The sequence below is a fragment of the Salmo salar genome, chromosome 07 (genome assembly GCF_965601325.2).
Source record: "Salmo salar chromosome 07, fSalSal1, whole genome shotgun sequence".
Lineage (NCBI taxonomy): Eukaryota > Metazoa > Chordata > Actinopteri > Salmoniformes > Salmonidae > Salmo > Salmo salar.
In genome coordinates, this window is record NC_138297.1 from 27,132,911 (window position 1) to 27,421,268 (window position 288,358).

At 43.0% G+C, this 288,358-nt stretch overlaps 11 protein-coding genes, 3 long non-coding RNA genes, 2 other non-coding genes and 1 pseudogene across 33 annotated transcripts; 11 read left to right on the forward strand and 6 right to left on the reverse strand.

The window, feature by feature from the left end:
* The first annotated feature begins 361 nt into the window (after window positions 1–361).
* On the forward strand, window positions 362–14,420 carry f13a (Coagulation factor XIII A chain). The gene is made up of 15 exons (NM_001173645.1): window positions 362–439; window positions 2,935–3,119; window positions 6,726–6,914; window positions 7,491–7,739; window positions 7,904–8,022; window positions 8,285–8,392; window positions 9,679–9,853; window positions 10,135–10,273; window positions 10,415–10,518; window positions 10,784–10,872; window positions 11,637–11,793; window positions 12,412–12,687; window positions 12,881–13,041; window positions 13,580–13,716; window positions 13,803–14,420. Exons 2-15 carry the CDS (start codon window positions 2,966–2,968, stop codon window positions 13,942–13,944), a joined length of 2,199 nt encoding a protein of 732 aa, NP_001167116.1. The 5' UTR covers window positions 362–439; window positions 2,935–2,965; the 3' UTR covers window positions 13,945–14,420.
* Window positions 14,421–19,180: 4,760 nt separating this feature from the next.
* On the reverse strand, window positions 19,181–24,207 carry LOC106608876 (uncharacterized). 3 transcript variants are annotated; one of them, XR_001329600.3, is made up of 4 exons: window positions 23,852–24,207; window positions 23,102–23,461; window positions 22,893–22,993; window positions 19,181–22,751 (listed from the first exon to the last, which is right to left on the reverse strand). It is a non-coding gene; the product is annotated as an uncharacterized LOC106608876 (long non-coding RNA). The 3 variants fall into 3 exon arrangements; XR_001329601.3 differs by having other exon boundaries at window positions 19,181–22,248; window positions 22,356–22,751; window positions 22,893–23,461; XR_001329599.3 differs by having other exon boundaries at window positions 22,893–23,461.
* A 22,854-nt stretch (window positions 24,208–47,061) lies between these two features.
* cxcl19 (chemokine (C-X-C motif) ligand 19) lies at window positions 47,062–49,689 on the forward strand (the record flags this gene model as incomplete). Its single annotated transcript, XM_014207081.3, has 2 exons — window positions 47,062–47,189; window positions 49,358–49,689. Coding segments are annotated over 2 exons (237 nt in total), but the record flags the coding sequence as incomplete, so codon positions are not given.
* A 25,926-nt stretch (window positions 49,690–75,615) lies between these two features.
* On the forward strand, window positions 75,616–75,832 carry LOC123743898 (small nucleolar RNA U3). The gene has a single exon (XR_006770749.2). It is a non-coding gene; the product is annotated as a small nucleolar RNA U3 (small nucleolar RNA).
* Window positions 75,637–109,511, forward strand: LOC106608879 (protein inturned). The gene is made up of 17 exons (XM_045721771.2): window positions 75,637–76,709; window positions 82,133–82,716; window positions 83,446–83,531; window positions 88,354–88,572; window positions 96,323–96,441; window positions 96,688–96,777; window positions 96,980–97,057; window positions 97,423–97,606; window positions 98,041–98,094; window positions 98,632–98,694; window positions 100,809–101,057; window positions 101,700–101,914; window positions 102,055–102,364; window positions 102,579–102,673; window positions 102,925–103,114; window positions 107,243–107,382; window positions 108,159–109,511. The coding sequence occupies exons 1-17, from the start codon at window positions 76,618–76,620 to the stop codon at window positions 108,268–108,270; spliced, it is 2,880 nt and encodes a 959-aa protein (XP_045577727.1). The 5' UTR covers window positions 75,637–76,617; the 3' UTR covers window positions 108,271–109,511.
* Window position 109,512: 1 nt separating this feature from the next.
* LOC106608882 (INO80 complex subunit B) lies at window positions 109,513–115,829 on the reverse strand. Of its 2 annotated transcripts, none has more exons than XM_014207080.3 (5): window positions 115,569–115,829; window positions 114,881–115,073; window positions 112,988–113,121; window positions 110,934–111,097; window positions 109,513–110,476 (listed from the first exon to the last, which is right to left on the reverse strand). In XM_014207080.3, exons 1-5 carry the CDS (start codon window positions 115,609–115,611, stop codon window positions 110,009–110,011), a joined length of 1,002 nt encoding a protein of 333 aa, XP_014062555.3. In that variant the 5' UTR covers window positions 115,612–115,829; the 3' UTR covers window positions 109,513–110,008. The 2 variants fall into 2 exon arrangements, with proteins under 2 accessions (XP_014062555.3, XP_014062554.3); XM_014207079.3 differs by having other exon boundaries at window positions 112,976–113,121.
* On the forward strand, window positions 115,602–130,520 carry aadat (aminoadipate aminotransferase). 4 transcript variants are annotated; one of them, XM_014207077.3, is made up of 14 exons: window positions 115,602–115,722; window positions 117,026–117,097; window positions 117,259–117,427; window positions 120,421–120,553; window positions 120,808–120,882; window positions 121,132–121,341; window positions 123,243–123,308; window positions 123,433–123,515; window positions 124,666–124,762; window positions 126,025–126,086; window positions 126,279–126,343; window positions 126,583–126,689; window positions 128,226–128,327; window positions 128,416–130,520. In XM_014207077.3, the coding sequence occupies exons 2-14, from the start codon at window positions 117,031–117,033 to the stop codon at window positions 128,455–128,457; spliced, it is 1,278 nt and encodes a 425-aa protein (XP_014062552.1). In that variant the 5' UTR covers window positions 115,602–115,722; window positions 117,026–117,030; the 3' UTR covers window positions 128,458–130,520. The 4 variants fall into 4 exon arrangements, with proteins under 4 accessions (XP_014062552.1, XP_014062549.1, XP_014062551.1 ...); XM_014207074.3 differs by having other exon boundaries at window positions 115,604–115,722; window positions 116,960–117,097; XM_014207076.3 differs by having other exon boundaries at window positions 115,701–115,989.
* On the reverse strand, window positions 128,815–202,022 carry clcn3 (Cl-/H+ antiporter 3). 8 transcript variants are annotated; one of them, XM_014206959.3, is made up of 16 exons: window positions 201,885–202,016; window positions 192,695–192,887; window positions 154,269–154,429; window positions 153,575–153,674; window positions 153,172–153,359; window positions 152,697–152,819; window positions 151,821–152,027; window positions 151,464–151,544; window positions 150,827–151,375; window positions 150,373–150,559; window positions 148,954–149,171; window positions 148,630–148,810; window positions 147,583–147,799; window positions 145,454–145,529; window positions 144,468–144,524; window positions 142,654–142,791 (listed from the first exon to the last, which is right to left on the reverse strand). In XM_014206959.3, the coding sequence occupies exons 2-15, from the start codon at window positions 192,858–192,860 to the stop codon at window positions 144,510–144,512; spliced, it is 2,469 nt and encodes an 822-aa protein (XP_014062434.1). In that variant the 5' UTR covers window positions 192,861–192,887; window positions 201,885–202,016; the 3' UTR covers window positions 142,654–142,791; window positions 144,468–144,509.
* mfap3l (microfibril associated protein 3 like) lies at window positions 131,748–139,237 on the forward strand. Its single transcript, XM_014207078.3, has 4 exons — window positions 131,748–131,970; window positions 132,766–133,180; window positions 136,959–137,254; window positions 137,428–139,237. The coding sequence occupies exons 2-4, from the start codon at window positions 132,907–132,909 to the stop codon at window positions 138,073–138,075; spliced, it is 1,218 nt and encodes a 405-aa protein (XP_014062553.1). The 5' UTR covers window positions 131,748–131,970; window positions 132,766–132,906; the 3' UTR covers window positions 138,076–139,237.
* Window positions 167,792–178,600, forward strand: LOC145880012 (uncharacterized). Its single transcript, XR_014392899.1, has 2 exons — window positions 167,792–168,014; window positions 178,331–178,600. It is a non-coding gene; the product is annotated as an uncharacterized LOC145880012 (long non-coding RNA).
* On the reverse strand, window positions 180,803–187,645 carry LOC145880011 (uncharacterized). Of its 4 annotated transcripts, none has more exons than XR_014392896.1 (4): window positions 183,112–187,645; window positions 181,654–182,716; window positions 181,404–181,472; window positions 180,803–181,202 (listed from the first exon to the last, which is right to left on the reverse strand). It is a non-coding gene; the product is annotated as an uncharacterized LOC145880011 (long non-coding RNA). The 4 variants fall into 4 exon arrangements; XR_014392897.1 differs by having other exon boundaries at window positions 181,654–182,372; window positions 182,553–187,645; XR_014392898.1 differs by having other exon boundaries at window positions 181,654–181,726; window positions 181,996–187,643.
* A 9,541-nt stretch (window positions 202,023–211,563) lies between the features above and the next one.
* pfd2 (Prefoldin subunit 2) lies at window positions 211,564–220,654 on the forward strand. Its single transcript, NM_001141000.2, is given in 4 exon segments — window positions 211,564–211,658; window positions 216,202–216,290; window positions 219,251–219,374; window positions 219,899–220,654. Coding segments are annotated over 4 exon segments (483 nt in total). The 5' UTR covers window positions 211,564–211,577; the 3' UTR covers window positions 220,088–220,654.
* Window positions 220,655–222,894: 2,240 nt separating this feature from the next.
* On the reverse strand, window positions 222,895–222,976 carry trnas-gcu (transfer RNA serine (anticodon GCU)). Its single transcript has one exon. It is a non-coding gene; the product is annotated as a tRNA-Ser (tRNA).
* A 275-nt stretch (window positions 222,977–223,251) lies between these two features.
* Window positions 223,252–226,262, forward strand: LOC106608887 (beta-1,4-glucuronyltransferase 1-like; annotated as a pseudogene).
* Window positions 226,263–240,344: 14,082 nt separating this feature from the next.
* Window positions 240,345–247,413, forward strand: LOC106608888 (homeobox protein SIX6). Of its 2 annotated transcripts, none has more exons than XM_014207084.3 (3): window positions 240,345–241,355; window positions 243,646–243,809; window positions 244,076–247,413. In XM_014207084.3, the coding sequence occupies exons 1-3, from the start codon at window positions 240,948–240,950 to the stop codon at window positions 244,287–244,289; spliced, it is 786 nt and encodes a 261-aa protein (XP_014062559.3). In that variant the 5' UTR covers window positions 240,345–240,947; the 3' UTR covers window positions 244,290–247,413. The 2 variants fall into 2 exon arrangements, with proteins under 2 accessions (XP_014062559.3, XP_014062557.3); XM_014207082.3 differs by having other exon boundaries at window positions 240,346–241,370.
* A 304-nt stretch (window positions 247,414–247,717) lies between these two features.
* LOC106608890 (actin-related protein 2) lies at window positions 247,718–257,506 on the forward strand. The gene is made up of 9 exons (XM_014207086.3): window positions 247,718–247,940; window positions 253,807–253,917; window positions 254,184–254,342; window positions 254,589–254,718; window positions 254,915–255,051; window positions 255,324–255,473; window positions 255,766–255,911; window positions 256,375–256,507; window positions 256,728–257,506. Exons 1-9 carry the CDS (start codon window positions 247,893–247,895, stop codon window positions 256,896–256,898), a joined length of 1,185 nt encoding a protein of 394 aa, XP_014062561.1. The 5' UTR covers window positions 247,718–247,892; the 3' UTR covers window positions 256,899–257,506.
* A 1,437-nt stretch (window positions 257,507–258,943) lies between these two features.
* rin1b (Ras and Rab interactor 1b) lies at window positions 258,944–271,365 on the reverse strand. Its single transcript, XM_045721773.2, has 12 exons — window positions 271,234–271,365; window positions 270,563–270,677; window positions 270,182–270,254; window positions 269,892–269,983; window positions 269,400–269,611; window positions 268,783–269,103; window positions 268,258–268,595; window positions 267,800–268,023; window positions 265,973–266,284; window positions 265,654–265,785; window positions 264,914–265,089; window positions 258,944–259,586 (listed from the first exon to the last, which is right to left on the reverse strand). Exons 1-12 carry the CDS (start codon window positions 271,363–271,365, stop codon window positions 259,263–259,265), a joined length of 2,451 nt encoding a protein of 816 aa, XP_045577729.1. The 3' UTR covers window positions 258,944–259,262.
* Window positions 271,366–288,358: the final 16,993 nt, after the last annotated feature.

The following is a 288,358-nucleotide window of genomic DNA, read 5'->3' on the forward strand; positions in this document are numbered from 1 at the left end:
CACCTCACTTCAAGTCCTTAAGAAACTTTGCACAAGCATTTCGCTACACTCGCTATAACATCTGCTAACCATGTGTATGTGACCAATACAATTTGATTTGATTTGACACACGCACACACTCACAAGCCCATCCCAGCAACAACTCACCCTGGGGCTGGCTCTCTTGCAAATTCACACACACACACACACACACACACACACACACACACACACACACACACACACACACACACACACACACACACACACACACACACACACACACACACACATGGCCTATCTCTGCCATGGAGAGGGCCCTTCCCTTTGCTGTATATAAATGGATTCAGAGGGACCCCAGCAGCAGCCTGTCTTTGTGTGTGAGAGAGACAGACACTCAGCCCCTGAGGATCAACTCTATCAGACAACTGCAGCTTTCCCCTCTTCAACTTCTACAGAGGTGAGTTTACTCTTCAGTGGTCACTCGTCAAGCAATGTTTTCTGTCTCCAATCTTATTTGTTTGATACTGCATGTATTTGACAATGCTTTGATGAAAAGCAATGCGATGCCTCATAGAATGCATAATTTGCAGTACTCTAAATTCAGTTGCAGTACTGTTTGTGTCTTCTGTGTCTTTTCTTTTCCTTTACATCCGCATTTGGTTGCAAAATGCTGTTAAACTATTGAAAAGTTTTACTTTTCAGGAGTCACATTTGTTCCTTGCACAATGCTTCCGTGTCTAAGTACACACTACATAAAACTGTGTATATGAGGGACATATTCGTAGGGCAGGAGCATTGTGCAAAGTGCAAAAAATATTAAAAACCTAATTATAATCTGGCAGCATGGCAGATGAACAATGTGCGTCATAAAGAGAACACAATTTATATATTGCTCCGTTTATGAAACGCTATTTAAATAGTCACCTCTTTGTAACACACATTGTTCAAGAAAAAAATCGAATTAAAGGAAAACTCCACCCAAAAACTATCTTTTGGCATTTGTTTCATTAGTCCATTGTTAACATAAGCAAAATGTTTTTGGGACTGTCAGCAATCAAGTTTTCAAGATAAAAAACTTTCAAAATACAGAAATCCTCCCTGTATGATGCATTTTGCATCATATGATGCAAATTGCATCAAACAGGGAGGATTTCTGTATATTATAATAAGGTTTGAGGTATTTTTTGCACTTTGCACAATCATTTATTTTGCCCTATGAACATGTCACCCTATACATACAGTATGAATATGGCATCATCCATTGACTAATAGCTGAAAATAGTAATAACTTGCAGCATTTCCACCTACAAAAAGGCACGGCACTGTCCCAGAAAACATTGCTAAAAACCTGTGGTGATGTTGTTTCTCCCCAATCAGCATTGACCAGCAAATGTTCAGATGAAGGGGGTGACGGCACGATGTGAGCGTGCGTGTGTGTGTGCCTGGTGCGTGTGTGCCACGGGTGGATAAGGTGAAACAGTGCTTTCACTGTGCAGGTCCATGACTCACCTTTCCAACACTGGCGAGATCGTCCCACACCCCAAACCTGTCTCCTCGACCAGCACCGCACAGCACACGCCCATTACATAACTAAATTCTTCAATAGTTGTTTGCGCCACAAAGCTGCATGACGTATATTGTGCCATACTTACATTTTATATGAAAACAACCATGGTGTATTTCATGACTAAAACAGCATTACCATACTTACATAATCATTTCCATTAAACAACCACCCCCCTCCCTCCTAACCTCAAATAAAATAGGCTTTAAAGGAAGAGACCCCCAGAGGATGGGTTGGTTGAGGTAATTCCTTTTTCAGTGCTGCTTTATTGACTTACAGTATGTCTCGAGATTTTTATTTACATTTAACCCACTATTAGTAATGTTGCACCACTGCTTGTAGTATATGATGGGGTCTAATAGCTTGTCATTTTATGGACTGCCAAGTTTGGACTTAGATATAGTTTGTTAATGTATATTATTACCTAACTAATTGTAAATGCGCAAGGTCATTTGTTAGTTTTACCACAGATACTGGCATCATTTTACTGGTACACTACTCGTTGTGAAAATGATAAAAATGACAAAATTACAACAACAACAAAAATACACAATGATTCTAAGCAAAGGAATCTGATGACATTGTTGTGTCCCCCACACACTGACACTAAAGTTTCCCTTGTCATTTACGACCGTTTTCAATCTTTCATTTTAAGATTAACTGCACAGTCTGGTGACACACTAACCACAAGGGACGGAGAATAACACAACACGCCAAAACAAACAACCAAACACCCCAAAATGTCCGACCTTGCCAACTGCTTTTCTGGAATTACACCATCAGTAGGCTCCTCTTTATACAGCAAGGAAACAAACAATGAAAGGAAAAATTAACACAGGCTCTACTCAGTGAAACCACAGAGCATTTCAAACCTAAGTTTACTGATCTAGTCACTACAATAATGCACACTAATACACACATAGAAGTGGTTCCCAAAGTCCAACCAGCACTGACTTCGCTGATAAGTACTTTGTTGAGGGAAAATGTACTTGATACGATTGTGATGTGTGTTGTCTCACCTAGCTAACTTAAGATAAATGCACTAATTGTAAGTCGCTCTGAATAAGAGCATCAGCTAAATGACGAAAATGTCAAATGTCATATATATAATTTTTTTGACATGTGGTTTGTGTTAAAGTTTACGTGCACCTCATCCAGGTCAGTACTCAAGTTCGCTATTGCTGCCCTATCTCAATGTGAAACAGATGGTTTGTGGGAACAGTTAATCTCTTAGCATCTGCAGTACAACTGGGAGTGTCCTCCCCAAGGGCTAGCTGAATATGAATGGAGTTGTCATGTGATATGATACCATACCTAGGAATTGTCTGCTTGTCTGTTTGACTTTCTGTCTCTGTCTCTCTCTGTTCGTCCGTTTGTCTGTGTCCCAGGCACGTGAGGTGACGTTTCAGCGCTGGTACCATGTCTGACTCAGAGCCCGCCGCCAAGCCACAACCCCAGGTGTCTCACCGCGGACGCAGTGCCGCCCCCATCGCCAGCTCCAATGCAGATGGGGAGGAGGTGCCTGAGTTTGAGCCCTTTGGCCTGATGCCCCGAGGACCCCCTCCACTCAGGGGTGAGGAGGAGAAGGAGCCTGTGTGTGTCTGTGGGTGCGTGTACGTGTGTGTGTTTGAGTGTGTGTGTGGTGTGCGACAGAGAGAGACAGAAGTGTGTTTGTACGTCAGAGTGTTGGTTTGTGAGTCAGTATGTGCCTTGGTCACAAACGAGAAGAGACCCTACATTGACACGTTTCCTGTAGATTTAGGATGCTGACTGACAAATTAATGGCATTCCGTTCAGACTTATCTCAACACACGTCTTCAGACACATCCTGAGTCTATCAGCCTCGTCACTGTTCTCCGTTCCTCAGCATTATCTCCCTAGAACACAAGGCAGGGTTCTAAATAAGAATGGAATGACTGAAATATAGAACCTCTAACAGACTGGAAGCGACTTCAGCTGTCCCCTCATGATAAGTAATTCTGAGACCTCAGGATAAGACCCAGATGCAGACAGTTCAAAGTAACAAAAGTTTATTACAAAAACAGGGGGCAGGCAAACGACAGGTCAAGGGCAGGCAGAGGTCAGTAATCCAGAGCAGAGCCCGAAAGGCACAGAACGGCAGGCAGGCTTAGGGTCAGGGCAGACAGAATGGTCAAAACCAGGAAAACTAGAAAACAGGGACTAGAGCGAAAAACAGGAGTACGGGAAAAACGCTGGTAGGCTTGACGAGACAAGACAAACTGGAAACAGACAAACAGAGAACACAGGTATAAATACACAGGGGATAATGGGGCAGATGGGCGACACCTGGAGGGGGGTGGAGACAAGCACAAAACAGGTGAAACAGATCAGGGTGTGACAGTCATAGCCATCTAAATAATATCTTGTAGTGAGTTTCCCAAAAAGAACAACCAACAACAACCACGTTGTTGATCTTCGACTACAGTTCATCATTTTTACTATACGTCACCACAGTCTGCATACAAAGCTGTCTGTCTAACCTAGGATAAGAAGGCTCCCAAAGTTGAACACTCAAAGTAATCGGCCTTCAGAATGTCTCTATCACTCTTCATACATTTGAACTTGCAGGATCCCATACGTTACGTTATGTTGAAGATAGAATCGTTAGTTGCCATATCCATTTTTGGACTTATAAATGAATGATATATACAGTCGTGGCCAAAAGTTTGAGAATGACACAAATATTAATTTTCACAAAGTCTGCTGCCTCTGTGTCTTTAGATATTTTTGTCAGATATTACTATGGAATACTGAAGTATAATTACAAGCATTTCATAAGTGTCAAAGGCTTTTATTGACAATTACATGAAGTTGATGCAGAGTCAATATTTGCAGTGTTGACCCTTCTTTTTCAAGTCCTCTGCAATCTGCCCTGGTATGCTGTCAATTAACTTCTGGGCCACATCCTGACAGATGACAGCCCATTCTTGCATAATCAATGCTTGGAGTTTGTCAGAATTTGTGGGTTTTTGTTTGTCCACCCGCCTCTTGAGGATTGACCACAAGTTCTCAATGGGATTAAGGTCTGGGGAGTTTCCTGGCCATGGACCCAAAATATCAATGTTTTGTTCCCCGAGCCACTTAGTTATCACTTTTCCCTTATGGCAAGGTTCTCCATCATGCTGAAAAAGGCATTGTTCGTCACCAAACTGTTCCTGGGTGGTTGGGAGAAGTTACTCTCGGAGGATGTGTTGGTACCATTCTTTATTCATGGCTGTGTTCTTAGGCAAAAATGTGTGTGAGCCCACTCCCTTGGCTGAGAAGCAACCCCACACATGAATGGTCTCAGGATGCTTTATTGTTGGCATGACACAGGACTGATGGTAGCGCTCACCTTGTCTTTTCCGGACAAGCTTTTTTCTGGATGCCCCAAACAATCAGAAAGGGGATTCATCAGAGAAAATGACTTTACCCCAGTCCTCAGCAGTCCAATCCCTGTACCTTTTGCAGAATATCAGTCTGTCCCTGATGTTTTTCCTGGAGAGAAGTGGCAGCTTCTTTGCTGCCCTTCTTGACACCAGGCCATCCTCCAAAGTCTTCGCCTCACTGTGAGTGCAGATGCACTCACACCTGCCTGCTGCCATTCCTGAGCAAGCTCTGTACTGGTGGTGCCCCGATCCCGCAGCTGAATCAACTTTAGGAGACGGTCCTGGCGCTTGCTGGACTTTCTTGGGCGCCCTGATGCCTTCTTCACAACAATTGAACCGCTCTCCTTGAAGTTCTTGATGATCCGATAAATGGTTGATTTAGGTGCAATCTTACTGGCAGCAATATCCTTGCCTGTGAAGCCCTTTTTGTCCAAAGCAATGATGACGGCACGTGTTTCCTTGCAGGTAACCATGGTTGACAGAGGAAGAACAATGATTCCAAGCACCACCCTCCTTTTGAAGCTTCCAGTCTGTTATTCAAACTCAATCAGCATGACAGAGTGATCTCCAGCCTTGTCCTCTTCAACACTCACACCTGTGTTAACAAGAGAATCACTGACATGATGTCAGCTGGTCCTTTTGTGGCAGGGCTGAAATGCAGTGGAAATGTTTTTGGGGATTCAGTTCATTTGCATTGCAAAAAGGGACTTTGCAGTTCATTGCAATTCATCTGATCACTCTTCATAACATTCTGGAGTATATGCAAATTGCCATCATACAAACTGAGGCAGCAGACTTTGTGAAAATTAATATTTGTGTCATTCTCAAAACTTTTGGCCACGACTGCACACACTGATTCTTGAAGAAGGCAACTTATAAATGCCTCATGATTAGTTCAACTGTCGTACCTCATCAGAACCCAAAACATAAGCTTGTTTTACTCTAATGTTTGTAAACAACGTACATGTAAACAATGTAAATGCCTCAAAATCTGGTTAAAACTATAATTTAGATGTCATGGATGTTCAGTCCTTCAAATCAAATTGTATTATTCACATGTGCCGAATACAACAGGTGTAGACCTTACAGTGAAATGCTTACTTACGAGCCCCTAACCAACAATGCAGTTTCAAAAAAAATACAAATACAGATAACAATTAGAGATACAAGTAACAAGTAATTAAAGAGCAGCAGTGAAATGACAATATACAGGGACTATATACAGGGGGGTACTGATGCAGAGTCAATGTGTGGGGGCACCGGTTAGTTGAGGTAATATGTACATGTAGGTAGAGTTATTAATGTGACTATGCATAGATGACAACAAAGAGTAGCAGTGGTGTAAAGAGGGCGTGAGAAGGGGTGGGGAGGGGGGGGGGGATCAATGCAAATAGTCTGGGTAGCCATTTGACTAGATGTTCAGGAGTCTTATGACTTGGGGGTAGAAGCTGTTTAGAAGCCTCTTGGACCTAGACATGGCGCTCCAGTACCGCTTGCCGTGCGGTAGCAGAGAGAACAGTCTATGACTGGGGTGGCTGGAGCCTTTAACCATTTTTAGGGCCTTCCTCTGCATCCATAGCTCTGTCTATGAATTTGAGAGACGTTATATTTCTCCAGGCCCATCCCTCAGCTTTTTACTGAAACAGAGGTTTATTGGAATAACTGCTCAAGGTCACATGGAAAAATATCAGGGCCCAAGTTACGATGACAAGTCTGCATCTCTCTCCCCTTTTATATTCCTCTCTCTCCTCATCTCTCTCTTCCTCGTTCTCTTCCTACTCTCCTATCAGAGTTCTTGGACATCTGGGACGTGAACATGCTGCGGAAGCCAGACGAGGTCAATAAGCGGCAACACACCACCCACCTGTACGCCAACGACCACCTCATCGTTCGCAGGGGACAGGAGTTCCAGCTGAAGGTGACCTTTGACCGTCCCTACAAGCCCTCCGACGACCAGTTCGCTGTGGAGTTCGTCATCGGTGAGATAAAGAAACCCCCACCTAAAAAAGTTTCCTAAGATAAAAAATGTCTAACTCTGTATCATTGGTTACTGGTTAAGAAGTAGTTTACTGTACGTACATCTAGTAACTTGCATCCAGATGCAGGGTACCAAAAGTAAAGTCATGAAAAAAATATAGTTTTATTATGTTTCAAGTGGCGGTTACATTAAGTGCGGGGACATTCATTGTATCTTTTTTTCATTGAATGTTCCCGCACTTCATTTATAACCGCCACTTGAATCATAATAAAACTAAGGAGGAATGTGTGCAGGTATTTATCTTTCTTTCCTGTATCAGTGGTTAGGTCTACCACAGGTCTACCATAGCTCTAGTCCAGGGTGTTAGTACGAAGGCTTGGTGTAGGGTGAAGTTGCCCCTAGACGCTGATCTTTGGTCTGTTTTACATTTTCTCCACTAATGGTAAAGGTTAGGATTGGGGGATGGGAAGTTGATCCTAGATCTGTACCTAGAAGAAACTGCACCCCGGAGCCAAAGACCAGAGCAAGGTCTAACCCTGCCCTGACATGTCATTCCACTGTTCCTCCTATCCACCAGGGGGCAGTCCCCAGTTCAGTAAGGGCACCTACATCCCTGTGTCTGTGGCCAGTGACCGCCAGAGCCCGTGGGCCGGCCGGGTGTTGGACAGCGCAGACAACGTGGTCACGGTGGGGATCACCCCAGCGCCAGACTGCATTGTGGGAAAGTGGCGCACGTACGTGGCGGTGGTGACGCCATATGGAATCCGCAGGACCAGGCAGGACGAGAGTCGAGACGTCTATATCCTGTTCAACCCCTGGGTGGCAGGTCCGTGACACTCACTGATGACAGCAATCACACTAGCCTGTTCCCACAACAGTTGTTTGTACTGACTGATTGATTGATCGATTTAGCTCTATTAATCTCGTTAGTCTATTCATCTACATTCTGATAATAGATTCCATTGTATTGTTCTGGCTTCCTTCCACCAGCTGATTCTGTGTTCCTGGATGATAGCAATGAGAGGGAGGAGTGTGTTCTCAATGAGGTGGGGGTCATCTACCACGGGGCGTTTGACGACGTGTCCGAGCGGCCCTGGAACTTTGGCCAGGTACAGAGAGACCCAGTGCACCACTACTAACTACGCAATGATTGGTTTTGGTGTGGTGATACGCTATCTGTACCATGCAGAATTCATTTGTAACTACTGCACATGTAAGTCATTATACATCAAATAGCAGGACGGTTGTTTCTTAGTCCATACACATTACCTGTCTGTCATCTTTTTGTTTTGGCTTTAAGAAACTGTCTGATTCTCTATGTGACCATCAAAGAAGTTCAGTGAACACTAAACTGAACTTTGCTTGTTGCAGTTTGACTATGGGGTGCTGGATGCCTGTCTGTTCATCATGGATAAAGCTGCCATGCCCATCACCAACAGGGGCGACCCCATCAAAGTAGCCCGGAAGGCCTCAGCCATGGTGAGGGTTACGGGGGTTACCACCGGTCCATACAGAGAACCCATTAAGATCACAACGTTCTTACAGTACAACCGTTTCATACAGTAGATTTATAGGGGGGAAAACTCCATGGAGGCTTGAGAAAAGACTCCTTGCCAGAAGACACATTTCAAAGCAAATCAAATCACATTGTATTAGTCACATGCGTCGGATAAAACAAGTGCAGACCTTACAGTGAAATGCTTACTTACGAGCCCCTAACCAACAATGCAGATAAAAAAAATATGGATAACAATAAGAAAAAGTCACAAGTAATTAAAGAACAGCAGTAAAATATCAATAGCGAGAATATATATGAGGGGTACTGGTATAGAGTCAATGTGCGGGGGCACCGGTTAGTCGAGGTAATATGTACATGTAGGTAGAGTTATTAAAGTGACTATGCATAGATGATAACAACAGAGAGTAGCAGTGGTGTAAAAGAGGAGGAGAGGGGGTGGGGGGCATTGCAAATAGTCTGGGTAGCCATTTGATTAGATGTTCAGGAGTCTTATGGCTTGGGGGTAGAAGCTGTTTAGAAACCTCTTGGACCTAGACTTGGCACTCTGGTACCACTTGACGTGCGGTAGCAGAGAGAACAGTCTATGACTAGGGTGGCTGGAGTCTTTGACAATTTTTAGGGCCTTTCTCTGACACCGCCTGGTATAGAGGTCCTGGATGGCAGGAAGCTTGGCCCCAGTGATGTACTGGGCCGTTCGCACTACCCTCTGTAGTGCCTAGCGGTCGGAGGCCGAGCAGTTGCAATACCAGGCAGTGATGCAACCAGTCAATATGCTCTCGATGGTGCAGCTGTAGAACCTTTTGAGGATCTGAGGACCCATGCCAAATCTTTTCAGTCTCCTGAGGGGGAATAGGTTTTGTCATGGCCTCTTCTTCATTTCTACTTGAAGAGAGATTTGTACTTACAACTCACAGGCTTGTAACAGGCTATTTGCATCCAAAATGGCACTCTATTTCACATATAATGCATTACTTTTGACCAAGGTATTCCCTATATAATGCATTACTTTTGACCAGGGTATTCCCTATATAATGCACTACTTTTGACCAAGGTATTTCCTATATAATGCGCTACTTTTGACCAAGGTATTCCCTATATAATGCACTACTTTTGGCCCGGCTATTCCCTATATAATGCACTACTTTTGACCAGGGCCCATAAGGCTCTGTTCAAAAGAAGTGCACTGTAAAGGAAATAGGGTGCCATTTCGGATGCAGAGAACCGTATGTTTGCCTCTCTCTCCCAGCTGAACTCTCGTGACGACGACGGCGTGCTGGTGGGAAGCTGGAGTGGTGACTACACCTACGGAGTGGCACCCACCTCCTGGACTGGAAGTACTGAGATCCTCCTCAACTACTCCAGCAGCAAGATGCCCGTCTGCTATGCCCAGTGCTGGGTCTACGCTGCTGTCTTTAACACCTGTGAGATCTGCATAAGGCTACAATATTCCCCAAACTTTCAGAAAATTCAATTTTTTCTGAAATCTGTAATGATTCCAGAAATGTTGAACTAGGATTTCCCAAAAATCATTTAGGCAAAGTTTTGGGATTTTTACAATGCTAATGAGTGAAATATTTGAGAGGATTTCATAATTAATTACTCAAATTAATTTCCTACTATTTGATGTGCAGAATTCCCCCAAAAAGTCTGAATTTTTTGGGTTGTTGCTGATGATACAGTTTCTTTCCTTCCCCCTCGGCAGTCTTGCGCTGTCTGGGCATCCCCGCCAGGGTTGTCACCAACTTCTTCTCTTCCCACGACAATGACGGCAACCTGAAAACTGACATCATCCTGGATGAGAACGGCAGAATTGACAAGCAACGCACCAAGGACTCTATCTGGTAGAATTGTTCCAGTGACAGACAAATCCTTTTCTGATTTGATTTGATTTCAACATTTAAAAATACAATTCATGAGTGGAGAGACTGCCTTTAGAATGATTTATGGTAATGTCAAATAATGGAATGGATGTGTTGCCGTAGGAACTACCATTGCTGGAACGAGTGCTACATGAGCAGACCAGACCTTCCTCAAGGGTTTGGAGGCTGGCAGGCTGTGGATGCTACGCCCCAAGAGACCAGTGATGGTGAGGTGTTCATACACACAAGCATGTATGCATGCACACACACACACACATATACTGTAGAAACAGGCACAAGCACTCACACACGCGCACACATACGCAGCTACACGCACACAAACACATATGCAGAAACACACACACACAATTTAACTGACCATGTTATAATTTTTACATAACCATGTTATGAAATGTACATGCTGTGTAGTTACTATATTATATAATTATTTGGGATATTACTAATTCCTAATGTGTCTTTCATTGTATCCAGGGATGTACAGGTGTGGCCCTGCATCCGTCCAGGCCATCAAACATGGCCAGATCTGCTTCCCGTTCGACGCACCTTTCGTGTTTGCTGAGGTAAATACTACAACAATGAGCCATCTGTAACGGGCGTCGTAAGGATTAGACCAAGGTGCAGCGGGAACGTGTATACTCATCTTTATTAAATCAAAAGAAGGAAAAACAAACAAATCACGTGTACAAAACAACGAACGCCACTAAACAGTCCTGTCAGGTGCACAGGCACAAAACAGGAAACAACTACCCACAAATCCCATTACAAAAACACCCCTATACACCCCTATAACACCCCCATTAACTAAACATAGAAATAGAAAGACTAGAACTAACATAGAAATACACTTACATAGAACATAGACCAAAAAACCCTGGAACACATAAAACAAACACCCCTCTTACATAAGCACACAGCCCAAAAAAAACTGAAACACTCTAAATAAACACCCCCTCTTACATAAGCACATAGACCAACAAACCCCGAGACACTCTAAACAAACACCCCCTGCCACGTCCTGACCAAACTACAATAACAAAATACCCCTTTACTGATCAGGACGTGACACCATCCTAGTGGCGCAAAACACCAACTGCACAGGACAGTATACAAAATGTTACAACCCCTATTGGTCACTTTCCAAGACAGTCCATTTTTGTTTGCATCAGTTTGAATCAGTGAGCTCAATTGTAATAGTGAACATACGGTACCAGTACATGTGTTTTGGTATTACTAGTATATATATGACTTATATATGACTAAACATATCAATAGATGACTAATTACTGGAATTTTACATGATGAATGTGTCCCATTTGTTCTATAGGTGAACAGTGATGTGGTGTTCTACTCGCGGAACCCCAGAGATGGAACCCTGGAGCCGGTCAAAGTCAACAGCAGCCATGTTGGCCGGATGGTGGTGACCAAAGCTCCAGGCCAGGACACTAGGCGTGACATCACTGACCAGTACAAGTTCCCCGAAGGTAAGGGAGGAGAGAGGAGGGAGCGTCACAGAGCAAAAGCGTAAAGGGACACTTTCCCGGACACAGATTAAAAATTACCTATGCAGGAATCACTCCATCATTTCCTGCTGGCAAAAATTCAAATAGTAAGCCTAATTTCAGTTTACGTGACAAAACAAGCAAGTATCATGGAGAGAATCATTGTACCATCTAAACCGCTGTATATTCAGCTGTTTGAAGCTGGTATACAAAACTGAAAGTAAATGAGACAAAAATGAAACTTAAGCATGGTTAGCATATAAATAGTGCACATAGAACAAATCTAACATTTCTTGGACTTGCTTTCAATGAGAATGACAGATCTATAACTCAAATTTATATATGAATTTAAACAGCATTAAAACTGCATTGTTGATTTAAGGGCTTGTAAGTAAGCATTTCACTGTAAGGTCTACTACATCTGTTGTATTCGGCGCACGTGACAAATAACATTTGATTTGATTTAAATGTTAAAAGAAGGGTTTTGTCTCTGTGTGAACGAGGTACGACCACTCGAAAAACCCAGATTCTAAATGTGGACTACTTCTGAAACAAACCGTATAATCTTTCCCTTTCATCTGTGGTCTCCCACATCCACAGGTAGCCCAGAGGAGCGCACGGTTCTGGAGAAGGCAGAGGAGTATGGTTGTCAGCGTGAGAAGGCCATCCTTCCAGAGGCTGACGTGGAGCTGGACATGCCCCTGATCGAGGTGAGGGTGGGGGATGACTTCGAGCTGAAGCTGGAGTTCAACAACAAGAGTGGCCAGGCTCGCACCGGGGACGTGTATGTCAGTGGCAACGTGGTGTATTACACAGGAGTCACCAGCTCTGAGTTCCTCTTCAAGACCCCTAAAGTGACATTGGATCCCATGAAAGGTGGGCAGCTGGGGGAGGAGGGGTGGTGTGTGTGGGTTGGTGGGTTCTTGTAAGATCAATATTCTAGTTACTAGTGGCAAGCCAGTTGCTCTCCAATATTTCTGAAGCAAGACGCGACAAAATACATGAAAATTCAAGTAAAACTCAAGGAGACAAAGCATATCCTAAGAAAGTCCTCTCTGTGTGTCCACAGCTGAGAAGAAAGTGATCCAGGTGCGTTCCCAGGACTACATGAGAAAGCTGGTGGAACAGGCCAACCTCCACTTCATAGCCACTGGGAAGGTCAAGGAGACGGGTCAGATTGTCACCGCCATGAGGGTCATCACTCTTCACAACCCCAAACTCTCTGTCCAGGTCAGAGGTCATGTCTTTAGGAGTGGTAATATGCTCACAGCCTGAAACAAATCAATTTGTACTCTGTAGAGCAGGGGTGTTAAACATACGCCCCCACCCCCCCACAAGGGGTCCAATCCGGCACATTTTTTTATGTTTTCTTTTGGGGGGGGGGGGGGGGGGGGGGCGATCTCAATATACTTTAAAATGACAAAAACCAAATCGAAACTGTAGAACTTATAATGGACCTGCATTCAGATATTATCTTGACTGTGTTCAGCGTCGCTAATAATCAGCTAAATGAAAGCTAGACAGTCAGGGAGCACTGAAAAATTCATAGAGGACTATTTTGGGCTAATTTTGACGGCGAGGAAATATAACCAATTTTCAGTGCAGCCCTCCGGACCTCGTTGAAGACCGAATAAAGACTGAATTCTGTGAAAAGAGTTTGACATCCCTGGTATAGAATACAAAGTATTTTCCAAATATGCTCAGTTTATCGATCCTTGCTGGGTCTTCACGGACAGGATCGGGACCAACTCTCATCCCCTCTCTGTAGGTGTCTGGTCTGGCTAAGGTAAGTGAGGAGATGTTTGTGACTGTGGAGTTCACCAACCCGTTCAAGTTCAACCTGGAGGATGTGTACGTTCGCGTGGAGGGGCCAGGAGTCATGCCACCCAAGTATAAACATTACAGGTGAGCAGAGTGATACCTGTATGTGTGTGTGTGTGTTTTGTGTGCGTGTGTGTGCATACTCATGTGTGTATATGTGTGTATTCCAGTCTGATCCTGGCTGGCTCGTCCCTGACGTGGACAGAGAGTTTTACCCCACGAAGGGAGGGACCCACCAAGCTGATGGCCAGTCTGGACTGTGCTGCACTCAGGCAGGTGTACGGTCAGGCCCAGCTGACCGTCAAGCCCTGAGCAACACAAGGGAGATGGCACAGCTATACAACACAGCTACAGCACAGCTAGACAGCCTATTTACAGCTCATTTACAGCCCAGCAAGCAACAATTAAGAGATTAGTTTTTTCTTCTTCTTCGTCTTCTTCTTCTTGGATGGATCATGTAATTTCACAAAAGAGGCAATATTTTTTAACTAGGCAACATTTAGTGTAGTTCAATGTAATTGTTTTCATTTCTATACAAGGAAAACACAACTACATCATAGCTAATACAGCCCAGCTACCAACAGATTAGAGATTGGGCTTGAATATTAGGCCGAATACATGGTTCAATCTATCTTCACAAGAGATGCAACATTTTCTAACCACAAGATGCAACATTTATTGAAATTGATGAAAAGTTAAATATCCCGTTTTCTTTTCTTTTCTGTTTTGACTTCTATGCGAGAGAAATACTTATATAACCCAAATTAAAAAGATGAACATGAATATGATTTGCGTGTTATCAATTATTGTGTTTTTATGGCAATATACTTTGGTTTTGAAATGTCCAGATAAGATCTTTTTTTAAATCAAATATTGAATGTATCCTATAGGCCTACATGCATGCTGTGAAAATTATAATTCTTCGAGCATCCAGTTCTAAGTTTGAAGTTGTGCACCTTGCCCTATGCGCGACAGGGATGACTGAGTAAGTGACTTGAGCACTTCTGTGCCTAGGGGTTTCTTTCATAGGCTGTGCTTACACAGCCATCCTAAGGTTTTTTCTTCATGTACAATTTTTTTTCTTCGTACTGTTCTGACAATTTTATATGTCACCCATATCAGATTAGTGTATACATACTGATGTATTCTCTGAAATAGCACGCAGTTGCAATGCTCATTTCCTTTCACTGTTCCTATCAAAATTTGGTGTGGTAGTCTTGGTGATGTGATGTGCAGGTCATGTGCAAAAAATACAAGTACAATGTACAAGTACGTATATGGTATGAATCAGAACTCAAAAGACCAGATTCCATGTGTGTTCTTTCTGTTTACACATTGGGAAAAGATCAGATATGTATCAGATATACCAAATAAGTGTCAAAAGATCAGAACTGGACTGCCTGTGTAAACATGAAATGTTTCAAGCTATTATTTTAACAAAACTATTTAAGAACAGTATCCTCTTTTACACACTGAGACCGACTCTGTTCAACAGTAGGCCAATGCGTGTCCAGCAAAGGCCAGCATGATATTACCTGATATCATACTACAATCTCTATTTTGCCAGACTTATATCTATAAAACCATAATTTGAAAATTAGCCAGAAATACAAGACAATTTATTTTATATGTAGGACATAAAGCATGATGAAACTAAGAGGCTCAAAGTGAAGGTGTAGTTACTTACTAACACAAGTAGCACAGCCTCATACAAGGTCAGGGCTTTGTGATGGCCACTCCAATACTTTGACTATGTTGTCCTTAAGCCATTTTGCCACAATTTTGGAAGTATGCTTAGAGTCATTGTCCATTTGGAAGACCCCTTTGCGACCAACTTCCTGACTGATGTCTTGAGATGTTACTTCAATATATCCACATCATTTTACTTCCTCATGATGCCATCTATTTTGTGAAGTACACCAGTCCCTCCTGCAGCAAAGCACCCCTACAACATGATGCTTCCACCCCCGTGCTTCACGGTTGGGATGGTGTTCTTCGGCTTGCAAGCCACCCCTTTTTCCTCCAAACATAACGATGGTCATTATGGCCAAACTGTTCATGGTCCCATGGTGTTTATACTTGCATACTATTGTTTGTACAGATGAACGTGGTACCTTCAGGGATTTGGAAATTGCTCCCAAGGATGGACCAGACTTGTGGAGGTCTACATTTTGTTTTCTGAGGTCTTGGCTGACTTCTTTGGATATTCACATGATGTCAAGCAAAGAGGCACTGAGTTTGGAGGTAGGCCTTGAAATACATCCACAGGTACACCTCTAATTGACTCAAATGATGTCAATTGGCCTATCCGAAGCTTCTAAAGCCATGACATCATTTTCTGGAATTTTCCAAGCTGTTTAAAGGCACAGTCAACTTAGTGTATGTAAACTTCTGACCCACTGGAATTATGATCCAGTGAATTATAAGTGAAATAATCTGTCTCTAAACATTTGTTGGAAAAATTATTTGTGTCATGCACAAAGTAGATGTCCTACCGACTTGCCAAAACTATAGTTTGTTAACAAGAAATTTGTGTAGTGGTTGAAAAGAGAGTTTTAATGACTCCAATCCTAAGTGTATGTAAACTTCCGACTTCAACTGTACTACACATTTTATTATGTTACAGCCTTATTCTAAAATGTTTATTTTTTAAATCTTCAATCGAAACACAATACCCCATAATGACAAAGAAAAAACAGGTTTTCAGAAATGTTTGCAAATGTATCAAAGATAAAAAACTGAAATATCACATTTACATAAGTATTCAGACCCTTTACTCAGTACTTTGTTGAAGCACCTTTGTCAGTGATTACAGCCTTGAGTGTTCTTAGGTATGACGCTGCAAGCTTGGCACACCTGTATTTGGAGAGTTTCTCCCACTCTTCTCTGCAGATCCTCTCAAGCTCTGTCAGGTTTGATGGGGAGCGTCGCTGCACAGCTATTTTCAGGACTCTCCAGAAACGTTAGATCGGGTTCAAGTATGGGCTCTGGCTGGGCCACTCAAGGACAGACTTGTCCCAAAGCCACTCCTGCATTGTCTTGGCTGTGTGCTTAGGGTTCTTGTCCTGTTGGAAGGTGAACCTTCGCCCCAGTCTGAGGTCCTGAGCGCCCTGGAGCCCTGGAGCAGGTTTTCATCAAAGATCTCTCAGTACTTTGTTCCGTTCAGCTTTCCCTCAATCCTGACCAGTCTCCCAGTCCCTGCCGCTGAAAAACATCCCCACAGCATGATGCTGCCACCACCATGCTTCATCGTAGGGATGGTGCCAGGTTTCCTCCAGACGTGACGCTTGGCATTCAGGCATTCAGAGAATCTTGTTTCTCATGGTCTGAGAGTCCTTTTGGTGCCTTTTGGCAAACTCCAAGCAGGCTGTCATGTGCCTTTTACTGAGGAGTGGCTTCCGTCTGGCCACTACCATAAAGGCCTGGATTACAGCAGAGATGGTTGTCCTTCTGGAGTGTTTTCCCAATCTCCACAGAGGAACTCTGGAGCTCTGTCAGAGTGACCATCAGGTTCTTGGTCATCTCCCTGACCAAGGACCTTCTCCCCCGATTGCCCAGTTTGGCCGGGCGGCCAGCTCTAGGAAGAGTCTTGGTGGTTCCAAACTTCTTCCATTTAAGAATGACGGAGGCCACTGTGTTCTTGGGGACCTTCAATGCTGCAGAAATGTTTGGGTACCTTTCCCCAGATCTGTGCCTCGACATAATCCTGTCTCTGAGCTCTACGGACAATTCCTTCGACCTCATGGCTTGGTTTTTGCTCTGACATGCACTATCAACTGTTGGACCTTATATAGACAGGCGTGTACCTTTACAAATCATGTCCAATAAATTGAATTTACCACAGGTGGACTCCAATCAAGTTGTAGAAACATCTCATGGAAACAGGATGCACCTGAGCTCAATGTCGAGTCTCATAGCAAAGGGTCTGAATACTTATGTAAATAAGGTATTTCTGTTTTGTCATTATGTGGTATGGTGTGTAGCTTGATGAGGAAAATCATAATTTAATCCATTTTAGAATAAGGCTGTAATGTAACAAAATGTGGGAAAAGTCAAAAGGTCTGAATACTTTCCGAATGCAATGTACATGAAAACAATGATATCAAATTAAAGAAAAGCAATAGTACACTACTTCTACTTATAAAACAATTGTCTACAAATTAAAGCAACAAAGTAATTTATCATAGCGCATAGGTTTATGATCAGAGGCGAAGTGAGAGTGAAGATGCTTTACAGGCACCTTCGGTGTTCATGATGATATAAACCACAAAGTGTAGGGGTTGATATGAAGTCATGTGATTGGGGAGAAGTGTGTGTGTGTGTGTGTGTGTGTGTGTGTGTGTGTGTGTGTGTGTGTGTGTGTGTGTGTGTGTGTGTGTGTGTGTGTGTGTGTGTGTGTGTGTGTGTGCCCTGTGTGCGTTCAGAAAAGTTCTGCTCCTTTTTTTAAGTCAGAAAATCACAACCTGAAGTTGCTGCAGACAAGACACAAATGTAACAACAGATTAGAGAGTGGGATACTTCGTCACAATGCTTGAAACATAATGAGCTCCTCGTCTGTGATTTGGACAGGATGGCTTCCGTGTGGTAAGGTGAGTGTGTGTTGTTCTGTTTCTAAGTGAACACATTGAGATGATCGAAAAACTCCACTTTGAAGCCTATGTTGTTTTGTCGATTTTATTTACTTAGAAATAGTTTGACGCAATTTTGTGAAAGAAAACATAGTTGTGAATTATATTAATGAGCGCAATAAGAACCCCAGGAGAAAGGTTCATAAGGAAAACCTCCGCCATATACGTCCAACATTCAGCAAGAAAGTTAAAGATGGATTTCTCAAAAATCTATGCACATCCAACATAAATAATGATATTCTATTTCTGTGATTTACACAATTCCCAAACAATGGTCACCCAAACCCAGTTGGAAAAGGAGCTATAGAATTTTTTGGGGAGAAAATAAATAAATGCAGACATTTCTGTGCAGACAAACTACTCCAAAATATATGTTGTACTTTATCATAACATTTGTGTCAAATGTGTTGTATATCAGTTGTACAACTTGAGCGTGCAGAGGGCCAGTATGTGTCATTGTTAATTGTAAAGACAAAATGATCTGCATTCCGCAATCAATACTGGAGCTATTTATATTTGAGTAATTTATCTGAAACTCTTAATCGGCATGGGATACAGTTAGCGCATTGACCTTAAAAGGTTAAATCCACTCAAAAACAAATTTTGTTATTTTTTACATTAAGTCCAATGTTGTTACAGTCCAAAATGTTTTGCATGTCAGCAGTCAAGTTTTCACAATATTGGACTTTCAAGATGCAAAGTGTCACTGGCCACATTATCAGGCCGGTGACACTTTGCTTCTACTTAAACTAGATCTGACTTCTATTGCAATGATGCCGATTTATGAGATCAAATGTAGCCAATCCATTTAGTTATTATAGAAAACAGACGTACTGTATCAGTTAAACCAACCATACACTGTGTTTACTGCAATAAATACCAGAAAATGATTTGAAAAAACTTAATACAACTAAAATATGTAGCAGGTATTGCAGTTTATTCAATATGAATTTAATCTTTACACTTTATCTTACAAAACTTCCATATATCCTTTAAATTGTAGATAGTGAAACGACAGGAGGTTGGTGACACCTTAACTGGGGAGAACGGACTCGTGGTAATGGCTAGAGCAGAGTCAGTGGAATGGTATCTTAATGCCATTCCAACCATTATTATGAGCCGTCCTCCCCTCAGCAGCCTCCATTGAGTGAAATAATTCCTTTGCTTGAAGGCATCTTAACCACAGATGAGGGTGAGTATCTTCATAATTCATTTATTTTTACACCTTTTTCTCCCTAATTTCGTGATATCCAATTGGTAGTTACAGTCTTGTCCCATCGCTGCAACGAACCCGGCTCTGTAGTGACTGGGGAGGCGGGTGAGTATCTTCTGAGTATCTACTGATTCTGATGGAGAGCTTTATACTAAATCATATAACTAAGGAATATATTTCCATGTGTTTGATCCCATTCCATTCACTCCATTCCAGACATTATCTTGAGCCGTCCTCCCCTCAGCAGCCTCCATTGAGTGAAACAATTCCTTTGCTTGAATGCATCTTAACCACAGATGAGGGTGAGTATGTACTGATTTTGTTGCAGAGCTTTATTCATATAACTAAGGGATATTTGTATTCTGTCCATTAATGATGCTATTTCTCTGTCAGATGTCATCATAAAAGACATAAAACTTGTTCTGATCGGAGGTTATGGAAAGAATTCAGTTGGAAACATCATCCTAGGACTAAATAAGTTTACACGGTGGACATCATTTTAAAAGACATATGTGAGGATAGATTGTAATTGGCACATCACATTGCTTCGCACACCAGGCTCTTTTAGACATTTAAATAGTGACAATCATATAAAAGAGGAAACTGTACATTGTGTGCAAAGCTTATTTAACACTGGACCTCACGTCATCCTTCTATACTGAACAAAAATATAAACACAACATGCAACAATTTCAACAATTTTACTGAGTCACAGTTCATATAAGGAAATTAGTCAATTTAAATTAAAAAATGATGCCATAATCAATGGATTTACATGATTGTGCAGGGGCGCAATCATGGGTGGGCCTGGGAGGCCCACCCTTTTCCCCACAAAAGGTCTTTATTACAGACAGAAATACTCCTGTTTCATCAGCTGTCCGGGTGGCTCGTCTCAGATGATCCCACAGGTGAAGAAGCTGGATGTGGAGGTCCTGGGTTGGCGTGGTTACACATGGTCTGCGGTTGTAAGGCCGGTTGGAAGCACTGCCAAATTCTCTAAAACAACACTGGAGGCAGCTTATAGTAGAGAAATGAACATTTAATTATCTGGCAACAGCTCTGGTGGACATTCCTGCAGTCAGCATGCCAATTGCACGCTCCCTCAAAACTTCTGTGGCATTGTGTTGTGTTACAAAACTGCACATTTCAGAGTGGTCTATTATTGTCCCCAGCACAAGGTGCACCTGTGTAATGATCATGCTGTTTAATCAGCTTCTTGATATGCCACATCTGTCAGGTGGATGGATTATCTTGGCAAAGGAGCAATGCTCACTAACAAGGATGTAAACAAATTTGTGCACAAAATTGGAGAATGTTTTTTGTGTGCTATGGAACATCACATGGGATCTTGTATTTCAGCTCATGAAGCAACACTTGTTGCAATTATATTTTTGTTCAGTATAGTTATTAAAGTAGGTTGCAGGAAGTCTAATCTTTGGAAAATAACAGGAAGAAGACAGGCATTGGATACACTCTGTACTGAAGCAGTTTGGGACCACACCATGCTGTTGTTCACAAGAGGGGAAAATATCAAACATACCATTGAGGACTACATCACTAGCAACAAGCTCGATGACCTAATAAAACAATGTCAAAACAGGTATCATGTTTTCCATACAAATAGAAAACATGATACAGAAGCTCCTGAAAAGCAACATAGACAAAACAGCTTAACAGATAAAAACCTTTATTATTCAGGAGAATCCCATTGAATCATGCTATTAATTTCAGCGCAGTTGCATCCTTACGCATATCCTTAGACTAAACGGAACCGAAAACACCCCAGCCTGTCTTGATCACAGATCCTGAACATTTCAGCTGTTAGTCATTGATTTAGGCCACAATTGCTTACAGATTTGATACACATTTAAATAAAACATTTAAAAAACATGAAGACATATATTTAATCAGGATTTGACAAACAAAAGCCTGACTAGGATCCTGACTTTCCCCCACTTCATATTTGTTACCAATTACCACATTGTTACTTACCTTACAGATCACAAAGCCAGCTCATTTACACCCTATTCATATGCAAATACATTTCATTCATACACTGGCTTGTCTGGCTGGCATGTTTTCATTTTAAACAGGCCTTCCCTTATCTACACTGAAATAATATTAGTCCTCTATTATGATAAAAAGAAACTCATTAGTACACCCTTGTGGTTGACTATATATCTATTGTACATCTTAAGATACAACAATTAATGTGGAACTAACAAATACCATTAAGGGATACATTACAATTTACAATAACAAACACCTTATGAAACAGCTGTGAAAAACAATCTAGCAATACTTTAGATTTAAATACATAAATGTTGATATTTCATTGGTAAATGGTCCCTGGAAAAGATAGAGATGAGTTGTGAGAGAAACTCCAGGGTGGTGTCATGACCACTGGAGTCCTACACCTTAACGGTACATACCTGGAAGTGGTGGTTACTTAGCGTGACCCAGTGGTTAGCCTTGAGATTGACTATTTGGAGAAACCACTGGGCCAGTGTTGGTACTGCTGACAGCATGGTGATGCCACCCACCACGAGAAGGTAATTGGAAATAGTTACCATCTGAGATTTTATATTCACCTTAACGGATGGTGAGCCCAGCTAGGAGCGAAAGAGCACCAAGCTTTCCCAGGTCTCACCTTCCTTTCGTCCTTCTTCCAAGCCAAGTAATTTGCCCGGATGTCGAAGCACTTGGTCCCCTTGCTTCTCCTCCGGTGGCTCTCCTTTTTCTCATATGCCTTGTCCATGTTCAGTCTCACCTTGACTGATAATAGAAATAAATGCAATTCTATTTCATATTATTACAAATACATCTCTTATATAGCTCTTGGAAGGCCAGAAAATAAATGAACAGCGGACAATCATTTTGACCTGGTCAAAAACCTCCACATCCTTCTCAGTCCGTGCCTGAAGGTGGTCCTTGAAGGCGTTCTGATCTGGTTCGACAACTTCCACCACATCAGGTGGAGTATCAGTGATCTCAAAAGTACGTTATACAAAAAGCAATAGAAAAACACTAAGTCAATCACACATTTTTTTATACTACAGTATAGGCAATACTTTCATATACAAATGCATTGTTTACCTCAGTAAACAGCTGCGGATCCCGTCCGTACAGTAGACAAAAAGGTGAGTACTCTGGAGGCTTAGATGCTAATGTTGGGTGCAAAGATAATTACCTTCAGGTTGTTCTGCCACCATTCCTGGAACCCGTCAAGGCCTTGCCCATGGCAGTCTTGAGGGTGTGGTTGGTCCGTTCATCCAAACCTGGAGGAGGGGGTAGGAAAGGGATATCTATTGACAATGGAATATATTGAAATGTCTGATTATGTACCATGGAAAAACAAATTGTAAAAAAAAAACTACAACAAACCATTGGTGACAAAATATAACCTATAACATCCGTACCTTGTTCCAGAGTACACGACCTCGGTCACTCAAGATGACCTCAGGAGAACCATGGGTGTTGAAGACATCATCGCCTTGGAGGTGGCCTCGCCAGTCTGGTCCTTGATGGGTATCATACAAAAGAAAATACATTTTGGGTTCCAAGCAGCCTTTTTAAATGGGTTACAGAAGGGAATTTAGAGTTAAGTACATTCTCTTCCTTTACAGACCTTGATGGCTATTGCCTCCACCCACTTGGTAAAATAATCGGTCGCCATCAGGCTAGACTGGTACTCACTGAAGCAGAAGGTGACAAATTGAAACATTGTGTTCTCTCTGATATGACATTCATTGAAATCATAATAATTTTAGATATAATAGAATGTGATCGATAAACAGACTTATTTCACATGCCCAGCTGTCCACATCCTTGACAATCCCATGCAAAAAGTGTGTGTTGATTTTGGCAATCATGCGCTTCACTCCGAAATGGCCAACATGCATCTCGGTCTGCATGGGTTCCTTCTCCTCAGTGAAAATCACCCTCCTGTGTGGCTGGCCATCCTTCCCCCGTAGGTACATGCGATTGCCTAACACGTTTGAAGACAAGAGTTGTTGAAATACTCAAGTCTAAGTAATTTTGCACAACTGACTTTCTGTTTCTCTCTCCCCCATCTCTCTGTCTTTCACTCTTTTCCCACCTCTCTCTTTCATTCTCACCCTTTTTTTTCTCCCTACTCTCTCTGTCGGTGTGTCTGTCTAGCAAAGACACCTAGTTAAGGGCAGTTGGATTGACCATAATTGATTAGACCTATCCATTTGATTGATCAGAGTTAACTTATAACTAGATACCTCAATATGACAGTCATAACTAAATGTATAACTAGCAACTTCTGGATGATCAACTACCTAGATTGAAAATGGCTGTTCATAGCTAAATCCTTCCAGTTATGTAATAGAAGCGAACTGCTTAACGTTACCCTGAATAGTGAATTTCTGCCCCCTACGAATGTTGCGCCTCTTGTCGAGATCAGTGGTGCCATTGTACTTCGCCTGGTTGGAAAGATTAAATTAATCCTCCTCGAGAGATGCCATTGAAGTGCAAGCTAACGTTACATACAAACTGAAAGCTACAAAAACAATTAGCTAGCTAACGTTAGCTAAACAAAACTGTCTGGCTAACGTTAGCTAGGCTGATGTAAGTAAACAAGTAACGTTAGCTAGCAATTTAAATCCAAAACATCTTAATTAATTTCTTCCTATTTAACAATATTTTGTTATATAAAAACAAATATATGGTAAAGACAAATAAACACTCGCCAGCTTCTTCTAACGTTTGTTAGACTACATACGAGGACTTCTTCTTTGATATTATGGCGGTCTGCAAACAAATGTCACAAGCGCATGCCGCCACCCACTGCCCTGGCTGTATATCAGGCCAAATAATTAACAAAATACAAATAAACAAACAAAAACAAAACCCAACGTACTCCTTTATTCATTTTGAACTGCCAACGCCCATCCTACAGGCTCTGGGGCCTGAGAAAGAAAATTATTTTCCAATGTTTCGGCAGTCCTGGAAACGCACAAACCTTTCTTGCAGGGGGACACTATTTGGCATGATTTGTCACTTGTTTTCCATAAATGACTACTGTAGTGGAAGGATGAGAAGGTGATAATACTCCTGACGCCAGGAGAGGTGTGTGAATTAAATTGTCATGTTTGGATTGTTCAAGAGTTCGTAAAGAGCAATGGATTTTGAAATATTTTATTGCACTGTTCAGAGGGAGCGACAAGAGTGCACTCCTATCATTTAAATATAATTGATTAGAATCTGGTTGTGTTTTCCTTTCTTTGACTTTTTCCTGCGCCATACTGTATGTGTACCCAATTCGGCTAAATGTAATGCTATTAATAAGCTTGAAATGTTTTCCTATTATTTTGCATAGGTTAACCATTGTGATGAATGATATTTACTATCTTCTGCTTTTCATGAATAAACAGGCATTGGTAAAAACATCAAAATGTTTCGAAGCTCCACATAGGCCCTTTGATTTTTCATTTGTTTTCCATGAATGACGACTGTAGTGGAAGAATGAGAGAAACTGACTGTCTGGCGTGCAAAGCCCAGCATGATGACTCGATCACGATTTATTACATTGTCTGGAAGGCAGACCAGCTGTGGGCTATCACAAGGTTCAAACATACCGTATCTGTGGCGATCTCTAAGAAGAGATGTTCTCATGGAAGTCCTCGGGTCACTGACACCAGGGAAGCTGTGAAAAACGAAAGCTTGGTCGCAAATGGGTCTTCCAAATGGACAATGACCCCAAGCATACTTCCAAATTTGTGGCAAAATAGCCTAAGGACAACGAAGTCAAGGTATTGGACGGTATTGACTGTCACAAAGCCATGACCTCAATCCTATAGACAGTTTGTGGGTAGAACTGAAAAAGCGTGTGTGAGCAAGGAGGCCTACAAACCTGACTCAGTTACACCAGCTCTGTCAGGAGGGATGGGACAAAATTCACCCAACTTTTAGTGGGAATCTTGTGGAAGGCTACCCGACACGTTTGACCCAAGTTAAACAATTTAAAGGCAATGCTACCAAATATTAATTGAGTCTATGTAAACTTCTGACCCACTGGGAATGTGATGAAAGAAATAAAAGCTGAAATAAATCATTCTCTCTACAATTATTCTGACATGTCACATTCTTAAAATAAAGTGGTAATCCTAACTGACCTAAGACAGGGAATTTTTACTAGGATTAAATGTCAGTAATTGTGAAAAACTGAGTTTAAATGTATTTGGCTAAGGTGTATGTAAACTTCCGACTTCAACTGTATATTTTATTGTACTGTAAGTGCTATGGATTTATTGTTACACGGAGTGTTATTTTGTTCGTCAGACAGCTGATAGTTCAAAGAGGGAGCAGCAAAAGGATGCGGTCCTATCATTTACATTGAGTTGATTAGATTTGAATCTAGCTGTGTTTTCCTGTCTTTTGTAATAACTAGCAAAGTGCAAAGAAATGTTAATTTAGGTTGGGCTTGAGTTTCTGCTTGAATTTGGTTTAAAGGACAGTGACTTTGTTTGTACTTTGATAACTTTCTACCAAGCTCATGTGTGTTACAGACACACATATTTTCACTTAGAGACTATTCTGAACTGAAGACACGGGTTACCACGTTGTTTTAACCTATTGGTGATAGTCATATTCTCTGTTATTCCGTAATGTGTAATGTATTTCATGTACACTGTAATTGTTTGAGTGTCAATTCTTTCATCCTACTAGTTCAATAGAGTAACTGCATTCCTTGTTTTACAGAGTAATTATTTGATTGACTAAAAGCTTATAATTTAAAAGGTCTATTGGTAGTTGTTATTTGCACTATACACATACTGTAGCATATTCTTGGGTACCACCTTGACATCTCTAATCTGCTTGCCTCAATTAATTAATGCTAGAACATTGGTTGCCAGAATTAGCTACTTTTATCCAGTCTCGTAATATTGCATAACGGTGCAAGTTAGAAATGTTCATTATAGTCATACTGAGTCGGTGATCCTCCAGAGAAGCACAGGGTCTGTTGCATTTATTTTTATAGAAAACCATGGCAATATAGGCCTATGCTCAGGAAAAAAGGTGCTATCTAGACCCTAAAAGGATTCTTCCGCTGTCCCCATAGGAGAACCCTTTTTGTTTCCAGGTAGACCCCTTTGGTGCATAGGTAGAACCCTTGTGTTCCATTCCACAGATGGTTCTACATGGAAACCCTTTGGAACCTCGTTTTCTAAGAGTGTACTCAACAAGTTCAACCTGTTCAGTTTACACCATTTCATTCTCTACTCCAACATCTGCCTGGTATTCAAAATAAAACGCAATATAGCACCACCACCTTTGAATGTTTTCGTCACCCTCTGCTCAGACTTAAATAGCAGTGTCCCAAGAAGCTCCTCCAGGGGTGATTGTAGTGTCCTCAAACGGTCCACCACCTTCTACCAAACTGCCTTCTCATACAAAGCAATAAAGACATGGAATGGCCTTCCCTGAACATGGATCAAGTCAAATCAGACGTGCGCACACCAAATTTGATCTAATTGGCAAAAGTGCCATTTTTAATGCAACAGAAAACACACTAAAAAACACATTACATTTCAATAGGAGCAATACTTTATCTTTGATTAGATTATGTGTTTGTGTCTTTTACAAGTCAAATGTACACTAGCCTACTCCCATATCGACACAGTAAATAATATTGCCTACGTGCTTTCGACAATACGTTATCAACAACAAAAAATATTTTCAAATAAATCAAATTTGACTTATAAACACAGTAGGCCTAAATACTTCCTAACAATATCACAACTTAAATATAGCCTACTTACTCCTCAATTGGATCAAGGACATCTTGGTAATTATTTTCATCGTCTCTAAGGAAACTATCTGGGGCAGACACACGAATCGCTTCTGCCGGCTGTAAAAAAAATCGAACAAATGAATGTCTGTGTCGCTGCCGAGCTCTCAAATACCGTGCCAGTCTCTCACTGCTATCCGGATTCCTTGGGACGTCCTTACCCTGAACTAACACTAAACCTAACCATTTTACATTTATACTTGATAGAGGTAGGAACATCCCAAGGATCCCGAATAGCACAGACCCTCTGGGAAAGTCTATGAACTGCTCTATTCGACAGAAGGGACATCCTGAAGGAGCCCGAATAGCACCGATGAACTCCTCTATTCGACTGGAAGCCATGGACGCAACAATTATTGGTTGTCTGATTTAGGCAACTGGGAACTGGTAACAACACAGTCTGTGATTGGCTAACAACATTTAGATCTGTATACGGCGAGAAAAGATAACATACCATGAGGTGTTGAGGGAAAGACAGACTAGCTATAGATTGGACATCATGTTTTCTAGGCCATTAGCGATAACAGGAAATACACAAGCGTAGGCTACACAAGAGTTAAAGCTGGGTACGTCAGAATGTCTGCTTGCATGGGAAAAATTGTACGTTTCTAACATTTATGGTTGAGATTTAATTAATATAAACATAAACTATGCACATTATGACTTTCATTAACACGCGACGCAGACGTTAGTAACAGGCGGACTACACCGTGCGCTAGCGTTGCAAAATAAATGTAGAAATCTGTTATTCAATTATTGCACCAACGAGCATCTGCATTGCCAAGGGCTAAAATAGAAATCAGTTCCATTTCTGACAGCAGATCGCGCTACAAGTCCTGCCTCTCCCATCTCCTTATTGGTTTATAGAAGCAGGTACCCAAGTGCCGTCTCCTTATTGGTTATACTCACGTGGGTGACTGAAAAACGACCGCGATCAGTCGGGGTAATGCACCTAATTTATGAAAGTTGCCAATCCAATATAAATACAAGAGAAGAAAAAGCCTGGAAGGAAGAGAGATGACTAGAAACGATTCGGTTGACCATTTTATGTGTGGGTTAATTGGCAGAGTAGAGGACCGTGTGCATTTCAGGTAAAATAACAACTCAATGTTTATATCCCAGGACAAATTAGCTAGCAACAGCAAGCTAGCTAAATAGGACAAATTAGCTAGCAAGTGCAAGCTGGCTAGCTAAATTACCATACATGTTTAATGCTTTTCCAACTGTCACCAAATTAATGTAATTGGTTCAGAGTTTGTTTTGTTATTTTAACCTGCGTGTCGTGTCGAGTTTGGTGTGGGTGGACAAAATACATTTATGCACGTGCCCAGCCGGTCTGGGTTCAGTGTAAAGGCAGCCACACGGTGGTACGGTTATCGAGGCTTTATAAAGTCTCTTATCACCCCGCATAGAGGGAGGTGAACAACAAAGCCAAGTCCTACCAGAAACAAGCCCTGCTGGACAACATTTTGTGCGGAAGAACCTCGCGCCCAAGTTCAATTCTACCAGTTCGTGAGAGAAATAGACACTTTTTTGGTGAAGAGCCATCACACCCTGACCAGAACTTGTTTGTGTGTTGTGTGTAATGAAGTAGGCTGAGGCTGCGCGACCGAATAGAACGCCTCTTCCCCAGAGCCAAAAAATGAATAATTTTCTCCGCGTGTATTAGCTGTGAGACTTGCGAGCTGAAGCAGGATCAGAGACGGTGTCGCCCGTTAGAATGTCGTGGTGTTTTCATCCAAGTTTTAAATGTTTTTTTATTTATTTTTTATTTCAAGTAGCATAGCAGCCTTAATGAGAAATATCACAATATTGATAACCACCGGGATACAGTCAATTCAGTAATGAGAACATGCACAACAAGTCCGGACAGTGTCCTTCATATTCCAACCCCACCAAGAATAGGACACCATGCACTTTAACCAGTAGGCTGCTAGGCTACAGTACCTCAGTTATACGGTTGGCGTTATCAGTGCAGCTTACCGGCAAAATGACTAAGCAGTGAGGCTACTTGAGAGGGTTTACTCTAGAGATGCGTTCAGAGGGGTGAAGCATTTTACAAATAATAAGTACAGTGTTCAGAAAGATGTACTAGCTGCACACAACAAGCTCAGGGAAAAGTCAACAAGCTGTTCAGAAAACAACTGTGGTTGAAGCTTGACACCAGTGTTATAGTTGAAGATAAACAGTGTTGGGTTTTGAATATTACCCTTTACACTGAATAATATTGTAAGCATATACTTTATTTGATCGTTTTGTCACTTTCATTTTATATTTTGTTGTATTATGTATTTTCCTACCATATTCTGCTATGTGACATTGAATTCTTAGTGATCAATAACTCATTATATAGTTATCCATTTACGTATGCAAAAGATGTTATCAATTATTACAGGAAACTTGGGTTAGTTTTGTCACTTTATTTTATATTTTGTCATTTTTCTACCATAGGCTATTCTGCTGTGTGACACTGAATTACTTGTTATTTATCAGTAATGTATACATCTATCCATTCAGGTATTCATTTTTTTTTATATATAAATGATTACAGCAAACTGGTGAAATGAAAATAAGTTAACCTAGTCTGAATTTAGCCTTTGTCAGTCTTTCTACATTATTCTAATTTAATTCAGTGTTACTTCCATCATCTCAATGTTCTACCTGGCTTGGTGTTCTGTTTGGTGTTCCTTCAGTCTGCCCGATTGCCTTGTATCGCTCCCTGGTCCTTGGCTCCATAACAAATACGGAATAAATACAGTACACATGTTCAATTCCCAAATAGGCCAATAGATGTCATACGATTACTGGAATAAGGACCAGATTTCACCAGGACTATCTGAGAGGAACAAGTGTGTATCTCTGCACACACACAGATTTACATTTTAATCATTTAGGGACCGATTGAAATTAACTGGAGGGGAGGGGCTGGTCCTCAACTCAAGCTGTCCTAAAAACATTATGCACCCCCCCCCCCCCCCCCCCCAACAGGACCCTCCCTTTGCAGTGTCAAATAAATTGAACCTGTTTACCCCCTCATAGAATGAACTCAAAATAATGTTTACGACCAAAAATAACAACTGTAGCGACCCTGTGTTTGTAAACGTGGATATCGACTTTGCCATTTCAGCATGCTTTGGTGGCACAATTGAAGCCACTCAGGGCTACGGGCATGAAGGTTGGGGATTCACATAACACCACAGGACAAGCTCACTCTGTCTGCCTATTTCATTACACTACGATCAGAGCCGGCTGCAGACAATGATCAGCTAGGGGGAAATCAGATTTTCAACATTTTGACGCCATATTTATAATTACACTTAAAAAAATATAAAAGCAACAATTTCAAAGATTTTACTGCGTTCAAGTAAAAAAGGCATATCAGTCAATTTTAAATAAATACATTTGGCCGCAAATCCTTGGATTTCACATGACTGGGAATACAGATATGCATCTGTTGTTCACAGATACCTTTTAAAAAGAAAAAAATAGTAGGGTCATGGACCACAAAACCAGTTAGCATCTGGTCTGAACACCATTCGACTAATGCAGCGAAACACATCTTCGCATAGAGTTGATCAGGCTGTTGATTGTGGCCTGTGGAATGTTGTCCCACTGCTCTTCAATGGCTGTGCGAAATTTCTGGATATTGGCGGGAACTGGAATACATTTCGAATCCCACCGTACCTTCTCCGCTATGCAATCTGGTTTCAGAGCTGGTCATGGGTGCACCTCAGCCACGCTCAAGGTCCTAAACGACATCATAACCGCCATCGATAAGAGACATTACTGTGCAGCCGTATTCATCGACTTGGCCAAGGCTTTCGACTCTGTCAATCACCACATTCTTATTGGCAGACTCGACAGTCTTGGTTTCTCAAATAATTGCCTCGCCTGGTTTACCAACTACTTCTCTGATAGAGTTCAGTGTGTCAAATCGGAGGGCCTGTTGTCCGGACCTCTGGCAGTCTCTATGGGGGTGCCACAGGGTTCAATTCTCAGGCCGACACTCTTCTCTGTATACATCAATGATGTCGCTCTTGCTGCTGGTGATTCTCTGATCCACCTCTACGCAGACGACACCATTCTGTATACTTCTGGCCCCTCTTTGGACACTGTTAACTAACCTCCAGACGAGCTTCAATGCCATACAACTCTCCTTCCGTGTCCTCCAACTGCTCTTAAATACAAGTAAAACTAAATGCATGCTCTTCAACCGATTGCTGCCCGCACCTGCCCGCTCGTCCAGCATCACTACTCTGGACGGCTCTGACTTAGAATACGTGGACAACTACAAATACCTAGGTGTCTGGTTAGACTGTAAACTCTCCTTCCAGACCCACATTAAGCATCTCCAATCCAAAATTAAATCTAGAATCGGCTTCCTATATCGCAACAAATCATCCTTCACTCATGCTGCCAAACATACCCTCGTAAAACTGACCATCCTACCGATCCTCGACTTCGGCAATGTCATCTATAAAATAGCCTCCAACACTCTACTCAACAAATTGGATGCAGTCTATCACAGTGCCATCCGTTTTGTCACCAAAGCCCCATACACTACCCACCACTGCGACCTGTACGCTCTCGTTGGTTGGCCCTCACTTCATATTCGTCGCCAAACCCACTGGCTACAGGCTATCTACAAGTCTCTGCTAGGTAAAGCCCGCCTTATCTCAGCTCACTGGTCACCATAGCAGCACCCACCCGTAGCACGCACTCCAGCAGGCATATCTCACTGGTAACCCCCAAAGCCAGTTCCTCATTTGGCCTCCTTTCCTTCCAGTTCTCTGCTGCCAATGACTGGAACGAACTGCAAAAATCACTGAAGCTGGAGACTCATATCTCCCTCACTAGCTTCAAGCACCAGCTGTCAGAGCAGCTCACAGATCACTGCACCTAGGGCTGGGCGATATGGACCAAAAGTCATATCCCGATATATTTAGGCTGAATATCGATATAAGATATATATCCCAATATTTTTTCCGCAAAGTGAGAGCAAATGTTCAGTCAAAGTCAAAGCCAGATATGACATGTCTCAAGTAGTTTTATTGAAACCGGCTATTTCAGTGAACAGTTGAAAAATCAAATGAATAAATAATAAACAGGGCTCTTCACCTGGTTCAGATTAAATGCTCAGCTGTTCAAATAACAATAACATGTAAACATAAACACTGTATAACAACAGGAGTACCTTTTTTGAAATCAACGCTCCATAAGGTGCCTGACGTCAGTGTACATTTGTGGCAGTGCTTCTCGTGCAAAGTAGTTGCGACTGGGAAGCTCATATCTCGGGTCCATAGTTTTCAGTAGCTTTTTGAATCCGACTTGTTCCACAGTTGCAACAGGGACCATATCTTTAGCAATGTGATAGGACACCGCTTTAGTTATAGTACACCACTTGCCAATTTTCTTTTCATAAGGCACACTGCGGGAAAATGAAGTTTGCAGTGAGCTTTGTTTCGGGGCTGGAGCTTTTTCGGGTTGTCGACGGCTTGCGTCTGGGGCTTCTGCAGCGCGCAGTTTCACACACTCTTCGTATTGCAGTTTGTGCCACTGTTTTAGGTGGTGAAAAAGATTTGTAGTGCTTCCACCCCTGGCTGTAACTTTTTTATGGCACTGCCTACATATAACGTGATTTTGTTGCTCATCTGATACTTTGAATCCGAACCATCTCCAAATTACTGAGCCAATGCTTTTTCTTTTACTAACCAATTCCTCCTCAAAACGCTCCGCAGCACTTTGAGATATCAGCTGATGTACGAAGGTCTATATAAATAAATGTTATTTGATATGCAGCTAGCCTACAGTTGATGAGACTGAAAAATAGTCTCGTTTTCATGCCATACAGCATGTCAGATTTCTAATGTTTAGGTGTAGTTTAGGCTGCTGCAACACATATATCATGAGTTTTTGATTGTGTCTGTCCGGAGTGATTGTGTTATCATCTATGATAAATAAATACCAGAGGAAAGTGGAAAGCCTACTTGAGCACACACGAAAGAATGCGCTGCGTCAGACTCTCTTTAATCTTTTAATGGATGATGTGCTGGAATCATTCGGAATTGTTTTCGACATCCCAGAAAAGACAGTCGATAGTTCGATAAATTCAGCAAGTAAAGCATCGTAACGTGCAATTACCTCTACAAGCTCCTTATAGTTGCCCTTGTCGGTGGAACTTTACATCTCGTCGTATCCCTCTAAAAGCAAATTATTGCAAGCCCAAAAACACAGGCAAGACGAGCAATACAGGCGGCTTGATGAAAGGCTTCCTTAAGGCTAGGGGGCAGTATCCTGAATTTCCTGTTACTCAGGCCCAGAAGCTAGGATATGCATACAATTGGATAGAAAACACTCTGACGTTTCTAAAACTGTTAAAATAATGTCTGAGTATAACAGAACTGATATGGCAGGCGGAAACCCGAGGAAAATCCTTCTTTTTTTTTGAGGTCACAGGCCTTTTCAATGCTAGCCTATGGGATATACAAATACATTGGACCCAGGTTGCAGTTCCTATGGCTTCCACTAGATGTCAACAGTCTTTAGAAAGGGTTTCAGGCTTGTTTCTTGAAAAACGAACAAGTAGTTGTAGTTTATCCAAGGTGTTCTCATCAGGACAGGTTGACTTTTGGCGTGCATGAACGAGGGCGCGCTCTTCGTTAGTTTACTTTTCTATTGAACACCGTTCTTTCCATCTGAAATATTATCATTTATTTACATATTAGGGGACCTGAGGACTAATTAAAAACAGTGTTTGACTTGTTTGGATGAAGTTCACCGGTAGCTTTTTGGATTCCTTTGTATGCATGTTAAACGTGTGGATTACTGAAATCAATGGCGCCAACTAGACTGACTTTTTTGGATATAAAGGAGTTTATCGAACAAAACGAACATTCATTGTGTAGCTGGGACCCTTGGGATTGCAAACAAAGGAAGATCTTCAAAGGTAAGTGATTTATTTTATCACTATTTGTGATTTTTGTGAAGCCGGTGCTGGTTGAAAAAGTATTTTGATGTGGGGCGCTGTCCTCAGATAATCGCATGGTATGCTTTCGCCGTAAAGCGTTTTTGAAATCTGACAATGTGGTTGGATTAACAAGAAGTAAAGTTTTTAAATGATGTAAGACACTTGTATTTTCATGAATGTTTAATATTTCGATTTTCTTATTTTGAATTTGTCGCTCTGCAATTTCACAGGATGTTGTCGCAGGTGGACCGCTAGCGGTCCGTGATCCCGAAGAGGTTTTAACAATCTATATATTTGATCAGGTGGTATTGAACGCCCTCACCTTTTCGTTCTTCTTCATGAAACTGATCTCAGGCAGAGGTCGATCCTCGCTTTTAATTCACACCTTTTCCGTGTACCCCAGAGAATGAAAGGGGTTTTTCGACAAAAAGTCCACGAACCCAACATTTTCAGCAGCGTTGGCTATTCTACCATTCTGGCGCAGAAAACTGCACACTTGCGCTGGTACAGTAGCCAGCTAGCCATTTAAGTTAGCAAGGCAAATTTAAATAAATTGCCTTTACTGGACACAAAAATAAAGTTCTAAAACTAAGAAAACTATTTATAATATACCTCCTCAGTCTCCTGTAATTTGAAAAAACTAATTTGAATTGAATAATATCCCAAAAATGCTGAACTATCACTTTTCACTCTTAATCTCTATCCAATAATGGCACCAAGCTTCTCAACAGAACCCCCATTACGCTCTCTGGCACAATCCCAATACAAATCAATAGGTTAATTCTCTGATCCTAATTCTATGATTGGATGGACAACATGTCAGTTCTTCCTGCAAAAGCTTTGATTGGTTGGAGGACATCCTCCGGAAGTGGTCATAATTACCATGATGTCTATGGAAGGGGTGAGACCTACGAGCCTCCTAGGTATTGTATTGAAGTCAATGTAGCCAGAGTAGGACGGAAGCTTGCTGTCCACCAAGGTGCTACCCCAGACAGTGCTGTTCAAGTTACTGTAGACCTTCATTGCAACTTATCATATTTTTTATTTAATCAATTATTTGGTGACATATCAATATATTTAATATTGTTTTATCTTAAAAGGATAACTTTTTAAATGTTTCACTATTTTTACTTTTATGAAATTTCACTGAGGAGGATGGTCCTCCCCTTCCTCCTCTGAGGAGCATCCACTGGTAGAAGCTATTCCGGGTCCTGTTAGTTCCAGACTTTAGACAGACTGTATTATTGTGTATATACATAGGATGACCACAGGGTGTGATGTGATCCTCTACACATGAACTTGTTTGACTATGAGGAGCATAGAAGCCATTAATGCCATCTCGCTCTATACATTACAGTACATAAACAAAACTATACAATAATGTAGATGGAGATAGAAACAAATGTAGGCCAACACAGTTAGGCAAACGTTGTGGGTCTTTGCAGATAGAAATGTCACAAATAGAGCAAAGGTGATTCCTTATTCCACATGTCAGAGAGGCATGCTTGTTCTAAATAACATTTCTATATAGAATGTTTCTATATTTGGGTCTTACCGTTGGCAAAGAATATATAGTAGGTGCCCACTAGAGCCAGCAGGAAACACAGCTTCATGATAAAGAGGTGGTAAAGAGGCCTTGTAACCTTGATGGGACTTCCTGGGGTTAAATAAAAGTTAAAGAAATACAATGAAATAAAATGTTAACCTGTCTAGTGGTGATGGGCAGGCGGGTGATGATGTGATGGTTTCTAAAGGCATGTACTGTAGCTCCCTCAACAATAACAGATGGAGGTTTCTTCAGGAAAGTCCCTGCCGCAAGTGTGTGTGTGTGTGTGTGTGTGTTCACACCATGTTTACCAAAATGTAGTCATGAGTAGAGGTCGACCAATTAATCAGAATGGCCGATTTTAATTAGGGCCGATTTTCAAGTTTTCATAACAATCGGTATTTTCGACCACCGATTTGCCAAATGTTGTATTTATTTTTTTGATAAAAAAAAAAAAGTGTTTTAATTTTAATTTGTAATTTTTTTTACATTTTATTTTACACCTTTATTTAACTAGGCAAGTCAGATTAAGGACACATTCTTATTTTCAATGACGGCCTAGGAACGGGGGTTAACTGCCTTGTTCAGGGGGGATTCGAGGATTCGTTTTTGCAACCTTCCGGTTACTAGTCCAACGCTCTAACCACCTGCCTCACATTGCACTCCACGAGGAGCCTGCATGGCAGGCTGACTACCTGTTACGCGAGGGCAGCAAGAAGCCAAGGTAAGTTGCTAGCTAGCATTAAACTTATCTTATAAAAAACGATCAATCTTAACATAATCACTTGTTAACTACACATGGTTGATGATATTACTAGTTTATCTAACGTGTCCTGCGTTGCATATAATCGATGCGGTGCCTGTTAATTTCTCATTGAATCACAGCCTACTTCGACAAACGGGTGTTGATTTAACAAGCGCATTTGCGAAAAAAAAACACTGTCGTTGCACCAATGTACCCAACCATAAACATCAATGCTTTTCTTTAAAACCAATACACAAGTAGTTTCCAGGTTCGACCATATTAATGACCTAAGGCTCGTATTTCTGTGTGTTTATTATATTATAATTAAGTCTATGATTTGATAGAGCAGTCTGACTGAGCGGTGGTAGGCAATAGCAGGCTCGTAAGCATTCATTCAAACAGCACTTTTGTGCGTTTTGCCAGCAGCTCTTCGCTGTGCTTCAAGCATTGCGCTGTTTATGACTTCAAGCCGGGTGGGTATAATTTGTGGAACGTTCCAACAGGAATCTATTCCAAAAACTTCGTAAATAACAAGATTGCCAAAAAAACTACGCATACAAAGTTGTATAGCAGCAGAATAAGATACCGGGTAGGGAGTGGTCTAATTCATTGCATTTTTCACTCATCACGTTTATTCCGAAAAATGTCTGTCCTCACTCTGGTTGCCTATGGACAAACATTAAGAATAAGTTACGTGGTGAGTTGATGCCTATTCAGCAGCTAGTTAGCTAGGTTTGTATGCGTTGCTACTTTGTATGCGTTGTTGGTTGGCAACCTTTTACTTGACGTTTTTTGGAACAGATTCCTGTTGGAACGTTCCACAAATTATACCCACCCCTTCAAGCCTATCAACTCCCAAGATTAGGCTGGTGTAACCGATGTGAAATGGCTAGCTAGTTAGCGGGGTGCGCGCTAATAGCGTTTCAAACGTCACTCGCTCTGAGACTTGGAGTAGTTGTTCCCCTTGCTCTGCATGGGTAACGCTGCTTCGAGGGTGGCTGTTGTCGATGTGTTCCTGGTTCGAGCCCAGGTAGGAGCGAGGAGAGGGACGGAAGCTATACTGTTACACTGGCAATACTAAAGTGCCTATAAGAACATCCAATAGTCAAAGGTATATGAAATACAAAATCGTATAGAGAGAAATAGTCCTATAATTCCTATAATAACTACAACCTAAAACTTCTTATCTAGGAATATTGAAGACTCATGTTAAAAGGAACCACCAGCTTTCATATGTTCCCATGTTCTGAGCAAGGCACTTAAACGTTAGCTTTCTTACATGGCACATATTGCACTTTTACTTTCTTCTCCAACACTTTGTTTTGCATTTATTTAAACCAAATTGAACATGTTTCATTATTTATTTGAGGCTAAATTGATTTTATTGATGTATTATATTAAGTTAAAATAAGTGTTCATTCAGTATTGTTGTAATTGTCATTATTATAAAAAAAAATAAAAAAAATTGGCCGATGCATTGGCCTTTTTTTGGTCCTCCTTGTTAATCGGTATCGGCGTTGAAAAATCATAATCGGTCATAATCGGTCGACCTCTAGTCATGAGCTGGTCTGTCTCGTGTGCCTGCAAGGCAGAGAGGTCAGGAAAAGAGCAGGGGCCATCTAGGGTTGGAGACACTTAGCAGTGTAAGCCTATAAAAGGTGCAGAAAAACACAGGACACCTAACAACTTTGGGAGTCATACACAAGGTAAATACTGTGTGTCTGATGACATAAACTGACGTGCAGATATGTATTCTACTAAGGCATTAAACTCAGAAAATAAATATATGAACAAAAGTTGAACCTATACTTCTTAAAACTGTTAAGTCATTTGTCACACAGGGCTGGTTTCCCAGACACAGATTCAGTCTAAACATAGTTCGGGGCTAAAAAATCATGCTCAAATGAATGGAGAATCTCAATTTAAAAATACTTTTAGTCCAGGACTAGGCTTGATGTATCTGTGTCTGAGAAACTAGCTCCAAATGTTGTTCTCTGCATGTGCTTCCCACAAAACTAAAGCAAATAATCTGGGCTCATTCTATTTCTATGTTCTCACAATGAGTCTTTTTCTTTAAAAAGTATTGGCACCATACCAAGACCTCTGTGTTTTGGTAAATTGGGGTTTTGGCCAGGATACAAAAGAAGATGCAATGACTTGTCCTCATTGTCTTTAGTAATAACCTTAAACAGTAAGTCACATGCGGCAGCTTCTGCAGGCACTGTGTGAGACATTGTCATCACAGGTCAAGGCGTCAAACACACTGCCTGCATCCCCAATCCAACCCTGTTCTCTATATAGAGCGCTATGTTTGACAAGGGCCCATAGGTCTCTGGTCAAAAGTAGTGCGCTATATAGGGAATTGTGGGAAATATGGGACGACATTAGTTTGCCAATATCTGTGCCATTGTCTTTGCTATAGAGCTTTTTTCCTGGAAACCAAAGGCTTGACTGAAAGTGGAACATTATACAGAGACAGTCAACAGATATGCATGTTGTTTTTATTTGCTTGCTTGGACAAGTTATAAAATTAAAGCATCAATAGACAGACACTGTCTTTAAGTCCTGTTATAAAGGACTATTTTCAGTTACCTATATGCAGCTCTCTTCTTAAGGACTCCTCCTTCTGACCCTACCTGTGTTTCACAGGTGCAGATATAATGAACATATAAGTAGTAAAACATATTATATGTAATAAACATACTAAAACAATGAATAGACTTAACATGATATGTTAGGGTGTGATATGAGACAGCAATGAAGTCATGCATGGATAGAGAAATGTACCCTTCCGCTCAAGATAATTATTTCCCAGTGCAAAATCCCAATAGGATTCATAGTATTCTAGTGGATGCATCAGAATTGGGCACTGGGCAGGCAGTCTAGTTGACAAGTTATTGAATCATGTCCATCATTTGGTTGACAAGTGTAACGGGGCAGGAGTGACGCTTCCAACCTCTTTAGAACGTTTGCTTTCCTGCATTCTGCAAAATAGAAGACAAACAAGTCAAACTAGCTGAGGACATTGCTTTTGTTTTACCTCTACGGGATCGGTATCTCCCCCCCCCCCATTAGCTAACATAGACTAATGTGATTAGCATGAGGTTGTAAGTAACAAAAAAGATTCCCACGACAGACATATCTGATATGGGGAGAAAACTTAAATTATTGTTAATCTAACTGCACTGTCCAATTTACAGTAGCTATTACAGTGAAAGAATACCATGCTATTGTTTGAGGGGAGTGCACAATTATGAACTTGATCAGTCTAAAACTTTGCACATATACTGCTGCCATCTAGTGGCCAAAATCTAAATTGCACCTGGGCTGGAATAATACCTGATGGCCTTTCTCTTGCATTTCAAAGATGATGGTACAAAAGAAACATGTTTTTCTTTGTATTATCTTTAACCAGATCTAATGTGTTACTTTCTCCTACATTAATTTCACATTTCTACAAACTTCAAAGTGTTTCCTTTCAAATGGTATCAAAAAAATGCATATCCTTGCTTCAGGTCCTGCGCTACAGGCAGTTAGATTTGGGTATGTCATTATAGGCGAAAATTGAAAAAAAAGGGTCCAATCCTTAAGAGGTTTTAAGAGCATCTGTAGACCGTAGACTATCTCTCCTAAATGTTGATCATGAACCATGATCTGTCTAGCCTGGTCCCAGAACTGTTGTGCTGTCTTGCATAACAGCACAAAGAAATCTGGGACCAGGCTATGATTTTGCTAACACAAGGCAATGGCAGCAATGCACTGCCATGGACTGTATTATTCAGTTATGGATTGTTATTACCTTTTGGTTGATCTCTCCACCAGAATCTTCACCAAACGTTTCTTTGGGTCCAGGCAGAGTTGACCTCCACTTTTGAGTGTGACACTGAAAATAATTAAAGGCATACAGTGAGGGGAAAAAAGTATTTGATCCCCTGCTGATTTTGTACGTTTGCCCACTGACAAAGAAATGATCAGTCTTTAATTTTAATAGTAGGTTTATTTGAACAGTGAGAGACAGAATAACAACAAAAAAATCCAGAAAATGCATTTCAAAAATGTTATAAAATGATTTGCATTTTAATGAGGGAAATAAGTATTTGACCCCCACTCAATCAGAAAGATTTCTGGCTCCCAGGTGTCTTTTTATATAGGTAACGAGCTGAGATTATGAGCACACTCTTAAAGGGAGTGCTCCTAATCTCAGTTTGTTACCTGTATAAAAGACACCTGTCCACAGAAGCAATCAATCAATCAGATTCCAAACTCTCCACCATGGCCAAGACCAAAGAGCTCTCCAAGGATGTCAGGGACAAGATTGTAGATCTACACAAAGCTGGAATGGGCTACAAGACCATCGCCAAGCAGCTTGGTGAGAAGGTGACAACAGTTGGTGCGATTATTCGCAAATGGAAGAAACACAAAAGAACTGTCAATCTCCCTCGGCCTGGGGCTCCATGCAAGAACTTACCCCATGGAGTTGCAATGATCGTGAGAACGGTGAGGAATCAGCCCAGAACTACACGGGAGGATCTTGTCAATGATCTCAAGGCAGCTGGGACCATAGTCACCAAGAAAACAATTGGTAACACACTACACTGTGAAGGACTGAAATCCTGCAGTGTCCGCAAGGTCCCCCTGCTCAAGAAAGCACATATACATGCCCATCTGAAGTTTGCCAATGAACATCTGAATGATTCAGAGGACAACTGGGTGAAAGTGTTGTGGTCAGATGAGACCAAAATGGAGCTCTTTGACATCAACTCAACTCGCCGTGTTTGGAGGAGGAGGAATGCTGCCTATGACCCCAAGAACACCATCCCCATCGTCAGGGACATGGAGGTGGAAACATTATGCTTTTGGGGGTGTTTTTCTGCTAAAGGGACAGGACAACTTCACTGCATCAAAGGGATGATGGACGGGGCCATGTACTGTCAAATCTTGGGTGAGAACCTCCTTCCCTCAGCCAGGGCATTGAAAATGGGTCGTGGATGGGCATTCCAGCATGACAATGACCCAAAACACACAGCCAAGGCAACAAAGGAGTGGCTCAAGAAGAAGCACATTAAGGTCCTGGAGTGGCCTAGCCAGTCTCCAGACCTTAATCCCATAGAAAATCTGTGGAGGGAGCTGAAGGTTCGAGTTGCCAAACGTCAGCCTCAACCTTAATGACTTGGAGAAGATCTGCAAAGAGGAGTGGAACAAAATCCCTGCTGAGATGTGTGCAAACCTGGTGGCCAACTACAAGAAACGTCTGACCTCTGATTGCCAACAAGGGTTTTGCCACCAAGTATTAAGTCATGTTTTGCAGAGGGGTCAAATACTTATTTCCCTCATTAAAATGCAAATCATTTTATAACATTTTTGACATGTGTTTTTCTGGATTTTTTTGTTGTTGTTCTGTCTCTCACTGTTCAAATAAACCTACCATTAAAATTATAGACGGATAATTTCTTTGTCACTGGGAAAACGTACAAAATCAGCAGGGGATCAAATACTTTTTTCCCTCACTGTAGTTCATAGATGATCCATAGACTACTTTCAAGGTCAGGAATTACAAACTATCCCTTTAATTCACTTCAAAATGTGCACCAGTACCCTTTGAGCAAATTCTTAAACTTGATTTAAATCATAAGTTACTTTTCATGTTTTTAACACTTAGTCTGAAGATCACTGTCAAAACAATTAACCTAATGATAAACTATCAAGGTGTCGATTTATCATTTGAGGGACAACATTTTTACATATTCCGAGGAGAAGATCATTGTCAAAATTGATTAATAATCATACCGGTTACTGATTATAAATGCTCAGTTATGTTGCTTTATCAGTTGAGGGAGGGATACACTCACATGACTTCAGTCTTTGAACAGTGTGGGCGAGGAGAGAGGTGCCACACACTCTTCAAATCCCTGAGCGGAATAAGACCAGCCTGCACTTTGGGGCAAAGGCAGCGTAGAACCAGTGGTTGCTTTATCCCTATAGAGAGGTAGGGTGGAAAGCACAATGGCTTTGTCTTAAATCTCTTGGTTCAATTCCAGTGTTTTTCTTGCATGTGTATACATCTATGGTTACGGGTTAGAGCTAGAGTTAGGGTAAGGGTTGCTGCTGTAAACACAGTATAACAATGTGTAGTAGTTACATTAGTCATTAATTTGTATAAACATGGATAATAACCCAGTAATAAGAACACTGTCATGTAAAGAGTCGCCCACACAACTGGAATGTTGATTAGTTTCTAAAACTTCAAATTAAAGTACCCAGCTTATAAATGCAGTAAGGTAATAAAATACATCCTTAAGTATACAATATTAAGTAATGAATGATTATTTACCTTCAGTTGATGAGAAGATGGACAGAAAGGTGAGCAGAATGATGGTTATGCTTGCGGTGTTCATGGTAATACACGTTTACATGCAACCCCGTGGACGACAGCTTTACTGTAGGTCTCTAATGGTCTCTAAGGATGATTCTGTTGTGGGATGAGTGTGTTGTGGTCTTTTTGTTTTATCAAGTGGTTTAGCAAATAGAAGAAGAGCTGCCCATCTGTCTGCTTGAGCTTGGAATTCAATGCAGGCTGTTTCATGTCAACCCAAAACCACTTTCTCTCGCTGTCTCTCACTCTCACTGTCTCTTGCACTCACTCTGGATTTATTTGAAGACAAATATGCCTTCTAAGCAGACTTGCAAAGAAAAAGCTATATCTCAGACTAGCCAATAAAAATAAAAGATTAATGCTCCAGATACTCAACCAGTCTAAAGGCGGCCAGTTTTATCGCTTCTTTAATCAGAACAACAGTTTTCAGCTGTACTAACATAATTGCAAAAGGGTTTTCTAATGATCAATTAGCCTTTTAAAATGATAAACTTGGATTAGCTAACACAACGTGCCATTGGAACACAGGAGTGATGGTTGCTGATAATGGGCCTCTGTACGCCTATGTAGATATTCCATTAAAAAAAATCTGCTTTTTCCAGCTACAATAGTCATTTACAACATTAAATGTCTACACTGTATTTTTGATCAACTTGATGTTATTTTAATGGACAAAAAAATAGCTTTTCTTTCAAAAACAAGGACATTTCTAAGTGACCCCAAACTTTTGAACAGTAGTGTACATGGTAATTATGACCACTCCGGAGTACGTCCTCCAACCAATCAAAGCTTTAGCAGGAAGAACTGACATGTTGTCCATCCAATCATAGAATTAGCATCAGAGAACGAACCTGTTGTATTGGGATTGTGCCACTGAGCGTTATGGGGGTTCTATGTGTTGAGAAACTTGGTGACATTGCTTTAAGAGTGAAAAGTGATCGTGACACATTTTTGGGATATTATTCAATTCAAATGAGTTTTTTTCAAATTACCAGAGACTGAGGAGGTATATTATAAATTGTTTTCTTAGTTTTAGAACTTTATTTTTGTGTCCAGTAAAAGCAAGGCAAATGTAAATAAATGGCCAATTTAAATGACTAGCTAGCTACTGTACCAGCGCGAGTATTGAGAATTTTGAAAAAAATATGTGCCCATTTTTAACTGCCTCCTACACCAACTCAGAAGCTAGGATATGCATATTATTAACAGATTTGGATAGAAAACATTCTGAATTTTCTAAAACTGTTTGAATGGTGTCTGTAAGTATAACAAAACTCATATGGCAGGCAAAAACCAGAGAAAAATACAAGCAGGAAATGAGAATTTTGTGGCTGTACTATTTTTGAGTCATTGCTAATAGATCACACAGTGACAAAGGATTCATTTCGCACTTCCTACGGCTTCCACTTGATGTCAACGATCTTTATAAAGTTGTTTGAAGCGTCTATGGTGAACAGAGAACGAATGAGAAGGAAGAGAAGTTGACGTCCCTGGGATGTCGTCACTTCATTATTGCGCGCACCTGCGCGTTCATGTGAGGCGAGACATTTTTCAAAACGTTTTTCAAGACACAGGAGAGGTCGGGTTGAAATATTACTGATGTTTCACGTTAAAAATGGCCCAAAAGATTGATGCTAAACAACGTTTGACATGTTTGAACGAACGTAAATAGATTTTTTTTTTTTACTTTTCGTCGTGACTTTTCCCCCCCGCCCTACATTTTGAGGAGCCTACTGAACGCACTAACAACATGGAACAACTTGGAGTTATTTGGACATAAATTATGAACTTTGTCAAAAGAAACCACATTTGTTGTGGACCTGGGATTCCTGGAAGTGCCTTCTGATGAAGATAATCAAAGGTAAGGGATTATTTACAATAGTATTATTGATATTAGATGGTTACAAGATGGTGCTAACCTGTATATCCTAGCCTATTGTTCTTAGCATAGCACCCCGTTTATTGCAAAGTGTGATTTCCCAGTAAAGTTATTTTGAAATCTGGCAATGCGGTAGCATTTACGAGATGTTAATCTATAATTATTTGAATGACAATATTATAATTTACCAATGTTTTCGAATAGTAATTTTGTAAATTGTAACGCTAATTCACCGGAAGCATTTGAGGAAAAACAAATCTGAATTTCACCGCCACTGTAAAATGCTGTTTTTGGATATAAATATGAACTTGATGGAACAAAAAATGCATGTATTGTATAACATAATGTCCTAGGAGTGTCATCTGATGAAGATTGTCAAAGGTTAGTGCATAATTTTAGCTGGTTTTCTGCTTTTGGTGACGCCTGTCTTTGAATTGACAAAACATTACACACAGCTATTTTCAATGTACTCTCCTAACATAACCTAACTTTATGCTTTCGCCGTTAAGCCTCTTTGAAATCGGACAATGTGGTTGGATTTAGGAGATGTTTATCTTTCAAATGGTGAAAAATAGTTGATTGTTTGAGAAATTGAAATTATTAGATTCTTGCAGTTTTGAATTTCCCGCCATGGTATCTTGTCAATAAATCCCGTTAGCGGGATCAGAGCGGGAAGGGGTCCTCTAGAGGCTAATCACTGTCATACCTTTATAGGGTCCAGAGTTTTCCTAGTTAGGTTAACATAAGGAAAAACTCCAGGCCCCAGGAGGTAAAAATTGCCCCACTGCTCTAGGACCTATGGTGCCACCAGTCTGATTGCAGTTGTCAGTTATCGTCAGGTATGTGGATGATCAGGGCTTTATTCAGGGATGTTTCTTGAGATACTTTGATGTGACAAGTGGGCGAGATGCGCGGTCTTTGTTTGACTTTATGAATTTTGAGATGTCTTGAGTTTAAGTTAGACAAACTCGTGGTCCAAACCTACGATGGCGCAGCTGTAATGGAATGTATCTGCTATTTGTATTTACAGCTAAGTCCCCTCCTGTTCCCTGATTAAGAGATGATGACTACTCCACTCTGCTACCTTTGTCAACTTTCTCCTGACATGAACTGAAGCCATGTCTCATGTGCCCGCTCTTCCACTGGTACATTGAATGCTTCCCCTCCAAGCACTGTGAGTACCCCTGTACATTTTCTCTCATTCCTGTATGTTGAGTCAATCACATACACAATCACATTGTTACACATCAATGATTTAACTCCTTGCTTGGACTAATTCATTCTTAGCTCTTTTGTCTAACTGCGTAGTGTGTTGTGTTATTGTTTTTTTGTCTTCCCAGTCAAATCCTGTCCTGCACTGGTCAAGCCTCTGAACACCTCAACTCATGCCACATACCCTCATTCAATCACTGCTGTGATCCCTTTCCAACACGGTGTAAGTAGCCCTCTCATTCCCATTCCCCATAATATGGTACTCTATATGTCTTTATTAAATGCTTTAGGTTAAAATAATTCGTCTTTGACGATTTTTGAAACACACTTTGTTGTCTCCGTGCGTTACTCGCCTATAACGGTGGGTCTCCCATGCTCCTCAATATTTCAAGTCACCAGCCTCCGCTGGTTCTACCCCCAAGCCATAAGACTGCTGAACAAGACTGCTAAATAGCTAATCAAATGGATGTTGTTTGTGTTGGGGTGTCAGTATGAGTGGGTGGGTAGAGTCCAGTGTGTGTATAGTCAGTGAGAGGGAGTTAGTGCAAAAATGGGTCAATACAGGTAGTCCGGGCTAGCCATTTGATTTGCTATTTAGCAGTCTTGTTCAGCAGTCTTATGGCTTGGGGGTAGAACCATTACCTCGTACCCCTGCACATCAACTCATTATTCCCTATGCGTTTATTCCTCGTTTCGCTATTTCTATTTTGTTTTATCTTTAACTCTGCGTTGTTGGAAAATACCTGTAAGTAACCATTTCACTGTTAGTCTGCAGCTGTGAAAAAGTACATGTGAAAAAGTACGTAACATTTGACAGTTTACAACTGAATATCATCCGTAAACACTGGACATTAATGTTGACTTTTATTGGGCCAGCTCCTTAGACGCCTCCAACAATGTGTGTGTGTGTTTATGTGAATGAGGAACTGTAGCGAGCAAACACTTTTGTGTTGCAATACTGGACTCTGTCTCTATCCAATACACAAACAAAATAATGAAAACATCTTTTAACAAAACCTCTTTGGATTGTAGGAACTAATATATTGATTAATTGTTCTTGGTATGCACCCAATCGGGAGGGATTACAACAGACAATGCCTGTGCAATCAGCTGGAGTCCAGACAGAGCGTCGAGATCCTTCCCAGAGGGCCACGCTGCAAGACCACAGAGGTCATGTGAGTGACACTATGGTCGAGTTCCTGCCCGACTACATTGCGGACACATGTCAGATCTTATAAAGCCTGGATAGCAGTGCTTCATTTGTAAATCGGGAGGTGCCAGAACAAAAAGGGAGCACGAGAGGGGGGTAACCTGGGGAGCACGCAGGTACCGGATGAGGAAAAATAAAATTACCTTTATAATCAAACATTGCATGCATATCATCACATTTGCATAGAGCAGTAGAGTAGAGGCATTACAGAAATTGCACACATGGGAAAAAGGTAGCCTAGGGTCCAGGAAAATATTAGCTTTTTTATAAATGCATTTCATGCAATTCTACATCCTTTTACATGACTGAAGACTTTGGCGTAATCTTTAATGCTGCGTTCAAAACAACTGGGACCTCAGAATTCGGAAATCTCCTACTTCTGACCAGTGCATTCAAGACAATTGGGAACTCGGGGGGGGGGGGGGGGGGGGAGGAGTAAATTATAGTCCTAAAAAAGCTTTCCAGTTTCACTGACTCACCCAACGATGCACAGCCCACTCGCTGGTGATGGCTGAGGCGCTCGTGCCAAAAGCCTCTTTTCCCCTCATTTTACTTTGGAAAACAATATTTGGAACTTGATCAAATATTTTGGTAGCCTACAGCAGACCGATTCTAGAATGTTCTCTTTTCAACAAGAGCCAATTGCTTTTCAACCTGTGTTTTCCCGCGATTGTATTTGAAATATTGTGAAAGGGCTGTTTTTTGTCTGCCTGATGTTTGTTCATTGACATATTTGCAGCGCATTCCCAACTGTAAGCTATGCCTTGTTTTTGGGATACACTCTACAGCTACATTCAAAAGTCTCTCAGCCGATCACACAATGTTATGCAAATGAGTTGCTGTATGTGAGGATGCGGGAGGCATGCTGAGGAAGAGTTTTTGGGGAAGGCGTTGCGTGCGGCTGGTCATTGCTGGGGTGCACTGTCTGTTCGTCCATATAAACTATCAACTTGACTATTCCATGGGAAATTGGTGTCCTACACTGTTTACGCTAGTCAACAAACAATGTGAGAGTTTCGGTGGCCTTACAGGTTTGTTACACTATTCTGAATTATTTAATATATTTCTGAACACACAGCAGTAGTCTAACTCATTTTTTCCCCCCACATTTTTTTAAATGTACCCGGGGTGCTGCAGCTCCTCTAGAACTCTTCGCGCGGCTATGATTCTATAAGGAAATAATGACATGCAACGCTGGAGAGATGTCTGTCAGAGCTGAGAAAGGGAGTGAGATTCTAGAAAGTGAATCTAGTTCTGTGAGAGATACAGCGGATTAACGAGGCAACTCTTGTAGCTCCCTACCCCTCCCTCTTGGCCCTAACCCCTTGATGTTTCCAGATCTGTTGGGTCTGGGTAGGTATAAGTAGTGCAGTGGCGGAGCTTCCACCATTTTGCTTAGACCTGACAGATCTGCTGAATCAAAGGGTTAGGGCCACGGGTGAGGGTTAGGTGTTGATTTGAGACTGGCTGCTAGCCCCTGCCCTCTAGGCAATTGTGGAGATCTGAGAGGACTGGATGGGTGTAAACACTATGGTGGTATATCCATCTTGACCTCTGATTGGCCAGGTGAAATGTTGCCATATTGCTTTCAACCGGTCCAAAACCCTCAGGTCTACCAAAGTCCATAGGGAGTAGGGGCTTCATTTGTTAGCAATTCCTCTAGACCATTTCCCATGAAGTTACGAGTACATGTATCAAACTCAATGACCCCAATCTCCTGTCTATTTTTAGAGTGAAAACAGTATGAACATCCAAAATATCTTGAAGTGTCTATAAAACCACAGTGACTGTCTTGAGCTGTCTGTACAACCACAGTGACTGTGTCTTGAGCTGTCTGTACAACCACAGTGACTGTGTCTTGAGCTGTCTGTACAACCACAGTGACTGTGTCTTGAGCTGTCTTTACAACCACAGTGACTGTGTCTTGAGCTGTCTGTACAACCACAGTGACTGTGTCTTGAGCTGTCTGTACAACCACAGTGACTGTGTCTTGAGCTGTCTGTACAACCACAGTGACTGTGTCTTGAGCTGTCTGTACAACCACAGTGACTGTGTCTTGAGCTGTCTGTACAACCACAGTGACTGTGTCTTGAGCTGTCTGTACAACCACAGTGACTGTGTCTTGTTTTCCAGTGCTGGTCTGGTGAGTGGAGAGAAGATCTGCCTGAACCCTCACTCTGGCTGGGTGAAGAAACTCGCTCGCTTCGCCGTCAAGAGGCAGTCAGAAAGGATTAATCTATAGATTAAGCAGAGTTATTCTTTATCATCTGTAGTTCTGTTCTGCAATCATCCCTCCAAGCAAAAGTTGTGTGAGTCAACCTTATTTCAAATTACTACACTGAACAAAAATATAAACGCAACATGCAACAATTTCAACAATTTTACTGAGTTACAGTTCATATAAGGACATAAATGAATTAGGCCCTAATTTATGGATTTCACATGACTGGGCAGGGACGCAGCCATGGGTGGGCCTGGGAGGGCATAGGCTCACCCACTGCCAGCAGCATACCACCCTGCATCCCACTGCTGGCTTGCTTCTGAAGCTGAGCAGGGTTGGTCCTGGTCAGTCCCTGGATGGGAGACCAGATGCTGCTGGAAGTGGTGTTGGAGGGCCAGTAGGAGGCACTCTTTCCTCTGGTCTAAAAAAATATCCCAATGCCCCAGGACACTGCCCTGTGTAGGGTGCCGTCTTTCGTATGGGACGTTAAACATGTGTCCTGACTCTCTGAGGTCACTAAAGACCCCATGGCACTTATCGTAAGAGTAGAGGTGTTAACCCCGGTGTCCTGGATAAATTCCCAAGCTGTCCCTCATACCATCATGGCCACCTAATCATCCCCAGCTTACAATTGGCTCATTCATCTCCCTCCTCTCCCCTGTAACTATTCCCCAGGTTGTTGCTGTATATGAGAATGTGTTCTCAGTCAACACACCTGATAAAATAACTGTGTAAAAATAAAATAAAAAAAACTTTGGAGCCAAGCCCAGCCAATCAGAATGAGCTGGATGTGGAAGTCCTGGGCTGGCGTGGTTACACATGACCTGTGGTTGTAAGGCCAGTTGGATGTACTGCCCAATTCTCTAAAACAACATTGGAGGTGGCTTATGTTATAAAAATTAACATTACATTCTCAGCTCTGGTGGACATTCCTGCAGTCACCATGCCAATTGCACACTCCCTCAAAGCTTGACACATCTGGGCATTGTGTTGTGTGACAAAACTGCATATTTTAGTGTCCTTTTTTGTCCCAGCACAAGGTGCACCTGTGTAATGATCATACTGTTTAATCAGTTTCTTGATATACCACACCTGTCAGGTGAATGGATTATCTTGGAAAAGGAGAAATGCTCACTAACAGGTATGTAAACAAATTTGTGGACAACATTTGAGCGAAATAAGCTTTTTGTGCATATGGAGCATTTCTGAGATCTTTTATTTCAGCTCACAAAACATGGGACCAACACTTTACATGTTGCATTCATATTTTTGTTCAGTATAATTAGGATATACTTTTAATCCGCAAGCCAGAGTTGTGCTTCTTGTTCATGCTCAAATAACCTGATACTCCTTGTCTGAAGGAGTCCATGGACAGACAATCTACCCCTTTTGGCTCTGCTCTCACACAGTTTCACTCACTCTATGCTCTGTCGGTTCACTCCCAGCGACCTAGAGCCAGAATGGCTGGACGACGTCCAGAAAACAAATTTGTGCACGTGATTTGAGAGAGCGTTTTTGTTCATATGGAACATTTCTGGGATCTTTTATTTAAGCTCATGGGGGGGGTGGGGGGTGCTGAGGAGTAGTTCTGTCTGTAATAAAGCCCTTTTATGGGGAAAAACGAATTATTATTGGCTGGACCTTGCTCCCCAGTGGGTGTGCCAGTCTCCCAAGTGGGTGAGCTATGCCCTCCCAGGCCCACCCATGGCTGCGTCCCAGGCCCACCCATGGCTGCGTCCCAGGCCCACCCATGGCTGCGCCCCAGCCCAGTACCATGTGAAAAGATTAGGGCCTAATGAATTTATTTAAATTGACTGATTTCCTTATATGAACTGGAACTCGGTAGAGTCGTAAAAATTGTTTGATGTTGCGTTTATATTTTTGTTAATTATTGGTCGTAATATGGCTTTTTCACTGGCTTATGTGTTTATTATCTTTGCCACTGTATACTTTCCCAGGGCCACTCACATTAACATTTCTGTTTATACATATTTCTGTCTCAATTTCAATATTTATGTGTTTTGACAAAAAAAGGCAAACAAAGAATTTGAACGTTACAGCCTGTTCCATGCTTCCCAGTCATTTTGGGGTTCAGAAGGTTTATTTACAGCTGTTCGCGCACACATTTGTTTTCTTGAGGTAAGTCGATGTTCGGTAGGCAAAGTCTACGCCCTTCGTCTGTGATTGGTCAATAGTACTACTGCTGGTAAGAGTTGGAACTATGGACAGGATTATTCAATGATGTATCTGTCAGTCAACGAGAGAATACTCGTTTTCATGCTTATTATTTCACTTGAGAAATTTGACTAAGATCGGCAAAAACGTCAACATTTATTACAGATTTCATGATTTATTTAATTAGGACCAGAGGTGGCACCACAGGTCCAGAGAGATGTGGCGGAAAGAAAATTCCTGGACCTGTAGTTTTTCCTGATCTAGTAACCAGGTAAAACTCCGGACCTTATAAGGTATGACATGATTCATTTGTTGTAAAAAGATTTAAAATTGGCTATGATGGGACCAGAGTTTTTCTAATCAGGTGGTCATATGATTTTTTTTTAACTCCTGGAAAAAACTCCTTGCCTTGGGGCGCATGAAAACTCTGTCTAACTGCAGCAACCTTGTACTAGTTCATATGAATTATATTTAAAAGAAGGACTAGGGATCCTATAAACAGACACAGAGAAGCAACATGATTCATCAATAAAACTCACAGGGCTGAGCTTGCTTTATGCTTGTTTGCATCGTGTAGTCCACTCTTGCCCTATGCAACTGTTGGCCTTATTAAAAATGTACTCACAGTCTATGTCAGCAATTTGGTTTATTCATTCCAGTTAATAATTTGGGGTTGAACAAGTTTATATAGCCTAGTCAGCCCAAGTTTAAATATAAACCACGTCATTTACCCTGGTCAGGGCGCATAGTAGGCTGGACTATGCAGCTGCTGTTGTTGGTACCCTACAGTTGATCAGACTGAAAAATAGTCTAGTTTCCATGCAATACAGCAGTGGTTCCAAACTGGGGTCGGCATAATTTGTTCGTGTTTTTTTAAGGAACTCAGTCCGGCTTTCAATTTACTCTTGGAAGTTGTAGTAGTAGAATGCACAAGGTGCAATTTCTAAATTGGGTAGTGCATCATCAGTTTTCCTCTTGTCACTACCTTAGAGTAGTGCTCAGCGATTAACCAAAATGCTGGTTATTTTTCTGTTTTAAACAACTAATTGACCGACGTCGGTTAAATGATTTGAATTCCATTTAGGATATAAACTCAGTAAAAAAAAGAAACGTCCCCTTTTCAGGACCCTGTCTTTCAAAGATACTTTCTAAGAATCCAAATAACTTCACAGATCTTCATTGTAAAGCGTTTAAACACTGTTTCCCATGCTTGTTCAATGAACCATAAACAATTAATGAACCATAAACAATTAATGAACATGCACCTGTGGAACGGTCGTTAAGACACTAACAGCTTACAGACGGTAGGCAATTAAGGTCACAGTTATGAAAACTTAGGACACTAAAGAGGCCTTTCTAATGACTCTGAAAAACATCAAAAGAAAGATGCCCAGGGTCCCTGCTCATCTGCATGAACGTGCCTTAGGCATGCTGCAAGGAGGCATGAGGACTGCAGATGTGGCCAGGGCAATAAATTGCAATGTCTGTACTGTGAGACGCCTAAGACGGTGCTACAGGAAGGACAGCTGATCATCCTCACAGTGGCCGACCACGTGTAACAACACCTGCACAGGATCGGTACATCCGAACATCACACCTGCGGGACAGGTACAGGATGGCAACAACAACTGCCCGAGTTACATCAGGAACGCACAATCCCTCCATCAGTGCTCAGACTGTCCGCAATAGGCTAAGAGAGGCTGGACTGAGGGCTTGTAGGCCTGTTGTAAGGCAGGTACTCACCAGACATCACCGGCAACAACGTCGCCTATGGGCACAAACCCACGGTCGCTGGACCATGCAGGACTGGCAAAAAGTTCTCTTCACTGACGAGTCGCGGTTTTGTCTCACCAGGGGTGATGGTTGGATTTGCGTTTATCGTTGAAGGAATGAGCGTTACACCGAGGCCTGTAGTCTGGAGCGGGATCGATTTGGAGATGGAGGGTCCGTCATGGTCTGGGGCGGTGTGTCACAGCATCATCGGACTGAGCTCGTTGTCATTGCAGGCAATCTCAACACTGTGCGTTACAAGGAAGACATCCTCCTCCCTCATGTGGTACCCTTCCTGCAGGCTCATCCTGACATGACGCTCCAGCATGACAATGCCACCAGCCATACTGCTCGTTCTGTGCGTGATTTCCTGCAAGACAGGAATGTCAGTGTTCTGCCAAGGCCAGCGAAAAGCCTGGATCTCAATCCCATTGATCACGTCTGGGACTTGTTGGATCGGAGGGTGAGGGCTAGGGCCATTCCCCCCAGAAATGTCTGGGAACTTGCAGGTGCTTTGGTGGACGAGTGGGGTAATCTCACAGCAAGAACTGGCAAAGCTGATGCTGTCCATGAGGAGGAAATGCACTGCAGTACTTAATGCAGCTGTTGGCCACACCAGACACTGACTGTTACATTTGATTTTGACCCCCCCTTTGTTCAGGGACACATTATTACATTTCTTTTAGTCACATGTCTGTGGAACTTGTTCAGTTTATGTCTTAGTTGTTGAGTCTTATGTTCATACAAATATTTACACATGTTAAGTTTTCTGAAAATAAACACAGTTGAGAGTGAGAGGATGTTTATTTATTTCTATGAACTCAATGCGCACATAGCACAGTTTCTCTAAAGATAAATCAGATCCAGCCTGAACTGTGCGATGTAGTAGGGAGTTGTAGTAGGGAGTTGTACAGTTGAAGTCTGAAGTTTACATACACCTTAGCCAAATACATTAAAACTCAGTTATTCACAATTGCTGACATTTAATCCTAGTAAAAATTCCATGTCTTAGGTCAGTTAGGATCACCACTTTATTTTAAGAATGTGAAATGTCAGAATAATAGTAGAGAGAATGATTTATTTCAGCTTTTATTTCTTCCATCACATTCCCAGTGGGTCAGAAGTTTACATAGACTCAGTTAGTATTTGGTAGCATTGCCTTTAAATTGTTTAACTTGTGTCAAATGTTTCAGGTAGCCTTCCACAAGCTTCCCACAATAAGTTGGGTGAATTTTGGCCATTCCTCCTGACAGAGCTGGTATAACTGAGTCAGGTTTGTAGGCCTCCTTGCTCGCACACACTTTTTCAGTTCTGCCCACAAATTTTCTATAGTGTTGAGGTCAGGGCTTTGTGATGGCCACTCCAATACCTTGACTTTGTTGCCATTTTGCCACAACTTTGGAAGTATGCTTGGGGTCCTTGTCCATTGGAAGACCCATTTGCGACCAAGCATTAACTTCCTGACTGATGTCTTGATGTTGCTTCAATATATCCACATAATTTTCCATCCTCATGATGCCTTATATTTTGTGAAGTGCACCAGTCCCTCCTGCAGCAAAGCACCCCCACAACTTGATGCTGCCACCCCCGTGCTTCACGGTTGGGATGGTGTTCTTCGGCTTGCAAGCGTCCCCCTTTGTCCTCCAAACATAACAATGGTCATTATGGCCAAATGGTTCTATTTTTGTTTCATCAGACCAGAGGACATTTCTCCAAAAAGTACGATCTTAGTCCCTGTGTGCAGTTGCAATCCGTAGTCTGGCTTTTTTATGGCGGTTTTGGAGCAGTGGCTTCTTCCTTGCTGAGCGGCCTTTCAGGTTATGTCAATATAGGACTCGGTTTACTGTGAATTTAGATACTTTTGTACCTGTTTCCTCCAGCATCTTCACAAAGTCCTTTGCTGTTCTGGGATTAATTTGCACTTTTCGCACCAAAGTACGTTCATCTCTAGGAGACGGAACGCGTCTCCTTCCTGAGCGGTACGACGGCTGCGTGATCCCATGGTGTTTATGCTTGCGTACTATTGTTTGTACAGATGAACGTGGTACCTTCAGGCATTTGGAAATTGCTCCCAAGGATGAACCAGACTTGTGGAGGTCTCCATTTCTTTTCTGAGGTCTTGGCTGATATCTTCTGATTTTCCCATGATGTCAAGCAAAGAGGCACTGAGTTTGAAGGTGTGTTCCCCAATGCCAGAAGAGGGGCCTGAGTGGAAAAAGTTTGGGAACCCCTGCTATGCAGCATGTCAGATTGCTAATGTTTAGATGTATATGCTGCTACATTTATGTAAGAGTTTTTGCTTTTGTCTCTCAGGAGTGATGTGTTATCATGTGTGCTAAATACACCAGAGGAAAGAGAAGGTCATGCCTTGAGCTTTGTGCCCGTCCTGCATGACTTGCGATTTCCTTGAATCTGATTGGTCAAGAGGCGCAAAGCTGCAACACTCAGATGTGACATCCGTATCAAACACGTCTGGACTTCATGACTTGATCTTACAAGTCTCCATGTGCTGGCTACATACATGTTTGTGTGAACACATGCACACACAGTCACTGTTCTATTACCAATGGCAGTTAGTACCTGTGTGTCAGATATTACCTATCTTATGTTGAAGTTTGAACAGGTCAGACAAAACCTACCCAATTATGGTCTCCCCATCAAACGACCAAGGAGCGACTGGCAAAAGCATCTACAGCCCTCTCCATCTTTAGAAACAGACAAAGTTGAGGCAGAGTTCATCAGTGACACATGGAATGAAAAGGGTGTTGCAAATTGTTATGTGAATTTGTTCATAATTTGTTCATAAACTTCAATTAATCTACTCAGTCTGCAACCCAGAGTTTGTAAGATTCTGGTTGAATGAAACAGACGAGAGTCCCAGCTTACAATAGTCAAAATGTTTATTCACGAGTGTACTCTGAAGTCCATTATACAAAGACATCCATTTTATAGTTCACTCCTTACGCACATACATCCACACAAACAGTAGATATCCTACGCACATACATACAAACAAACAAACATACCCACACATTTATCTCCCTCCCAGTCCAATCTAGTTGGACTTATGTTTAATACTTTAATTATTCCTTATATATGCGACATAAACTATAATCCCTAATGGTTACGTTTCAGGGTAGAATTATATAATCATTATCTTTAAACATATATAAATTATTTTATCACAAATACTGGACATTTCTGTTGTAATATATTATTAGTAATCACCTTCAGTCCCAAATTGTGGATGTGTTGATAGCCAGGTCTCTCTCCATTCAGAGACATCAGTATCCAGCCTGTCTGTCAGTCATGACTCCATCACATCGTCTTACAAGCCTCTATGTGCTGGCTCCATAGATGAATCTGGGAACACATACGGTCACTGCTTTATTACCAATGGCAGTTAGGATAGGTGATATCTGACAAACATATACTATGTTGAAGTTTGAACAGGTCAGACTTAACTTACCTAATTCTGGTCTCCGCATCGATGACCGTTGGTGAGTAGGCAAAAGGTGAGTCTGGAGGTAAGGTCTTTGCCAGCGCCCCATTGATGGGCATGGCAGCGTAGATCAGCTCCTGGCCCTTCAAAGATACTGGTCGGTCAAACACACACACACACAGAGCACTGATTACATTATCAATGGTTATTATGATTAGTGTGGTGGAACCAACCAGATCGCTGCTTTCACCTTTCTATTTCACTTCAGATTAGGGATGTGGCGTTCATGAAATGTTGTTAGCCGGATATTGTCTTGCAAAAGACTGCCGGTCTCGCGGTAATTGACCATTTAATGAACATAAACAAGTTTAGCATCTTCAGGCATACAAGCTGCATACAAGCCACTGATGAGCGTGTTTGGAACATCTACACAATCATAGTTTTTATTCAGGTTTTTTTTGGGGGGGGGTGGGTGTATGGGTGTTTTGAATTAATCATCACCTTAGAAAACGCAGTCTATTTCGTTGTTAGGCTTTGAAACAACATCCACCAGAAGCATGTTTTACACTCCGTTTCAACCTGCTGTTAAACTTCTTTCTTCAAAATGATCATCACAGTTAGGTGAATTTTAAAAGCAACCTACTGTTTTGATAAGTGTTTGATGTGATTTTCGATGGCAATTGCATTGATGTCAGAGTGGTTAGAGGGACAATAGAGCCCTGAGTACCAAGCCATTAGCAACCTGATGGTCGTTAGCAAGTTGGGTACTACCAAAGCATGTCCAGAGTGCATAAGAGGAGATTACAGTGACTCAACGGTCACATGGAATTTTACTGAGGCCATGACTCATGACTGCCGGTGTGGAGGTAATACGGTCACTGCAATAGCCCTACTTCAGATATCATGATATGTGGTTCCACCAGGCTAGGTTATGAAAGTAAATTGGGACACAACTCAAAACTGTTTTGACCTTTGACCAGGTCAAATGTCACCAACCTGATTCAAGTGCCCTCCCTGTTCCATTTATAGGAATGCTCACAGCAAAGGCATGTCTGCATGATGCTGTGGGTCCCCTTCCTTGCTGGTATTCTCTATGTTGCATGTTCAGTTGCAAACTGAAATGTTCTGTTCTCTTCTTTGGACACTGTGCTAACAAACCTCCAAACGAGCTTCAACGCCATACGACACTCCTTCCGTGGCCTCAACTGCTTTTAAATGCTAGTAAAACTAAGTGCATGCTCTTCAACCGATTGCTGCCCGCACCCTCCCTCCCGACTAGCATCACTACTCTGGACGGTTCTGACTTAGAATATGTGGACAACTACAAATACCTAGGTGTCTGGTTAGACTAAACTCGCCTTCCAGACTCACATTAAGCATCGCCAATCCAAAATTAAATCTAGAATCGGCTTCCTATTTCGCAACAAAGCCTCCTTCACTCATGCTATCAAACATACCCTTGTAAAACTGACTATCCTACCGATCCTTGACTTTGGCGATGCCATTTACAAAATAGCCTCCATCTCTCTACTCGGCAAACTGGACGTAGTCTATCACAGTGCCATCCGTTTTGTCACCAAAGTCCCATATACTACCCACCACTGCGACCTGTATCCTCTCGTTGGCTGGCCCTCACTACATATTTGTCGCCAAACCCACTGGCTCCAGGTTATCTATAAGTCTTTGCTAGGTAAAGCCCCGCCTTATCTCAGCTCACTGGTCACCATAGCAACACCCACCCATAGCACGCGCTCCAGCATGTATATTGCACTGGTCATCCCCAAAGCCAACACTTCCTTTGGCTGCCTTTCCTTCCAGTTCTCTGCTTCCAATGACTGGAAGCAGAGAATTGCAAAAATCACTGAAGCTGGAGTCTTATCTCCCTCTAACTTTAAGCATCAGCTGTCAGAGCAGCTTTCCGATCACTGCACCTGTACACAACCAATCTGTAAATAGCACACCCAACTACCTCATCCCCATATTATTACTTACCCTCTTGCTCTTTTGCACCCCAATATCTCTACTTGCACATAATCTTCTGCACATCTATCACTCCAGTGTTATTGCTAAATTGTAATTATTTTGCCTCTATGTCCTATTTATTGCCTTACCTCCCTACTTTTCTACATTTGCACACACTGTACATAGATTTTTCTATTGTGTTATTGACTGTACGTTTGTTTGTAACTATGTGTTGTTGTTTTTGTCGCACTGCTTTGCTTTATCTTGGCCAGGTCTCAGTTGTAAATTAGAACTTGTTCTCAACTGGCCTACCTGGTTAAATAAAGGTGAAATGTATATATTTTTTTTAAATGTTGGAACGTTGCTGCAGGGACTTGCTTCCATTCAGCCACAAGAACATTAGTGAGCTGGGGCACTGATGTTGGTTGATTAGAACTGGCTCGCACTCGGCATTCCAATTCATCCCAAAGGTGTTCCATGGAGTTGAGGTCAGGGCTCTGTGCAGGCCAGTCAAGTTCTTCCAAACCGATCTCAACAAGTCATTTCTGTATGGACCTCGCCTTGTGCACAGGGGCATTGTCATGCTGAAACATGAAAGGGCCTTCCCCAAACTGTTGTCACAAAGTTGGAAGCACAGAATCGTATCTAGTATGTCATAATATGCTGTAGCGTTAAGATTTCCCTTCACTGGAACTAAGGGGCTTAGCCCGAACCATGAAAAACAGCCCCAGACCATTATTCCTCCTCCACCAAACTTTACATTTAGCACTGTGTATTGGGGCAGGTTCTCATGGCATCCGCCAAACCCAGATTTGTCAGTCGGACTGCCAGATGGTGAAGCATGATTCATCACTCCAGAAATGCGTTTCCACTGCTCCAGAGCCCAATAGCGGCGAGCTTTACACCACTTGGCATTGCGCATGGTGATCTTAGGCTTGTGTGCGGCTGCTCGGCCATGGAAACCCATTTCATGAAGCGCCCAACGAACAGTTCTTCTGCTGATGTTGCTTCCAGAAGCAGTTTGGAACTTTAGTAGTGAGTGATGCAACTGAGAACAGACAACTTTTACGCATTTCAGCACTCGGCGGTCCCATTCTGTGAGCTTGTGTGGCCTACCAGTTTGTGGCTGAGCCATTGCTCCAAGACATTTCCACTTCACAATAACAGCACTTATAGTTGACTGGGTCTAGCAGGGTAGAAATTTGATGAACTGACTTGTTGGAAATTTGGCATCATATGACGGTGCCACTTTGAAAGTCACTGAGCTCTTCAGTAAGGCCATTCTACTGACAATGTTTGTCTATGGAGATTGCATGGCTGTGTGCTTGATTTTATACACCTGTCAGCAGCGAGTGTGGCTGAAATAGCCAAATCCACTCATTTTAAGGAGTGTCCACATACTCTTGTATATGTCATAACAGCTGACATAACCTGTTATAATATGGTCATAACACTCTCATGACATATTTAGACCTGTTGTGACATATTTTTAATTAACCATATTAAATTATCATTGTAATTGTGCGCACATTCATGTTAGACATGCGCCTAACCCAATGTTCTGTTGCTGATGACTGGGATGAATGCAGGAGCAAATTTCAGGAGCAGGACAAGACACCCTATTTTTAACTGATGACTGATATAAGGGCATGTACTGTACGTGATAGGCCTGTCTGGCTAATATGATTATGATGGTCATAATGCTTAAAGTGTATTTACAATAAGTTACTTAAAATATGATGGAAAAAAAACATGACTGTAAAGAATTCATTACAACAACAAAGGATTTAAGAAACAAACTTTCAATCAAAGGAAACTTCTCAATCCCATTGATCACGTTTGGGACCTGTTGGATCAGAGGGTGAGGGCTAGGGCCATTCCCCCCAGAAATGTCTGGGAACTTGCAGGTGCTTTGGTGGACGAGGGGGTAATCTCACAGCAAGAACTGGCAAATCTGATGCTGTCCATGAGGAGGAAATGCACTGCAGTACTTAATGCAGCTGTTGGCCACACCAGATACTGACTGTTACATTTGATTTTGACCCCCCCTTTGTTCAGGGACACATTATTACATTTCTGTTAGTCACATGTCTGTGGAACTTGTTCAGTTTATGTCTTAGTTGAGTCTTATGTTCATACAAATATTTACACATGTTAAGTTTTCTGAAAATAAACACAGTTGAGATTGAGAGGATGTTTATTTATTTCTATGAACTCAATGCGCACATAGCACAGTTTCTCTAAAGATAAATCAGATCCAGCCTGAACTGTGCGATGTAGTAGGGAGTTGTAGTAGGGAGTTGTACAGTTGAAGTCTGAAGTTTACATACACCTTAGCCAAATACATTAAAACTCAGTTATTCACAATTGCTGACATTTAATCCTAGTAAAAATTCCATGTCTTAGGTCAGTTAGGATCACCACTTTATTTTAAGAATGTGAAATGTCAGAATAATAGTAGAGAGAATGATTTATTTCAGCTTTTATTTCTTCCATCACATTCCCAGTGGGTCAGAAGTTTACATAGACTCAGTTAGTATTTGGTAGCATTGCCTTTAAATTGTTTAACTTGTGTCAAATGTTTCAGGTAGCCTTCCACAAGCTTCCCACAATAAGTTGGGTGAATTTTGGCCATTCCTCCTGACAGAGCTGGTATAACTGAGTCAGGTTTGTAGGCCTCCTTGCTCGCACACACTTTTTCAGTTCTGCCCACAAATTTTCTATAGTGTTGAGGTCAGGGCTTTGTGATGGCCACTCCAATACCTTGACTTTGTTGCCATTTTGCCACAACTTTGGAAGTATGCTTGGGGTCCTTGTCCATTGGAAGACCCATTTGCGACCAAGCATTAACTTCCTGACTGATGTCTTGATGTTGCTTCAATATATCCACATAATTTTCCATCCTCATGATGCCTTATATTTTGTGAAGTGCACCAGTCCCTCCTGCAGCAAAGCACCCCCACAACTTGATGCTGCCACCCCCGTGCTTCACGGTTGGGATGGTGTTCTTTGGCTTGCAAGCCTCCCCCTTTGTCCTCCAAACATAACAATGGTCATTATGGCCAAATGGTTCTATTTTTGTTTCATCAGACCAGAGGACATTTCTCCAAAAAGTACGATCTTAGTCCCTGTGTGCAGTTGCAATCCGTAGTCTGGCTTTTTTATGGCGGTTTTGGAGCAGTGGCTTCTTCCTTGCTGAGCGGCCTTTCAGGTTATGTCAATATAGGACTCGGTTTACTGTGAATTTAGATACTTTTGTACCTGTTTCCTCCAGCATCTTCACAAAGTCCTTTGCTGTTCTGGGATTAATTTGCACTTTTCGCACCAAAGTACGTTCATCTCTAGGAGACGGAACGCGTCTCCTTCCTGAGCGGTACGACGGCTGCGTGATCCCATGGTGTTTATGCTTGCGTACTATTGTTTGTACAGATGAACGTGGTACCTTCAGGCATTTGGAAATTGCTCCCAAGGATGAACCAGACTTGTGGAGGTCTCCATTTCTTTTCTGAGGTCTTGGCTGATATCTTCTGATTTTCCCATGATGTCAAGCAAAGAGGCACTGAGTTTGAAGGTGTGTTCCCCAATGCCAGAAGAGGGGCCTGAGTGGAAAAAGTTTGGGAACCCCTGCTATGCAGCATGTCAGATTGCTAATGTTTAGATGTATATGCTGCTACATTTATGTAAGAGTTTTTGCTTTTGTCTCTCAGGAGTGATGTGTTATCATGTGTGCTAAATACACCAGAGGAAAGAGAAGGTCATGCCTTGAGCTTTGTGCCCGTCCTGCATGACTTGCGATTTCCTTGAATCTGATTGGTCAAGAGGCGCAAAGCTGCAACACTCAGATGTGACATCCGTATCAAACACGTCTGGACTTCATGACTTGATCTTACAAGTCTCCATGTGCTGGCTACATACATGTTTGTGTGAACACATGCACACACAGTCACTGTTCTATTACCAATGGCAGTTAGTACCTGTGTGTCAGATATTACCTATCTTATGTTGAAGTTTGAACAGGTCAGACAAAACCTACCCAATTATGGTCTCCCCATCAAACGACCAAGGAGCGACTGGCAAAAGCATCTACAGCCCTCTCCATCTTTAGAAACAGACAAAGTTGAGGCAGAGTTCATCAGTGACACATGGAATGAAAAGGGTGTTGCAAATTGTTATGTGAATTTGTTCATAATTTGTTCATAAACTTCAATTAATCTACTCAGTCTGCAACCCAGAGTTTGTAAGATTCTGGTTGAATGAAACAGACGAGAGTCCCAGCTTACAATAGTCAAAATGTTTATTCACGAGTGTACTCTGAAGTCCATTATACAAAGACATCCATTTTATAGTTCACTCCTTACGCACATACATCCACACAAACAGTAGATATCCTACGCACATACATACAAACAAACAAACATACCCACACATTTATCTCCCTCCCAGTCCAATCTAGTTGGACTTATGTTTAATACTTTAATTATTCCTTATATATGCGACATAAACTATAATCCCTAATGGTTACGTTTCAGGGTAGAATTATATAATCATTATCTTTAAACATATATATAAATTATTTTATCACAAATACTGGACATTTCTGTTGTAATATATTATTAGTAATCACCTTCAGTCCCAAATTGTGGATGTGTTGATAGCCAGGTCTCTCTCCATTCAGAGACATCAGTATCCAGCCTGTCTGTCAGTCATGACTCCATCACATCGTCTTACAAGCCTCTATGTGCTGGCTCCATAGATGAATCTGGGAACACATACGGTCACTGCTTTATTACCAATGGCAGTTAGGATAGGTGATATCTGACAAACATATACTATGTTGAAGTTTGAACAGGTCAGACTTAACTTACCTAATTCTGGTCTCCGCATCGATGACCGTTGGTGAGTAGGCAAAAGGTGAGTCTGGAGGTAAGGTCTTTGCCAGCGCCCCATTGATGGGCATGGCAGCGTAGATCAGCTCCTGGCCCTTCAAAGATACTGGTCGGTCAAACACACACACACAGAGCACTGATTACATTATCAATGGTTATTATGATTAGTGTGGTGGAACCAACCAGATCGCTGCTTTCACCTTTCTATTTCACTTCAGATTAGGGATGTGGCGTTCATGAAATGTTGTTAGCCGGATATTGTCTTGCAAAAGACTGCCGGTCTCGCGGTAATTGACCATTTAATGAACATAAACAAGTTTAGCATCTTCAGGCATACAAGCTGCATACAAGCCACTGATGAGCGTGTTTGGAACATCTACACAATCATAGTTTTTATTCAGGTTTTTTTTGGGGGGGGGGTGGGTGTATGGGTGTTTTGAATTAATCATCACCTTAGAAAACGCAGTCTATTTCGTTGTTAGGCTTTGAAACAACATCCACCAGAAGCATGTTTTACACTCCGTTTCAACCTGCTGTTAAACTTCTTTCTTCAAAATGATCATCACAGTTAGGTGAATTTTAAAAGCAACCTACTGTTTTGATAAGTGTTTGATGTGATTTTCGATGGCATTTGCATTGATGTCAGAGTGGTTAGAGGGACAATAGAGCCCTGAGTACCAGGCCATTAGCAACCTGATGGTCGTTAGCAAGTTGGGTACTACCAAAGCATGTCCAGAGTGCATAAGAGGAGATTACAGTGACTCAACGGTCACATGGAATTTTACTGAGGCCATGACTCATGACTGCCGGTGTGGAGGTAATACGGTCACTGCAATAGCCCTACTTCAGATATCATTATATGTGGTTCCACCAGGCTAGGTTATGAAAGTAAATTGGGACACAACTCAAAACTGTTTTGACCTTTGACCAGGTCAAATGTCACCAACCTGATTCAAGTGCCCTCCCTGTTCCATTTATAGGAATGCTCACAGCAAAGGCATGTCTGCATGATGCTGTGGGTCCCCTTCCTTGCTGGTATTCTCTATGTTGCATGTTCAGTTGCAAACTGAAATGTTCTGTTCTCTTCTTTGGACACTGTGCTAACAAACCTCCAAACGAGCTTCAACGCCATACGACACTCCTTCCGTGGCCTCAACTGCTTTTAAATGCTAGTAAAACTAAGTGCATGCTCTTCAACCGATTGCTGCCCGCACCCTCCCTCCCGACTAGCATCACTACTCTGGACGGTTCTGACTTAGAATATGTGGACAACTACAAATACCTAGGTGTCTGGTTAGACTAAACTCGCCTTCCAGACTCACATTAAGCATCGCCAATCCAAAATTAAATCTAGAATCGGCTTCCTATTTCGCAACAAAGCCTCCTTCACTCATGCTATCAAACATACCCTTGTAAAACTGACTATCCTACCGATCCTTGACTTTGGCGATGCCATTTACAAAATAGCCTCCATCTCTCTACTCGGCAAACTGGACGTAGTCTATCACAGTGCCATCCGTTTTGTCACCAAAGTCCCATATACTACCCACCACTGCGACCTGTATCCTCTCGTTGGCTGGCCCTCACTACATATTTGTCGCCAAACCCACTGGCTCCAGGTTATCTATAAGTCTTTGCTAGGTAAAGCCCCGCCTTATCTCAGCTCACTGGTCACCATAGCAACACCCACCCATAGCACGCGCTCCAGCATGTATATTGCACTGGTCATCCCCAAAGCCAACACTTCCTTTGGCTGCCTTTCCTTCCAGTTCTCTGCTTCCAATGACTGGAAGCAGAGAATTGCAAAAATCACTGAAGCTGGAGTCTTATCTCCCTCTAACTTTAAGCATCAGCTGTCAGAGCAGCTTTCCGATCACTGCACCTGTACACAACCAATCTGTAAATAGCACACCCAACTACCTCATCCCCATATTATTACTTACCCTCTTGCTCTTTTGCACCCCAGTATCTCTACTTGCACATAATCTTCTGCACATCTATCACTCCAGTGTTATTGCTAAATTGTAATTATTTTGCCTCTATGTCCTATTTATTGCCTTACCTCCCTACTTTTCTACATTTGCACACACTGTACATAGATTTTTCTATTGTGTTATTGACTGTACGTTTGTTTGTAACTATGTGTTGTTGTTTTTGTCGCACTGCTTTGCTTTATCTTGGCCAGGTCTCAGTTGTAAATTAGAACTTGTTCTCAACTGGCCTACCTGGTTAAATAAAGGTGAAATGTATATATTTTTTTTAAATGTTGGAACGTTGCTGCAGGGACTTGCTTCCATTCAGCCACAAGAACATTAGTGAGCTGGGGCACTGATGTTGGTTGATTAGAACTGGCTCGCACTCGGCATTCCAATTCATCCCAAAGGTGTTCCATGGAGTTGAGGTCAGGGCTCTGTGCAGGCCAGTCAAGTTCTTCCAAACCGATCTCAACAAGTCATTTCTGTATGGACCTCGCCTTGTGCACAGGGGCATTGTCATGCTGAAACATGAAAGGGCCTTCCCCAAACTGTTGTCACAAAGTTGGAAGCACAGAATCGTATCTAGTATGTCATAATATGCTGTAGCGTTAAGATTTCCCTTCACTGGAACTAAGGGGCCTAGCCCGAACCATGAAAAACAGCCCCAGACCATTATTCCTCCTCCACCAAACTTTACATTTAGCACTGTGTATTGGGGCAGGTTCTCATGGCATCCGCCAAACCCAGATTTGTCAGTCGGACTGCCAGATGGTGAAGCATGATTCATCACTCCAGAAATGCGTTTCCACTGCTCCAGAGCCCAATAGCGGCAATGGAAATTTGGCATCATATGACGGTGCCACTTTGAAAGTCACTGAGCTCTTCAGTAAGGCCATTCTACTGACAATGTTTGTCTATGGAGCTTGCATGGCTGTGTGCTTGATTTTATACACCTGTCAGCAGCGAGTGTGGCTGAAATAGCCAAATCCACTCATTTTAAGGAGTGTCCACATACTCTTGTATATGTCATAACAGCTGACATAACCTGTTATAATATGGTCATAACACTCTCATGACATATTTAGACCTGTTGTGACATATTTTTAATTAACCATATTAAATGATCATTGTAATTGTGCGCACATTCATGTTAGACATGCGCCTAACCCAATGTTCTGTTGCTGATGACTGGGATGAATGCAGGAGCAAATTTCAGGAGCAGGACAAGACACCCTATTTTTAACTGATGACTGATATAAGGGCATGTACTGTACGTGATAGGCCTGTCTGGCTAATATGATTATGATGGTCATAATGCTTAAAGTGTATTTACAATAAGTTACTTAAAATATGATGGAAAAAAAACATGACTGTAAAGAATTCATTACAACAACAAAGGATTTAAGAAACAAACTTTCAATCAAAGGAAACTTCTTGGAAGGGAAAAAACTCATTTGAATTAATGTGGGTTTTGACAATCTTATGTGGGTGTCATAACCAGCCGTAAAATTGCACAATATATTTCAACAGGTGTAAATGTGTCATGACAGTGTTACGACCATGCTATGACAAGTTATGACATGGTTATGACATGTCAAGTAAAGTGTTATCGATAAGTCCAACAGGGTAACTACAGATAGGCAACCCCATGCTTCAGCCTATTTATTTATACATATACTATGCTGCATCAGTTGGGCTAAAGGTAATAATGATTATTGCTAATAGTGTACCTGATAATATGGACCATGCATAGGCTATATGCATGGTCCAATATGTAAAAAAATTATTTAAACATAATATTACCAATACTTTATTGGACTAATTTCTGGAGGTGGAAATTATATTTTCATCCCTAATGTGTCCCAAGTTGCCTATAAGTCTAAACGTGCCCTCCGAGTCGAGTTGGACACTGGTTTCTTTTCTTTCCTAAAAAGGAATTTTCAAAAACACAAGAGAACAAGCTTTCAGCTTGTTGAAGAGTTATGAAATACATTTTTTTTAATGCGTTGTGAAAAACTCATCTCAAACAATTGGAAGGAGAAGTAACAGCACAGATGTTCAAGACTAGGAGAGAGAAAAACAACATGTGCATGTTACTTAGGCGAGAAGAAAACTGCATAACCAGAAGTTGTCAATATTAGTAACTCGCTCTAAAGGAGAGGAGAGTCGCATGTCTTGGCACCGCTCTGAGATGGTCAAGACTATCAGAGAGGGAGAGAGCGAGACTGAGAGAAGACTACAAAATGTGTAGTGTCTGGTCTGAACACAAGACAGAGAGAGAGACAGTAGACAGCATGTGCATGAATGGGTAAGTTTAAGTTACACATGATGGTTTATGAAACTAGCCACCATCATGGTCTGTTATTTTACTTACTCTTGAGGTAAGAGGGGCTTAAGGTGTAGCTAACGTTAGGATGCACATAACATGATGCTGGCACCACAATATAAAACAAATACAGAGGATCAACAACGTTCCATTCACCCCACATTACTGGGCTTTATGAGAAAGTGAAAAGAAGGAAGCCTGCGTTTTTAAAATCCAACCCATCCAAATCATCCATTCTGTTTGCAACAGGCCGTTATACTGCAACACAACACGACAATTCAATTAACTTTAACCATGCACATCATCACTGTCTGGCACACTACGATCCACCCCATTTCCCTTGCTCCCTGTCCCGCTAAACATCACATATCTGGAAACCCGCAATAACCTACAAGAGACTCGCAATAACCCACAAAATGATTGAAAAAGTCTACAATGCCCCACTCCTGTCGCTCACAAGGACCTCTTCAACCCACTAAAGATATGCCTTCCCTCAAGAAAGCCAATTTGGGAAGACCCACCCAGTCACAATTTCAACACAAATCTCACCTGGACAAAAAAATGGGAGTCATTGGAAAGAAATCTTTAATTTCTTCTAAAAAAAAATATTTTTCAAAGACTGTTACGGATACAGGTATCCTGTGTGTATTTTCTTTCCTTCTGTCCTATTCACAGGTGTCGCCAATCAGTCGCCAATCAGAAGACACCTGCTCCTTTTCCCTTACCCAATCACATCCCCTTTCCCTTGGTTTAAAAACCCAGTCAGTTGTTTTCTCTGGAGCTCAATCGCTCTGTAGCTCAATCTCGCTGAATTGCTCGCTCTCTTTGGATTGAGCTCTCTTTTGGTTTTTGCTCCTACATGTCACATTTGTCTGGTATTTTGTGAGTATGTTTTGTTATGGTGTTTGATGGTGGGAAAAGGGGGTACCAAGCCAAGTCGCCCATGGGCATACATTACCCGTAGGAATACTTTGTCTAAGAAAACTAGTTCGAACTGGGCGGACAACCCGCTGTATTGAAGCAGGCAAGTCTAGCTTAGGGGTGTTTTTGGATATTTATTGTTTCTTTCCTTGGGTCCAGCTCAGCCCCTTTTCCCACACCCCATTACCGTGTGTTTAAAATAAACCTATAGTGTTTGATGGTAGATTTAAGTTGTCTGTGGATTTCTGAGTTCTCACTGTTCCTTTTCACTATTATGATTTGCATTAAATATGTTACGGGTCTCGTTTCCATCCCCCCTAGACTGCAGGGCAAAAGGGGTTCGTAACAAAGACACTGACCTCAAAACAGGTGCTACCATCTGTGGACCAAAGGCTGTAAAATCTGCCTTGGAAAGAGTTCAGGAGAAGCTAAAAAACAAATAATGCTGATAACAAATTAAATCAAGCATAAAAAGAAAACAGGAGATAACATGCTTATCACAAATTTAATCATCTCAGGCAAGAAATGAAGCCAGCAACATCCACTCCTCGCCACACAGTACAGTATGTGTTTGGACAATGAAGCTACCATTTTAATTTGGGCTTTATACTCTAGCATTTTGGATTTGAGATCAAGTGATGAATATGAGGTGACAGAGAATATAATCTTTTATGAGGTTATTTTCATTTATATTTGTTTTAACATTAAGCATAAAAGCACTGTCTCCATTTGACGAAATCATAAGACTTTAGGCTAGTATTTGAACAAATTCACTTATAGTGTAAAGTTGTCAAGCTTCAAATTTGGTCCCATATCCCTTGCAACTACATCAAGCTTACTCCTAGCAGTTGGAAACCATTTAGTTTAGGAGGACTTACATGTTTCAAGGAGATTTCCTCAGTCAGAGAGAGGAAGCGTCAGGTCTCGGCAGTGAGAATGGGGTTGGTGAGATCTCTAAGATAGTCTCTTTCTCTCTCTGATGGTAAAGACTGCGCGAAGACCAATGAAAATGTGACTGTACTGAATGGCTATAGGCTTCTGTAAAGATAATCAACTACTATATACGCCGAAATATTATTATAGTAAATCTGAGGATGGAAGACATGGGTCTTAGGGACAAAACAAGGCAACTTGTGAACTGCACAGCTGTAATGTTAGAGACAAATCAAACGGCTAGTGTCTGCTCTACACACATGAGAGAGGAAGACGGTGGACAGCATGTGCATGGCTGGCTTAGTTAAATTACACTGGCTAAATTAAGTTATGAACCTTGGCACAGGTTCTCCTCTTTCTCGGGATTATTGTGTCAGTTTACAGCACTGAACTAATCAGGAAGAGTAGGGAGAGAAAGTTTGGGTGAAAACTTTAACCTGGCTGGCTAAAATCTGGACCATAATGTTAACCTTCTCAATGCTGTTTAAGGTACAAATCAATCAGCTAATGAACATAGTAATAGCATAGCTACGTAGCTAGATAATGAACATACCTGGCTATATTATCAGTGGTGTGCATTTATAGATGCCAAGGAAAGCCAGGCTTCCCAAATATTTGACCAATATAAATGCTACATTATTTTATCTTTCCTCTCGTGATTTTATGATCTTCCCTTCAAATCGAAAGTTGCTGAATCTAACCCGAGAAAGCAGCCGAGGGAAACGGCACCCCTCTGTCTCAGTATGTGATATTTAGCAACATTGATTGGACTAAATCGTTGTTTGGTATCTTGTTTTCAGTGTGTATTAAACAAAGCATGTATAGCCTTGTTGATTTGATGTTTAAGTTAAAATGGTGCTGGAATAGCAGCGGCAGTGCTCCTTGTCTTGGTGCTGATTTGCTGTAACTCTATGGTTCTAAATCAGTACTAGTAGTTTAGTAAACTGTCAAACATGAACTTGCTTGACTATGCTGCAGATTATTCAACTGTTTGTTACACGCAATATTTGCTTTGAACTTCACTGGACAGATGTTGCTCTCCGGTTTTGTGATGAAACAAAAGTATGTGGAGTTGAATTTATTCTTTCACTGACTCTTTTTTTTCGTCATGGCCTTATTGTATATCACGGTGGCGTATGAAAGAATGGGTTATAGAGCAAACAATGCAACGATCACAAGCGATTTAATTCTATCTGCCGAGTTGTTAGAGGAGAAAGCAGCTGAGCATTATTTTTTCCACCTTCCCCTCCCTCCTTAATCCTCCCTCCCTCCTCCTCTGCAGATGACTTTGTCAACCACTTTGAAAAAAAGGTGAGGAGGATTATTTAAGATACTATTTGAAGAGGGAGGGTTTCAGATGTTTTCGGGAAGATGGGAATGGACTCTGCTGTCCTAGCTTCAGGGGGAAGCTGGTTCCACCATTGGGGTGCCAAGACAGAAGAGCTTGGACTGGGATGAACGGGAGCTGCCCTCCTGTAGGGGTGGGAGGGCCAAGAGACCTGAGGTGGCAGAACGGAGTGCTTGGTTGGGGTGTAGGGTTTGATCATAGCTTGAAGGTAGGGAGGGACAGTTCCTCTTGCTGTTCTGTAGGTAAGCACCATGGTCTTGTAGGCGATGCGAGCTTCGACTGGAAGCCAGTGGAGTGGGCGGAAAAGCAGGGTGACATGAGAGAACTCGCAAAACTTTTGACTGGTACTGTATAAATAGAGCATTTTCTGGTTACTACTGCTCTACTAACCAGTAATATTATTACTACTTGTTCACTTCAATGTCCTTAGATTAACTCTAGACTAAATGGTTTGTACATGATGATCATGTCCTAATGTTTTGGAATGTTCAAAGCAGAGATAAGTGCAGAGTGGGAGCAGCAGCTGCTGAGCCGGAGCAGCAGCTGCATAAAGTGACACATGCCACAGAGCATAAGATTGTTTATTGCACGGAAAAGGGTTTCCTGGGGGTCGGGGCAAACACAGGTCGTAGCCACTCTGTACAAGTAAATGTTTAATTTATCAGTCTTTTCAGGCTATTCGGGTTTGATTAATGCTGAAGAAAAGTAAGAATAGTGACGGGAAGGAGTCCATTCATGCAAGACTACTTTTTTTAATTTAACTTGGCAAGTCAGTTAAGAACAAATTCTTATTTACAATGACGGCCTACCCCGGCCAAACCCTAACCCGGACGGCACTCTGCCAATTGTGCACTGCCCTATAGGACTCCCAATCACGGCCGGATGTGATACAGCATGGAATCGAATCAGGGTCTGTAGTGACGCCTCTAGCACTGAGATGCAGTGCCTTAGACTGCTGCGCCACTAGGGAGCCCCTACACTAAACAATGATTAGTTAATGTGCAATCTAGTGCCTTCAAAATGTATTCATAACCCTTGACGTATTTCACATTTTGTTGTGTTACAGCCTGAATTGAAATTTGATGAAGTAGATGTATGCAAAGCTGATGCAGACACCCTAGATGACACAAAGCTGTAATGGCTGCCAAAATGTGCTTCTACCAAGTATTGACTCAGGGGTGTGAATACTTATGTAAATTAGATATTTCTGTATTTTGTTTTCACTTTGTCATTATTGGGGGGGGGGGGGGGGGAATGATTTCATCCATTCTGAATTCAGGCTGTAACAAAATGTGGAGTAAGTCAAGGGGTATCAATACTTTCTGGTATGTTGTATAAAATCCCCAAAATAATGTGAATCCATCAACTTTTTTTTCAAAGATTTCATCACGTCTCTGTCCCTCTTATATATTAGCATTGACCTTGAGGTGTGTGATTGACAAGGTTTACAACACGTAAACCAAATAAGATTTACTGGGATAAAACATAAACATGAAACTGCTTTCATCCATCACTCTATGTATTGATTTATTTATTTAAAAAAAAATTAACACCAATATCATCTTTACACATAAACCCCAATGAGTAGACCGGTCCAACCACCTGTTTGCAGGAGTAGGATCTGCATGATAACCACTGATACAGGGTCAGATATCTCCCACCTCTTGATGGTTAGGGATATGATAATCTGATCCTATAGCCGTGGTCCTGGGAAACTTAACTTCTATACCTCAAGCATGTAAGATTGCAGTAGCGCACAACCTCTAAATCCCAGAGGTTTGTTTGAGTTATTTCTCTGTGCATCCCAATTGGTATTCTATTCCCTATAAAGTTGTTTTGATCAAATGTAGTGCACTCCATAGGGAATAGGGTGCCATTTGGAACGTACCCTGTATCTGTTTGAGATACTATGTCTGTCCAGCTGGTAAATACAAATGGACAATCTGCTTCCACCTTGTGGACGATTTGGGTGACATTCTCGTTAAGTGCAGTGGCAACAACTGCCCTTCCTAATCAAATTGTATTAGTCACATGCGCCGAATACAACGGGTGTAGACCTTACAGTGAAATGCTTACTTACGAGCCCCTAACCGACAGTGTAGTTTAAAAATATATGGATAAGAATAAGAGATACAAGTAATTTAAAGAGGAGCAGTAAAAAAATAACAATATATACAGGGGGTGCCGGTACAGAGTCAAAATCAAATAGTTTGCCAGTAGATTTGACAATTTCATAAATTACTACTGGCAAAGTATTCGATTTAAATGCATTATTTGACACAGAACATGACAATCGAACAGTGGAAAGAAATGTATCTTCTTTGAAAGGGGCTGATGAAATGACATAAGGCAGAAGAGGGCGGTATCGTGGAAGCTTCTGGCCGCGGGCGAGTCACACAAACAATTCCATAACTATAGCTGTAGGCAAGAGGTATGGGGGGGGCCTAGGCAACAGTACCACCATGTGGCTGTCGCCTGCCATTGAACTTCTGACTGACATGACATGATACCGATGATTTACTAACATCATTAAATCTCAACCGTAAATGCTGTTCATTGAACGTGTGAGAATGCTGTTCATTGACTACAGCTCAGCGTTCAACACCATAGTGCCCACAATGCTCATCACCGAACACGCCTCCACTCACATCGACGGGGCTGTAGTGGAGCGGGTCGAGAGATTCAAGTTCCTTGGTGTCCACATCACCAACAGACTATCATGGTCCAAGCGCACCAAGACAGTCGTGAAGAGGGCACGACAACGCCTTTTCCCCCTCAGGAGACTGAAAAGATTTGGCATGGGTCCCTAGATCCTCAAAAAGTTCTACAGCTGCACCATCGAGAGCATCCTGACCGGTTGCATCACTGCCTGGTATGGCAACTGCTCGAGATCCGACCGTAAGGCGCTATATGCTAGGCGGTGTCAGAGGAAGGCCCAAAAAATTGTCTCAGACTCCAGTCACCCAAGTCATAGACCGTTTTCTCTGCTACTGCACTCAAGCGGTACTGGAGCGCCAAGTCGAGGTTCAAAAGGCTCCTTAACAGCTTCTACCCCCAAGCCATAAAATGGCTGAACAATTAATCAAATGGGCTGTTTTATTGTTACTTTTTATTTTTTACTTTAGTTGATTTAGTAAATATTTTCTTAACTCTATTTCTTGAACTGCATTGTTGGTTAAGGTCTAAGTCAGCATTTCACTTTAAGCTGTTATATTCGGCGTATGTGACAAATATGATTTGATTCCGATGCAGCCTCCTTGCGCTATAGTATAGCCTACGGCTTGTGTATTTCCTGTTATCTCTACAATTATGTCCAATCTAGAGGTAATTGTTGTACCATCCCATGAGGTGTTGAGGGAATGTTATGTTATGATGCCACATTTATTATTTTACAGAAACCGTAATGCATACTTTTACATTATATTATGTTAGCTAAACATAAAAAAAAAAAAAAGTTTCCTTGAAATATATATTTTTTAAATTACAAAAAAATGTCTGCAGCTTTGAAGGTCCCCAAGAACACAGTGGCCTAAGTAGTTAGGAGCTACCAAGACTTCCTAGAGCTGGCTGCCTGGCCAAATTGAGCAATCTGGGGAGAAGGGCCTTGGTCATGGAAGTGATGATCCCATCTCCTGAATCCATGTGCTTGACAAGGGGGAGGGCTCAGTAACTTTATGATCACACTTTAGCAGTGTAGAAGCAACAGTCATTGTTCATACTTTGGTCATACTACTTTGATGTAGTTTCATTCAAATATCAAATTTCATGAAAAATATGTTTTTCACTGTTTAGGAAGTTATACAATCTTATGCAAAATGAATGATACATTTTTAAAACATTCAACATAGAGGACATTTGACTTGCTAGATGGTTAACTTTGTGACGTTTTGTGGCAGTCGGACAATTTTGACAGACTACTCTGAAAATCTCCTGTTTCTAGCCGGACACATTTAATATACATACACTTGTTTGAGCGCTTGCTTGTTGTTAACAAACTTCAAAATAATTTATTCCCATCACTTTTTTAAAAAGTACTCTTGATAAGGATATTATTTTTAATGTTTAGAATGTCAGTATACAGCCACTATGACTAATCCCGAACACAAAACCATTCAACTCTGATGCTAGATTTTCATCCGAGCCACAGTTGGCTTCACGCCCACAAGGAGCTACCACGCTGACTATTCTCACTGTCAACATTACTCAGCCAATGAAATGTATGATGCGTTGACTGTGACACCAGATAGCATTGTGGGTATTTAATATCTGACTTGTCAAATTCATTTTGTGAGTAATTATGTTTTGTCGGAACAAAAATAACAAAAACCTTTTGTCAGCGTTTTCTTCTGTCTGTACAACTCAGATTTGGTGTTGTCACCATGACTGAAAATAGTATGCTCGTGGTACAAGAGCTGGAGAAAAGCGTAATGAAATGTGCTACATTCAGGGATTATAATTTATAGTTCTTGGTTTGAGAAATGTCTTTCTAAAGTGTTTGGTCTTGCTATTCACGGTGATGAGATTGAGTACTCCTTTCTGAGCGCGAAGCGGGCCGTGATCGAAGAGTTTACTCTTCTGATGTCTGCTTTTGATGACCCTTCCTTGTTTCCCCTGGGGATTTGGAGGAACGGAGTATAATCAGAGTGGTAATAGTTTTATGTACTTGTGAACGTTAATAATAATGTGAAGTAGGTAACGTAGATCTCAATTTTTATAATTTGTTTAATAATTGTGACCGCACCCCACCTTTGACATACTTCACAAGCGACAATTAAAATAAGCAACAGAAGTATACATTTGTCTGTACATAAAATCTACATTGTTCAGAAAGACTGCAATACGTGTTTTTCGTGATTGTTACAATTGTACCATACAAATACATATTAACAAAATAGATATGAAGTGCTACAACAAAGGCTTGTATAGCCTAGTAGTGAATTCATAGCTACATCTATTGAGCAAAAGAGGCGGCGTTTTACGCCACCTGCCAAGTACACCCGCTCGACAAGAAGCGGCTCAACTCGTGCATGTGCTACTGAGCTTGCTGAACAGACTGGAGTCTGGAGAAGTACTCAGGACCGCTTTCTTCTCGTCTTCAAAAGCATCGGGAAGGAACTGCGTGCCCTTGTGTCAGTGATTGACGTGAGGAAGTTTATTCTGTTTTTTTTTTAGGATCGACAGAAGCATTAGACCAGGCTATTCATTCTGACTAGTGCACGGATTCTACCTTCAATACCGGACCACGACTGAGGATTTAAATATTTTAAAATGTATTTAAATATGTAGAAGAAGACTGCTGGCAGACAACCGGTCCTAAACGGCACTATTCATTTTAAACCATTGCGCGTTTGTCTGGAATGGAAAAGTGTCGTTTGAAAGCCTTGCTAATCTATGCTGAACTCATCCCGTCCGTGAAAATATGAAATATAAATAATGTTTAACATTGCTACAGATGGGGAAACGTCCAGACCATTCTCTAAGAATTTAGAAGACTTTGATTCCATACGCAGTGTGCTTCTATACAGGTCAGTATATTGATACATGCTATTGCAACGATGAGGGGAGTTTACATGAAAATGTTTTGTAGACGTTTTGGTAAACTATTTAGACTTTCTTTGTGTTTCTTGTCGCATTCATTGCACTTTTGTTTGACTATTGTTGCTTTGTTTAAAGCACTGTGAATGCCATAGGGGATTTAAAGGCCTCGTGCAGTTCGTGGGGAGGGGGCGGGGAAAACAGAAGTGCTCAATCCATGCCCATCTATTCAGAGGGAGATAGTGTACATTTTAACAAGCTATTTAGATTTTGCAACCTTTATGATTTTATTAGATACTCTGCAAATATGAGATACATTTGTATCAATTTTAGCAGAGTCTATCCAACAAATGTTATGCCGTTTGCTTAGTTTAGGCTTAGTCAGTAAGAGGTAGTGTATTTTTTTGTTACTATCAAAGTTATTGCATTGAAACATGCATTCAGTCAACCTCTTTTTATTGCACGTGCATTTGTGGCTAGATGGGTGATTCTGTGCCCCTCGTCTTTTTTCTATCCTGCAAACGGAAAGCGTCCACGTTGTCAGGGCAACGTGAAGACCAGCCAACCACAACGAGACAATTTTTGTCACGTGGCATAGTTGAAGCTCCATTATGCAGATAACATGGCGAAAGACTGCAAATGCTCATTCAACTAGCTCGAACTTATTTACTTACAGTTTAGAGTACCTTGTATCGCGTTGTCGAACACATTTAATAAATTGAATAATGGCTACAAAAAATTCTGGCGGAACGCTCGAGATGCATGCAGATGCGCGACGACAGGGAGAATGTGCATGGCAAAACGAGCGATAGTGAATCAACATACAGTAAGTCCGAGTAAGATAAACATGTATATTTTTGCTTTAGAAGAGACATAAATAAAATAATATTGGGCTGTGCAAAATACCATGTTAGCTAGTCATCTTCCATCAGCTGCCAGTTCCACCTCAACTTCATAACTTGACAACCGAGGCAGATCTCTGGAAGCGACTGGAGAATATATTAAAACGTGTTTGATTATATTAAAACGTGTTTGGATGTTATTAAACAGAAGGCATGATTTTGGGTTTGCTGTATCCCTTCTGTTTAATAACATCCAAACACGTTTTAATATAATCAAACACGTTTTAATATATTCTCATGAAGCTATAAAGGCTCATTCATGCATGCATTCTTATGCGTAACCTTTATTTAACTAGGCAAGTCAGTTAAGAACAATTTCTTATTTACAATGACGGCCTACCGGGGAATAGTGGGTTAATTGCCTTGTTCAGGGGCAGAAAGATATATATATATTTTTTACCTTGTCAGCTGTGGGATTTGATCCAGCAACATTTTGGTTACTGGCCCAACGCTCTAACCACTAGGCTACCTGCCGCCCCAAACCTTAATTATACTGAGCAAAAATATAAATGCAACATGCAACAATTTCAAAGATTTTACTGAGTTACAGTTCATATAAGGAAGTTAGTCAATTGAAATAAACTCATTAGGCCCATGGATTTCACATGACTGGGAATACAGATATGCATATGTTGGTCACAGATACATTAAAGAAGGTAGGGGCGTGGATCAGAAAACCAGTCAGTATCTGGTTTTTGTCTCATGCAGCACAACACATCTCATTCGAAAAGAGTTGATCAGGCTATTGATTGTGGCCTGTGGAATGTTGTCCCCTTCAATGGCTGTGCAAAGTTGCTGGATATTGGTGGGAACTGGAACACGCTGTTCTACACGTCGATCCAGAGCATTCCAAACATGCTCAATGGGTGACATGTCTGGTGAGTATGCAGGCCATGGAAGAATGGGGACATTTTCAGCTTCCAGGAATTGTGTACAGATCCTTGTGACATGGGGCTATGCATTATTATGCTGAAACATGAGGTGATGGCAGAGGATGAATGGCACGACAATGGGCCTCAGGATCCCCTCACGGTATCTCTGTGCATTCAAATTGCCATCAATAAAATGCAATTGTGTTTGTTGTCCGTAGCTTATGCCTGCCCGTACCATAACCCCACGGCCACCATGGGGCACTCTATTCACAACGTTGACATCAGCAAACCTGCACATTAAAGAGTGGCCTTTTATTGTCCCCAGCACAAGGTGCACCTCTGTAAGGATTCTTGATATGCCAGGCCTGTCAGGTGGATGGAGTATCTTGGCAATGTACATGTTGCGTTTATATTTTTGTTCAGTATATGTCCCGTGTGGCTCAGTTGGTAGAGCATGGTGTTTGCAACGCCAGGGTTGTGGGTTCGATTCCCACGGGGGACCAGTATGGAATAAAAATAAATTATGAAATGTTTGCATTCACTACTGTAAGTCGCTCCGGATAAGAGCGTCTGCTAAATGACTAAAATCTAAATGTATATATCGCAAGAATCGCGCAATATATATATATTTTTTAAATCGTTATTTAATGTTTTGGGGGGCACATATCGTGCAGCCCTGCATCAGAGCTCTATCTAGACTGTCTGCAGCACTGACATGGACATATAACAATCTCCCCTATTTTATCTGGCCATTCTCACCTTTCAAAGAAGGTCCAATGTAGAAAGTCATGGTCTTGGGTTGTGTCCCAAATGGCACTATTCCCTCCGGGCCCTGGTCAAGATTACTGCACTATATTTAAGCAATAAGGCCAGAGGGAGAGGGTGTGCTATATGGCCAATATACCACGGCTAAGGGCTGTAAACCAATATCACGGCTAACGCATGACGCAACTCAGAGGGCCTGGATAAAGCCCTTAGCCATGGTATATTGACCATATACCACAAACCCCCGAGGTGCCTTATTGCTATTATAAACTGATTACCAATGTAATTACAGCAGTAAAAATACATGTTTTGTCATACCCATGGTATATGGTCTGATATACCATGGCTGTCAGCCAATCAGCATTCAGGGCTCGAACCACCCAGTTTATAAATGGGGATAAGGGTTCCATTTGGGATGCAGAGGGCATTGAAAGAGAAAAGATGGATTAAGCAAAACTCTTTTCTTTCAAAGTTTGGGAAATTTCTGTTTCCAATTTGGAAACTTAACCTTCATAAATAATGATATGCTATTCACCATCTTTAGTCAATTTATGGATGTGGTTTCCAAGAGCCTACCACAGAGGCGACACAGCTTAATTTAGAGGGAGACTGACCGACTGAAAAAATGCCTGGTTTAATTTTTTCTGCTTTTCTTTTTTCTCAGAGTTGGGGGCATTTTCTCTCTTGGGGTGGTGGTGTGGGTTTCCCTCTTTCTTCTCTGCTTGACTAAAAAACAAACAATATCCAGTCTTTCTCCAGTCTTGTTGTTTTCTTTCTTCCCCCAAATGCCACATGATAAATTGGAACAGAAATGTATTGAGAATGAGTAAGAGAGAAGCTTAGGGATAATAAAACGGCATGCAAATGGGGCGGTTTTCCAGTATTATCAAATTATAACAACGTTGTATGTTATAAACCTTTACACCTGTACATGATGGTTGTCCTCTTAAAAAAAATGTGCTTTTCAGTCACCACTCTCTCCTTGACTGTAGTTAAACACTGATCCAGAACAGAATGCAGAAGATGGACTATCGTACTTTTTGGCTGTTTAACAGAGGTTCAGTAGTTGTACAGTAGTATAATTGTGTTACTAACCCGTTTGAATAGCATCTGTCATGCGATACTCATTTTTAGACGGGGATTGAAGTGGGGAAATGAGAAAGACTAATCTGTCATATTATGATGGCGGCTAATATGCTCCAAATTACACTGAACAAAAATATAAACGTGACGTGCAACAATTTCTAATATTTTACAGAGTTACAGTTCATATAAGGAAATCAGTCAATTGCTATAAATTCATTAGGCCCTAATCTATGGATTTCACATGACTGGGAATACAGATATGCATCTGTTGGTCACAGATACCTTTACAAAAAGGTAGGGGCGTGGATCAGAAAACCAGTCAGTATCTGGTGTGACCACCATTTGCTTCATGCAGCGTGACACATCTCCTTCGCATATAGTTGATCAGGCTGTTGATTGTGGCCTGTGGAATGTTGTCCCACTCCACTACAATGGCTATGTTGCTTGATATTGGCGTGAACTGGAACACGCTATCGTACAAGGTCGATCCAGAGTATTCCAAACACGCTGCATGAGGCATATCTGGTGAGTATGTAGGCCATGGGAGAACTGGGACATTTTCAGCTATCAGGAATTGTGTGAAGATCCTTGCGACATGGGGCCTTGCATTATCATACTGAATCACGAGGTGATTGCGGCGGATGAATGGCACGACAATGGGCCTCAGGATCTTGTCACGCTATCTCTGTGCATTCAAATTGCCGTCGATGAAATGCAATTGTGTTCGTTGTCGGTATCTTATGCCTCCCCATACCATAACCCCACCGCCACCATGGGGCACTCTGTTCACAACGTTGACATCAGCAAACTGCTCGCCCACATGACACCATACACACCGTCTGCCATCTGCCCGGTACAGTTGAAACCCGGGATTCATCCGTAAAGAGCACACTTCTCCAGCGTGCCAAGGGCCGTCTAAGGTGAGTATTTGACCACCTGAAGTCGGTTATGACGCTGTACTGCAGTTGGATCAAGACCCTGGTGAGGACAACGAGCACGCAGATGCGCTTCCCTGAGACGCTTTCTGATAGTTTGTGCAGAAATTCTTCGCTTGTGCAAACCCACAGTTTCACCAGCTGTCCTCATGACTGGTCTTAGATGATCCCGCAGGTGAAGAAGCCAGATGTGGTGTTCCAGGGCTGGCATGGTTACACATGGTCTATGGTTGTGAGGCCGGTTGGACGTACTGCCCAATTCTCTAAAACAACGTTGGAGGCGGCTTATGGTAGAGACATTAACATTAAATTATCTGGCAACAGCCCTGGTGGTCATTCCTGCAGTCAGCATGCTAATTGCATGCTCCCTCAACTTGAGACATCTGTGGCATTGTGTTGTGTGACAAAACTGCACATTTTAGTGGCCTTTTATTGTCCCCAGCACAAGGTGCACCTGTGTAATGATCATGCTGTTTAATCAGCTTTTTGATATGCCACGCCTGTCAGGCGGATGGATTATCTTGGCAAAGGAGAAATGCTCACTAACAGGTATGTAAACATATTTGTGGACAACATTTGAGCGAAATAAGCTTTTTGTGCGTATGGAGCATTTCTGAGATCTTTTATTTCAGCTCACAAAACATGGGACCAACACTTTACATGTTGCATTCATATTTTTGTTCAGTATAATTAGGATATACTTTTAATCCGCAAGCCAGAGTTGTGCTTCTTGTTCATGCTCAAATAACCTGATACTCCTTGTCTGAAGGAGTCCATGGACAGACAATCCACCCCTTTTGGCTCTGCTCTCACACAGTTTCACTCACTCTATGCTCTGTCGGTTCACTCCCAGCGACCTAGAGCCAGAATGGCTGGACGACGTCCAGAAGAACGGCGAGCTCTTCTACCTGGAACTGAGCGAGGGCGAGGAAGCGGCGGCATTGGCTCAGGCAGCCGCCAATCACGTCCTCTCCACCAATCACGTCCGCTTCAGCGAGAAGGAAGCGGAAATCATCAGCGACAAGTCCAGGAAGCTTCCTGATGGTGCTCCAACCAAAGGAGAGCCCACGCTAAAAAGACTGTCCAGGATCCTTAGGAGGAAGCGGCGACCATCCCAGAGCAGAGGGCCCGACGGAGGAGGCGAAGACTCGTCATCTCGACCAGTATCCATCTTGAAAAACCAGGCGGGGCAGAGGGTGGGGGTGATGGTCCAGCAGCTGAAGGACGTGTTTCTCTACCTGAACCCCAAACGCCTGGGGAGCTGCTCCCCTCCTCCCCCGGAGAGAGGGGGTCTACTGGAGGCCCTTCTGGGGGTGGTGCATCGCCCGTCCTGGGGCAGGGGCCAGGGAGACCCCGCAGGGAGGAGGGAGGAGAGGATCACTGTCCACGGCCTGGTGCCCAACAGCCCGGCCGTCAAGTGTGCACAGATACTGATCGGTGAGTATACAAAACCATCACTCTGGATACGTCCAAAATGGCGCCCTTTTCTCTATATGTAATGCACTACTTTTGCCATTTCAGACGCAGCCACTGTGATCAGTCGTATAGAAATTGTATAGAATGCAATACATTTATTTTATTGACACCATTTATATTAAATAAAGTTAGACCTATAACGTTGTGTTTTACAGTAAATAGTTTTGATGTTTGTAGAGGCTGAGCTGGGCACGGTTGTTCTGGGCAGCCCAAGGAATGCAAAAAAACGAAACTGCTGAACACTAAAGAGTATCCACATGAGTTAGTGTTTAAAGCCATGACTTTCATGTAGCCTACCAGTCCATGCTAAAGAAATTATACTAGTTAAATAACTGAAAAAAACAAAGGTGAAATCTGTGTTAGGGTTGATTGGAACGGGCACGAGTCTGCACAGCGGCAGGTGAAACTCGTTGTTTTACAAAAAGAAACAACAGGACAGCTGGCTGTTCCTAGATCTGTGGATTGTATCTCTTGACTGGATACCGGTCTGTTTTGTATACGTTCCACTCTTTGCCAGTTGCCACTCCTTGTCATGCCAAACACTGTGCTCCTCAACAAAACTATACTATTTCTGAACAGGTTACACAATGTGGAGCAAAGTACTTTTACAGAAATGTCACTATTACCCTTTAGTCTAAGTTGTCTACATGTAACATGACGCTGTGAGTGACACTTTCTTCTTCGTCCCAGGTGACAACCTGGTAGCAGTAGACGATGTCGATGTTACCACAGAGAACATTGAGAGGGTTCTGTCCTGCATCCCTGGTCCTACCCAGGTGAGTGTGTGTGTGTTATTGGACGATAAACCAAAAATAATATGGGTGACTGTTAATGGGACAATTTACCTTTCACTAAACCCGCCCCCCTTGGTTACTGTTGCAACCTCAGACAATATATTCCCAGGAAGACCAATTCCTCCTCCTAACCACTGGCAAAATCCCCTCACAATGATCTCAAACTGTATTTTTAATGCACAGTGAAATTAATCACAGACTACCCCTTGCTAAACAGGAAACTCTTGGGCCTGTTGTGGTGGACTGTCATTACAATTGCTTCACAGGAACCTGGTAAAATGATGTTTGTAGTGTTGCTACCGAATGATTCTGAGTTTACTGTCAGCATGCAGTCAAAGCTAATAACCACTTTTGATGCTAACTAGTGCTCTCAATTCGTATCCTGATGGAATATATTAATAACATGGCTAGCTACATTTGGTGGTCAATGAGACTGAGCTCTAGCTAACCAGCTGAGCTAGCAAACAATGTAACAAAAGTATAATTTCAGATTTGAAAAATACTCCCATCAACATGCATTTCAGGAATCACAGTAGCAAATACCACTGGCACACTGATCAATTATTTAACCATTTAAACAATACATTTTTTTAAAGAAAACGGTGAGGTTTTCCCACTGCCGTCATTGGCTTTCATGTGTTTCAAACGTGTGCTCGACCGAGGTGTCTGAACTAGACCACAGTTGCTATCCATTGCAGCGCTGTGATTGGTTGGCAAAAATTCTGTGGCAAGTTTTCGTGACGGGTCAATTTATAGCTACAACATTCAAACTAGTTAAATAGTTTAAAGGGTAATACATTTTTTTAAAAAAGTGGTTTACATTTGAGTAATTTAGTCCAGATTGATTTACAGTAGTGAGTGCATACATATTTGTACTGGTTCCCCATGGGAATCGAACCCATAACCCTTGCGTTGCAAGTGCCATGCTCTACCGAACGAGCAACATGGGACTATCAACGTCATAAATGTATTTTTCTATATATCGTTATCCTATTAATTTAGTCCATTTATCGATATGGATTTTTGTCCCTATCGCCCAGCTCTAGTATGTGTGTGTGTGTTGTCCAAGACCACCCACACAACTCCTTACTGCCATATTAAAAGAACAGTAGTTAGAGAACTATGCTCTACTATGTGGTGTGTTTCTGAAGTTAAGTGTATTAAAAATTGAAACGCTGCAAATATGAAAGTATGCGAAAGACCTTCAACAGATCTTCTTGTTGTTGTTGTATTATGAGCCCTAGTCACATTATTAACGAGGCATGCTGGGGCGTTTCGGACGCAACCTCTGAAACAGAAACAGCAGCCAAAGAAAGAGGAGTCCTCCACATGAACTCAATTACAGACAAACTCACTTTTTTCTCCCCCCCCCCGAACCAACACGTCCGTTCTGCTTAGAAGTGTTACAATCTGGGGTCTACACACTCATGGCAGACACACACACACACGCACACGAACACACACGCAAAGGCAGACCGAGACTGTGAGTCAAGAGCTCTCCACTGTCCCACATGTTCAAAGAGAGGTCCTGGAGGTCACTGGAATGTGTTATTAGAAGCCACATGGATGTTGTTGCTCTGGACAGATTCATAAGGCTGGAATGCCCTGAGGTGGCCCGATTTCAGTTGAGATAAAAGTGTGCAACTCGAACCTTCAGGTGAATCATTCATTGACGTCAATGTGAGACGTGTAGCATGCATAAAATGTCAAGATAAGTGTGTGGATCTCAAGTCAGAATACCGGCTGCTTATCTTGCTTTGGACGATGAATCAATTAACAAAACCAAGCTAACCCCCCCCCCCCATAAAAAAACCCCCAGCTAATCTCAATATGTGTCCGTGTTCAGGCTTGCTCTTCTAACTAAGCCTTGGGAAGATGATGTTTCTTCGTATTTAATTTGCTCCCTGCATCCAGAAAGTGGTATTTAAGTTTCTGTAAATCCATTGTAGAATGTATGGTGAAGTAGAATGCCGCTTTGCCTAATATAGAAGTATTTTTCCATTGCCATCTGGCTTCACTCGGCTGTCAAAACGTATATAGTAGGAAACAATCACCACCTATCTACATAAGGAAAACTGTCCAAGTCGGAGAAATGACGCCTTGATCGCCATTCAGAAAACCGCTCAAGCTTTTTCCAAATTCGTCTCCTCACACGGTCAAAACAGGGCCTCAAGAAGGAGGAATTTGTAAATTACAGAGTGTCGGCGGGAGTGATGGCGTTTGCCGACGAGGAGAGAGCGCGAGAGAGGCCAGACTGCGGCGGGAGTCGTTTGAGAAAACACAGGAAAACGACCATTATGCTGCAGCCACTGAAAGCACAGCTGATTAGAATACGTGGAAAGCCAGATAGTAAATTACACTGTAGAGAGGAAGAGGAGAGAGAGATGTGAAAAAACAGCAAGGTCTCTCGTCGGACAGAGCTCTACTGACATAGTCAGAGGAAACTTCGGTGGTGTGTGTGTGTGCGCACGTGAGCGTCTGGCTGGCTGTATGTATGTGGTCATGTGTGTGAATGGCCCTCCCAGGTAAAGCGTGGTAGACAGTAGCAATTATATGGGCGGAGCAGCAGTTTGTATTGAGGTTGGACCGCCATGCCCTCTGCCTGACCTCATAGTATAGTATCATTAGTAGTACTTTGCTCTCTCTCTCTTTCCCCGCCCCTCTCTCTCGCTCTCTCTCTTTCCCAACTCTCTCTATTTTCTCTCTTCTCTTTCTCTCTCTTTCTCACTATTTTCCTCTTTCTCTGTCTCCCTTTCTCTCTCGCTCTCCCTTTTTTCCGTTCTCTGTCTCCCCTCTCTCTCTCATATATATATATGTGTATGTATGTGTATATGTGTCAATTGTCTCTCTCTGTCTATCTGTATCTCTCTCTTTACCCTCTCTCTCTTTGTCTCTCTCTCTCTTTTCTCTCTCTTTTCTCTCTCTCTCTTTTCTCTCTCTTTACTCTCTCTTTTCTCTCTCTCTCTTTTCTCTCTCTTTCTCACTCTATTTCTATCCCTATGTCTATCCCTATGTCCCTTTGTCTCTCTCTGTCTATCTGGCCCACTGACATCAGCAGGCAGGAATCTACTGAGAGCACCCTCCAACCTAACCACATCTCCATTATTTATCATGAGAGAATGTAGTACCGCAGCCCTTCAGCCTGTCTGGCAGGTTCTATTGTACTATTCTATTCATTGTAAAATGAATTTGTTCTATGACATTTTACATTTTTGTGTGTGTGTGCGCGCGTGTGTGTGCAGAATAGTGTCAGAAGGACTCACTCATCACCGTTAGGCCCTTCTAATAACAGGCTACTGTTCCCTGCAGAGCCAAGATGGCGTCCGGGCCAGGCCTGGCGCCTGCCCTGGCGCTGCTCAACGGTTTGTGGGTTTCTGATGACAGTGTCTGGAGATGTGCTGGCCCTCACCCTAGAGTGATGGATGAATTCAAAACACAGGGAGGGGAAAATACAGTGAATAAATGCGTAGTCCTTGTAAAGGACTTGCTCACAAACCCTTCAACGATTTGAAAGCATTGGACTGGTGTAAGCATGAACTTTCTACCTCATTTTTAACTCCATTAGGAGTGTGAACACTTCTCGGAGAGGTAGAGAGTCAGACCATTTCCAGTGTCACAGTCCTGCGCATGCACCACACACACACACACACACACACACACACACACACACACACACCTGGTTCTGATTCGTCTCAATTAACGTCAACCAGAAGTCCTTAGCAGGCCTCTTTAGTGCTGACAGGTTACTGCCCAGAGCCAGCAGTGTGTGTGTGTGTGTATGTGTGTGTGTGTGTACACAGTTCTTTTTCACGTTTGTATTACAGTTTGTTTAAGTCTGCGTGTGTAGGCTATAGTATTCTACAAGTGTGCACATGTATGCATTTGGGCTATAATTGCCTTTTGAAATACAAGAGTGCACAGACATAAGCCATCTGTAAATCTGTGGTAGGTAGCATGCATCTCTCCACCATACTGTTACGTGTTTCCATGTGCGTGCCTGTCTTTAGTGCACTTGCTTATCTTTGTGTGAATGGTGGTGTCGTGCAAAAAGCTCTGAGGATGACAGAGGGCTGTGCTGCGCTCTTCTGCCACTGTTCTGGGCCTTGCGGCAGGATCTGTTTCTGATTCTCACACACACCTACACATCCCTGCTGCTTCTCTTTCAGTGATCAGGAATATAATCTATTTCTCTCTCTCTCTCTTCATCTTTCTCTCTCTGACAATCACCATTCTTCTATTTACTCTACTTCCTCTTTTCCTGAAGGAATCGCATCTACTTCCTCTCTTCCTGAAGGAATCGCATCTACTTCCTCTCTTCCTGAAGGAATCGCATCTACTTCCTCTCTTCCTGAAGGAATCGCATCTACTTCCTCTCTTCCTGAAGGAATCGCATCTACTTCCTCTCTTCCTGAAGGAATCGCATCTACTTCCTCTCTTCCTTAATGACTCTCATCCCTGATGGCACTGTCTACATGAACCCTTCTTGCTTTTAGCACCAGGCCAAATAAATTACGCAGCAGCCCTAATGGACTGGATTAAATGTTGTTTATGGCCATATTATGTTCACAGTGTAGTTCCCCTGCCGATTCTGTCCGACTGTGATTCTCCAGAGTCGTACAAACTCACTGCTGGCTTTTGTTTTGTAGCCAAACTCAGAACCTACCGCCTTTTTACAGTGTTTGAAAAGGGAAAACGCAGAATGGCTGTTTTTAGAATGTGATGAAAAGATACAGATGATGATGATGATGAATTTAGGTCTTAGTTTCTCTCTCCTGCTTTCTCTTTCCCCTTCCGTCCCTCCCAGGTGAAGCTGACCCTGGAGACAGCCAGTCCAGGAGGACCAGGGGAGGGAGGTGTGGACGTGTCCTCTGCTCCCAGGCTCAGGACCTCTCCTTCAGTCAGCCAGCTGGTGCGTCTGCTGTGGGGCGAGGACACGGTGGAGCTCCAGATGTCTATAGGACACATCCCTCACATTGTCATGTACCTGTCACTCAAACTGGACTCAGACTCCCCCCTGGAAGAGGTTAGTTCAGTTGGACTTGGTCCGAAATGCACCCTATACCCTATGTAGTGCACTACTAAAGACCAGAGGCCATAGATAAAAGTGTAGGACTGGGGGTAGGGTCATCTGAGCCAAGGTCTGGTTAAAAGCAACCTTTTTTTACATTCACAGCGCAAGTCTACGGTAAAGGCGCAATCTGTTCGTTTTGTTTTCCCATCGTTCATTTGAGATAGTATAGGGCCCTATCAGTTCTGTGTTGTGGACGGAATCACGGAATTCAGACATTAAAACGGAATTCGACAATATAAAAAAAATGTATTGTTAAAGGCACAGGAATTCCCCAGTGTGTGTGTGTTGCGCACGCACACACGTCTACACTTTGTGTAGCCATTAGCATCATCAGATAAGCGTCTTCAATTAAATGTTAACTACAAAGTAGCCTACGCCTACCTGGCAGAATGATATGACTATTTGCATCAACCCAGTGGCCATTTGTTTTGCAAACTCTGAAATCACCTAAGTGCTACAGAAACATCACTAACTGAACAACGATCTCTGGCTGGTGTGCACTTGAATTAAGGGTAACTACACCCAAAATCGAAGTTTCTTCGATTTAAAAAAATATATATATATATTCTTTTTTTCTTCTTTCCCAGACCTCAAAGGGGTCTCCTGATGTGTTAAAGCATTGTTGTGGACTTAGAACAACCAACCTATTTTGTTGGTATACAGTCTGTGTTTTCTGACTAGGGATGGGTGTGAGTACTAGAGTACTCAAACAGACGTCAAAGCTCGATCTTTAATTAACCAGAGATCACCTTTTTTTTCTTTTTTATACTGTCAAACCTTTTGGTGGAATGTGCTTTGTGGCTGCACGAATAGGCAAATACAATTTTTGCCTTGGAAGACAACATTATTTTGCTTTGACTCTAGTGTTCCATTTGTAAAAAAGAAATCAAGCCAAGCATCACACAGTTCTTCTCCCTAAATTCCCTTTCCTCCTCCCGTGTCTCATTCACTCAATTGCGTTCCGACCGTTCCCTCCACACACTTGTGCCGAGTGCGCACACAAGTTCCTGTTAGGCCTACAGAAATGCCTATAAAAACGTATTTAACTGATGGGAAATACACTAGCTACATTCACTGCCAAATGATGACAGTTTTATTACAAATTCAAAATGGACTGGTTGATTGAAGTAGGAAAATATGTGTTCCAACAACGAGCTGCAGTTTTGAAATAATTGCGCCCCGTCTATTTTCTGCTTAGGCTACTTAGCGAACTTTTGTGCCATTTTAGAATAGGTTATCCTAGGCTATAACCCCACAAAGCATAGTCCGGTTCCATTGAAAATATGCAAGTTTGGTAAAGACAAGAGTATTTATCAGAATCGTTAAGCACCAAACAGATGCCGTGGCCGTAATTCATCACCATGCCGTGTTAATTCATTTAGAAAATTCCAAACAACCGGCAGAATAACCTAAATCGAATGTCTGTATAGGGAAAAGAATACATTATTTTCGTTTGTAACTCCGATTTCTATTCTTTAAAATGGCCAAATTGAGCCCCGTTTCAAATGATCACTCTTTGAGGATAACTGTGCCAGACGCGAGATGCGCATCACTTCACACTGGCAACTTTTTTTTTTCATTTGGAAAAATATTCTGCTCTATTTTATTCCGTTATATTACAACATGTTTTTTTTGTTTTTACTATACAATAGGTGTGTCTTGACTGTGATAAGGGCTCAGGAAGTAAGAGTGTCTTGTCTGCTAAATGAACTAAACAAGGCTATGCCATTGCACAGCCATAGGCTTCCACAAGCAAAGGCCACTGCTGAGGTTACTGCCTTTTTGAAGATTGTGTTCCACGGTAAAATATAACCAGTTGATATTATGGTTTCAATAAATTCATCTTAAATGGCACTTGCTTTTTTATTGACTGAAAATACTATATATGGGGCTATTTAGCAGTTAGGATTTGATATCTGTAATATTTATGATAAATTAAGCATTGTTGCGCACGGTTGGCTTAAACACACATGCACACATATTGTTTTCCAGTGTGGGCCTTGTGTTAAATTGGTTATTATTTTTTCATTGAGTACTCGAGTACAAAAATATAGATCATGTGAGTGCTCGAACAGTCAAAAAATGGCCACCCCTATTTCTGACAAAAGCAGAAGCTTTAGAGAACAGAACTACCTCTCTGGTAGGCTTCCAGATCGAACAGCATCCCCCACACACACACACACACACACACACACACACACACACTGGAGAAGCAGAAGTAGGAATAGAAGAACAAAGTCAGTTCCTCTCTGTGTGTGTGTGTGTGTACAGTGCATTTGGAAAGTATTCAGGCCGCATGACTTTTTCCACATTTTGTTACGTTACAGCCTTATTCTAAAATTGATTCAATTGTTTTTCTACACACACAACCCCATATTGACAAAGCAAAAACAGGTTTTTAGAATTGTTTGCAAATGTATAAAAAATAAACAACTGATATTACATTTATATAAGTATTCCGACCCTTTACCCTTTGCAAGTACTTTGTTGAAGTACCTTTGGCAGCGATTACAGCATCGAGTCTTCTTGGGTATGACGCTACAAGCTTGGCACACCTGTATTTGGGGAGTTTCTCCCATTCTTCTCTGCAGATACTCTCAAGTTCTGTCATGTTGGATGGGAAGCGTCGCTACACAGCTATTTTCAGGTCTCTCCAGCAATGTTAGACCGTGTTCAAGTCCGGGCTCTGGCTGGGCCACTCAAGGACATTCAGAGAATTGTCCCGAAACCCCTCCTGCGTTGTCTTGGCTGTGTGCTTAGGGTCGTTGTCCTGTTGGAAGGGGAACTTTTCGCCCCAGTCTGAAGTCCTGAGCTCTCTGGAGCAGGTTTTCATCAAGGATCTCTCTGTACTTTTCTCCGTTCATCTATCCCTCGATCCTGACTAGTCTCCCAATCCCAACCGTAGGGATGGTGCCAGGTTTCCTCTAGACGTGACGCTTGGCATTCAGGCCAAAGAGTTCAATCTTGGTTTCATCAGACCAGAGAATCTTGTTTATCATGGTCTGAGAGTCCTTTAGGTGCCTTTTGGCGAACTCCAAGCCAGCTGTCATGTGCCTTTTACTGGGGAGTGGCTTCCTTCTGGCCACTCTACCATAAAGACCTGATTGGTGGAGTGCTGCAGAGATGGTTGTCCTTCTGGAAGGTTCTCCCATCTGGAGCTCTGTCAAAGTGACTATCGGGTTCTTAGTCACCTCCCTGGTCAAGGCCCTTCTCCCTCGATCAGTTTGACCAGGCAGCCAGCTCCATGAAGAGTCTTGATGGTTCCAAACTTCTCCCATTTAAGTATGATGGAGGCCACTGTGTTCTTGGGGATCTTCAAACCTGCAGAAATGTTTTGGTACCCTTCCCCAGATGTGTGCCTCGACACAATCCTGTCTCGGAGCTCTACGGACAATTCCTTCGAACCTCATGGCTTGTTTTTTTTCTCTGACATGCACTGTCAGCTGTGTGACATTATATAGACAGGTGTGTACCTTCCAAATCATGTCGAATCAATTGAATTTACCACAGGTGGACTCCAATCAAGTTGTAGGAATGATTAAGGGAAACAGAATGCACCTGAGCTCAATTTCGAGTCTCATAGCAAAGGGTCTTTCTTTTTATATTTTTTATACATTTGCTAAAATTTCTAAAAACTTGTTTTCGCTTTGTCATTATGGGGTATTGTGTGTAGATTGATGAGGGGAAAAAAACGATTTAATCCATTTTAGAATAAGGCTGTAACAAAACGTGGAGAAAGTCAGGCTTCTAGATGCTATCCTTTGACGATACATAAATCAAATCAAAGTTTATTGGTAGCGTACAAAGATTTGCAGGTGTTATAGCAGGTGCAGCAAAATGCTTATGTTACTAGCTCCAACAGGTTAACCAGCCTAGGTTATCCTTGCAGCATAAGTTAACCATTATAGTAATCGGATAAATAATACCAAGAAAAGCAGCATAATTTCCCTGACACTGCTCATGTTTATTGTTGGACTTAAAAATCTCTTTCAATGGAGGTTCTATACTGATCATGCTGTTTAGACCAGGGGAGGGCTTCATCTGTGTCTGGGAAACTGGCACTTGTGGAGCAGAGCACCGAGGTCAGAGGATTTGTAGTGAAGTGCTGATCCAGGGCTCCTGTTTTCTTGCTCTGTGGGGGAGGTAGACTAGTAGCCAAATGTTCCCACACGTGCAGTTCCCCTCGCAATTCTGCGCAGAAGAAATATCAGCCCACGCAGAGAAGCACTAGACTGTACTTCACTCAACTTTCTAGAGTTTTCCCCTTTAGTTAACACTATCAACATTTCGTTCTACTGTGGGAATTGTGATCGAATCAATGCGATATTAGCCACTTTCAATGTAACGTACCATAACAAAACTAACTATGCAAGACATAGTATGCAAAACTAAGAGCGCATTGGAGTAGGATTCTATTGCATTAACAGGCATGACTCAGGCCGTACTCTACATAACCAATCAGAGCTGCGGTAGGCCTATATGCAAATAGCCATAGCCATATATGGATCTGTGCCATTCACTTTGAACTGGATTGTTTAGGCTACAGTATGAGCTGTCCCGAGTAGATGTGCTTGTTTTGAGATCAAAGCAAGATATGCATAACGTGCACATTTGTTCATATTCTTTGCTAGTTAGTGAGTTATTAGCCCAGTTATAGCTCATTTCTAGTCAACAGTGGGGGAGAGGTTGCTTCCAACAAGAGCACAAAATGTGTGCATTTCTAGCCATCTTTGAAAAGCGAGTCAGGTAAAGAGCTTTTTTTGTTTGTCTTAAAGCGGCAGTGTTGAATAAGCTAAGTAGCTAATAGGCAGAGGGAAGCACAATTTGTCTTATTCTCTGTAATAATGATATGGGGATAATAATGCTTTTTATTTTGTAAAGTGATTTCTTGCATCAAACACAACATTTTCAGTCACCTCCTTGCCTGAAAGACAGGGGGATAAACAGGTTCATGTCAAGCCCTGCATGTTTTTTTTCAAAAGTCTCATGGAATGTAGGCCTACATTGAACACCACCCATTGGCTGCTACTGTTGGCTGTATGATAGAACAGCTATTTCCATGTTAAAATGTTATGGGATGCATTTTCGCCATTGTTTTTGATGGTAGGCCACTCTGGTAGGCCTACATTACGGTCAAATAGCCACAGTAGCCTACTTGGTCACTGTTAAAACTGTAACTCAAAGCGGGTACAGCCTCAGTGTTTACAGTAAACGGGCCACGGAAGTTGCACAGAATTTTCACACCGTTCAAGTTTGCGCTCAGCAGACCTGAAATTTGCTCAGTGCTGGAAAAAATTGGAGGGAACATTACTAGTAGCTACACCCTCATTTCAGACAAGCTCTCTCTCCTCTCTCTGCCCTGTGATTTAGGCCTGTTCTCTGTTCTCTGTGGTGGCTCCTAAATACAGAGTTGGCGTAGTCTTTTTCCGCTCTGTCTCGCGGCGTATCCGAAATGACACCCTATTTTTTGGGGGGGGTTTGACCTTTCTTTTAGCAGGGAGTCCCATTGAGACCAAGGTCTTTTTTTGCAAGTCAGCCCTGAGTCTTACAATGACAGTGAAACTACACTAATACCGTGACTAGAGTGTACCGTCATACCTCCGTCAACGTGGTTTACATGGTACTACACTGGGAGCATTACGAGATGTGTGAATGTCATGGCATAGAGTCCATACCCTGTCTAAAATCTATTTCTTTTTCAAAACGGGATGCTATATCTGATATTCTTACAACCTCTGCAACAAATATTCTGTGATTTAAAATTATTTGAAGTAACTTAGATTTGTCTTTTTCAAGCCTAAAATGTGATACCGAACCTTTAAATGTGTGCAGGCAGGGGGATTTTTGCTATTTTCCTACTTAGTTTTAGGATTATTTGTGAATTTATATTTTGATATTATGTATTCAGAACCCTTCATTTTTTCCCCCACATTTTGTTACGTTACAACCTCATACTAAAATGAATTAAATACATGTTTTTTTCTTATTAATCTAAACACAATACCCAATAATGACAAAGCAAAAACAGTTTTTTTGAAAATAACTGTGCAGCGACGCTCCCCATCCAACCTGACAGAGTTTGAGAGGGTCTGCAGAGAAGAATGGCAGAAACTCCCCAAATACAAATCAAATCCAATTTTATTTGTCACATGCGCCGAATACAACAGGTGTAGACCTTACAGTGAAATGCTTAATTACAAGCCTTTAACCAACAATGCAGTTTTATGAAAAATACCTAAAAAGAAAATAAATAAAAGTAACAAATAATTAAAGAGCAGAGGTAACATAACAATAGCGAGGCTATATACGGGGGTACCGGTACAGAGTCAATGTGCGGGGGCACCGGTTAGTCGAGGTAATATGTACATGTAGGTAGAGTTATTAAAGGGACTATGCACAGATAAGAGAGTAGCAGCAGCGTAAAAGAGGGCCATGCAAATAGTCTGGGTAGCCATTTGATTAGATGTTCAGGAGTCTTATGACTTGGGGGTAGAAGCTGTTTAGAATCCTCTTGGACCTAGACTTGGCGCTCTGGTACCACTTGCGGTAGCAGAGAGAACAGTCTATGACTAGGGTGGCTGGAGTCTTTGAACATTTTTAGGGCCTTCCTCTGACACCGCCTGGTATAGAGGTCCTGGATGGCAGGAAGCTTGGCCCCAGTGATGTACTAGGCCGTTCGCACAACCCTCTGTAGTGCCTTACGGTTGGAGGCCGTGCAGTTGCCATACCAGGCACTGATGCAACCCATCAGGATGCTCTCGATGGTGCAGCTGTAGAACCTTTTGAGGATCTGAGGACCCATGCCAAATCTTTTCAGTCTCCTGAGAGGGAATAGGCTTTGTCGTGCCCTCTTCATGACTGTCTTGGTGTGCTTGGACCATGATAGTTTGCTGGTGATGTGGACGCCAAGGAACTTGAAGCTCTCAACCTGCTCCATTACAGCCCCATCGATGAGAATGGTTGCGTGTCTCATAGATCACCGTGAATTGTGACCGCATTGGTATACTTTGGCTGGTACACAACAAATTACACAGGAAATGCACTGCGTGACAGGCCCCGTTATCTCTTCTAAAGCCAGTGTGTAGTCCGGTCGCAATAAAGACAATTTACCTTGCAAAACATGATGTTTGTTCCTGTTCCAGGCGTACGGTTCACCACCAACACGGCATACATCAACATACTTTAACAGGATTTTAATCTGCGATTTCACAGCCATCCTCACTCACTGTTGCACCTACGAAAATAATCTAGTGAGCACCTCCAACCAAGCAAGGGATTTCACTGGTTTGACATGTAGTGAGGCGTCACTGATTTACACTGGGTGCCCACCCCTTTTTTTGGCTGCTTTTGTGCCATGGACTTCCCCCAGGCTTTCTGTTTAGGGAAACCTGGTTCTCCACGAGGCTAGTGTGCTGGTGACCCAGAGGTGAATGTCTGTCATTGTAAGAATTATCAGAGCTTTTGTCCTTGTTTCCATGGCTATGAGGCCCTATTCCTTATTCATGGCTATGAGGCCCTATCCCCCCCCCCCCCCGAAGTGGACCGCTCCACACCCTTCATAGCAGACAGCATGGTGTGGAGAATACTAATGACAAAGACTATACCTAGATCCTGCCCTGTGTTTTTTCTCTAACGGACTGTGTGTGTGTGTGTGTGTGTGTGTGTGTGTGTGTGTGTGTGTGTGTGCCTCCTGGTCCCTCAGCAGGAGATCCTGTACCAGTACCCAGTGTCTGCGGCGTCCAGCCAGCTGAAGGGAGTCAGAGGGATCTTTCTCACTCTGTCTGACATGCTGGAGAATGTCACTGGAGGACAGATAGTCAGGTAATGTAGAAAATTCCCCACCCACCCACTCCTGACTGATCTCTACCTGTCACCAGTCAGACCCACTTCAAGCGGCTCTGAGATCTACCAAAGTCCTAAAAAAAAATATATATCCATTAATTCATGCCGTGATTGTATTTTACCTCTGTCTTTTCCCCTGCACCTGTTCCTCCTCCCACTCCCTCCTTTTTTTCTCTGCCTTCTACCTCCTCCCTTCTTCCCCCCCCTCCCTCCCCCTCTCCTCAGCTCCTCTCTTCTGCTCAGTAAACAGCTGGTCCATGTGGGCTACTGGAAGGAGAGCAACAACCTGCTGGTGATCGCCCTGCCTGCTGAGAGGTACCGACAAAGCAAAGTCATCCAATGCATGCTTCCATATTCAATACGCTGTCTCAGCTAATCCCGTATGTCAGCTAAATGCTGTGTCCCTTCCAGAATATTTGATCAATAAAATGGTCGGTAAGTAGCTGAGGTTCAGAGTTTTTTTTTCTGGCCTTCTCCTCGTGGATGTGACTGTTTTTCCCCTCGTATTCTTCCCCAGGGTTCCTCTGTTGTATCTGCAGACGGTAGTGGGAGGTGCAGTGAGGACTCTCAAGGTGATGCACGGCTCTCTGGACAGGTCTGTTGTGCTGTCAGCAGGGATGCATCCTGAATTTGACCAAAAGTACTGCACTGTATAGGGAATAGGGTTCCATTTTGGACACCGGTTTGATTTCCTGGTTCAAGCGGTCCCAGTCTTTCTGGCTTCTCATTTGAAGCAAGGTCATTCATACTGTTACATCAAACCTGAACAGGTTGTTGGCTTCTTTTAACCAACCACTTCTTTCTCCCTCCTTCTGTCCCCCTCCCTCCCCTTGCTTCCTCCCTCTCTCTCCTCCACCCCTTCATCTCATCTCTCCCTCCACCACACCATCCCTCTCTCCATCCATCCCTTTCTCCTCCCCCTCCCTCTTATCTCCATCGCTCCTTTCCGCTCCCCCACAGTGCATTCTGCCAGGCGGACCACGCCCCCAGGCTGGACCATTTCTTCTGCCTGTTCTTCCAGCAGCTCATCCAGCCTTCCAGGTTGAGTGACAGCTCCGGGGCCACGCCCCCTGACCTATCGGGGTCTCTCTTCCTGGACGGACTGCCAGCGGTCCGTTGGCTCCCTCTGCCCCCTGAGATAAAGGTCTGGATGGGCCACCACTTTGGGCCACGGTTGTGATGAAACACTTTTAAGATGTCTTCTTCATTGATGTCTTCACCATTTGCTGTTTGCGCCTCGCTTGTTACGTCTTCTGAAATGTTTTTAGGTCACAGGATGTTTTAGGCTGTCAAGTCAGTGATACGTTTAGCGATTTGCTCTTGCTATAATATGTTTAATGGGATTTTATTCCCCCCCACCTTGTTGGATTTATGTATTGTCTTTGCTGCCCTCTGCTGTCTGGCGGTAAAAATGACATGTGCTCCTGCCGACTTGTCAGGCAATTTTCCATGTCTAGGTCCAGAGCATGTCTGACTGCAGCCTTTGTGAATGCAGAAATACGTCAGCCTCTGATCTAGATTTAGAATGCTGCGTCTGAATTCTACTTCTACGCTCTCTGATTATCTGCCTGTCCACAGATGGAGGTGGACACCGTTCTCTCAGACTTTGAATCATCAGATTTCGGAGAAATGGTAAGTCAAATCGCTACGTAGGGCTTTAGTCAAAGCAGTGCACTGTGTAGGGAATAGGGTGCCATTTTGGACGCAGACAAGGTGTCATGCTCATCCCCATTCCCATTCAAACGGAGCCACCAGCTGTCTCCTCCCCTGTGTAGGGTCTAGTAGTGAGTGTTTCTGGACTGGCCTGTGTATATTTCATGTAATGGAGGATTAGATCTTCTTTATAGCTGCATCTTCTAGCTGATTAAATGAAGCAGGGCTGGGAGGGAGGGAGGGGTGGTGGAGAGAGGGGGAGGGGATAGACCGGCAGGAAGTACATCCACTTCTCAATCAGTCATGTCTGACCTTCTAAAACTGTTAATTAAGTTTTTCTCTCTTCTCGCTCTCTCTCAACATCTCTCTCTTTCCTCTCTCTCTCTCTCCCTCTCCTCTCTCTCTCTCCTCTCCCTCTCCCTCTCCCTCTCCCTCTCCCTCTCCCTCTCTCTCCCTCTCCCTCTCCCTCTCCCTCTCCTCTCTCTCTCTCTCTCTCTCTCTCTCTCCATCTGGCAGTCAGAGGACTTCTATGGCACGAGGCGTCTCTACGTGACACTGGGTTCCTGTCTGTTCTACAAGGTTGAGTGTCGTCTCACACGCACACACACTCACCTGACAACTATCTGCTGGGGCGCTCTCCTTTCCACACACACACACACACACACACACACACACACACACACACACACACACACACACACACACACACACACACACCTGGGCCCACAGTGAAACTTGAAACTTCACAGAAGGGACAGACAGACACCCTTGGATGGATAGGAAGAAAGAGCCAGTTACATGATTATTTACAGTGTATTCTGAAAGTTTTCAGACCCCTTGACTTTTTCCACATTTTGTTATGTTACAGCCTTATTCTAAAATGGATGAAAACATTTTTTTTCATCTATCTACACACAATACCCCATAATGACAAAGAAAAAACAGGTTTTTATAAATGTTTGCACATTTGTTAAAATAAAAAACAGATACCTTATTTACATAAATATTCAGACCCTTTGCTGTGAGACTCGGAATTGAGCTCAGGTGCATCCTGTTTCCATTGATCATCCTTGAGATGTTTCTACAACTTCATTGGAGTCCACCTGTGGTAAATTCAATTGATTGGACATGATTTGGAAAGACACACACCTGTCTATATAAGGTCCCACAGTTGACAGTGCATGTCAGAGCAAAACCAGGCCATGAGGTCGAAAGAATTGTCCGTAGAGCTCCGACACAGGATTGTGTCAAGGCACAGATCTGGGGAAGGGTACCAAAAAATGTCTGCAGGATTGAAGGTCCCCAAGAGCACAGTGGCCTCCATCATTCTTAAATGGAAGAAGTTTGGAACCACCAAGACTCTTCCTAGAGCTGGCCGCCCGGCCAAACTGAGCCAATCGGGGGAGAAGGGCCTTGGTCAGGCAGGTGACCAAGAACCCGATGGCCACTCTGACAGAACTCCAGAGTTCCTCTGTGGAGATGGGAGAACCTTCCAGAAGGACAACCATCTCTGCAGCACTCCACCAATCAGGTCTTTATGGTGGAGTGGCCAGGCGGAAGCCACTCCTTAGTAAAAGGAACATGAAAGCCCGCTTGGCACAACCTAAAGACTATCAAACCATGAGAAACAAGATTCTCTGGTCTGATGAGACCAAGGTTGAACTCTTTGGCCTGAATGCCAAGCATCACGTCTGGAGGAAACCTGGCACCATCCCTACGATGAAGCATGGTGGTGGCAGCGTCATGCTGTGGGGGTGTTTTTCAGAGGTAGGGACTGGGAGACTAGTCAGAATCGAGGGAAAGATGAATGGAGCAAAGTACAGAGAGATCCTTGAAGAAAACCCGCTCCAGAGTGCTCAGGACCTCAGACTGGGGCGAAGGTTCACCTCCCAACAGGACAACGACCCTAACTGCACACAGCCAAGACAACGCAGCAGTGGCTTCGGGACAAGTCTCTGAATGTCCTTGAGTGGCTCAGCCAGAGCCCAGACTTGAACCCGATCGAACATCTCTGGAGAGACCTGAAAATAGCTGTGCAGCGACGCTCCCCATCCAACCTGACAGAACTTGTGGGGATCTGCAGAGAAGAATGGGAGAAACTCCCCAAATACAGGTGTGCCAAGATTGTTGCGTCATACCCAAGAAGACTTGAGGCTGTAATAGCTGCCAGGTTCTTCTTCAGAGTACTGAGTAAAGGGTCTGAATACTTATGTAAATGTGATATTTCAGTTTTTAATTTAGTATAAATTGGGTAAAAAAAAACAGTTTTTTGCTCTGTTATGGGTTATTGTGTGTATATTGATGAGGGGGAAAAAAGATTTAATCCATCTTAGAATAGGGCTATAACGTGACAAAATGTGGGGAAAAATCATGGGGTCTGAATAACTTTCCGAATGCACTGTAGATGGGATATCATCACCCAGGATAACATGCTGTACCACCTCATTCCCTGGATGACACATCATCAGCCTATCAATTGATGCTGAATTATTCATGATTTGTAGGAGGTTGTTCTCTAGGTTCAAGTCTCCATTCTCATGACCTTTGTATAGAGAGAGTCTGGCACGCCAATACGATGGGGCGACTTGTAGTTAGTAAAAATTCTAAATTCAGTTGTGTTATCTGTGTGTGTGTGTGTACTCTGTGTCTCTGTCTCTCGACGTGTATGTCTCTCTGCCTGTGTCCAACCCCAGGGCTATCTGATAGCGAACCACCTCCCCAAGGAGGACCTGCTTGACGTCTCTCTCTACTGCCAGCACTACTGTCTCCTCCCCCTGGCCTCAGAGCAGCGCGTGGGCCAGCTGGTTATCTGGAGAGAGGTGTTCCCTCACCACCGCTCACAGATCCACCAGACCAAGAAGTACAAGACCATTAACAAGCACTGTACCACGCCTGGCTACTGCCAGCCCAAGGGACGCTACTTCCTACTCATAGTGGGACTGGTAAGACCACAGATGCATACAGTACCAGTCAAACATTTGGACACACCTACTCATTCCAGGGTTTTTCTTTATTTTGAATATTTTTCGACATTGTAGAATAATAGTGACATCAAAAACGATGAAATAACACATATGGAATCATGTAGTAACCACAAAAAGTGTTAATCAAAATCAAAATATATTTTATATTTGTTATTCTTCCAAGTAGCCACCCTTTGCCTTGATGACAGCTTTGCACGTTCTACAATGTAGAAAATAGTACAAATAAAGAAAAACCCTTGAATGAGTAGGTGTGTCCAAACTTTTGACTGGTACTGGACATATAAAATGACATATAGAATCCTGCATTCTCAGTGAAGACCCAATGTTCCATTAGTTACTCTAATGAGTGTCACCTTTTTGTTTTTGTGTCATTTCTTGCTCTTTTTCTCTGCCTTTCTTTCTCGCCTCTTTCTCTTTCCCCTCTAGCTGTCTCTCAGACAGACATCCAACGTTTGACTCTAGTTTTGTGTTCCAGGATACCAACTACACACAGACATCTGTTATCCCATACTCTCTCTCTCTCTCTCGCTCTCTCTCTCGCTCTCGCTCTCGCTCTCGCTCTCGCTCTCTTTCTCTTTCTACCGCTCCCTCTTCCCCCAGAGGCACTTCATGCAGTGTGTTCTCCTGGAGGCTGGTGGCTGTGCGGCCCCTGTCACGGGGGCCCCAGGGCCCGACTGTGTGTACGTGGACCAGGTCAAGGCTACCCTCCTACAGCTGGAGGAGCTGGACGTAGGGATGGAGGAACGCCTGGCCGCCCCGCCTGCCCCCTGCCTCTCCTGTGCTGACTGGTTCCTCCCCTCCTTCGCCCATGACAGGTTGTTTTTAGTTTGACAATTTAAAAAACAATTGTGCGTTAATTTTTTTTTTTTTTAAAGTGCAGAAATAAAATAATTGTGTATAAATAAGTGCATAGATCAAATTGAGGATGACAAAAAGTTTCCATTGTGGTTCTCAGGTTAGACACCCTGGCTGCCTCGTCTCCTGTCCTCAGCAAGCTGGCCGGGGGCGTGAAGCCGCCCTCCTCGGCCCAGGGAGTAGGAAAGGTGGTGGGCTGGAGCCTGTTTGGAGGAGGCGCTCGGAGACCTAGCCCCCAGAGGAGTCAGTCAGACAGCGGGAGCGAGGGACAGTCGGACGGGGGTGTAGGAAGGCCGACTGGACTCAGTCCGCACTCCGCCCCGGACTCGGCCCGGAAGCTGGTCGGCCAGAGAGACTCGCTGGGTTCTGGAGGATCTGATGGGAGTCGAGGCAGTGGGAGCATTTTCAAGGTAGGGTCTTAACCTTCCTTCCCCCGTTGCGTCGCTCATCCTTATATCTATAAAAAGTTATGTTCCACGGCACACTTTATTCAATTACAGACAGACAGACAGACAGACACACACAAAGTGCACCACACACACACACACACTGCTAGGAGAGCACGATATTTAGTGATACACTGGGTTTTGTCAAATACCAATGTTGTTTCCCCCCTCCCCTTAGATTTCCAGGATGAAGCATCCTAACCCGTTCTACCTGGGCACCCTGGAGAAGAGTCTGACTGAGAGAGAGACAGAGGAGAAGTACAACACTATGAAGTGAGTGAAACAGGCCAGCAGTGTTAGAAGTTAGTTTATCCTTCCCCGTTGTAATAACGCCCTAAATCTCCTCTCTGCTGTGGTCCTATTCTTTCATTCCATCCTATTCTATTCCATATCACACTATTCCATCTCATTCTATTCCACCCCATTCTCTTCTATTCTGTTCCGTGCCATCCCATTCCATTCTATACCATTGCATTCTATTCCATTCCATCCATTCCAATCTCTCTCTGTTCTGTGTTGGCCAGGTTGACGTCTGGGGCGGAGAACACTCTGTTCCACTATGTGCTGATGGAGAAGGTGCAGGGGATCTTCATCGCTCCTACACACAGGGAACTGGCCCAGTTCAGCGGCTCCATCCACCCTCAGCTCATTCGCAACTTCCACCACTGCTGCCTCTCCATACGGGCTGCCTTCCAGCGGAGTCTGCCGCCCAGGGTAAGATACAGAACACACACACAGACAGACCGACACTCACTCACTCACTCTCACACACACACCGTGGCGATTTTAGCATGTACATCTTGGTGGGGCAAACTAACCCAGTTTTTCTTTTAGTTGCATGCCAGCAAAGCCACTACACAACACTAAACGATACATTAATTGCACTATAACGGTGACGAACGGTGCCCACAAACTGTTAAGGCCTACATAATGCTGTCCCAACAGCTGAGCTTTCCTTTCAGCACCATGGCTCTCAGTGGAGCCTCGTCTGGCAGCGAAACTGTTCATTCAGCCTCGTTTACTGCCTTTTTAAAAACCCTAGCTGATATGGCTGACTTGCTTAAATACATCTGGTTTCTACTGACTCCTTGTGGATTTGTGTAACTGGATAAGAACCGCATTCTCCTTCAATAATAACCAATGTCGACATGAGTTTAGACTTTTGAACCATACACAAGCATTATTACATTTAATGTTCATTTAAATTCATCGTGTTTATTCTTATGTTATTAACACTTAGCAGTAAGTATAAGCACGTGCAAGCAAACGAGCAGCGACGAGGTAGGCCTGTTCATTCAGCACTTTCAAAATGGACAGCGACAGAAGTTCAGATAGATGTTAGTTCAGGTAAGGCCTCAACATCTTGCTGAATTTAACTTTACTCTTCTTTAAGTCACCACACACACAGAGAGGGAGCGAGAGAGAGAGAGACGGTTAGCTTACCATTTGAAGTATTTTATTAGGCCTATGTGGTCTAAAAGGGAAGGAAAATACAATCATGAGGATCCACTTTATAGACTATATACAGACGCACAGACAGTGCAATGCGCAAACAAAACAACCCTCGCAATATCAACTGGAATTACATCGGTCTATTACTGAACTTTTTGTTGAAAACCAATATTTGAACGAGAAGAGACTGTCACTGGCAAACATGGTTACAGACCCAACAACATGATATAGTGTCCCCTCCCGTGTGACGAAAAGCACATGAGCTACTTACAATACACAAAGTTATGCAAAACAATGAAATCATTCCAACATTGCCTACAATGACGAATAAAATACAAATAAGACAGACCTATATAAGCAATATAACAATTGAGATGTACAAACTATGGCATAAGGTAGCGATGAGCGGATAAGAGGCAATCCGTAATTTCAATTACGACATTAACCTCTAAAAGTTTAAGTCGTTGGGATAGGTACTAAGGTAATATATGGAATTGTTTTAAGATGGTTATAAACTCAGCAAAAAAAGAAACATCCCTTTTTCAGGACCCTGTCTTTCAAAAATCCAAATAACAATTAATGAACATGCACATGTGGAACGGTCGTTAAGACACTAACAGCTCACAGACGGTAGGCAATTAAGGTCACAGTTATGAAAACTTAGGACACTAAAGAGGCCTTTCTACTGACTCTGAAAAACACCAAAAGAAAGATGCCCCAGGGTTCCTGCTCATCTGCGTGAATGTGCCTTAGGCATGCTGCAAGGATGCATGAGGACTGCAGATGTGGCCAGGGCAATAAATTGCAATGTCTGTACTGTGAGACGCCTAAGACAGCGCTACAGGGAGACAGGACGGACAACTGATCGTCCTCACAGTGGCAGACCACGTGTAACAACACCTGCACAGGATTGCATCTGAACATCACACCTGCGGGACAGGTACCGGATGGCAACAACAACTGCCCGAGTTATACCAGGAACGCACAATCCCTCCATCAGTGCTCAGACTGTCCTCAACAGGCTGAGAGAGGCTGGACTGAGGGCTTGTAGGCCTGTTTTAAGGCAGGTCATCACCAGACATCATCACCGGCAACAACGTCACCTATGGGCACAAACCCACCGTCGCTGGACCAGACAGAACTGGCAAAAGTGCTCTTCACTGTCGAGTCGTGGTTTTGTTTCACCAGGGGTGATGGTTGGATTCGCGTTTATCGTCGAAGGAATGAGCGTTACACCGAGGCCTGTACTCTGGAGAGGGATCGATTTGGAGGTGAAGGGTCCGTCATGGTCTGGGGCGGTGTGTCACAGCATCATCAGACTGAGCTTGTTGTCATTGCAGGCAATCTCAACGCTGTGCGTTACAGGGAACACATCCTCCTTCCTCATGTGGTACCCTACCTGCAGGCTCATCCTGACATGACCCTCCAGCATGTCAATGCCACCAGCCATACTGCTCGTTCTGTGCGTGATTTCCTGCAAGACAGGAATGTCAGTGTTCTGTCATGGCCAGCAAAGAGCCCAGATCTCAATCCCATTGAGCACGTCTGGGACCTGTTGGATCAGAGGGTGAGGGCTAGGGCCATTCCCCCCCAGAAATGTCCGGGAACTTGCAAGTGCATTGGTGGAAGAGTGGGGTAACATCTCACAGCAAGAACTGGCAAATATGGTGCAGTCCATGAGGAGGAGATGCACTGCAGTACTTAATGCAGCTGGTGGCCACACCAGATACTGACTGTTACATTTGATTTTGACCCCCCCTTTGTTCAGGGACACATTATTCCATTTCTGTAGTCACATGTCTGTGGAACTTGTTCAGTTTATGTCTCAGTTGTTGAATCTTATGTTCATATAAATATTTACACATGTTAAGTTTGCTGAAAATCAACACAGTTGACAGTGAGAGGACGTTTCTTTTTTTGCTGAGTTTATAATGTATAATTTAGCTATTGGATTTTGAATTTTAGGACCCCCCAAAAATCTTTTTATATTACTTGATAAAATATTTAATTTGGCATTTACTACTATAGCCCATAGAAATGCCTTGAATAACATTCATAAATGTAAAAAATTATTTGCATAAGGAATAAGGTTTTGATGTGTCTGTCCTACATCTAGGAGATATAAGAAAACTCACCAAATATATAGATTTTTACACATACGTATTTAACCCCGTGTTGTTTGGAGCACAAAACTACCTGTGGGGGTCGTAGAGCAAAACAGAGAACAACATCGTGTTTGTGAGAGTCTCCTTTACATAGTGGGGTCATATTAGTTTGTAATAATAGTTGCGGTAGGACGACAGGTGGATAGAGACGCAGCCCACACAAAAAAAATGACATCTCTAGCTTACTGACAGATTTTGATAGGGATTGAAGAATTATGTTACTTAGATTGACACATGGGTGCGTCAATAGACTCTTCAGGATTAATGAGCGAGCTAAGATGGACATAGTCGATATAACTATTTGTTCAGTACCTGTGAAATGTACAGCTACAGAATTCAGAATACGGGCCGTTCTTACAGTATTCTCCCTGTACACCAAGTCAGAACCGTAGGATAAATAAAGGGGGCATATAAGCAGACAATGAAAGCTCTTACAATATTCGATAATGACAATTCTCTAAAACAGGCTAAAGGCTACATGTACACCACTAAGTCAGAACAGTAGGCTAAGTTATGAGGGGGAGAGACCAAATTCTATAAATCTATAAATTCTCTTCATATTACAAGGATTTGCCTGTAGATTGTCAACGTGATTCATGCTGATGTCTGCTTGTCTAACTTTCTAGCAAAGGTTTTGAAAGTGTGGTGTTGACATGATCAGTCCAATCAAAGCTATGGTAGATATAACGCGATTTGACGTCATTTTATCTGTGGCCAATGACCTTGAGCCTTCTTGGATGGGCACTTCTAATATAAATCTATGGCAGCACCCAAGGGTGCTTGAACTGCCTAGCTCTCCCGTAGATTCTGCAGTGACATAATGTCCCCATGAGTGACAGAACACTGAGCAAATCACGGCGAAATTAGATAAGATTACCAACACCCGCACTCTGTATTTTTGCTGGCTGCCCCTCCAGCACAGAAAGCACCGAGCTAGGCTGAAACACCTGCATTTTGGAGCTGCCTTACTCAAGAAAGAGACCATGTTTGTATGCGGCTTTATTAATTGTATTTCCAATCATGAAACATGGGACCAACACTTTGTATTTTTATTCAGTATATAAACATATATTTTTTCTTAACAGGTGGGGCTCAAAGCCCACCTGCCCTGAATGACGGGTCGCTACTGCAAACACACCATATCCCTGTAAGAATGTCTGTGTTGTAATAAAAAAGATGGAGTGTGTTTATGTTTCATCTCTTAGACCTCTCTCTGTGTGAGTAGGGCAGGCCGGGTGCAGACAGACCCCAGGGGACCCATGGGCTGGGCCCAGTGAAGGAACACGGGGTTCTGTTCCAGTGTAAACCTGAGAACTGGACCGACCAGAGGAAGCCGGCTCCCACCATGACCTACTGGGTTATAGGGTACGTGACAGAACTAAATGGTACCCTGTTCCTTTTGTAGTGCACTATTTAGAGCTCCTGGATAAAAGTAGTGCACTTATATGGGGATTGGGGTACATCGGAGGACAATGTTTCAGTGTGAATCTCAAATGGCACACTATTCCCTATATAGTGCACTATTTAGTGCTCTGGTCAATGTGCTATGGGGAGTAGTAGGGTGCCATTTGAGACATAACCAAGGCAACAATGTCTGCTTGCCTTACGTAGTGTGAGCGCCACTGTACATGATAGATATCATCATTCTTAGGAGACTCAATCTTGCCTCTGTTGCTATATAGGATCAGTGTTATGAATTCTATATTCTGTGGGGGGGGGGTGAATGTATGGTAGGGATGGTGGCTGTCCTTGTAGTAATGACTGATGGCACTTTGGGACGTCTCGACTGTTGCTTTTGGACGTGCTTCTGGGTTTCAGAGGTGTGTGTGCCCTCAGTGAGAGAGAGGTCTGTCTGGTTGGTAAAGTAAACCAGTTAACTTTGAGTGAGAGGCTGGGAATAGCAGACCAACATGTAACAGCTGGGCTCTGGCTTATAGTGAAATTCAGATAGATATATATATATATATATATATATATATATATATACTGGGCATAGAGATGTCCATTTATCAAGGTGGTGCTGCGGTATTGTCTGCTCTCTGGACATCTAGTGCTTTTTGTTTGATTTAGTTTTTTTTTTACACGTCCTGCCTATACTCCAGCTTGAACCACACTGCCATTTCCCTCTGTTTGTGTTCCAGCCGGATGCTTCTAGAACCCGTCCCTCAGGAATTCTACGTGTGTTTCCATGACTCTGTGGCAGAGGTTCCCGTGGAGATGGCCTTCCGCCTGTCTTTCGGCCTGGCCTTGTGACGAGCCGCCTGCCAACAGTCTCTTATGAACTCTGGTAACACTACTACCTATCGGCAGACAGACAACAGCAGCGCACAACCCTGTTCATTAGGCACCAAACAGAAGAAAACAGTCAGGGAGAGAGTACATAAACACCAATAAGAAACACTTGTTCACGTTTCTATCACAAAATATTTTGCTACGGTTTTCCCTAATGAACACAACCCTGGTCTTAAAGGTTTCACAGTTGACCTCAACGCCTGCTTCCTGTCAGTCTGAGATATTCTGGGATCTAAGAGTCCCTCTTGTGCCTTGATCACCTGACAGGCAGGTAAAAGGAAACCTCGCAGACCAAGGTTGTTCTCTGTTAGCCTTGGATCAGCTCCAGTGGAACAGGACTGCATTCAGATAGAAATGTTACGTGGAACAAACATGAGGAATAAGGAATCACGTCAGCTCTGTTCATGACATTTCTATCTGTAACATCCCACTACGCTTGCCTACTAAACAGGTTTTGGGGCGGCAGCTAACCTAGTGGTTAGAGCGTTGGGCCAGTAACCCGAAAGGTTGCTGGATTGAATCCCCGAGCTGACAAGGTAAAAAATCTGTCATTCTGCCCCTGAACAAGGCAATTAACCCACTGTTCTCCTGGTAGGCTGTCATTGGAAATAAGAATTTGTTCTTAACGGACTTGCCACCATGTTGTGTCCAAAATGGCTCCCAGCTCCCTATGTAATGAATAGATTCTGACTCTGGGTGTGTGGAAGGACAAGCCACTAAAAACTGAGTAATAATACCTCAGAAAACATGCTGGATTTTATTTTTTTAACAGGTAGATGTGAGTTTGCAGGGAAAGCATTGTTCTGCTGTTCTGGTCATAGCAATATCTCATTCTAGTTCTGTGGGTCTGACATTCCTGTTAACTAAAGTGTGCCAGACCAAATAATATGGGAAAAGTCTAAACAGCATTCTTGGGACATACCAACTCTTACGTCATGCCATTGCAGTTGAAATGTAAAACGCTAAGGGTTAAGGTTCGGAACGTCCCAAGGATCCCAAACAGCACTGACCAAATAATATGACTGTTCTTGCCTGCTATCTTCTCCACATTACCTAAGGCTGTGTTGCCATGCCAGAGTTCTATTCATGTTGCTGTTTTGGAGGAAGATAAATGTGTTATGGTATTTTATTTAAGATGTACAGTATTTTGTATGGAAATGTAATAATTTGTGATAATTAAAATAAACATTTGTTTCCTCTGGGTCATTTTCTCAATTTATTAAACATGTTATTGCTGTTATGTGTTACGGCTTCTGCTTGCCAAAATTAATACATTTATACAAATGAAAGTCCTTCATGATCATCAGGCAAACAGCGCTCTTATTTCAGTCCTGCTGTTACAAAAATAAGCTTGCCTTTTTAAATTCTTATTCAATGTACATTATGTGGACTTCCACAAACTAAGGATCTAGAAATGAAAGAAATACATGCTGTCTGATAGGGCCTAGTGTTGCTGTAGCCTCCATTATGTCATCTTAGTATCATGACTAAATTGACTGACTGATGCATTGGTTTGAACTCTTGATAGTATACATCATTCTGAAATGACCACTTATATAACATCACACAAAAGAGAAGAAAAAAAACTGAAAAATGCCTTTTCATAATCTGTCAAAATACAAAAAAACTAACACATTGTCCATGGATTTAGCACCAAAGTGAACTGCCAACAAGCCAAAACATTTGAAAACGGTCAAATTCAAGCGGCACTCTCCACAACAAGGACCAGATTCTTCTTGTAGCAGTCCAGACTACAGAGAGGGATCCCAGTCTTGGAGCACGAGTACCTCTTCAGATTACTGCACCCGTTTATCCCGCAGCCTACCGGTGCCAGGGGAGGGGGGCACAGGGAAGCCGGGGTCGGGGCAAGCACCCCTGTTGGGAACGAAATCCCCATTCCCTGGGCTGAGTCACAGTAGCGGACCATGGGACACTGGGCCTGCTTGGACTTACGCTCCCTCATACCCTTGATCTTGGCCTTGGAGGTCTTGGTGAGCCTATCGATGGTCTGGTTCTTGTCCTCCTCTGCCTTCCTGGCCGCCTGCAGGCGCCTCTTGCGGGCACACTCCTCTCTCTTCTGCATCATCTCGGTGGTCATCTCCTTCTCCTTGTAGCCCATGGGCAGCTCCAGGAGGGGCTGGTTTTGCTGCTTGTGCAGGAGGGCTTTCTGTAAGGCAGAAGCACACACACACAAGCATTCAGGTTCAGTAGGATGTAGACCTAAAGCTTTACATAAATATTTCAGGATTTTCTGTAATCTTCCAAGTTTTTAATGGAAAACACCACACGAAAACTTTGGGTATTTGTTTTATTAGTCCATTGTTGATATAGTCCCTAAATGTTTTGCATGTCAGCAATCAAGTTAAGATACATAACTTTCAAAATACAGAAATATCTCAAACTTAATTTCTGCCATGCAAAACATTTAGGGACTATATCAACAATGGACTAATGAAACAAATACCAAAAGAACGTTTTTGGCTGGAATTTTCCTTTATCTAATAGCCGTTTCTCAGATCATATTGTGACCTGGCAAAATTCAAGTCAAACCACGTGGTCAAGTGAAAGTCATCCCTACCTTGATATGACAGACTAGTCTGAGGCCTGCTCTCTTGTTACATTACCTGTCTGGCTGTGAGCAGGGACTCATCGATCTCCTTCTTCAGCTCTCCGTTGTCGTCCAGCTCTCCTTTCTCCAGGGCGTCCAGCCACTTCTCCTCCTCGTCCACCGGCTTACCCAGGGAGTCTGAGTCCGGCAGAGGAAACGGGTCCAGGTTACTGTCCTCATCTGGAGGCAGGGAACAGAAAGAAAACAAGTGCATGGTTATGATATTAAAAAGATATTAAATAGCATGCCATTTTATTCAAACACTTCATGTTTGGCAAAGACAGAAACAGGCTCACTGAAATTACATTAAACATTTGCCTTGTGCAGTGAACTTATTTATTCGGAGTCTTCAGAAAGTATTCATACCCCTTGACTTATTCCACATTTTGTTGCGATACCGCCTAAATTCAAAATTGATTTGTTTCCCACCCATCTACACACAATATCCCATAATGACAAAGTGAAAACATGTTTTTTAGAAATGTATGCAAATATATTGAAAAATATATACAGATCAAAGGAAATTGGATGCACCTGAGCTCAATTTGGAGTGTCATAGCAAAGGGGTGTGAATACATACACTACTGTTCAAAAGTTTGGGGTCACTTATAAATGTCCTTGTTTTTGAAAGGAAAGCACATTTTTTGTCCATTAAAATAGCATCAAATTGATCAGAAATACAGTATAGACATTGTTAATGTTGTAAATGACAGATTATTTTATGGAAAGTCTACAGAGGCCCATTATCAGCAACTATCACTCCTGTGTTCCAATGGCACGTTGTGTTAGCTAATCCAAGTTCATCAGTTTAAAAGGCTAATTGATCATTAGAAAACCCTTTTGCAATTATGTTAGCACAGCGGAAGACTGTTGTTCTGATTAGAGAAACAATAAAACTGGCCTTCTTTAGACTAGTTGAGTATCTGGAGCATCAGCATTTTGTGGGTTCAATTACAGGCTCAAAAATGGCCAGAAACAAAGAACTTTCTTCTGAAACTCGTCAGTCTATTCTTGTTCTGAAAAATGAAGGCTATTCCATGCGAGAAATTGCCAAGAAATTGAAGATCTTGTACAGTACTGTGTACTTCTCCATTCACAGAACAGCGCAAACTGGCTCTAACCAGAGTAGAAAGAGGAGTGGGAAGCCCCGGTGCACAACTGAGCAAGAGGACAAGTACATTAGAGTGTCTAGTTTGAGAAACAGACGCCTCACAAGTCCTCAACTGGTAGCTTCATTAAATAGTACGCGCAAAACACCAGTCTCAACGTCAACAGTGAAGAGGCGACTCCGGGATGCTGGTCTTCTAGGCAGAGTTCCTCTGTCCAGTATCTGTTCTTTTGCCCATCTTAATCTTTTCTTTTTATTGGCCAGTCTGAGATATGGCTTTTTCTTTGCAACTCTGCCTGGAAGGCCAGCATCCCGGACCTACGACTGGGGGCGAAGGTTCACCTTCCAACAGGACAACGACCCTAAGCACACAGCCAAGACAACGCAGGAGTGGCTTCAGGACAAGTCTCTGAACGTCCTTGAGTGGCCCAGCCAGAGCCCGGACTTGAACCCGATTGAACATCTCTGGAGAGATCTGAAAATAGCTGTGCAGCAAAGCTCCCCATCCAACCTGACAGAGCATGAGAGGATCTGCAGAGAAGAATGGGAGAAACTCCTCAAATATAGGTGTGCCAAGCTTGTAGCGTTATACCCAAGAAGACTCGAGGCTGTAATCACTGCCAAAGGTGCTTCAAAGTTCTGAGTTAAGGGTCTGAATACTTACGGAAATGTCATATTTCAGTTTTTTATTTTTGATGAATTTGCAAACATTTCTAAAAACCTGTTTTTGCTTTGTCATTATGGGGTATTATGTGTAGATTGAGGGGGTAAAAAACGATTTAATCAATTTTAGAATAAGGCTGTAATATAAAATGTGGAGAAAGTTAAGGGGTCCGACTACTTTCCGAATGCACTGTATATGGAGTGTATATATAGTAAATAAGTCACATTAAGCACATAATTACTTTTATATTGAACATGAGTGGATATGATGAATGTAAGAGACAGACCTTTGCACTCACCAAGCCAGGCCCGGTACTGCTCAAGTGGAACACCCTCAGAAGGTTTATCATCATCAGAGTCGTCATCGTCGTCCTCGATCATTAGAGGACACTGGGAGCGGGCTACACCAGGGACCACAGTGAACGTTGGCACACTGGTTCATGAGAAAAGAAGGAGAGAGAGAACAACAAACCATACGTTTAAAGGAACCCCCCAGATGAAGTTGCTGCCACTATTTTGACATAATTTCCTGTTCTACAGAAGAAATGCACGTTCAGGTTTCACCTCCGAAGAATGACGATACTGTACTGTACATAGTCACGAATTGGGAATTTCCATGTGGAGTTAATAAACATCAACAATTAGGACACTGACAGCTGTCAGTGTAGCTAGCTAGATAAGGTTAGCTAGCTATCTTGCTAACCTAATCTAGCTAGCTAATGTTGTTGCTGTTTAAGTTTTGTTTTAACTCCACCGTATTCAAAAGATTAGCAAGCTGGATCTACAGCTTATTCAGGAGCTGGATTTAGGGAAAACCTCACCACAGATGGAAACCAAAGGCCTATTTGTATTTATTATGGATCCCCATTAGATGCTGCCAATCTCTATTATCTCCAAAGTTTTGGCATCTTCCCTTTATTGCAGCCGCGAAACTACCATAGAAATGGAGGATATTGCCCTGTGTAGGGTGCCATCTTTCGGGTTGGTACGTTAAACGGGTGTCCTAACTCTCTGTGGTCACTAAAGATCCCGTGGCACTTATCGTAAGAGTAGAGGTGTTAACCCCGGTATCCTGGCTAAATTCCCAATCTGGCCCTCATACCATCATGGCCACCTAATCATCCCCAGCTTCCAATTGGCTCATTCATCCCCCTCCTCTCCCCTGTAACTATTCCCCAGGTTGTTGCTGTAAATGAGAATGTGTTCTCAGTCAACTTACCTGATAAAATAGAAGGGTCGAATTTCAATAAAATGTTAGAAAGAGTAAGACGAAACTCCGGTAATATGGATAACTATTGAAAGATTGCTGATATGCAATTATTATTTTTTATTTATTTACATTGTAATGGACACAGTGCAACTTTTGGTAGGCTGCTGGCAGGCTTTGGATGCGGTACAGCACGCCAAGTCAGCCTGTGCTCATGGTTCTCACAGGGAAGTGAAATGATAGGCTACAATGACTTTGCTCATGCATGCCGCAAATGACAAGTAACTATAAGTCCCTTGAATTTCTTTCGCGGGTGCCTTTTCATGATCTGGATAGACACTTGTGGTTTCTAGTTAACGTTACACCAATCAAAGCAGTGGAGCGTGTAGCGAAGCAACACTTTAGTGGTCAAAGCCATTCATCTTGGGGCATCGGGGGGAGCGGGTTTGCAAAATGGCATCATATCACGCAATTATACCATTTCTAAAATCGTCAGGTATCTTTTTTTAAATCCAGACTAACAAAAAACAAAAAAAGTGAAAATTTACAAATTATCCAATGGATTATGATACTTTTCTGCTAAAATGTCAAAAGTGCTGGTGAAAAAAACATAAATTTACACCCCCTATGGTTGTTTGCTCTATGGCAAAAGAGACAAGGCTGTTTAGTGTCATCTCAGTCATGAAGAGGAAGAACATTGCAGCTGTTTCTGATTAATAAACAATGCCATGCTAATGGGTGGTATCATTCAAATAAAACCCAGCCCTGAAATAAAACGTAGGCTGAAAATAATTTGTATGTCATATCAAAGGAAAAGACAACGCATTCACGCGGATTTGCACGAAGTGGGCAATTCGGATGTGTCACTTCAAGTCCAAATATTATACTTTAACTAAAACGATGACTTATTGACTTAAATCGCTGTGCAACATTTTTTTTTTTAAATCTGTCAAGCGAGACTATTAAAATGGCAGCGAGGTCTCACCTTTTTGTCCCAAGTGTTTGGCCTCCCAGTTTGATCTTGAGTCTGAGCTGTGTGGGGGGCTTGACCACAATCCCAGAGTCTGACTCCAGGGCCTCGGAGTAGGAGCTGTGCCCATTGTCTCGGTGATGCTTCTTCTTGTGCTTTTTGTGTTTCCTCTTATGCAGGCTGTGTAAGCCCACATGGTCTCCATCACCTGTAGTAACAGACAACAAATAGAGATGTAGACAAGATATATAAACAAAGTCTATTTGGTAGTGTATAGTGTTGTTATCGGCTCAGTTGGTAGAGTATGGCTCCGGCCTAGGCAAGTCAGTTAAGAACAAATTCTTATTTACAATGACGGCCTACAGGAGAACAGTGGGTTAACTGCCTTGTTCAAGGGCAGAAGGCCAGATTTTTACCTTGTCAACTCAGGGATTCGATCCAGCAACCTTTCGGTTACTGGCAAGACGTTCTAACTAGGTTACCTGCCGCCCCAATCTGCATGCATGGCTGACTGTCTGCTAAATGGCATATTATTATTATTATGTTGCCATGTATGTCTCAAAAGAATGGCTAACGTTAGTGGCTTCTGGACACTTCATAATATGTTATATGTCTGGTAGTCAATCTGATGGTGTAAATTGTTCAATTCAAAACCATGCTTGAGAGATGGGAGGATAACATCAACAGTAAACAAACAACTCACCTAAAATAAACCTTGGGTGGATCATGTCTTTCCTTTTCCCCATTGAAACGACTGTATATATCAATCAAAACCAGAAAACGGGTTCTGCCAGTCTACATCCTAGCAAGTTGGCCTTGCTCCATCTACGGAAGAGTCGCCAGCAGCTGTTCGCTAGGTAAACAAAATGTTTGTTACTGTGTAGCTATCTAGCTACTCAATGCCATCACGGGACGACCCACCTACTCGAGAGTTGTCACGCGCTTTGATAGCGTGATAAGTAGCAAATAGTCTACTTTGATTAAGCATTTGCAAGCCCAACATGTGTTGTCGCTTGACAAAATACAACTGACTAAAGTTAGCTAGCTAACGTTAGCTGGAATAATTAACTAAAGTTAGCTGGCTGCCTTTTCGATAAATTAACGCTATTTGCTCACGAATCAAGGTAAGGATGAAGCTGCTTTCCTTCAACGCATTTCCCCGTTGTTTGTATAAACATGACAGTAATGCAGAGTCATTGAAGAATACACAAGACAATGAAATCAAAACTAATAGCTAGCTAGGAAGTTACGCTAGCAGCAACGTAGACTTTTCCTTGCGGCTTCGAATACGATTGTGAATGTGGATTCGGATACGCTGCTGCCATGAAAGTACTGTCTAGACTTGGCTTCTCGACTGTTCCACTAATTCATAAATTGTTTCAAATCATTTGTTACGATTTTATTATTGGGGACATGGGAGCAATTATACATGTTTAGAATGTATGTAGTTAGTTGATTTACACAATTACTGTACAGTATTCTCAAAATTATATAATATTTTGACACCTGGGTAATGTAGTCCACACACCGGCCACTTGTGTGGACTATTGCTAGTGGGAAAAATACATTATCCAGCAGCGGCCACTGTACGATTAAGCACAAGATACGCAAGATCAGTCATGAAACAAACGTGGTTGTAATATTAATCGGTTGTTGATCTTCTGAAGTTTATTCCTGTGTTAAGATTTTTGTGCAGTGTATTTCAGTCTAACTCCGTGCATATGTTTCTACTTGTTCCTATATTTGTTCCGCCTTTAGTGCACGATAATCCACTTCAGTGTTGCTATACGGCAGAAGCAAAACAACATAGTAGCTAGCCCCAAGGTTTGGCAGAGGGCGCCATTATTCTAATAGCGTCCTCTGGTGGACTTTGGGGCTGCACAGTAAGTGCCAACGATATCACACTCAAACTTACCATTGTGTAATGAATGCATCCCATCATTATACCATGATAAAACAAGTAAATTGACATTATTTCCATGTTTTGTAACTTGACCCAACAATCAACATTGCATTAGTATTTAGTAGGCAAGTGAATCCACAACTATCCATGTGTCATCATGCACTGTCACATTGTGTATCTATATTCCCCAGGAGGTGCGATTGACACACCACAGGCAAGCTTGCTCTGTCAGTGCTGATTGTTAGGTGATTTTACAGGAGCCATGAACTACGCTCGGTTTTTGACAGCTGTCAGTGCAGCTCGGAAGCCCTCACCTATCCGAATGTTAAGTAAGTCCTCATGGTTGTAGAGCTCTATTCCGTATTGCTATATTCTGTGTTTTGCCATGTAGAATTTCTCTTTAGTATTTTTGTTCTTTGTCAGTTTTCAGATATTTTTATTTCATTGGTACCTTTGTAACCTATCTGTCTTGCCCCCCTCCATCCCAAAGCTGAGATCCAGCAAAGGTCACCCCCATCCATGATCTCCTTGGCCGCAGGGGCTCCCAACCCCAACACGTTCCCCTTCCAGTCCTGCTCCATCCAGGTGAAGAACGGGGATATGCTCACCTTCGACGAGACCATGATGAAGAGGGCTCTGCAGTACTCTTCCTCCAGCGGGTGAGTCAGTGACTGAGAAGACATTGGGTCTGTCCAAAATGGCACCCTATTTTGTATATACAGTGCATTCTGGAAAGTATTCAGACTCCTTGACTTTCTCCACATTTTGTTACATTACAGCCTTATTCTAAAATGGATTAAATAGTTTTCCCCCCTCATCAATCTACAAACAATACCCCATAATGACAAAGCAAAAAACAGTTTTGACATTTTTGAAAATGTACTAAAAATAAAAACGGAAATATCACATTTACTTAAGTATTCAGACCCTTTACTCAGTACTTTGTTGAAGCACCTTTGGCAGTGATTACAGCCTCGAGTCTTCTTGGGTATGACACTACAAGCTTGACACACCTGTATTTGGGGAGTTTCTCCCATTCTTCTCTGCAGATCCTCTCTGTCAGGTTAAATGAGAAGTGTTGCTGCACAGCTATTTTCAGGTTTCTCCAGAGATGTTTGATCGGGTTCAATTCCGGGCTCTGGCTGGGCCACTCAAGGACGTTCAGAGACTTGTCCCGAAGCCACTCCTTCCTTGTCTTAGCTGTGTGCTTAGAGTCTTTGTTCTATTGGAAGGTGAACCTTCGCCCCAGGCTGAGGTCCTGAGCGCTCTGGAGCAGGTTTTCATCAAGGATTTCTCTGTACTTTGCACCGTTCATCTTTCCCTCGATCTTTACTATTATCCCAGTCCCTGCCGCTGAAAAACATCCCCACAGCATGATGCTGCCACCACCATTCTTCACCGTAGGGATGGTGCCAGGTTTCCTTCAGACGTGACGCTTGACATTCAGGCCAAAGAGTTCAATCTTGGTTTCATCAGACCAGAGAATCTTGTTTCAAATGGTCTGAGAGTCTTTAGGTGCCTTATGGCAAACTCCAAGCCGGCTGTCATATGCCTTTTACTGAGGAGTGGCTTCCGTCTGGCCACTCTACCATAAACGTGTGATTGGTAGAGTGCTGCAGAGATGGTTGTCCTTCTGGAAGGTTCTCCCATCTCCACAGAGGAACTCTGGAGCTCTGTCAAAGTGACCATTGGGTTCTTGGTCACCTTCCTGACTAAGGCCCTTCTCCCCCGATTGCTCAGTTTGGTCGGGCGGCCAGCTCTAGGAAGAGTCTTGGTGGTTCCAAACTTCTTCGATTTAAGAATGATGGAGGCCCAGATCTCTGCCTCGACAATTCTGTTTTGGAGCTCTATGGATATTCCTTTGACCCCATGGCTTGGTTTTTGCTCTGACTGTGGGACCTTATATAGACTGGTGTGTGCCTTTCCAAATCATGTCCAATCAATTGAATGTACCACAGGTGGACTCCAATCAAGTTGTCGAAACAGCTCAATGATGATCAATGGGAACAGGATGCATCTGAGCTCAATTTCGAGTCTCAGACGAAAGGGTCTGAATACTTATGTAAATAAGGTATTTATTTTTTCTTATTTTTATAAATTTGCAAAAATGTCTAAAACCCTGTTTTATTAATTAATGAAAAAACATTTTTAATTTTTTTAATTAATTTTAAAATAATGCTGTAACATAACAAAATCTGGAAAAAGTCAAGGGTCTGAATACTTTCCGAATGCACTGTACATGCACTGAGTGTACAAAACCTTAGGAACACCTTCCTAATATTGAGTTGATCCCCCTTTTGCCCTCAGAACAGCCTTAATTTGTCGGGGCATGGACTCTACAAGGTGTTGAAAGTGTTCCACAGCAATGCTGGCCCATATTGACTCCAATGCTTCCCACAGTTGTCAAGTTGGCTGGGTGTCCTTTGGATGGTGGACCATTCTTGATACACACGGGAAACTGTTGCGCGTGAAAAACACAGCAGCGTTGCAGTTCTTGACACACTCAAACCAGTGCGCCTGGCAGCTACTATCATACACTGTTCAAAGGCACTTATCTATTTTATCTTGCCTATTCATCCTCTGAATGGCATACATACACAACCCATGGCTCAAGGCTTACAAATCCTTCTTTAACCTGTCTCCTCCCCTTCATCTGCACTGATTTGAAGTCGATTTAACAAGTGACTTCAGTAAGGGATCATAGACAGACCAGGTGAAAGCTGTCATGTAAAGAAGTTTTGTACACTCAGTGTAGTGCACTACTTTTATAGGGAATCGGTGCTATCTTGGACACACCCGTTGTGTATTGTTAAGTAGCGTCTCTTAGCCCACAGAAATCATTCAGAAGTCTGCGGAAGCTTCTTCAGAGCGCGATAGGAAAGAGTCAACAAGGCCATAGCCTTTGAAAGGGCTCCGCGACACCAACAGAGTAATGTACATGACTAGCTCTACGCACGGTCAGGAGTTTAGAATGTAGAGTCCTGCGGACATGAATGGTTTGAAACGAGTTTTATTGCGACGTGTTTGAACTGGTCAACGCTGTCCCTTGAAACGGTTAGGACAGCATGACACCTATGCTAGTTAATGGCGGTGGCAGAAGGTTATCTCTTAACAGCTTCTTATCTACCTTTACAACAGTCTAAATAGTAAATAGTGATTCATATTGGTCTGTAGAGCTCTCAACCTGTGTGCGTGCGTGTGCTCTCACCCGCTGCTTTGCTTTCCACAGCGTTGGTTTAATCACTTCTGATAAGAGCTAACAGGACGATAAAGCCAAGGCTGCTTCCTAAAAAGCACCCTATTACGCACACTAGGATGAACGTTTTACTGGATGTCAAAACAGAACATTTTATTACGACATACCCTGGCTGCTATTCGAGTTTTATTATTAATGATTGGGTCTATTTCTTGCTTTAAAAAATGAAATTTTTCAAGGAAATAAGATAAGGTTAGATAAAGTAGGGTGAGGTTAAGATAAGGTGATGTTTTGTAACTGCAGGTTATTCATGATGAGGGAATCTGAATTTCCACTTAAGTCAATATGTTCACTTAGTCTCACATGGACGTCAATTTGTAAGTTCAACTTAAGTTAGGATTCGACCCCTATGAATGGAACGTTTTTTAAATGTAGGCCTCTGTCTACCGTATATAGAATCCCGGAGCTGTTGACTTGGATGAAGAACCTTCAGAAGAACCTTCACAACCCTCCTACAGCCAACTACAGCGCTGAGAAGGGCCAGATGGACATGTGTGTTACTACAGGCAGCCAAGAGGGTCTCTGCAAGGTACCACATTTCCTGTTTAGTCATATAGCAGACGCTTATCAAGAACGACTTACTGTTAGCGTATTGATCTTAAAATAGCTCGCTCCGACAACCGCACATCACAGTCACAGAAGGTAACAGGTTCCTTAATAAAGCAGAGAAGAGAAGTGCAAGGAAGGTAAGTTAGGTCTGACTACCACTAATGATCCGGTGATCCCATGAGCCTGTCCTATTCTTGCCCTCCCCTCTATTACTTTTCTCTGTGTTTTTGGCAGGTGTTTGAAATGCTTGTAAATCCTGGAGATAACGTTCTTCTGGACGCCCCCACGTACTCTGGAACGCTCGCTGCAGTAAGAACCTCTACTCACAACCACAGATACACACAGATACACACATATAATCACTTTCTCTCTCTTGTCGCGCATTCACTCACTCACTCACTCACTCAGATAATCTTTATTAGCACGAATGGCAAGGCCACTATTGATAAATCAAAATCTGACGGATAATGATAAACAACAACAATATAATGTTAATAGTAACAGTTAGAAAAACTCACTCTCACACTCTCACTCACACACTGTGTTCGCCGTCCCAAGCTCCAGCCATTGGGATGTAACCTGATCAATGTGCCCAGTGATCAGCACGGTATGATCCCGGGTGGGCTGAAGGAGGTCCTGTCCCGCTGGGACCCGGCAGATGTCCACAAGCCACACAGCACCGTACCCAGGGTCCTCTACACAATCCCCAATGGAGGAAACCCCACCGGGGCCTCCATGACCACCCAGAGGAAGAGGGAGGTCTACGAGGTACGGTAAAGTCTGCAGACCCATAGGCCCTATTCAAATAGTTCAGAAATGCATCCTTCCTTCCTACTTTCCTTGAAGTAGTCCCAGATCTGAATTGGTGAAAGTAGCAGGGTGGTAACCTTGCTTTCACCTCTCCAAATGCTTTTAGATCAGTGCTTACCTCAAGGAAACCTCAAGGAAGTATTCAAACAGATCCCCATTAGCTACTGCACATGCAGCAGCTACTCTTCCTGGGGTCGGCATAAAACGTACAAATACATGACAATGTACAGAACAGATATAGACAAGAACAACATAAGATATTATATTACATTCAAAATGATATTACATTCAAAATAAAAATAGGAGTTATATATTGGAAAGACACCAAGAGACGACAACAACAATACTATTTACACACTATTCATATATACAGTACATCTTCATATTCTTATGTACAGTTCAATTAGATCTTTAAAAAGCTGAGAGACATTCTGATACAATCATTTTTTTAAAGCTTTTTTTTTGTTGCCAGAGTAACCTCTGGTGGCAGAGCATTCCATGATGACATGGTTCTACACATAACTGAGCGACTCATTAAATCTGTTTTTGTATTGGTTACCGTGAAGAAACACATAGTGGTATGGCTGGTGGGGTATGTATGTCTGTTTGAAGTGTATGCAAATAGATTAGACAAGTGTTTAGCCATTTTCAACAGACAAATGTTTCTTAAAAAGACAGGAAGAGAAGTAGTCCATTTCTCCTCAACCCTCTACCATGAAAGACTATGATGCATGTTGTTGATGTTAGTTCTGTGTGTGCAGTTAAGGGCAAGGCGTGCTGCTTTGTTTTGGTCCAGTTGCAGCTTAGCCAGGTCTGTCTTTTCTGCACCTGAATACATTATCGGACAGGCATCAAGATGGGACAAGATCAGAGCCTGAACAACTAGTATAGTTGATCGTTGTGTCAAAAACGCAGAACATGTTTATATAACAGACATACCTCTCCCCATCTTCACAACAACTTTGTCAATTTGACTTGACCATGATAACTGACCATCCAATGTTCCTCCTAGGAGTTCAGCTTCTTCAACTTGTTCAATGGTCACACCCTTCATGCACAACTCCAGTTGAGGTTAAGGTCTAAAAGAATGCTTTGAACCAAATACAATGCTTTTGGTTTTAGATGTATTTAAGAACAGTTTATTACCCATTCTGACACTGACTGTAACTCCTTGCTGAGAGACTGAGTGAGCTCACTGGCTGTAGGTGCTGATGTGTTTAATGTGCAATCATCAGCATATATAGTCATTTTAGCTTCTTGTAAGACAAGTGGCAAATCATTTGTAAAAATAGAGAAGAGTAACGGCCCAAGGCAACTGCCCTGAGGGATACCGCACTGTACATATCTGATGTTAGAGATGCTTCTATTGAAAAATATTCTCTTGAGTTCGATTGGATAGGAAGGGAAAGGGAAGGAAAGGGAGGCAACCAATTTGAATAGAATACAGACTGCAGAGTACAAAGCCATAGTGTATATTACAGCCACAATGACACATAGTGTCTATAGCCTGGTCCCAGATTTGTTTGTGCTGTCCTGTGTGCTGTCTCTGAGTTAGCAAGACAGCACAAACGGATCTGGGACCAGACCAACGGACATTCGGGAAGGAAATTGGGAGGGACCCAATCTGAATCCATTGTTCTAGTTCTTATTAATGATTTCCTTAACAGGCTTATTCAAATAGGGCCAGAGTTTGACACGGTCCTGGTCAGGTTACTGACTCATGCATATGGGAGCGAAGGGAAAGGGAGGGTTTCTTTCTGGAATGATTGTGCTAGTTCAATTCAGGCCTCTGTAGAATAATGATTTCCCTGAAGGTCTACTTCACAGAATGAGTCAAGATTTTGTTGTCGTTTTGACAGCTTGCCAGGCAGTATGACCTCCTTATTATTGAGGACGACCCCTATTACTTCCTACAGTTTGACAAGGTAAAAATTGTTTAATTGTTTAATGTATTATGACTTTGTATGTTTTATTGGGACACTGCACTGGCATCACCCCTACTGTATATAATAGAACAGGCTGCTCATGTGTCTTTCTCCCTCTCTGCAGCCTTGGGCTCCCACATTTCTCTCCATGGACGTTGACGGGAGAATCATCAGGACAGACTCCTTCTCAAAGATCCTGTCATCAGGGTGAGGCAGACTGTCAGATCGCCAAGGCAACTATGTGGGTTTAGAGGTCATAGGTCAGGGAGGAAGAAGGAAGTACAGTCACTGTATTAATTTACCTTTTATTTATGCAGGTTTGTCTAATTGAGAACCATCTCTTTGCCAAGAGAGACCTGTCCAGTAGCCTAGGGTGGTCTAGCAGTCTAAGCCGCTGTCTCTGGAGCACATGTACGATGTACCACTGCCAGCATGGGTTCGAATCCGGCCCACTACTCTTTCAGCAATCTCTGACCTACCTTTCACCTCTATCTCTCTATCCAATAAACATACAAAGACTTAAAAATATATAGTTAAAAAAAGACCTGTTCAGTTTGTTATTACACTATTACTAGCTACTTTAGTACAACTTTGTAGTCTGTCTCTCTATGTGGTTGTCAGAACTTGTTTACCGAGAGACTGTCAGAAGCTGTGTACTCAGTGGGTTATTGAGTCCTTGTTTTTCCAGTTCATGTGGACAATTGAATTACCTTGTGCTATTCCCAGTAGGTATTACACACACACACACACACACACAATATTGTACGGCTAACCTTGTGGGGACACACAATTCAGTCCCTTTCAAAATCCTATTTTCCCAAACCTCTAACCCGTACTCTTACCCTAACCTTAACCCTAACCTTAACCCAAAAACCTAACCTTAACCCTAAAACTAACCCTAGCTCCTAACCCTTAATGTAATTCTAACCTTAACTCTAAACCCCCTAGAAATAGCATTTGACCTTGTGGGGAGTAACAAAATGTCCCCAGTTGGTCAAATGTTTGTTTGTTTACTATTCTTGTAGGGACTTCTGGTCCCCACAATAATAGTTAACCACGTCCCACACACACACACACACACACACACAGGATGCAGCACTGCTGTGCCTAGAAAGACAAGAGGACACACTGCTCGTTGTTGTTGTTATGATGTTCCTTCACCAGTGAAATGGCCCATGTCTGCCTTTCCGGGGGGGGGGGTGTGTGTGTGTGTGTGTGTGTGTGTGTGTGTGTGGGTGTGTGTGGGTGTGTGTGTGTGTGTGTGTGTGTGTGTGTGTGTGTGTGTGTGTGTGTGTGTGTGTGTGTGTGTGTGTGTGTGTGTCTCTGCAGGTATGACCCTCTGTGTCTGTCTTTGCAGGCTGAGGATAGGCTTCGTGACTGGGCCCAAGCCACTGGTGGACAGAGTGGTACTCCACATTCAGGCTTCTACAATGCATACCAGCACCTTCACACAGGTGAATGAACCTCTACTTCTAACCCCATCACCCCCTCTAAAATTGCATCACCTTCCCCTTTAAAAGTAGACCTAGTAGTAAACTACCCCACCATTCGCTTTGAAACACATGTAGTAGCATGTAGTAATAAATAAGTAAAATAGCATGCATGTCTTAGTAAACTGCCATACCATCCCCATTAAAATGAATGGTACATGGTAATAAATATGTTCAGGCATATTTACTTTCCTGTAATGTTTGGTTGTATTTTCTACTTTGCCTCTAGTCTCTAGCCATTGTTTAAATCCCATAAGAGGCTTCTTTCCTGTGACTGTAATCACAGCAAAACATGAAACTGCGTTTTCATTAGTGCACGAAGTAGCAACACGTTCTCCAACAGAAAACGTGGGGAAAAAAGGTAAAACAAGGTAGTGAACATTTCAGGTAGTCCCTTCACGTTTTGGCCTGCCTTCTTCCCATTTGGTTGCTTGTGAATACGACCTTGATTATTGTTGTTTTTTTTCTTTAAGTTATTTTGTCAGAAGAGACAGTTGGCAGCAGTTTTAATGTGAGTAGTTACCATAGCAACAACAAGAGAAATGCAATCATCGAGAGAGATATTGCTATATTGTGTTCTATTTCATTCTGTGAATGTACTGGACCATTCTCAGTATAGATTAGTGGCATAATTGTCTGTGTTCCCCCATAGAGATGAGAGTCGACAGAAAGCGTTAGTTGTTTAATCCGTGTCAGAGGTTAAAGAAAAAAATCCACTCAAAAACAATATTTTGGTATTTATTTCATTGGTCCATGGTTGATGCAGTCCCAACAATTTTTGTTGCATGTCAGCGGGCAAGTTTTCAAGATAATTGGACTTTCAAGAAGCAAAGTGTCACCGGCCACATCGTCACGTTTCTGGATTTTTCCTTTAATGCAACACTAATTCACTTTTCATGAGGTGGCAGAGCGAGACAGTCACGCTCACGCGCTGCCTGCTCTTTGTAGACGAATATCATGTTATCGTAACATCTGTGGGTTATTTTCACGCATACAGAAGGAAGTTAGGATTAGGTATATGAGGATGTGTGAGTCAAAAGACGAGCACACTGTCTAGCTCTATACTCACATCTTTCTGTCTCTCTGATCGTTACATCTGTTTGGTGATATAGAAGCATGGAATGTTCTAGACAATATGGAATTCAGAAAGAGTTAACTCCCATGTGCAACAGATGCAGTGTTGACTACTCCACCCTCTCTCCTTCTCTCCATCTCTCCCTCTCCAGCTCATGGTGTCCCAGCTGCTGCATGGCTGGGGTCAAGAAGGCTTCCTCAACCACATAGATGGGTAGGTCAAAGGTCGTACCACTGGCAGCTGTATAAACAACAAGCATATATGGTGTCAATATAGCTGGAGATATGAGTTGTTTGTGTTATATGTTGTTGTGCAATTATTGCTTTTTTTGGGGGGGGGGTTATTGATTACAATATGAGCAGTTCAGCACTCTACAGTATGATGGACACACCTTTTCTCTTTCAGAGTGATTGAGTTTTACAGAACACAGAGAGATGCCATGCTCTCCTCTGCAGACAAGTGGCTCAAAGGTTTGCGTTTCACTCACTCACATGGTTGTGTCCATTTGAAGCCTAACATTAAAAAAAACACTCATGAAGCCAGCACCTCACACAGTGCTGGTGCCTTGTTAAAATCACAAAGCATCAGAGGAAGTAGTGCTTTGCCAAAGGGATAATAAGAAAGAAAATCCCTGCACCAAACAATACCCAGACCTAACCTTTCTGTTTCCCTCTTCTCTCTCTCTCTCTCTCTCTCTGTGTGTGTGTAGATGTGGCAGAGTGGCACTCCCCAGCTGCAGGCATGTTCCTGTGGATCAAGGTGAAGGGCGTCGCAGACACCCAGAAGCTGATCATGGAGAAGGCTATGGAGAAGGAGGTAGGTACACAAACACACACAGTCGAAACTCTACCCTACAGGCCCACCTGATCTCGGGCTCCACCACAGCTCACACACACACTGACTAAACTAATACAACCTGTTTGACTGAATGAGATTATGTTTGGTGTTTTTAAAACAGTCCACTTACATGGAAGTCCTGTATCTTTGGGAGGTCCCTGTCGTTTATAATATCTATATTTTAGATACTTCAAGAAGAAGTTTACTTTATTTGAACCAAATATCTATTTTCGATGTCAATGGTATGTTATAGAAGGGGCCCAGACACTTTTTTTGTGATCTCACTTGTTTTAGAGAAACTTACCACACCAGCAATATACTTCCTTATGTTTTTTCTGCAGTTGTAGGGGCACAGGAAAAACATGAACAAAGGCTCAAAAACACTAAAAAATACCTCCTTTTAGAAACCCGCGATGCTCTCAGTATAGTGATGCAGGTCTTTAGATGTCGTACACGTGAAATTGTGTCATTCCGAACGTTATTCGCGGCGTTATATTCCATTGGAGACGTTTCCTCTATCCAGCAGTGCTGCTTCTCCATGTAGAGCACACGGAAAAGGATCGTGGGCGACGTCGAAGTATCACTCGAGTCGCACAACGTGGAATACAACATCGCGGAGGAAGTTCGGACTGACACAGTTTCGTGTGTACAACAGCGAAAGTTCTGCATCACCATACTGAGAGCGTTGATGTGTTTTTGGAGCTTTTGCTCACGTTTTTTCTGTGCCCCCACAACTGCAGAACAAGCATAAGGAAGTATATTACTGGTGGGGTAAGTTTCTCGAAAGCAAGTAGATATCCCCCAAAAATGTGTTTGACACTTCTATACCATGCCATTTACATTGAAAATAGAGATTTGGTTCAAATTAAGTGAACTTCTCCTTTAACAACAAGCGACAGGTAACCCTACTGTGTGTTTTTGTTGTCTGGAGTTAATGTCCTACTCATGCATGCAGGATGAGCAGCAAGAGATTTTCACTAAGGGCCGGGCTAGTGCTTGTCAGGAATAGGATGTTGGATAGTATGTGAAGCTGCCATTATCCAAGAAGGCAAATGGATTTAAAATCCCGCGGTTTCCCCCCGCCCACATAAGAACACTCCAAATCCACGCTGATTGGTCTGCTTCTATGTGGAAAGAACAGGAAACCCAATCGGGGCTTTTTAAAATCTAACATGGGATATTTTCCCCACACTGCACTAAACAATTGAAGCCAATTGCAGTAGATTATAAAAGGCTGGTTATGTACAGAGTGGGTCTGGGAAATGGTAAAAGTAATAGCTAATTTAATATCAGCACACAGAATCTACTGTACAAGCATCAGTTTTATGATACATAATTCAGAGCTTCAAGATAAGTGTGTGTGTGTGTGAGAGAGCGAGCAAATGAACTATGACAGAAGCTCATAGGGTCTACAGCCACCAACTGCAGCAGTACAGTTTTGGCCCCTTTTGTATTAGTGTCCATATTTGGTAGTAGGTGCTGGTTGGTTAAACATTTTCTGTTGTCCTACTGTAGGTGCTGCTGGTCCCTGGAGGTGTATTCATGATCAACAGCTCAGACCCGTGTTCTTATGTCAGAGCGGCCTTCTCCCTCTCCACACCGCAACAGATCGACGAGGTAAAGAAACACACACACATGCAAATGCAGCCACACATACACACACACTTGAAGGCAATAAATGTACCTTCTCTTTCTTTCTCCACAGGCTTTCAAGAGGCTCTCTGCACTCATCAAGGAATCTTTGTGAGGAGTACATCAGATAACAAACGGACGACGAACTATTTTCATTGGCAGAGATTATTTTTGGTACAAATTCACTAGCTTCCAGTTGTATTAGTCGCATGTACGGTATACACCGTCCGCCGAAATGCTTACTTGCAGGTTCCTTCTCGACAATGCAACAACAATAAGAAATAATAAAATATAAGAATACGAACATTAATGGCTCGGTAGAATAAAATAAACGTTTTAGCATAAGTGTAATACAGGAAGGCACAATTTAGAGTCTAGTATTTACCAATCATAATAAGACTTTGGTATCAGCAGTTGTGGTTTGTGTGTGTGTGTGTGTGTGTGTGTGTGTGCTCCGATACCGTCTGCTGCAGGCCTTCCTCCGGCACCGCTTTGAGTAGATCTCCTGGATGGGTGGGAACACAGTGCCAGTGATGTACTGGGCCATCTTTACCACCTGCTGGAGGGCCTTGCGGTTGTGGACAGAGCAATTCCCGTACCAGGCCGTGATGCAACCAGTCAGGACGCTCTCAATGGTGCAGCGATAGTATTTGGAGAGGACCCAGGTCTCATGCAGAATTTCTTCAGCCGCCATAGGAAGTAGGGACGCTGTTGCTTTCTCTTGACAAGAGTGGTGGTGTTGTTGGTCCATGTCAAGTCCTCAGTGATGTGGACGCTGAGGAACTTAAAAACAGCTGACTCTCTACTGCAGGCCCCGTTGATGTGGATCGGGGCATGTTCCCTCTGCTTCCTGAAGTCAGCAATCAATGCCACAAACTTGAATCACCTGCGATCACAAAGTTACAAATTTACGTCAGACAAGATACGCATGTTGCCTTGGAGATGACTGTGAATGTAATCACCGTTTTGCAGTCATTGGTCTACCTTGGTAGCTAACACTGTGTAAGACACTATTTACAACTGTACATCTAAATCAGCATTACTTGAGCCAAGCATTTCTGAACACCAAAACGTTCAAAGTGTTTAACTGAAATGTTAGACCGTATGTACGCTGAACAAAAATATAAATGCAACATGCAACAAATTCAAAGGTTTTACTGAGTTACAATTCATATGAGGAAATCAGTCAATTTAAATAAATTCATTAGGCCCTAATCTATGGATTTCACATGACTGGGAATTGTCCCACTCCTCTTCAATGGCTGTGCAAAGTTTCTGGAGACTGGCGGGTACTGAAACACGCTGTTGTACATATCGATCCAGAGCATCCCAAATATGCTCAATGGGTGGGTGACATGTCTGGTTAGTATGCAGACCACGGAAGACCTGGGACATTTTCAGCTTCTAGGAATTGTGTACAGATCCTTGCGACATGGGGCCGTGCATTATCATGAAACATGAGGTGATGGCGGCGGATGAATGGCACGACAATGGACCTCAGGATCTTTTTACGGGATATCTGTGCATTCAAATTGCCATCGATAAAATGCAATTGTGTTCATTGTTCGTAGCTTATGCCTGCGCATACCCTAACCCTACTGCCACCATGGGGCACTGTTCACAACGTTGACATCAGCAAACCACTCACCCACACAACGCCATACACGTGGTCTGCTGTTGTGAGGCCGGTTGGACGCACTGCCAAATTCTCTAAAAAGACGGAGGCGGCATATGGTAGAGAAATTAACATTCAATTCTCCAGCAACAGCTCTGGTTGACATTTCCGCAGTCAGCATGCCAATTGCACGCTCCCTCAAAACTGCACATTTTAAGGTGCCCCTGTATAATGATCATGCTGTTTAATCAGCTTTTTGATATGCAACACCTGTCAGGTAGATGGATTATCTTGGTAAAGGAGAAATGCTCACTAACGGGGATGTAAACACATTTGTGCACACAATTTGACAAAAATAAGCTTTTTGTGCGAATGGAACATTTCTGGGATCTTTTATTTCAGCTCATGAAACATGGTACCAACACTTTACATGTTGTGTTTATATTTTTGTTCGGTATACATTTGTAAAGATTAGAGAAAATGTAACCGTTGATCGATCCATGTACTGTTATATTGTCATGATTTTGGTGAGGGAAAGTAAATGAAAATCTTTTCTTACTGTGTGTGTGTGTGTGCGTGTTACCATTTTCAACCACCAGGGCGTTACAACGGTTAGGACTGTTGTTGGGCTACCTTTTTAAAAGTGTGACTTCACGTGACTTAGAACGTTTCACTGCTCCAGTATGTAGCGGCTTTACGAGCTGTAGAGGCCAGACACACAAGGCCACTGTGTGTACGGTGCTTAGGAGGAGTGTTTGTGTACAGTTTTAAACCCCCCCATGTCTCACTCCTGCTCTGAACTGAACTTCCAGTTCCATGAAACTCTTGTGTTCTGGATATCTATTGGGTCAATGACACACTTTCCTCAATATCAACACTTGCCAATGTGAGATAGCTAGTATTATTGATGAATGGATCAATGGATTGAGTCTTTTAATAGCCTGTGTCCATTTCAGAGTTTGATTTGTGCTTTTGAAGCAGTGACAAGATCAGTCAATAATTCACTCCGGGAGGCAGAATTGACAAACTTGGGTTAAGCAAAACAGTTAGTTTTTTTTCTTCACCTGAACTTTATACACTCTTTTGACCACAACAGTTTGACTGTCTGTTTGTTTGTGTGGGGAAGGAGGGGAGAGAGTGTGGAGAGCGAGTGTCTGCAATGCATACAGTAGTTACTAATTGTCTTGATTTAATGTTTGTAAACAAGTTCATTTCTGATTATAACTCATCTTATCCGTCATGTTTATATACAAAGTGAAGTCAAAGGATTCAATAGAACCACAAAATTAAGTGCCCTGGCATTTGGGGCTCTTCATGAGTCTTAAGTGCTGTAGTTCTGTCTGTCCGATCGAACAATGCAGTGGTTGATGATGGCAAACTGCCTGGATCTGAGAGAGAGTGAGACACTGGCCTCTGTTAAGTGCTTGAAGAACTGTAGTCTAAGACTCAATAGAAAGGGCAGACAAAGCAGAAAGTCCTAAAAGTAGTCTATACAGTCCAGTGCATGAATGGACTTCATTCATGTAAAAATAGTAAAGGTTTCAGTTGCTCTGTGTTTTAATTTTTGGAACAATACGTGATGTTTTCATTAATTGCAAATATTTTTTGGGGGGTGGGGGGGGATGAAATATAGCCTACTTTTCTATCTACATTTAATTCCACTGATGACACGGTCAGGATTACCATTCAGATAGGATACTGTACTATTATAGTTAATCCAATCATGTTTCTTTGCGCATGTGGATCCATTTTAATACGATCACATAAAGTTGGTGCGTGGCCAATGACTGCCCTAGTTTTTCTTGCTGCCTGCTGGTAATTTGACTCGAGTAGGGATTCTAGGGAAGCCGAATGCTGCAGCGACCCGAATGTTGTGTCACGGGGGCCAGCTGAGCAAGACAGAACCGAAGAGAGATGAGGACGTCGAAGGAATAGCGGAATGCAGCAAAGGCCGAACGACAGACGGTGATCTCTCCTTCTTTACGATTAAACGCATGGAAGCTAATTGAAACTGTAAGTATGCTATCGGATGTTATTGGAAAACGTTATTCGCCAAGATAAGGTTTATTGCGAGTGAACTAGCTAGCGAGCTATGATTGCTTACGTTAGTGGACTAATCTTTTGTTTGTTTTTCTGTTAGCCAACCTTACATTGAGCTGACTATATTATGTGAGCTACTTCACCGCTTAAATAGTACCGTCTATAAATTATATCAAATAAGCTAGCTAGTTACAACCCGTTAGTTTTGTAGCAAACCCCCGCGATTTTGCCTCCAGTTACGTTAGCTTCTAGTGTGCAAAAATATCCCAACTAGCTAGTCTAGTTAGCTAACTAGGTTAGCTAATATTTTGCATGCAAATTGTCAACTAACCAGCACTTCTATTGATGTATACTAAATAATATTATCAAACTTGTAACTGATTTTAGACAACAATACTACTAACGTAGCTAGGCCTAATAAAAATAGACCGAATGTATCATAGGCATGTCATGTGAAGTCATGCCTGTTAAGTTACATTGCAGCTCTAGCTATGTTGTAACAAAATACACTGTTCCAGCAGTAGTCTAGTCTGCTGCAACAACAATGGCAATGTTACATTGTTAGCTTAGCAGTCAACCCCTGTTTTTGTGTGTTTTTTGTTGTTGTCATAGACTATTTGGTCGAGGGTGGGTTAATTATAAACCAGAAATGTCAAACACATTCTGATTGAGGGCCCTGGTCTTAGTAGATTCTCTCTCTGCTCAACCAAAATGATGTTCAAACGGACTGTTCACAATGTTCATGGCTGCTTTGTCTTTTCTTTTCAGTGGAATGGTTCAAGATTCGGAGCAGAAAACCAAATTGCCTTTCATTACCACTATCAGGAGATTGCCACGATATTGAGCATAAAGATGCGAGTGGCATGACAAACTCTTATCTGGTGAAGGCGACCGTCAGGAAGAAAAAAAATGCGTCGGGCAAGCAGCTACGCTTTTAGCTTCTTTCTACTGGCTGTTATTAGCCTCCACGCCCCCGCGGCCTTATCGGCGGTTTCAGATGGAAACAGCACGGAAAACGGTACGGTGGCAGATGGTGGATTTGTCCCCCTCGTGTTCTCGAAAGTAAACCAGATTATCGCCCGTGAGGGCAACTGCGCGCTGATTGATTGCAACGTCACCGGAGACCCTGACCCGAATGTACAGTGGTTCAACTCGCATGGAGACCTGCTGGACACTGAGACAAGTAAGTCAAGTTAGTAGAATTGTAAAGAAAGCCCTGATGTTGCTCTGGCCTCACAATCGGCAGCTGTTCTACAGACATTTTTCTCAACCAACTTGAACGGTCAGGCTAAAGGCTATTTTAAGTCCAACTGTGGACAACAGAGAGAGAGGGGGACAGGGAGAGAGAGACACAGTGAGAGACAGGAAGGTAACATTTACTAGTGGCGAAATAACAATCATTCATCGACGTCATGATTATGGTATGGCAACAAATCAAACAAGCTGGCCAGTTGGCTCTTTTTCCAAAACATTGGAGTTCAAAAGTCACGGCCGCTGCTTAACTGTAGACACTTGATACATTACATGGTAGTGGCTTTTAATAGGATGCTGTTGTCGTGGTTCTCTCATTCAGTTGTAGTCTATCTACTGTAGCCTATATGGATGCAGATTGGTGGTCACGGCCACTACTTAGGCTGTCTGTAGATACTTGATACTTTGTTGGAAACAATATTGTGACGCAACGTGCAACCCATGAATAGGAGTCGCTTCTTCCCTGTTGAACATGACTTTCCTTTGCTTTTACGGCCTTTGCCGCTGTTTGTTAGCTTTTGATTCCACACACGTGTCGAAGTGAGCCAGGGAACACTTTACACGGGGGTATAAATTTAGAAGTCCTTCTCATTGAAATGTATGTCCGGTGTCTGAATACATTTCCTGTACCCATTCAGGTTTTCTAGAGACACAACAGACCGGCTGGAGGATTAATGGATTAAGGTGTGTGTGTGTGTGTGTGTGTGTACTGCACTATTCATTCTCTGTCTCAAGCCCAACACTATTCAGGCTCTAGAATCGGTTTCTGTCTCTCTCTCTGTGTGTGTGTCAGCAACCCACTCAGGATGAGCTTTCAGAATATGGTGAGACATGCAATCATCCAGCCACAGTCTAATAACATGCCTACGTAGTTGTTGTAATGGTAGATGACACTTCATGCGACGATAGGTGAATAGTGGCCAATGTAGACCCATGGTGAAATATAGCCTGGATGACGTTTATTTTGCCTCGATATAACAGCGCTTCTTAATACATTGGATATACCAAGATTTAGTTTAGTGAGCCGTTCACACATCAATGTAGTAGTGGACAAAGAACCAATTTCAATAGTCAACAGACAGTTGTAACATGATTTAATGTTTGGCTGGCTACTTGCGTGTGGTTCCACATTTACGTGACGACTTGTTTGTCTCTCTGTTGTTAACCAACAAGCACCACGTGCTATTGTTCCAGACGGATTCCATTGTCCCTCAGTTCACCCTCTATTTAAATATTGAACAAATGGGTTGTGTCCCGAGTGGCACCCGATTTCCCTATTTAGTGCTGTACTTTTGATCAGGACCCACTACTTTCGACCAGAGCCCCTTTGGGCCCTGATCAAATGTAGTGAACTGCCATTTGGGACTCAGCCATGGAATAAACAAGTGAGTGGCACCTCTCTGCCCGCCTATTCTTTCAGCTCTAACTCGTCAAGGAAATAATATCAGTAATTAGAGGAAGGTCAGGTCATAAACACTGGTCCACTGCAGGGGGTTCCAGGATAATAAAAAAAAAAAATTTAAAGTGCAAAATAGCTGGTTCTTGGATTGCAGCCTCGAGGACAGTCCTGCAGGAAGAAATAATATTGATTCAATAGGAATCATATTATGACTCAAAATGAAAACCACAATGGATTAATGAATTGCAGTTTTGTTACAGTTAATTAATTGCCCAAGTATTTTATAGGCCTAGATTGTTTGAAATATTGAACGAGTTGAGCTCTGTGCCAAAAACAACAATGCATGCAGTTAGTCCATTAGTAGCCTCAGTGGCGGTTGTAGCTTGTATGGCTTGTCATTATGCACAATTTATCAAACTCTCAGAATCGGAACCAAATTAAACATACAATCGCCATGGCTAATTCTAGGCATAAGACACCCCAAAAGACTAAATATATCACAAAAGATACAAAATTTCAGCATAATATAGATGTCTTTTAAGTTAGCCTACAGCATTGGAAATTCCCCTTACTGAGCTCAGGACCTAGTCAATACAATCACAGGAAACCTTTGATGTCACCCCAATGAAAGTTAACCAAATCAATGATGTGCTAGTTAGGTTGTAGTCGTTTTGCTGCAGGCTACACACATTATCATGATGAAACTGTGAAATTATATCCAATGTTATGTAAGCTAGTTGGACAGAACTGAATATTGTCGCCCTAGGTGTAATAGCATAGCAAGCAACAGGCTAACAAACAAGTGTTATACTAGCCTATTTCATTACATGCATAATATTATACTCATAAAAGGTATGCAGCTATGTCATCTCTATCTTTTGCGTGTTTCTCCTGTTCTTTCCTCTTCTTCCTAAACTGGGCACCTAATGGCTTAGACCTTTTCTTATCCATTTGTGTTGATTTGGCACTCGAGCATCACTACATTACCCATCCCCCAACACTGTCAACCAAGAGTCAAGACTGAACCAATTCACCTTGGTGGTGTGCAGACTGGTTTTATATTATTCTTAATGATTTCGCACAAACCTGGAAAAAAATGAAACCGTCTGAATCTATATATTCACAGTATTATGAATGAATTGTGGTTTATTTGGTAGCGTGACTGATTTTAGTAATTGCTTTAGTACTGTACAAAGTTAGAGGTGTGCTATTTGATTACCCCAGTGAGATTCACCCCCCCCCCCCCCCCCCCCCCCCCTACTTCTGAGTGGGAGACCATCCCAGGCCTGCCTAGCTCACAAACTAGAATCAGGGCGCCCACTCCGACAAGGTGACATGATATCATTGATGTGACGTGCAAATGAGCGATAGAAAACCGATCGCGCAAGTGTCACCATTACAAAAAAACATTGTGCGGGCACCCCATGTCGCCCATACCTAAATCCGCCAACGTCTAGCCTGATTTCAGAGATAAGGTGAGGGAGCTATAAAGTGGTTTCTGGCCCCAGAACTAGGCCTACAGTAGAAGAATAGAAATAGAATGATCAGAACTAGGCCTACAGTAGAAGAATAGAAATAGAATGATCAGAACTAGGCCTACAGTAGAAGAATAGAATGATCAGAACTAGGCCTACAGTAGAAGAATAGAAATAGAATGATCAGAACTAGGCCTACAGTAGAAGAATAGAATGATCAGAACTAGGCCTACAGTAGAAGAATAGAAATAGAATGATCAGAACTAGGCCTACAGTAGAAGAATAGAATGATCAGAACTAGGCCTACAGTAGAAGAATAGAAATAGAATGATCAGAACTAGGCCTACAGTAGAAGAATAGAATGATCAGAACGGGGGGGGGGGGGAAATAGGTAGACATAAATGGGAATTACCAATCCAGTCTCTATCTGCATTGTAAAATGCAAGGCCTTCGCAGAAAGGCTGGCCTGGGCTTCTAGCTATAAAAAGCTCTTACCCGTGACTGTCATGACAAACTGTAGCAGATACCTTCCCCTTAGCCTGGCTACTGCTGTCTCTGCAACCTGGAAATGCATGTGAAGGAACCACAAACAGTTCTTAAAAGGGAAATGGGCCCCTGTTTCTATGGTGCGACACTTGTTTCTGTAGCAATGTACCATATTTTCTGGTTATCCTTTACCATTGTTCATGACCTGTAGATTATTACGATGACTCGGTTTCAGGAGTTATCCATTTACTAGCTAACTGGACTACTGGCCCTGAGTATGAAATATGAGGCTGGCATGATATGGAAAAACACGCAGTTGGTTTCAGCGACGCGCTCTCTCTCGTTCTCAGGTGGCAAGTGGCTGCTGACAGACGATGGCATCCTCAACATCACCGACATCAGGTTCGCCGACCGGGGAAAGTACACGTGCATGGCGTCCAACGTGCACGGCAGCGCCAACTGCACGGTGACCATGCGGGTGGTCCTGCACAACGGGGACCTGGGGGCCTACTACGTGGTCGTGTGCCTCGTCACCTTCACCATCATCATGATCCTCAACATCACGCGCCTCTGCATGATGAGCAGCCACCTGAAGAAGACCGAAAAGGCCATTAACGACTTCTTCCGCACAGAAGGCGCCGAGAAGGTTTGTGTCGTGTCTTACTCTACTTGTGAGAGCCTTGCGTAGATGTAGTACCTTTTGGGGTGTGTGTTTATAACTGGGGTATGTGATGTTTTTAATAAATCTTGTATGGTGAAACATTTTCCGTCCTTCATTTAAATGTCCAATAAAGTTTTATATTCTCTTCTACTCTAAAGCTCCAGAAGGCGTTTGAGATCGCCAAGCGCATCCCCATCATCACGTCAGCCAAGACCCTGGAGCTGGCCAAGGTGACCCAGTTCAAAACCATGGAGTTTGCCCGTTACATCGAGGAGCTGGCCCGCAGCATCCCGCTGCCCCCCCTTATCATGAACTGCCGCACTTTCATGGAGGATATCCTGGAGGTGGTGGGGGTTGAGGAGATGAGGCACACGTTCCTCCGACAGGCCCCAGAGGGGCACCAACTGGATGGGGCATCGGGATGCCGGGCGGCCCTGGTGCAGGGGGCCCTGGTCGGGGTGGGGCCCGGTGACGTCTTCACCGTCCTCCGGGAGAGAGAGAGGGAGCGTTCCGGATCCCCCGCAGCGGATTCCGACGACGCGTCGTTGCACGAGCAGCCTCAGCACATCGCCATCCAGGTGTCCATCCACCCCCCGCTGCCCATGGAGGCCCCGGCTCTGGCTGAGGCCACGCCCACTCCCTTGTCTCCTCCGCCGTTGGCTCCCCTTCACCTGGAGGGGCAGCAGCAAGAGGAGCAGGGTTCCGAGCAGGAGCCAGTGGAGGAGGTGGGGTTGGAAGCAGAGGTGGAGCCAGAGGTTACTACTAAGCTACAGCCTGGTCAGGTGATCTATGAAAGCCATGTGTAAACAGGAGAGAGAAAAACAACAAACGCTCCCGAGGAGGGATGAATCATCCTGTCCTATGCATTTCCCAAACCCACCCTCAAAAACATAGAATATGTCAAGAAAAAGGTCATTTTTATTTCACTTTTCAACGGAACTAGCTTAAAACTCGAACCTAGCTACGTATGTAGGTCTGTCTCTGGATTATATTATAATAACCTAGTCTGGATTACAATAAATTTACTTGATAAGACATTGCGTATCATCCCTCATGCTTATGGATCTACATGTTGAATGTATTGTGGGAGAGGAGAGGATAATCAATATTTGATATGTAAGTATAAAGCAATCTATAGGGCCATTTTATTTGTTTCGTATTAGTGAGCAGAGGGGGAAAAAAAGAGCTGTTTGTTATTCGATTCAAGCATTCTCGAAAATCGATTTTCAGGAAAGCGACTTGACGATTATGCTTTAATTTTGTTGCAGTATTCTGTTTCATGATCAATTCATAAATTGGCTCCAAGCTGACGTCATGCAATCACTGTTACTAAGCAGACCACAAAGGCTTTTTTTTTCAACTTCAAAATATTGCACACTACCACTGTTACAACCAACCTGGACCTGCAATTTCAGTGTCATGCTAAATTCAAATGCATTAAACTCATATTAATGACTGAATAATTGGATCATGACTAACATTTCAGTGGATGATTGAAGACTAGTTGTTTCAGGCCTTCTGGTCTGCGATCCTTTTAATTAATAATCACATGACCACTCTAGCCTTTCTAGTAAGTGGTTCATTGAAAAATTGCATTAGCCATTTTAGTTATAATTATTGTTATTATCACCCACCGTGGTGTTTGGATCATGCACAACTTCCTAGATGCTAGGCATTTGACCATTTTGCCTTTATGGTCCCCATTATGTTTCCTAGTATGCAATATTTCCCCCCCCCCCCTCCCATTTCTTTTTAATGGGTCTCAAACCCCAACCCGCTTCCGTACATGCTTTAATAACAGGGGCTACACGTGAAATGAGAGCGATGTATTTGGATTAGTCTTTAACCGGACAAAATGCTTTCCTTCTGCTTAATAGTCGGGGGAGGGAGGGGGGTTCGATGTTGCTCTGCTTTAAAATGATGCTCTTGATGGCTTTTTTTGTAGTGAAAATAAAATCTGCTGTGTTACCATGGTTTCCTCCAGTTTGTTTTAATCGTGCATTAACAAAGCTATGTGCCATCCTACTGTAGGTCTCTCTCTCTCCCTCTCTGAAAGGACCGTGACACCTCATCACCTGACGCGTTCCTCCAATCAGCCTCACTCCCAATGTACATGAGAACAAAAGGCAGCCATCTTGTTTTTGTAACCATAGTTACAGCAGTCATTATAGATGGGTAGCGCGCAAGTGAACATTTGTTTAAGCTCACTCTTGTCTTCGCAGGAAGGAGCGTTCAGTGGAAGCAAAGCATTAACCTAAGCATGCGTACTGTGACGCATACAGGCGGCGATTGTGTGAACACACACACACTAGAATCCAGCACACAGCTCTCCCATAGAAATAGCCTAGTGGATTTTAAAAGGAGCCTAACAGGTACAAAGGCATGCAGAGCTGCATGTGAATGGGAAGCCAGGCCTAGGCCAGCGACTGACAGATCCCTGTACTGTATCAGGAGACTTAGGTGTGAGAGAGAAGGAAAAACTGACTGTGTGAGCACTGAAAGCAGACCGAGTGCAAACTGACTGGCATTAGAAGCGGTCTTTGTACCGCTCCCAACTCTTAACAGGAAAAGAGGCTTACAAAGACTGGTTTGTTTTGGAAATCTGGGTGGCACAGCATTTCTTTCCCCTCTGTTCTTTGACCCAGTGTTCCTCCTCTCATTCCTCTACACCAGTGTTCCCCCTCCCGCTTCTCTACACTGCCACGCCTTTTCTTTACACCAGTGCTCCTTCTCCGTGGCTACAGAGCAGCTTATGATCCGAGAGGATTCTATCAGGGTTATTGTGCTTTGCATAGGTGGAGTTTAATGTACTGTACCACCAAATTCATCTTCACATGAGTTGTGCTGTATAGTAGAATACCATAAAAATATTTGGATTGACATTAACGGTGTGTTCATCCTTATACCTCAATACTATTAGAATCCTGTTAATGTCTAAAATATAACTAAGAACCCACTCCGACACATTTTTGCAATTTTCTAATTTTAATTTAAAACAATTAACCTTTTACATATTGTTTTAAATGTACAATCAAACCATCAATGTAATCATACAATTAATGTACAACTAACTACCATAAATAAAAGGAAAAACATTGATCAGTATGAAGTTATGAAAAGAACATGGGTTAACAAGGACGATGCGCTCGTCAACCAACGGCAGGGTTGAATCCATCAGGGCCGGGTCTCCCAAACTCGGTCCGGAGGCCCACCCTGGGTGCACATTTTGTTTTTGCCCTCGCTCGACACAGGTGATTCAAAATAATCAAATTGGTTATATGAAACAGCTGTGTAGTGCTAGAGCAAAAAATTAAACATGGACCGAGTTTGGTAAAGCCTGCATTAGGGCACGCGATGGAAAACGTTTTAAAAACATTTGGCAACGGAAAATATCCGTTTCTTATTGGACAAGTCCCTCCCGGTTTGTCTGTTTTATTATGTTTGGTGCCTAATGAATATGACCTAAGACTGTCAATGTAACAGAGAGAAACGTAGTCAGCACCTGCCTACACACGCTTTAATGTATGCCTCAAATGGCACCCTTTTCCCTATATAGTGTACTATATAGAGAAAAGGGTACCATTTGGGACACAACCATAGCCTTCACTCAGCAGCTAAGGTGCTACTCTATGCATCTTGTCATAAACGAAGCCAGAGAGAGAGGACTCTTTTGACTGGCGCAAACATCGAGGTCACTGCTTCCTGTGAACCACACATTAAAGGGTGAATCAGATATATGATCCTATAGAATTTTTTTTCATGAGTCTAGGTTTACACATGGAGTGTTCAAAACTATTTCCCTTTGTGTACTGTGCGCTTCTACATATCCCCAAGTCAAATATACAAGAGACTTTATTGAAGTTTAAAGAAGTTACTGGCACACCTCCAAAAAAACGTGGGATGGTCGATTGAGTGTTGTATGAAATGTACCTATTTCAGTCCTTTCAATTCATGTTTTAAATCTACAAATGCAAAGAAGATTTCATGTTGAATTGTTGTACTTGACTAGGCAGAGGAGGAGATATGCAAGAAATGATTTAAGCTCCAGTGGAAAATACAAGACACATTTCTCACACACCATGAGGCAGCTTAATTAAGCAAAGTAAAATATCTAAGACATGGTTACTGTGCAGTATTACCATCAACATCCTCATAATCATCCATTTATTTTGTTCACTTGAAAAAAAAAGTGGTTTTCCAGTGTTGACTTTGTTTCATTACAAGCCGTAAAAAGTTACTTGATTATGTATATATCAATACTCTAAAAGTAGTTGCATTAGTAATAGTTTGAAAAGAAAAAAGGATCTTTTTTACTCCAGTAACAGAACACCTTGAGTTAGTGTTCCTATTTTTTTGTTGTTGATATACACACTGCCCACCTTCACTGTCGGAGAAACGGACTTTCCTCATCTGATACTTATGCGCGCACACACACACCTCAATGGCATATTGCCTACCTGGCTCAGATCAAAGGTACGCACATGCGTGCGCACACACAGAGATATTCATCCTTTACTTCAACAGGGGGTATGTAACCGATGACTATCGGACTCTTCAGTACAGAATGTTTTCACACACATCAGAAAGAGACATTTTGTTCTTGAACTACAACACTCAGACATTAACTAACTACTCCAGTACGTCCTGCTTGTACCCTTGATCTTCCCTCCTCTCTCTCACACACACACACACACACACACAGACACACACACACACAGTCTAATATCAGGCGGATGCCTTTAGGGGGGTGGGAGAGTGTCGTTTCGGGCTACTATGACAACCTGATTGGAAAGTGGAGGTGAAACGTACACATGCATTCTCTCGCTCAGAGTTCACAGGTAAAACAATGCTTTCGAGGACGGACAGGGTGTGGGAGGGAGGGACACAGTAGGGGGGGTGGAGCCTGGCAGGGCTGACAGCCAATCAACAGTCGAGGTGTCTGAAGGTCCCTCCTCGCGTCCTAGCGGATCATTCTGACCTCTGACCTCGGCAGCCAGGCTCACAGCCATGTCCGCCAGCGTGAGCCAATAGAAACAGGACAAGGATGAAGGAGCACGAAGAGTGTGTGTTTGAAGGAGGTGCAATTCGGCTAGTGGCATGCTTGTGTGGCATCTGTGTCTGAGTGAGTCTGACGTATGTAAATGGAGGTGTTAAAATTGCATTCCTTGTGTATATATGCCCCAGCCTGTAGTAGCTGCTACCTAGGGGCCAAAACATCCCTCACAGCAGCCATTTTTAAAGTCCTTTTAGAGTCTGTTCGTCTCTTCCTTCCTGTGGCCTCTAGAGGGCTCTATTGGGTTTAGTATTGAGGTGGCTTAGGGGTGGGGGGGGTGGGCTGTGTGTCATAGGGTGAAGCCGCGGCCGTCCAGTAGGTTTACCACCTCCTCCTCGCTTTCCTCCTCGTCAGCTTGACGACCCGGGAAGGAGGTGACTAGTTGAACATTATGTTGTCGGGGTCTTGGTTGGCCATCTGGGCCATATGACGAAGGATATCTTTTTTTGTGATAATACCAAGGAGACGCCTGCAGGGGGAGAGAGAGAGTGAGAGAGTGTGTGTGTGAGAGACAGACCGAGTGAGAGAGATAGGGGGGGAGTGAGACAAAGATTGAGGGATAGAGAGAGAAAAAAAAAGAGAGTTAGTCAGTGATGAGCTGGCAGGGAGGACAGTCTGGTTGGCGTGGGAGAGAATTGGATGGTGTTTTTGTTGGCTAGTGCGGTCGGTTGGACAGTCGGTGGTGGTGGTTTTGGCCAGGGATACAAAGGTGGAATCAATCGAGAGAGAATGATAATATTATTTCTTTGGTCAGATAATGTTATCTAACCAAAATACTGGGCTCTGTTAACTGACAAAATTATGGCAATTCGTTTTGGGCCTAGTTATTAATGATAAGATTAATATTATTTTGGGACCTGACACTTAAGTTGATTTATATTAAAAATAAAAATGACTATATAATACTGATGAATTATACAGTCTAGAGAAGCAATGCTCCATTTCTTACAAACTGTATCTGCACATTAGCCCAAGGTGATACAGGGAATGCAGTAATACAGTAACCACTCAGCCAACCGTGACGGTCAGTGTCACCGCAGCCATGCCAACAAAAACACGAGTCCCACAAGTGCCAAGGAAGGATACGAAGGTGGAGAGGAGGAGGTGAGTAACCAGGGGAGAATGGTGAGTGAGTGATTCTCGTTAGAAGCCTGGAGGAGGAAATGAACTGAACACCTACAGGAAGAGCAAGGTGAGGTGAACACACTAGGAAGAGCAAGACTGAACACCTTGCCTTACCAACCAACCAAACCTTCACAGTCCTCAGAGAGAAAACATTCTGGAACACCCAGTCAAGCGTCTTCAGGCTCATTGCTACCGGCTCCCTTAAAAAAGGCTACTCCTTTCTGAGAGCCAGGTCACAATTGGTTGAAATGTAATGTAAAACACAGAGGGTCAATTACCGTTTGCAACCATTGTGCAACAGGATAATAATTAGAACATCCTGATTCCTAGAGTTGCCTTTTTTGTTGTTGTTATAACTACAAACACTTGTGCTCTTGAACTGAGATTTAGTGAGAAACACATCTGCAGACAATGGAGAGCGAGAGAGACAGACGTTGAGCTGAGAGAGTGGTGAGAGGAGGTGAGGCTGTCTTTCAAAGCGTCTCAGAGTAGGAGTGCTGATCTAGGATCAGTTTAGCCTTTAAGATCCTAACGAATATGATTATAAGGACGGGGGGGGGGGGGGCTGATCCTAGATCAGCACTCCTACTCTATGACTCTTCATGAATACGGTCCCTGATCTACAGAACAGGCCTGTTGAAGGCGGGGCATGTAGGAAATTGAGTGGAGGGGAGCAGATCTGAAGTGAGGGAGGTTGAGGTGGGAGGCAGCGGGTGAGGCACGGTGGTTGAGTTCAGGTGAGAGGGGGTTGAATGAGGGGTGGGTGGGTACTGTTCAGGATCAGGGTGTGTGTTGGATGTGTGTTGCTTGTCTTAGCTGGCTACCTACACTATAGGTATTAGCTATCACCACACGGCTACTACCACCATCACACCACCATCACTTCACCACCATAGAGTTCACTCTCTCAGGAGGAGGGTTCTACTAGGCCTACGGCAGGACGGGAGGGACACTAGATGCTAAATCTCCCCCTCCCAGAAAAACCAACGGTCCGCTCCCACGTAGCGGCCGGTTACTCGCCAATCGGTTAAGGGGACGCCGGCGGCGCTACGAGCTGTCGGGTCAGATGTCGTCGATCTGTTGGTCCGCCAGACAGACGGACGGACGGTGACCCAGTTGGGGGGGGGGCGAGAGGGAGGGGTAAAAAGAAAGACAAAAAAAAAAAGAAAACAAAAACAGGAAGAAGCAGTAATTAATTGAAGTCACACTGTACTACGTCCAAAATGGCACCCTACTCCCTTCATAGTGCACTACTTTTGAACTAGAAGTACATTATACAGGATATAGGGTGCCATTTGGGATGCTTTTAAAGTGAAATTATGTAATAATGTTTGCGTGTGAAGGTTTTTGATGGGCCGAGTGATACAGGCATGGCTACATGGCTGTACGCAAGTTATAGGGACGGGGGATGAGATCAATATACAATCAGTATATTCATGCTTCTATCTATATTCTAGAATAACTTCTTATAGCAGATGAAGCAGCCCCTACTACTGATGAAGGGACTAATAGCTAGTGGGATGTCGTTGATGGAAATGCCGGTGGAGCAATAGTACGTGGCGAGGATTCTACCTAATCAAGCTTCAAATGACAGTTCCCATCAAAGTCCAACATTAAAGGACCCATAACAACACCACTCATTTAGAGTAGATATTTAAAAAAAACATACATCTTACTAACTGTTGTCAATGACTAGTAGTGAATGAATAGGGAGACCAGAGAGTGACAGAGTGACACTTGTGTTTGTGAATGATATGGTATCCAGTGAGGAGAAAGTGGATGCACACCCCCAAACCCCTCCCCCTTTAATTTTTGTATTTTTTTTTAAAGAGTGCATTCGTGAGTGAGTTGAAAATATGACACAGTAAGACGAGTGGGTTGCTATTAGAAACGGGAACTGTCAGTTACACTTTCATGCGTCGCGCCTAGGTAGGTGGGGCCTAAGAGGCAGAAATGGGGAAGGGGGAAGAGGTCAGTGGAATGGGAGGGGACAGGGGGCTAGTCACCAGGGGCTCCGTGTGTTCCTTGAGCTCCTCCAGATGCGCTAATATATTCTTCTTAGTGATGATGCCCAATACAATCCTGTACAAACACACACCTGTTACTCAGGAGACTGCCCGTCGCGCAAACACAGAGAAAGACAGAGAGAGAGACAGCAGCACAAAGCATACAAAACATAAAAATAATAACTTACAGAAACATAAATAAACATAAACTTAAAATATAACATAACGCAGTGTCAAATCATAACATAAAGTACCAAACAAATCCTAAGTCAGAGTGATTGAATTTACATTGATACAGTGTGTCTCAGCTCATCTCTCATTATTTCTATCACATACTGGATGTTATTGCTGGTGATTGAGCCCGATTTTTATTTTGTATCATTGCTTTAAAAAGAAGGGTCAATAAACGTCAACAAGTATACTCCTACTGATGTTGATTTTATATCAGTATGTGTCAATTGGATGCCAACTAGTGTTATTCGTGCATGTGACTCATCTTTGTGTCGGTTCATCTGTAATGGATTCTAACCTTGTGAGTAGTACGGAATCCAGTCTTGTAGATAAATAACCTAGGATATAGTACGTCTGATGTTTCTACGTTTAGCCTAAATGTATAGCTACTGAACGATACATTCATTCAGACCAAAGGTGGCATCAAACAATAGAAAATGATATAATTATAACAAAAAGAAAATGTATAAAAACAAAGGACTGCTGTCATCTGTAATCTCAGTCACTCTCCCTCTCCTGACTGTGTCTAAACATCCATCTTTAAACATATATTTAGACTATGACTGCCGGGTAATGGCGCACAGAACGAGGGTTTCTATACTTCTCTGGAAACAGCTCTGGTGGACATTCCCTGCAGTCAGCGTGCCAATTGCACGCTCCCTCAAAACTTGAGACATCTGTGGCATTGTGTCAGGGTGCACCTGTGTAATGATCATGCTGCTTAATCAGCTTCTTGATATGCCACACCTGTCAGGTGAATGGATTATCTTGGCAAAGGCGAAGTGCACACTAACAGGGATATAAATAAATCTGTGCACAACATTTGAGAGAAATAAGCTTTTTGTGCGACAAAAATGTCAGGGATTTTTATTTCAGTTCATGAAACATGGGACCAACACCTTACATGTTGCGTTTATATTTTTGTTCATACATCATTGTATGCACACTGTCCTGTAATTCCTATTTTAACCACCAGGTGTCCCTTCAGAGTCATATTTAACGAGTGAGCTTGTACAGTACAATTGAAGACCACCAACTTCAAAACATGACACGAGTCCCTCCAAAGGAAACAGAATAAAAACAATTTTCTGTCTCAAGCTTGCATGATGTGAATTTTTCAAATCTGTGATTTACACTCACTATTTTTCAATGAACACACTGCATTCCTCAGAGCTTCTTAGTCATGCTACTGAATAAACCTAGATAGGTCTCCTCTCTGTATGATACCTGTTCTATAGTAATGGTAGTAGTATATTGGTGATTGTGTTTCCTGTCTGGTATTTGTTAAGTGGTATTTCAGTAGTTATATTGCTAAGCGTAGCGCAGCTAGCATTTAGCTGAGAGGCCATGCAGGTTACAGCCTACAGGTTATAACAGGTTATAACACCACGGTTCCCAGTGTCCATGCGTCGCCCTACAGTGAGGCGATGCGTGGCTAGTACGTCCCATTATCCAGACTTGCATATCACTTCAAATGCATGATGTTCAATGCCAGTAGTGTGTTGTTTGGTTTGTGTTGAGGTGTTAGTTCAGGTTGACACCACGGAGGCTGAGGTAAGGAGGATTTAGGAAGACTCTTTCCCCCAGTGTTCCCTCCTCGTCTTTCACCCCCACCCCTCCAAACCCCCCCCCCCATTTTGAAGCTGTGATTCCCTCATCCCTTTTCCATTCCCCCCCTTTTTCTTCTCCCCCCCTCCCCTGCCCTATTTCCAATGCCACCCTAGCGATTACCTCTCCCCCACCACCACCCCACCCTCTCGTTTCACTCTTTATGCATCACCAGACATTGTCGGAGGCCCAGCTTGGACAAACTCCCAACCCTCCGATCCCAACCCAGCCATCACCCCTTCCCATGCCACCCTACCCCTCTCCCTTCCCTTCCCCTCATCTCATCTCACCCGTTGTGTGTCACCAGACACTGGCGGAGGCCCAGCTTGCGGAAGATGTCCACCACGATCTCCATGGGCGTGTGGTCGGTCACGGTGAAGGGGCTCATGTCCAGGATGGAGCGCAGCTTGAGGGGCCGCGGGCTGTCGGCGGGCAGTGTAGGGGCATGCTGCGTGAAGTAGACCCGCGAGGTCAGCAGGATACCCTCCTGCTTCCGCCGTGCGTTCTCTGTTGATGGTTGGGAGGGAGAGAGAGAGTGGGTGGGTGGAGAAAGAGAAATTAGATTTGGTTAAGCCGGGGGGGGGGGGTACCAGGTAGAGCCCTGCACGGGCATGAAACCCGAGCCATACCCAAGCGATGTTCTGGTCCTACCCTACCCAGGACCAATTGTTTGTGCCAAATGTAAGGCCCGGCCCTGCCTGAAATCAGAAATAACTTTTTCTGTTAGTATATCCATTAGCTGCTCCTCTCAGTCTGCCACTCACTTCCTGCCCGCTGCTCGCACTGCATGTGCTCTGGGAGTATCCATAGCAACGGCTCTGCTTGGGCTGCTCTGCTCAATGACGAGGCATGAGAGAGCAGTTAGCTGCTACTTTGAGTCACTCTAAACTCGAGGAACATTATTATTTTTTGTGAAGTAATGTCTCCTGTCTTACATTTGACGAGGTTGAAGTACTTCTGACACTATGTTACGATCTTAGTCAGATGACTTCACTGCGCAGTAGAGCACGAGCAAACGGCTCAGGTTCACAATGCTACGAGCCCTGCCCGTACCCTAGTTATTGATGAGAAAACAAAAAGAGGCCCTTCCCGAGCATAACCCCATGCATAATGTAGGGGCCCGTCGGGCTTGGGTCGGGTAGCAGAGCTCTAGTGCCAGATAGGGAGGATTTACACTTTTGGCACAATTCCATTGGTTTCATTGGCAAACTATTAGGCAAACTCTAATAAATTAAGTGCAGCTAAAGTATTTGAAAGGAAACAAAATACTAGTTGAACTTAGGGTCTGGTTGAATCAGACCCCCCCCCCCCCTCCCCACCCTGCCATCTCTCCTCACCTATAGCGATGGTGATGTCCCTGCGCAGAGCGAAGCCAACCAGTCTCTGGGACTCCTTGGAGACGATGACAGGGAAGCCGTTGTAGCTGGTCTCGTTGATGATCCCCTGTAGTTCCTCCACTGTCAGGTCGTCCTGCGTCAGCACCGCTAACGGCGGATCACTACGCCGCGGCCGCATCACCTGAAGTCACACAGGAATGGAAGAACATCAAGAATGTATCTACTTGTGAATCCTTTTTGTGATGTTTGTTTGTTTTGATTACTGTGTGTGTGTGTGTGTGTGTGTGTGTGTGTGTGTGTGTGTGTGTGTGTGGATATAATCACCTCCCGCGCCAGCGTGGTGTGTGTGAACTCCTCCTTGGCGTCGAGGAAGGGGTACCCGTTCAGGCGGATGTGTGATTCGTAGATGCCCTCGCGCCCGAAGGCGTCGCCCACCCACTTGCTGGTCATGACGGCGGCCATGAGCGGCACGATGTACTCCAGGCCGCCCGTCAGCTCAAACACGATGACCACGAGAGACACGGTCATCCGCGTTACACCACCTGGAACGCAACACAATGATTCACGTATTGTTCACCGTTCATTTTACCAGGTAAGTTGACTGAGAAGTGAGAGCACCATCTTTTACAGAAACAACCTGGAGACAAGGGAAGAGTTGCATGGGAGAGGACCAAAGCCTTACAGCAAGATAGATTACATTTTACACAACACATTTTAAAAATCAACCAACACAGTCCATATAGCAATGTATCACAAGAGGGAACTGTGTTTTTATGGTCCTAACAGCCAGTGAGGTCCTTCAGTGTAATCAAGGACCTCAGCCATCTAAATCATGGTCATGTTAACCCTGCTACCATCTCGCAGACGGAGAAAGCACAGGTGCATCAAAGCCGGGACCGAGAAACTGATAAACAGCTTCTATCTCCAGGCCATCAGACTGCTGAACAGCCATCTCTAGCCGGCCACCGCCGGTACTCTGCCAGGCACCTTAGAGACTGGTGCCCCCATGTATATTAAGGCATTGAAAACAGGTAAGAGTAAATCAATTCTTTGTCTGGATAGGCCAGAAAATGTGACATGTCAATCCCTATGCAAATGTGGGTGTGAAACCTGACACTTCAAGTCAGCTCCGCTGAGAAATTGGTAGCGGAGAGCAGACAGATGGGGCTTTCTGGCATTATAAGGCACGGGACCCTAAGGCGTTCACAGAGCGCTTTGTACACCAAAATGTCAGTCGGAACCGGTCCAAAACCGCTTAAAGTTCCCCATATGGGGGACTTAACATAATAGTGTTGTGGACTTAGAACATACAATTGTATATACATTTGAGAGTGAAAACCTGAATAAAAAATAAATAAATCACAAACCTTAAAAAATAAAACCAAGAAATCAAGATAACAAAATTTGGGCGATTAAAATTTTTTTTTTTTTTAAAAGGGATTTCATGGGGCCCTATAAACTACCACAAAGAAATGAAATGCTATTCGAACGGTTATTACGGAGACCACAGTCATTTGGCTGGCCAAATACCGTCATCCAAAATTCCATGATCATCACAGCCCTAGATACTGCTCATTCTTTACGTGTTTTTTACTTTTTGGATTATGTGTGTATTTTTGTGTTGCTAGATATTACTGCACTGTTGGAGCTAGAACTGCACTGTTGGAGCAAGGATTTCGCTGCACCTGCAATAAAATCTGCAGATCTTTGTATGCGACCAATAAACATCGATTTTTAACTCACCCAGACATGCAGCGGCCCCCACCATGGCGTAGAGTCCCGGGGTGATGCAGTCGGTGCCTACCTCGCACCACTCCCTGAACACTAACCAGTCGTGGTGGTAGTACGCCAGCTGCTCCACGGCGATGCCAACGATACGCCCGGCGATCGCCCCGATGGCCATACTGGGGATGAACAGGCCAGCAGGAACCTGGGGATAGGAACCACAGCTTAAAAGACCCACTCCAGCTGTATCCGAACATTTCCTGTTGAAAAATATCCTGAACTGAAATCCCAATTCCAATTTTGGCTCAATGCTTTTCAACCCCAAACCTGATCAGCATTACTTGGGAGTGTAGACTACAATCGAAGATTTGTATTAGGCCACGATCTGATCATTTCCCCAATGCAACCACATTAACTAGACAGTACTCCACCTGCCCCCCCCCCCCCCCCCCCCCCACCCCCCGCTCCTCACCTTAAGTCCAAAGGTGAAGATGGTCATGATGATCTTGAAGATGAGCGCCAGGCACAGCTGCCAAATGGCTGCGTACACCCCGGGTCCCGCCGGCTTGTTGGGAGACGCGTCCACAAACGCCTTGCTCCCGTTCATCTGACTCCTGTACTGGCACAGCTGGGACGACTCCAAGGGTCCGCAGTCGGTAAACAACTCTTTAATCAGCTCGCTGGTGTTCTGCCGCGTGTACGGGTTGGGGAACGCCACGACCGCGGTAATGGCCGCCACGAAGATCACCTCCAGGATGGGGTACTTCCCGAAGCGGGTGGATTTCCTCCTTCGGCACCAGGCGATGTTGGCCTTGATGAAGAAGGCCCCCCAGAGGCCTCCAAACACCCCCAGCAGGATGAAGGGGATAAGCTCAAACAGGTACCAGGGGGTGTGGTACTCTACATAGAACAGGACCAGACGGCTGTTGCCAAACGGGTTGATGGAGCGGAGGACGAAGGCTGCCACCAATGCAGCGAAGAAGGAGCGCCACAGGGTCTTCAGAGGGAAGTAGTAGCTCACCTGGGGGGGGTAGACAGGTGAATAAGGGAGCAAGGAAATTATAGCGTGATTCAATGTCTCATACAGACACATACAGTAGAAAACGTACCTCCTCCAAACTGAACAGTACTCCTCCTATGGGAGCGCCGAAAGCGACAGACACCCCAGCCGCTGACGCTGCAGATAGGACCTGCGGAGAGAAAACAAAAACGAAAGAAACACATGCCCGAGTCAGCTGAAACACCGACAGGAATTTACCCAAAACAAAGTCTTAAATCCTACTATGTGGTGACACAGAAAAGGGCTGAAGACAAAACTCCACACGGTCATGTAATACAACGGATACAAACACAAACCACATCATCTCGGTCCTTAGGCTCGTTCTTGATGTACTTGGACAATAAAGTTGTATGGTATTGTATTTGATCCCGCCTAACAGAACCGTAGATCACATAATCGCACGCACCTCTCGCTTTTTGGCCTCGTTCTTGCTGTACTTGGGGAAGAGGTATGAGAAAATGTTTCCACAACAGCAGGCCACGTGGACCAAGGGTCCCTCCTTCCCCAGGCTCAGCCCAGACGCTACAGCCAGCACCAGGGTCACCGTCTTGATCAGCAGGGTCCACTTCCCCAGGTAACCCCGGATGATGAACCCACTCAGAATGGTCTTTATCTGGGGAGACAGAGAGGTTGGGGGAGGAGAGGGGAAATAAAGGCAATTATACTGGATGCATTATTTATTTATAGTCCGGGAGACAGAGAGGTGGGAGGAGACAAGAAATTAGATATGCGTTTCCCATTAATATCTCCCTTCTCCTGAAGTGTGCACTCGTTCACTACTTCCCACAAACCTAAAAGCATTGGATTGGTGGAGGCATGGGCAAGTGGAAGTTTCCACCATATTTCTTCTACCAGTCATTTCCTTACAAATCAGTGAAGGGAAGTGAACAAGTGCACACTTTGGAAGGAAGGAGAGATACTTGCGACATGGCCAATGTAAATGTCCTTTGTTCTCTGGGAGAGAGAAGGGATGTGTTAAGCAGAGTCTATTGAAAATATTAAGGAAGCATTAAGCTCACCAGTGTGCTGGAGTTTCCTTTTTTATTAAATGTCTAAGTAAGGGAAATATCTGTAAGTTGAAGAAACTATCCCTTTAAATTCAACAAAATAAATAAAAGGTAAATGTCCAAACGTATCCCAAACTGCTTCAGACTAAGAATTTAGAAGACAAACAAAACATTTCCAACTGCTCCCCGTGGCTAATCGTCATCTGTATCTCTCGCTCTTCCTGAATCACAATATATACTGTATATATAGTGTGTGTGTGTGTGTACGACTTCACCTCAGGTATACCGGAGCCACAGGCGTAGGGGGCGAACACCTTGACCAGTAACACAGCCAGGAAGGCGAAGGACAAAGCCCAGTAGATGTACATGAAGTAGTTCATGATGTAGGAACCAGGGCCCTGGGAGACAGGAGGAGGAGACAGGAGGAGGAAGAGCATATTATTAACTGTCAATACACTGACACAGGGTATAAGGACATTTGTTCTGAGATTAGATTCATAAATGTGTCTGCATCAGGAGGACACATATAGAACGACCAAATTAACTCCTGGTGCCATCTATAACAACATGGACTCAGTCTAAACAGTGGTGAAGACACTTTATACCCCTCTCACCTCTGCCGGACTTGTCCCTCTGTACACTGGAAACCGCTAGCTTATAACACCGATAAATTGCTATATTACAGCACATAAGGTGCTTATAACAGCTATATGAAACCTGGAAAACCTATGTCAATGAAATCCTTCTCACCTCTTCCTGGCCCAGGATGAGCCCCGCCCAGCTCTTCCACTGAGGACACTTGTCCCGCTCAGCGAACGTGGTCTCGTTGGAACCCCAGCAGCACTGCTCGTGGTTGAACCACATGGCGTTCAGACACACCCCCTCCTTGATGTCGTTCAGCCAATCAGCAGCGATGTCGATTAGACCAGCCAGAGCACCTGATTGAACAAAGAGGAAGGGGAGGAAGAGAGGATGAAGAAGAGGACAGGGAAGAGAAGAAATAAACGATAGTTTAAGCCTGTGCCACGCTGACAATTAATCAAAAGCGAGACGAAAAACATACATGTTGTCGATGATGAGCCTACATTTACTGTAATTACCTGTAACTGGCTATTAGTACAGGTGAGCTCAGGTGACTGTGTGTGTGTGTTACCTGAGGCCAGCCCTGTCAGCGTCACCACCAGCCACCCAGACCAGGCATCATACAGGCTTTTGGTAAACTCCCAAGCTGATTCCTTCTTCTTAGCATTGATCTGCATTGAGCACACACACACACACACACACAGAGAGAGAGAGAGAGCAGGGTTAGAAACACACACACAAACACACATAGTTCTCCCCCTTTTTAGAGTAACTATTATAAAAATATTGATAATTTATTACCACTCATTATGAGTGGCCTAACAACCCATAAACTTGTGCTGCTACTGCAGTGTGTCATATTGACAGCAATTATTACTGTTCCCGTTTGGCAGGTGTAAAAAAAATTCAAAATGTAAAAACATCCAGACAAAATTCAAATGAGTGAGGATATGAAACTTCTAGGAACCACTCAGATATAGCAAAAGACGAAATGGTTTCCTTGTGGTGTTTATAAGCCATGCACACAGAGCCACCACAGAGGAAGTAGGGGACACTTCTGTCTAGGCTAGGGCACCATTTAAGGGGCCCAGCACAGAGCCCTGGGGGACACCCTTGTGGTTGTTTTACCTACCTTAGTTGAATACACTGTTATGCTAAATGACTAAAATGTTATCCATCTATAAAATGCATGTATTCAGAGCCACAGGGTCTGCAGCCTTTTTTCTTAAAGCAGCCTAGTTTCTAAATGTAAATGTTGTCCTCACCTTGCGGTGGCGTTCCCGGTCCTTGCATTTCTCCCGGACCCAGTCGATGGTGTGGAAGTCATCATAGGTGCCGACGCCCGGGATGGGCTCCTCCAGGAAGTCCAGCAGGTGGGTGGTGCTACTCATCACCCCGCCCCCGTTAGACATGACGTAGTTCGATCCTACAGGAGAGAGAGCGAGCGCAAGTCGGTGAGAAAGTTCTTGTGAAAGACTAGCAAACGGTGGAGTACTAGCACGCTGACAGATTGCTAGGAGTCTGGATGGGACAAACGCTGCTACGAATAAGCCATCTGAGTCAGACCGTGATGTAACAAAAATCTTCCCGGTCAGTCTGCACTGAGAAACCCAGGTGAAAAGAGGGAGCAGTAACAGCGGCAGAGAAAACCTCCCAATCTTTGACTAATACAGTCACATCAGAAAAAGGGAGATGATTTCCCCCCCTGCCCTCTGAAAAAGACCAACAGCAGTCAAAACACTGCTACTGTACATAGAAACCTACCAGCGGAGGACTGAACAGTGTGTTGTGGTCTTTTCTCCTTTCTTCTCACATGACACTCATCCCTTAAATCAAATTATGCCAAACCCCAGTTCCCATCTTCATTTTTTTTTTTTTTTTTACTGTGTGCTTCAGCCTGGAAGCACTAAATATCTGCTCCATTATCTGAACCATTAGGAACACAGTAGAAAGCACGGCACACGCTGCTGGCTTATGAAAACTAATGAGAATGAACATTGGGGGGAAACCCCGTCCATCCATCTGTTGGCTGCTGCATCTCAATCCGAGCCAGACATGGTGGAGAGAGACTAACTTGCTGTACACAAGTTATAACGTTATAATCACGTTATAATCAGATATCCTACTCACTCTGGAGACAAATGGAGGTGCGGTCGCAGACTTGATGGCAGATCGAACACAAGAGGGTAGAAGCTGAGGCTTATCCAGGTCTCTTGATTTCCTTTCAACTAATCACTCACTGGTCATGGAGGTTAGACTCAAAACAGTAGTTCATTCAGGTTCGAAAGATGTCCTTCCAAAAAGGGCCGTTCTGGTTTAAACTGTGAAGGAGAATGTTTACTTCCAAGTCTGTGAGGTTTTCTTCCTCGAAACTCGTTTCACAATCTCTGATAACGGTTCCCTATAAAAATAGGCACAAGGACATGAGGGTCTTCCTATGGTCACATGGTCCTGTGTACACTACAGGTTGTGTCGTGGTAAGAAGGTGACAGGGGAAACAGAGGCACAGTAGTAGTGTGACTGTGAAGTGAACGCTGGCCAAGGATCACAACACTGACTACAGTGCACCAGTCTGCCATTTTTGTGTCTTGGATGTAGGTCCTACGCGGATAGACGTCAGACACTGTGCATAAAGTAGACTACGCCTCACCTAGAGTATAACACAGTCAGTTGATCTTTGCAAAAGCACAGAACACGTTGCAATATTGCATTCGAATACAAAAACTGGCAAGCTATGTTTCAACTGCCAAAGATGACTGATCGCAAAAAACGGTTGTATGTATAAAAAAAGAAAAAAAGTTGAAAATCACATTTCATGATTACATTAATTCATTCAGATCTTAACGATAATCGAGAACGATCATTGCCCAATGATCATTGCTAATGCCGGATGTCCGAAATTCAGTCAGGACAAGCTGTGCTGGTTAGAGGCAAGCATCTAAAAGGGACAGTTAAATAGCTTCTACTAGCTGGCTGACTCACGCACACGTCACAGACAGACAGAAGCAGAGATAGAGAAGAGCCCTTAGGCCACCTCTGCTCCATCTCCATTCATCCGCTACAGCACTAACTCAAATGGGCAGCCAACCGCCATTTTGAAAAAGGTCATCTCTGCTGTGGATGTGATGTGAGGGAAATAAACAATAACACCGTTAAAATACATAGCCAGCGATGTAGCACTGAAAAACAGCACACAGTCGTCACGAAGACGGGCCTTTAAAAAGTTGTTTCACAGTATTCTCAGAATGATAGGAATTACACAGACACAGGTCTACATTCATGTAATCTTTCCACACAACTCTGCCAAAAAGAGTGAAATCTCATGTAATGAAACTCTGACAACTGTACAAGGGTGTGGGAATTCATCCAAGAAAGAACAAAGTCACTATTGTGTCCAAAAACAAAGTAAAAAAGAATGCTTTTGTCTCCTCAAGTATGTGGTAAATAATTGGGGGGCATGCATGAAATTAGAGCCATTCTTTGTTGAGCAAATTCTTCTATTCTGCTCACTGATACATAGTACAGTGTATTGTGCATTTTTCCAGGGCGATATTTTGCCTGAGAAAGAGAAATGCAAACATTTCTCTCAACCCTATGGCAAAATGTGTAGAATTACAGGAAATTAGCTGGAAAACTGGAAATTTCTCTCTACCCCTGACAAAATGAGTAGAATTGCATGAAATTAGTTATCAAATTTAATAGTCTTCTCTCCGCTTTAAAAACGGCAATATTTTCTCAACACCCCATGGCAACATTTTTGAAATTGCAGGAAATTAAATATAAACCGTCAATGTTTTCTCTCCACTGTCAAGAGGTATGCCGCTAAAATGTTTTGATCGCAAGGTGGGGGGGGGGGGGGGGGACGGGGGGGGGGGACACCATAAAACCTACGGACGGCTCTGACTTCAAGTGTGGGTATGGATGTGACCAGAGAGCCACAGCAGCCAATCATGATGAGTTCAGATTTTTTTGAGGCCCCCACCCCCATCAAAGTTGCCCATCCTTGGCTTATAGTGTAGCAGAATGTCCATTGTCCAATGGAAAGTACTAGTACATAGTTTTGTCAGCTAACTTTTTTTTTTTAACTAGGCAAGTCAGTTAAGAACAAATTCTTATTTACAATGACGGCCTAGGAACAGTGGGTTAACTTCCTTGTTCAGGGGCAGAACGACAGATTGTTACCTTGTCAGCTTGGGGATTCGATCTAGCAACCTTTCGGTTACTGGCCCAACGCTCTAACCACTAGGCTACATGCCGCCCCACGGCAGGTAAATACATAACCATATTTAACTGAAGAGAAAAAAAATAAAAAAAATCAGCAGAAGGTAGATGCTAAGCTAGTTCAGTTATGATGATGATCCATGGTTTGGTGACCATCATAACCGTTCTCTGTTTGGCATGCCGTCAGGGACACACCGCTTGTGTGTATTCGCTGAACTTGCCAGCAATGTGTGATATCGTGCTGGGGTTTGTTGGTGAGGATGGCATCTACCCACAAGGACTGTTTAACACAACCATGTTATGACCATGTCATCCAGGGGCTAACAGTGTGTGGCTTGGCACAGTTGGCAGAATGACATCAAGTGAGTGCAATAAAGCTGTTTTTAATGAAGCCTAGGGTTAGCCTATAACAATACCTAGGAGAGCCAGTTGGTGCTAACTGCTGCGCCAACTAAGGATATCATTATAAATTCTAGGAGACAAGGTGCTAACTGCTAAGCTAACATTAAATATCAGTCCCAGGTTTCTGGTTTTACCTGGTGTGATCTGTGGGAACGTGATCAAAGCTCAAAAACTGGGGAATGATTAGTCACATGTGATGTGGCTCTAGGGGGAAGGGAGGACACAGGGATGAGCAAACAAGTAAGTGAACTAATAGGCTAGCAGGTAACATACAGTTGAAGTCGGAAGTTTACATACACTTAGGTTGGAGTCATTAAAACTCGTTTTTCAACCACTCCACAAATTTCTTGTTAACAAACTAGTTTTGGCAAGTCGGGTTAGGACATCTACTTTGTGCATGACACAAGTAATTTTTCCAACAATTGTTTACAGACAGATTATTTCACTGTATCACAATTCCAGTGGCTTAGAAGTTTACATACACTAAGTTGACTGTGCCTTTAAACAGCTTGAAAATTACAGAAAATGATGTCATGGCTTTAGAAGCTTCTGATAGACTAATTGACATCATTTGAGTCAATTGGAGGGGTACCTGTAGATATATTTCAAGGCCTACCTTCAAACTCAGTGACTCTTTGCTTGACATCATGGGAAAATCAAAAGAAATCAGCCAAGACCTCAGAAAAAAATCTGATCTGGTTCATCCTTGGGAGCAATTTCCAAACGCCTGAAGGTACCATGTTCATCTGTACAAACAATAGTACGCAAGTATAAACACCATGGGACCATATAGCCATCATACCACTCAGGAAGGAGACACGTTCTGTCTCCTAGAGATGAACGTACTTTGGTGCGAAAATTGCAAATCAATCCCAGAACAACAGCAAAGGACCTTGTGAAGATGCTGGAGGAAACAGGTACAAAAGTATCTATATCCACAGTAAAACGAGTCCTATATCAGCATAACCTGAAAGGCCACTCAGCAAGGAAGAAGCCACTGCTCCAAAACCGCCATAAAAAAGCCAGACTACGGTTTGCAACTGCACATGGGGACAAAGATCGTGGTTTTTGGAGAAATGTCCTCTGGTCTGATGAAAATGGTGATGAAAAAAAATAGAACTGTTTGGCCATAATGACCATCGTTATGTTTGGAGGAAAATGGGGGAGGCTTGCAAGCCGAAGAATACCATCCCAACCGTGAGGCACGGGGGTGGCAGCATCATATTGTGGGGGTGCTTTGCTGCAGGAGGGACTGGTGCACTTCACAAAATAGATGGCTTCATGAGGGAGGAAAACGAGGTGGATATATTGAAGCAACGTCTCAAGACATCAGTCAGGAAGTTAAAGCTTGGTCGCAAATGGGTCTTCCAAATGGACAATGACCCCAAGCATACTTCCAAAGTTGTGGCAAAATGGCTTAAGGACAACAAAGTCAAGGTATTGGAGTGGCCATCACAAAGCCCTGACCTCAATCCTATAGAAAATTTGTGGGCAGAACTGAAAAAGCGTGTGTGAGCAAGGAGGCCTACAAACCCGACTCAGTTACACTCGCTCTGTCAGGAGGAATGGGCCAAAATTCACCCAACTTATTGTGGGAAGCTTGTGGAAGGCTACCCGAAACATTTAACCCAAGTTAAACTATTTAAAGGCAATGCTACCAAATACTAATTGAGTGTATAATGAACTTCTGACCCACTGGGAAAGTGATGAAAGAAATAAAAGCTGAAATAAATCACTCTACTATCATTCTGACATTTCACATTCTTAAAATAAAGTGGTGATCCTAACTGACCTAAGACAGGGAATTTTACTATGACTAAATGTCAGGAATTGTGAAAAACTGAGTTTAAATGTATTTGGCTAAGGTGTATGTAAACTTCTTACTTCAACTATACATATAGACATAAGCCTAACCAATTTTTATTTTCACTACACAGGGGTAGAAAAATTTGTGAGGAATCTTAGACACCTCCTTACCAGTTAAAACTGAGACACCGGTAGGATTGTCAAATGTTTGCCTGCCGACAGTACTTAGCACCTCTGAATAGAGCGTCAGCAGTCCATCTCTCGTGTTCACACAGAAAAGACCTTGGAAGTCGTCAGCCACTCAGCCTTGTTAAAATACTCCAAACCAGAAGGTGGCAGTAGCGTTGTTTGGCAATGCATATCAGTGCATATTTCTTATGGTCTACATTCCAAGCTATCTGAGCTAATGTTGTTATTTTGTAGAAAGCCCTTGTCGATACTAACCAGATGGCCACAGCTAGATAACTACCTAGCAAGATGAAGAAAGTAGGCTTAAGCGGAATACCGTATACCGGGGTATTTGAAAAAAGCCACAGGATGGGTTTTCAATACTGTCAAAGCTATTTCTTTGAAGTTTTTCAATACATTTGAATATGTGTAGCTACTTTGAGTTATTACCTGCAGTCAACTTGTGCAATACCTTAGGAGATAAAGCAGATTGCATTTTTCATTTCACCTGTCACATTATTTTCAAATATTAAGCTTACCGTAGTTCCCCAGAACAGTTGAGCCAGTCAAGTGTTTGTTCGCAAATAGCACAAAGGGAATAAGCGAGCTGATGAGTCCATAGCGATCTATATCTAAATCGACAAGTCTCTGTTGTGCGACGCACATGAGGTGAAGTTACACTTTATGAAATTCATTACTAAATGTTTGCCATCAGACACACTATATATAGGCAAAAGTATGTGGACACGCCTTCAAATTAGTGGATTTTACTGTTTCAGCCACACCCGTTGCTGACAGGTGTATAAAAATCAAGCACAGAGCCATGCAATCTCCATAGACATTGGCAGTGGAATGGCCATACTGAAGAGCTCAATCACTTTCAACATGACACCATCATAGGATGCCACCTTTGCATCACTCACTACCAAGTTCCAAACTGCCTCTGGAAGTAACGTCAGCACAAGAACTGTTAGTCGGGAGCTTCATTAAAACGGGTTTCCATGGCCAAGCAGCCGCACACAAGCCTAAGATCACCATGCACAATGCCAAGCGTTGGCTGGAGTGGTGGAAAGCTCACCACCATTGGACTCTGGAGCAATGGAAACCCGTTCTCTGGTGTGATGAATCATTCACTATCTGGCAGTCCGATGGACGAATCTGGGTTTGGCAGATGCCAGGAGAACGCTACCTGCCCGAATGCATAGCGCCAACTGTAAAGTTTGGTGGAGGAGGAATAATGGCCTGGGGCTGTTAATCATGGTTCGGGCTTGGCCCCTTAGTTCCAGTGAAGGGAAATCGTAACGCTACAGCATACAATGACATTCTTGACGATTCTGTGCTTCCAACTTTGTGGCAACAGTTTGAGGAAGGCCCTTTCCTGTTTCAGCATGACAATGTGCCCGTGCACAAAGTGAGGTCCATACAGAAATGTTTTGTCGAGATCGGTGTGGAATAACTTGACTGGCCTGCACAGAGCCCTGACCTCAACCCCATCAAACACCATTGGGATGAATCGTAACGGCGACTGCGAGCCGGGCCTAATCGATCAACATCAGTGACCGACCTCACTAATGCTCTCGTGGCTGAATGGAAGCAAGTCCCCGCAGCAATGTTCCAACATCATCCCAGAAGAGTGGAGGCTGTTATAGAAGCAAAGAGGGACCAACTCCATATTAATGCTCATGATTTTGGAATGAGATGTTCGACGAGCAGGTGTCCACATACTTTTGGTCATGTAGTGTATCTTATAATGGCTTTCTGCCAGAAGTCAAAGAGCTCTGGATGAGTTCTATACCGCTGCCATTTTTTTTTACGGGTTTCCTACTAGTTTTTTTCCCCCCTCCTCCGTTCTTCTCCAATCTTTTTTATTTTTATTTAACTAGGCAAGTCAGTTAAGTTTTTTCCCCAGAATCGATTCGTGTACACATGCTGCTCTTCCTTCAGAAAAACATGCTTCACAACTTCGTTCATTTGCACAATTTCTCTTGTTCACTTTCGCTTGTAAATGTTCACACTCACCGAAAATGACATTCGGTAACTGCTAGCTATGCTTGTTTAACTTTATGAGCTGGATTTGCCCGTCTAGAAATGAGTTTAGTTCTCTCTCGTTAGCATTTAGTTAACAGCGTCTATGTTATTTCACTATTAGTTTGTTAGCATTCTGGTAATAGAGGCCCAATGGGCTTTTCTCTTCATATTTAAAGCCAACTTGTGTGCTATACCGGTAATACTGTAAGTCCCGGTATGAGAAAAAGGACGATATGACAATATGAAAACCTGGATACCGCTCAAGCCTAGAAGAAACTATTTAATTCAGTCTCCATAATCCCATACTTCCAGTGCCAGCCCATAGCCAAATGTTTAGTTATTTAGCTAATGTCAGCACATTACCTAGCTAGCACAACATGGATATCTTGGTCACTGCACTAACTCAGTAGCTAATATAGGCAGCTGTTTCATGAACGCTAGCTAATTCATTGTGATTTAATTAGTTGTTAGCTAGCTTGGAGGAAGTATTTACTGTTGTGTGCATTGCATCTGTGCACGTAGCTAGCTAAAGTCGCATAGCCTATATTGCATATGAAGGTGTGACTGGCTTGTACAGAGAAAATGCTCTCTTTTCAACAACAACAAAAATGTGTTGGTTCCTGCTCACTGATTGGCTCAAAGTCAAGATGTTGGCCACTGATAGGCATTGCAATTCCACAAGTACAAATCGGTAGGTTCGTCACTACCAGGTTGGCACGCAGCAGGTACCGCTTTTGTTCTAGCAAGAGAAGGAACGGCCTCCCCACTGTGATAAGTACATATCGGCAGACTATCAGCGATGAGATTCTCGGTGTTTTCCATGATTTAAAGCCTTGTTTCAAAAGGCCCTAGCCAAGCCTTTGAAATATGAAAGCATTGGGCTATATCAAGTCCTTTGATGTAGACCTATACGTGTAGAGAGAAGTAGACCTAGGCAAGCTCCCATTGAGCAGGGAGAATTACAGTAAGTGAATGGCTTTCATCTGGCAGTGTTTCCCTTCCTGAGGAGAAGACCAACAGCAAATCATTTGTTCTTGCAGAGTCAGCTGAAAACGCAGCCTGAGTCCCAAATGGCACCCTACTTCCCTATATACTGGACTACTTTTGACAGGGCTCTGGTCAAAAGTAGTGCACTGTTGTAGGGAATAGGGTGCCATTTGGGACACAACCAGTCTCACCCAGCCAGAAGCAGTCAGCCAGTTCGATATTGTCACCTTCCAACCAACCTGATTTGTGAGTGACCCACAGTCTGTGCTGGCAGGGGGAGAGGAGGCGGCGGCGGAGGAGGGGGAAAACGGGGAAGGAGGAGGAGAGGACCGAGCACGCCCCCATTCTTTTCGACGGGGCTGCAGTGGAGCAGGTTGAAAACTTCAAGTTCCTTGGTGTCCACATCACCAACAAACTAACATGGTCCAAGCACACCAGGACAGTCGTGAAGCGGGCACGACAAAACCTATTCCCCTCAGGAGACTGAAAAGATTTGGCATGGGTCCTCAGATCCTCAAAAAGGTTCAACAGCTGCACCATCCTGACTGGTTGCATCACTGCCTGATATGGAAACTGCTCGGCCTCGGACCGCAAGGTACTACAAAGGGTAGTGCGAACGGCCCAGTAAGTACATCACTGGGTCCGAGCTTCCTGCTATACAGGACCTCTTTACCAGGCGGTGTCAGAGGAAGGCCCTGAAAATTGTCAAAGACCCCAGCCACCCCAGTCATAGACTGTTCTCTCTACTACCACATGGCAAGCGGTACCAGAGTGCCAAGTCTATGTCCAAGAGGCTTCTAAACAGCTTCTACCTCCAAGCCATAAAACTCCTGAACATCTAGTCAAATGGCTCCCCAGACTATTCACATTGCCTGCCTGCCTGCCTCCTCCCCCCCCCCCCCCCCCCCCACTGCCACTCTCTGTTATCATCAGTCACTTTCATTCACTCTACCTACATGTACATACTACCTCAACTGACCGGTGCCCCCGCACATTGACTCTGTACCAGCACCCCCCTGAATATATATATTTTTTTTTTTTACTGCTCCTCTTTAATTACTTTTTACTTTTCTCTTATTCTTCTCCGTATTTTTTGAAACTGCACTGTCGGTTAGGGGCTCGTAAGTAAGCATTTCACTGTAAGGTTGTATTCGGCGCATGTGACAAATAAAATGTGATTTGATGATGAGTCAGAAATGATGACTGGACTCTATTTGGAGGTGGGGTTTCTAGCCACACTGCGTAGAGCTGGTACTGGGGTAGCCAGGTAGGTGCGTAGTGTGGGTGAGGGTGACGTCTGAATTAGATCGAGGCGGACAGTGAATTGGTCTTTGGGACCGTAATAACAGGTTGCTCCTCTTGATGGTAAGATTATAGACACAGACAGACACATAATGTAGATCAATTGCTTCATTATGTGGAGGAGTGGATGGTTTGGAGGGTTTTTACTGTAGATTGTCACACAGTAGGCTGACATACAGCATCCAGCTGAATGATGACACTGTGGAAACAGAAGCCTGCAGAGACTGATTCAGCCACAACATGGATCAACGAGTTCACGCACACACACACACACACACACACACACACACACACACACACACACACACACACACACCTTGTGTGTTCAGGTTCTACATGCCGATAAAGTGTGACCATTCAGTGCGAGGGCTTAGTACACACAGGCGCTTCCTGTGCATTAATGCAGTATCAGGCTACTCCAGCACTACAGTCCTGCAAATCAGATCAAGGCGCTTCAGCTTAGCAACAGGACTGACTGGGGCTGGAGACCAGTAAGCTAACACTAACCGTGGCCTGCACCGGTGCTGCTAAGGGAAGATCATGTGGCCAAAAGGCAGGTTGAGAGGGAGAGAGAAAAGTGAGAGAGTAGAGAGAGAATATAGAGAGTGCAGAGCGAGAAGAACGAGAGAGTAGAGCGAGATAAGAGAGATAAAGGGGGAAAAATGCCAAGAATCAGAGCAGCAGACACTCCTTCAAATGAGGAAATACCATGGTTGAACATGGCCAGTGGTACAACTACCTGGGACAACAACAAAAAATTGTGCCTCTGGTGTATTTGGTCTGGCAGTGAATGCACTACTCCATAAAAAGTAAATTCTCAAAAATAAATATTCTTATCCAAATATGGTGCAAAATATTCAAGTGTAATTTTACCACTATATGGAAGCGAGGTTTGGGTTTCAACCTATAATTACGATTATAAGCATTGGGAGAAAAACCCAATAGAAAATCTATATACAGAATTCCGTAGAATTATCCTAAATATCCAAAAGAAAGTACCAAATAATGCATGCAGAGCGGAACTCAGACGATTCACTTCAATTGTAAATATAAAGAAAAGGACAAACATTTTGGCATCATTTGAAATTAAGCCCCAAAACATTCTTACAAAGCACTGGAAATCCAAGAGCTGAACCCTGAAAAGATTCTGCTGTCAGCTGTTAAAAACACTAAACAACCTTATTATCCAAACACACAGGGACATCAATTAAATTACAGAAATTAAATCCTCATAGAAAAATGTACAAAAACTCTGACTAAACCAGATTGCTATTTGGCCCTCAACAGAGAATACAAATTGGCAGAATATCTCTATTCTGTCAGAGATACAAAACAGAGACAGATCCTGAACAAATACATGCTCAGCGACCACCAATTGGCTATAGAAAAAGGGAGAAACAAAAAGAGATGGCTACTCAAAGAGGAGCGTCTGTGTGGTCACTGCACGACACAGGAAGTGGAGACAGAGATGCACTTTTTCCTCTACTGTGAGAAATACTCCCAAATAAGATAATATTTTTTTAAGACATTATCTCAATCAATTCCCAACTTCTGTGCATTTAAAAATAACATAAAGCTGGGAATTATTCTGGGTGAGGGAGAGACTGTAAATATTACTGCCAGATATGTATATGATCGCCATCCCATGACCATTAATTCCTGAAGTATTTACATTGTTTATAACTGACAGTAATACATAGTGTAACCATCATCCATGTTGTATTTATATTTATTAGCCATTCTTTTTCATAATCATATTTGTATTTAATTAAATGTATTGACCACAGATTACACAATACAACAGAAGACAGCGAGCGAGAGGAGAGAGAGCAAGACAAGAGAGGAGAGGGCGAGCGAGAGAGAGTGCGAGAAGAGAGGGCGAGCGAGAGGGCGAGCGAGAGAAGAGAGGGCGAGCGAGAGGGCGAGCGAGAGAAGAGAGGGCGAGCGAGAGGGCGAGCGAGAGAAGAGAGGGCGAGCGAGAGGGCGAGCGAGAAGAGAGGGCGAGCAAGAAGAGAGGGCAAGAGGAGGGAAAGAGGAGGGCGAGCGAGAGGGCAAGAGGAGAGGGCGAGCGAGCGAGCGGAGAGGGCGAGCGAGCGAGCGGAGAGGGCGAGCGAGCGGAGAGGGCGAGCGAGCGGAGAGCAGAGAGAACGAGCGAGAGGAGAGCAGAGAGAGCGAGCGAGAGGAGAACAGAGAGAGCGAGCGAGAGGAGAGCAGAGAGAGCGAGCGAGAGGAGAGCAGAGAGAACGAGCGAGAGGAGAGCAGAGAGAGCGAGCGAGCGGAGAGCAGAGAGAACGAGCGAGAGGAGAGCAGAGCGAGCGAGAGGAGAGCAGAGAGAACGAGCGAGAGGAGAGCAGAGAGAACGAGCGAGAGGAGAGCAGAGAGAACGAGCGAGAGGAGAGCAGAGAGAACGAGCGAGAGGAGAGCAGAGAGAGCGAGCGAGAGGAGAGCAGAGAGAACGAGCGAGAGGAGAGCAGAGAGAGCGAGCGAGAGGAGAGCAGAGAGAGCGAGCGAGAGGAGAGCAGAGAGAGCGAGCGAGCGAGCGGAGAGCAGAGAGAGGAGAGCAGAGAGAGGAGAGCAGAGAGAACGAGCGAGAGGAGAGCAGAGAGAACGAGCGAGAGGAGAGCAGAGAGAACGAGCGAGAGGAGAGCAGAGAGAGCGAGCGAGAGGAGAGCAGAGAGAGCGAGCGAGCGGAGAGCAGAGAGAGCAGAGAGAGAGGAGAGCAGAGAGAGAGGAGAGCAGAGAGAGAGGAGAGCGAGCGAGCGAGCGAGGAGAGCAGAGAGAGCGAGAGGAGAGAGAGCGAGAGGAGAGCAGAGAGAGCGAGAGGAGAGCAGAGAGAGCGAGAGGAGAGCAGAGAGAGCGAGAGGAGAGCAGAGAGAGCGAGAGGAGAGCAGAGAGAGCGAGCGAGCGAGCGGAGAGCAGAGAGAGCAAGCAAGAGAGGAGAGAGAGGGGATCCTTTGGCAGTGTCTTTTGTCTCTGGTCATTTAACATGGGAATCTAATGAACAAGAGGAATACGCCAACACGCGCGCACACACCGTTATCTCAGATATACAGACAGGGACGTACCCTAACATACAGACACACACACCCACCCTAAGGAACTCAACTGTAAACTGAAAGTGGATGGAATAGGACTGATGTTAGAACGTTTTCTTCTCTTTTGAGCTGAATCAAATCAGTCAACCATGAGATGTGGTAGGTTATGTTAAAGGAAAGCATATTACTCAGTGCGGGGCCATGAATAGTTTAGGCCTTAGGGATGATTGCACAACATATTAGCTAACTGTGAAAGAACTACCCAGGATATATCCACATAACACTGAATCCTGTTGAAAATGTATAGGATTTGTACAGGTAATGAGGATAGCAGATGCTTTATAGATGTTATAGTGTGTGTGTGCGTGTGTGACAGTGCAGAATGAGGTGTACGGACTAGTGAGACATCACTACCGATCTGTCCAACAGGTCCTCCTCCCTGTCGCCGAAACACTGTTGCATGTTAAATGGATCAGCACCACGCTGAGTAACATCTGACAGCTGCTATAGAGGTGTTCCCACACACACACACACACATTTAACAGCTTATTCTACGAGAATAAAGATGGAGGCAGTGGCACACATTGCTCCTCCTCGGCCATTTATTGATTCTACGAGTTCAGCTAAACCCGGAGAATAAACACCCTGCTAATTCACCACGCAGATATGACACACACACACACAGACACACTGATAGTGGGCGCCAAGGTTAATCATCGACAAGCAGGTGAATGGTCGCAGAATGGCAGCCAGCTAGATAACACGTTCACCATGACAGTCCTCCTGTCTGACCTAAGTCATAAGCTCCACACCATTTTAGTCTATTATAACAACAGTAGGGAGCTACAGCATTGGATTATCCAGCGCCATGACTGCAACTGTAGCCAGAAGGACAGACATAACCAAACTTCCTGCCTCTATTCGGAAGAAAATAAAGATAAGAGGGAAATGGACACACACGAAGGAGCTCAACCGCAAACTGAAAGTGGATGGAATAGGACTGATGTTAGGTCGATTTCTTCTCTTTTGAGCTGAATCAAATCAGTCAGCCGTGAGGACGTGGTAGGTTATGTTAAAGGAAAGCATATTATTCAGTGCGGGGCCATGAATAGTTTAGGCCTTAGGGATGATTGCGCAACATATTAGCTAACTGAAAGAACTACCCAGGATATATCCACATAACGCTGAATCCTGTTGAAAATGTATAGGTTTTGTACAGGTAATGAGAAGGATAGCAGATGCTTTATAGATGTTAGTGTGTGTGCGTGCGTGACAGTGCAGAATGAGGTGTACTGACTAGTGAGATATGGCAGAGAACACTACAGATCAATCCAACAGGTCCTCCTCCCTGTCACTGAAACACTGTTGCATGATAAATGGATCAGCACCACGCTGAGTAACATCTGGAAGCTGTAATAGAGGTGTTCCCACACACACACACACACATTTAACAGCTTATTCTACGAGAATAAAGATGGAGGCAGTGGCACACATTGCTCCTCCTCGGCCATTTATTGATTCTACGAGTTCAGCTAAACCCGGAGAATAAACACCCTGCTAATTCACCACGCAGATATGACACACACACACAGACACACTGATAGTGGGCGCCAAGGTTAATCATCGACAAGCAGGTGAATGGTCGCAGAATGGCAGCCAGCTAGATAACACGTTCACCATGACAGTCCTCCTGTCTGACCTAAGTCATAAGCTCCACACCATTTTAGTCTATTATAACAACAGTAGGGAGCTACAGCATTGGATTATCCAGCGCCATGACTGCAACTGTAGCCAGATGGACAAACAGACCGAACCTCCAAACTCCATTCAAAGGAAGGGGGGGGGAGATCATGGCGTACCTCTTTTAGGCAGCTCCTGCAGGGCGATGGTATCCCCTCCCCCGTCGTAGGGTAGATAGGGGTCGGCCTCGGTTGAGATATCATCCATGGTTGACTGACAGTCGGTCGCTAAACTAATGTAGCTGTCTCGCCGCTTGTTAGCTCCTCGTCGCTAGGCTAACTGCTAAATCCGGGAGCAGCCTCCATGTTTCGAACAGCCTCGGAGAGACTTGCTGTATGTGCGTGTGCGTGTGTGTGAGACAAGCTGAGCTCCCTCTGTCTTTTCTCCCCCCCTAGTCTTTCTCCTCCCTCCCTAATTCCCTCTCTTTCTCGCTCTCTTCCCCTCCCTCTCCACTTTCTCGCTCTCTTCCCCTCCCTCTCCACTGCAGCAGCTGACTGCTAAGGAGCCGGTGATGTCATCGCACGACGAGCTGCAAGCCTGGTTGGTTGCTAGGGGAGACGACTGGGCTGGGGGGGAAAGCAGGCAAGGTAGCTTTGGAATGGAACCGTCTATTATAATAAGGAGGATGGGGGGGGGGGGACAGAGGGAGGAGCGATAATGCGTAAGAATGCAGAGCGATCAGGCCAGGCTGGCAGAGCCTGTTGAAAGGTGTGCCGGTCGGTCTGATGCATAATATTAGCACTCGGCCTAATATGTATTCATCAACGAAGAATAAAAGGCTGTGGTATACAGTAGTATAGCAGTACTGTAGTGCTACGCCAATATTGATCTGTATTGAACGCTATACAGTCAATGACTCTATTAATTTGCTGCTTACCATGCACAACTAATTAATATAGGTATTAGTGCACAATCATCAAAAAATTAGTTGAGGAAAACCCAATCTAGCATAGAAAAGAACAGCGTTTGTACATACATACACCACACTGCAGTACTGCTAAAATCAAATGTTGTGAAAGCAAAAGCCACAGCATGGGAAAGAGAAAAAAACTGAACATGGCATTAGAAACCACCATGAACATGTCAGTGAGACCAGTACTGAGACTGACTCTCTCTTTTTTCCCTTTCCAAAAACACTATCTCTCTCTTTCTCTCTCACAGACGGGATATGAAACCATTTGTGAGATTTCATCTGATTGTTCATAGCTATGTGTCATGTAGCAGTACACTGTCACAATTGGCAATCTGCATACACCAGTGGAAGCTCCGCATAAAAATAAAAAATGGTAAAACATTGAAAAAGTTATCCTTCTTAGATTAAACTATACAAAATATATTCACGTCACATACAGTTGAAGTCGGAAGTTTACATACACCTTAGCCAAATACATTTAATCTCAGTTTTTCACAATTCCTGACATTTAATCCTAGTAAAAATTCCCTGTCTTAGGTCAGTTAGGATCACCACTTTATTTAAAAATGTGAAATGTCAGAATAATAGTTGAGAGAATGATTTATTTCAGCTTTTATTTCATTCATCACATTCCCTTTGGGTCAGAGGTTTATATACACTCAATTAGTATTTGGTAGCATTGCCTTTAAATTGTTTAACTTGGGTCAAACATTTTGGGTAGCCTTCCACAAGCTTCCCACAATAAGTTGGGTGAATTTTGGCCCATTCCTCCTGACAGAGCTGGTGTAACTGAGTCAGGTTTGCAGGCCTCCTTGCTTTGTTGTCCTTAAGCCATTTCGCCACAACTTTGGAAGTATGCTTGGGGTCATTGTCTATTTGGAAGACCCATTTGCGACCAAGCTTTAACTTCCTGACTGATGTCTTGAGATGTTGCTTCAATATATCCCCTTAATTTTCCTTCCTCATGAAGCTATCTATTTTGTGAAGTGCATCAATCCCTCCTGCAGCAAAGGACCCCCACAACATGATGCTGCCACCCCCGTGCTTCACGGTTGGGATGGTGTTCTTCGGCCTGCAAGCCTCCCCCTTTTTCCTCCAAACATAACGATGGTCATTATGGCCAAACAGTTCTATTTCTGTTTCATCAGGCCAGAGGACATTTCTCCAAAAAGTACGATCTCTGTCCCCATGTGCAGTTGCAAACCGTAGTCTGGCTTTTTTATGGCGGTTTTGGAGCAGTGGCTTCTTCCTTGCTGAGAGGCCTTTCAGGTTATGTCGATATAGGACTTGTTTTACTGTGGATATAGATACTTTTGTACCTGTTTCCTCCAGCATCTTCACAAGGTCCTTTGCTGTTGTTCTGGGATTGATTTGCAATTTTTGCACCAAAGTACGTTCATCTCTAGGAGACAGAACACGTCTCCTTCCTGAGCGGTATGACGGCTGCGTCGTCCCATGGTGTTTATACTTGCGTACAATTGTTTGTACAGATGATTGTGGTACCTTCAGGCATTTGGAAATTGCTCCCAAGGATGAACCATTTTTTTCTGAGGTCGTGGCTGATTTCTTTTGATTTTCCCATGATGTCAAGCAAAGAGGCACTGAGTTTGAAGTTCGGCCTTGAAATATATCCACAGGTACACCTCCAATTGACTCAAATTATGTCAATTAGCCTATCAGAAGCTTCTAAAGCCATGACATCATTTTCTGGAATTATCCAAGCTGTTTAAAGGCACAGTCAACTTAGTGTATGTAAACTTCTGACCCACTGGAATTGTGATACAGTGAATTATAAGTGAAATAATCTGTCTGTAAACAATTGTTGTAAAAATGACTTGTGTCATGCACAAAGTAGATGTCCTAACCGACTTGCCAAAACTATAGTATGTTAACAAGAAATCTGTGGAGTGGTTGAAAAACAAGTTTTAATGACTCCAACCTAAGTGTATGTAAACTTCCGACTTCGTTATTGTTATGTAATTGTCTTGATACTTTACGATTTTATTTATTCATTTTCACAAATGTATTTAGTAAATATTTTCTTAACTCTATTTTTGAACTGCATTGTTGGTTAAGGGCTTGTAAGTATGCATTTCACTGTAAGGTCTACACCTGTTGTATTTGGCGCATGTGACAAATCAAATTTGATTTGATTTGAAGCAACCTCATGATGGGTATAGGGAAAATTCGAGTATCATATAGTAGCCTAAACCATAAATGTTACATTGAACTGGGTGAATGCTGTAATAGAAATAAGGCCATGCTCATGAAAAAAAATCATCCTCCCTCATCATAAACGACACTGACCGCCACTGGCGTACACGTGTGTGAAACTGTCACACTTCAATAATGCAACAACTGTATCAATTCAGTCACTAGAGCGCTGCACATGAAATGTATGTTCACACTACCACTTGTTATAATTAAAGGGATACTTCGGGATCTTGGCAATGAGGCCCATCATCTACTTCCCCAGAGTCAGATGAACTCATGGATACCATTTGTATGTCTCTGCGTGCAGTTTGAAGGAAGATGCTAACTAGCATTAGTGCAATGACTGGAAAATTATGAGTATCTGCTGCAATGACTGGAACTCTATGGGTATCTGCTGCAATGACTGGAATTAGATACCCATAGTCTTCAAGTCATTGTGGTAGCATGCTAGCAGATACCCATACTTCCAGTCATTGCGCTAATGCTAACTAGCATTGGCTCACAAAACTACCTCCAACTTCCTTCATACTGCATACATAAAAATGGTATCCATGAGTTCATCTGACTCTGGGAAAGATGATAAAGGGCCTCATTGCCAAAATCCCGAAGTATCCTTTGGTGTTGGCACCATCAAACCAACCAACGAAGCCCCTACCTGGCTTTCAGCACTGCTCCTGTTGCTAGGCGACGATGGCACAGGTGATGATGTCACCCATCTGGAGCTTGGAAGTAAATCCAGCAAACTGTTCAACAGAGTACCCAAATAACATAGCACCAGGGTTCTAGAAATCTAGAACTAGAACCAGTGAGGTTTTAAATCCACAGTTTTTAATTCCAATATTCCAATATGTCCCATTCCTCCATTCTAAGCCTGGTTCAGGTAGTTCCATTCTGTGCCACTACAGAACATTCCCACAGCTGCCTGACATAGTACACCAGCACCAACGCACAGTGCATATAAATAGCACCAAGCAGACTAAGTGACAGGCAGGCAGACAGACAGTCAGGCTAACATGCAAACACTGTGTACTGTAGTGTAAAGACAATCCTACGGGAGGGATACTGACAGATACAGGTATTTACACTTCCTGGACTGTCACCAGGCTTATGCTGATTGGACACCAAGCTGCCAAACTGGTTCATGGGAATTTGTCCCTTCACTCCCCTGGGCATGTCTTCGCCCAATTCCTATTTAACATGTAGGCGTGTGTGTATATGAACCACAGCGGAATGGGCCATTGCAAGTGTTTTCTGTCTGTCTGTGCAGGTTCGTCTTGTTTGTCAAGCTTACCAGTGTTTGTCCTGTCAGCTCCTGTCTTTTCCCAGCCTCTCTTTTCTCGTCCTCCTTGTTTTTGACCCTTGCCTGTCCTGACCCAGTACCCGCCCGCCTGACCACTCTGCCTGCCCTGACCCAGAGCCTGCCTGCCGTCCTGTACCTTTGCTCCACCTCTGGATTACTGAACTCTGTCTGTTCTTGACCCTGAGCCTGCCTGCCATCCTGTACCTTTGCTCCTACTCTAGATTATCGACCCCTGCCTGCCTTGACCTGTCGTTTGCCTGCCCCTGTTGTTACAATAAACATTGTTACTTCACACAGTCTACACTTGGGTCTTACCTTGATACCTGATAGCACGAACTGGCCATGACTGACCCAGCAGACTTGGACCAGCTCCACAACGTCATCGCACAAGGATTTGCTTCGCGGTCTGATGGAAAGCATTGCGGGAGCAATTCCGGGGGTTGCCTACTAGGCAGCCTACCACGACGGTAACTTCCCAGCCCCTCTGTAACCCAGCTGGTAGCAGCACCATCACCCCGGTTTCCCGGGAACCCCCGTTACCTCCCCCGGAGCGCTACAATGGAGATTCCAGAACCTGCCGGGCCTTTCTCTCCCAGTGCTCCCTCTTTTTCAAGCTGCAGCCTTCTTCGTTCCCCTCGGACCGCTCGAAGATAGCGTACATTATTAAGCTGATCTCCGGGAGGGCACTCGCCTGAGCCACGGCAGTGTGGGAGCAACAATCCGCCGCCTGCCTCAGTCTGCAGGTATTCGTGGTGGAGGTGAGAAGTTTGAAGCTCTGGTGTCCGGGAGAGAAGCTGCCAGGAAGTTACTCCAGCTTCGGCAGGACACCTTCAGTGTGGCAGACTGTGCGGCGGAGTTCCGCACGCTAGCAGCGGAGGATACCTGGAACCCGGAAGCGCTGTTCGACACATTCCGACATGGATTATCGTAGGAGGTAAAGGATGAGCTGGCAGCCCGAGAACTACCAACAGATCTTGACTCACTCATCGCTTTAACCATCCGGATCGATGGTCGGCTACGGGAACGTGGGAGGGAGAAGAGGTCCGATTGCGTTCCAAATCGCTCACTCAGGGATCCCACCTTGCAGCTGATGAACTCCGGAAGTCCCCAGCGTCTACGTTCCCGAGAGGATCCAAGCTTACCCGAGTCCCTCCAAGAGCCTCCAGAGACTGCCAATTCACCTCTTCCCGAGCCGATGCAGCTCGGCAGGGCTAGGCTGGCTCCAGCTGAACGCGTACGCAGACTTGAGACCCAGAATTGTCTGTATTGCATACTGCCGGTCATTTTGTGTCTACCTGTCCCTTTAAGAGACCTAGCTCATTCGTTGGAGTGGGTACACTGGTGAGTCTTAAAGATAATTGTTGGGAGACACGTGATGCCGCGGAGCTGAACAGACGTTGACAAACCGAGCTCTTGAAATGTATCCTATTATTACCTAAATAACAACGTTGAAACAATATTCTAACATCGGCTGATAAATTGTCAAATACTTACCTTCCCAAAGAGCCATGGACCTCCGACCGAGAGGCAAGAAGGACGACCAAAACGTCGTTGAATCCCAAGACAACGATAACGCCACAGCTAGCAAGTTTAGCATTAGCCCTCATATCTCAGACGACGGTTCCAGACTATTGCTCTCGGCAGCCTCGCAAGACATGCTGGCTACTCTCCTCCGGGAAATTCAGGATGGTAACAAAGGTCTTTCTATGAAAATTGACAAGAATTCGGCTGAACTCCATTCTTCCATCGACGACCTGAAATCCTCCATGAATGATCTCCTTCTGAGAACGACTGAGGCCGAGATGCGCATTAACACAGTTGAGGACACCGTCGCTCGACATGACCAGGTTCTGATAGAACTGCAGAAGGATAATGCCTACCTCAAAAACAAAGTAGACCAGATGGAGAACCAGAGCAGATGCAGTAATATCCGTGTGGTGGGATTGAAAGAGGGCCGTGACCCGGTCCGCTTCTTCACTCAATGGATCCCGGATGTCCTAGGCATAATCAACTTCACCAAGCCGCTGGAAATCGAACGCGCCCATAGAACATCAGCGCCGAAACCCCGGCCAGAGGAGCCCCCACCTGCCGTTCTGGTCAGGTTCCTCCGTTTCCAAGACAGAGAAGATACTGCAACTCGCAAGAGCCAAAGGGGACATCACCTTCGATGGCAAGAGGGTCAGCCTTTTCCCGGATATGAGTGCCGATCTCGCCAGACGTCGCAAGCAGTTCAGACCTGCCGCCAAAGCACTGAAGGAGAAGAACATCACCGGCTACCTCATCCACCCTGCGCGGATGAAAGTTCAGTACAAAGGCCGATGCCATATCTTCAACACACCGGGAGAAGTATTCACTTTTCTCAAAGAACCGAACCGCGACTGAAAAACGGTCTCTCTGGGGGATAAGATCCAATCTGTTTGTTTTCTCTTATCTGGACTGATCTGCTGATATCGGATCCGTCTACCCCGCTATCCGGTCGCTATAATTGATTTGTACATTTTCAACTAACCGTTTTTCCCCGGGGTGAGTTCTATTACATTTACAGGAGACTATATTTTGGTTTAGTCAATATCCACTGGACGAAGCAATAAGTGGGTTTAGGCCCACCGCTTCCCCCCCATTTATGTTTCTCCTCTCCCGAAAAGAGACTCAAGCAGCCCTTACCATGGGCAGTAATTATTCAGCCATAAATGCCTATTCACAACGTTTGTTTTCAATTTAGAGAGCTTGCAGGTTTTAGTTTACGCCAAGGTTTAGCTAGTAAGAGTAAGGTGGAAAGCGAGCAGCAACGTATCTACAAGTGTATTCATGTTTGATTGTTGGGATTGTTGTTTTAGTCTGACAATCGGGGTGGGTGGGTTTTTTTCCCCCTTTTTTTCCATGTTTATTGTTGTTTCCTTCCTAAAGAGGCACATAGGTCACTTCTGTGTTCAAACCAAAGTTGAAACATTTCCTGACTATTTACATATGAGAGATTTCCATTCGGTTACATATTTCAAACCCAACCTATGCTTAATCCACTAAAATATGTCACATTCAACGTAAAAGGCCTTAACAGCCCGATTAAAAGGAAAAGAGTCTATACATACCTTAAGAAATTAAAGGCCGATATTGTGTTTCTACAAGAAACACATCTTACAGCCAGCGAACACAAGAAATTGAAGAGGGAATGGGTAGGACAAGTTTTTGCGTCCTCTTTTAACTCCAAAGCAAGAGGAACTGCAATTTTGATAAGTAGACACATCCCCTTCTGCGTCAACAACACCATCTCTGATCCCTCGGGCAGGTTTGTTTTGGTGCAGGGGCATATGTTTTCAGAGTCTTGGACCCTGCTGAATATTTATGCTCCTAACTTCGATGACCATATGTTTATACAGAATGTCTTCCTTCAGGTCGCTCAAGCACCACCAGGATGGCTACTGGTTGGAGGAGATCTAAATTTTTGTTTAGATACAGTCCTTGATATGTCCTCGGATAAACCCTCCGTTCTTACCAAAGCCGCCAAGCTCACCATGTCATTCATGAAAGATCTTAATTTACTAGACATCTGGAGACAGTTGCACCCACAGGATAGGGACTACTCTTTTTATTCACACCCACACAAGACACACACACGCATAGATAACTTTTTACTATCGACCCAACTGTTTCATAGAGTGTTAGATATCGAGTATCTCCCCAGATTGCTTAGCGACCATTCTCCTCTGGTATTATCAATCTCCATTCCTAACAAGGTAAACGGAGCATATAGATGGAGACTAAATCCTACACTCTTAAAGCAACCAGAATTTTGTGCATTTATCAAAGAGCAGATCAATATTTTTACTTTGACAAACAAACCCTCCGCTCCTGACAGTTTCATTCTTTGGGACACATTGAAAGCCTATCTGAGGGGACAGATCATTTCCTATACTAAAGGGTTGAAGAGAAAATATGGTGCGGAACTGAATGTCCTTGAATCTGAAATCTCTGAGCTGGAGAAAACCTACCAAAGAGGCCCGACTAAAGATCTATATAGGCTTTTGGTAAATAAAAAACTGAAATATAATATTCTGAACACATATCAAGCTGAGAGGGCCATCACTAAATCAAAACAGCGTTATTACGAGCTTGGAGAGAAAGCTCACAAAGTACTGGCATGGCAACTGAAAGCAGAGGAAAGTAAGAGGACAATTAATGCTATAGAAACCCTTACTAATGAGATATCTTTCGACCCTACCGAAATTAATAATACCTTTAAGAAATACTATGAAGACCTCTACACTTCCCAATCAAGCGATGATCTGTCGGAGATCGACTCCTTTCTCTCCTCTCTCAACCTCCCATGCCTGTCAGAGGAAGACAGAGAGCGCCTGAGTGAAAACTTCTCTGTTCCTGAATTGGTGGAAGCCATTAAATCCTTACCTTCTAATAAATCTCCTGGGGAGGATGGCTTCCCTCCAGAGTTCTATAAAGAATTTAGGGAGCTGTTGGTCCCCTACCTCATGGAGGTACTTAAAAAAGCCGGGGAAGACAACTGCTTTCCAGAGTCTTTCTCTCAAGCAGTGATTACTGTAATCCACAAGAAAGGGAAAAACCCGCTAAAGTGCGCCTCCTATAGACCAATCTCTCTCCTTAACACAGATTGTAAACTGGTCACCAAACTGGACGGGCGCTTTATAGGCCGGGTCACCCACCAGACCACCACCGTTAACCTACGAGTGTTGGGGAACCACAGCGAGACGATCCAATTCCTGTTGATTGAATCTCTGGAGGTTCCCGTGGTATTGGGATTCTCTTGGCTCCAGCGACACAATCCCTCCATTGATTGGGCTACTGGTGCCATCGTGGGCTGGAGCCCGTCCTGCCACACTCATTGCCTGAAGTCAGCTCTGCCTGCACGGGGGCGTCTTCCTGGGGGCATGGAAATTGTCCCGGACCCCTCCGCCAGCTACGCAGAGTACCAGGACCACCGGGAGGGGTTCAGTAAGGCCCGTGCCACTTCGCTTCCACAGCACCGACCGGTATCCAAGAAGGTCAAGCCTGAGGCGGTGGCACGCCTCTATTGTGCTGCGGCTACACCCCCGGAAGCCGAGACCTTCACCCCCGTTCCAAGATCATTAGCTCCTTTGCTGTTCGTCCTCTGTTGCCCTGTACCCTCCGTATTTTTCCTACTTATTCTGTGTCTAGAGTCAAAACCATGTCTGACTGCCCCTTGTCTTCTGTTTCTAGGCCCATCACTCCCCCTCGTGCCATTGATGGCCAGCCAGCGTACACGGTAAGACGCCTCCTGAGGGCTCGACCACGGGGCAGGGGTTTCCAGTACCTGGTTGACTGGGAGGGTTATGGCCCGGAGGAGAGGTGCTGAGTTCCCGCTAAAGACATCTTGGACCCGGCCCTCATCCTGCCTGCACCTTTGCTCCACCTATGGACTACCGACCCCTGCCTGCCTTGACCTGTCGTTTGCCTGCCCCTGTTGTTACAATAAACATTATTACTTCACACAGTCTGCACTTGAGTCTTACCTTGATACGTGACAACGGGATGGTTTTTCAATACTGCCAATACCATTGAAACTATTTCTTTAAAGTTTTTCAAAACATTTAAGTATATTTGTAGCTACTTTTTAAGTAAATACCTGCAATGAAAAAAGATTGCATTCTTCATTTCACCTATCACATTATTTTATATTATGAAGCTTACAGTAGTTCCCCAGAACAGTTGAGCCAGTCACGTATTTGTTTGTAAATACACATTATATACAAAAGTATGTGGACACCCCTTCAAATTAGTGGATTGAGTAGAATATAATATAACCTGATTATGCCAAGGATGCCAGTCAGGGAATACACTACTGTTCAAAAGTTTGGGGTCACTTAGAAATGTCCTTGTTTTTGAAAGAATGCACATTTTTTGTCCATTAAAATAACATAAAATGTATCAGAAATACAGTGTAGACATTGTTAATGCTGTAAATGAATATTGTAGCTGGAAATGGCAGATTTTTTATGGAATATCTACATAAGCGTACAGAGGCCCATTATCAGCAACCATCACTCCTGTGTTCCAATGGCACGTTGTGTTAGCTAATCCAAGTTTATCATTTTAAAAGGCTAATTGATCATTAGAAAACCCTTTTGCAATTATGTTAGCACAGCTGAAAACTGGTGTTCTGATTAAAGAAGCACTAAAACTGGCCTTTAGACTAGTTGAGTATCTGGAGCATCAGCATTTTGTGGGTTCAATTACAGGCTCAAAATGGCCAGAAACAAAGAACTTTCTTCTGAAACTCATCAGTCTATTCTTGTTCTGAGAAATGAAGGCTATTCCATGCAAGAAATTGCCAAGAAACTGAAGATCTCAAACAACGCTGTGTCCTACTCCCTTCACAGAACAGCACAAACTGGCTCTGACCAAAATAGAAAGAGGAGTGGGAGGCCCCGGTGCACAACTGAGTAAGAGGACAAGTACATTAGAGTGTCTAGTTTGAGAAACAGACGCCTCACAAGTCCTCAACTGGCAGCTTCATTAAATAGTACCCACAAAACACAAGTCTCAACGTCAACAGTGCAGAGGCGACTCCGAGATGCTGGCATTCTAGGCAGAGTTGCAAAGAAAAAGCCAGATCTCAGACTGGCCAATAAAAAGAAAATATTAAGATGGGCAAAAGAACACAGACACTGGACTGAGGAAGATTGGAAAAAGTGTTATGGACAGACAGATCTAAGTTTGAGGTGTTCGGATCACAAAGAAGAACATTCGTGAGACGCAGAAAAAATGAAAAGATGCTGGAGGAGTGCATGATTCTATCTGTCAAGCATGGTGGAGGCAATGTGATAGTTTGGGGGTGCTTTGGTGGTGGTAAAGTGGGAGATTTGTACAGGGTAAAAGGGATCTTGAAGAAGGACAGAAATCACTCCATTTTGCAACGCCATGCCATACCCTGTGGAAGGCGCTTAATTGGAGCCAATTTCCTCTTACAACAGGACAATGCTCCAAAGCACAGCTCCAAACTATGCAAGAACTATTTAGGGAAGAAGCAGTCAGCTGGTATTCTGTCTATAATGGAGTGGCCAGTAGTCACCGGATCTCAACCCTATTGAGGGAACAGCTTCACCGTATGGTACGTAAGAAGTGCCCATCAAGCCAATCCAATTTGTAGGAGGTGCTTCAGGAAGCATGGGGTGAAATCTCTTCAGATTATCTCAACAAATTGACAACTAGAATTGCAAAGGTCTGCAAGGCTGTAATTGCTGCAAATGGAGGATTCTTTGACGAAAGCAAAGTTTGAAGGACACAATTATGTCAATTTAAAAAAAGCATTATTTCTAACCTTGTCAACATCTTGACTATACTGTATTTCCTATTCATTTTGCAACTCATTTCATGTATGTTTTCATGGAAAACAAGGACATTTCTAAGTGACCCCAAACTTTTGAACGGTACTGTACATGTAGTTATTACCAAGCATGAGTTCCCCACATAGCCTGTACATTGAATATATATTAACTATCATGTACACCAACTTCGCAAATAAAGGTGTGATTCAGGTGTGAATGTCTGTGAGACATTCTTTATTCAGTCATATCCAATTCGTCTTTTTTTTTGGGGGGGGGGGGGTTGGGGCGACACAGGATAGGTGTAGTATTTCATCAAATGAGAGAATTAATTTCAACCAGTAGAGAATGTGAACCAATTCCAGTAGAGAATGTGAAAAGCTTTATTGAAAGAAGTTCATTATCCAAGTTATAAATACGTAATATTAAAAATACAAGTTCAATATGTACTTCAATGCATATCTGGTGGGCATTATAAAAACAGAGGAAGAAAGATGAGGTGGGGAGAGAGGCGTGAGAGAAAGTGTAATAGACAGAAAGGGAAAAAGAGATAAGAACGGAGGAGCAGGGAAGACAGCATATGATTAATGAATTACAGTGCTATTAAACTTCATATTCTCTCAGGTCATCACAAGTACATTATAGTGTCTCTAACAGTGTCTCCTAACCATTCTTGGACCCCCAGTTGGCCAGAGGGTTATCTTAGAGTCGGTGAGGTGGTGATGACAGGACTGGGGGTTGGCATCCTCTCTCACACCAAAACATACCTGCAGAAGAGACAGATGGAGAGAAAATAAAAATAAACAAGGCTTAATCATGCTAACACTGTCAGTCATCATAATCATCGGCTGAAATGCAAAACTGACCTTGGATCATTAACTCTGGGATTACTACATCTCCATCTGTATTTCAATGCAAAGCACCTCTTTAATAATACTGCCTGTTGGCCTGACCAAGTGACATCTCACCTCTGATCATGCTGTGCCCTCTATGTGTCAGGCAGTTCAGAAGTGGTTCACAGACACAGCTGATCTAACCTAGAGGATTTAGGGAGAAGGGGTCGAAATTGTTATTGAGAAAATAAGGTAGTTAAAGAGACAGTGTTCAACAGCAATCTGTGTGTGTGGCTGCAGAGTACTTTATACTGAAAAACATGCAGACACACGAGGACAAACGATATAGCGTAGTTACTTAAATATAAATAATGGAGGGCCTTACTATTCTCCATTGTTGGTCCTCTTGCCTATTCTTTGAAGGTGGAAGGAGCCAGTTATACACCTGAGCCTGCTTACTGCACAATACAATACATCAATCAGATTGATACACAACTGTGTAGGTGTGGGTTGTAGGGTGTCTTATTGTTCACATTGTTTTCAATATGGGTGACTCTTAAAAGAGCCTGTTTTGTTTATGTACAGACATCACCCTTACCTGAACAGCAGCGTTAAATAAGGTAAACATTCTTTTTTTATATATAATTTTACCTGAATGGCACCCTCACCTAAGAAGTATAAATCAAAGGGAGAGAAACTTGGAATTGAATAACTGCAGTTGACATACCTAAGTAAATGGAAGAATAGTCTTATTGCAATGTGGGTGGCTCTTAAAAGAGCCTTTGGTTATGCATAGTGTGGTCTATGGTGTTGCCAGGGACGTAGGAGGTAAAGGCCTTCCCACACGGATTGCATCCAGTGCTGCATTGTTGGCCCCCATCCTTGCAACATCCTGCAGAGCAACAGACCTCTCCTCTGGCACACGGCGGCAAGCTGCAGATCCCCTCCTGGTCCTCGTGAAGTTATGCAGGACACAGGTAGCCTTCACACACGACTGAATTTCCCCACGAGGCAGTCCCAGGTGGCCCTGGCCACCCAATCGTGCAGTGTCCTACACGGTAACTGTAGGGAATCGTTTTGGAGGAATCTCCAGTTGCAAGATATCTGTAGGAATATGGAAGACAATGTCATTATTAGACTTTTACATCACCAGGTCATTGTGGATTACTGAAAGTATATCTCCTGTAATAAATCATGATAACATTGAATAGATAGATGCATGTGTAGAATGTGACAACAGAAGGATCATATCAAGGATGGCATCAAAAATGAATACATAAATACTGTTTGAAGCTTGATGATGAGTTGATCATTTAAATCAGCTGTGTAGTGCCAAGGCAAAAACAAAAATGTTTTTGTTTTGAGTCCCCAGGACCTGGACTCAGAACCACCGCTCTTCATTGGGACCTCTTCATCTGCATACAACAGGCGTTCAAAGCTCTCTGTAGCTGAGGACAGAAAACATCACAAAAAACAGACTTCCTTATACTCCAATTAGACAGCACTGAATATTTTGGTACTATTATCTCTGTCCTCACTTCTTTCTAGGGACTGGAACTACACAAAAGTACCTGCCCTATTCAGTTGGAGCTGCTATCCTTAGCTAGCTTCCTACAAATGCATTAGAATTTTTTTTTTTACAATGATAAATACATCACAATAGGTAGCTAATATGAAGTTAGGTAGCTGGTGATATTTAATTAACTTAGCTAACTAGCTGTATAGTATGTAAAGTTGTCTCGATAGCTAGCTATGCTAGCAACTCATTTGAGTTAGCCTCCACTGTAGCTAGTTAGCTAAGAATACGTCATTATTTTTACATTTTCAAAATGTATTTACTTACTTCAATAGGTTCTCCCGTTGACGATTGGAAACAGGGCAGCAATGTTTGTCACCAGAGCGGTTTAGAGCATATTACTATTTACCTGTGAAATGTAGAATGGATTAAACTATTTACCCATTTAATAACCAGACCTTATACAAAATGCTGAATTCTTGATGTACAACCGAACTGCTGCTATATGCTGCCAGCACCGCCACAAGGGTGCCACTCTGAGCGGCCGAAGATGCACGAGGAAATGTACAGCCTGCTAGTGTACACTGGCCGTTAAGTGGCCGCCTATGTCGGCAAATTGACAAGGGCGGCATTTTCTATGCTAAACTGACCAAGACATACCTCCGACAACATATAAAACGTCACATAATTCTGCCCAACAACAATAATTGCTTTCAACATGTGGCATATGGGCTTTTTAGCTGAGCGTTGATACCGGCCTGTGCCCACTCTGTCAAAGGAAGGGACGCAAAATATTTTGCTTGTCCATTCCCAGCGCTCCTCTCCAGGGTGCTGTTGGAGACGCATCGCTGCAGCGGTCCACCAACATTCCGTCAAAAACATTATCCAACATAAATCATGTAGCAGATACAGGATATGGTAAAAATAGTATGTTGCCTTTACTGTAGCCTACAGGCTGGAGATAAAATGTATGACCGTCTTGAGAGGGACACTTTTTACATCATGCAGGTTTCTCCTCGATCAAATAGCCAAACCTAAATGGTGCCCAATCAAAAAATGCGCTGTCACGTTAACAAACAACACATCCTAAAAACAGGTCAGGTCAAAGTAAAATGGACAATATGGAATGCACTATCACAAGTGTTGTCCAGGAGTTTCACCCTATTTTCATGATCAGTGGTTTCAAGCTGATCATAGCGGGAAAAAAATAAAATAAACACAATGCAAATAGGCTCATGATAACTCCTAAAAAGTTGGGTAGCTGAAATTCAGGACTTATATAGCAAAACTGATTCGTCACAAAGCCAATGCAACCGCCTGTTTTAAAAATGATTGGCCTACTACATGGATGGGCATTCATAAAATTCCATTGCTGGTTGACATGGTAGGCTACACCCCAGTAAGCATGAGCCGACGTCTTTATTTGGTGTTTTACAAAATGGTAGGCTTACCACAGTTGGGCATTCATAAAATACAATTTCAGACGACACTGTAGGATATACCTCAGGAAGCAGGGACCGACCCTGACGCCTTTTGGACGTCTTTTTTTGTTGCAGTCCAGACCAGTCTTGAATTCCACATCCATGGACATTGGATTTTGGTCTGGTCCGAACCTGTTTGCTTTGATTTCAACGCCCACGGACATATATTTTTGGTCCGGTCTGGTCCAAATCTGAACCCATCATAGACGTCTACGTTTGGTTCAGATTTGGTCAGGTCTAGACCAGCCAAACATAGTCATCTATAAAATGACATATTTTCAACTTTCATTCATTACCGAAAATGAATCTGATTTCAACGTTCGTAAAATATGTATTTTCAACGTCTTTTCAATGTCCTGGAAAATACGTATTTTAAACTTCCGGAAAATAGATATTTTCACCATTCATTCAGAACCTACATTTATTCCTAACATCAACGTCTGATAAATAAGTATTTTAGACATCTTTTCAACATCCTTGTGCTTACTGGGCTTATTCTAGTTTCACTGTGGGTGCTGCTTTTTGGGCTTGCTTAAAGCAGCAGAAAGGCAAGGACCAGCCCTGCTACCCCTTGACTTATTCCACATTTTGTTGTGTTACAGCCTGAATTCGAAAATGGATTCAATAGATGTTTTTCTTTCACCCATCTACACAAAATACCCCATAACGACAAAGTGAAAACACGTTTTTAGAATTGTTTGCTAATTTATTGAAAATGAAATACAGAAAGATCTCATTTACATACAGCGTAAGTATTCACACCCCTGAGTCAATACATGTCAGAATCACCTTTGGCAGCAATTACAGGCGTGAGTCTTTCTGGTTAAGTCTCTAATACATAGGTATCATACTCATTCCATGGAAGACTGAGTGTCTGCGGGTTTTCACTCCTCCCTTGTACTTGATTGATGAATTAAGGTCACTAATTACACTGAACATAAAAATAAAAACGCAACATGTAAAGTGTTGGTCCCATGTATCATGCGCTGAAATAAAAGACCCCAGAAATGTTCCATACTCACAAAAAGCTTATTTCTCGAAAATGTGAACAAATTTGTTTACATCTCTGTTAGTGAGCCTTTCTCTTTTGCCAAGACAATCCATCTACCTGACAGGTGAGGCATATCAAGAAGTTGATTAAACAGCATTATCCTTACACAGGTGCACCTTGTGCTGAGGACAATAAAAGGACACTCTGAAATGTACAGTTTTGTCACACAACACAATGCCACAGATGTCTCAAGTTTTGAAGGAGCGTGCAATTGGCATGCTGACTGCAGGAATGTCCACCAGAGCTGTTGTCACATAAGCCGCCTCCAACGTTTTTTTTTTTTAGAGAATTTGGCAGTACGTCAAACCGGCCTCACAACCGCAGACCATGTGTAACCACACCAGCACAGGACCTCAATATCTGGCCTCTTCACCTGCTGGATCGTCTGAGACCAGTCACCCAGTCTGCTGATGAAACTGTGGGTTTGCACAACCAAATAATTTCTGCACAAACTGTCAGAAACCATCTTAGGGAAGCTCATCTGCGTGCTCGTCATCCTCACCAGGGTCTTGACCTGACTGCAGTTTGGAGTCGTAACAGTTTTCAGTAGGCAAATGTGAACCTTTGACAGCCACTGACATGCTGAAGAAGTGTGCTCTTCACGAATGAATCATGGTTTCAACGGTACCTGGCAGATGGCAGACAGCGTGTATGGCATTGTGTGGGCAAACGGTTTGCTGATATCAACGTTGTGAACAGAGTGCCCCATGGTGGCGGTGGGCTTATGGTATGGGCAGGCATAAGCTATGGACAACAAACACAATTGTATTTAATCCATGGCAATTTCAATTTCAATGCAGATACCGTGACGAGATCCTCAGGCCCATTGTCGTGCCATTCATCCACCGCCATCACCTCATGTTTCAGCATGATAATGCAAGGCCCCATGTCGCAAGAATCTTTACACAATTCCTGGAAGCTGAAAATGTCCCTGTTAGCTAGCAGCTTCTATAAAAATCCGCTAGTACTTGTGCTAATTTTGTTAGCATTTTGGTAGACACCTAATGTTATTTTTTTTGCATTTTTAGCGCAAAAAAACAGTAATACCAGTAATACCGTAAATCCCGGGATGAGAGAAGGACAGTATGACGATATGAAAATCTGGATACCGCCCAACCTTAGAGGCCACTGATTGAACAGAGATTACTGAGAGTGACCTTGTGTGTAACCCAATACCAGCCAAAACACACACGCACACAATGGCCCGCTTCTCTGTGTGTCCTACTGAGCAAAGCCTGGTCACCCTCACTGGAGCGCTACTATATACAGCCAGCCTTCACTGGGTCATTAATTATTAATATGTCGGGTCTGCTCGGCCTCTGTCTGGTCTCCTTAAGTGTAGGATACACAGCACTTACACTAAACAACATATTCCAAAGTAAAGTTATGATAGGTTAAGAGCACAGAGCATGGTGCAGAATTTCAACCTTAACATTCCTCGATACATATTGCTTGGTGTGAGGACTCCTGGCAAGAACTAATGTACTCTAAACCTGCCCTAAGGCTTAATCAATGCAGCATGAGGACATTATGAGCCTTTTACACAAGGCCTACATGACACAATATTTAGATTCACTCACCTGGTTTACCAGCCGTTTCCGCATTCAACAGCTACAGTTGAAGTCGGAAGTTTACGTACACTATTGTTGGAGTCATTAAAACTCGTTTTTCAACCACTCCACAAATTTCTTGTTAACAAACAATAGTTTTGGCAAGTCAGTTAGGACATCTACTTTGTGCAAGACACAAGCAATTTTTCAACAATTGTTTAGAGATTATTTCACTGTATCACAATTCCAGTGGATCAGAAGTTTACATACACTAAATTCCAGAAAATGATGTCATGGCTTTAGAAGCTTCTGATAGGCTAATTTACAGCATTTGAGTCAATTGGAGGTGTACCTGTGGATGTATTTCAAGGCCTACCTTCAAACTCAGTGCCTCTTTGCTTGACATCATGAGAAAATCAAAAGAAATCAGCCAAGACCTCAGAAAAAAAATTGTAGACCTCCACAAGTCTGGTTCATCCTTGGGAGCAATTTCCAAATGCCTGAAGGTACCACGTTCATCTGTATAAAGAATAGTAAGCAAGTATAAACACCATGGGATCACACAGCCGTCATACCGCTCAGGAAGGAGAGCGTTCTGTCTCCTAGAGGTGAACGTACTTTGGTGCGAAAAGTGCAAATCAATCCCAGAACAACAGCAAAGGACCTTGTGAAGATGCTGGAGGAAACAGGTACAAAAGTATCTATATACACAGTAAAACGAGTCCTATATCGACATAACCTGAAAGGCCGCTCAGCAAGGAAGAAGCCACTGCTCCAAAACCACCATAAAAAAGCCAGACTACGGTTTGCAACTGCACATGGGGACAAAGATCGTACTTTTTGGAGAAATGTCCTCTGGTCTGATGAAACAAAAATAGAACTGTTTGGCCATAATGACCATTGTTATGTTTGGAGGAAAAAGGGGGAGGCTTGCAAGCCAAAGAACACCATCCCAACCGTGAAGCACGGGGGTGGCAGCATCATGTTGTGGGGGTGCTTTGCTGCAGGAGGGACTGGTGCACTTCACAAAATAGATGGCTTCATGAGGGAGGAAAATTCTGTGGATATATTGAAGCAACATCTCAAGACATCAGTCAGGAAGTTAAAGCTTGGTCGCAAATGGGTCTTCCAAATGGCCAATGACCCCAAGCATACTTCCAAAGTTGTGGCAAAATGGCTTAAGGACAACAAAGTCAAGGTATTGGAGTGGCCATCACAAAGCCCTGACCTCAATCCTATAGAAAATTTGTGGGCAGAACTTAAAAAGTGTGTGCGAGCAAGGAGGCCTACAAACCTGACTCAGTTATACCAGCTCTGTCAGGAGGAATGGCCAAAATTCACCCAACTTATTGTGGGAAGCTTGTGGAAGGCTTACCCGAAACGTTTGACCCAAGTTAAACAATTTAAAGACAATGCTACCAAATACTAATTGAGTGTATGTAAACTTCTGACCCACTGGGAATGTGATGAAAGAAATAAAAGCTGAAATAAATCATTCACTCTACTATTAATCTGACATTTCACATTCTTAAAATAAAGTGGTGATCCTAACTGACCTAAAACAGGGAATTTTTACTAGGATTAAATGTCAGGAATTGTGAAAAACTGAGTTTAAATGTATTTGGCTAAGGTGTATGTAAACTTCCGACTTCAACTGTACATCCGTTCATTGCCTTACTCGGAAATACGTCAACAAGTCAGCTAATTAAATAAGCAGAAACAGACTGGCGCTCAGGCAGGCTACAGAGGTGAGGCTACATACCGATATTCACAGGGTGGTAAAGAAGGCTAGTCATGAGACCATGCGCTGAAGGGAGCCGTCTTGGCTTCTGTACTCAAGACACTGTTATTGTCCCACTATTATTATTATTATTATTATTATACTATAATAGCGTGTTAGTACATTATTGGCAGTAGTGTCTGTCCACTCTAAGTTTACACATCTTCATTGACTTCTGAAGTTGAGCTCAAGACATATTTGTCTTTGTATTTATTAAGGCGCACAATTAGCTGCTGCAAAGTCAGCAGCTACTCTTCCTGGGGTCCAGCAACATTAAGGCAGTTATATACAATTAAAAATATTACATGACATTACATTTTCATAACACTTTTCATAACACAAGTGTGTTACCTCAGGCCACTACTCTATTATCACATGTCTACAATACAAAATCCATGTGTACGTGTGTGTAGAGTGCATGTCTTATGTGTATGTAGGTCTGTGCCTGTGTGTATGTCTCTTCACAGTCCCCGCTGTTCCATAAGGTGTATTTTTATCTGATTCTACTGCTTGCATCAGTTACCTGATGTGGAATAGACTTCCATGTAGCCATGTCTCTTTGTAGTACGGCGCGCCTCCCATAGTCTGTTCATGACTTGGGGATTGTGAAGAGACCTTTGGTGGCATGTCAACACTTCTTACAAAAACAAGTAGTGATGAAGTCAATCGCTCCTCCACGTTGAGCCATGAGAGATTTACATGCATATTATTAATGTTAGATCTCTGTGTACATTTAAGGGCCAGCCGTGCTTCACTGTTCTGAGCCAATTGTGTGGTCAGGTGTCCCTCTGTGGCACCTGACCACACGACTGAAGTCCAGGTGCGACAAAACAAGAACCTGTAGAACCTGCCTTGTTGATAGTGTAGTTAAAAAGGCAGAGTAGCGCATTTTCTCTCCATCTTAGCTACTGTTGTATCAACATGTTTTCACCATGACAGTTTACAATCAAGGGTTAATCCAAGCAGTTTAGTCACCTCAATTTACTCAATTTACACATGATTTATTACAAGATTTAGTTGAGGTTCTGGGTTTAGTGAATGATTTGTCCCAAATACAATGCATTTAGTTTTTAAAAAAATATTTAGGACTAACTTATTCCGAGCCACTCACTCTGAAACTAACTGCAGCTCTTTGTTAAGTGTTGCAGTGATTTCACTCACTGTAGTAGCTGACGTTTATAGTTTTGAGTCATTCTCATACATAGACACACTGGTTTTACTCAAGGCTAGTTGCATGCCATTAGTAAAAATTGAACATTTTAAGGGGCCTTGACAGCTGCCCTGGGGAATTCCTGATTATACCTGGATTATGGTGGAGAGGCTTCCATTATAGAACACCATCTGTGTTCTCTTTATACACAATATAGCAGGGGGTGTAAAGCCATAACACATACGATTATCCATCAGCAGACTATGATCGCTAATTTCAAAAGCCGCACTGAAGTCAAACAAAACAGCTCCCACAATATTTTATCATCAATTTCTATCAACCAGTCAGTCATTTGTGTAAGTGCCGTGCTTGTTAAATGTCCTTCCATAAGCATGCTGAAAGTCTGTTGTCAATTTGTTTATAGTAAAATAGCATTGTATCTGGTCAAACACAATTTTTTCCAAAAGTTTACTAAGGGTTGGTAACAAGCTGATTGGTCGGCTATTTGAGCCAGTAAAGGGAGCTTTACTATTCTTGGGTAGAGGAATTACTTTTGCTTCCCTCCAAGCCTGGGGGCGCACACTTTCTAGTAGGCTTAAATTGAAGATATGGCAAATAGGAGTGGCAATATCGTCTGCTATTATCCTCAGTAATTTTCCATCCATGTTGTCAGACCCTGGTGGCTTGTCATTGTTAATAGACAACAATTTGTTCACCTCTTCCACACTCACTTTATGGAAATCAAAATTACAATGCTTTTCTTTCATAATTTGATCAGTTATACTTGGATGCGTAGTGTAAGCGTTTGTTGCTGGCATGTCATGCCTAAATTTGCTAATCTTGCCAATGAAAAAAATCCTTAAAGTAGATGAGCCTAATAGGAGACAATTTACCCTGTACTCAGCAACTCATAGTACTGCATTCACAGGGGCACACACACACACACACACACACACACACACACACACACACACACACACACACACACACACACACACACACACACACACACACACACACACACACCACACACACACAGAGCTCTGTGCTTATATACAACACTCCAGAGACAAGGAGGATAAGGAGAGGATTGTGCAGCAGAGAGTAAAAATGTCAAGAACTCTCTTGGCACCCTTAAGCACAACTTAAAGTAATCTCTGGTAATGAAAAAGAACAACTCTACTTTAGAATATTATTACGTCCCATCAGACTCAATCAGACAAAAGGCTCTCTTTATTTGGCTTTCCTTGGGCTCTGCTTACATCCATGGTTTGGCAAATGTACTTTAATACTGGCAATCCGTTTGTAAATCTTCACTCAGCAGCACACATTCTTCTCTCACACAAATGCATGTACAAACACGCATTCATAAGTTCAAACTCACTTAAAATTGTCAAAGAGTTAAGCACGAAGTTCTTCCTCGGCATGAGTGAGTTTCTGCCACACACACAAATAAATGTATTAAGTAGGTTTTGATTAAGTAGCATTTCAAAAGGCCTTCAGATACTGCAAGCTTCCCTAATTACTATTCACAGTCACTGCAGCCAACAGTGACTTGCCATATTAAACACCATATCAGTTATGAGGGAGCTGTTTCTCTTTTGATCAGCTACAAGAAGGCCAAGCTAGAGGAGCCTGCAGAAGCCAGTGTAACTATGGTTACAAGAGATGAATCAGCAGCACAAGCATCAGGCCAGCAGGCAGCAACAGGAAACATGCAGGATGTGGCAGTAGTAGACACGGGACACCTGCTATTGCAGAGCAGCGTACACTGGGCCAGGGAAGCAGGAGGGTGTGTGAAAGGAACAGGTGATTGGTACAGGACTGAAAGACAGGGAGCATCAGTTGGCACAGGAACAATGTGAAGGATGCCTTTATGTCTACATCATAGTGATGAGTGGAATATCATCAGCCACACCTACAAAGCACAGGTTCAATCACAAAGCTGCATATTACAATACACAACTAAAAAAGCAGTAAATAGTCAAAGCCACACCCACAAAGCACAACGTGTGCAGTTCAAGTGTCCAATCACAAAGCCGCATGGTACAAGCCACACCTAGAAAAGCAGCAAAGGTCAAAAGCAGCACAACCACAAAACCTGCAAGGAGTAAAGCCACGAGTCACAACCACAAACTAAACAGGAACTAGAGCACCATGAATGGAGAAGTGAATGAGGTACATGGATGGCGATTGCAGGGAAAATAAGAAAATAAAACAAGGTTACAGGAATGGACAGTCTGGCCCCAGGTCTGTTTCTTTATGCTGTATTTGTCAGCTCCTATGGCTGTCATACAAAAACATGCTGGTTGATCTGGGACCGGGCTAGTATGAATGAGGCTGCAAGCACAAAACAAACACAAAAACAAGATGGCGGCAGCCAGCCGGGAGGGTCACCCAACCATTCACGGTTATGGATGGAGGTGACAGGTATGAATGGTAGCGGAACTGAAGTCAAGAGGTGGCAGGCATGTGACATCTGATGGAGGGTGTGGTTTGGGATGGGGTGTCATGGATAGATGGAGGGTTGATGGGTATGTGTCGGGGGCAGAAAGCAGCAGGGAGCATCAACAACAGGGCTCACAAAAGCAGGGGTAACACTGCAAATCACAGGGTAGCAAGGGGGCCAAGTGGCTGAGGCAGCATTGAGTGGGTGGATCAGCAATGCAGCAAATTCGGCAAGGCGGCCAGGATAGGAAGCTCACAATAATACAGCTCACAACATCCATCCATAGATAGACCCACAGCTTCCAGCCTGGAACAGACCCTCTTCCTCTGACCAAAATAGCCCAGCCAGAGCCTCTCTCCTCTGGGGTCAACAGCCCAGCGCTATGGGGGGGGGGGGGGTGATAGTGGGTGTCTGATGGCGTAGTCGGCAGCGATTAGCAGTGGGCCTACCTGGGGAGGTGGCGTCTCCGTCCAGAAGGTTGTCGTCCTCGGAGGTGTGGAAGTCCATGACGACCCCGGCGCCATCCAGCAGCTCCTCGTCACTGCTGGCACTGGCAATGCTGTTGTAGCTGTTCCTGTAGTAGCCCTTCCTGTTGAAGAGCTGCTCCGACTCCATTTAGCTACGTGCTACGCAGGCAGTGCCCTGCGTGGGAACACAAACACACTCTCAGATCACAGGGCTGGGCACTGGAGATGCTGTTGTAGCTGTTTCTGTGGTAGCCATTTAAGTCATTTAGCCCCTGTTGAACTTGAGCTGCTGGAAAACACACAGAGCCACATACACTCAGGCAGACAGGAAAGTCCACAGCCCAGCCTGGCTGTATCCAGAAGGCGGAATTAAGTGTGGGTAAGGTTTCCGTTTCAGATTCGTTCTGATTCCCGAACCTCGTTACCAGCCTTGCGGCAGGGTCGTTTCTGGTTGGTGATGGAGGATGGAAAGAAGGGCGGAAGAAGGGAAAAGGAAGGAAGGAGGAGGGTCATTAGGACACATGATGAGTGTGAGATGTCAAACCCAGACACTTCACTAAAGAGGAAGGCGGAGGTGACACAGAAGTAGCAGTAAACTCATCAGCTGTGTCCCTTCTGTCAGCATGGAGGACTGTGATGATGGAGGACCCCGGTGGTGAACATCCTCAGGCCTATGCTGTGAAAAATGTGTATCAATACCTCTGTCTGACATAAACACAAACCATTTATGTGTGGGAAGAACCAGCCAGTAGTGTTTATGTCTATTTTTAGTTTGGGGATTAGGATGAACAGAGTGATGCTGATTGAGAACAAAATAGTAGAGCACACTAACCTCACTCTTTCCCCCCTGGTGGAAGCAGGGGCAAACAAAACCTAGTCCAGAACCATAGAGGAAGGGGGATACACCAAAACCTTTGCTAGATCAAAAACGATGGCCTAGCTCAGGGTTTTCTCTGGATCAAAAAGGGGCTTAGGTGGTGGGCGTGGCAGGAGGGCGCGGCTGAAGTTTAGAGCCCCCATTTTGGTGGTGTAGACACATTTTTAAGCCAATTTACTGCAATTTTACAAATTTCTCCATGGACCAGAGATATTTTCTTGCAGTTTTAAAGTAAAATTCTTGTAATTCTACACATTTTGCCATGCAGCTGAGAAAACATTTAGCCGTTTTAAAGCCAATTTCTTGCAATTCTATGCATTTTGCCATTGCTAATGCTGTGTTCTTTTGCTCAAACATAATAACAAAATCTATACTGCTAAATTCATTGTTTTTGGAATTTTCTATTCTCCTTGACAGCTTTTATTTTGGTGATTGTTAGTTCTCAAAGACTATATTATTTGAAAATATATAGGTCCATTATCTTTTCTACATACTTTATATTTGGTTTTAGTAGTTTAAGTTAACACTGAAAGCATTTCTTCATCCAGAAAATGTATTTCACTGTTTGGACTTACAGTTGAAGTCGGAAGTTTACATACACCTTAGACAAATACATTTAAACTCAGTTTTTCACAATTCCTGACATTTAATCCTAGTAAAAATGCCCTGTTTTAGGTCAGTTAGGATCACCACTTCATTTTAAGAATGTGAAATATCAGAATAATCGTAGAGAAAATGATTTATTTCAGCTTTTATTTTTTTCATCACATTCCCAGTGGGTCAGAAGTTTACATACACTGAATTAGTATTTGGTAGCATTGCTTTTAAATTGTTTAACTTTGATCAAACGTTTCGGGTAAGCCTTCCACAAGCTTCCCACAATAAGTTGGGTGAATTTTGGCCCATTCCTCCTGACAGAGCTGGTGTAACTGAGTCAGGTTTGTAGGCCTCCTTGCTCGCACACACTTTTTCAGTTCTGCCCACAAATTTTCTATAGGATTGAGGTCAGGGCTTTGTGAAGGCCACTCCAATACCTTGACTTTGTTGTCCTTAAGCCATTTTGCCACAACTTTGGAAGTATGCTTGGGGTCATGGTCCATTTGGAAGACCCATTTGCGACCAAGCTTTAACATCCTAACTGATGTCTTGAGATGTTGCTTCAATATATCCACAGAATTTTCCTTCCTCATAAAGCCATCTATTTTGTGAAGTGCACCAGTCCCTCCTGCAGCAAAGCACCCCCACAACATGATGCTGCCACCCCCGTGCTTCACGGTTGGGATGGTGTTCTTCGGCTTGCAAGCCTCCCCCTTTTTCCTCCAAACATAACGAAGGTCATTATGGCCAAACAGTTCTATTTTTGTTTCATCAGACCGGAGGACATTTCTCAAAAAAGTACGATCTCTGTCCCCAAGTGCAGTTGCAAACTGTAGTCTGGCTTTTTTAATGGCAGTTTTGGAGCAGTGCCTTCTTCTTTGCTGAGCGGCCTTTCTGGTTATGTCGATATAGGACTTGTTTTACTGTGGATATAGATACTTTTGTACCTGTTTCCTCCAGCATCTTCACAAGGTCCTTTGCTGTTGTTCTGGGATTGATTTGCACTTCGCACCAAAGTACATTCATCCCTAGGAGACAGAACGCGTCCCCTTCCTGAGCAGTATGGCGGCTGCGTGGTCCCATGGTGTTTATACTTGCATACTATTGTTTGTATAGATGAACGTAGTACCTTCATGCGTTTCAAAATTGCTCCCAAGAATGAGCCAGACTTGTGGAGGTCTACAATTTTTTTTCTGAGGTCTTGGCTGATTTCTTTTGATTTTCCGATGATGTCAAGCAAAGAGGCACTGAGTTTGAAGGTAGACCTTGAAATACATCCACAGGTACACCTCCAATTTAATCAAATGATGTAAATTAGCCTATCAGAAGCTTTTAAAGCCATGACATCATTTTCTGGAATTTTCCAAGCTGTTTAAAGGCACAGTCAACTTAGTGTATGTAAACTTCTGATCCACTGGAATTGTGATACAGTGAAATAATCTGTCTGTAAACAATTGTTGAAAAATTGCTTGTGTCATGCACAAAGTAGATGTCCTATCCGACTTGCCAAAACTATAGTTTGTTAACAAGAAATTTGTGGAGTGGTTGAAAAATGAGTTTTAATGACTCCAACCTAAGTGTATGTAAACGCTTAGGTGGCCCATCCGAGGATGTCAATGGCAGAAAACCCCCTGCTAGCTACTAGCTAGCCAATGTGACTGTGAATAAGCGGGTTAATGATTCTTCTAACAATGGTTTCTGGTCTTACCTAGCAAGAGGTGATCTTTTTCTACATGATAAAAAAAAATGCTAGGCCTATGAGATGAAATGGAGGCAGGATGAGCTAATGATATGTCTGAATCACGTAGAGTAACTTAATATAACTGTGTATCATCATCATACTACAATCCCGACCCAGAGCGATAAGAACTAAATGAATCCTAAAGTGAACAGTACTAAATCAAACGGCAGGCATCAATTGATTTCACCTATATATGAGTCACCAACTTACAGCCAGAGAGCCTGAACCCATTATACAGGGATATTGTTTTGATATACTCCTTTACTTTAGAGTAACTGACTGTAGCCCGTATCCTCGATTTAATTCCCTGCTCTGATAACTTATTGTCGACTGTCTGGCAGTGGTATCACTCTTATGGGGAGATTAGGAATTCTCCCAGAGTCCATGGATAGTGTAGTATAAGTATCCTCTCTCGACAGAGAAATGGAAGTCCCACAAGTCATGAGCTCATAATGACAGGAAGAAATAGAGTCAAAACCCTTCTAGGCTTCCTCCCGTTTCATTTACACTCATCAACGTTCAACAATGAAAGCAAAAGGACATGATAGTGTCACTGATGTCACTACAGCTTATGTTCCATTCGAGTATAGGAATCTTGCAGGGCTCCCGAGTGGCACAGCCGTCTAAGGCACTGCATCTCAGTGCTAGAGGTGTCACTACAGACCCTGGTTCGATTCCAGGCTGTATCACAACCGGCCGTGATTGGGAGTCCCATAAGGCGGCGCACAATTGACCCAACGTCGTCCAGGTTAGGGTTTTGACGGGGTAGGTCATCATTGTAAATAAGAATTTGTTCTTAACTAACTTGCCTGGTTAAATACAACAACTCTGTGACCACTACAATGTGAGAGAGACACGCATCATTTTCTCATATTTCCTCCCCCCCAATCCTAAACAGCACATCCCTAGGTGTCTATGGAGGAGAAAGCGTACCAGAGACTAGAGAGCCTACATTTCACAAGCCTGGTCTCATAGCTTTACATACAGTAACTAACTCTTCATGCCATAGACCAACAGACTGGACTGGACCACTAGCCTAACAGCTTCCCCTCTCACCTTGAATAAAGAAATCCCTTTGAGCTGTATTCAATTAAAGCAGGAAATTCTATTCTGTTTGTTTTTAGGAGGAATGCCAACAAGTCCAAGAGCGCTCTTGTTCTTGGTTAACAAGTGTGAGCCTTTTTCAACCTCCATCTTGGCAACAGTTACTGTGGTCATGAGCTTGCTAGGCCCAGTGCCCACCGAGCTGTGAACACGCTCAGCAGGAGTTTCAACTCTCAAGAAGACAAAAACTTAAGATGACCTAGGTCATTCCGAGTGGAAATTTAACAAAAATCGCAATTAGAATGTTGTATTCCCTGAATTGTGGTACAAAGAAATGGTAGGCTATTTGACGGAAAAATCTTTGACATTTACAGAATAACACTGCTGGAGTTTGAACTGTCTGTTCCCACCCAGTCTGGAGAAGTGTCTAGTCTGTTCCTCTGTTCTCTCACTTCTTCTCCACAAGGTTGAGGTGAAGCCGTGAACGATTTGGTAAAACTACAAAACTAAACTAAAACGACAGGAGGCTTCAGCACAGACGAGGAGAAAGTGGGTTTATTTAGTGTCAGAACCAGCCTGACGTGACCGACCGAAAGGGTGTGAAATGATCAATCTTAAATAGGCTAAGAATTGTTATAGACTCACATGCAACCGATATCCGATACATGAAGTTTCTCACTGCAAAGCAAGGCTACGGTTTCAATGAGGAACGAAGCAATTAGGCTGAATTTGAGAGGAATATTACTTTATAAAAAAGCTCCTACGAAGGATACATAATCCCTATCAATTTTCACCCTGACATTTGAGAATAGATGTGTTTGAATTACATTTACATTTTAGTCATTTAGCAGACGCTCTTATCCAGAGCGACTTACAGTAGTGAGTGCATACATTTTCATACATAATTTTTTTTCTTCCCATACTGGTCCCCCATGGGAATCAAACCCACAACCCTGGCGTTGCAAACACCATGCTCTACCAACTGAGCCACACGGGACCGTGTGGGAAAGCGTTATCTGAGGTGCCAAAACGAGCCAGGCCTGGCAATGACAGTTACACAACTTATTAGAGCCAGGACGATACCAGTATCGCAATATTTTTTACATGACAAAAATGAAAACACGAAGCAGGTCAAACTCTGTGGTCCTTTAAACCCTGCTTTATGTAAAAATATTGGGTGCTTTCGCTTGGGAAATAAACAAACGTGACTCTGGATGACAACATAATGATGTTTCTTTCCAACATTTGGGCTCTTTTCCTAAAGAAGTTAAAATCGCCTTCGTGTTTTGCTTCCTTGCCACGGTACTTACGAGTATCACAATACTGGTATCGTCCTGGCCCCACAACTTATAAAGCAGGAGAGAGAGTGGGCCTCTTCTTTCAGTAGTCAAGGACCTAGATGTTGCCAGGGGAAACTGTTGCTGGGATATGACTCAGCGTTTTTGCCTGCCCCTCAGTGATATGATCACACCTCCTGTAAGGCAGCATCACCACTGCCAACACCACAGATTGACACACCTCCAAAACAACTATTTTTTTTCAATTACAGTTACTTTCTACATTACCTCCGCCACTTATACACCTCAACTGCATCGATCCCCAATCCTACCTACTGTCCCGTGTGGCTCAGTTGGTAGAGCATGGTGTTTGCAACACCAGGGTTGTGGGTTCGATTCCCACGGGGGGCCAGTATGAAAAAAATAGAGGGGAAAAAAATGTATGAAATGTATGCTTTCACTACTGTAAGTCGCTCTGGATAAGAGCGTCTGCTAAACGACTAAAATGTAAATAATCCATTTACTAGGGTGTAGGAACGCAATAATGTCAAACTGAAAGTTGTGAAAAACCTCAAACAAAAACTGCACATCTTAGGAGTCAGACCATGGTGAGGCACCGTCCTCAGGCTGTTCTGTCTATCCTTAAGCAGAAAGACCTGTAGGCCCAAAAGGAGACCTGCTAGCACAACGGAAGAAACAGAGGAAGAGCTTACTTTGAGAGCTGACCAAGCAACAAACAAAAAAATGGCGGCCAAGTCTTGAGAAATATACCAGACCAGTGCCATTTCTAAGAAAAATGGCAGGAACTTGTGTTGTGACATTGTAGAAGTAAGAGGGGGAAAAAATTAAGATTCTTGAATAAGAGGTCAGCACTGTCACAGATGGAACACAGAATATGGACATTAATATTGTCCCTAAAATACCATGAATAAATGCCCGGCACCTAAATAATAAAAAGAGTCTCGGCAGAGAAAGCTAAGAGTATATATTTTGGCACCCCTCTCTCTCTCTCTGCACCCCTCTCTCTCTCTCTGCGCCCCTCCCTCTCTCTCTCTCTCTGCGCCCCTCTCTCTGCGCCTCCCTCCCTCTCGCTGCCTCCCTCCGCCTCTCTGCCTCTCTCTGCCTGCCTCCCTCTATCTGCCCGCCTCCCTCTCTCTGCCTGCCTCGCTCCCTCTCTCTCTCTCTCTGCCTGCCTCCCTCCCTCCCTCTCCTCCTCTCTCTGCCTCCCTCTCACTCTCTGCCTCCCTCTCACTCTCTCTCTGCCTGCCTGCCTCCCTCTCTCCCTCTCTCTGCCTCGCTCCCTCCCTCTCCTCCTCTCTCTGCCTCCCTCTCCCTGTCTCTCTCCCTCTCTCTCTCGCTCTCTGCCTCCCTCTCTCGCTCTCTGCGCCTCCCTGCCTCCCTATCTCTCTTTGCCTCCCTCTCTCGCCCTCTGCCTCCCTCTATCTACCTCTCTCTCTCTGCCTCCCTCTCTCTCTTTGCCTGCCTCTGTCTCTGTCCATTGATGTTGATTTTTAGACCGGTTCGGACCGTTCTAGATTTCAACGTCTACAGACATTGATTTTTGGTCCAGTGAATACCGGCCTTGATTTGCCCTAACCATAGACGTCCAAGATTGGTGACCGGACCAAATCTGAATCAATCATAGACATCTGTGTTTCACAAGTTTGGACAGCTTAGTACAATACAGTGAAACAGTAGAGTACAGTACAGTAAAAAAAAGTAGAGTACATTTTAGTACAGTAGAACACACTAGAGGAGTACTGTATAATGTATTGTATTTTACTGTACTATACTCTACTGTGATGTGTTGTACTGTACTGTACTGTGATGTCCAAACTTGTGAAACATAGACATCTATGATTGGTTCAGATTTGATCCAGTCCAGACAAACCAAATTTGGTCTTGTTTAGGGGGCGGAGCTCATTAGCATAATAGCCAGCGTGTAGAATAATACCCAAATATGCAAAAGAAGGATATCGCATATTTCTAACTTTGTTTACCTATTCAGGATACATTACCATGAAGAGAATGATATTTCTATCCATAATTATGAATTTCTGTGTAGTGACAGATCAGGGACCCATGATGTAATTCTGTTACTGTAAGTCTGTTACCAGGTGTAAATCTACAGCACTTACTGTAGTTCAATAACCAAAATAGATTACATATTCAGTTAGGGTGTCATGCCATAGCTGACAGCCCATTCTTTCTTTAGACATCTTTGATTAGATATTTCAGAGTTTTTGGAAAATGTGGTTGCGTAAAAAAAAAGGGAGATTTTACTGTAAATCTGTTACCAAACTTCTGTTACCAAAATCTGCACAGTTCTTCCAGTAGATGTGTTTTTGTGAAATGTTCTGTGTAAATTGTTCAAAGTAGTCCTTGTGAATAGAGTTGTACGGTTTGTTAAACTTTAAAATCAATGGTTTTTGGTTGGCATACATTTTAAAGTGAAAAATCTGAGTCTAGCGTAATTCCGTTGTCGTGGAATTGCCCCTAACCTAAATTAATCCATAATAGGACTGTATGTCGCTCTGCATACATCACTAAATGTAGGCTACCACCCTCCAATGAACATCCCAAATAAGTGAGTCTAGAGATACATTGGTGAAATGGTTGGATAGTCCAACAGTAGCCAATGTGATTTGATATGTAGCTGCACGGAGAAAATGAATTTGAGCAGAAACTAGACCATTCACTGATTTACCCTAAAAAAAAAAGCAACTTTTCAACCAAAGCAATTGTAAGACCTGTGGTCCTTTCCTGTTGCTCATATAAAACGCCAATGTACGCCCCATTCACCCTAACAACATATTTTATGTATAACACAGCTCATACATGCCACTCAGATGGTTATGATACGGTAATAATCACAATGATACATAGGACTATGTATTGAAGAGAAAATACATTTCACATTATGCAATATGTTCACATACATTTATGCCATAAAATCTGCATGTAATACAAACTATATGCATCTCCCCTTTACTGTGTAAGGTGACGTGCCTCTAAACAAACATGAAAATGAACATTTCCACTGCCTGTCACGCGCCTTTCTGATGTATCATGGTGCCATGACATTGTTGCTAGCTAGCTAGCTAGGGCAGTAGCTAGGGGCTTTCTGGATGATACAACGAACGTTACAGCTGACACCATCCTACATTTAACATACAAAATGCAGCCAGCTAGTTTCAACCACAAATAAGTACGGCGGATAAAGGATAAATGTCTTGTAGTGTAACATAGTTACTAGAATGTAGCTAAATAAGCTAGTAGCTAGTTAGCCAACTACGACTGACAGGGGCTCGAGAGCTCATTTTTAAATGTCAGTTACCGTTAGTTGGCTGAGGGTGGCCTGATTCGATTTAGATGCAACTACACCATTTGGCATGATGAATTTCACAAAGTGATTTGTTGTTGTACGCATAACTGACCAGTCAGGATCCACTACAAATGCACCATACGCTGAATATGTGCAACATAATGGTGAAAATGATCACCTACCGTCCAGCATGCATGACGAAATGAGCACCTGTGTTCAGATAAAAAAAATGTACATTGATACGATGGTGGCCTTGGTGGGTAAAATATTAACTTTACCATCAAACGTTGTGCACCAGCGACATCACATACCTTTTCGATGCCGCTATTCCACCCTGGACAAAACGAATCATCCTTTTCTTGAGTTTCTACAAAAATATATTTGACATTCTCCCCATGATGTTTTTTTTCTGTCCCATTCCTGTGTCAATGACGTTTACTTCCGGTTTCTTGATCTCCCACCCCAAGGAGCGCGAAATGGGGACAAGGAGCCTGGACAGAACATATTTTTATTTTAATAACGTGCAATAAAACATTATATATTAGAAGTAGCCAAAATTTGGCTCCTTGAAATTGGATTGGCAATAATAAGAGTGCAACATTTGACATTTTAAGTAAAGATCGTATGACAAGATTTCTTTCAGCAAAGGATTTTTGCCCTATATAATACTATTACATAAAATTATTAAACGATTATCTTATATCCATGTCCACAGCCATAATAGGACGCGTTTGCTGAACATACAAGTACAAATTAAACACCCCCTGGGGGATTAATAAAGTATATTTTTTCCATGGACTACTTGTGGGTGGCGTTTTGACTCTACAACAAAAAACTAATGCATTAGGTTTTGGCACTGTTGTTATCCATGAATGTTCTTGTCCCTCCTGGATCATCATCATGGCTAACACTGGATTGTGGTTAGAAAATAAAGTTTATTTTATTCGAAGAGTGAGAAGAAAATCTGAAACCCATTCAAAGTGGATCAGTAGCTAGGTTTCCATCCAATTGGGGACAGATTTTCATGCGAATATTCTAAAATCCAAATTTAAAAAATATATTTTCCCCACCAGTAAACACGTTCCCATACAGTTTTTATACGAGTAAAGTCATATAATATATATTTTTTTAATAATCACACCGCTGTGATGGAAACAGGAAGTTTCGGTGTCATTTTATAAATAATTATTTTGTTCGACATGGTGGGATCTTTTGTGTCGGTGAAATGTATTATGCGGGAAATGGTGGTGGAAACGACTTTATGCGCAAAAATTGATATAATAACCATCGTATCGAAGTAAATTTGGAGTCACGCGAAGATATAGTGTATCGTTCTCCCACTACAACTCGGGAAACCATATAGTTTATTAGGCTAGCCTACAGATTTAAAAAAAATGATGAACTTCACAGGGTGGTGAAAGTGCATGGTGATGAGCTTGATGCAGCTTTCCAATATAGAGCGTCTTATACTGGTGACATGATGATCGATGCTTGACTGCCGTTTGACAAATACAAATATTCTCGCTCTTATCCATAATAATCTCATTATGTATACCAGACAACGCGCACAGCCTACCCGCATTGTATCTGCAAACTGTTGGTTTGAGCGCAGGAGACAAAACCAGAGTAGGCACATTTGCTATTTAATGCAACATTTTTTTTGACAAAACTATCCATAGAGTTGAAAATGCGATGGAAACACATTCAACTTTAGATTTTTATTCGGTAGGCTATTTGAGAATTTAAACGAAAAAGTAGACAACATTTTGTGTGTACTATGTCATCATGCACTGCATTTCATCTGCAATAAGTCAATTTGGTGGAAACATACTAATGGTGGGAAAATGCGCATATTTTCTCTAGAATATTCGCATGAAAATATCTGCCAATTGGATGGAAACCAAGCTACTACCAGGTTTACATCCAACCTTTTAAGACGCATTAAGTAGCCTACATGTTGGATAAAACATGTCATGACAGACCTGATGGGAACAGAACATGTGTAGGTTAACATTCGAAATGTCGACAAAACGCTATACAAGGTGGGATCGTTTTGTGTGGGTAAAATTAATTATTTCAGAAATGTAGTATTGATATAATATCGATCATATCAAAGTAAACTTGGAGATACGCGATGACATGCAGCGCGTGTTGTGTGTTCCTCCCACTATGAGTCGTCAAAAGCATGCATTTTATTTGGCTACGGATGGAATAAATTATGATGAACTTCACAGGGGGTGAAAGTGCAAGGTGATGAGCTGATTCTCCTTTCCAATATATATCGAGAGTCTTATTCTGGTGACATGATCGTCGATGTTTGGCTGCCGTTTGACAAATCAAAATAATCTCGCTATGTTTCCATAATAATCTCATCATGTAGGCTATACCCACACTGTATCTACAAACTGTTGGCTAGAGCGCACGTGCCAATACCAGTGGGCTCATAAATAAGGCAAAAACATTTTTTTAAGAAAACCATTAGTAGCGTTGAAAACGCGATGGAAACGCATTTAACTTATATTTTTTATGTTTATGTGCCCAATGTCATTATAGAGGATCTCATGTTAAACACTGTTGAAGTAATATGGATAAAGGTTAATCTGCCTCACCTAAAGCCCATTCTAGTGGGAAGCTGCTATCAACCATCAAGTGCTAACAGTCAATATCTGTACAACATAAACTCAGCAAAAAAAGAAGGCCCTTTTTCAGGACCCTATCTTTCAAAGTATATTCATGAAAATCCAAATAACTTCATAGATCTTCATTGTCAAAGGGGTTTAAACACTGTTTCCCATGCTTGTTCAATGAACCATAAACAATTAATGAACATGCACCTGTGGAACGGTCTTTAAGACACTAACAGCTTACAGACGGTAGGCAATTAAGGTCACAGTTATGAAAACTTAGGACACTAAAGAGGCCGTTCTACTGACTCTGAAAAACACCAAAAGAAAGATGCCCAGGATCCCTGCTCATCTGTGTGAACGTGCCTTAGGCATGCTGCAAGGAGGAATGAGGACTGCAGATGGGGCAGGGCAATAAATTGCAATGTCTGTACTGTGAGACGCCTAAGGCAGCGCTGCAGGGAGACGGACAGGTGATCGTCCTCGCAGTGGCAGACCATGTGTAACAACACCTGCACAGGATCGGTACATCCGAACATCACACCTGCGGGACAGGTACAGGATGGTAACAACAACTGCCCGAGTTACACCAGGAATGCACAATCCCTCCATCAGTGCTCAGACTGTCCGCAATAGGCTGAGAGAGGCAGGACTGAGGGCTTGTAGGCCTGTTGTAAGGCAGGTCCTCACCAGACATCACCGGCAACAACGTTGCCTATGGGCACAAACCCACCGTCGCTGGACCAGACAGGACTGGCAAAAGTGCTCTTCACTGACGAGTCGTGGTTTTGTCTCACCAGGGGTGATGGTCGGATTCGCGTTTATCGTCGAAGGAATGAGCGTTACATCGAGGCCTGTACTCTGGAGCGGGATCGATTTGGAGGTGGAGGGTCTGGGGCGGTGTGTCACAGCATCATCGGACTGAGCTTGCTGTCATTGCAGGCAATCTCAACGTTGTGCGTTACAGGGAAGACATCATCCTCCCTCATGTGGTACCCTTCCTGCAGGCTCATTCTGACATGACCCTCCAGCATGACAATGCCACCAGCCATACTGCTCGTTCTGTATGTTAGGAATGTCAGTGTTCTGCCATGGCCAGCGAAGAGCCCGGATCTCAATCCCATTGAGCACGTCTGGGACCTGTTGGATCGGAGGATGAGGGCTAGGGCCATTCCCCCCCAGAAATGTCCGGGAACTTGCAGGTGCCTTGGTGGAAGAGTGGGGTAACATCTCACAGCAAGAACTGGCAAATATGGTGCAGTCCATGAGGAGGAGATGCACTGCAGTACTTAATGCAGTTGGTGGCCACACCAGATACTGACTGTTACTTTTGATTTTGACAGCCCCTTTGTTCAGGGACACATTATTCCATTTCTGTTAGTCACATGTCTGTGGAACTTGTTCAGTTTATGTCTCAATTGTTGAATCTTGTCATGTTCATACAAATATTTACACATGTTAAGTTTGCTGAAAATAAACGCACTTGACAGTGAGAGGACGTTTCTCTTTTTGCTGAGTTTATGTGAAATGCTTGATAATGTATGTGATATCAACAGAGAGGTATATTTTCTGGGTGATTTAAATATTTACTGGCTTTGATCAAGCTGCCCACGCAAGAAAAAGCTTCAAACTGTAAGCAGTGCCTGCAACCTGATCAGTCAACCTACCAGGGTAGGCACAGGAATAAAATCATCAACATGTATTGATCACATCTTTACTAATGCTGCAGAAAATTTGCTTGAAAACAGTATCCAGATCCACCGGATATAGTGATCACAATATATTAGCCATATAACCAAAGTTCTAAAAGCTGGGCCTAATATAGTGTATAAGAGGTCATACAATACGTTTTCTAGAGATTTCTATGTTGTTTATGTAAAGAAGTCAACCTGAAGTGTGGGTGTCCGTGTGCCTTTCTTCTGGGTGGTTATATGAATTTGGTTACATTTCCACCAAACTGACTTGTTGCGGATAAAAATACATTGCATTCGGAAAGTATTCAGACCCCTTGACTTTTTCCACATTTTGTTACATTACAGCCTTATCTCAAATTGATAAAATGGTTTGTTTTCCTCATCAATCAACACAGAATATCACATGATGACAAAGCAATAGCAGGTTTGCAGAAATTTTTGCAAATGTATAACAAATAAAAACTGAAATATCACATTTACATAACTATTCAGACCCTTTACTCAGTACTTTGTTGAAGCATCTTTGGCAGCGAGTAGAGCCTCCAGTCTTCTTAGGTATGAGGCTACCAGCTTGGCACATTTCTATTTGGGGAGTTTCTCCCATTCTTCTCTGCAGATCCTCTCAAGCTCTGTCATGTTAGATTGGCAGCGTCACTGCACAGCTATTTTCAAGTCTCAACAGCGAAGTTTGATCGAGTTCAAGTCCGGGCTCTGGCTGGGCCACTCAAGGACATTCAGAGACTTGTCCCGAAGCCACTCCTGCGTTGTCTTGGCTGTGTTCTTAGGGTCATTGTCCTGTTGGAAGGTGAACCTTCACCCCAGTCTGAGGTCCTGAGCACTCTGGAACAGGTTTTCAGCAAGGATTTCTATGTACTTTGCTCCGTTCATCTGTCCCTCGATCCTGACTGGTCTCCCATTCCCTGCCTCTGAAAAACATCCCGACAGCATGATGCTCCCACCACCATGGTTCACCGTAAGGATGGTATTGGCAGGTGATGAGCGGTGCCTGGTTTCCTCCAGATGTGATACTTGGCATTCAGTCCAAATAGTTCAATCTTGGTTTCATCAGACCAGAGAATCTTGTTTCTCATGGTCTGAGAGTCCATTAGATGCCTTTTGGAAAACTCCAAGCGTCATGTGCATTTTACTGAGGAGTGGCTTCCGTCTGGCCACTCTACCATAAAGGCCTGATTGGTGGAGTAGTGCAGACAGAGATGGTTGTCCTTCTGGAAGTTTCTCCCATCTCCACAGAGGAACTCTGGAGCTCTGTCAGAGTGACCATCGGGTTCTTGGTCACCTACCTGACCAAGGCCTTTCTCCCCCGTTTGCTCAGTTTGGTGGAGTCCTGGTGGTTCCAAACTTTTTCCATTTAAGTATGATGGAGGCCACTGTGTTCTTGGGGACCTTCAATGCTGCAGACATTTTTTGGTACCCTTCCCCAGATTTGTGCATCGACACAATCCTGTCTCGGAGCTCTAGGGACAATTCCTTCGACCTCGTGGCTTGGTTTTTGCTCTGACATGCACTGTCAACTGTGGGACCTTACAGTGCCTTGCTAAAGCATAGAATGTGGGACCTTACAGTGCCTTGCAAGAATAGTTATGCATGCTCAAGTTTTCCGTTTTTTTGTTTTATTTCTTGTCTGTTTCACAATGAAAAATATTTGGCATCTTCAAAGTGGTAGGCATGTTGTGTAAATCAAATTATACAAACCCCCCAAAAATCTATTTTAATTCCAGGTTGTAAGGCAACAAAATAGGAAAAATGCCAAGGGGGGTGAATACTTTCGCAAGTCACTGAATACAGACAGGTGTGTGCCATTCCAAATCATGCCCAGTCAACAGGTGGACTTCAATCAAGTTGTAGAAACATCTGAAGGATGATAAATGGAAACAGGCTCAATTTTGAGTCTCATATCAAAGGGATTATTTAAATAAGGTATTTCTGTTTTTTTTTTATATAAATTATCCCCCAAAATTCTAAAAGCCTGGTTTTTGCTTTGTATTGTGTGTAAATTGATGAGGAAAATTTTTTATTTGATCCATTTTAGAATAAGGCTGTAACGTAACAAAATGTGGAAAAGGGGAAGGGGTCTAAATACTTTCCGAATTCACTGTATCTGGGTCTTGCTGTTGAACGGCAACCCCTGCTGTCACGGTTGTCGTCGGTTAAGGAGGACCAAAATGCCGCAGGTATGTGTAAACTCATCTTCTTTATTATATTGCAAGAAGGAAAACCCAAAATAAACACGTATACAAAAGAAACACACCGACAATAACCAGTCCTGTAAGGCTTGATGCTATACACAGAACAATCTCCCACAATTAAACAGACAAACACACCCAACTAATATAGGACTTCCAATCAAAGGCAACACCACACAGCTGCCTTCAATTGGAAGTCCACCCCAATTAACCAAACATAGACATACAACTAACTAGATCAACATAGAAATATGTAAACAAGGAACAGTGCCCAAAAACCCCGGAATAATAAATCAAATGCCCTCCTAAATAACACACCACCCTGAACCACATAAAACAAATACCCTCTGCCACATCCTGACCAAACTAAAATGACAATTAACCCTTATACTGGCCAGGACGTGACACCTGCAGCCTTCCGTGAAGGCCTATCCACATCCATGGACTCTTCAGGAGCACCATTCGAACCCACAACCCTTTTTACAGCCGCTGCATACGAAATGCTCTGGACAGCCCTGACTTTGGCCACCTCATTGTCTTTAACCCTTGTTGGGCATTCCAAAGATGTGGCTTCATGGTTCCCACCACAATTGCAACATTTCACATTTTCATCACTTTTAAAACACATGATATGATCTTTTCCACAACTTGAACATCTCGGATTCTCCCTTCTGCAAGCACTTGAAACATGTCCAAAAGCTTTACAATGATCACACTGTATTGGATAAGAAGGGAAATTCAAATAAAGGAAGGGACATTCTCATCAATGTATGCTACTTTCCCCCGCCTTTATATTCACGCTCCACATTAGCGTCCGCTTCCGGCTTTTTTACAAGTGATATGCACTGTTGAGCGCTACATCCCGAGTAGTTCGTGCTGATGGTACGGAGATTGTGACAGTTGGTTAAATGGCGTCCCTTGACAAGACAAGAACAAGATGTATGTCAGGAGAAGTGCAGCATTATCACAAGGAGACGTATACTTGGAATACGGAGGAGGAATGGAGGGAAAAAGAGAGGCAGATGAGGTCTAAGAGAGAGAGGGAGGAAGAGGGTGAGCTTGAGTCAGTTATAAATGGCGGGAAAAAAGGAGATGGTTTGTTAAAGAAGAATGGTAGAAAGTGTAAGCAGAAAGAGTTGAAGACAGGAGGAGAAATGGAAGCGAATGAGGGCGAAGTATCGGAGGTGGTAGGTGTGGTGAAGTTCTCGGCGCCCAAGGCTTGCACCGACGGTCAGGATAAAGATGAGTCTGTGACAGTAGGAGTGAAGTTTTTTGAAAAAGTGCACCCTTGCCTTTTGGCTGATCCATTTGAGGTTTCAGGGTGGGTGAAAATAGAGTTGGGTGCTGTGGAATCGATGAGGGGAACCAGAAGTGGTCTTGTGATAATTGTTTGTGTTTCTGCTGGTCAGAGGGAGCAGGCGCTCAGTGTTAAATGAATGGGGGCAAGAGATTGTTTTGCTCTCAAGAAAAGGGTGCCATTGAAAGGAGTGATTACTGGGGTAGCGGTAAATGTGAAAGCTGACCAATTGAAAGGGAAGATTCCTGCTGTTTGTGATGCTCGTTGTTTGGTGCGACGCAGACAGGTTGGTGTGAGTGGAGGAACAGAAGAGTCCTTGTCTATTCTTTTGAGTTTTGATGTTGTCTTTGCCCAACAAAGTGATGTTAGGATATATAAGTTATCTTGTACAAGCTTTTATGCCGACTACATTACGTTGTTACAGGTATCAAGCTTATGGGCATGTGGCAGTAGTGTGTAGGAGCGAGGTTCCTAGGTGTGAGAAGTGTGCAGAAGGTGAAGGGGTTAAACAAAGGCCTCATTCCTTCTAAAGGGTTAATAAATTGTGTTATGATAATCTGTAAGGTCTCCTCTTAGGAGACCTCTGTGTGTGTGTGTTAACATCTGTTTTGAGTGTTGTGCCCTTCAGACACTATCAGAAGGCTGAAAGCGCCTACACTCATACTCCTCCTGTCTGGGCCCCACCGTGGCTGTCTGAGGTTCTGAGAATACGACTGGTTTTCTGACAACACAAGGCTGTCGCAGGCCTGATGAAAACAGCCATCTGTCAGAAGATGCTTAGACTCGTTCACCTTGTTATGACCCCATACTTGTGATGAAAGGTCAAGTTTCGGTCAAACCCACTTCTGAGCTTTTAATTGCTGATAAGATAGTTGCTGCTGTCAGGGGGAGGTTAGATTTATTATAATGTTTTTGCCAGGGAAAGTCACGCAAGGGGGACTGGGGAGGCTGTATAAGTTACAGGATGTCTTAGACACTTTGCAGAACCTGTGGAGAGCTATCATATACTGTACTCTGTACCAACTTCTGCCTACAATTGTATTACTAAAGGATAATTGTAATACTTAAACAAAGAGTCTGTATTTCCTTTCTACTACCAATATATATACGTTTGATAATTATATAGACCTGATCATCTGTTGAAGAAATTGACCAACAAAAGGCATGAGACAAAGGAATGTGTAGCATTGGGGAAAGTAGGGGTATGTGTTAATTGTAGGTATGACCATGGGGCTGGGGATCAGAAATGTCCCGTGCAAGAGAGGCAGGTTGAGGTTTCCAGGGTTAGAGTAGTGCAGAAGTTGTCATATGCTGAGGCAGTGAAGCAAGTAGAGGAAATGGATCAAGGGAGAGGGATCCCGAGAGGAGTGGTGTGAGTAGTAGATCTGTACCAATACAGAGGGATAAACCAACAAGTGATATATGTTTCAGTAAGATTGGATTTTTGGCATTTATAGTAATGGTTATCAACTGTACAGCAGGGATAGAACGTAAGTCGCAGAACATCGAGGTTGTGGTGGCAGCGTCAGAGAGGTATTTGGGTGTGCGAGACTTGACATCAGAAGAGTTACATCTGAGGATTGCAGTTACTTATGTGGTGGTGTCCCATTCTTTCAGGCTGTTGGCCTGAAGTATAACTAAATACATTTAAATAGTGGAGTATGGTATTTATTATAATTTTGTTGTGAGTGTAGTGTAAGATGGTAGGGTATTTGTTGAATTTTCTTTTTTTGTATATTTTTTTGTTAAACTTTTTTTTTTAAGCGAAGTATAAGGGAGTTATACTCCAGTCAAGTATGTGGCAGTAACGCAACATTTATTGGAAGCCAACCACCGTTAAACCCCATTGAAGAAGAAGCGTCTGCTTCGGCCATCTAGTCCTCATTCCTAACAGGCAATCACATTAGACAGCTCAATATGGTTAACTTGGTTGTCACTAGCTATTACAGTCACAAAGTTAAAATAGGATATATCGTAAAAATTTATGAAAACAAAATTAGCTTTTTGGTCTTAGTTTAAGATTAGGATTTGGTATAAGGTTAACAGTGTGGGGAAGGTTAGGGTTAGATTTAAAATCTGATTTAAGAAGAGACATTTTAGAAATAGGCGGGGTTTAGCATTTGTGGCTGTGGTAACTAGTGACGAGTTTGGGCCCTCAGCCCACTAGCAGCGGCACCTTTCCAAGATGGCAGCCAACAGTAGCAGCACGGTTAGCAAACCCAGCAACAGTACCGGGGGGAAACAGTCAGGGCCGTCGGCCGAGCAGGTATCGTCACTCCTTATCAGAATATTCATGATTTGTTAGCAAATGCTTTTTAATCGTTATGGACTGCGATACAAACCCGGATTTGTCAGTCACGCATCCAGCTAGTTAACGCTAACAGTAACGTTAGCTAACGTTAACTCGCTCCCTCACCATGGTCTGCTTCCTACTCGCGTGTTCCTCAACTGAGGTTTCATAATTTAGAAGAAAATATGCTGACGTTATAGGTCGTATTGATTCACAATAATATCTCTTGACATTGGGTTAATAATAATGTTAGCTAACTGCAATCTGTCAGTCTGACTAGGTTTCTCTGGATTTAGCTTAGCCATACGAACTTCAGTGAGAATGCCTGAAAAAGGGAATGGTTGTGCTCTCGAGCAGATAAGATGCTATTTCTGCCTGTCACTGTTAGTGCGTCCCTCTATCTTGTCAACCAGTGTATGGCTCCAGACTAACATTTTCCCCAGGTGCCACACATTTTTTTTATTTGGTGGCACCAGCAAATGATTTCAATATTGTCTATCTGAGGATTGCGGTTACTAAATGTTGCGCCCACTACATCAAATACATTTTTATTTGTCATGTCCCAAATACAATGGGGTAAGCTTTACCGCAGGGGTATCAAACATACAGCCCGTGGGAGGGTTCCAGCCAGCAAGGGGTCCAATCCGGCCAAAACCAAATCGAAACTGTAGAAATGATAATGGACCTATATTCATAGAGTTGCTTGACTGTCCACCTCACTAATAATCACTAGACAGTCAGGGAGCATGGAAAATTCCAACAACGATGGATAGAGGACTATATTTAGCTAATTTTGACGGCAGGGAATTATATATTATTTATATATATTTTTAAAAATCATTAGTGAGGTCGGGCACTGATTAGGCCTGGCTCGCAGTCGACGTTCCAATTCATCCTAAAGGTTGAGGTCAGGTCTCTGTGTAGGCTAGTCAAGTTCTTCTACACTGATCTCAACAAACCATTTCTGTATGGACCTTGCTTTGTGTATGGACCTCTGTTGTTGCTCCTAGATGTTTCCACTTCACAGTAACAGCACTTAAAGTTGACCGGGGCAGCTCTAGCAGGGCAGAAATTTGACTCACTGACTTGTTGGAAAGGTGGCTTCCTATGACGGTGCTACGTTCAAAGTCACTGAGCTCTTCAGTAAGGCCATTATACTGCCATTGTTTGTCTATGGAGATTTCATGGCTGTGTGCTCGATTTTTATACACCTGTCAACAATGGGTGTGACTGAAATAACTGAATACACTAATTTGAAGGGGTGTCCACATACTTTTGTGTATATATAGTGAATAGGGATGCACCGATGTTGCATGTTTGGCTGATACAATATCCGATTATTTTCCTTGCCAAAAAAAAACAATAGATATTTTACATTTTAGCTGCCTTTTAAGCATTCTAGTACAGTTAAATAGCTAACACAAACACACACACGGACGCAGCGGTGTAAGGCACTGCATCTCAGTGCAAGAGGCATTACTACAGTCCCTGGTTCGAATCCAGGCTGCATCACATCCGGCCATGATTGGGAGTCCCATAGGGCGGTGCACAATTGGCCCAGCGTTGCCGGGGTAGGCCGTCATTGTAAATAAGAATTTGTTATTAACTGACTTGCCTAGTTAAATAAAGGTTACACACACCACACCGACCAAAAAGTTATTTTGTTGGCATTTACACATGTCCCCATTACCAGTAAAACATAATCAAAACCTATTTCTTTCACTTACTTGCTGTGCTGTTTCGTTTCTTCATTTGTTCATTCTCAACCAGGATTTCATCATACATGTCAAGCAGTGAAGTTTCAGCTCTGTCTGTCTGTGGCCTCTCTTCCTCGGTGGGCACTGTCACCGTGTCCGTTTCCATCTTGTCCAGCTGTGTCTAACATTTCACGTAAACCCTGTTTCTTGTCTGCATCAAAGTAGCGGTCCTTGTACCTAGCATCGAGCATGGTGGTGACACAGTAAAGAGGCTCAGAGAGAATACCACCGACTTGCTTGTTCAGTCTCATACTTTTGTAAGTTTTAACCCCACTGTCTGTCAATTAGTTTTATTGAGCAGGCTTTTCAATGCCATGACAGAGGGTATCACGTCTGCTGCAGACGCAGTTGATGAGCTTATTTCTCCAGTCAGTTGTTCGAATGGAGCTAGGAGTGTGTTCATGTTTCCAGGTTTCAAACATGTTCCCAAATGTCATTGAATTGGCAGCAGCGGTATGAGAACCAGCACATTCTTGAGCATGCAATCCGGCTTTTCTCATTTCGAAATCCTCGTCGACCCACTGTGCTGTCAGACTCATGGGGCTGACATTGCTGGTCCAAATGTCAGTTGTGACGCCCATAGCAAGTAGCGTAATGAATTCCATGATCTTTTTTACGTTACAGCCTTATTCTAAAATGGATTTAAAAAATCTACACACAATACCCTATAATGACAAAGCAAAAACACGTTTGTAGAAATGTATGCAAATCTATTATAAATAAACAACAGAAATTACATTTACCTCAGGAGGCCTCCTGTGGAATTAAGTTTTTCTACATTTTTATGAATTACCGGTAACAAAAAATGAATCTGAAATGTCTTGAGTCTAAATGTTCAATCCCTTTTTTGTTTTTGCAAGTCTAAATAAATTCAGGAGTAAAAATGTGCTTAAGTTGCATGGACTTTCTGTGCAATAATAGTGTGACTACCTAATCTTTGTACCCCACACATCTGTAAGGTCAGTGAATTTCAAATACAGATTCAACCGCAAAAACCAGGGAGGTTTTAGCTAAGGAAAGCACATGTAAAATCAGAGGAAAACCTGGTTGTCTGCTTTCCACCAGACACTGGGAGACAAATTCACCTTTCAGCAGGACAAAAACCTTAAACATAAGGCCAAATCTACACTGGAGTTGCTTACCAAGACAACATTGAAGGTTCGAGAGCCATTACAGTTTTGACTTAAATCTACTTGAAAATCTATGGCAAGAATTGAAGATGGCTGTCTAGCAGTGATCAACAACCAACTTGACTGAGCTTGAAGAATAAAAAAAAATAATAATATATATATATATATATATATATATATATATATATATATATATATATATAGCCAATATTGTACAATCCAGGTGTGCAAAGCTCTTAGAGACGCAGCAAGACTCACAGCTGTAATCACTGCCAAAGGTGATGCTAACATGTATGAATACTGTCATGTAAATGAGATTTCTACATTTCATTTTCAATAAATCAGTTAACATTTATAAAACATGTTTTCACTTTGTCATTATGGGGTATTGTGTGTAGATGGGTGATTAAAAAATATATAAAATGTAATCATTTTGAATTTAGGCTAACAACAATGTGGGTTAAGTCAAGGGGTATGAATACTTTCTGAAGGCAGTGTAGAGCACTAGCTCTACATATAATACCTACTGCTAGTAGCCATGTATTAATCGAACTGTAAATTGTAATGTCCAAAACAACATTGCAGTTGTAGCCTACAACTGAAATGAGTCCTATGCAATCGCAATGGCCAATGCGCTTTTCGTGCGCTCCGTGTATCAAAGGCATATGAAATGAAAATGGTAAAATAGTTACTATTGACTAAAAAATGTTGAGTTGAGAAATAAGACCTACAGAAAGCTGAGAACCTTCTCTTTTAACTGTGACAACAGGATAGCTGTGTTTTCCCCCGCAGATTTTAAAATGTTATACAATCAGAACACTTTAAGTGGCTCGCTCTACACCGCAGCAGGGCCCCAGTGATACAGGCACCTGGGCAGGCAGACACTTTCATTACAGGAGTCATGAGTATAATGTACTTTTAGTTTGACCCAAGTCATGGTTTTAGCCTCTGAAAAAATGGGTCGTTTTGAGTGAGGTGACCATGTAGAATGTGCAGCTCGCACCGAGTACAAGGGTCACTTAATGCGACTAAATGGTTGCAGTCTGGAGTCCTGCAGTGTCAGACACAAAACAGCATTAGTAACTAATGCAGTCAGTTTTAAAAATGACAAAAACTACTAGCTATTGCATTTACTCATAGCGAATCAACACATGGTCTAATGATATTTCCTATTCCAGGTAGGCCTTTATAATGAGGCTCTTTGGAAATTTGTTCAGTCTAATGTAAGTTCAGAAATCTGTGTGTATCGTGGCTGGTAGAGCATGGTGCTTGCAAGGCTAGGGTCGTGGGTTCGATTCCCGCTAGGGACCCCCGTACGAAAATGTATGGCGTGCACTACTGTAAGAGTTTTTACACTGACTAAACTTGTTGCCTTCCATTTAGTTTATTTTGTCATTTAGCAGACGCTGTTATCCAGAGAAATTAGTGTTAAGTGCCTTGCTGAAGGGCAGATGGACAGATTTTCCACCTAGTCGGCTCAGATTCAAACCAGCGACCTTTCGGTTACTGGCCCAATGCTCTTAACCGTAGGTCGCCAAATAAAATGTAAGTCATTTGACTAAATTGTCTGCTTAATGGCATTTTATTATTATGAGTGAATGTTTGATTTTATGTATTCGATGTGTCTGACAGGTCGTGGCTGCATTCCAGAGGATGCGCTCGGAGCAGCGCAGCATGGCCTCCAAGGCTGCAGAGTTGGAGATGGAGATCAATGAGCATAGGTAACTAGCTCTAGTTAGTGTGACTTGCTTCAGCAGCTACTCACAGTTTTAGTTCTTTCTCTTACTTGCATAGCCACGGGAAGTAGTTTTGGGGGAGGGGGGGGGACAAAAAAATTCCTGCGCTTAAGATATCTATATCGGTCCCTAATACAGGACTAGTAAAGGCCCAGTACACTACTTTAGTGTTTAAAAAAATAATCAAATATATAACTTATTTCAGTGTTTACCAGCATTTGTAGCTTAAGTCTGATAATTATCTGTGCAAAACAGTTAATCTGGTAATACTTGGGAACATAACAAAGTACTTTTTTTCTAGTTTCTTGAAATACTTAGCAAATACTACTTATTTCTATGTGAACTGAAATGGTGTATTCATTCCATTTCCATTTTAGTAGATGCTCTTATCCACAGCGCCTTACATGCGTGCATACGTTTTCATACTTGTCCCCCCCGTGGGAATCCAACCCACAACCCTAGCATTGTAAACGCCATGCTCTACCAACTGAGCCACAGCATCACAAACCACTGTAGACCTCTGTAGCAATGTGCTCAATTACTGTATTGTGCATTGTTTTCCTTCCTAGATGACCAGCCTATGTACAATACAGTGATGTACATTTACATTAAGTGGTTTGTAAGGATGGTAAATTTAATACTGCACAAAAAGTGGTTGTTTTCCATGTTATTTGATGTTTTGTCTTTGCCCATAACTTTGCATCTTTTGATGTAAATGTTTGTGGACAGGGTTTTGTTAATTCTGGATACCATTAGAATGACATGCATTCAACTCCCCGGTGGCGCAGTGGTCTAAGGCACTGCATCGCAGTTGCTAGCAGTGCCACTAGAGATCCTGGTTCGAGTCCAGGCTCTGTCGCAGCTGACCGTGAACGGGAGACCCATGGGGCAGCGCGCAATTGGCCCAGCGTCGTCCGGGTTAGGGGAGGGTTTGGCCGGCAGGGATGTCCTTGTCCCATCGCACTCTAGTGACTCCTGTGGCGGGCCGAGCGCATGCACGCTGACACTGTCACCAGGTGTACAGTCTTTCCTGCTACAGAGGTCTATATCGGTCCGCTAATACTAAACTCAGCAAAAAAGGAAATGTTCTCTCACTGTCAACTGCGTGTATTTTCAGTAAACTTGTGTAAATATTTGTATGGACAAAACCAGATTCAACAACTGAGACATAAACTGAACAAGTTCCACAGACATGTGACTAACAGAAATGGAATAATGTCCCTGAACAAAGGGGGGGTCAAAATCAAAAGTAACAGTCAGTATCTGGTGTGGCTACCAGCTGCATTAAGTACTGCAGTGCATCTCCTCCTCATGGACTGCACCAAATTTACCAGTTCCGGCTGTGAGATGTTACCCCACTCTTCCACCAAGGCACCTGCAAGTTCTCGGACATTTCTGGGGGGGAATGGCCCTAGCCCTCACCCTCTGATCCAACAGGTCCCAGACGTGCTCAATGGGATTGAGATCCGGGCTCTTCGCTGGCCATGGCAGAACATTGACATTCCTGTCTTGCAGGAAATCTCTCACAGAACAAGCAGTATGGCTGGTGGCATTGTCATGCTGGAGGGTCATTTCAGGATGAGCCTGCAGGAAGGGTACCACATGAGGAAGGAGGATGTCTTCCCTGTAACGAACAGCGTTGAGATTGCCTGCAATGAGAACAAGCTCAGTCTGATGATGCTGTGACACACCGCCCCAGACCATGACGGACCCTCCACCTCCAAATCAATCCCGCTCCAGAGTACAGGCCTCGGTGTAACGCTCATTCCTTCGACGATAAACGCGATTCCGACCATCACCCCTGGTGAGACAAAACCGCAACTCGTCAGTGAAGAGCACTTTTTGCCAGTCCTGTCTGGTCCAGCGACGGTGTGTTTGTGCCCATAGGCGACGTTGTTGCCGGTGATGTCTGGTGAGGACCTGCCTTACAAGCCCTCAGTCCAGCCTCTCTTAGCCTATTGCGGACAGTCTGAGCACTGATGGAGGGATTGTGCATTCCTGGTGTAACTCGGGCAGTTGTTGTTGCCATCCTGTACTTGTCCCGCAGGTGTGATGTACCGATCCTGTGCAGGTGTTGTTACACGTGGTCTGCCACTGTGAGGACGATCAGCTGTCCATCCTGTCTCTCTGTAGCGCTGTCTTAGGCATCTCACAGTACGGACATTGCAATTTATTGCTCTGGCCACATCTGCAGTCCTCATACCTCCTTGCAGCATGCCTAAGGCACGTTCATGCAGATGAGCAGGGACCCTGGGCATCTTTCTTTTGATGTTTTTCAGAGTCAGTAGAAAGGCCTCTTTAGTGTCCTAAGTTTTCATAACTGTGACCTTAATTGCCTACCGTCTGTAAGCTGTTAGTGTCTTAACGACCGTTCCACAGGTGCATGTTCATTAATTGTTTATGGTTCATTGAACAAGCATGGGAAATAGTGTTTAAACCCTTTACAATGAAGATCTGTGAAGTTATTTGGATTTTTATGAATTATCTTTGAAAGACGGGTCCTGAAAAGGGGACGTTACTTTTTTTGCTGAGTTTACTAAAGGCCAAGTGCGCTACTTCTGTGCAAAAATCTTATTTCAAAAATAAAATATACTTTATTCAGATTTTTCCGGGGTTGCTGCAGCACCCCCTACTTCCCACGGCTATGCTTACTTCTGACATTTTACTATTAACACTCCTATTTCACTCACTGTTCACCTTAGTGGACTTAACCACAAAGAGGCATAATCATTGTTCAGTCTAAGGTGTTAGAGATGAAAGATTCTGAGACTTGGGGTGAATCTCAAGTCTTCCCTGGAGTCCTCTCTCCTCACCTCCCTCGCAACATACATTGGAGGAGAAGGTATGAGGGGAGGAACCTCATCTTCTCTTCCCATGTGTATTGAGAAAGAGGATAAGATTCACCCTTGTTACTTTCCTTTTACAACTTCCCTCTTTTCTCTCAGCCTAGTCATTGAGACCCTAAAAGACGTAGACCCAACAAGGAAGTGCTTCCGGCTGGTGGGTGGGGTGCTCGTGGAGAGGACGGTTAAAGAAGTCTTACCAGCTCTGGAAAGCAATAAAGAACAGGTAACATTTTTATTCTGATTTGCTTGCTCTTTCCGGTATAATTCTGGTTACTGTAAAACACTTTGTGAAAAGTGCTGGTGTAAAATGGGCATTCCAAAATAATTGTGATTGATGGTAAGATGCTATGAATATGTCAATATGTACGTGGTGTGGTGGCCTATGGCTGTAGTCTGACTGGTGAGGTAAACTCGCTTGGAAGTGTTTTTAAGAGGAAACAGACTTGAGAAACTGATGGCCGAGTGTACTTAAACAGCAAGTGACCATCCTATCGCCTCTGACCAGAATATTGGGCGTCATTCTCTTTTCATTTCTTAACGATTCTTCTACATGTTGAATTGTTACTGTTCGTTGACACCCAGCAGCTAATCTATTGCGCCAGACTGATTTTCGTTATGGTGCGTCTTCCCTCTAACACACTTTACTACCAAGGCTATAGGTTGTTGCAGTACAATCCTATACAAATAAATCACTACTGGTCACACATGATTTAACTATCTGCTTTCCCTTCTCTCATTTCCTTACAGATCTCAAAGATTGTAGAATCCCTCAACACACAGATGCAGTCGAAAGGCCGGGAGCTCACAGAGTACCGGGAAAAATACAACATCCGATTGGTGGGAGAAGGGGAGGAAGGCCAGGGCAAATCTGCAGCGTCCTCCAATGGGGGCGAAGGGAGCGCGTCTAAAGGCGGTGCCGGCGTTCTAGTTTCGTAGCTTTGTGAAAAGGCTTTAGTAAAATATGAAATTGTGCAGAATGCCATCAAGCATCGAGTCAGCACAGAACCCTGAAAGGCATTTCAAGGGCCCGAGTTTTACGTACGTCTTGCATGAAGGTTATAAAGCAATGTTACAATTGAGATAAAAAAATGAAGCCATGTGTTATTGAATCATTTTCACCTATAGTTAAACAAAACTTAAGCCAACAATTTACTTACTCGGGTTTATTTTCTCTTCAGACATGAACAAGCCTTTCGCCTTTTACTCGAGGCAGTGTTTCATCGAAATATTACGGGATGATAGTTGTATTAAACAACATGCCTTCTTGATGACCATATATTGTCTGTCACGTTTATTAACTATCATATTTCAATGTACATTATGATCATATTGTTGGCGTTTTGTCTTTGAGAGGTTTGTCTCTGGCATGCCATAGAACACCACATTTAAAAGGAATGACAATCTGATTGGGAAAGCACTGTTCAACACAACACACTGCATCATTTTGATCTGTTTTGGAAAGAAACCTAATATACACTGCTCAAAAAAATAAAGGGAGCACTTAAACAACACAATGTAACTCCAAGTCAATTACACTTCTGTGAAATCAAACTGTCCACTTAGGAAGCAACACTGATTGATAATACATTTCACATGCTGTTGTGCAAATGGAATAGACAACAGGTGGAAATTATAGGCAATTAGCAAGACACCCCCAATAAAGGAGTGGTTCGGCAGGTGGTGACCACAGACCACTTCTCAGTTCTTATGCTTCCTGGCTGATGTTTTGGTCACTTTTGAATGCTGGCGGTGCTTTCACTCTAGTGGTAGCATGAGACGGAGTCTACAACCCACACAAGTGGCTCAGGTAGTGCAGCTCATCCAGGATGGCACATCAATGCGACCTGTGGCAAGAAGGTTTGCTGTGTCTGTCAGCGTAGTGTCCAGAGCATGGAGGCGCTACCAGGAGACAGGCCAGTACACCAGGAGACGTGTAGGAGGGCAACAACCCAGCAGCAGGACCGCTACCTCTGCCTTTGTGCAAGGAGGAGCACTGCCAGAGCCCTGCAAAATGACCTCCAGCAGGCCACAAATGTGCATGTGTCTGCTCAGACTCCATGAGGGTGGTATGAGGGCCCGACGTCCACAGGTGGGGGTTGTGCTTACAGCCCAACACCGTGCAGGACGTTTGGCATTAGCCAGAGAACACCAAGATTGGCAAATTCGCCACTGGCGCCCTGTGCTCTTTACAGATGAAGCAGGTTCACACTGAGCACATGTGACAGACGTGACAGAGTCTGGAGACGCTGTGGAGAACGTTCTGCTGCCTGCAACATCCTCCAGCATGACCGGTTTGGCGGTGGGTCAGTCATGGTGTGGGGTGGCATTTCTTTGGGGGGCCGCACAGCCCTCCATGTGCTCGCCAGAGGTAGCCTGACTGCCATTAGGTACCGAGATGAGATCCTCAGACCCCTTGTGAGACCATATGCTGGTGCGGTTGGCCCTGGGTTCCTCCTAATGCAAGACAATGCTAGACCTCATGTGGCTGGAGTGTGTCAGCAGTTCCTGCAAGAGGAAGGCATTGATGCTATGGACTGGCCCGCCTGTTCCCCAGACCTGAATCCAGTTGAGCACATCTGGGACATCATGTCTCGCTCCATCCACCAACGCCACGTTGCACCACAGACTGTCCAGGAGTTGGCGGATGCTTTAGTCCAGGTCTGGGAGGAGATCCCTCAGGAGACCATCCGCCATCTCATCAGGAGCATGCCCAGGCATTGTAGGGAGGTCATACAGGCACGTGGAGGCCACACACACTACTGAGCCTCATTTTGACTTGTTTTAAGGACATTACATCAACGTTGGATCAGCCTGTAGTGTGGTTTTCCACTTTAATTTTGAGTGTGACTCCAAATCCAGACCTCCATGGGTTGATAAATTGGATTTCCATTGATTATTTTTGTGTGATTTTGTTGTCAGCAAATTCAACTATGTAAAGAAAAAAGTATTTAATAAGATTATTTCATTCATTCAGATTTAGGATGTGTTATTTTAGTGTTCCCTTTATTTTTTGGAGCAGTATATTATTCAGTCCATACGGTTTGTTGGTCACTGTTTGAGGCATTTATGAGCTGGCCTGCCAGCAGTCTTATACTGTGTGGACCATTTCACGGGTGAAGACAACATGAAACGTACCTGGACAACGTCTTCTGATACACTGGTCTCAACAGAGGACCTTCCTACCAGCGGTCATAAAAAACAGTGCCATCCTCTGGAGCAAGTAAGCTATAGAGTACCCAAAAAACAGCACACGAATGATGTATAGTGTGGAGCATGACTTTGGGCAATGAATAAGGTGTGCACGTTTTTTATGTCTTATTTTGTTTCTGTTTTTACTTTGTGACTGTATTCGAGCAAGAAGTTGTCAATTTGATGTGGTTATTAGGCGGGGTTTCTGTATAAGCACTTTGTGACATCTGCGGATGTAAAAAGGTCTTTATAAATAAATATGATTGATTGGTTTGGATTTGATGTCCAGGGTAGGTAATAGAACTGTACACAGGAAAATGCTCTTGGTACTGTGTAAGCAATCATTCATACATTATCAGAAAATAGTGACTATTTGTAACTATTGTAACTAACTATTTTTAATGTAGAAAGGTTTCATTGGAGGCAAATGCACTGGCAGTTATGACCAATATCGTTTCATTTTCTACACACGGAGGAGGATATTTGGCCAGATACTGTTAACTCTAGCTAGCTACCGTACACCACTTCTATTCCTGAGATAGGAAAATAATTGTCGACGAGGATGGGATTCGAACCCACGCGTGCAGAGCACAATGGATTAGCAGTCCATCGCCTTAACCACTCGGCCACCTCGTCCTCTGAGTCACATCATACACCGAAACCCCTATTTATCTCAAACCACAGCTTTACTGTCATGAATTTATTTAGTTAATTGGGTTATGGAATTCAAGAGAGCATTTTCATGAAAGTGCTAGCAAGCGTATTTGAACATGCAGTTGTTTGCTACGAACACAATAAATGGTCCATATAATGTCAAGCTAGCTAGCTACGTGCCCTTCTATACTAGGGTTTGTGGTAGTAAAGCGCAGACGTGCGCCACAACAGGGTCGTCACTAGTTACCACAGCCACAAAGTCATAAACCCCGCCTATTTCTACAATGTATCTGCTTAAAATCTGATTTTAATCTTAACCATAACCACACTGCTAACCTTATGCCTAACCTTAACATCAAATTAAATTATGACCAAAAAGCACGTTTTTGTTTTCATAAATTTTTACGATATAGCCAACTTTGTGGATGTGCTATCTAGTGGAAACCCACCATTCTCCAAATGTTATGTTTTGAAATGCTATGAGATTGACAACACCGCATATCATCAAATATGAAGGATGCCCGTGGAATGATTTCACTACTGAAAATGTTTATCGAACCTTACGGCAGCACTGCGTGATGTCAACGGCTCGAGACAGTCGAGGAGAGCCCCAACCAAAATAAATGCCGAAATGTAGCTAGTTAGCCACCTAGCAGTGGTCAATTTTATACCTACCTGGGGCATATTGCTAAAGGATTTTGCTGTATGTGGTGTACATATAGTGCTCGGGAATGCATTTCTATAAGTAATGTTCCGTGTTTAAAGTGTTGCTCTGGTAATGGTGGCAGTCTTGCAACTGATCTACCTCTCTCATTTCTATCGAAACCGCACGGTAAGCAGCAGCGCTACCGATACTCGGAGGTTTTCCGGAGCTCTGGCAAGAAAAATGCCCACTCGGAGAAAAACTCACGGAAAGAGCTTCTCAGGTACTCTCTGTCCACGGGGGTATATTTGATGCCAGCGGGAAATACCGTGTGTACAAGAACTTGATAAAAAGCGATTTCTCCACCAATCAGAACAATGGAGCGGATGCAAACTCGCACCTCTTGGCCTTAGCAACGCACACATCCATCAACAACTTGCATCACCTGGACTCTTTGGTGGAACGTTGGCAGAACCTTCTCTCTGTGGCCATTTTCGCATATGGGCAAGATGTCACGTTTGCCACAGCTCTGGTCTACACCCGCAGCATCTTCTGCCCAGATACAGGCCTTGGTGACTTCCATATGGTGTGCCACTCCAGGGAGATGGCGAGTTTCCCAGAGCAGGGCCGGAGCATTTTGCAGGTCTGGAGGACTGTGCCGTGGTGTTTGGAGACGCAATGAGACAAATACCAGAACTATGCCATCGGGGGTGACGCCTCCTATCCAAACAATCTTCTTTGGAGCGTTGCCAGTGGCATCATGGAAGCCAACTACATCCTGGTCATCGACATGGCGCCCAGTGCTGACCTCCACCAGCAGTTCCTGGCGCTGGTCATGAGACGTGAATCTGCCACAGACGAGGTCTTCGTCCTGCCCTCCTTCGAGATCCGCCATGTACACAAGATGCCTGCCACCAAGTCGGAGCTGGCACAGCTGTACCAGGTGGGAGAGGTGCGGCCCTTCTATGAGGTGCCGTACCCACAGTGCCAGGCCCCCACCAACTACTCCCAGTGGGTGAACAGACATAGCCAAGGCTTGGGGCCCCTGGACGTGGCCTATATGTTATCCTGGGTGGAGCCCTTCTACATCGGGCCCTGCACCGTGCCCCTGTACGACGTCTTCAGGCAGTACGGCTTCAACCGCATTAGCCAGGTATGTATTGTACGGATAAAAGTAGCCAGTTACTCACAGTGCGGAGGGGACACGACAGGTGTGTGTGTGTGTGTGTGTGTGTGTGTGTGTGTGTGTGTGTGTGTGTGTGTGTGTGTGTGTGTGTGTGTGTGTGTGTGTGTGTGTGTGTGTGTGTGTGTGTGTGTGTGTGTGTGTGTGTGTGTGTGTGTGTGTGTGTGTGTGTGTGTGTGTGGTTGAAAACAGTTAGGACTACATTACATTATCAACAGACACAGGACACTGCAGAGATTCTTGCACAGCAGTAAAATATACATTATACAAATAGAATATAAATAAATACTTCGTCCTTGACACGTCATTCAGTTAAAAGTTTGCAATATTTCATGTTGTCCCCCTTACCTCATTGTCCTCTTCTCCCCCTCTTCCCTCCCCAGGCCTGTAAGCACTAGCGGTTCTGGGGGGGGCAGGGGGGACCAGTGCCCCTGTGACAACATTTTGGACCCCCTTGTGGCCCCCCTAAATGTGGAGTATGAAATAATTTTTACATAACACATTTTTGCTATCTTTCTTTTTTTACATCCGTTATTAGACAGTGACAACGATGATGATTATGAACATGGTCTTTTGCCTGCTAATGCCTGCAATGCAGTGAAGAAAACGATATGGCAACAATAAGTGTAATGTAACTGGCCCCTCTAACAGTACAACTGGCCCCAGCTTGCCCCCCCCCCCCCAGTTGAAATGGTCTAGAACCGCCACTGCCTGTAAGCTCCACGTGACGGGCTACGGATTCTCCGTCCTCAACTCTGCCTTCGTGGTGCACGAAGGGTTCAAAGTTCAGGGCGAGATCCACAGCAGGAAGGACGAGGAGAACCGAAGGAGCCGCCTCCTGTTCCGCAACTTCAAGGAGGGCCTGAAGACCAAGTACCCCTCCTCCCCTCGACGCTGCTGAGGAGACAAGATGAGAACACTGGTGCCTGATTGACACTATAGGGTAAAACTATGGGTTGGCCTGGTTACGTATCCATCTTTTCAGCACTCCTATGAGTTCACAAGACTTCTGTCCAGCAAGAAATCAACAAATTACCAACTGCACTACAACATAAACATGAAATGATCACTGGTCCCTGAATTTCTGCTCATTTGTCCAAGTCGGTCAACCACTAGATGGCAATAGACACTTGACTGTAAGGTTTTCACATCATCATCATAAATCAGCATTACCTATGTATTGACAGTGAGGGTGGTCCTGTCATTTCTAGTGCCCACTGAAGACCATACCATCTTTTGTAAATATACTCATTGTTCTATAGAAGCTGGGTTTGATTGACACTCCCATAGAGAGATGTATCTAGTGGGAAAGAGTGACAAGTGTTTTGAGTCTAACAGTTATACCTGCAGGTAAACGCAACGCTGTTGAACGTTTAGAGAGATTAAATGTCTATTTAATGTAAATGGTTACTTATTTATTAAAGGATTGGAGTTGTATGGTTTTCATTTGTTTGAAGTACAAATAGTTATTATTATGAACACATACAGTTCAAGTCGGAAGTTTACATACACCTTAGCCAAATACATTTAATCTCAGTTTCACAATTCCTGACATTTAATCCTAGTACAAATTCAGTTTTAGGTCAGTTAGGATCACCACTTTATTTTAAGAATGTGAAATGTCAGAATAGTAGTAGAGAGAATGATTTATTTAAGCTTTTATTTATTTCATCACATTCCCAGTGGGTCAGAAGTTTACATAGACTCAGTTAATATTTGGTAGCATTGCCTTTAAATTGTTTATCTTGGGTCAAACGTGTCGGTTAGCCTTCCACAAGATTCCCACAATAAGTTGGGTGAATTTTGGCCCATTCCTCCTGACAGAGCTGGTGTAACTGGGTCAGGTTTGTAGGCTTCCTTGCTCGCACCCGCTTTTAGAGTTCTGCCCACACATTTTCTATTGGATTGAGGTCAGGGCTTTGTGATGGCCACTCCAATACCTTGACTTTGTTGTCCTTAAGCCATTTTGCAACAACTTTGGAAGTATGCTTGGGGTCATTGTCCATTTGGAAGACCCATTTGCGACCAAGCTTTAACATCCTAACTGATGTCTTGAGATGTTGCTTCAATATATCCACATCATTTTCCTCCCTCATGGTGCCATCTATTTTGTCAAGTGCACCAGTCCCTCCTGCAGCAAAGCACCCCCACAACATGATGCTGCCACCCCCGTGCTTCACGGTTGGGATGGTGTTCTTCGGCTTGCAAGCATCCTCCTTTTTCCTCCAAACATAATGATGGTCATTATGGCCAAACAGTTCTATTTCTGTTTCATCAGACCGGAGGACATTTCTCCAAAAAGTACGATCTTTGTCCCCATGTGCAGTTGCAAACCGTAGTCTGGCTTTTTTATGGTGGTTTTGGAGCAGTGGCTTCTTCCTTGCTGAGCAGCCTTTCTGGTTATGTCGATGTAGGACTTGTTTTACAATGGATATAGATATTTTTGTACCTGTTTCCTCCAGCATCTTCACAAGGTCCTTTGCTGTTGTTCTGGGATTGATTTGCACTTTTCGCACCAAAGTACGTTCATCTCTAGGAGACAGAACGCGTCTCCTTCCTGAGCGGTATGACGGCTACGTTGTCCCACGGTGTTTATACTTGCGTACTATTGTTTGTACAGATGAACGTGGTATCTTCAAGCATTTGGAAATTGCTCCCAAGGATGAACCAGACTTGTGGAGGTCTATAATTTTTTTTCTGTGGTCTTGGCTGATTTCTTTTGATTTTCCCATGATGTCAAGCAAAGAGGCACTGAGTTTGAAGGTAGGCCTTGAAATATATCCACAGGTACACCTCCAATTGACTCAAATGATGTAAATTAGCCTATCAGAAGCTTCTAAAGCCATGACACAATTTTCTGGAATTTTCCAAGCTGTTTAAAGGCACAGTCAACTTAGTGTATGTAAACTTCTGATCCACTGGAATTGTGATACAGTGAATTATAAGTGAAATAATCTGTCTGTAAACAATTGTTGGAAAAATTACTTGTGTCATGCACAAAGTAGATGTCCTAACCGACTTACCAAAACTATAGTTTGTTAACAAGAAATTTGTGGAGTGGTTGAAAAGCGAGTTTTATTGACTCCAACCTAAGTGTATGTAAACTTCCGACTTCAACTGTATGTTGTTTTCTTTAATAGGCATGTCGACAGAGGTCACGTATGATCCCCTAGGTCACGTTCCAAATGGCAACCTATTCCCTATAGACTACTACATACTACAATGGGGTGCCATTTAGGATGTATCCATAGTATTCATCCTGGTTATTTTGCATTGTGAAAATATGGTACAGTATAACTATTTTGCTTAGCGACGGTGACTGACTTGTTAGCCCTGTGAAGGACTAAATTTAGCACAGAAAAGCCAGAACTCTGTTCTCCAACCACTAATAAATAATATTCTTTAGTTATTTGGGAGTGAAAAAAAAAAAGAAAAGATTTGTTGTTGACACTTTACATATTCATTGTGTGATATTTTTCAAATATTAAAATATCCTATTAAAATACAACAAAAGCTACAACTTGTTTCTGAAATTACTTTTCATTACATGTCTTTTTTGGGAAAATGAATTGACTGTCCTATGTTATTACATAATAAAAATGTTTTTTTTAAATGTTTTGATCATTTCAGTTGGCGTTACTATTAAATGCTTTTGGCACACAATTGTGTATAGTAGCAACTCAATCCAGTAGGAGGCAGTGGAGTAAGGTTACCTATGGTAAAAGGACTTGTGTTGGATTGCAGTTCTTATTCTGTTGAGTCTAAATCAAGTTCCTGAGTACATCAATCTAGTAGATTTTCATTCTAACCAATTTACTTCTATGATGATTGGGAAGGAAATCAACAGATTTATCTCTACGTTTCACTAATGTTTCGGTGATAGGGGTTGCATATCAGGTTCGGGGTGAATTCAGTTGTCAATTTAAGAAATGTAATTAACAAGTTGATAAAAAAACATAAAATAGGGCAGTTTGTTTTATTCATGATCTCAATTTCTCTCAGTTTTCAATGAATTCAGTTGTCAATTCAGGAAGTGAAAAATCCACAAATAAAACAATGGGCAATTTTACATTTTTGAATTGACAAATTCACTTTCAGCTTTCTTTTAGAGGAAACCGTATCTGTAGTGTGGTGTTGCTCACAACTTGTGAGGACACAACATGTCTGGGTTTAAAAGATGTCACTAACTAAACCAATAGAAGCTGACGCCTGGGTTAAAAGGTGATTCGGCCTAACATCCAATTTTTTTTAGTAATTAACACGACCTGTTTTGAAGTGAACTCCACAAAGCCCTGTGATCTCATTTATTGAACTTGGTGTTGAGACACGGAGGGGAATAACACGTAATCACTGCTACTGGGTACTTGGTTCATCGTGCGAACACTTTAACTTATCACACCAGTTCTCTATCTAAACAGATGCACATCTCGTCCCTCCTCTCTCAATCCAACAACTCTACCTTCAACCATATTATCAGATTTTCTTTGTCAACATTCTCATCGTAGGGCGTTCTTTTGTTTTTGTGCCTCTCTTCATCTCACCAGACCAATAACTCGGACTACGTTGTTTATTTTTCTCTTGCTCTTTCCCTCTGCTCCTATCCCTCACTCTTCCTCAGTACGTCACCGTCCCGTCCATGGTGTTTGAGTGGCAGAAGGCAGAGGGAGGGGCGGGGGTTGTACGGATAACGAGTGGCATTAAGCAGGTTTGGTGAGGTAAAGTGGGGTTTATCTCGACAGCTTTGGAGAGCTGCAGCTTATTAAGGTCAGGGAGCTTTACGACAAGAGCAATTAGGGCTGGCCTCTGTGTGGAGCTAGCAGGAGGCCTACCACTAGATTGGCTGTATACAAGGAGAAGAGGAGGCAGAGGAGGGGTGTGTATGTGTACCGAGGGAAGACTAGACATGCTGGAGCCCTCGGCCTAGTGGGGTTTTTGAAGGGGTCTTTTTTTATGAGAATTGGGGGGTCTTTTTTTTATGAGAATTGCAGTGAGGAAGCAGTGACCCCGACACTATGGAGGACTGGAGAGACCGGTTGTGTCCCAAATGGCACCAGTTCCCTTTTGTATGGTGCACTATTTAGGAAATAGGATGCCATTTGGGGTGCACACATAGGCATTCAAGTATTAAGAGCCGAATGACCTTTTGTCTATTGCCACAGCATGTTAAACAGACAGTCATTGAAAAGGTTCGCCATTAGGAACCTTATTGTGCGCTAATGACGGCTTCCCCTGTTGATTGACTATTGGAAAGCACTTGACTGGAAATCAATGCCTTTCTTAATTGATTGCCCCTGAGGAGATAAAGTTGTATTGAATTGAATTCAAACGCGTCTCTGTATGTTAGGTTTACTTGAATTATATCACTCTGTAGCAAATGATTCAGTACAAGTTAAGTAAATACAATCTGGTTATCACAAGGTGCATTTTGAATCTATAGCTAGGTTTACATCCAATTGGCTACAGATTTCTATGCATATATAAAAATGTGCGAATTTTCCCACCAGTGGTGGGTCTCCACCAAACGGACTTGTTGCAGATAGAAATCAGTACTTGAAGTTACAGAAGTTGTCATGTACCGAAGAAAAAGAATCAGACCAGCGATATTTATTGGAAAGGAGCATCAAGCTCATACCATGCACTTTCACCACCCTGTGAAGTTCAACATCCTTTTTTTCATCTGTAACCTCATAAACTGCATAGTTTCCCTGAGTCAAAAGTTACGTTGAACTTCACAGGGTGGTGAAAGTGCATGGTATGAGCTTGATGCTCCTTTCCAATAAATGTTGAGGTTCGTATTCTGGTGACATGATGTTTGGGGGAAACCCTGGACTAGCCTACCCTCACAGCCTACCCGCACTGTATCTGCGAGCTGTTGGCTAGAGCGCATGTGCCAAGACCAGAGGCACATTTTGCTATTTTAACACAACAGTTTCTGTAATAAAACTATCAGTAGAACATTTTAGAGTTTCTTTTTTGGTACACGGTATTCAAATAATATTTGAAAAGGTCCGGTCACACAAATTTGTTAGGTGGCAAAGGTCCGGATAGATATTTTAATTTATCCGCGTAGTAAGAAACCTCACCTCGCTACCCATGCGACCCCAAACTGTTCACACTCCTCTTGTTGGCGGAGTTCGCAGCTGTAAACCAAATTTCCTGCAATTCTACACATTTTGCCGTGGGTTTAGCCTAGCTTACCTACTTAGCTAACATGGGCAAGTTAATCAACTGGAAATTTGACCGGTTATAAATAGCTCTAAGGTCTGTCAGTGAATGTGATAAAAAATAGGAAAACTCTCCATGCACTATTACAACTCCCAACAGCAGAAAGTTCACAGCCAGTCCCCCCCCCCCCGTGATCCGTATTGACCCCGTTCTTGATTTGGATCCGGGACCAAGTCTGCCTATTGAGTATGTCTGCCCTATACTGTCCAACAAGAAGTAGTTGTTGAGTGTTACATGTCTGATGAGATCACCTGGATTTCACTATGAGGTCAGGTCATGACGATCAACATGTTACAACTTAACTACTTCTAAAATAAAAAACATAAAATAAAAAATGGATGTAATCTCTACAACTTCAATAAAAAAGATGCAAAGTAATGTGAAAAGTAGAAACCAAAATGCATTTCAGCGAAAAGATGAGACATGTTTGTGTCTAAGGGGTGAAAGGAACAGGAACAGGTCACCTCTGGTCACACTAACACCTGGCAGAGCAGCCTGGACAGGAGTGAGCTGAAACATCCGTTTCACTTAATGATCGTGAGCTTATCAGTCATCAATGCCAGCTTTAGGAGCAGGCTACCTGTCTGCTTACGGAACAAGCTCCCACCGATGCACGCATCCAGATCACTCATGGCCAGTTAAGTCGAGTGTTCTTGGACGCCCTGGCTACCTGCGCTTTAAACGTATCCCGCTAAATACGTCTCCCTTCGCCCTCCACCCCTGTGGTATCCAGGTAATGGTGCCAGATCTAATAGGACATGACACCGCCCGGGGGGAAGAAAAATCAGCCTTAATGGATCTAGGTAATCCCTCTCACTGAGCCTCACCAGCGCCTTGCTTATAGCCTCCTCCTCCTCCCGTCCTCTTTCTCCTCCCCAGTGCCCAGTGCCTTGCTTATAGCCTCCTCCTCCTTCTCCTCCCATCCTCTTTCTCCTCCCCAGTGCCCAGCGCCTTGCTTATAGCCTCCTCCTCCTTCTCCTCCCATCCTCTTTCTCCTCCCCAGTGCCCAGCGCCTTGCTTATAGCCTCCTCCTAACCTCCTCCTTCTCCTCCCGTCCTCTTTTTTTAGTAACAGATGAAGGATGGCATGATGCAATTGGCCTATTGTGTGTTTGTGTTTGTAGTGTTTGTAGACTGTGTTTGAGGAGAAGAGCCTATCCATAGTTCTGGTACAGTACATACAATGATGTACAACATGTCTGTTCTCATAAGAAAAAGCAGGGGAAATAGTTTTAAGAGTTATTTTAGATTTTTGGCTTATTTCCACTTATTCTCCACTTCTTGCAATAAATTAACAATAACCATGCTGCAAACAATGTCTCAGAATGTTTATCTCTCTATGGGCAACTATCAATCGATCATTAAAGTCTATTCGGTGCTCTAAAGAGTGTTTATGAGCTCAGGTCAGTGGGTATGTAGTGCACTCCTATCAGTACATCTAGGTGACATGAAGGCAGACAAAATTAGCACACAACAAACAAACTTTACTGAGCCTTTAAGCACTCTTAAATAACCATCCTCTACCCTCCATCCCTTCATCCCTCACTCTATCCACCTGTCCCTCCCGGGGGGTAATTTGGCAGCGCTGCAGAGTGGCTGGGCTGGAGCAGGCAGGTGGGGCAGGGTGGGACAGGGAGGGGGGGTGGGGGGGCTCAATAGAGGTAAGTCACTGAATCAGGAATTAATGAGTATTAAAGTATTAGGTGAGAATAAGTCCTACCTTTAAGCCCTTTAGCATTCCTAAACAACTCCAATAACACCTGTTATATCAAGGAATCGCAGCAAGGCTGCGTGGCATGAGAATTCCATAATTTTTCTTCTAGTAAGTCACTTAAGACATGATGGCCAAACTGGTAAGCAGATAGTTCTCTGTGAGTTCACAGGTATGGAAGTAAAGAGACTTGAAAATGTAAATTCAAATTTTAAGCACAATTTCTGTGAGTACGATGTTCAATTTGACTACAATTGGTAGAAACAAAATATAACTCGATACCAATTTGAGTCATAACATTTTGACCACAAAACAACATTTGACAGAGGTGCCTATTGAGTTACAGACAGAATCCAGAAGTGGATAGTGTTCTTTCTTTGACACAGAGAGCTTCTAAGATTCCAAAGATTTCTAAGATTCTCTGTTCTCTTCTCTAAGCTTCTCGTCTCTGAGTTCTCGGGGCTATGATGTCATGGCAGTGAAGCCAGCCAGGCACAGACAGACAGACAGACATTGGCCCTCCTATTGTTCTAACCCCTTACATCACCACCATGACCACTAGCAGCCATTGCTTCTAGTCACGAATTACAGTAATCACAAGCACAAGGGCCAACGACCAGCCCAGCAAACAAACCCTGACAGTGATCCACCCATCCATCCTCGAGTATATTTCTAGTGCATAGAGCTTAAATTAGACAACATTGTTGGTTGGTTGATAAGCCATCAAAAGGAGATCTCCTTGTGTAAGCTCATCTTCACACACAGCAATGGTGATACCTTCCTTAAGTGGAGCTATAGAAATAGAAATACTAGAGCAGGCATCCCCATCCAAGACCACATTCTGTGGTGGAGTACCGTCTGGGACTATGTCAGGAGGACGGGCCGTTTGTTAACTGAAACTGAAAAACCCCCATCTTATTATAATGTAGAATCTGTAGAACTTCTCCTGGAAATGAGATGTGTGTTAGTTAGGTAACTTGTCATTGAGGTAAAATGGTACAGTGTGGTAAAACAGGGATTTCAACAGATAAAACATTTTAAATCTACCCAACAACTCTTATTTTCCATTAGCATGAAAAACTTCATAACTAAAATGCATAAAGGCTATCTGTCTGTCTTTGAAAACTTATTACTGTGGATATCATATCAGGGGGAAAATTATACATTTATAAAATAATATATATATAGTGCATTCGGAAAGTATTCAAACCCCTTGACTTTTTCCACATTTTGTTACGTTACAGCCTTATTCTAAAATCGATTAAATTGTTTGTTTTTTCTCATCAGTCGACAAACAATACCCCATAAGTCTCTGAATGTCCTTGAGTAGCCCGGCCAGAGCCCGAACATCTCTAGAGACCTGAAAATATCTGTGCAGCAACGCTCCCCATCCAACCTGACAGAGGTGGAGAGGATCTGCAGAGAAGAATGTGAGAAACTCCCCAAATACTGGTGTGCCAAGCTTGTAGAGCCATACTCAACGAAGACTCAAGGCTTTAATCGCTGCCAAAGGTGCTTCAACAAAGTACTGAGTAAAGGGTCTGAATACTTATGTAAATGTGATATTTAATTTTTTTTGTAATAAATTAACAAACATTTCTAGAAATCAGTTTTTCCTTTGTCATTATGGGGCATTGTGTGTAGATAGATGAAAAAAAACAATTTAATCAATTTTAGAATAAGGCTGTAACTTAACAAAATGTGGGAAAAGTCAAGGGATCGTGAAGGCGCTGTGTAATCCTGCCATATACTGTACCTCTGTTAAAAACAGTCAACTGAGATTGAGTATAATGCAAACAACAAAAACAGTTATGTTGTTAATAACACGTGGTAGATGCTGGTTAAAATAAGAGCTTTGTGGGGTCTTTCTGACTGTGCTAAAATGTAGATGGGGATTCACTCCTTGTCCTTCAATCCACCACAAATATTTGCCTCCACGGTGACTGCTATCTCAACCCTCCGTGCTCACCCTGGGCCATTGAGGCCAGAGATTTGGCTCTTTCTCCTCCTATAGCACCTCACAACAGCGGAAGGGGAAGTGAATATATTGTTTGTTTGGTGAATGACCCTGGGCATATGGTGCTGCGAGGGAGACCCTGCTAGGTGGAGAGGGGGTGGGGGACACTCGACCTGTCTGAGAGGATACTGGTATTGAGTTGCAAACAAGTTTGTAATTAGCCCCTACTTCACTTGCTGGGAGGGAATTAGTGTGTGTGTGTTGCATTTTATGCGAGTGCATGTGTGCTTAATTCATTTGTTTTCGGTGTGTGTTTTCCTGAGCTCGTTGTGTGTGTGTTTGACCTCCTTTCTTTAGGAGGAATAAGGGTTGGGGCCGGTGATAAGGATAACACTAATTAGTTCTCCTCCCAGTTGCTTGTTAATTGCGTTGAGTTGTGGATTTATACAGCATGGTTGGATGGGTAATACCCCGCCCCACAGGGCCCCACACCCCACCCCCTGCCTTGCGTGTTGGCAAAATCAACAGCTCATTTTTAAGCAGGCGACTTCTTGTTTAAGTCTAATTAATTATGCCAAGTGGGGTTCCATCTCCACCATCATGTCCTGGCCTGCGTCCCAAATGGAACCCTATATTTCCTATGCCGCACTACTTTTGACCCGGGCCCATAGGCACTATAGGGAATAGGGAGCCATTTGGGATGCATCCCTTGTTTTGTCCAGAAAGGGGAAGAGGTGCAGGGTGGGGAAGAGGGGTATGAGGGCTAGATATGTGCATATGGTCACAGAATTAATTAGAACACAGAAGTATGTAACTATGTAACTCTGGTAAAAAATGTATCAGGACAAATAGATGGAAATGTTGCTACCAGGTTGGTGACCACTCTTCAGCCTCCAATGTGTTTGGTTCAGCTTGTAAACTTTGCTTGCAAAACTTGCAAGAGTGCAATTTTGACAATAAAGCCAGGAATATTAACTTTAGCAGGCTTTATTGATACACTATGGTATTGTATCATATCAAAACAATGCCTCTATAAGGATGTACGGTATTCAATAAATCAATACAGTTTAAACACCCCTCACACCCTGATACTGACTGGCACACACCATCATAATCTCCTCATCCCATCTCCATCTATGATTAAGAAGATTGGTAATCTCACTCAGTCTGCTCTCAAAGTGTTAACAGATTGGTGGGTTTGGGGAGGGGGTAGAGGGGTGTGTGTGTGTATGTTTACGCGGGTGTGTGTGCAAGTGTGCATTCAAGTGTCTGAGACCTAACAGGGTCAGATTAACTATAAGGTATGATCTTCCCCCGGTTCAACTCATTTCTCCCCCTTCTGTGCTCCTCTATACTGGCTGTGGGAACAGACACTTGCACACACACAGTACAATCCCGACAGACAGACAGACACACATACACTGCACCCCACTGCCCTGATAATCTAGATAGGCTATCATCCTCTGTCCACTGTTTGTACAGGGAATCTATACCTTTGTCTTGAGTTATGGACGGTTTGGATTTACTTCCATTTGAAAAATAAGAATTTTGTCCGTTTTTTTATACATTGTGTTAGAGTAATTAAAAAAAAAACGTAATATTGAAGTTAATATTGAAGTTAAAATTAATATTTTTTATAAGGATATAATGTATAAACATTTCAAATATCAATGTTCCTGTACACAGTGGATGACTCACCATTAGGCAACTCAGGCAGTTACCTAGAGCATCACATCATCAGGGGCCTCGAACTTACATTTACATTTACGTCATTTAGCAGACGCTCTTATCCAGAGCGACTTACAAATTGACAGCATTTTGTATAAAATGATCTTGCCTAGGCTTATATTGTTACTTTCACAAGCTACTTTTTTTTCCATTTGCCTTTTTGTGACAAAGAAATGTATCCATTCAACATGTATTCTGCACAAAATGTATACAGTTGTTTAAATAAATAATAATGTCACGTATACTCCCTCTCCGGCCTCTCGGTCATCAGGCTGCTGATTATCCTGCACACCTGTCACCATCGTCTCGCGCACCTGCGCCTCATGACACTCACCTGGACTTAATCACCTCCTTGATTATCTTCCTTATATCTGTCACTCCCCTTGGTTCCTTCCCCAAGTGTCATTGTTTCTGTTTCTTGCCTGGGTGTAGTTCGTGTTTCTTGTTTTGTTTTATGTTTCCTTTATTTATGCCGAAACGTTGGTTAAAAACCCATTAAATTGCTGGGAGATTATACATGGAGTGTGCGACTTTCTTTATTTTGATAGTTGATCATTTATTTATTAAAACACTCACTCCCTGAACTTGCTTCCCGACTCTCAGCGTACATCATTACAAATAAAATGTAGCTAGTTTAAATATGTCTGGATTTTGAGTGTATTTGGTCATTTACATCTGGCTTAGAACATTACATCTTACACTATATGGCCAAAAGTATGTGGATGGCCCTTCAACTTAGTGGATTCGGGTTATTTCAGCCACAACTGTTGCTGACAGGTGTTTAAAATAGAGTACACAGCCATGCAATCTCCATAGACAAACATTGGCAGTAGAATGGACTTACTGAAGAGCTCAGTGACTTTCAACGTAACACCATCATAGGATGCAACAACAGCTCAGCCGCGAAGTGGTAGGCCACACAAGCTCATAGAACAGGACCGCCGAGTGCTGAAGCGGTGCTAAAGTGCGTAGTGCTAAAAATAGTCTGTCCTCAGTTGCAACACTCACTACCGAGTTCTTAACTGCCTCTGGAAGCAACGTCAGCACAATAACTGTTCGTTGGGAGCTTCATGAAACGGGTTTCCATGCTCGAGAAGCCGCACACAAGCCTAAGATCACCATGGGCAATGCCAAGCGTCGGCTGGAGTGGTGTAAAGCTTGCCGCCATTGGACTCTGGAGCAGTGGAAACGTGTTTCTGGAGTGACGAATCACGCTTCACCATCTGGCAGTCCGACGGACTAATCTGGGTTTAGTGCCAATGCATAGTGCCAACTGTAAAGTTTGGTGGAGGAGAAATAATGGTCTGGGGCTATTTTTCATGGTTCCGGCTTGGCTCCTTAGTTCCAGTGAAGGTAAATCTTAATGCTACAGCATGCAATAACATTCTAGACGATTCTGTGCTTCCAACTTTGTGGAAACAGTTTGGGGAAGGGCCTTTCCTGTTTCAGCATGACAATGCCACCATGCACAAAGTGAAGTCCATACAGAAATTGTTTGTCAAGATCGACGTGGAAGAACTTGACTTGCCTGCACAAAGCCCTGACTTCAACCTCATCGAACACCTTTGGGATGAATTGGAACACTGACTGCAAGCCAGGCCTAATTGCCCAACATCAGTGCCCAACCTCACTAATGCTCTTGTGGCTGAATGGCAGCAATGTTCCAACATCTACTGGAAAGCCTTCACAGAAGAGTGGAGGCTGTTATAGCAGCAAAGGGGGGACCACCTCCATATTAATGCCCATGATTTTGGAATGAGATGTTAGACGAGGAGGTGTCCACATACTTTTGGGCATGTAGTGTATCTGTAGTCCATTCAATTGTACTAGTAATTTTCAGAGGTTATAAAGCAAAATAAGAAAACTGAAGAAAGAAAATCTCCCAATAAAAGAAAGTATTTATTCAGCTATTACAGTTAAACTCTACATAAAGTCAGAATTACTTGTCTGTTGTCTAAATGATATAATCAATCATGACCTCAAAGGTCTCCAGCTAAGCCTATATTGTCTGGTAAATGCATATTTGTGTTTTGTAGAAAGATTGTTGGACAAGACTAAACCACTTTACCTGTTTCTAAACCATGACCCTTTCTTTACGTGACCACAACTTCTATTTTAAAACCTTTATGCACACAAAATCCATAAGCCTGGTCTGCTAGATTGGCATTGATGTGGTTCTATAGTCTAGAGACTATGGATGTAAACTGTCCAGGGTTACTGTCAATTCCATTTCAATTCCATCAATTCCGGAGATTAAATGAAATTCCAATTCAAGAATAAAAAAAACACATTTATTTTCAAATAGGGTTTTTCTGAACTGACCCCAACCCACCTCCACCAAGATACACAAACGTATTAACATTATTCCCCTAAACAAAACAGTAGCCTAATAAATACAATTATGAATAATTTTAAATAACACGCAATGTGCCTATAGACCCAAATCTGTTGAATGAAATAGAAAAGCTATAGGCTGTAATCTAATATGCTATAGAGCATATAGCAATTCCCTATAGCCTATACTCATATAATATAGTTTATGTTTTATTTATTTATTTTATTTCACCTTTATTTTACCAGGTAGGCAAGTCGAGAACAAGTTCTCATTTACAACTGCGACCTGGCCAAGATAAAGCGTAGCAGTTCGACACATATAACAACACAGAGTTACACATGGAGTAAAACAAACATACAGTAGGAAAATAAGTATATATACAATGTGAGCAAATGAGGTGAGATAAGGGAGGTAAAGGCAATAAATAGGCCATGGTGGCGAAATAAATACAATATAGCAATTAAAACACTGGAATGGTAGATTTGACAGTAGATGAGTGTGCAAAGTAGAAGTACTGGGGTGCAAAGGAGCAAAAATAAATAAATAAATATAGTAGGGGAAGAGGTAGTTGTTCGGGCTATTTATAGATGCGTTATCATATGTGCTTGTTGTACCGCATTCGTAGACAGATGCTTATTCTAAACCGGATTGATAAAAAAAAGTGTCCCCTAAAGACTGATTAATAAAATCAGAAAGGGATTGAACCCATGAAGCAGGATCATATAATACAGTGTCCCCGAGTAACACTGTCGTCCATCTCCATCACCCTGCCTCCAGAGACATTTAAAGAACAACTATCCTGACCCGGGGGCGGCCCGGGGTGGAGGAGGGTAGGTCTACGGTATGAGTGTCCACTTTAATTAAAAGTCGATTACTTTGTCGGGAGCGTTGAGAAAATGCTTAGCAGCTTTGCCAAACATGCATCTGTGAAATTTCGCCGTAGGCAAATGGTAGCGGCCTCCGGGTATGTGATACAGATACAGATTGCCAAATCCTTAGCGCGGTAGCTCTGGCGCTCAGATTCAAACCTCGTTAAAATCAGAGCATACACTATAGCTGTGAAGCGGTCTGTCATCTATAACCCATACATGTTATGAGCCAGGGTGCATCCATCCACCAGGATTAAAAAACAACAACAAACAAAAAAACATATCTGAATAAAATTACTTAGGTTTGGGTTAGGCCTATCTAAAATATATGCACAATTTACCCAAGACCTATAATAATTTGTTGACAAACTGTAAACTAAAACTATACGTAAGAGTCCAATATAGATGTTTTTAAACCAAACATTTTATCACATTATTATAAACACAACAATAATATGTCACTATTCTACTATTCCAATTATCGAGTGATTGGTTATAGAAAAGTGTTTGATTATGTATCACTTCATTATATTTAGGTGATTTAACGTTCTAGTAAATACCAACCAGGCCTAATGGGTAAAAAAAAAAACCGCTTGATTACACACATTTTCCTCCTCTATTCTCTTCTCTTCTCTTCCCCACATCCTCCTCCCTGTCCTTTGGCCTGTAATGGATTTCCCCCCGCCTGAAATGGATTTCCCCCGGCCGGCCATTTCATGCAGATCAGACCAATTAAATATCCTTGTTGTTAGCTTCCCAATCATCCTGACAGTCAATGTATCCCTCGCCTAAAACAAACAATCTGATCAGGCTGTCACCTCTATACACATTACCCCCCGCTAAGTGGCTAATGACTGCGAGGCGCATAATCCCTCTCAAAACATCTACAAAGATGCTAATTGTTTCTATCTATAAATACAGGTTGACTCCTGGCGTTCTTTAGCCTACTAGAACCGACAGAACTCCAGGAAGTGCCTGGCTCCGACGCGACTGTTGTCACATATAGCATAGCTTGCCAATACCGGGAAAAGACAGGAGAAACAACTTACATAAGGAACTCGCTGCCAATCAGATTTATTTTTACTACAAAACTATATTTGATTCAACTAAACTTCCGCATCACTGGAAGGCTCACTGGGACGTGGTGCGTAAAAGGACACTTCTCGCACCAGACAATTGGAATGATATGACCATTGGCCACGTCCACTTAGCAAATTAACCAACATTTTTTTTTTTTAGATATATGATAATATAGACTATTTTATTTGTTGACAAAGTCTGAGAAGAACGAAAAAGGGGAAAGATGTTCCCTTTGCCTATGTTTACCCCGGAACAAGTGGCTCGGGTGTGCGAGAACCTCGAGGAGACCGGCGACATCGAGCGCCTGGGGCGGTTCTTATGGTCCCTGCCTGACGCTGTCCCTGGCTCCGCCGGGGAGGCTCTCAACCGCCACGAGTCAGTGATGCGCGCCCGGGCGCTGGTCGCCTTCCACGGAGGAAACTTCGAGGCGCTTTACCAGATCCTCCAGAGCCACCGCTTTACACGCGAGTCTCACGCCAAACTCCAAGATCTGTGGCTGGACGCGCATTACCGCGAGGCAGAGCGGCTCCGGGGCCGTCCCCTGGGACCGGTGGAGAAGTACCGTATCCGGAAGAAGTTCCCACTGCCTCGCACCATCTGGGACGGCGAGCAGAAGACGCACTGCTTTAAGGTGAGACACCAAGCTGTAAGTATTATTCTTTCGCACCATACCTATAGTTATGCACCTTCATCATACATATATGCCTATATACACTAACTGGCTATAAATTAGAAATGAACAAAACCAATAAATAATATCTGACTGTGTATATATTTTTTACCTTTATTTAACTAGGCAAGTCAGTTAAGTACAAATTCTTTTTTTTCAATGATGGCCTAGTTCAGGGGCAGAACGAGGGATTTTTACCTTGTCAGCTCGGGGATACGAACTTGCAACCTTTTAATTATTAGTCCAACGCTCTAACCACTAGGCTACGCTGCCACCCAGGCTACTGGGCTGATTCACTGTTAATTGTTCATTTGTAAAACATTTTTTAAATTCTTACATTCTGTCATTCTGTTGTCATTCTGTTAAATAAATGTTAAATAAAACAAAAAATCTGAAATAACTTCAGAAGGTCCCATTATGGCACCTTGGCATATCAAGTCCCCAATAGTTCCTGAGCGCTTCAGTTGTTAATGATACTGAGTCACTGACAAGGGTTCTCTCTTTTTCTCCAGTCCAGATCTCTGTTAACTCAGACTATAAATAATAAGGTCAATACCCTCCTGCAAGGTTAGGTTAGACATAGTAAACGTTTTTTTTTTTCACATAAGAGGCTGTAGGCTATTTCTATAGAGAAACAAATGAATGCAATGGTGTTTCCCACAGAGATCCTGTTAAATGATGTTCTAAGATGTAATTTTATAGCGTTTCACTTTCTACCATTCACTGCTTTGAGTTTGGTGGCAAAGTTTTTCACAGGGTAAAGTTTCAAACAGGACTTATCTTCTGTAGCAATATGGCTGCACATGTCACTTCCTTTACTGAGGGACAGAGCAATACATGACTGTCTACAGTCTCTCTGCTGAACCACTGGCAATATGCATTAGCGTCTTTGTGTGGATTCACAAATCAAAACACAAACCAAAAAACATCACCAACCTTATGAATTACAGGCTAAATGTTATAGCCAAGAAACAAGCAATGTCAGCCAAATCAAGACTCAATAGGCTACACAAAATATATATTTGTTTTTTTTAAGTATTTTCATTAAAATAATCTACATCTCAGCATGTAAATGACATAGGTGAGAAGAGATGCTTCTGCTCTTCAACCTTAGCCTGGGTAACAATCTTTTTGTGACAACAATCCATTCCTCATATGACACAGAGTACAAGGAGGGGAACTGCTAGCACAAAACAGGTCTAGATTTCAGGCTACTTCAACCTGCAGTAATCCTGTGGTTAAAGAGCTCCATAACAGCATGTTGAATGGGGACTGTGTTTCACTATTGAAGTGAAACTGTAGCAGTCAACATCACTCCAACGCAAACGTCTGTGGAACCAAGCTGACAATCATTAGGTCTCGGGGGAAATGTTGGGCTTAACAGTGTTTTTACCTTTTTGATGTCAGTATAGACATCATCAGTTATCTTTTGGAAAACAAAAAACACAGGCATAAGGCATCCCTATTCCTGTTAACCATTACAGGATTTTGGTTGCTTCGAAAATGCACTTCAAACAAAAAAAATCGCTATTAAATGCATATGAAATCCCTTGCATCAGGGCAGGGAATAGGTCATTTTAGAAGATACGGTAGCTACACACAGCACAAAAAAAGATTGTGACTGACTGAGTAGCCCTAGACTTAACCTGAGCAGATACACGCTTTGAGCAGGTCACATTTCCACAAAAACAACATAAGCTCCATGTGTCACTCTCTGGTCCAGGATGTTGTTGACAATATTGAATGGGTAAAGTCTGTGCAAGACCATTAGGTGAAGGGTCTGAGGCTGAGCACTGACGTTTGCTATAGATAGTACAGTAGGTCAGTGGAGTTTAGGTAATGTCCCAACTCCCCCGTTACATCTCCCTCTTGTGGTAGAGTCAGGTACTGCAGGCAAATCATCTCGCTGCCCCACAAAGTGTAAATCTCTACTAATCGTAAGGCATCTTGCCCTCTCTCCAGTACTAAGCCCTTTTATCCTGAGCCATATACAGTATAACATCTTTATGTTGATAATGTAGATTATAATTATTATCCCTTAAATCCAATTTAATATGATTATTTTCAGCAGGGCTTAGGTCTCCTGCAGGAGATCTTCTCTTAACAATATCAATGGAGTAGCCTAATGAAAGATATCACACCCATATACTGCATATGTCATATCTGATTGTGAAAGATATAGATTATTAGGAACACTGTTGGCTACATGAAGCAGGGAACTGACCATTGTTGTGTCCTTTATGTCTCCAAGGAGAGAACTCGTAGCCTGCTCAGGGAGTGGTACCTCCAGGACCCCTACCCAAACCCGTCCAGGAAACGGCACCTGGCCCAGGCCACGGGACTCACGCCCACACAGGTCGGCAACTGGTTCAAGAACCGACGCCAGAGAGACAGGGCCGCGTCGGCAAAGAACAGGTACGTCAAGACTCAAGTCAAGGCAAGAGAGGAGGTTACTCAGCTGGAACCTTTGACTTGCTGTGTCTTGTTGAAGATGTTTTAATTCTAAACTGAAAAATTAAGCAATTTATCAAAATACTGCTTTTTGAGTGTGAGCCAATTGATTATTGTTTTAACTCAAGACAAGCACCACAATTAGTCACGGAGTGTACCACTTAGGTAACACTTCAACCAACCATGTATCTCTAAAACTAACTTCACGATCTCCTTCACCCTGTTCCCAGACTGCAGCATGACCCCACCCACCTGCCTTCCGGATGCTCCCCTGAGGGTTCTGTCCAGGAGCACCACGCCCACCATCCCAGCCTGCTGGCTGCCTCCCCCTGTCACCCGGGCAGCCCCGAGGCCAGTGACTGCAGCACTGGCACCGACCCCCGGGGCACCGGAGCCTCCACCCCCGACATCTCCGTCAGCAGCGACAGCGAGTTTGAATCCTGAGGTCGGGTCATTGAGCGCAGCTGGAGAGAGGCTCTAATTGGTTGAGGCCTGAAGAGAGATGCTATAATTGGTTTTCAGCCAGGAAGCCCCGGCCCCACAGATATAGAGACAATATAGACACTGTAGAAGTACTATCTGTCTGTGAGTTGGGATTGAACACTTTGACAAAAGACTTGATATGGACACTTGATGTGGTTGCTAGTGGAAGAATTGGGAGGGGTGGGGGGTTGGGGATTGGACCATCCACAAACACATGCACTTAAAATGCACCATCGCACATGACTGTGAGGTACACGGTTATTTACAGTGCCTTGCAAAAGTATTCACCCCCCTTGGCGTTTTTCCTATTTTGTTGCATTACAACCTGTAATTTAAATTGATTTTTATTTGGATTTCATGTAATGGACATACACAAAATAGTCCAAATTGGTGAAGTGAAATGAAAAAAATTACTTGTTTCAAAGAATTAAAAAAAATTGAAAAGTGGTGCGTGCATATGTATTCACCCCCTTTGCTATGAATCCCCTAAATAAGATCTGGTGCAACCAATTACCTTCAGAAGTCCCATAATTAGTTAAATAAAGTCCACCTGTATGCAATCTAAGTGTCACATGATCTGTCACATGATCTCAGTATATATACACCTGTTCTGAAAGGCCCCAGAGTCTGCAACACCACTAATCAAGGGGCACCACCAATAAAGCGGCACCATGAAGACCACAGAGCTCTCCAAACAGGTCATGGACAAAGTTGTGGAGAAGTCCAGATCAGGGTTGGGTTATAAAAAATATCCAAAACTTTGAACATCCCACTGAGCACCATTAAATCCATTATTAAAAAATGGAAAGAATATGGCACCACAACAAACCTGTCAAGAGAGGGCCGCCCACCAAAACTCACAGACCAGGCAAGCAGGGCATTAATCAGAGAGGCAACAAAGAGACCAAAGATATGCAAAGCTCCACAGCGGAGATTGGAGTATCTGTCCATAGGACCACTTTAAGCCGTACACTCCACAGAGCAAGGCTTTATGGAAGAATGGTCAGAAAAAATCCATTGCTTAAAGAAAAAAATAAGCAAACCCGTTTGGTGTTCGCCAAAATGCATGTGGGAGACTCCCCAAACATATGGAATAAGGTACTCTTGTCAGATGAGACTAAAATTGAGCTTTTTGGCCATCAAGGAAAACGCCATGTCTGGGGCAAACCCAACACCTCTCATCACCCAGAGAAAACCATCTCCACAGTGAAGCATGGTAGTGGCAGCATCATGCTGTGGGGGTGTTGTTCATCGGCATGGATTGGGAAACTGGTCAGAATTGTAGGAATGATGGATGGAGCTAAATACAGGGAAATTCTTGAGGGAAACCTGTTTCAGTCTTCCATAGATTTGAGACTGGGACGGAGGTTCACCGTCCAGCAGGACAATGACCCTAAGCATACTGCTAAAGCAACACTTGAGTGATTCAAGGGGAAACATTTAAATGTCTTGGAATGGCCTAGTCAAAGCCCAGACCTCAATCCAATTGACAATCTGTCGAATGACTTAAAGATTGCTGTAAACCAGCGGGACCGATCCAACTTGAAGGAGCTGAAGCAGTTTTGCCTTGAACAATAGGCAAAAATCCCAGTGGCTAGATGTGCCAAGGTTGTAGAGACATAGCCCAAGAGACTTGCAGCTGTAATTGCTGCAAAAGGTGCCTCTACAAAGTATTGACTTTAGGGGGGTGAATAGTTATGCACGCTCAAGTTTTTAATTTTTTAAGTTTTCAATTTTTTGGTCTTATTTCTTGTCTGTTTCACAATGAAAAATATTTTGCATCTTCAAAGTGGTGTAAATGAAATGATACAAACCCCCCCAAAAAATCTATTTTAATTCCAGGTTGTAAGGCAACAAAATAGGAAAAATTCCAAGGGGGGTGAATACTTTCGCAAGCCAATGTAGTACTTTTTGACTGTGCTGCTGACTTGTACAAAGAAGTACCAACTACAATTCTCTGTCCTGTAGATTTGGGCTGGAATGTGGGTAGTCAGTCAGTCAGTCAGTCAGGAGCAATAACATTCTATAACAGCAATAACTATTCTCAGGCACATTATTTATAGAAATAATATACATAGTCACAGTCTTAGAGTTAGAGTAAATACCGAACCTGAATTATAATATCATATGTTTTGACCGGTTTCAACTCATAGGGAGTCTATTTTTTAGTAGTCTATCATTGAGTACTCGCTTTAATCCTGTTTCTTAATTTGCCCCTTACAATGAACAATGCCTTCGGTAGGCTGTTGGTTTCTTACATGCGCGGTCGTTAGTAAACTCAGAACTGCTTATGATCAGTGATTGGAACAGACAGGTCTGCATTTCCCCTCATAGGCCTACACGTCACTGCCTTAAAAAGGAACTACAGATTCTCATTCTACTTTCATTCCGTGGGTATCATAGTTCTGTGGGCATCACAGCCACACGGAACTCTTTTAAGTTCCACTTCCATTTAGCCACCGTTGTAAACCATTACTGTTCCCGAAAGCTAACAGAACCACAAATAGACTTAGGCTCCAGACAATGTTATGTATGGAAAAGACATTCACGTCATCACCGCACATTTGCATTTAGATTAGATAGTTTAACATTCTTCTTCTATTATGACAATGTAACAACTGTATAACTATGCTGCTTTGTATGATGTGTCCAAAACATCCTCATTATAATATTATTCCAACCTGGTATATTCTTTAGAGTGTTGTATGAGGCATCATTCAGTGTGTGGAATCCTCTCCACTGCTCTCTAGAGATGCACTTCATACATGCGTTGCCTTTCAGAGCAAAACAGTAAGTGAGTGAATGGGATAGGAATGAAATGAAACTACGAAATATAAAAGCAAGATTGATAAGTAGCCTAAGGGTGAACGTGAAGCGCAACTCCTTGATGTACCTATAAACCTTTGAGGACAGCATAACGACCTGGTTCATATATATGACTGCTGTATCTGTATATATATATACCCATATTAATATCACCAAACAATACATTGTTGTGCGATGTATTCATTGGAAAATAAGCATTTTGTAAAAATGTGTCTGGTTGTGTATGAATTTGGAATAAATGAAACAATGTTGATCCAAACCTGATGTTGAAGTCTGCACGAACGAGGCATGAGCGTTTAAAGGTGACAAGGGGCGAATATTGGATAGTGATCAAGAGGATGAAACCATAGGTTGGTTGTTTGTTTGGGAGGAGGATTCATATGTGCTGGGTTTGACGGCATCATCCTCCGACTTCACTATTTAATAATTAAACAATTAGAGTTGATTTGTGACCAACAATTAGACAGTGAGATTGACACATAGCCTACCTGTTGACCTACGCCAATTCCCGCCCCCTTGTCTTTTCTCCTGCCCACACTAGTCTCGACCCCGCCCACACTTCACGTTATTGAAGGAAGAAGAATTTGTTGCAGTCCCTCGTATTTTCCATTTCGCAAAAATCTTTCCCCGTGTGTTTAGAAAGAAATGAAGTGTTGCTTAATTGGACTAGCCCGCCTGCGTTGAGAGCCCCGACCGCAGGGAATATATAGAGGTACCTTCACTCAGCATCAGTGGAACATGGACAGCGAGGGCAGAAAAGTTGTCGTCTGTGACAATGGCACAGGGGTGAGTGAATATGTCGACAAAACGTTGTTTTAATTACTTTAATTGTTTTATCACTACCCCACCGAGTAAAACAATTATAATATTGAATGTTGATTTAGGATTTGGGAATTAATTATGAGTGTATGCATAATTGAAATTTAACAACCTGCAAGAAGCAATGTAGGTGTGTGACGCTATATCTTAATCAATTGTATTTGTCCCTTTGGCTAGTTGACCCTGATTCCCCCCCCCCCCAAAAAAATAAACATGTCAGCTAACAATTTTCAGATTGGTAAATTGTCTAGCCAGTTATCTTAACTTGTAGTAATCATGGCCGAATCCTGACCGGGCACTCAGGGCACGTGCCCAGGGGCCCAGACCTCCAGGGAGCCCTCACTGATTTTGTTAGTCACTCTCACTCAGATATCATTAATATGGAATAAGTCATGGAAAAATGTGTAGAATTGCAGGAAATTTGCTGTAAAACTGCAAACATTTCTCTCCGCACCATGGCAAATTAGGTAGAATGGCAGGAAATTAGCTTTAAAAATGACCAAAAAGTATCTTGGTAGGATTGCAGGAAATTTGTTATGAAATTGAAATAAATTATCTCTCTCCGTCCATGGCAATATGTGTAGCACTGCAGAAAACGTACTTTAAAACAGAAAAAATGTATCTGGTAAATAAGTAGAATTACATGAAGTCTGTTATACAGTTGCAACCATATCTCACCAAAATGCTGTGTTGTGTGTTGATAACAGCACAGTTTCTAATATCCTGCTACAAAGTTGCAACATTTAATTCAGAAATGTGGTTTCAGAGAGTCACTTAAAAAAAGTATGATGTTGTAGAAACCTATGTAGAATGCTGTTCTCTGCGCAGGTAGTAGGTTGGGGTGTGGGTCTGTTATGAGTGCACATCTGTCTGGACTTGTCACAGCCGACTCCTCTTATTCACACAAACTGCCATACATGGTGGTGATGTGTTGGAGTGAGCTGTTATTGGAGGGGAAGCGGGAAAGGAACACAACCCAATCATTTCTGAGATAATTCTCAATTCCTCATGCTTCTTGCTTCTTGAGTTCATCTGCAAGAAACAAATGGATATTGAAAGACCCTTTAAACTTCATGTCCTGCAGAAGTACAACATAGATTTATGAGCTACAAGAGTTTACTTGCCCAGCCTCCACACTTGCGGCTGGTGCTAGTGATTGGAATAGAGGTCTAGGTGGGACTGATTTCTTAATCCCGCTCCCGCCCGCAACCGCAGTTTTTAATGCTGCACCCGCCCACTCTCTCTGGCTTTATGTCCGACTCCCACCTGCTCCCGCAAGAACTGGCCCCGAACCCAACCTAAGTCGCGCAATGTTATTTTAGGTGTGTGACGCAGCTCGTTTGGCAGCTATTGTCTCAGCAATTTTGCGCCCTATAGGCAATAAACAAATGCGCAGAAATAATCTAAGAAATAGGTTAGATTAAATTACCTGAGCTTTTCACGTGGCCCGTTATATTCGGCAATCGATCGGTTTTACTGGGCTATATAAACCAGTAGGCTAGACGTACAGTAGTTTGACGAGAGCATAGTTGGAGAGAGAGCGGACACTTGCACTTTCTTTGAGATACGATTTTCAGACAGAGACAGATATTGGTGATCAATAGGCCTTTTTATTCCATGTCATTGTAGTAAACTATAGCCAAATCATATTTAGAAATTTAGTTTATTTGTATTTATCTGGCCCGTGCTTCTCCGCCCAGGCATATAGCCTACTCTATTTAATTGAGACAATACGGCAGCTGATCTCGCATGTCCAAGAGGATATGTAAGGCTACTGAACTTTTTCTTGGTTTTGCATATACGATATAGCCTACTTTTTAGGAGTGGGACTATTTGTAGGTAGAGACAAATAAATGGGTAATTAATATTTAGCCTATTGAAAAGGAAAAGGCGCGACGCTCATTGTCACGCCCTGACCATAGAGAGCCCTCGGGGTTCTCTATGGTGTTTTAGGTCAGGGTGTGACTAGGGAGGTTTCTAAGTATTATATTTCTATGTTGGTGTGTGTGTATGGTTCCCAATTAGAGGCAGCTGATAATCGTCGCCTCTAATCATACTTAGTGTGTCCTTTTTCCCACCTGCTATGTGTGATATTGTTTTGTAGGAGTGTCTATGCGCGCTAAGTATTTCACGATCGTTAAATCTTTGTTGTTTTGGAAGTATCACTATTAATAAAATGTGTAACTCTACTCACGCTGCGCCTTGGTCCAGTTATTTATACGACGGTCGTGACAGAATATCCCACCATAACAGGACCAAGTAGCGTGCCCAAGAGGTGAAGGAGAGTTGGACATGGGAAGAGATACTAGGTGGATGCGAGACCCTTCCTTGGCGGGAGTCGCCGAGGAGTAAAGGAGGACAGCGACGACGCTGGGGTCAATGGAGCAGTTTGAGGAAGGATATCGGAGAGAGATGTTGGCTAGGAGTATGCTGCAGCGCAGGCGTTTTGAGGAGAGTGTCATCAGTCCGGTGCAACCTGTGCCGGCTCCACGCACCAGGCCTCCAGTGCGCCTTCCCAGCCCGGTAAGTCCTGTGCCGGCTCCCTGCACTCGTCCACCAGTGCGTGTGTACAGTCCGGAGTCTCCAGCGACGGTCTACAGCCCGGAACCTCCGGCAACGGTTCACAGTCCAGAGCTTCCAGCGACGGTTCACAGTTCAGAGCCTCCAGTGACAGTCCACGGTCCGGAGCTTCCAGTGACGGTCCACGGTCCGGAGTTTCCAGTGACGGTCCACGGTCCGGAGCTTCCAGTGACGGTCCACGGCCCGGAGCTTCCTGCGCTGATGCCATGGCATGAGCCTTCCACTGCGCCGGTACTGTCTCGCCCTGACCATAGAGAGCCCTCGGGGTTCTCTATGGTGTTTTAGGTCAGGGCGTGACTAGGGACGTTTCTAAGTATTATATTTCTATGTTGGTGTGTGTGTATGGTTCCCAATTAGAGGCAGCTGATAATCGTTACCTCTAATTGGGGATCATACTTAGTGTGTCCTTTTTCCCACCTGCTATGTGGGATATTGTTTTGTATTAGTGCCTATGTGCGCTAAGTATTTCACGATCGTTAAATCTTTGTTGTTTTGGAAGTTTCACTATTAATAAAATGTGTAACTCTACTCAAGCTGCGCCATGGTCCAATTATTTATACGACTGTCGTGACAGGTATGTGCAGGTTGCGCCTTTTCCTTTTCAGTTCCCTGTAGCTCAGTTGGTAGAGCATGGTGTTAGCAACGCCAGGGTTGTGGGTTATATATGTATGCATTCACTACTGTAAGTCGCTCTGGATAAAAGCGTCTGGTAAATGTAATGTCAGATTTTTGGACTGCACCGCGAATCACGTTTGTTAGGCGCCCTCCAAATCTGCATAGAAACAATATGCCCATTTTCACACCTGAGATGTGTTTTCATCAAATTAACTTGTTGCATATAAAAGGCTGTGAGTGATGTAGTGCACATAAAAATAACTTTTGCCGTTAAATTGCCAGGTACCGAATAAAAATTCAAAGTTAAATGGGTTTCTATCATATTTTCCCAAAATGTTGCGTTATAACTACATTTTTGTATTGGCACGTGCGCTCTAGCCAACAATTTGCATATAGCCTACAGTGCAGGTATAGGCTACATTATTATATTATTATAGACAAAAGACCGATACTTTTTATTTGTCAAACGGCAGCCAAGCATCGATCATTATATCAACAGAGTGCAAGACGATGAGTTTATCTGAAGTTTATGATAATTTACATCTGTAGCCTAATAAACTGCATGCTTTCCCTAGTCGCAGTGGGAGGACCACACAACATGTCATCGCGTGACTCCAAGTTTACGTCGATATGATGGTTATTATATCAATATTTGCGCATTAAAAGCGTTTCCTCCGTCATTTATTGCATAATACATTTTACTGACACAAAACGTCCCCATCATGTCTAGCATATTGTGTTTAGTCGACATTTGAAAAGTTTACTGACAAATTAGCAGTTTCCATTTTACTCACATAAAAAGGTTGAATGGAAACCTGGTTAGAGACATGGTTGTTGAATTCGTTAATTTTCAGTCCTGTGGCCTTCACCAAGTGAGTTCCTAGTCAAGTGTTGTCATTATAATTCAACTCTTTATGACCATACATTACATATCTCATAAGGCCTTATTTTTAGGCCTAGTGTTACCTTAATACAGTGGCCTGAAACTGATGGTTTACAGGCCACATCAGGCCTGCAAGTATGGTTGCAAAATTCCAGTAACTTTCCCAAAATTCCCAGATTTAAAAAAAGTGCTGGTTGAAGGATTTCCAAGGAATCTTCAAACCCGGATTACTAGATAACCTGAGAAATGTAACAGAATTTTGCAACACTACCTACAAGTCAGATTAGACTGGCTTGGAAAGTGATGTGTGATTCCTATTGGAATCTAGCCATAGTTAGGAAATTCAACAGACATTTTTATTCACCTGCAACCATAATGAGTTCCAGATTTAGGAACAGTGTGAGAAGACTACCTAAGCCATTTAAACTGGAACAACCAAATCTAACTAAATGACTGGATTGGTTTAGAAAAAGTAAAGTTATTTATCTTTGTGTAGCATAAGATTAATCAATCAATCAATCACCCAATGTTACTTTCAGTTTTGAACATCAGCTTCAAAAAGCTGAAAATACAATATTTTTGGTTATGGAAATTATATTTCACAGCGGTTTAGATGGTACAATGATTCTCTACACTACACTTGCTTGTTTTGTCACATAAACTGAAATTCGGCGAACTATAAACATTTTAGCAACCAGGAAATGGCAGAGCAATTTCTGCATAGTGCTTCTTTTAAAAAATGTAGTTCACGTGACTTCTCATTTAGTTTTGAGTCAGTAGCACAAATATTTTAAGTAATAATGACTTCATTGACTTTGAGTTCAACGTACTACAAGTATTTGAGTAAAAAAGGCCATGGGCTTTACAGGGTAGGCAGGCTACTGTATTTAATTGAGACCCCACATATAGGCACACTTGATCTCGCATGTCCAACTAGGAGATGAGAGGTAGGCTACTGAACTTGAAGCTGCGAATGCTGAGAGTTTGTGAATAATGCGACAGAGGTGTTTCTAATACAATATTTCTGACCGTCTGCAGCATGAAAAATGCGGACCGCGCTGCAGTGGAAACCAAAATGTGACCACAGAGAATGTCACTCATGCTAAACTTCTACAAAATATTTTCAGTTCAACTTTAAAGGCTGATGTGTCAAACAACTGTATCAAGTCAGCAATAACAACAGTGTAAAATGTATATTGAAATAGTAAATTCTACATTCTATTGCTGTCTATTTACCTGTGTGCTTACAACACATACAAAACATCCTGTTGTTCTTATAGTAACTTACTGACAGCCAGTTACCAGTAAGTTACTGTAAAAATGGTACTGTATGTTACCGTAAATTCCAAAGAGTTTCTTTGGTACCTTTTGTACCGTTTTTTACAGTAATTTACAGGTAACTGGCTGCCGATAAGTTACCATAAGAACAACATGATGTTTTGTGTGTATTGTAAGCACAGAGGTAAATAGACAGCAATAGAAGGTAAAATGTACTATTTCAAGATGCATTTTACACTGTTGTTATTGCTGACTTGATACAGTTGTTCGACACATCAGCCTTTAAAGTTGAACTGAAAATATTTTGCAGAAGTTTAGCATGAGTGACATTCTCTGGTCACATTTTGGTTTCCACTCAATGCACAAAAATGTATGACTTTTTCAGCAGACTGGTATTTCCTTAACCTCTCATGTTGAAAGTGTATTGAACGTGTAAGCTACCAACCTCATGTTTCTTTCATATTGGTTTCCATGCAGTTTGTCAAGTGTGGCTTCGCTGGCTCCAACTTCCCCGAGCACATCTTCCCTGCGTTGGTGGGTCGACCCGTCATTCGTTCAAACACCAAGGTCGGAAACATCGAGATTAAGGTGAGGTTAATTAAGGAGACAGTTGACTTCCAGCCTGAAGATAAACACTGACTCTTATGTGTCAAGGGAAAAGTTACTGTCCAAACATGATTGCTCCTCAGTTGAGCATATTCTCCTTTGATTGTACATGACTGTAAACTCCCTCTCTGACAATCACAATATAGAGGTAATATCTCGAAGTGCCATGTCTGTAGCCTCTGTATATTTCGGAATAATCAAAGAAATCCAAACCAACTCCCCTGGTGACCCCCCAAACCTCAACCTAGGACTTGATGGTGGGTGACGAGGCCAGTGAGTGTCGCTCCATGCTGGAGGTGTCCTACCCCATGGACAACGGCATCGTGCGCTCCTGGGAAGACATGCTTCACCTGTGGGACTACACCTTTGGCCCTGGGCGCCTCAATATCAGCCCCCCAGACTGCAAGGTCAGTTATTGTATATAGGTTAGTTTAATTGAGGTAAAATACAAATAAATTGCAAGAGAGACCTAGGTAATGAAGTGCATTTAGTCTGTTAAACTTCCAATGTTTTTTTCTAGACTATTACGTTTTAGACATTCCATAAAACGTTAGGATTGCGTCTTTAAGTTAAAAAACAGTTTTTACATTCCTCTGCCATCTGTGTATGTTGTGACGTTGTGTGGGGATCAATAAAGTTCAATTTGATTCAAGGTGCTGCTGACGGAACCGCCCATGAACCCCACTAAGAACCGGGAGAAGATTGCCGAGGTCATGTTCGAGACCTACCAGTTCCACGGCATCTATGTGGCCATCCAGGCTGTTCTCACACTCTATGCCCAGGGTAAGGGGAGATTAGACCCAAAGACATGGCTCTCCCTGTTATATATACTGTAAATAAGAACATACTATAGTGTAATGCCTAGACTTTAGCTCAACAGGATAAAACATTCTTGTGGGGGCGCAGGTTCGAACCCAGTCGGTCACCATCATACCGTCTGTTACGTGACACTGTGTGTCCTGCCCTGTCCTGTCTCCAGGGTTGCTAACGGGTGTGGTTGTGGATTCGGGTGACGGTGTGACCCACATCTGTCCCGTGTACGAGGGCTTCTCTCTCCCCCATCTCACGCGCAGGCTGGACATCGCAGGGCGTGACATCACACGCTACCTCATCAAGGTGTGTACGAGGGAGGCGTCCCTAGTGGCACCCTGTTCCCTATGCAGTACACTACTTAGGCTACCACCTGGGACGCATCCAAATGAACTTTAGCGGATATATGGCGACGTTAATTCTCTCCCTCGTGTCAATCATCATGCAAAACCTTTGCAAATATATAGCCTATAGGACTACACATTCATCATGAACTATTTTGTCATTTCAATTGCTTTCTGGGGATGAATATAAAAGACTCCTTTGTTTTTTTCCCCCACCTCTGACCTATCTCTCAGCTGCTGTTGCTGCGCGGCTACGTCTTCAACCAGTCGGCGGACTTTGAGACGGTCCGCATGATGAAGGAGGAACTATGCTACGTGGGATACAACATAGAACAGGAGCAGAGACTGGCCACAGAGACCACCGTGCTAGTGGAGTCATACATGGTACTGTAGCTAACCCTATCCACACATGTCAATTGGAGCGAATGCTTATGAATGTGAACAATGCTCTTTTAGCTTGGGTAGCAATCTGTTTCGCTGTTAACAAATGGACTGTGGCAAGGCAACGACGTAGCAAAGTTGCAGAACTCAGAAACAATCTGACACCCAGGATAACCTCGTATAAATCTCTCTACCCCACGCCCATAGCTACTGTAAATCAGTGACATAAAATACTTCAGAAAATAAGAGGTATGAATTCGTAATTATTCACTAACTCTCTCTCTCTTTGTTCTAGCTCCCTGATGGTCGTCAGGTGATGGTGGGAGGGGAGCGGTTCGGGGCCCCTGAGGCCCTCTTCCAGCCCCACCTCATCAACGTAGAGGGAGCCGGTGTGGCAGAGCTGCTGTTCAACACCATCCAGGCTGCTGACATAGATCTCAGGTCAGCGATACGCCACCCTGCTGCTGGTCTCCATATGGTTTAATGGCTGGACATAACGCCGCTCGCTAGCTTTGTCTCATACTGTATGTGTTGTCGCAAACCTTTCTATTGTGTGTTTTAATGTCGCACAAGTATGGGAGGAGGCTAGGCTTTAGCGTCAGGTCAGCTATACGGTACAATACACTGTTGGCCCATGCTAAAGTTAGAGATCTGCACAATAGTCGTTACATAGTTGTAATACATATATGTTTACACACATTATATATTTTCGTTACATACGATCGTGTAGGTTATTGTAGTTGTTTGGTAGCTGTATTAAATGTATAATATAAGCCATAATATTATACATCTATAGCTAGATGACCTCAATCTCCCTCAACCACCCGTTAAATGAATAAGAACTGTTCGCACGCGTTATGGTTTATGTCTGATTCCATGTTGTATGTGCCTCTCCCTCCGGAAGGTCTGACTTCTACAAGCACATTGTGCTGTCTGGAGGCACCACCATGTACCCCGGCCTTCCCTCCAGACTGGAGAGAGAGATCAAACAGCTCTACCTGGAGAGGGTGCTGCAGGGGGACACTGAGAAGCTCTCTGTAAGCACACACATATACATGCACGGACGCTTGCACACACAGACACACAGACACAGACACAGACACACACACACACACACACACACACACACACACACACACACACACACACACACACTACATTAAGTAAACCTGTGCAAATGTTGTGTTCCTTCATTTTAGTTTACCATATGTTTTTCGACCCACTCCCTTTCCCCGTTCCTTTCCTCCCTCTGTACAGAAGTTTAAGATCCGCATTGAGGACCCTCCACGGCGTAAACACATGGTGTTCATGGGTGGAGCAGTGCTGGCCAACATCATGAAGGACAAGGAGTCCTTCTGGCTGAGCCGGGCTGAGTACCTGGAGAAAGGCCTAAGGGTTTTGGACAAACTGGGAGGAGGCGTGAGATAAAGGTGAAATAGGGGTTAGGTAGGGTCTCACACACACGTTCACACACAGGGTCTGGGGGTTCCGGACAAACCGGGGCGCGGCAATAGATAGAAGTCCTCGGTCGTATTGACTTGGCACAAACGGAAGAAAACGGTGTGCTCTAATGAACACGACACTGGATAAAATGAGGGCCGGGGTCAGCTAGACTTAATACAAAACAAAGAGTATATGATACTGTGTTAAAAACTGTGATTCTGTAATAGAGAAATGATAATGCTTTCCTGTATGCATAGGGGCCAACCATAAGCTCTGATTAGAAATCTCTGTTATAAGTCTGTTATAGGAAGCATGACATAGAATAGCATTTTCCTCTTCGTAACGATCAACTTTCCAAGATGTTTTCATTGTCAAATTGACATATCGTATTGCATACAACACAACAATTACACAGTAAAATTACACAATAGAATTGTACAATTGTAATGTTTCACATTTTTACCATTTTAATTCTCACTGTGTCAAATTGAACCCTTTTGATGTAGTTTGTCATGTTGTTTCAAATGCATATGAAAATAAATACAACAGACTTGAATCTAAATGCCAAATTGAATAAAGTTCATGTTATGGTCTTTGACGACTGAATTGCCCTTCAGTATTGGACTATATCTTTGTGTCTTTAAAGAATGTTAGTTGTCACATATTCTCTGTCACCAATCATTTGTGTAAATACAGTTGGAAAAATAGCCATATTTGTTTATTCTGACAGTGTAGAGAATATGACTAGTCAAAGATTTTGTGACCGTTGTGGTTTGAGGTTGCCAGAATCTGTCTGATATATAATAGTAATTAGCTGTCTCCCAGTTCTGACTTGTAACATCCCCTCTGCATTATAACTCCATCGTGATATTACTGTACATACTTTAGGCAGCAAACACTGATAAACAAAGAATACATCATGTAACAGCACTATGAACAGATATTGCAATTTTATTGCGATTTTGTAATTCTGGACAAAATACAGCAATGAGTTATACATGAAAAGAAATAGTGAATGCCATAATGTTGCATTTTTCAACACAATCAACACATGCATCACTTACGAAACCTGCAGGTTCTTTACATAAAATTAAAACAGCATGCAATAGTCTTCAGAGAATGTGTCGTTGTTCGTCTTTAAATGAACCGTCGTCCAATGAAAACTTTCATTAAGTAAAATATTTCACTCTCATAAACAAACTTGTGATTCATATTAAATATAACTATTCCACATTTTAAACAATTATTGTAATAATACATTATCATAAGTGTTTTTTGAAAATATTAACATTGAGTTGAACAGTCAGTTGACAAAGATGATCTGCAGCAGGAGTCACCATGGTGACTTAGGTGACTTTACATTCAACCAATCATGGTCCCATTTTTATTGGCCGTTGTCACAGATTGTCTTTTCTCTGAGAAGCTCCTTTTTTCATGGAATGTTATAGCAGTTCTATAGAAACAGTAATTGGAAGTAAAACAGAAAAAAAGGTATTCTGACAAATATGTCCCTTTCTTATCGTAAAGTGAAATTCAGTTGGCAAAACAAGGAAATATTGTGCCATTTAACAAAAGTCCTCATACATGTTGTCTATTTGTAAAGTTTAGAATATTTCCCCCCACCCTGTCAACTGTCGACAATATGTGACGAGAGATGGCAGGATCAACATCAACAGTACCTCAGAATCACAAAATGGCGTTTGCTTGTATTGGCTCTTATTTACTCCTATATCCGTAACACTGTAAATAAGTCAAAAGAACCACGTCCACCTTACGTTAAAGTAAAGATTATCCTTTAAGCTCCACACATTCCTATGTGTATGACTTTACTTTCTTAACTTTGGTATTGAGGTTTGGTCTTGTAAAAAATATTTATGTTGCTTGTACAGTAACAATACTTCCAAAGCTAGTGGTTTAGCCCCCCCACCCCAACCCTCAATAACAGGGTTCCGAACATAGACATAGAATTCATTCTAATTCTATGGTTCCAACCAGGGCGCAGCAGACTGATGCACAGAAGTGATGTGAATAATAGACTACCAACCTCCCCTTTATCTAAGGCTGTATCAAGTGACACCCTATTCTCCATATAGTGCACTACATTTGGCACCATATTCCCCATATAGTGCACTACTTTCAACAAACATGTAGTGCAGTGCGCTACCTTTAAACCTCCACTATGGAATAGGGTGCCATTTGAGACTTGCCCCTTAGTCTTTAGTGTGGGCTGTAGTTATGACAACACGTCCAAGACACAACACAGCTTTTTTAATCAATCAACCAATCGAAAAACGCTGAGATCCGAGAAGTACCCTTCCCTCTCTTCCTCTTCCTCTCGCCTTCCCGCAATCACTCCTCACACACAGACTCCCCCAGGTCCACAGCTCCCCCTCTGGTCAGCCGCCGCATCTTGCTGAAGTCGTGGTCCGTGCGGAGGTAGGAGAGAGAGGGGCCTCCCTCGCTGTGGCTGGCCAGGTCCTTAGGCTGTGCCTGGGTGGGAAGGGTCCTCATCTCCCCCCCGGACCTCCAGTAGAGGGTGTAGTCCTGGGGCTCGGAGACGGCGAAGGTGGAGGCACAGAGCTGGGCCAGGGCCTCGCTGCTCTCGCCGGCTCTCCACTGCAGCGTCCGCACAGCACTGCGCTCGCCGTCCTGGAACAGTACCCGAACGCACCTCTGCACACACACACACACACACACACACACACACACACACACACACACAGAGAAACACACACACGCACACACAGGCAGAAACACACACACATAGAAGCATACACACACATACATACGATCACCCCCCCACACACACAAAAACACGCACACACACAAAATAAGTTACAAAATGTATAATCTTATTAACTCACATAAGCAGCCTTTATAACACAGCCCTCCGAGACCACACAAAGCTCAGAGAGGTTCAAAATAACAGATCATCTTCCATTCATTTGAACCAAGCTAACTAATTCAATACGGTACACAGTACATAATACACACAGCCTCAATTGGAAAATGTTCATTAACACAGCTTTACATACTCTAGGCTATATACCATAAATCCTCATTCCTCAAAATAAATCAATACCAACCACTCTCAAATAGCCTAGAGTGCATACAGTCTTCACAGTTTTTTCAACAGTATTCATAGACATGTATAGTCCTCATATTCTAACAAATTCTCTACTTTTATATCTTTATGTTAAAACACACCCACTTTAAAACGCACACACTGTAAACATACATTTAACCAGCTCCATTAAGTCATTCCGTCCCTTCATCTTAACAAAAATAATCCATACACTTGCACATAACTAGTATACATGAAAGTACAATAATATACATCTCCACTAAATGTGAATACAGCGTACCATAATACACATAACACTGTCTGAATGTACAGTACTGTTCAAATGTATTACATAATTGGAGAGCCACCTACAGTACCAGTGCCATATAGCGCACACGCACACACACACACACACACACGCACACACACGCACACGATACAGCCCCAGCAACAACTTTCCCATTACCCACTATTATAACCACGTCATTAAACAACATTAAAAAGCAGCAACTTACAGAGTCACTGAGCTCCTCACCGTCCGTGTGCATATTGTGTTTGCTCTCTTCAGTGGGTTGCTGCTGCTCAGTAAATTTCATGTTATCTGACCGCCCACTTCTTCATAGCACTTAGCTAGCTCACTGATCTCCCTCAGTGCCAGTACTGCAAATCTGTTGGCGGGTGTGCGTGTGTGTTATAGCCATTTGAATAGAGTGAGCAGCCCACGTGACTGAATAGCTAACCACAGTATTTGTACCATTTCATATGGTGAATGGTGGTCATCATTTGTGGACGCTTCATATACTAGGAGAATGGTGTGTCTGTGTGTGTGTTAGAACTAGCAGCTATTTGAAGGGAGTGAGCATACTACACGTCACTAATCAGCGATCCACTGTACTGTGTTAACTGGTGAATGGTCGTCAGGATTTGGGGAATAACAAGCACGAGGAGGGTGCGCCTGTCTGGAGTGCTAGATGGGAGGAGTTTGTTCTTTTGGGACTATTCCATTGGTTCCATTGCACCAGGCATCACAATCCAGCACCGCTAACGTATTTGACGGAAAATGAATGCTATTTGAACCCAAATCTGGGTGACCAGAGGGAGAGCGGACATGCCGACTCTCCCGAGGGGAGAGTCTATTATTCACATCACTTCTGTGCATCGAAAAATGTCTTGGTGTCACAGGAAGTCCACTTTCTCTTTGTCTGTGTGGACACTTACAAGTGAAAGTGAATGAGAGAAATTGTGCAAATGAACAAAGTTGTGATGCATGCTTTTCTGAAGGAAGAGCAGCTTGTGTACACGGAGCAGGTGTGAGAAGAACGGAGGAGAAAAAAAACGCTAATAGGAAGCACAGGGAAACAATGGCAACTGTACAGATAACTCATCCAAAGATCTGTGACTTCTGGCAGAAAGCTATTATAAAATTTTCTGAAGGCAAACATTTAGTATTGAATTCTATAGAACGCTCTAGATATAGAACACTATGGGCTCATCGGCTCCCTCTTTCTCCCGTTGTGCTGTTTACAAACAAACAAGTGACTGGCTCAACTGGACTTTAATGCAGGGAAACTTAAATCCGTTTGACCTAATTTCTACCAGCATGTTAAATGTGCAACAAGAGGTGAAAAAACTCTAGAGCACCTTTACTCCACACACAGAGACGTGTACAAAGCTCTCCCTTGCCCTCCATTTGGCAAATCTGACCATAATTCTATCCTCCTGATTCCTGCTTAGAAGCAAAAATTAAAGCACGACTGACTCGGTCAATAAAAAAGTGGTCAGATGAAGCAGATTCTAAGCTACAGGACTGTTTTGCTAGCATAGACTGGAATATATTTCCCGGGATTCTTCCGATGGCATTGAGGAGTACACCACATCAGTCACTGGCTTAATCAAAAAGTGCATCGATGACGTCATCCTCACAGTGACTGTACGTACATACCCCAACCAGAAGCCCTGGATTACAGGCAAAATCCGCACTGAGCTAAAGGGTAGAGCTGCCATTTTCAAGGAGCGGGACTCTAACCCAGAAGCTTATAAGAAATCCCTTTATGCCCTCCGAGGAACCATCAAACAGGCAAAGCATCAATACAGGACTAAGATTGAATCGTACTACACCGGCTCCAACACTCGTCGGATGTGTCAGGGCTTGCAAACTATAACAGACTACAAAGGGAAGCACAGCCGAGAGCTGCCCAGTGACACGAGCCTACCAGACGAGCTAAATTACTTCTATGCTCGCTTCGAGGTATGTAACACTGAAACATGCATGAGAGCATCAGCTGTTCCGGACGACTGTGTGATCACGCTCTCTGCAGCCGATGTGAGTAAGACCTTTAGACAGGTCAACAGTAACAAGGCCGCAGGGCCAGACGGATTACCAGGACATGTACCCCGAACATGCCCTGACCAACTGGCAAGTGTCTTCACTGACATTTTCAACCTCTCCCTGTCTGAGTCTGTAATATCAACATGTTTCAAGCAGACCACCATAGTCCCTGTGCCCAAGAACACTAAGGTAACCTGCCTAAATGACTACCGACCCGTAGCACTCACGTCTCTAGCCATGAAGTGCTTTGAAAGGCTGAAACCCTAGACCCACTCCAATTTGCATACTGCCCCAACAGATCCACAGATGATGCAATCTCTATTGCACTCCATTCTGCCCTTTCACACCTGGACAAAAGGAACACCTATGTGAGAATGCTATTGACTACAGCTCAGTGTTTAACACCATAGTGCCCTCAAAGCTCATCACTAAGCTAAGGACCCTGGGACTAAACACCTCCCTCTGCAACTGGATCCTGGACTTCCTGACAGGGCAACCCCCAGGTAGTAAGGGTAGGTAATAACACATCCGCCAAGCTGATCCTCAAAACGGGGTCCCTCCAGGGGTGCATGCTCAGTCCCCCCCTGTACTCCGTTCACTCATGACTGCACGGCCAGGCACGACTCCAACACCATCATTAAGTTTGCCGATGACACAACAGTGTCACCTGATCACCGACAACAATGATACAGCCTATAGGGGGAGGTCAGAGACGTGACCGTGTGGTGCAAGGACAACAACCTCTCCCTCAACATGATCAAGACAAAGGAGATGATTGTAGACTACAAGAAAAGGAGGACTGAGCACGCCACCATTCTCATCGACGGGGCTGTAGTGGAGCAAGTTGAAAGCTTCAAGTTCCTTGGCATCCAAATCACCAACAAACTAACATGGTCCAAGCACACCAAGACAATCGTAAAGAGGGCACGACAAAACCTATTCCCTCTCAGGATACTGAAAAGATTTGGTGTGGGTCCTCAGATCCTCAAAAGGTTCTACAGCTGAACCATCGAGAGCATCCTGACGGGTTGCATCACTGCCTAGTATGGCAACTGCTTGGCTTCCGACCGCAAGGTACTACAGAGGGTAGTACGTACGGCCCAGTACATCACTGGGGCCAAGCTTCCTGCCACCCAGGACCTCTATACCAGGCGGTGTCAGAGGAAGGCCCTAAAAATTGTCAAAGATCCCAGCCACCCTAGTCATAGACTGTTCTCTCTGCTACCGCACGGCAAGCGGTCTAGGTCCAAGAGGCTTCTAAACAGCTTATACCCCCAAGCCATAAGACTCCTGAACATCTAATGAAATGGCTACCCAGACTATTTGCATTGCCCCCTCTTTTACGCTGCTGCTACTCTCTGTTATTATCTATGAATAGTCACTTTAATAACTATACCTACATGTACATATTACCTAAATTACCTTGACTAACCGGTGCCCCCGCACATTGATTATGTACCGCTACCCCCTGTATTATGCCGCGCTATTGTTATTTTACTGCTGCTCTTTAATTAGATTTTTTTTTTGCCGTTTTTCTTAAAACTGCATTGTTGGTTAAGGGCTCGTAAGTAAGCATTTCACTGTAAGGTTGTATTCGGCGCATGTAACAAATACAATTAGATTTGTTCTGGGGAACTACGGTAATGTTAATAATGTAAAATAATGTAACAGATGAAATGAAGAACGCAATCTGCATTATCTCCTAATGTATTGCACAACTTGACTGCAAGTATTAACTTAAAATTAGCTGCAAATATTCACATATTTAAAAAACGTAAAGAAATAATTTAGACGGCTTTGAAAAACTATCTTGTGGCTTTTTCCAAGTACTCCTGTATACGGTATATACGGTATACCGCCAAAGCCTAGAGGCAATAATGCGTTAGCTAGCTAGCAGCTACCTCATGGCTAAGGCACGCTGTAGCTAGCACAGTGCTAGCCGGAGGGAACCACGTGGTGGCAGTTCGACTTCGTGTAGGTATTCTCCCACGACCGTAGAGCCGTGAGGCTAACCAGTCGGTCTAGTTAACACAAACAAGTAAACCAAGGTTAAACTAGACGAGAGAAGGGAGCTAGCAATATTACAGTGTTGCAGGTAGTGATGCTGGTGTGCTTAGCTTGCTTTCCAGCGAGCTAACCAGGTTAGCTTAAGCCTAGTGGGGTGAGCTAGCCCTTTGTTAGTGTGGTTAGTTAGCTTTCCAGCTAGCTAGCCAGGTTAGCTAATGTCTTGCGGTGTAGCTAGCTGTGTAACGTTAGCTACCACCGGAGACTGAGGAGTAGAAAATGTATTCTACTCGAAGCAAAACTTTCCTTACAGTCAGTACTCAACACAATCGACGGAAGCTGATCGTCCTATGTTCGGCAGCGTTAACCTTGCGATTCGCCTGAGAACAGTTCAGTAGGAAGACAGGGATCTAGTCGTGCTGAGGGTAGCGGTGGCGAGAATGACTAGCGGGCAGACATCCAAGAGATGTGATCCACTGAGACAATCCCATTGTGAGATATCGAAACAAGTATTTGAAATATAACTGTAAATTGCTTTGTGACAACTGCTGATGTGAAAAGGGATTCATAAAATAACATTGATTGATTGAAATAGTGTCTTACCTGGTTCTGTTGTCTCTCCTGGTGGCTCTTGGCTTCCAGGCTGCGTCTGCGGCCCCACTCCCTCAGCCCATCCTGTGCCTCACGAGTCAGACCTCCTGGGGGGACTTGGTCCCCCTCCGCCTCTGGGCTCTGGATCAGACACAGGCTGGCATAGACGCTGGTCAGGTAGTACCCACCTAGGAGACCGGGTGGGGCACAGAGCACAGCGAAATGTCAATACAGTGATTTTGAATGCCATCTAAATATCCATTCACCCACATATGTCTTCATTATCCCCCATGTTATTTTAAAGGTGGAGGGGTGTATGAGGGAAAGGGTTGTAGTGGGTGTAGTTCATAGTGGTACCCTCTCCTTTGGGGTAGAAGTAAGGTGTGTGGCAACACTTTATTTTAATGGTCTGTAAAAAACCTATATTAATTATTACTCCCACATTTATAAACCATTTACGTACTAATCAAAGTAAAGCATTTTTACAGTCCAAAATCTAAAGTGAGTGCTATTTAACCTTAACCCTTACCTAACCTTAAACCTAAATGGTGGGCAATCTTTTTGTTAATGCCTTATGAATGGTTTATAGTGAAGCGTTAAAATAAAGTGTAACCAGGTGTGTATTGTGGGGTGTAGTGTATAAAAGGGTGGAGTAAGTATGTAGTCTGTACCATCTCCCCTAGGGGTGTAGTTAGAGTTATAGGTGGATTGAAGGTGGACAGGGTGTAGGCTATAAAGGGTGTAGTGCGTACCCTCCCCAGTGAGCCAGGAGGGCTCCAGCAGCTCCATCATGTACTCCACCTCCAGTAGGATCTGAGGTGTGTTACACATCACTATCACATAGGACAGCGCCGGCAGGAAGTCCGCTGAGCTCACTTCCTGTCCTGGGAGCATGAAGAGGATGGCAAGACAGCTTTAACAGTTAATTGATTGATTATGACAGTGGATAACAGCTCCTAGTTTATAACAGCCACATCAATTGTGTTATTAAAATGTTTATATTTATAATAGATAATGACTCGCTTTAGCTACTTTATATTATTAAATCAAGCAAAGTTAAGGCCCACTCACCACCGTCGTGGAGGGCCCCCATGGCTTTCTGGACCGCCTTGCACATCTGCAGAAGCAGCAGCATCTTGTCTATGGGCGAGTGGGTGCGCTGCATGAGAGCCAGCTTCTGCCTCACCCTCTCCACGCCACGGGTGTCGGGCACGCCCACAAGCACCCCAAGGTGCTCCATCGCCCCCTCTTGGCAGTCCAGGAGACTGCAGGCCAGGCGCTGGGTGGAGCCGTCCTGTCTGTGGAGGGAGAGGAGGGCCTGGCCAAGCAGCACCCTCAGAGGCTTCAGCACACAGCCGAACATGGCCTTCTCCAGGGCTAAGTCTGCATGGGGGAACATACACACATACGTCGGTAGGCACGCACACACAGACGCATGCATGAGCATGCACAAACACACGCAAGTGCACATAGACGCACACACACACACACACACACACACACACACACACACACTAGCAGTTAAAGATTGAGGAAACACATTGTATAAAGTTACACTTTATTTCTGAGCACAAATTCTTATTTCAAACATCTCAAAGTACCAGTTATATATATATATATAATATATATCACACACATACCCCTACACACACCAACCACTTCTTTACAGAGGAAATTATTCTTCATTACTGAGGGACTGGGGGAAGTGGCTGTATACAGGCTTGCCTGACTAGGCTGACATTGTCCAACACACATAAAGCTAATCTCAGCTCTACATCAATACCCAGCCCCCGTCTTTCCTCGATCTCTTCCTCTATTCTTCTGTCTCCCTCCCTTTCTACCTTTCTGTTCCTCTCCCTCTCTCTCCCTCCCGAGCCACTGAGAATCGTGCTGCTCTTCAAGTGCGCGTGGGACTGTGATATCTTTTTATGATAAACGATGAGTGAGGAAAAAAATGCAAATGCCTCCACCGACGCAATGTGTGTGTGTGTGTGTGTGTGTGTGTGTGTCTGCGCAAATCGTAGCAACGGTGAACTAAAATCAGCAGAGTCTGCTCCGCTCTCTCCAAAAGCCTCAACACTCACTGCTCAACCAGGCAACAGTGTTAAGTCCCACTCCTTTACACCTGTGTGTACAAGGTAGTTGTTTTGGAATTGTTAGGTTATTACTTGTTAGGTATTACTGCATGCTCGGAACTAGAAGCACAAGCATTTCGCTACACTTGCATTAACACCTGCTAATCATGTGTATGTGACAAATAAATTTGATTTGATCACACACACACACACACACACACACACACACACACACACACACACACACACACACACACACACACACACACACACACACACACACACACACACACACACACACACACACACACACACACACACACACACCAACCATAGTCCCTCTCCCCCTGAAATCTCAATGAACATATCTCGTATCCATATCTCGTATCCAGCAACATACTCTTTGCCTGGCTCAATGTGATAGATGGGTTTCTCTGGCGTGGCTAGCAAAGCTTTTAAAATCCTAGTGACAATATGAACTCCACTGGATGAAGAGCTACCCCTACGCACTAGCATTGTGGTGATAATACCTTTTCACTAAAATCCTGTGGACAGTCTACTCACCGTCTCATCTAAAGCTAGTCCGTTGTTTCCATAGACAGAATTATCTCTCTGCCACTGTCTCCTCTGTGTAACGGTGGGTTTACTGTGCATTATAATATAGCCTGTAAATCCAATGGACAGTATCTAATTGACATGCTGCTTACATCTAATAACATTTGTGTTCTTGTCACCTATTATGTGACACCTCTGTACCTCTCTCAATCTCATGATTACCAAAGTAGTGGTTGGAACTTAAGACAACTAAAGTTGAAAAAGGTACCTTTCTCATTGTCAGGCACCAGGGTTTCTAGGGGGGGTGACAGCTCTCCGCTGTCCAGCAGGAAGCAATTGGCCTGGGACAGGAAGCGCCGCAGCCCCTGGAGAACCCCCACGGAGGTCGTCAATGAGAAAGACGATGATGGGGATGCAGCCTGCGCCAGGACCTCTCTCAGCTCCTCTCTCTGTCTCTGGATGAACTCCTGGACCAGGGAACCAAATGCAGACCTTCAGAGAGAGAGAGTTTATACCAAAAATGTTATGATGCATTTACACAAGGGTGCACAATTCCACCGCAGTTCTATCGACCAATATCACTGAATTTTCTGAAATGTTTACAATGCGACGTAAACGAATGTAAATAAATAGACAATTTGAATGCTCAAAGGCGCTAATATGGCGTCCAGACAATGTAAAAGTTGGCCTAAGTCTCTCTATATGTTTATATATGGCTCTGCCAACCTCCGATCCCTGGACAGCTCCTCCACCAGCCTGGCGAGCCTCTTCTCTGGAGCGAAGAAACACACAAACGCCGCACTCATCCTGTGCAGGCCTCCGTGGCCCCCCCGTGAGCGCACCATGGGCGGGCGGTGCTGGGGGTTGGGGTTTGGTTGTTTAAAGAACTGGTCCTCTGGTTCTGGTTCCTCTTCCTCCAGGCTGCTGAATGAGCTGCTGCTGTCCAGTTCGGCCAGAGAGGGGGCCGGGCGGCCCTCCAAGGCCAGGCACGCTACCTCGATGCTGGGCTCCTCTGGAGCAGGAAGGTCCTCCTCTACCTCCACCACCAGAGGTTCTGTTGGAGCCTGGGGAGAGATGGCGTCAAGGTCATATCTTCATACGATGCATCAATTTGTCAGTGTGATGAGTGTGTGAATGTAAGTTTCTGTCATTAAAGGAGAAAAAGAGAGTGAGACAAAAGAAAAGAGATAAAGGAAGTAAGGAGGAATATGGAAAGAAAGAGACAGAGAGAGACATATCTCATAAAGTTACCTTTACCGGTGGCGGTACATTTATTGGCACGAGATCCTCATCCTCTGCCGACGTCGGGGACAGTGCAGGGGTCCTCCTCAGGACGCCAGCCCCAGGATGGATCTTCCTGTGTGGGTTGGGACTGGGCTGGAGGGGGGTAGGCTGGAGCCTCTCCTGGTCCTGGGGGTCTTCTGGGACTGAGGAAGGGAACGACCCAGCCCCCCCACCACCAGACAGAGTCATGGAGCCCTCGGTGGAGACACGGACCCTCATACTGCGTTTGAAGCGGTGGCGTTTGTGTGATGCCACCTGGGTTGGCTGCTGTTGCTGTTGCTGCTGCTGCTGGGGGGGGGGGGGGGGGATCGAAGTTAGACATAACCACTGATTCAGGATCATATCTTTGTTCACTCTCCTAATGGTTATGGTTAGGATTGGTGCTAGGGGTAAACTGATCCTAGATCTGTGGTTAAAGGTAGACTCTGCAAGATGACAACATCCTAAACAATGGGATGGCTGGCTTGCCACTTACAGCCATTTTGTTGTCTATGAGTTTGAACTTCAAGCTGGAGTTAGGCAAGTAAACTGATTCAGGGTCAGAAATCATTTTCACCCCACCAATGGATATGTTTAGGAATTACCTCCACCTGTAGGAAGAGTGGGTTGATGAAGCAGAGAGACTCCTGTCTGCCGCAGGACAGCAGGTAACACAGGTCCTGGGACAGACCTGCCTTGACCTGGGTGGCACTGATGTGTGGAGCCTTGGTGGTGCTGGGTGGGGCTTTAATGATGGTGGGTGGAGCCTGCCGGTCCCCTGGTCCATTCTGGGTGTCAGACAGGGGACACCAGAACTCTGTTGGGATGTGGGGAAAACAAGAAGTAGAAAGATGCAGCCTGGTTCAGATTCTGGTACTGAATGTTTCCATAGTTTAGTGTTCAGAGGATATGTCAATGATTAACGCCATAAAGAGATTGATATTGAAGTGCTTTGAAGACCATATCCTACTGTGGTGGACCCAGTCCAGAAAACAAGCCCTAGACACTTGTGTAGATCTGAATGAATTGGATAGGTATATGTTTTATCCGCAGTCAAATGTAATGCTACGCTATAGATCCATTGAATGAATCCCTACCTAATCCCATATGAGAGATGGCCTCCAGCTTTCTGTGGGAAGAGGCCTGAGCAATGGCTTCTGGGAGCTCCAAAGGGAAAGGCAACACATCTCTGGAGACAACACACACACACATAGTTATTTAGGATCAATGATATGGTGGTTCCCAAGACATAGTGGGCTCCAACAGCATGTGGGTACTCTGTTTTGTAATGGGAGTGCCACTACAGAGTATAGTCTGTCGACAAAACAGACCAAATCAGTGGCAGTGTTATGGACAGGTACACGGGTGTAAAGGTAGTGCTAATCACCTGCTGATGCAGTAGAAGGCCACCAATCGGCAAAGGTCTGGGAAGCTGAGGGCGGAGCTCTCCAGGGCGAAGGCTGGTGATAGGACAGAGAGTTTAAAACGAATCACAGCTTTGTAACATCTGGCAGCATTCTTCATCGTTCATGTGTTTCATTGTTAGTTTAGAGGAGTGTTTCTTAACTCCAGTCCTTGAGTACCCTCAACAGTACACACGTTTACTGTGGCCACGGACAAGCACACCTGATTCAACTAATCATCCAGGCCTTGATGAGTTGAATCAGGTGCGTTTGTCCTGGGCTAAAATCAAAACGTGTGCTGTTGGAAGTACTTCAGGACCGGAGTTTAGTGTGTGTGTTGATTTTGATGTACACATGGTACTCACTTGAGTCCTCCTCACATATAAGACACTCCTTGACGGAGGACGCTGCTCTGTCAGCTGTCACTCTGACACACAACATCTTGCTCTGGCTGGAGCTGCATTTGCGCACCAGGAACGTCTACAGGGGCCATCCATAAACATTGGCAAAGAGAACAATCATTATGTACCTAATCAAAATGCCTTTATTTGTATGGCATGTTCAATGGAAACAAAGATTTTAAAACTCACAACGCGTTTCGGCTGCATGGCGTTACATTTTGTTCCCATTGAACACGCCACACAAATAAAGGCATTTTAATTAATTATATGAAGAGTGCCTTGGACCTCCTTTCTTTTTGTTGACCAATTTACGCTTTTGACCAATGAGAACCTTCTGTTTCCAAAGACCTACTATTGTGTACATTAGCAGCGCTTCCCTTCCTCCCTTTTTACTACAAATAAGGAGGTACCGTTAAACAAGTACTGTTGTAAATGTTTGATAAGGGCTGTCAATAGTAAGTAAGTCATGGCTAAAGTTGGATTTTATGAGGGTGCTTTGTGAACTGTACAGTAAGTTCCTGAGTATCTTGTATACTACTCCATTGGAAAGCTATACTAAATTGAACAGATGCAGTTCACCTGAGAGTGAGGGTTAGTTCATTAATTGATGGAATGATCTGATTGGCTCTCCTCACCCCGACAGGTTCTCTGAGCAAGATGTAGAGGGCGGAGTCAGCGTTGATTGACAGCTGCAGCCAGATAGGGTGTGTGTGGAGGAGGCGGTCCAACACACTGAAACTCCTCTGGGAGCCCAGGTCCCGCTGCATCTAAATAGAACACAGGAAGGGGTTTATTTATCTCTCTTGTTTTCCCCTCGCTCTCTCAAAACTGCAGGGTGGATGTCACAGTGGTGACATTGTGTGGGCTGCCGAAGAGCATTGCGAGCGTAGCAGCAGATGGTTGCCTTGGTTACCGAGGCCTACACATCCTACCAGGCATTCCCGCTCAGTAACAGCACCCCTCTCTTCCAACACGCGGAGACACACACACACACAACATGCGCAAGTGCACACAAACACAAAATACTTCCAACACAAACCCCTCCAGGAGTGCATGGAAACTACTGACAAGGTGAAGAGTCTTTGGTATATTTCTAGAAAGTATTGTGACTTTCCACCGTTGCAAGTGTATTTATACCCTTTGTTTTATTGGCAATTCCGCTCTACTGGAAAACACAACATCCTCATCCCTCGTATCCTAGAGAAAGGTGAGATGTAGTTCTGAACAGGAAGGAGACTTTCGGTTATTGTTTTCTTTTACGACTTGATGATGATAACATTAGTCATTATAGGAGTCGGCCACGTAGGGGAAATCACTTAGAAACAAGGAGGATAACACGTTCATGTTGTCTAATTACTACATCACAGCAGATTTAACACTTCAAAACCCTTCTCGTCCTTTTCTGCGAAAGATCAAATATTTTCCAGTACGAGTGTAAGCCTCATAATGCATTAAACGCCATTATCAGCCGGAGTCATAAATTGAGAAAACTCTCAGTCTCTATATTATCATTCAATCTGAAGGCGTCCATTCCCTGGTCTTTACAAACTGATTTAACATGGTAATATAGTTACACAAGCGACACACATCCTGTGTCCTCTATGACTAACATAAACAACCTCCCACCTCAAGTGAGTGCGCAGGGCAGTGTAGGGGTCAACCATACCACCCAAAGCAAGGCCGACACACACACACACATACACACACACACAACGCCAAAGGCGAGAGATAAACAATGCTGGTTACTTCCAGGTCCCACTTACATAAAACACAACACGGCCCCCCGCCCCTCCACACACACACGTAATGCCCAGTGAGGGAAAGAGGGAGCAAGGGAAGAGAGAAAGAGAGAAAGAAGGAGAGGCCCATATGCAATATCCTAAGTCTACTATTAGGATGTAATTGATTTGTGTTGTTTGTCATGCATTCTTACAGACTTGAAAAGGTAAGCATGTATTATGGTCTTAAAAGAAAAATCCACTCAAAAAACTATATATATATATTTTTTTGTTCATTAGTCCACTTAATATATTCCCAAAATGTTTTGCATGTCAGCAGTCAAGTGAGGTGGCACACAATTGGCCCATCATATGACGCAAAGTACATCGTCATGATGATGTGGCAAGTGACACTTTGCTCCTTGAAAATCCTTTATCTTGAAAACTTGACTGCTGACATGCAAAACATTTTGGGACTGTATAAAAAAATAGAAAAATATATATTTTTCCTTTAATAGGTCAACTACTGCCTCCCGAGCGGTGCAGCGGTCTAAGGCATCATTACAGAGCCGGGTTGGATCCCGGGCTGTGTCCTGGCCGGAAGACCCATGAGGTGGCGCACAATTGGCCCAGCGTCGTCCGGGTTAGGGGAGGGTTTGGCCGGCCGGGATGTCCTTGTCCCATCGCGCTCCAGCGACTCCTGGCGGGCCAGGCGCATGCACGCTGACACGGTCACCTGTTGTATGGTGTTTCCTCCAACACATTGGTGCGGCTGGCTTCCGGGTTAAGTGAGCAGTGTGTCAAGAAGCAGTGTGGCTTGGCTGGGTTGTGTTTCGGAGGACGCATGGCTCTCGACCTTCGCCTCTCCCGAGTCCGTATGGGAGTTGCAGCGATGGGACAAGACTAACTACCAATTGGATATCACGAAATTGGTGAGAAAAAGGGGTCAAATCAATAAATAATAATAATAATAAATAACAAACAAAAATATAAATAAATAAGGAAACTGTCCTTGAAAAACTAATTTTCGCATCGATATGAGTCAGAAACATTTATTCTAGTGTCAAAATTTACTACAAAGTGTAAATAGGATAATTTTGTCCAAAACTGTGGTAGCTATTGAGGCTACCTGCTACTTATTAAACAAAGTAAGTTAGCTAAATGTATTTAGAAAAGAGACACATAAACCCCTAATATATTTATCCGGCGCTGTTAATCACAATTTTAAATGTTCCCTAACTCCGCCTCCAACTGACAGAGCAGCAATTTACAATTTTCTTCAGATGAAGGAGAAGAACAGCTGTCACCACCCAAAATATTTCTCATGGATAATGGCATTTTATTTAATTATATAATCATAACATTTATTTAAAATATGTTTTTCCCCTAGCGGGTGACAGAGGAAGAAGATATTTTCCTCAACTGCCTACAAGCAAGAGTTTTCACCAAGCTAGCTAACACAGCTAGTTAGCTAGCTAGCTCCTTTAGCTTGCCACCACAATATACAGAGTGACTGACCAAGGTAAGAATTATTTTGGATATTAAAACTCTGAGTTAATATGTCATGTATGTGTTAGATATACAGTTGAAGTTGGAAGTTTACATACACTTAGGTTGGAGTCATTAAAACTTGTTTTTCAACCACTCCACAAATTTCTTGTCAACAAACTATAGTTTTGGCAAGTCGGTTAGGACATCTACTTTGTGCATGACACAAGCAATTTTTCCAACAATTGTTTACAGACAGATTATTTCACTGTATCACAATTCCAGTGGGTCAGAAGTTTACATACACGAAGTTGACTGTGCCTTTAAACAGCTTGGAAAATTCCAGAAAATTATGTCATGGCTTTAGAAGCTTCTGATAGGCTAATTGACATAATTTGAGTCAATTGGAGGTGTACCTGTGGATTTATTTCAAGGCCTACCTTCAAACTCAGTGCCTCTTTGCTTGACATCATGGGATAATCAAAAGAAATCAGCTAAGACTTCAGAAATTAATTGTAGACATCCACAAGTCTGGTTCATCCTTGGGAGCAATTTCCAAACGCCTGAAGGTACCATGTTCATCTGTACAAACAATAGTACGCAAGTATAAACACCATAGGACCACACAGCCGTCATAACGCTCAGGAAGGAGACGCATTCTGTCTCCTAGAGATGAACGTACTTAGGTGCGAGAAGTGTAAATCAATCCCAGAACAACAGAAAAGGACCGTGTGAAGATGCTGGAGGAAACAGGTACAAAAGTATCTATATCCACAGTAAAACGAGTCCTATATCGACATAACATGAAAGGCCGCTCAGCAAGGAAGAAGCCACTGCTCCAAAACCGCCATAAAAAAGCCAGACTACGGTTTGCAACTGCACACGGGGACAAAGATCGTACTTTTTGGAGAAATGTCCTCTGGTCTGATGAAACAGAAATAGAACTGTTTGGCCATAATGACCATCGTTATGTTTGGAGGAAAAAGGGGAGGCTTGCATGCCAAAGAACACCATCCCAACCGTGAAGCACGGGGGTGGCAGCATCATGTTGTGGGGGTGCTTTGCTGCAGGAGGGACTGGTGTACTTCACAAAATAGATGGCATCATGAGGGAAGAAAATTATGTGGATATATTGAAGCAAAATCTCAAGACATCAGTCAGGAAGTTAAAGCTTGGTCGCAAATGGATCTTAGTCTTTTGTATAATTTAGCTAGCTAGTTTCTGCACATTAATTGCCTGGCTACAAAAACTCCTTGCTCCGGCCAAATGTTACACCACACCCACAGACGTTAGTTTCTTTTCCGCAATGAGTCTGGATCTGAGTACATCCTTGATGATTTCTGGATTAGAAATTAATTCTAGACCGTCTGATTGGGCCCAGAAACTGATCGGTTGGGCTAGAGCAAGAACACAGCAACGTTTAGAAAATTCACCATTGGCTTTGATACTTTGATTGGTTAGAGATGATCCAATAGCTGATGACTTTGTTTTGTACAACATCCCAAATGACTTAAAATATACCCGTTTCTGACTGAAGTATGCGAACGATAGAGCAGTGGAAGAATTCTGTTTGAGTCGTCAGGCAAGAACAGTAATCCCTTATTCTTCATCTTGTGTGTAATTGTTTCACTGACTCTTTGTCTCTGCATTATCCACAGCACAACTGTCAACTTGTGAGTCTGAAAATTGACATTGGAGGTTAATTAAGGAATCTGCATTGTAAGTATGAATTTGATGTTCATGAACATTTGTCACGACCTGATTAGTTCGGGCTACCTGATTTGGCCGGGTGCATTGTAGTTAAGCCTTACCTACCCTAACCCTTTTCCTAACCTTAACCTAATTCTCCTAACCTGCCACGTAAATTCACCTAATCTGGCACGCTAATTCACCCAACCTACTACGTTAATTATCCATAACCTGCCAATTTGGTTATCCTAACCTGTAATTCACCTAACCTGCCACTTGGGCACACGGAACCATTGCTAACAGTGGAGCCCAACCAAATCAGGTAGCCTGACCTCATTGGGTCCCGACCACACATTAACCCCTAATTCTTCATCTTGTGTGGATTTTATTTTCGGTGACTCTGTCACATTATCCTCAGGATTACTGTCAACTTGTTTAAAAGAGCCTATTTTCAAATACAGATGATTTGTGAAGAGGTCATTTGTACATCATTTTTTATTTTTCAGATGCGACCTTTCAATGACTTTATGAGCTCACAAAGCGGAATTTCTTTTCCCATTCTTACTTGTTTTGTGTTGTGTGCCTTTAATAATTAATAACTTACATTTCTTGCACATATATCACAATATATTATGAACTATGCATTACTCATATATAAAATATGTAGTATTCATATATAAATATATTGACCATAAATAATCATGCATACTGTTAAATATATTTTAAACGAATACATGTAAATATATGGATAGCACATGTATGTAAAATGCATACTACCACATAAAAAAACCAGCCAAAATCGAATATGTAAATGTCTGAAATGTATTTCACATTCTGTTTATGGACATATGAGTAACACATGTATTTAGATATACAGTACTTATTTAAAAATAGTACATATTACATCAATATATTTTAAATATATGTTAATATATTAGGCTTTGGTATGGGTAGCTTCTACTTGGGCTGTCAATGTCAAACCTGAGACTGGTGTGTTGTTGGTAAGTAACTATGTTTCTTTTTATAGCTAGCTACGTCATTATTTGGATAGGCTATGCCACTATGACACTAGGATATGATACTGTGACGTACCTAGGTAAATACAGTGCCTTCGGAAAGTATTCAGACCCCTTGACTTTTTCCACATTTTGTTACGTTACAGCCTTATTTTAAAATGGATTTAAAAAAATTCAATCTACAGAAATCTACACACAATACCCCATAATGACAAAGCGAAAACAGATTTAAATTATAATTTTTTTAAACTTTATTTACATAAGTATTCAGACCCATTTGCCATGAAACTCGAAGTTGAGCTCAGGTGCATCCTGTTTCCATTGATTATCCTTGAGATGTTTCTACAACTTGGAGTCCACCTGTGGTAAATTCAATTGATTGGACAGGCACACACCTGTCTATATAATGTCCCACAGTTGACAGTGCATGTCAGAGCAAAAACAAAGCCATGAGGTCTAAGGAATTGTCTGTAGAGCTCCGAGACAGTATTGTGTTGAGGCACAGATCAGGGGAAGGGTACCAAAAAATGTCTGCAGCATTGAAGGTCCCCAAGAACAGTGGCCTCCATCATTCTTAAATGGAAGAAGTTTGGAACCACCAAGAGCTGGCCAACCAGCCAAACTGAGCAAATGGGCAGGAAGGGCCTTGGTCAGGGAGGTGAACAAGAACCCGATGGTCACTCTGACAGAGCTCTAGAGTTCATCTGTGGAGATGGGATAACCTTCCAGAAGGACAACCATCTCTGCAGCACTCCACCAATCAGGCCTTTATGGTAGAGTGGCCAGACGGAAGCCACTCCTCAGTAAAAGGCACTTTACAGCCCGCTTGGAGTTTGCCAAAAGGCACCTAAAGACTCTCATACCATGAGAAACAAGATTCTCTGATCTGATGAAACCAAGACTGAACTCTTTGGCCTGAATGCCAAGCGTCACATCTGGAGGAAACCTAGTACCATCTCTACAGTGAAATGGTGGTGGCAGCATCGTGCTGTGGAGATATTTTTCAGCAGCAGGGACTGGACAACTAGTCAGGATCGAGGCAAAGATGAACGGAGCAAAGTACAGAGAAATCCTTGATGAAAACCTGCTCCAGAGTGCTCAGGACCTCAGACTGGTTCACCTTCCAATAGGACAACGATCCTAAGCATACAGCCAAGACAACGCAGGAGTGGCTTCGTGACAAGTCTCAATGCCCTTGAGTGGCTCAGCCAGAGCCCGGACTTCAACCCGATCAAACATCTCTGGAGAGACATGAAAATAGCTGTGCAGCAACGCTCCCCATCCTACCTGACAGAGCTTGAGAGGATCTGCAAAGAAGAATGGGAGAAACTCCCCAAATACAGGTGTGCAAGCTTGTAGTGTCATACTCAAGAAGACTCAATGCTGTAATCGCTGCCAAAGGTACTGAGTAAAGGGTCTGAATACTTATGTAAATGTGATATCAGTTTTTTATATTTAATAAATGAGCAAAAATAAAAAAAAACTGTTTTTGCTTTGTCAGTATGGGGTATTGTGTGTAGATTGATGAGGGGGAAAAAAACTATTTAATCAATTTTAGAACAAGGCTGTAGCGTAACAAGATGTGGAAAAACTCAAAGGGTGGGAATACTTTCCCGAAGGCACTGTACATAGCCTCTCCCTAAAGTGTAATGTGAGAGGAAGATTTGCATTGCCAACGTTGTTCCTGAAGACATGTTTGATCCCTGCTAGCTAACGTTAGCAAGCTAGCACATAATCAAGCAAACCTGAATACATGTTTAATAAACGTAGTCAGCTTGTTCTGAATAATGTTTCAATTCGAACTGGCTAGCTAATGTAAGATCCCTGCTAAATAATCAAGCAAACTGGCTATCATTTGAGAATTAGCTGTGAATTAGCTGTGAATCATAATCTCTGATTGGCTATGTTCAACTGTGTATTTACAGAACTGTTGGCTTCCATGACTGTATGGTGACAGTCTCTCTCCCTCCCTCTCTTTCTCTGCGATAGGAGCTGGGTCGGATCTGTAAGTCATTGCTCCCTCATGACCAGTATCTGTGACGAGAGGAGCCTGGAGCTGATCTACTGTTGCTGTCAAACGCATCAGAAGGGACAAAAGGGGATTACTAATAAGACATGACATCACAAGTGTTTAGTATTCGCCAAATACATTTGCATGTACAGGAATTTGACTCTGAAATAGTGCTGCCACAATAAACAGAACTAACGATCAAGATAACACCACCCTTTCAATACGTGTCACTTATCAACTCTCCCTAGTTTTTCTAGAGATAGAGGACAGGAGTGAGGCTTTGGTCATGGAGTCCTCTGACTTAAAGACAGGTTGATACTGATGTCTGAATTGGGAAAGACATGGCAAGGTATCCCCAGCACCACCAGACAAAATGTTGATAGGTACAGTATCTGTATCAGCTGTGAATGACAAAAGATAATACAAGTGAAACATTTGCACATTGTTATATTAGCGCAACACTGCTTCTACAGTATTATGTGAAGGATGGTTTATTCTACATGGAACTGTTACACTTGAAAGTTACCAAAACACATATCTATATGTTCAGAAATTGCATTCTTCTCATATTACTATGTAGGCTACTCTCAGTATGAGAAGAGTAGCATCCTCCTGCATTTCACATCTCCCTGTAGTTATTTAACTCTTCCTGCTGGACCCATGAGGCATGTCATGCACTCAACCCCTCCTGCCACCTGACTGTACATGTCCATAACCTGTAATACATGACATAGATGGAAGGGACTTCATCACCCACTGGGGACTTTAAGACAGAGCCTCACCCAGAGAGCTGTGCTTGTCAGTGTGTTAGACAGCTAGATCCTTAGATTTGGGAAAATAGACTATAGAAATGCCATTCTAGTTTTGGTTAGACAGCTGAAGTTGTACTCTACACACAACTGATTTTGATTTGTTAGGTAAAGTGTAGGCATACTTTATTTATAAGCACATCAATATGATATTTTCAGCAGAAAATGTTTTGTTTTTAACATGAACACATCAATGTCTACACTCAAGCTGGGCAATGTTTGTGCAATGTCCAGATGTAGCCTAATATTCAAAATATTTATTCATTATTTTATAGTCCTACTTAAAATATCTGTCATCAATACTATTTTGTCTCATATTGTATCTATTGTTACTGTAGTTCACAGGAGGTTGGTGGCACCTGAATTGGGGAGGACGGGCTTGTGGTAATGGCTAGAGCGGAATGGTATCAAATAAATCAAACACATAGTTTCAATGCATTTGATGCGGACTGGGACAGGTAGCCTCAGAGAATAATATAGATTTATACGCTGATTCAGTGAGTGAGTTTATAAGGAAGTGCATAGAAGCTGTTGTACCCACTGTGAATATTAAAACCTACCCTACCCAGAAACCGTGAGTAGATGGTGGCATTCGCACAAAACTGAAAGCGCAAACCACCACATTTAACCATGGAAAGATGACTGGGAATATGGCCTAATACAAACAGTGCAGTTATTCCCTCCGCAAGGCAATCAAACAGGTGAAATGTCAGTACAGCGACAAAGTGGAGTCGCAATACAACGGCTCAGACACGAGACGGCAGGGTCTACAGACAATCATGGACTACAAAAAGAAAATCAGCCACATCACAGACACCAAAGTCTTGCTTCCAGACAAACTAAACACCTTCTTTGCCTGCTTTGAGGATAACACAGTGCCACCGACACGGCCCACTCCCAAGGAACATGGGCTCTCCTTCTCCGTGGCCAACATAAGTAAGACATTTAAATGTGTTAACCGTCGCAAGGCTGCCGGCCCAGGCGGCATCCCTAGCCGCGTCCTCAGAGCATGCGCAGACCAGCTGGCTGGTGCGTTTACGGACATATTCAATCTCTCCCTATCCCAGTCTGCTGTCCCCAAATGCTTCAAGATGGCCACCATTGTTCCTGTACCCAAGTAGACAAAGGTAATTTAAGTGAATGACTATCGCCCCGTAGCACTCACTTCTGTCATCATGAAGTGCTTTGAGAGACTAGTCAGGGATCATATCACCTCCACCTTACCGGTCACCCTAGATCCACTGCAATTTGCATACGGCCTCTTCAACCTTAGGACGATGAAAACCCTCACAAACTTTTACAGATGCACAATTGAGAGGATCCTGACGGGCTGTATCACCGCTTGGTATGGCAACTGCACCGCCAACAACCTCAGGGCTCTCCAGAGGGTGGTGCGGTCTGCACAACGCATCACCGGGGGCAGACTACCTGCCGTCCAGGACACCTACAGCACCTGATGTCACAGGAAGGCCAAAAAGATCATCAAGGACAACAACCACCCGAGCCACTGCCTGTTCACCCCGCTACCATCCAGAAGGCAAGGTCAGTACAGGTGCATCAAAGCTGGGACTGAGAGACTGAAAAATTGCTTCTATCTCAAGGCCATCAGACTGTTAAATAGCCATCACTAACACAGAGAGGCTGCTGCCTACATTCAGACTTGAAATCATTTCCCACTAACAAATGGATAATGATACTTTAATAATGATGTTTACATATCTTGCATTACTCATTCCATATGTACAATTGAAGTCGGAAGTTTATATACACCTTAGCTAAATACATTTAAACTCCGTTTTTCACAATTCCTGACATTTAATCCTAGTAAAAAGTCCCTGTCTTAGGTCAGTTAGAATCACCACTTTATTTTAAGAATGTGAAATGTAAGAATAATAGTAAAGAGAATGATTTATTTCAGCTTTTATTTATTTCATCACATTCCCTGTGGGTCAGTGTAACGGCTGTTGTTGAAATGAGACCAAGGTGCAGCGGAGGATGTGTTCATCTTGAAAGGTTTTAATGACCGAATGAACACTATACAAAAAAGAAACCAAAAGAACGACCAGCAACAGTTCTGTCAGGAACAAACTCTAAACAGAAAACATTCACCCACAAACCCCAAAGAAAAAACAGGCTGCCTATGTATGACTCTCAATCAGCAACAACGATCTACACCTGTTCCTGATTGAGAGCCATACACGGCCGAAACAAAGAAAACCACCAACATAGAAAAAGAAACCTAGAACGCCCACCCATGTCACACCCTGGCCTAACCAAAAATAGAGAACAAAAAACCCTCTCTATGGCCAGGGCGTTACAGTCAGAAGTTAACATACAATCAATTAGTATTTGGTAGTATTACCTTTAAACTGTTTAACTTAGGTCAAACATTTCAGGTAGCCTTCCACAAGCTTCCCACAATAAGTTGGGTGAATTTTGGCCTATTCCTCCTGACAGAGCTGGTGTAACTGAGTCAGGTTTGTAGGCCTCCTTGCTCGGACACGCCTTTTCAGTTCTGACCATACATTTTCTATAGGCTTGAGGTCAGGGCTTTGTGATGGCCACTCCAATACCTTGACTTTGTTGTCCTTAAACCATTTTGCCACAACTTTGGAAGTATGCTTGGGGTCATTGTCCATTTGGAAGACCCATTCGCGACCAAGCTTTAACTTCCTGACTGATGTCTTGAGATGTTGCTTCAATATATCCACATCATTTTCCTCCCTCATGATGCCATCTATTTTGCGAAGTGCACCAGTCCCTCCTGCAGTAAAGCACCCCCACAACATGATGATGCCACCCCCGTGCTTCATGGTTGGGATGGTGTTCTTCGGCTTGCAAGCGTCCCCTTTTTCCTCCAAACATAACGATGGTCATTATGGCCAAACAGTTCTATTTCTGTTTCATCAGACCGGAGGACATTTCTCCAAAAAGTACGATATTTGTCCACATGTGCAGTTGCAAACCGTAGTCTGGCTTTTCTATCGCGGTTTTGGAGCAGTGACTTCTTCCTTGCTGAGCGGCCTTTCAGGTTATGTTGATATAGGACTCGTTTTACTGTGGATATAGATACTTTTGTGCCTGTTTCCTCCAACATCTTCACAAGGTCCTTTGCTGTTGTTCTGGGATTGATTTGCACTTTTCGCACCAATGTACGTTCACCTCTAGGAGACAGAACGCGTCTCCTTCCTGAGCGGTATGACGGCTGCGTGGTCCCATGGTGTTTATACAGATGAACGTGGTACCTTCAGGCATTTGGAAATTGCTCCCAAGGATGAACCAAACTTGTGGAGGTCTACAATTTTTTTCTGAGGTCTTGGCTGATTTCTTTTGATTTTCCCATGATGTCAAGAAAAGAGGCACTGAGTTTGAATGTAGACCTTGAAATACATCCACAGGTACACCTCCAATTGACTCAAATGATGTAAATTAAGCCTATCAGAAGCTTCTAAAGCCATGACATCATTTTCTTGAATTTTCCAAGGCACAGTCAACTTAGTGTATGTAAACTTCTGACCCACTGGAATTGTGATACAGTTAATTATAAAGTGAAATAATCTCTGTAAACAATTGTTGTAAAAATGATTTGTGTCATGCACAAAGTAGATGTCCTAACCGACTTGCCAAAACTATAGTTTGATAACAAGAAATGTGTGGAGTGATTGAAAAACGAGTTTTAATGACTCCAACCTAAGTGTATGTTAACTTCCGACTTCAACTGTATATACTGTATTTTATACCATCTATTGCATTTTGCCTATGCCGCTCGGTCATTGCTCATCCATATATTTATATGAACATATTCTTATTACATCCCTTTACTTAGATTTGTGTGTATTAGATAGTTGTTGTGGAATTGTTAGATTACTTGTTGATATTGCTGCACTGTCGGAACTAGAAGCAGAAGCACTTCGCTACACTCGCAATAACATCTGCTAACGATGTGTATGTGACCAATAAAATGTTATTTGATTAATTCGGTTCCAACCATTATTATAAGCCGTCCTCCCCTCAGCAACCTCCAATGCTGTATTTAAGATTTTGTGTGTCCCTGATTTCACTTTCCACCCTGTTAGTTTGCATTAATACCCCTTAAAAAACAGCCCCTTCCCACATTGACATCACATTCAGGAAGTGTCAATAATTTTTTGGGGCGGGATAACAACAGCGCAAAGTGTGTTGCCAGGTCACATGAAGTACAGAGACATAACCTGTCTCTGCCAAAGAGATGAGGGGTCATGGCCTGTCCCTGCTTTGAGTTAAAATATACAACTCTAGAAGCTGCCAAGGCCCCAATATCCACTCTAGAAGCTGCCGATGCTCCAATATCAAGTCTAGAAGCTGCCGAGGCTCCAATATCAACTCTGAAAGCTGCCGAGGCTCCAATATCAACTCTAGAAGCTGCTGATCTCCAATATCAACTCTAGAAGCTGCCGAGGCCCCAATATCCACTCTAGAAGCTGCCGATCTCCAATATCAACGCTTGAAGCTGCCGAGGCCCCAATATCAACTCTAGAAGCTGCTGAGGCCCCAATATCCACTCTAGAAGCTGCCGATCTCCAATATCAACGCTTGAAGCTGCCGAGGCCCCAATATCAACTCTAGAAGCTGCCGAGGCTCCAATATCAACTCTAGAAGCTGCCGTGGTTCCAATATCCACTCTAGAAGCTGCCGAGGCTCCAATATCAACTCTAGAAGCTGCTGATCTCCAATATCAACGCTTGAAGCTGCCGAGGCCCCAATATCAACTCTAGAAGCTGCCGAGGCCCCAATATCCAGTCTAGAAGCTGCCGAGGCCCCAATATCCACTCTAGAAGCTGCCGAGGCCACAATATCCACTCTAGAAGCTGCCGATCTCCAATATCAACGCTTGAAGCTGCTGATCTCCAATATCCAGTCTAGAAGCTGCCGAGGCCCCAATATCCACTCTAAAAGCTGCCGAGGCTCCAATATCAACTCTAGAAGCTGCCGATCTCCAATATCAACGCTTGAAGCTGCCGAGGCCCCAATATCAACTCTAGAAGCTGCCGAGGCCCCAATATCCACTCTAGAAGCTGCCGAGGCTCCAAAATATCCACTCTAGAAGCTGCCGAGGCTACAAAATATCCACCCTAGAAGCTGCCGATCTCCAATATTAACTCTAGAAGCTGCCGATCTCCAATATCAACTCTAGAAGCTGCCGATCTCCAATATCAACTCTAGAGGCTGCTGAGGCTCCAATATCAACTCTAGAAGCTGCCGAGGCCCCAATATCCAGTCTAGAAGCTGCCGAGGCGACCAGAGGCCATTCACTCTCAGCATATTGGTCAGTGGTGTGTGGTGTCCTACGACAATAAGCCATACCCAGGAATCATAACAGATGTGGAGGATAACATACAGGTGCATGCACCATAATGGAATAAAAAATTCTGGCCAAGCCCACGCGACGACGTCAGCTGGTTCGCTGACCACCAGGTAGTATGCCTGATCCCAGCGCCACAGGCACTTAATAAAAGCAGCCTCTAGAGTTGACAACTGGAGCAAAGGGACTTGCAGTATGTGGAGGAGGATGGAGTGGATAAAAGGCGAGAGAGAGGTGAAGTGGGAAGGGTTTCGGAAGGGAGTGAAGTGGTGATGAGGTGAGAGGGAAGAAGTGGGGAACTTTTTAAAGGTTAATGTATCATTTTATGTATGACATATTTTATAAATGCTGTTGAAAACATTTTGAATAACCATTTTATTAAGCTTGAACAGTGGAATTTGAATTGTTGAGCAAAATGAGTAGTGTCATTCAACTTTAACTAACAGTGATTTTCAAATAGAATCCAATTGTTTTACATCTAGCTATGCTGTTCTAATACACGTGTTTTAATAATCTGTTTTTATGTTGTTTTACAAACTGTTTTAAAAAGACAAAACATTTATTGAAATTAAATAAATAGAAAGTGGTTCTAATTATAAATGTAATGTTTTTTGTTTTTTTTACCATTTCACAGATTTCAAAGTTCATAAAATATCTTGGTGTTAGTTCCACCCTGTTATGGCTGTCCACCCTGTTATGCTTTATTCCACACTGTTAGGTCAGTAATTTAAAATGATAATTGAACAATACCATCAAATGTTATGCATTTCTTTGTGGTAATTTGTAGAGATAGAAGGGGTCAACTACATATGCAAAAATATTGACCAAATTCTGTTGTTATTCACTCTTATTACAAAAAAATGTGATGCACATGAAGCAAGCCCAGGTTCTGAAAATAACGTTTCGCTCAATAATCATTGATCGAAACGTTATTTGAAGAAAATAAATGAACGTAATAGAGTAAGGGACATTTGATGTCTTAGAAAATCTAAATCTAGATATATACATGCATTGTTAACACACTTTCAGATAGGTATGTGTAAGTCCCTAACAGGTGTGTGAACAATCCATGTGTGAACAATCTGCCTATATTTATTAGGATTTAAGTGCCTGAGCTTGACCAATATGTTTTTCTGAAAGTCAAGTATGTATTTTTTCTGATAGAATACAAAACAAATGATTTTTTTTTTTTTTTTCTCACATTATAGAATATTATGTTGTTGGACATTTGAGCTGATTGAAGACCACGGGCATTCAACACAAAGTAGTTTGTATCGTTTCCACGGTAATATGTATTTACATGGAACTAGAGATCCTAAACCCATACTTCCAGGAAAGCTTGCGAAACAGACCAGGCCTGGGTTTGAGGAAAAAAAAGTATTCGTTAGTTGTTCATTTTCTTGAAATCTAAAGGCAAGTATCAATTTGAGCCAATGTCTTAAGTAGTTGAAAATGTTATTACTCCAACTCCTTGTGAAAGCGACAAACTGACACGTTTTCATTTTTGTCAAAAACAACTTTTATCGAATTAGTGGCTTTGATTTGACGGCTTGCACACGCGCAGTCCGGCGCTAGACGACCGTTAGACCAGTTTCTACGCATGAGTCTAGCGAGCCAACGTCGGTATGACCTCGCCTACAAGTGTGATCGGGGATTTCTATTGGAGAAGCAGTTTTAATCCCCTTCCGAGTTTACAGAACAGCGGCAAAACCAGGTAGAAATACCTTGAGATTCTGTGGGCAAAACCATGGCCTCAACAAGCAGGGGTGCACATACCCAAAATTATAAAACCCGCGGGAAAAAGGGGAGCAACCGCGGATATAAACGCACATGTTAGCGGACGCTCCTCATAGTAGAACGAGGACGTGCAAGAGTGGAGCATCAGTCACATGACAAACACAAAGTAGGCAGGCGAAAATAAATGCACAAACTGAAGAAATAGTATTTCCCTCTAATTACACAGCTAACTGGGCACTTGTTTAACCTGTGAGCCAGTCTGTTTCGGCTTTCAACTCCTAATGGAATGTTAATGCAAAAACAATGGAGTAGGCAAAAGAACAAACAGTTCTGGGAACATGTTGCACTTTTAGGCATATTTAAAACCAGACTAGGAATGTTTAAAAACAGTTTTAAAAAGTTGGTATGACACAATTTACTCAAAAGCGCACAAGAACGCCTCACCGTCACAAGACTATGCTATTAAATCCAGTTTTTAGATGATACACCCCCCTCTCCAAATCAAAACCAAACATGGATTTCATGTTGTGTTCTCACGTCGCGCTCACACCAGTCTGTGTTTCACACCTGTTTGTGTATCTAATCAGCCTCGCAATATGGGCACTATGCTGCCCCAGACGGGAAGTAGAGCAAATGTGTGTGAACAAAGCCAGAACAAAACATTGGCATCCATATTACATTTTGATTTGGGAGGGGGTAGCCAACTTGTCTATATGAAATGTAATTGACAGAGAACAATGACAAGCATATAATCTACTTAAAGTGGTTTCCACTCTTCAACAGAGGTCGACAGGATGATGTAGTAGAGCAGTTTGGTACCGTATGCAGAGATCTAGCTTGCTAACGAGGGAGAAGAGGCGAGGGGTATAGAGTCTGAAGAGGGAGGAAAGGAGAGAATGCGTGGATGAAAGAGTGGCAGGCCTGGTAGGGGAGACCCCTGGGGATGCAAGGGAATGTAAGAAGTGGAGCGATAGAGCAAAAAGGAGACCGGGAGAGACAGAGAAGAGATGCATGTCTGTCTACAGCACCACAGTGAGAAAGTGAGCAGCAGGCAGCGACGGAGGAGAGAGAGAGGAAAGGAAATGAGGGGGCTGAGAAGAGGAAGAGAAGAAAGAGAGAGAATAAGAAAACCTGGCAGTGAATGTCAGGCATGGAGAATACGGTTGGCAGTTAGGAAGAAGATGAGGGAGACACTTGAGTATTATTTACAGTGTACTGGAATAGAGCGGATTGCACCTGGTAGAAGTACCTTGTTGTATTATTCTGGAACTCTGACATTTGGAGTGTAAACAGTAGATTCTGGAATACTGTTCATTTATGATGACTGAGAATACGTTCTGAATAACAATGCAGGCTTTCTAATGTCTGGGGGATGAGACCTTGAAGTAGTTGTTCCCATTGCTCTGCAAGGGCCGTGGCTTTTGTGGCGCGATGGGTAATGATGCTTCGTGGGTGACTGTTGTTGTCTGTGTGCAGAGGGTCCCTGGTTCGAGCCCAGGTAGGGGCGAGGAGAGGGACGGAAAATAAACTGTTACATGTACATATTTAGGATACAGAAGTGAATAACATTCATATCCATAAATATGTGTTTCTGTGTAGTATAGATCAGTGACCCATGATGATATTCTGTTACTGCAATTGTAAATGATAAATCCCCTTCACTTACTGTTGTTCAATAACAAAATGCTCAAGTCAATGTGTCACGTCATATCATTCTATCTGTGGACATTGTTGAATCTTCATTCGGAGCAGACAGTTTTGGGAAAAGGTGAACTCAAAAAACAGAGGGAAATTTTACAAAAATTCTGTTACCAAACTTTGCATATGCACAGCTCTTCCAGTAAATGTGTTTTTGTAAAAAGTTCAGTGTAAATGGTTAAAAGTCATCCTTGTGCATAACAATGTTTTTTGTTTGGCATACATTTTAAGTGACAAATCTGAGTCTCAGCGC

What these genes read in the sequence shown, in the direction of transcription:
- LOC106608882 (XM_014207079.3), bottom strand. Translation starts at nt 115,611, where the DNA reads ATGGGGAAAAGGAAAGACATGATCCACCCAAGGTTTATTTTAG. An exon ending in CAAACACTTGGGACAAAAAG is followed by an intron (nt 113,122 to 114,880) that starts GTGAGACCTCGC and finishes CTCATGAACCAG; the next exon opens with TGTGCCAACGTTCACTGTGG. An exon ending in CTGGCTTGGTGAGTGCAAAG is followed by an intron (nt 111,098 to 112,975) that starts GTCTGTCTCTTA and finishes CCCTGCCTCCAG; the next exon opens with ATGAGGACAGTAACCTGGAC.
- mfap3l (XM_014207078.3), top strand. Translation starts at nt 132,907, where the DNA reads ATGCGTCGGGCAAGCAGCTACGCTTTTAGCTTCTTTCTACTGGCTGTT. An exon ending in CCTGCTGGACACTGAGACAA is followed by an intron (nt 133,181 to 136,958) that starts GTAAGTCAAGTT and finishes TCTCGTTCTCAG; the next exon opens with GTGGCAAGTGGCTGCTGACA. An exon ending in GCACAGAAGGCGCCGAGAAG is followed by an intron (nt 137,255 to 137,427) that starts GTTTGTGTCGTG and finishes TCTACTCTAAAG; the next exon opens with CTCCAGAAGGCGTTTGAGAT.
- LOC106608879 (XM_045721771.2), top strand. Translation starts at nt 76,618, where the DNA reads ATGTTTAACATTGCTACAGATGGGGAAACGTCCAGACCATTCTCTAAG. An exon ending in ATGCACGGCTCTCTGGACAG is followed by an intron (nt 97,058 to 97,422) that starts GTCTGTTGTGCT and finishes GCTCCCCCACAG; the next exon opens with TGCATTCTGCCAGGCGGACC. An exon ending in GAGAAGTACAACACTATGAA is followed by an intron (nt 102,674 to 102,924) that starts GTGAGTGAAACA and finishes TGTGTTGGCCAG; the next exon opens with GTTGACGTCTGGGGCGGAGA.
- clcn3 (XM_014206955.3), bottom strand. Translation starts at nt 192,860, where the DNA reads ATGGAGTCGGAGCAGCTCTTCAACAGGAAGGGCTACTACAGGAACAGC. An exon ending in CGGAGACGCCACCTCCCCAG is followed by an intron (nt 154,430 to 192,694) that starts GTAGGCCCACTG and finishes TCTCTCCTGTAG; the next exon opens with GATCGAACTACGTCATGTCT. An exon ending in TCATCCTGGGCCAGGAAGAG is followed by an intron (nt 152,820 to 153,171) that starts GTGAGAAGGATT and finishes CCTGTCTCCCAG; the next exon opens with GGCCCTGGTTCCTACATCAT.
- rin1b (XM_045721773.2), bottom strand. Translation starts at nt 271,365, where the DNA reads ATGCAGCGGGACCTGGGCTCCCAGAGGAGTTTCAGTGTGTTGGACCGC. An exon ending in CACTCTTCCTACAGGTGGAG is followed by an intron (nt 269,104 to 269,399) that starts GTAATTCCTAAA and finishes CCCCCCCCCCAG; the next exon opens with CAGCAGCAGCAACAGCAACA. An exon ending in GGGGGCCCTCCACGACGGTG is followed by an intron (nt 265,786 to 265,972) that starts GTGAGTGGGCCT and finishes TCATGCTCCCAG; the next exon opens with GACAGGAAGTGAGCTCAGCG.
- LOC106608890 (XM_014207086.3), top strand. Translation starts at nt 247,893, where the DNA reads ATGGACAGCGAGGGCAGAAAAGTTGTCGTCTGTGACAATGGCACAGGG. An exon ending in TCGGAAACATCGAGATTAAG is followed by an intron (nt 253,918 to 254,183) that starts GTGAGGTTAATT and finishes ACCTCAACCTAG; the next exon opens with GACTTGATGGTGGGTGACGA. An exon ending in TCTCACACTCTATGCCCAGG is followed by an intron (nt 254,719 to 254,914) that starts GTAAGGGGAGAT and finishes TCCTGTCTCCAG; the next exon opens with GGTTGCTAACGGGTGTGGTT.
- LOC106608888 (XM_014207082.3), top strand. Translation starts at nt 240,948, where the DNA reads ATGTTCCCTTTGCCTATGTTTACCCCGGAACAAGTGGCTCGGGTGTGC. An exon ending in TTAAGGTGAGACACCAAGCT is followed by an intron (nt 241,371 to 243,645) that starts GTAAGTATTATT and finishes TATGTCTCCAAG; the next exon opens with GAGAGAACTCGTAGCCTGCT. An exon ending in GCCGCGTCGGCAAAGAACAG is followed by an intron (nt 243,810 to 244,075) that starts GTACGTCAAGAC and finishes CCCTGTTCCCAG; the next exon opens with ACTGCAGCATGACCCCACCC.
- f13a (NM_001173645.1), top strand. Translation starts at nt 2,966, where the DNA reads ATGTCTGACTCAGAGCCCGCCGCCAAGCCACAACCCCAGGTGTCTCAC. An exon ending in CACCTTTCGTGTTTGCTGAG is followed by an intron (nt 10,873 to 11,636) that starts GTAAATACTACA and finishes TTTGTTCTATAG; the next exon opens with GTGAACAGTGATGTGGTGTT. An exon ending in ACCCCAAACTCTCTGTCCAG is followed by an intron (nt 13,042 to 13,579) that starts GTCAGAGGTCAT and finishes CCCTCTCTGTAG; the next exon opens with GTGTCTGGTCTGGCTAAGGT.
- aadat (XM_014207077.3), top strand. Translation starts at nt 117,031, where the DNA reads ATGAACTACGCTCGGTTTTTGACAGCTGTCAGTGCAGCTCGGAAGCCC. An exon ending in GGAAGAGGGAGGTCTACGAG is followed by an intron (nt 121,342 to 123,242) that starts GTACGGTAAAGT and finishes TCGTTTTGACAG; the next exon opens with CTTGCCAGGCAGTATGACCT. An exon ending in TGCAGACAAGTGGCTCAAAG is followed by an intron (nt 126,344 to 126,582) that starts GTTTGCGTTTCA and finishes GTGTGTGTGTAG; the next exon opens with ATGTGGCAGAGTGGCACTCC.